A 219,292-nucleotide genomic window follows, 5' to 3' on the forward strand; every position below is an offset into this window, starting at 1 on the left:
CGAGGGTTGGGCGGTATCCAGATTGCCATACCTTCATACTGACCTTGTGCCATACTGGGATATTCTGTAATACTGGCACTGAACACAAGGGGCACTATTTTCAAATCCCACTGAGCCTAATCCGAAGGTTAGCAATGCTAACAACTACATGTCAAGTCCCATAGAGAATGCTAACTAAATGCTAACATTTTATACAGTCTCTGACCTAAACTGTTTTCAGGACAGACATCCCAGCTCATAAAGTTATACAAGTAAATGCTACTCACAGTTTACTGCATGCACAAAACAAATATTAGACAGCAAGGCTCTTGATCCAGGAGGTGATTTTCTGCTGTTACTGGCAAGCGAAGCTCGATTTGGGAAAAAGCTAACCACTTAGCTAGATAGCTAACTAGCTACTGCAGCGCATTTAGCACATTTTAGACAGGTAACTTAATAGTTAAAAGATATCTAGCTGGCAAACATTTAGTTGTGAATTCCATACTGTAACTAGATCACATGGCGCGTGCTGTACAACAGTGAGTGACTCACAAGGCTCTGGTCTCTCATCATTGTGTGCTTGTAAACAAACACCACGTGACTGGGGACTACGGTAAGCTTCATAATGAATAATTATGTGACAGGTGAAATGAAGAACGCAATTTTCTTTATCTCCTAACAGATTGCACAAGTTGACTGTAGGTATTTACAAAAATAATTGCTACAAATATTCACATTTTATTTTAAAAACTTCAAAGAAATAGGTTCAACGGTATTGACTGTATTGAAAAACCATCCCGTGGCTATTTCCAAAAACCCCGGTATATGGTATACCGCCCAAGCCTAACACACACCGAGATGAATGGAAAAAATGTCACCTTGTTCGAGACAGGCAAACGCTCACTATGGTCTGGATCTGAAGAATCGTTGTTAAATAATGTAATTGGGATCATCGGTCCCCAAGAAGTGGCTGGTATCAGGGGTTTATCTTGTCTGCCCTGAATGTGGACATGTTTTGGTCACGTAGAACTGGGCTGCCTTTAATGCCAGATAAAAATAACACTAAATGTAGTGATGCAATGCAATGTAGTGATCGATCATAAATATGTCATAGACTTCCATGGTTTCAGTCGTAATGTAATTTTAAAAAACTGTTGTGCTTTATGTCATATGTTATATATCATGTTATTTTAACCCTTTACACTCATACACATATACGGGTTGAAAATAGCAGATTTGGGCACTGATAAACGGCTAAATTGGAATGCAGTGGCTGTAAAGTAACATGCTAGACATAACGTCAGAGCTCTGGCTCTGTGCTTCACAGCGCAGTATGGTATTTGACTGACAGCTGTTCTGAATTTGAGCACCTCGCGCGACAAGATGTTGCCCCCATCCCTCCTGCTAATTGGGCAACTTTTACACATTTATGTTGTCTGAGTGAGGGAAATGCTGTAAATTTAAGAGGACTCTATGTATTTTGAAAGATGGATTATAATAAATACAGCTTTGATGTCATACAAGCAAGCCAAACACCCATGAATCCAAATGTGCACTTCACATTTCCATAGCATAAAACTCATGTCATATATAGTGTTAACGTTTATGATCACTATGTTTGATGTACAGTTACAAGATAAGGCGTCATACCCTGGGTTATTCTGAACAGAATAAGCCTATGTTTGTCTATTGTGAAGAAAATTTGACGCGGCACACGCACCTGAATGCACTCATGATGACTCCTTTCTATGCACACCAAAATTACGATCTGTTTCCCTGAATTGCATTGTGAAACTAACACTGTAATATCGTATTTTATAACTTAGCTAGTCATGTTGGAAATAGAATAAGCTTTCAAATGATGCCCACCTGACCCAGATTGCAATTTATAATTAACCGTTTTTGGATTGCATTAAAAACAACAGTAATTGTGTGTGAGGGTGGGGATGCAGGGTTGTGTTCCAACCAAAACAACTACAAGTGTGCTTGCTTTAGTTCCTGAACGGCACAGCTAGGAGAGCTCAAAAAGCACCTTATAGTTGAAGACTCTTCTTTGAGTCATAAAAGTGCATTGAACTTACTTAGGAACTGTGCCCACTTTGGAGACGTGTGTAGCCACTCTCACTCAAACCGTTGTAATTTTTTTTATCTTATGTTGCACCTACCCCACATTTTCCAAGAAAATTCTCATCATGTTACTGAATGTATCCAGAGTATTTTCAGATTTCGTTATCAACAAATGCGGCGAAATGTACAGTAAATGTAAAATGCACATATAATCAAGTGTAATGTTTGGATACAGTCTTGTGTCAGATGAACTATTGCCCTCACCTTTTGGTCTAATAATTTCCCCATAATCTTCAAAACGTTCCCTTTCAATTGCTACCATGGTTATGCATTTCATATTTCTTCTGTAAGAAGCATTTCAATTTAGCCCTATCCATCTAGGCCAATTCCCACAAGTGTAAAGGGTTAAGTTAAAGAAAAAAGTGTGGGTATGTATGGATCGATGGATGAGTGTATGTGAGTGAGACTTAATGCAGTGTGTCCACAATAGCTTTGACCATGTCAATGAGCTCTTGAAGTTCACACTTTCCCTGAAGCTGCCATATACTGTATTGTATCACAACTTACTGAAACACTGTCAAAGAAATCGACCTACTATCTGAAGTAACAGATAGTGGCAGATCAAGACAACAGCCATTATATTACAGTTATGGCCAGACATTACCTAGTAGTGTATGTGTTATGGACAATGAAATGCTAAGAATCTCAACCAAGAGTCAAATGTTTTACATGTGTTTGATCCATTGTCAGACTGTTTTACGTACTGAAACAGTTATGTCAGGAATAATGCCATTATAACAGCATTATAAAGGCAGCCTGTGACTGCAGCCATTAAAAATGTAATTCTCAACTGAGCTGCCATTTAATACTCAAAATGAGAGTTTGACGTGCTGAAAGAGTAAACAAGTATTTATACGACTATAGACTGAGTTTACATACATGGGCCAGGATTCAATCCAAGGCGTGTTAAAGAGCAGCGTAATGTAACAGACTTTTGACGATAATTTGTGCTTTATCTGAAATGCAGCGTTTACCATGAATGTGATCTCCGTGAACGTCAGGGAAATGCCTTTAAAAGGTGCATTGTTGGCTGTTTAGTCCACTGCTCTATAACTCACCTTGGATTGAATCTTCTGACATTTCGTTTGGCACAGGGTACATCTTTATTCTGCCAGAAACAATTAAACCGATAACCCTACTTTGTGTCTACAAAATGCTCCACTAAAGCAAAAATATATAAACTCAGCAAAAAAAGAAACGTCCTCTCGCTGTCAACTGCGTTTATTTTCAGCAAACTTAACGTGTCAATATTTGTATGAACATAACAAGATTCAACAACTGAGACATAAACTGAACAAGTTCCACAGACATGTGACTAACAGAAATTGAATAATATGTCCCTGAAGAAAGGGGGGGTCAAAATCAAAAGTAACAGTCAGTATCTTGTGTGGCCACCAGTTGCATTAAGTACTGCAGTGCATCTCCTCCTCATGGACTGCATTATATTTGCCAGTTCTTGCTGTGAGATGTTACCCCACTCTTCCACCAAGGCACCTGCCAGTTCCCGGACATTTATGGGGGGAATGGCCCTAGCCCTCACCCTCCGATCCAACAGGTCCCAGACGTGCTCAATGGGATTGAGATCCGGGCTCTTCGTTGCCCATGGCAGAACACTGACATTCCTGTCTTGCAGGAAATCACGCACAGAATGAGCAGTATGGCTGGTGGCAGTCATGCTGGAGGGTCATGTCAGGATGAGCCTGCAGGAAGGGTACCACATGAGGGAGGAGGATGTCTTCCCTGTAACGCACAGCGTTGAGATTGCCTGCAATGACAACAAGCTCAGTCCGATGATGCTATGACACACTGCCCCAGACCATGATGGACCCTTCACCTCCAAATCGATCCCGCTCCAGAGTACAGACCTCGGTGTAACGCTCATTCCTTCGACAATAAATGCGAATCCCACCATCACCCCTGGTGAGACAAAACCGCGACTCGTCAGTGAAGAGCACTTTTGCCAGTCCTGTCTGGTCCAGCGATGGTGGGTTTATGCCCATAGTCGACGTTGTTGCCGGTGATGTCTGGTGAGGACCTGCCTTACAACAGGCCTACAAGCCCTGAGTCCAGCCTCTCCCAGCCTATTGCGGACAGTCTGAGCACTGATGGAGGGATTGTGCGTTCCTGGTGTAACTCAGGCAGTTGTTGTTGCCATCCTGTACCTGTCCCGCAGGTGTGATGTTCGGATGTACCGATCCTGTGCAGGTGTTGTTACACGTGGTCTGCCACTGCGAGGACGATCAGCTGTCCGTCCTGTCTCCCTGTAGCGCTGTCTTAGGCGTCTCACAGTACGGACATTGCAATTTATTGCCCTGGCCACATCTGCAGTCCTCATGTCTCCTTGCAGCATGCCTATGACGTTCACGCATATGAGCAGGGACCCTGGGCATCTTTATTTTGGTGTTTTTCAGAGTCAGTAGGAAGGCCTCTTTAGTGTCCTAAGTCTTCATAACTGTGACCTTAATTGCCTACCGTATGTAAGCTGTTAGTGTCTTAACGACCGTTCCACACGTGCATATGTTCATTAATTGTTTATGGTTCATTAAACAAGCATGGGAAACAGTGTTTAAACCCTTTACAATGAAGATCTGTGAAGTTATTTGGATTTTTACAAATTATCTTTGAACAACTGGGTCCTGAAAAAGGGACGTTTCTTTTTTTGCTGAGTTTATGTAGGCCTTCCTTGTGAAGCCCCACTGGACATAGAGTAGTTACTTACTTCTGCAATATGGGTCAATGTTTGCCTTGCACAAGCATAGACAGAGACACATTCAATCAATTTACTGTTGGAGAATTAAGACAACATATGTGCTATTCAATCACCATTGCTGTACTGCAGATGCTACACCACGATACACTCAAAAGTGTTTAGGTAGACTTACAGATGTTTGTTGCAGGAGGAAGAGTATTGTGTTTCTACACTCATTTAGCATTCATAAGAATCTGAGGTTATTCTAATGGGGAAGTGCTGTATTTAAATGTATTTTTATATTCCCTCTGGCTGCCAAAAACATGTTCTTTATGTTAAACGTTGTGTAGTTTCAGGTTGTGGCAACCCTGGCTGTGGCCAAACACCTATAGTTAAACAGTGAAAGGATGTCATCGCCCTATGAGCGGAACTGTAAAAGATAGGAGGGCGCTGGAAAGCAATACATTGGTTTTTGCTACAGCTGTTTCATTCTTCTTTTGCGAACAGAAAATAAGCTGATAGGAGATCCAAGCCGATCTGGGAACTTTTCTGCATCTCAAATGGTACCCTATTCCCTATATAGTGCACTACTCTAGTCAGAAGAAATGCACTATAGGGAATGGGGATCCATTTGGGACACAGACCTTGTTTAAACACCCACTTCAGAACAGCACCAAGAGACACTAAGAAGGACATGGACTCCTCCCTTCCTTCCTGCCCATGTACTTGATTATGTCCTCATAAATATACTGAACAAAAATATAAACGCAACATGTAAAGTGTTGGTCCCATGTTTCATGAGCTGAAATGATTCCAGACATTTTCCAGACGCATTTCTCTCAAATGTGTTTACATCCCTGTTAGTGAGCATTTCTCCTTTGCCAAGATAATCCATCCACTTGACAGGTGTGGCATATCAAGAAGCTGATTAAACAGCATGATCATTACACAGGTGCACCTTTTACTGGGGACAATAAAAGGCCACTCTAAAATGTGCAGTTTTGCCACACAACACAATGCCACAGATGTCTCAAGTTTTGAGGGAGCATACATTTGACATGCTTACTGCAGGAATGTCCACCAGAGCTGTTGCCAGATACTTTAATGTTCATTTCTCTACCATAGGCATCCTACAACGTCGTTTTAGATAATTTGGCAGTACGTCCAACCAGACTCAAGCAGACCACGTGTATGGTGTCATGAGGGTGAGCGGTTTGCTGATGTCAATGTTGTGAACAGAGTGCCTCATGGTGGGATTATGGTATGGGCAGGCATAAGCTACGGACAACGAACACAATTGCATTTTATCAATGGCAATTTGAATGCACAGAGATAACGTGACGAGATCCTGAGGCCCATTGTCGCCGCCATCACCTCATGTTTCAGCATGATAATGCACGGCCCCATTTCGCAAGGATCTGTACACAATTCCTGGAAGCTAAAAATGTCCCAGTTCTTCCATGGCCTGCATACTCACTAGACGTCACCCATTGAGCATGTTTGGGATGCTCTGGATCGACGTGTACGACACCGTGTTCTAGTTCCTGCCAATATCCAGCAACTTCGCACAGCCATTGAAGAGGAGTGGGACAACATTCCACAGGCTACAATCAACACCCTGATAAACTCAATGCGAAGGACATTGGTCGTGCTGCATGAGGCAAATGGTGGTCACGCTATAGATACTGACTGGTTTTCTGATCCACGTCCCTACCTTTTTTTAAAGGTATCTGTGACCAACAGATGCATATCTGTATTCCCAGTCATGTGAAATCCATAGATTAAGGCCTAATGAATTGTAACTCATTCAAATCTTTGAAATTGTTGCATGTTTCGTTTTATATTTTTGTTCAGTATTGTTCCATCTGCTTCAACTTCATAACTCCCCAGAAATTCCTTCAGGGATAAGACATCCTTGTGCTTCCAAACTCTGAGCTTTCAGAAGTGAGTGATCTTTCAAAACTGACATGAATTTGACCTTTTTCTAGTTGAAAATTCTTCATAATCCCACTTTGAACCTTGCCTGTCCTTTAGCTCCCCCCTCTCTGAGTTAACAAAATAACTACTGTGTTATACCATGGAAATGGAGATCTGACTGTTACTGTATACAATCCTCTGTGAGAATAGATAGATTTGAGTTGAAGAGGTAGTCTTCCAGAATATATGCTACCATTCTACCCTTTCAAGGCCATCTGGTTTATGTCAAAATTAAAACAAGGGTTTGACATGAAGGCCGTTCGCTTTACAATCATCTCATGAAACATTGTTTCCTGTGTTCTAAGTTGCAGGCCAAACTCCAAAAAACTAAATGACAACTAAAAAACTACAGTACTTCAGATGGTAGCAGTTTTCATTCCACCATATCTCTCTTACATACGTAGGACCCAATAACCCAATACTTTCTTTACCATACCTTATATTGTATTCTTCTGGATCTAACTGGGGGATCCATAGGTAGCTCCATGGTAACACACATGTCATCTATCTGCAGGGAAGCCTCTATTGTCTGCTTCTGTCAGTCAAACATGGGTCAAGCCCCGGTCAGGAGTCTTCGCAACACCATGTACAATAACCATGGCAATGCTGACCAGTATGGAGTGGCGTGGCGATGTAGTGGAATCTTTACTTAGTACGTTTGCTAAATTGGACTCGTGATTTATCTCTATCTGTTGTATTTATTTACTTATTTATTTTTGAGGGCAAATCATACTCAAATGACATTTTTGTTTCTGACGTCATTGATGTTATTGCTGTTTTTATTCTGATACCCGTTATTTTTGTACTATACTCTTATTTTATACTCATTTTATTCTATCGAATGAAAGGTTATTATTTTCATCAGAGGTCTGTCTTTTTGTTCTGTTGACTGGGGTATTTTCATTTTATTACTCTGATTTTGTAAATAGTATTTCAAGGTGTTATGTACATAGAATTTCTACCAGATCTTAAATGAAGCCATAAACCGTAATGTATTTTATCAATGCAGTAAAAACACGATGATGATGATTATGTTAATTTTATGTCTCTAAACAAATGCAAGAACCCAACAAATAAAAATCTCTGAGCTCGCTTGACATTCTTCATTTATTCATTCAAGACTATTGATTGAACGCCTCCTGGTAAAAGCTCACCTGCTATGTATGTAATATCCACAAAGCATCAGCGCCTGCTATGATTTTGACACAAAACTTTCTTGCTGTTTCAATACTCTGCATATGCAATACTCTGGATTAGGGTTGAGCCAGGGTTAAACATAAGGCTAGAGTTAGGGTTGAACTGGGTTGTGGCCATGAAGCTAGGGTTAGGATTGTGTTTAAAGCTAGGTTTCGGGATGCAAAGAGTTTACCAGTAAACTACCAGAATCTTGGTATTTTTCAACAACAAAAAAAAGAATTATATCAGATGACATCTAGTGATCTTTTTGGGTACTTCAGACAATTACGTTTGACATTTTAGTAATTTAGCAGACGGCTTGGGGATTCGAACCAGCGACCTTTCAGTTACTGGCCCAATGCTCCTAACCGCGAGACACCTGTGATGATTATCACACAAATACAATGGCAAAGCTGTAAAACACTAAATATAAACCATCAACTTAGTGAATACCATTGGTTTTTAATATGAGGGTTTCCGCATGAAATATCCTTTTTTTTTTTTTTTTACACACTTTTTTTTTTACTATGTTAATGTCTTCTGTTGTAAATGTTTTTGGGCCAAACTGGTGGCAGTTGTGAAAAAAAGTCAATAGTCTGCAGTTAATTGAAAATAATGCCATTATTGATTGATGCTTTTTTCATTAAGATTACTTATGGTAAATTACCGGTAGCATTGCAACCCTAATTGGGGTTAAACCAGGATGTGGACATGAAGCTAGGATTAGGGTTGTGGTTAAAGATTAGGGTTGAACCGGGATGTATAGATGAAGCTAGGATTTGGGTTGTGGTTAACTCCTAACAGTGCATCTCTTTATTCTCACATGCTCTTACAAAGATTGTAGAACTGACAGTGTTAAAACATAACCATTAACCACTTAAACTGGCACAAATACACAAAATTCAGTAAATTGTTGTTTTTTATTTTAAAGCTTCATGTCCACATCCTGGTTCTAGCCTAACCCTGACCCACAACACTAACCTTAAAGCAAAGTTTCACCCATTTTTGGTCCTGTGTGGCTCAGTTGGTAGAGCATGGCACTTGCAACGCTAGGGTTGTGGGTTTGATTCCCACGGGGGACCAGCAAGAATGAAAATGAATGCATTCATTACTGTAAGTCGCTCTGGATAAGAGCGCCTGCTAAATGACAAAAATTTGAATTTTGTTATGTTATATGTATTTTGGGCATCTCTGAGTGATGTTATATAGATTCCCCGGGTCATTTCATGTTCTCATGTGTATCTGAGTTATTGGCTTTCAAGCAGGCAGAAATCCGGCCGGTATGACCAAAGCCCCATATACTACCCACCACTGTGACCTGTACGCTCTTGTTGGCTGGTCCCCACTACATATTCGTCGCCAAACCCACTGGCTCCAGGTCATCTATAAATCACTGCTAGGCAAATCCCTGCCTTATCTTAGCTCATTGGTCACCATAGCAACACCCACCCCGTAGTATGCGCTCCAGCAGGTATATCTCACTGGTCATCCCCAAAGCCAACACCTCCTTTGGCCGCCATTCCTTCCAGTTCTCTGCTGTCAATGACTGGAACGAACTGCAAAAATCTCTGACGCTGGAGACTCTTATCTCCCTCACTAACTTTAAGCATCAGTTGTCAGAGCACCTTACCGATCACTGCACCTGTACACAGCCCATCTGAAATTAGCCCACCCAAATACCTCATCCCCATATTGTTATTTATTTTGCTCATTTGCACCCCAGTATCTCTATTTGCACATCATCTCTTGCACATCTATCATTCCAGTGTTAATACTAAATTGTAATTATTTTGCACTATGGCCTATTTATTGCCTTACCTCCATAACTTGCTACATTTTCACACACTGTATATATATTTTCTGTTGTATTTTTGACTTTATGTTTTGTTTACCCCATATGTAACTCTGTGTTGTTGTTTTTTTTATCGCACTGCTTTGCTTTATCTTGGCCAGGTCGCAGTTGTAAATGAGAACTTGTTCTCAACTGGCTTACCTGGTTAAATAAAGGTGAAATTAAAAAATAATAATAATAATGACGTAGCACTGTGATAGTTGCTCTTACCACACTAGAAGTGCATAGGAATACGACTTTTAGATCGCGAAAACGTTTATTATACATGTCAGATTTCAATACTGGACGATGTTATAACTCGGGAGGATGTTTTCTCTCGATGAGCAATTGATCATATTTTTGCGATATGCCTACCCGCCTTTTCAGTCCAGGGTGCAATGCATGGTGCCGTTGCCAGAGATATTAGAGAAAGGAGATAGGAATCCAATTAATGAAGGAACGCAAAACGTCCCCACCCCCAGCAGACTGTTGACCAATCGCGTTCACGTTGTCATGCTGCGTCACTCGGTTGCTAGGCTAATAGTCACGCAATCCCTTCTCAAAGTCAGTGTATATGTCGACAAATGTGCCTATTTTCCTCGAAAGTACATAATGTCACGATTCCAAAGCTATACGATATTACACATAGCAAGTTAATTATCTCACATCTTGGAAAATATTTGTAATTTACTTCCTGTTGACAAAATTCGTGCTAATGTTGGGTTTTGGAGCTAGCGCACAATAGACTCCCATTCACACCTTGAAGGAGGGCGCTCCTTGTCCCAGAATCTCCCAGAATGCACCGCGCGATCCACTGACATAGCATGGGCAACGTTTCCCATCTCCTCAAAAGTATATCTGCCGTTGCGAATGTCAGACTCCACTCTGTGGGGCACATCGATCTGCAGGTTGAACATGGTAAGATTGTAGACCCCTAAATTGATAGTGCAGTTTGTTTAGGCGATTTTACTGCTAACTAACTACTTCACATGATGATATTGTATTTGGTATTATTGTGTGGCTACGTTTGCTAGCTAGCTACCTAACCCCTTGGGTGCCGCCATATTAAAGTGCCCATCTAAGAAGGCTCAAGGTCATTGGTCACAGATAAAATGACATGAAATCACGTTATATCTACAGTAACTTTGATTGGATTGATCATATCAACGTCATACTTTCAAAATCTTTGCTAGCAAGCTAGCAGTCATCATCATGAATCAATTCGACAATTTACTGGCCAATCCTTGTCATATGAAGAGAAATAATGAAGAGAAATTATAGATAAAATGTATCGGTGCTCATCGGCCATTGGACATAAACATTACACAACAAGTTGGTAATCGCAAATTCAACAATGAGTGGTTTGGAAGGAATCAGTGGCTAACTGCAAGCATTGCAAAGCAATCACTAGCCGGCTATTCAGTGGAGTGGGTGTGTGGTCCAAGTCTGGGTGTAAGGGTCTCTTTTCCAAGCTTAAAAAGATAAACATTCAACATTGGCCATGCTGTCAATCCAGCATGACTTCTGCCCCACTCAAAACAACTGGAAACTCGGAACTGGGAAGTCTCAGACTTCAGTGAGTTCAAGACAACTAGGAACTCTGGAAAAAAACTCCAACTGGGAAAATAAGTTTTGAATGGTCATCCAACTCGGAATTGCAAGTCGGGAACTCTGGCCTCTTTCTAGAGCTCCGACCTGAAGATCACTGACATCATCATGAGCCGACCTTGTTTTTTCCGAGTTGCCAGTTGTCTTGAAAGCACCAAAAATCCAGAGAATGCCAGACTTTGATGACAAAGTTTGATGACAAAATTTGCCCACGAAGGACCCGCTACGACACCTTCCTGTTCAAGTGAGCGCAGCACAACAAGGTGAGTCCAAAAGTGTTGTGTATGCTGCTGCATAAATGATGTAATATGCCAGGGAGATATGCATACTGTAGCTAAGAAATTTTAATACTAAGTGTATGTTGTGTAGTAAGCTGTTAGTAGCCCATGTGCCTCACCCTAATAATTTGGTACAGTTTCCCCACATAATTTAGCCTACTGTTCTGACTTGGTAGTGCACATGTAGCCTATAGCCTGTTTTAGAGAAATGTAATCATCAAATATTGTAAGAGCTTTCATTGTCTGCTTATATGCCCCCTTTATTTATTTTACGGTTCTGACTTGGTGTACAGGGAGAACACGGTAAGTATAACAAATAGTTATATTGACTACGTCCGTCCTAACTCGCTCATTAACGTCTTAATCGAAATTACGGTTTGCCTCTTATCCGCTTGTCGTCCCCTTATGCCATAGTTTGTACATCTCAATTGTCAGTATAAACCACATTTGTTTAAGCAAGTCAGCCATATCATCTATGTTTTTTTTAAGGCAGTAAATGAGGCTGAATGAACTGTTTCGCTGCCAGACAAGGCTCCGCTGATAGCCAGGTGTAGCAGTGGTAAGGTGTTGGGACTCTGCTGTTGGGACAGTTTTATGTAGGCCCTAACAGTTTGTGGGCACGGTTTGTCACTGTTATAGTGCAATTTAATGTATTGTTTAGTGTTGTGTTGTGGCTTTGCTGGCATGCATCAAAAACATATGTATATATTTTTTACATGCTAAAATCGCCACTGGTTGCTACCAACCTTATTATAACGCCAAAATGAAACATTTGTTCTCAAAAATATTTTTCTCACATATTAGTGTTATTTAACACTGTAAATGAAAGGCTCTGCTAACAACCAGCTTTCAGTAAGTTATTGTAAAATTCACATTAACTTAATAGCCAGTAACTGCTAGTAACTTACTTGCAACTTACGGCTCTGTCGTAGCCGGCCGCGACCGGGAGACCCATGGGGCGGCGCACAATTGGCCCAGCGTCGTCCAGGGTAGGGGAAGGAATGGCCGGCAGGGATGTAGCTCAGTTGGTAGAGCATGGCGTTTGCAACGCCAGGGTTGTGGGTCCGATTCCCACGGGGGGGCAGTATGAAAAAAATAAATAATAATAATGTATGCACTCACTAACTGTAAGTCGCTCTGGATAAGAGCGTCTGCTAAATGATTAAAAATAAATAAATAAACTAGCTGCCAGTAACTGACTGTACTTTCACAGAACTTTTCTGATTACAAGATAGCTTTAAGGATCGGACCCTTTTTTTCAATTTTCAACTAAAATGACATACCCAAATCTAACTGCCTGTAGCTCAGGACCTGAAGCAAGGATATGCATATTCTTGATACTATTTGAAAGGAAACCCCTTGAAGTTTGTGGAAATGTGAAATTAATGTAGGAGAATATAACACATTAGATCTGGGTTTTTTTTGTTCCATCATCTTTGAAATGCAAGAGAAAGGCCACAATATAATATTGCAGTTTAGGCGCAATTTAGTGTGTGTGCAAAGTTTCAGATTGATCCAGTGAAGCATTGCAATACTAGACTATTTTGTATCAAGGTCAATTGATACATTTTCAAGTACATAACTATAGAGAACATACTAAAATTATATGGTAACACAAAATGTAAGTTTACACACTCCCAGGAATGTCATACATGATTGATCATTAGCTTATACACTAACTTTCACACATCTAGATGGCCGGGCGGGGTGGGTGTGGAGCCATAGACATCAGGGGTTCAAACTGTAGAACCCAGTTCCTACATTTGAATATAAAAATTGATTTTATCAAACAAAACTATGCTACATTTTATCTCTGGGACCCTTAGGATGACAAATCAGAGCAAGATTACTGAATGTAAGTACATTATTTACCTTCAGAGGTGAATGTATCAAACCAGTTGCCGTGATACGTTTTTTGTTGTTGTGCAGTCTCCTAAAACAATAGCATGGTATTTTTTCACTGTAATAGCTACTGTAAATTGGACACTGCAGTTACAGTGGGGAAAAAAAGTATTTAGTCAGCCACCAATTGTGCAAGTTCTCCCACTTAAAAAGATGAGAGAGGCCTGTAATTTTCATCATAGGTACACGTCAACTATGACAGACAAAATGAGAAAAGAAAATCCAGAAAATCACATTGTAGGATTTTTAATGAATTTATTTGCAAATTATGGTGGAAAATAAGTATTTGGTCAATAACAAAAGTTTCTCAATACTTTGTTATATACCCTTTGTTGGCAATGACACAGGTCAAACGTTTTCTGTAAGTCTTCACAAGGTTTTCACACACTGTTGCTGGTATTTTGGCCCATTCCTCCATGCAGATCTCCTCTAGAGCAGTGATGTTTTGGGGCTGTCGCTGGGCAACACAGACTTTCAACTCCCTCCAAAGATTTTCTATGGGGTTGAGATCTGGAGACTGGCTAGGCCACTCCAGGACCTTGAAATGCTTCTTACGAAGCCACTCCTTCGTTGCCCGGGCGGTGTGTTTGGGATCATTGTCATGCTGAAAGACCCAGCCACGTTTCATCTTCAATGCCCTTGCTGATGGAAGGAGGTTTTCACTCAAAATCTCACGATACATGGCCCCATTCATTCTTTCCTTTACACGGATCTGTCGTCCTGGTCCCTTTGCAGAAAAACAGCCCCAAAGCATGATGTTTCCACCCCCATGCTTCACAGTAGGTATGGTGTTCTTTGGATGCAACTCAGCATTCTTTGTCCTCCAAACACGACGAGTTGAGTTTTTACCAAAAAGTTCTATTTTGGTTTCATCTGACCATATGACATTCTCCCAATCCGCTTCTGGATCATCCAAATGCACTCTAGCAAACTTCAGACATGCCTGGACATGTACTGGCTTAAGCAGGGGGACACGTCTGGCACTGCAGGATTTGAGTCCCTGGCGGCGTAGTGTGTTACTGATGGTAGGCTTTGTTACTTTGGTCCCAGCTCTCTGCAGGTCATTCACTAGGTCCCCCCGTGTAGTTCTGGGATTTTTGCTCACCGTTCTTGTGATCATTTTGACCCCACGGGGTGAGATCTTGCGTGGAGCCCCAGATTATCAGTGGTCTTGTATGTCTTCCATTTCCTAATAATTGCTCCCACAGTTGATTTCTTCAAACCAAGCTGCTTACCTATTGCAGATTCAGTCTTCCCAGCCTGGTGCAGGTCTACAATTTTGTTTCTGGTGTCCTTTGACAGCTCTTTGGTCTTGGCCATAGTGGAGTTTGGAGTGTGACTGTTTGAGGTTGTGGACAGGTGTCTTTTATACTGATAACAAGTTCAAACATGTGCCATTAATACAGGTAACGAGTGGAGGACAGAGGAGCCTCTTAAAGAAGAAGTTACACGTCTGTGAGAGCCAGAAATCTTGCTTGTTTGTAGGTGACCAAATACTTATTTTCCACCATAATTTGCAAATAAATTCATAAAAAATCCTACAATGTGATTTTCTTGAAAAAAAAATATCAATTTGTCTGTCATAGTTGACGTGTACCTATGATGAAAATTACAGGCCTCTCTCATCTTTTTAAGTGGGAGAACTTGCACAATTGGTGGCTGACTAAATACTTTTTTTCCCCACTGTAGATTAACAATAATTTAAGCTTTCTTCCCATATAAGACATGTCCTGGAAAGTTTGCTGTTACTTACAACAGTCATGCTAATCACAGCGCACGTTAGCTCAACCGTCCCGTATACGGGACACCGATCCCCTAGAGGTTAACATTAGTTAACGACTACTATGCATTCTTTGTGGTGAGCACACTTGGGACTACTGCTGTCCCTGACCCCAAAAAAATCTTAGTCGACCAAGAGTCGTCTGTTGTTTTGACCAATCGATTGGTGGACATTTTAAAACGTGTATTTTTCCATATATAGACACCCTGTTTGAATACAATCAAATATATGTAGGCTACTGAGCTTGTCTGATGCTTTAAGCAATGCGATTAAAAGTGAAGACACAAATTACTAAAGAGGGCGCCAGAGATCAATATAGCCTAACCAGAAGAAAAAAACCTGTTCCCGACCCTCTCCCGACCCTCTTCCGCCCGCTGCTGCTGGCCTTCGCAGATTCTGCCATTATGCTCCTGAAGTTGGCGATAATAGGCTACACCATCGGTCGGCAACCTTTTTAATTTGGGGCGACAAGTTATAGTACCATTTCGACTGATCTGCGTGCCAGTTATGGTTTTCATATGCACACTTTCGTGGAACAGTTTAATTTATAATAAAGTCACCATATCTCAAAATCAATGTCATGTGGTTAATAAAAATTATATCTAAATGAAAATTATACAAATCTAAAAGTAACTTCTATTGCCATTGCCAATATGTAAAAATAACCTACATAAAGCCAACAATTAAAAACATTGCAGCCCACAGGTAGAACATATCCTGATAAAAAATAAATATCCTATAAATCACATTGGCTACGCATGGCCTGTCTTCAAGGAACTTGAAACATTGTATAAACTATTGTATTAACTTGGTCAGGCCAGAAGCTCATGCTAGCAAACTTGCAACATTGTATAAAATATTCTGGGCTCTCAGTTCCCAGCGCCAGTGAGCTCGGGACAGACACTGCTGTAGGCTATTTCCGCAAGGGATAAGAAGTAATCAGGTAGGCCTATTTTTATGTTTCCACCGGATCAGAGCATGCCATTTTTTTCCCCATTTCATGCTGAGTGGTAATCGAAAGGGAGAGAGCTGGAAAGATTACTTTGAGGAACTATTGTCATTCTCAATGGATGTAAAAACAGACTTTGTTTTTCTTTGCTTCAAACAGCAAGTAAACATACTTTGAGAAGCTCCACAGTGATGATGAGTTAAGACAATCAGAAATAGTATCAGATCCCCAAATGGGGACATTTATAGGCACACAGGCCAGGTAGACTAGTCCTACTTCTACATGCGTAATCAGGTGCATGTCCTTACTCAAGATTGACAGGAGCGCTCCAAACAAAATGCAATAAATTGACAACTCGTAAATGGAATGAAATAAACAAACTTTTTTCTCACAAGTGTAGCCTAGGTTGCATGCTCTGTAAACAACGTGTCCACTCCTACAATGACCATGGTAAGACTGTAATAATAATATATTGAATGCATTAACAGAAATTACCGTAACCAAACAAACATTGTAGATTAGAAATTATGGGAATTAATGGTAAATGTACTACTGGTGTGCCATCCCTGCGGCCTCCCAATGGATTAGTCCACTCAGACAGGCGTGAATCAGACAGGTGTCTCGTACCATAATTTATTTTAAATATATTTGCCACTGCTCGACTAAAGAAATCTTGGTCGACCAAAATCCTATCAACCAAACAATCAACCAGTTGACTAAATGTGGTCAGCCCTACTTGGCCTTCCTGCCAGCAAGCTGACAGTATATTATTGAAAAAATAAATGTGAACTTCCTGGTGACCAACTGCCATTAAGTTACTGGAGAATGCACATTTGTTGATTGTCACAAGCTCTTACATAGATTGTAGCATTGGGAGTGGACAAATGATGTGCTCAACCTCCATCAGCATAATGATAAAACCACTTAAACTGGTATAACACTTCCACTAACGGTTGGCACAAATACAACATTTTAGACCATGTCCCCAAATATGTTAATGAGCCACCCCACCTACATTTCAAAGTACAGTAATGATTGTACCTTTTATATTGAATATATTGGGTCGAAAAATGTACCATTATACTATTATACTTTGCATGCCATAAGCGCATCCTGAAGTATCCTATAAGTATAACTGTAGAATAGGCCATTGGTTCTACCTGGAACAAGAGTGTTCTTCATGAGAGGGTTCTAAAAAATCTAAGGGTTCTCCATGGCAGCAGAAAGGGTTCCCCCATTGGAACAAATGACAGAATGTCTATTGGTTCTAATCTCTATTATACCCACAGACACAGTGGCGTAGCAGGAAATTCAGGTCGCGGGCAACCGAGAGGTTGTGTGTTCAAATCCCAAGTGACGTTGACTCCCAAGTAATCAGAATACAGCAGCACACTGTCCCTTTCAGCATTAATACCTTAATTCAGATCTAAAAATACAGTAACTCACTCCAACCAGTCGCAGGGAAATTAACAAGTGTAATGAAGAACCCTCCCACTGGGCATGTCATGTAATTTCAACACAGAAATGTGGGTAATATTTGGTAGAGATGTTGATCTGTCACGGATTCAGCCGAGGCTGCTCCTCCTCCTTGCTCGGGCAGGCTTTGGCGTTCGTCGTCCCCGGAGTACTAGCTGCTACCGATCTATGTTTCGGTGTTTGTCTTGTTTGGTCTTTATTGTTTACACCTGTTTCCTATTATGTTGCATTGTATTCCCTTTAAATACCAGTCTCTCATAGTTTATTGTGTGTGATTGTTTTTCGTGAGGTCGGCAAGCTGTTGTGTGCTAGTATTGTTTCCTCCCTGTTAGGAGGTATTTTGGTTTTGTACTTTCTATACTGTGTTCAGTAAAGTACGTCTGCCAGTAGCTCGGTGTCCTGCGCTTGACTTCGTTACCGCATACACGTCAGCCTGACAGAATCACACACCACACATGGAGTCAGCAGGAGCGGCGGTGCCAGCTGGATCAATGGAGGAACGCATCGAACAACAAGCGGCCATGATCCAGGCTCTCGGCACCGCCATGGAATGGGTGGTGAGCACTATGGAGCGATGGGAAAGAGGGGGTCTGCCTACACCTTCTCCGACGATACCACCACCATCGGCGATGCCCATCGCTTCACCTCCGGGGTCCAGTGGGATTCGGCTCTCGCTCCCAAGGGCTTATGATGGCACAGCTGCCGGGTGTCAGGGTTTCCTGCTCCAGGTTGAACTCTACCTGGCAACTATCCACCCGGTGCCCTTGGTATACGAGAGCGTGTCCGCCCTCATCTCCTGTCTGTCCGGCAAGGCACTGGAGTGGGCCAACGCCGAGTGGGGGGAATAGACGCCGCTACTGTCAACTATGCAGAGTTCACCCGCCGCTTCAGGGCAGTATTCGATCATCCACCAGCGGGTAAAGCGGCGGGTGAGCGTCTATTCCACCTCAGACAGGGGAGGAGGAGCGCACAGGAGTTCACACTGGATTTCCGGACGCTGGCTGGCAACGCGGGATGGAATGAGATGGCCCTCATCGACCACTACAGATGTAGCCTGAGGGAGGACGTGCGTCGGGAATTGGCCTGTAGGGACACCAACCTCAGCTTCGATCAACTAGTGGACATGTCAATTCACCTGGATACCCTGTTGGCTACCCGTGGACGTCCGGATTCAGGGCCGTCCATTCCATCCCCCAGCACTTCCGAGCCGACCCCTATGGAGCTCGGAGGTGCTGGAGCTAGGGAGACCAGGAGAGAGACCAGGAGAGAGGCCGTCCCCTGCACCAACTGTGGCCGCAGAGGACACACTGCTGGTCGGTGCTGGGGAGGGTCTCCTAGGAATCGAAGCAGTAGGCAGCGCACTGATGAGTCATTCCAGGTGAGTAGGCACCCAACTCACCCAGAGCTCTCTGTTGCGCATATGTGTATTAAAGTGGTGTTTCCCGAGGTTTCTCCTCATTCCCAGCATAAGGCGCAAGTAGATTCAGGCGCAGCTGGGAATTTTATTGATCGCCAGTTCACCTATAAGTTAGGGATTCCTATTGTACCAGTTGATGTGCCCTTCCCCATCCAGCCGCCCTTTGGGGTCAGGATTGATTAGGGAAGTCACAGCGCCTCTCAGGATGAAAACGCAGGAGGGTCATGAGGAGATAATTCGTTTTAATTTGATTGATTCTCCTGCATTTCCCCTGGTGTTGGGGCTTCGCTGGTTAACATGACCCCAACATTTCATGGCAACAGAGGGCTCTCAAGGGGTGGTCTGATCAGTGTTTCGGGCGGTGTGTAGGTGTTTTCGTAGGGCAACGACGGTGGAAAGTCCGAACCAAGTTCCCACCATGCACATTCCACCTGAATATGCCGATTTGGCACTCGCCTTCTGTAAAAAGAAGGCGACTCAATTACCACCTCATCGACAGGGGGATTGTGCGATAGACCTCCAAGTAGGCGCTGCGCTTCCTCGTAGTCATGTGTATCCTCTGTCTCAGGAGGAGATGGCGGCTATGGAGACATATGTCACCGAATCTCTGAGACAGGGATACATACGGCCGTCCACTTCCCCTGCGTCATCGAGTTTCTTTTTTGTGAAGAAGAAGGATGGGGGTTTACGCCCGTGTATTGATTACCGTGGTCTCAATCAGATCACAATCAAATACAGCTATCCTCTCCCTCTGATTGCTAGTATGACGGAGTCATTACACGGGGCGCGATTCTTCACAAAATTGGATCTCAGGAGCGCGTACAATCTGGTGCGCATTAGGGAGGGAGATGAGTGGAAGACAGCATTCAGTACCACCTCGGGTCACTATGAGTACCTCGTCATGCCATACGGTTTAATGAATGCTCCTTCAGTCTTCCAATCGTTTGTGGACGAGATTTTCCGGGACTTGCATGGACAGGGTGTAGTGGTGTATATTGATGACATTCTAATATACTCCGCTACGCGAGCCAAGCATGTGTCCCTGGTTCGACGGGTGCTTGGTAGACTGTTGGAGCATGACCTGTATGTGAAGGCGGAGAAATGTCTGTTCTTCCAGGAGTCCATCTCCTTCCTGGGACACCGGTTGTCCACGTCAGGGGTGGAGATGGAGATTGACCGCGTTTCTGCCGTGCGTAATTGGCAGACTCCCACCACGGTGAACGAAGTGCAGCGGTTCTTGGGTTTTGCCAATTACAACCAGAGGTTTATCCGGGGCTTTGGACAGGTAGCAGCTCCCATTACCTCCCTGCTAAAGGGGGATCCGGTACGTCTGCAGTGGTCGGCTGAGGCGGACAGGGCTTTTAGACATCTGAAGGACCTGTTTACCTCGGCTCCGGTGCTGGCACATCCGGATCCCTCTTTGGCGTTCCAAGTTGAAGTGGATGCGTCCGAGGCTGGGATCGGTGCTGTACTGTCTCAGCGCTCGGGTACGCCACCAAAACTCCGCCCCTGTGCTTTCTTTTCTAAGAAGCTCAGTCCGGCGGAGCGCAATTATGATGTGGGGGACAGGGAGCTGTTAGCTGTGGTTCAATCCCTGAAGGTGTGGAGGCATTGGCTTGAGGGGGCTAAACACCCTTTTCTCATTTTGACTGACCATCGTAACCTGGAGTACATCCGGGCGGCGAGGAGGCAGGCAAGGTGGGCTATGTTCTTTTACCCGATTTTGTATTTAAGCTCACCTATAGACCAGGGTCACAGAACGCTAAGGCAGACGCCCTGTCCCGACTATATGATACAGAGGAGAGGTCCATTGAGCCCACTCCCATACTTCCGGAGTCTTGTCTGGTGGCACCGGTGGTGTGGGAGGTTGATGCGGACATCGAGCGGGCGTTGCGTACCGATCCTACTCCCCAACAGTGTCCAGAGGGTCGGAAGTACGTGCCGCTCGAGGTTAGTGATCGATTCAAATATTGGGCTCACATGTCATCCTGGTATTGGTCGGACAGTGCACTGCCTTAGTGGGAAGTACTGGTGGCCCACTTTAGCTAAGGACGTGAGGGTTTATGTTTCCTCCTGCTCGGTGTGCGCCCAGTGTAAGGCGCCTAGACACCTGCCCAGAGGGAAGTTACAACCCCTACCCGTTCCACAACGGCCGTGGTCTCACCTATTGGTGGATTTTGTCACGGACCTGCCCCCCTCCCAGGGGAACACGACGATCTTGGTCGTTGTGGATCGGTTTTCGAAGGCCTGCCGTGTCATTCCTATGCCAGGTCTCCCTACAGCCCTACAAACTGCTGATGCCCTGTTTACACACGTCTTCCGGCACTACGGGGTACCTGAGGATATAGTGTCTGATCGGGGTCCCCAGTTCACCTCTAGAGTCTGGAGGGCGTTTATGGAACGTCTGGGGGTCTCGATTAGCCTTACCTCAGGTTTTCACCCCGAGAGTAATGGGCAGGTGGAGAGAGTGAACCAAGATGTGGGTAGGTTTCTGAGGTCCTATTGCCAGGACCGGCAGGGGGAGTGGTCGGGATATATCCCCTGGGCAGAGATAGCCCAAAACTCACTCCGCCACTCCTCCACTAACCTTACGCCTTTTCAGTGTGTGCTAGGTTATCAGCCGATCCTGGCACCTTGGCATCAGAGCCAAATTGAAGCCCCTGCGGTGGATGAGTGGTTTCGGCGCTCGGAAGAAACCTGGAACGCTGCGCATGTCCATCTGCAACGGGCTATCAGGCGGCAAAAGGCGAGCGCCGAGCGCCACCGCAGTGAGGCTCCGGTGTATGCACCGGGAGATCGGGTCTGGCTCTCGAACCGAAAACTGCCCTTTCGCCTGCCCTGCCGGAAGCTGGGTCGGCGGTTTGTGGGGCCATTTAAAGTCCTGAGGAGATTGAACGAGGTATGTTATAGGTTACAACTGCCCATTAATTACCGCATTAACACCTCGTTCCATGTGTCTCTCCTCAGGCCGGTAGTAGTTGGTCCACTCCAGGAGAGTGAGGTACGAGAGGTTCCTCCGCCCCCACTAGACATCGAGGGGGCTCCGGCGTACTCAGTCCGTTCCATCTTGGATTCGAGGCGTCGGATGGGGGGCCTGCAGTATCTCGTGGAGTGGGAGGGGTACGGTCCGGAGGAGAGGAACGGTGCTGGGTCCCTAGCAGGAACGTCATAGATCCCTCCATGTTGAGGGATTCCTAGATCCTAGATTTCCACCGGAGTCATCCGACTCGCCCTGCTCCGCGTCCTCCTGGCCGTCCCCGAGGCCGGGGTCGGCGCACGGCTGGAGCCGCGCGTCAAGGGGGGGTACTGTCATGGATTCAGCCGAGGCTGCTCCTCCTCCTTGCTCGGGCAGGCTTTGGCGTTCGTCGTCCCCGGAGTACTAGCTGCTACCGATCTATGTTTCGGTGTTTGTCTTGTTTGGTCTTTATTGTTTACACCTGTTTCCTATTATGTTGCGTTGTATTTCCTTTAAATACCCCTGTCTCTCATAGTTTATTGTGTGTGATTGTTTTTCGTGAGGTCGGCAAGCTGTTGTGTGCTAGTATTGTTTCCTCCCTGTTAGGAGGTATTTAGATTTTGTACTTTCTATACTGTGTTCAGTAAAGTACGTCTGCCAGTAGCTCGGTGTCCTGCGCTTGACTTCGTTACCGCATACACGTCAGCCTGATCTGATCAATGAAATTTCAACCTTTATTCACCTATTAAAAAAAGAAAACAGTCAGAGGTTTGTTGAATTCCCAATCTGTTATCACTATGCTTTCAACCATCTAAAAGCACAACCAAATTCCAATGGAAAAACAATGTCTGAGTTTTGGTTAAGTTGCCATCTAAATGTGTTATCACTGGACGTTCAACCATTTAAAAGCACAACAAAGTTCAAATGGGAATACACTATTTAATTTGTATTTATACAACACTTTAATGTGTTATCACTGTGCTTCATCAAATTACCTGGATTACGTGAAAAGTACATGGTGCAAGTAAGCAAAGCTGTTCGAGATTCTGCACAGATAATTAAAGCAATTGTGAAGATATCCACAGACCTGCGACCTTTGCATGCTATCTTGAACAATACACGCATTCTATGATTACATAAGACATTTATAGTTACAGTAGGCTAACTTCAAAATGTGGCCATGGATGTGTTACTCATTTAAAGTTGAATAAATACTGTTACATTAGTTGATAAGATAGCCGTAACTTATTACTGCTAATTACTGTATTACAAAAGTAATATTGAGTTTGTTTGGTTGCCAACACAACCACGTATCAACATTTAAAGGATATCTAATGCTTCGATAGTTTCATCTGAGCCACTGGCTTAATCCTATTCTTTAACTTTTATTTTTGGTTTAGTTGGAGATGTGAATCCAACATATATTCTTTAACTTTTGTTTTTGGTTTAGTTGAAGACGTGAATCCAACATATCATTTGTTAACTTGTCGGCAAGTTAATAGGCCAATAACTGTATTGCAAAAGTGATATTGAATTGTGTTTGGTTGTCAGTGCAACCAAATATCAACATCTGACTTAGTCTGTTTTTTATTCCAGTTTGTCTACAAATTAATAGTTGATATGTTGGATTCACTTCCCGGGACCACCCATACGTAAAAATTTATGCACACATGACTGTAAGTCGCTTTGGATAAAAGCGTCTGCTAAATGGCATATTATTATTATTATTATTATTATTATTATTATTATTATTACTTCTCCATCTCAACCAAGAATCAACGTTAGAGAATAGGACTAAATCTAATCTAACTTTAAATGCACTTTGAATAAAGTTGGATTTGATTTAGTCCTATAGCTTAGATGTTTGGTTGGGATGGAGTTGTGAATCCAACGTATTAATGATTAACTTAAAGATTACATTTGAAATCAACCAAAGCTTGAAACCCTAGGCCTACAGTACCAGTCAAAAGTTTGGACACACCTACTCATTCCAGGGTTTTTCTTTATTTGTACTATTTTCTACATTGTAGAATAAAAGTGAAGACATCAGAACTATGAAATAAAACATATGGAATCATGTAGTAACCAAAAAAGTGTTAAACAAATCTAAATATATTTTATATGGCAAGAACAGCTCAAATAAGCAAAGAGAAACGACAGTTCATCATTACTTTAAGACATGAAGGTCAGTCAATCCGGAAAATTTCAAGAACTTTGAAAGTTTCTTCAAGTGCAGTCGCAAAAACCATCAAGCACTATGATGAAACTGGCTCTCATGAGGACCACCATAGCAAAGGAAGACCCAGAGTTACCTCTGCTGCAGAGGATAAGTTCATTAGAGTTACCAGACTCAGAAATTGCAGCCCAAATAAATGCTTCACAGAGTTCAAGTAACAGACACATCTCAACATCAACTGTTCAGAGGAGACTGCATGAATCAGGCCTTCATGGTCGAATTGCTGCAAAGAAACCACTACTAAAGGACACCAATAAGAAGAGACTTGCCAAGAAACACGAGCAATGGACATTAGACTGGTGGAAATTTGAAATTTGAGATTTTTGGTTCCAACCCCTGTGTCTTTGTGAGGTGCAGAGTAGGAGGCATGGAGGAGGAGGTGTGGGGGTGCTTTGCTAGGGACACTGTCTGTGATTTATTTAGAATTCAAGGCACACTAAACCAGCATGGCTACCACAGCATTCTGCAGCGATACGCCATCCCATCTGGTTTGCGCTTAGTGGGACTGTCATTTGTTTTTCAACAGGACAATGACTCAAAACACACCTCCCAGGCTGTGTAAGAGCTATTTGACCAAGAAGGAGAGTGATGGAGTGCTACATCAGATGACCTGGCCTCCACAATCACCCAACCTCAACCCAATTGAGATGGTTTGGGATGAGTTGGACCGCAGAGTGAAGGAAAACCAGCCAACAAGTGCTCAGCATATGTGGGAACTCCTTCAAGACTGTTGGAGAAGCATTCCTCATGAAGCTGGTTGAGAGAATGCCAAGAGTGTGCAAAGCTGTCATCAAGGCAAAGGGTGGCTACTTTGAAGAATCGCAAATATAAAATATATTTTTATTTGTTTAACACTTTTTTGGTTATTACATGATTCCATATGTGTTATTTCATAGATTTGATGTCTTCACTATTATTCTACAATGTAGAAAATAGTACAAATAAAGAAACACCCTGGAATGAGTAGGTGTGTCCAAACTTTTGACTGGTACTGTATATGTATTGCCTATGTTTTTGTTGAACCCTGGGTTAAATTGCAACAAAAGCTGTTGATGACTTTGCAAATGCTATATAGGTCTAAATGGTTGTATTGATGATATGTGACTTACAAAGTATGGTTACTTTTCATTTGCTCGGTTAAACCCACCCTTTAGAAGGATTTCGACAGTAACATTGAATATACACTGCTCAAAAAAATAAAGGGAACACTTAAACAACACATCCTAGATCTGAATGAATGAAATAATCTTATTAAATACTTTTTTCTTTACATAGTTGAATGTGCTGACAACAAAATCACACAAAAATTATCAATGGAAATCAAATGTATCAACCCATGGAGGTCTGGATTTGGAGTCACTCTCAAAATTAAAGTGGAAAACCACACTACAGGCTGATCCAACTTTGATGTAATGTCCTTAAAACAAGTCAAAATGAGGCTCAGTAGTGTGTGTGGCCTCCACGTGCCTGTATGACCTCCCTACAACGCCTGGGCATGCTCCTGATGAGGTGGCGGATGGTCTCCTGAGGGATCTCCTCCCAGACCTGGACTAAATAATCCGCCAACTCCTGGACAGTCTGTGGTGCAACGTGGCGTTGGTGGATGGAGCGAGACATGATGTTCCAGATGTGCTCAATTGGATACAGGTCTGGGGAACGGGCGGGCCAGTCCATAGCATCAATGCCTTCCTCTTGCAGGAACTGCTGACACACTCCAGCCACATGAGGTCTAGCATTGTCTTGCATTAGGAGGAACCCAGGGCCAACCGCACCAGCATATGGTCTCACAAGGGGTCTGAGGATCTCATCTCGGTACCTAATGGCAGTCAGGCTACCTCTGGCGAGCACATGGAGGGCTGTGTGGCCCCCCAAAGAAATGCCACCCCACACCATGACTGACTCACCGCCAAACCGGTCATGCTGGAGGATGTTGCAGGCAGCAGAACGTTCTCCACGGCGTCTCCGGACTCTGTCACGTCTGTCACATGTGCTCAGTGTGAACCTGCTTTCATCTGTGAAGAGCACAGGGCGCCAGTGGCGAATTTGCCAATCTTGGTGTTCTCTGGCAAATGCCAAACATCCTGCACGGTGTTGGGCTGTAAGCACAACCCCCACCTGTGGACGTCGGGCCCTCATACCACCCTCATGGAGTCTGTTTCTGACCGTTTGAGCAGACACATGCACATTTGTGGCCTGCTGGAGGTCATTTTGCAGGGCTCTGGCAGTGCTCCTCCTGCTCCTCCTTGCACAAAGGCGGAGGTAGCGGTCCTGCTGCTGGGTTGTTGCCCTCCTACGGCCTCCTCCACGTCTCCTGATGTACTGGCCTGTCTCCTGGTAGCGCCTCCATGCTCTGGACACTACGCTGACAGACACAGCAAACCTTCTTGCCACAGCTTGCATTGATGTGCCATCCTGGGTGAGCTGCACTACCTGAGCCACTTGTGTGGGTTGTAGACTCCGTCTCATGCTACCACTAGAGTGAAAGCACCGCCAGCATTCAAAAGTGACCAAAACATCAGCCCGGAAGCATAGGAGCTGAGAAGTGGTCTGTGGTCACCACCTGCAAAACCAGTCCTTTATTGGGGGTGTCTTGCTAATTGCCTATAATTTCCACCTGTTGTCTATTCCATTTGCACAACAGCATGTGAAATGTATTGTCAATCAGTGTTGCTTCCTAAGTGGACAGTTTGATTTCACAGAAGTGTGATTGACTTGGAGTTACATTGTGTTGTTTAAGTGTTCCCTTTATTTTTTTGAGCAGTGTATTTAGCTATTAATAGATTGCTCAATAATCATTCTCACAATAGCACATTGGTAGTAGTCAGTGATAAATATCAAATCTAAGCAGGACTGGGCTTGGTTAAAACCCTGTACCAGTACGAGGTGCTGCCCATCCTATAGTATTTTTTTCTGATAGTGGGTATAATGTTGAAGATCTGACATTGTTTCAAATGTACAAATTCAACATATTTTATGCAAGGTTTGTCTATGTTGAAAATTCATTAGAATAGCTAGGTTTCCATCCAATTGGTGACAGATTTTAATTTGAATATTCTAAAATCCGCATTTTGCCACCAGATGTGTTTACATCAAATTGACTTGTTGCGGGTTAAATGCTGTGCGTGATGACGTAGTGCACATAAAAACTTCTGTGGTTAAATTCCCATGTAGGCTAGTGATGGGCATTCCGAGTCTTTTCTTTGAGCTGGCTCATTAGGCTCTGTTCACGTAAAAGAGCCTGCTAATTTGGCTCCCAAACGGCTCTTTGTTCAAAATGCTTAAAAAACGACCTAGAACTGTGAAAAGAATTGCAAATCTCCAATGTTAAGCCCAAAAGGTAGGCTACCATTTAGGCCTATGTCAGATCGTGAAATGTGCGTTCAAATACATTTTTACCTAGCCAGATTATTAAATGACCTGCAAAAAAAGTACGTTTTTTTACAAACTGAAAAAATCACCGTGGACCAGATTGAGGCGCTCTCCCCGCTATTTATTGTTTATTCAGTGAGGATTCACCCTCTTAAGAGCAAGGCTCTCCAACCCTGTTCCTAAAAAGCTACCCTCCTGTAGGTTTTTACTCGAACCCCAGTTGTAACAAACCTGATTCATCTTAATAAACCAGCTAATTATTAGAATCAGGTGCAATAGATTAGGGTTGGAATGAAAGCCTACAGGATAGTAGCTCTTCAGGAACAGGGTTGGAGACCCCTGACTTTAGATAATTATTTTGTAACTTATCTGCAGAAAAACATTGTTTTAGCTCAAAAAGCAGTAGTAGCAGTATGCAAATCAGGGAGCGATGGAAACCCATTTAACTTGTATTTTTTATTCGGTAGCCTACGTTAGTGATGGGTCCTTCGCGAACGAACGGCTCTTATTGAACATATATTTTTGGTGAACGTCGGGAACCGAATCGCATCGATGAAAGAGCCGTCACTATATGATGCTTATTATATCGATATTTGTGCATAAAGTCCACCGCCATTTCTCGCATAATTAATTTGTCAGGCACAAAGGCACACCTTCTCTAGTGTATTTTGTTTTGTCGACATTCTGAAAGATTACCGATAAATTTGCTGTTTTCATCAGACCTGGCATGACATTTTTTATCCAACATACTTTAGCATAAAAAGGTTGGATGGAAACCTGGTTAGAGATCACATAATCATGTATTTTCAAATCCAATGTATTTTCCACGTATATTCAACTTCACAATATGTTGAAAAATTACATTGAAACAACGTTTATTCAACTAGTTTGTGCCCAGTCGGCTCTGGTTCTAACAGTTTAATGACGAACCATACACATGGCTAAACAAAGGTTTATTCAAAGAACTGATAAAGGTTCTCCACAGCACAAAAAAGGGTTCCCCTACATGGACAAAATGAAGAATCCTTTTTTTGGGGTACTAACAAGCACTTATTTTGAGCGTTTAGGGTTGAACCGGGATGTGGGCATGAAGCTAGGGTTAAGGTTCGGGTTGTGGTTAGGGTTGAACCAGGATGTGGAGCTGCTGCTGCTGGGCTGGGATATGAACCGATAGGGTAAGGGTTGTGGTAAAGACTAGGGTAGTCACACTGAATAGGGATTCATTTTGTAGGGATGAACTGTGTATTGATGAATTCGAGTTATACAGACATTTCCTCATTTTCTGCTATTGAGAAATGTTCTAGCATTTGTTGTTTATCTGAAACCACTGAACCGGAGCACGTTACAGAACTCTGAAGCCTCGATCACACCAACAGTGTTTCTGCGTTTTGGTACACCAGAAGTATGTACATTAATTTCCAATGGAACGCTGTGTTTGCCTTGCAGCATTGCATTGCAGTGCGTTCTGTGTGGCACATACATTGGATTTATCGAATATGCATCAAACTGTATGTGTAGAAGGCTTGACAGAAATGGTAGCAGAAGTTGAATGTTGCACACATTCAGATGATGCTGCGTACCATTTGGCGCAAAAATACTGTCGGTGTGATCGAGGCGTCAGATTGAGATTGAGTCTGTGACGCTTGCCAAACAGCGCACTCAAAATTAGGAGACGCAAGACCCTCGGAACCAATTTAGGCGTAACACTGGATGCTTACTGGTGATATTACTGCTCATACTTAATCAGAAGTGGATTCAAGTTGTGGCTGACCTTACAACTGTGTAATGTTTTTTTGGGAGACAAAGTAACCTGATGGAGTTTGACGATGCAATCGTTTGTTCTCCTCGCTTCTCTGTGTGGATGCGTCCTTTGCTCAGGTACATAACTACTGTTTCTCTTTTGTAAAAGTCAGTGTAGGTTTATTTATATTATGTATAACATTTGCAATCCCAAGTAATAATTTCTTAATTATTGTCTCGTTGCCCCAAAATCTCTCAATTTAAAGCCTATAGGCTACATTTTAGAATAAAACAAGATATTTTTGAGAAGCTAAGCCTCTATTCTAATATAATGTATACATTATGTTCTAAAATGATGCAAATATGAATGCAATCGCTTTAAATGTAGTCTTTACACACATTGACAGAAATGAATGATTTAACTTGTTTTACCTTCGGAGTCTGAGCCTACCTGTCGTAATCATAATACCAGTCAGTGAACATTATTAAAATGGTCAATCTGTCATTCAGACAGACGCATTAATAATTTCTGCTCCAACACCCTTATAGTTAGACAAGTTTATATTTTTGTTTGAACTATGGCTAATGCAATAATAATGTTTGGCCACACTGCATTCATATTTTATAGTAGATGACCCGACACACAGGCAGACAAAGTAGGACATAGGATGTAATCAGATTGTATTTTCTTCAAAATAGTGATGTATAGCGATGTGTTTTACAAAGTGCTGCTATAATGTTTTTAATGTGTGACTGTACTGATTACCAATAAGGCAGCAAGGTTGAGTGGGTCAAGGATTCTTCATACTAATGATTATCTGTATATTAGCTGTTGGGATTTGGCATTTCACCAGAAGTGACAGTGATTGGATAGCCTTCACACTTAAACATGCGTCTGATGATCTCCTTTTTCTGAGACAGTGGTCATACTAATTTTAACACCTCATTATTATTAACAGTGTAGTTGAAAAAGCAGTGGCTATAGCATTTTTAACGGGTTTAAACCTCTGTGCTGTTTTACTGTCCAATCTGATTGAAAAGGGCGCTGGACAATGGACTTGTCTATGTATTAGAGAGGGAATAGAGACATCAACAGAAGGAAATGGCTCCCTCTTATGGAGTTTCTGCTCTGCATTATCTTCATGGAGGTTGCTTGGAAACACATGTGCTTCCATGTAGTGCACTGTAACTAGATATTTCCTTCCATGTATTTTAGGCATCACAATTAGTGTGTGTGTGCGCGTTTCAGTCTGGCCTTTTCAGATGCAGTGTTACCACTGTGAAGAGACACTGTTGGACAATGACTGTTCAGCTCCAAAGTTCATTGTCAACTGCACAGCAAACATCCAGAATGCCTGTCAGAAGGAGGTGATTGTGGATGAAAATGGTGAGCCTTGCTGAATTTATTCTAGTAGGTTAATAGTAAATAACTTTTTTTTTACAAGATCGAAAATGGGCACCCTTTGACATGTGTAATTTTTGGTCAAGGCTTTGTCTTCTCTCTCTCCCTAGGTGTGATTTACAGGAAGGCTTGTGCCTCTTTCTCCACCTGTCTGATTGTGTCAGCAGGGTATCAGTCTTTCTGTGTCCCGGGCCGGGTGGGCTCTGTCTGTATTAGCTGCTGTAACACCCCCCTCTGCAACGGACCCCGCCCCCCTAGGATCTCCCTGGCCCCCAGCCATCCTCCCACCAGCCCCACTACCCTCCTCATCATCACTGTTTCCATGGCAACACTGGACTGAAGGTTCTCAGGTGTGGAGGTGCCTGGCGTTGGAGTAAACACTGTCCTGAGAGATGACTGTGGACAGAGATTCTGCAATCTATCAAGGCAACAGAGCTGACCGACCCATACTGGTCCATTGACGGACGGGAGTGACAAATTCATGAGAAATGTAGGCAGTGAATGAGAATTGACCCAAAAGTTTATAAAAATAAAATGTTGCCTCCATAGTAAATTAAGTATTCGCATAGGGAGATTACATTTTAATATCATTATTGCAGGCTGCGCCAAATCAAAGAACTAGTGTTTGTATCCCAGAGATGACTGATGAGTGTATAGTACTGAATGTACCCTATGTTCACGGTTAGGATGACACACACTTGGTGTACAAAACATTAGGAACACTTTCCTTATTACAGCCTCAATTCGTCAGGGCATGGACTCAAGGTGTCGAAAGTGTTCCACATGGCTGCTGGCCCATGTTGATGCCAATGATTCTCACAGTTGTGTCAAGTTGGCTGGATGTCCTTTGGGTGGTGTACCATTCTTGATACACACAGGAAACTGTTGAGCGTGAAAAACCCAGCAGCTTGCATACCCTGTTCAAAGGCACTTAAATCATTTGTCTTGCCCATTCACCCTCTGAATGGCACACATACACAATCCATGTCTCAAGGCCTAAAAATCCTTTAACCTGTCTCCTCCCCTTCATCTACACTGATTGAAGTGGATTTAACAGGTGACATCAATAAGCATTCACCTGGTCAGTCTGTCATGGAAAGAGCAGGTGTTCCTAATGTTTTGTACACTGTCAGATAGAAGTGATCTAAGCCCTGTTAAAAATCCCCATAGGGATGTATGTGCTACTTTGCAACCAGTTATTAAAACATGAGCATAAGTCTCATTGACTTAATCAAACTTTATTTTAACAAATTACATTAATGTAGCAGAATTACAACAGTAATTCCTGTAAAAGCAAAACAAATTTCACAGTATAAGATATGCAGTTATTTCATTTCTTAAACAGTAAAATCCTCAAGTTGAGAAGCAACAGGTGATTAGTTTGGTAAACTTGTTATTGGCACTAAGAAAAGAAAGCCTTGAGCTGCATATCAAAGAGGATGTTTGACTGCCAGATTCTGTTCAATGTCATTCAACTAAGGTTAACCTAAGGAATACAACCCATATCAGAAAGGAAACAGTGAATTTAACTTCATCTTGATTCCCCCAACATCAAGGAAGAGGATGAAACATTTGTAATGGCTAATCCTTTATCCAAGGACATGGGTAGTTGAGGACCAGTTCTGACTGGTAACTGGATGCTATGCCATGTGATTCAATGAGTTAATGACTAGAATGGTTTGAATTTGGCAGAAATGCCATACCTTCTCAATTAATCCCATAACCCCTGTCACAAGAAATTACTTAATTAAAACTGTAAGTGCACCTTGTAAATAAATGTCACCCCTGCACCTTGGGCATACCATGAAGATTAGTGGGATTTCTTTCATTTCACCTCAATACATGAAACAGGTTCTAGTGATCACCTCTATTTCAAGCACTGAATCTTTGTTAGTAAGGGAAAGAGAACAAGCTTGACAAGAAATATATTACACTTGTCAATCCATAAACATCACTTTCTTGACACCATAGCGGACAACACCACCACCAGCAATTACCATTGACAAATATCATACAACTGCTATAGCAATCATTTGTGTTTTAATGAGTCCTGTCAGGTCTAGATATTTAACATTTAAGATGCAAAGCTTGGTCTGCTCTATCATTTGCATCTTATTAAAAAAACTAATATCCCCTAAATGGCACAACCTACAACATAAAAAGACTGGTTAGAGCAGCCTCACTTTGAGACAATCAATGCCTTAAATTAAACCAGTAAATTACTCTGATCAGTCAAGGGGAAATGTTAAACGCATGACTTCAGTAAAATGGGATTGTACTGTAATAGCAGTAGTAATATTTGTCATGTGCTAATAAATGATAAACCATGTAAATGACCACCTTACAAACTCATGTTCTTCATTACTCATCGCAACGCTGAAAGCCTGTGATGTCATAATTGAGACTAATAATGGTGTGGGGGGGTTAAGTGGCAGAATTCCCAAATGGACATTCACAGAATTAACAACCTCCCACAACTCCAAACGGATACTGCACTTTTATCAGTAGGTATATAAAAAGTGGCCTTTTAAAATTATTTGAGGCATTGATTTCCTACTTAATCAGATGGAAGAGCAAAGAACAAACAAATTGTCTCCTCAAATCGTTACCTGACAACGCAAAAATAACTATCTAAATAAGTCTGTTAGTTAACTTCACAAAACTACACCATCCCTTCAAAACGGGAGTTCTTTAAGAAAACACCAAAAAAAAACACGGGGACGTCTAGGACCTTCACATCTACTTTTAAATACATCAAACCTTACGCCAAATTCCAAATCCAACCAATCGATTCCTAAAAATTAAGACACTATATCAAAGTACAAAATCAAATATGGTCTAAATAATGATTTAGAATAATTAAGCAATTAATGTGAATGCAGCAGAAGCACTCCTGATGCAATTCCAGGTCACAGATATTTTATTTGCTTGCATTCCTCCACATTTACTTCTTCTCCTTCTTCTTGTTGTCCTGCTAAATAAAGAGAACAATACAGCTCTTTATAAAACAGACATCCATTTTCACTTCAGCTAATTGACATTAAACCATGCAAAGTACAACACTACAATATGCTGGTTAATCGTACACATTGTATTTAGAATGCTTTCTGGTCCTAGGTTCATGTTTTTATATGGTTCAAAACATAGCAATGTGTATGAGAGATAGTGGAAGTATCATATAGTCGGTATACTATATAAAAAGCAATACACTGTCAATATTGTACCTTCTCATTCATGGCCAGAATAACCATGAGCTTCCTGAAGATGGTCACAAAGTCCAAGAAGAGATCCACAGAATGCCTTCAATAGGGTGAAGAGAGAAGTGTTATCAAATATCTTCTAAAACTTTTGATGAGCCACAATACCAAGTGCATTGTATACCCTACTGTATGTTTTTCTGTGTTTGAGAAGGAAAGATTGCGTGGGCAATCTAAAGTGCGACCATATGCTCCTTAATATTCTGTTGTGCGACCTGGAATTTTAATTTGGGAGCACCAGTGAGCCTAGAAAAAAAACAAGCAGATAATAATAGTTGTAATGATTAGGCTTCGCTGTACTGTTGTTTCCGAGTGCCTTAGAGAAAAAAGCCAGCACAGCGTTATGGTTGCACCATTACTAGGCTACATCCAACGGATTGTTTCTAGCCCAAACATTTCAAGATTAATTAAATTAGCCCAAGTATAATCATTTACATTTTAGTCATTTAGCAGACGCTCTTATCTAGAGCGATTTACATGAGCAATTAGGGTTACGTGCCTTGCTTAAGGGCACAGACAGATTTTTCACCTAGTCGGCTCAGGGATTAGAACCAGCGACCTTTCGGTTACTGGCACAACGCTCTTACCCACTAAGCTACCTGCCACCCATATCATGAGACATAAACAGAATGCATCAGTGATTCGTATTTCCTGCAACTTTCTGAAGATGCAAAGCACAGGAATGTCCTGTCTGTGTGCGCGCTGTGCCGTTTGTGCGTATGTCTACCACTTTGTGTAGCCGTTAGCGATGCTAATGATAACTGCTTTCTGGTAGATGGAAAGGCTCTCTCAAAAACCTTTTCAATTAAATGTTAACTACAAAGTAGCCTATCCCTACCTGGCAGAAAGATATCATGCTTACTTGCATCAATCCATTGAGCATTTGTTTTGCATACTCTGCACACACACACGTGGGCTACAGAAACACTTTGAACCAAACAGTCTATTGCTATAGGTGCATGGTGTGCACTTGAATTAAAAGGTAACTACACTTAAAAATTAAAAATGTCTTATGTGGTCACCTGATGTGGTTTAAGCATTGTTGTGGATTTAGAAAAACAACAAAACTGGATGTTCTATTTAAAAAGTGATTTTGAAAGTGAAAACCTGAAAATAAATTGAAGATCTAAACCTGGAAACGGAATTTGGGCAAAACAAAACGGGAAATACATTTTATAGGGCCCCAACTATGTAGAAATCTAATATTCAACAAATAACTATTTTCAATGACGGGTATTTGTATCAACATTTTTGCTTTTTATCATTAACAAATGTATTTACAGGGTTACCTATAAGTTTCTATGACACAACATGTGCTTCAGAAGTAGGTCGAATTCATATGGGCCCAGTGTAGTTCAGTTGGTAGAGCATGGCGCTTGCAATGCCAGGGTTGTGGGTTCGATTCCCACGGGGGGCCAGTATGAAGAAAAAATTATATGTATGTCGCTCTGGATAAGAGCGTCTGCTAAATGACTAAAATGAAAATATAAGTTATAAGCTTTATCTCAATTTTTTTTTAAATGTATCCTATTTTCTGGTGCTCCTAAATGTTGTTGTGCTCCTAACTTTAAGCTGGGAGTACCAGTGGTACCAATGAAACATTTTAATTTAGAGCCACAGGCTGACAGACACACCCATACAAGTTTCGAAATTCCAGATTACAAAAAATTATGTTTCAACATCTAACCACTCACCCTCCTCACCAGGTCCAGAGAGAGTGTGTGTCCCTTACCAGATGTAGTCTTTGTCTCCCATCTCAGCCTTTTCAATGATGAGTTGAGTGTCAAACAGCACGAATCCACACATGATGGCCAGGCCAAGGTACACGTGAGCCTACACACACAGAGAGAAATGCTTGATTGGTGAAAATGACAACCAGCACACTAAGTCATAGCTAAGTCCATAAAGAGTAGTGTTGGACAGCACTGTGTAGCACTGTGTAGCAATAATAATGGATAAAAAAAAAACAGCAAACATGACAATATTGGGTTGTTTTCCTCTTTACCGTAAACAACATGACAGACCCCAGGAACATGTTGAGGAAAGAGACCAGGAGCAGGATGGACAGTCCGGACATCAGAGTACCTGAAAGACGGAGAGAAGAAAATGTTCGATAAATAAATGAACAGAATAGAAAGTTGGAAACTTCTTTATTAACAACTTGGGGTATGTGCATTTGGTAACATTGGTTTAGTATGACGTTTGTATTTAGTGAGCACAGTCTCCCTAAATCCAGAGTGGTAAGTTTCAGTTCCTTAATAAAAAGGACAACTCCAGCACACGTAATGAGCACACTTTTTTCTCCATGCACCTGGTAGCACTTCAAGGTGTGCGAGTTTACTTTCTATAGTTTCAGTTCCTTTACATTACACAATATCTGGTTAGCAGCACAGAACACTTTGGTATTTATTAGGATCCCCTTTAGCTGCTGCAAAAGCAGCAGCTACTCTTCCTCGGTGCCACATGAAACATGACATAATACATAGTACAGAACATTAGTCAAGGACTGAACTACATACATTTAAAAAACTTCACACATAGACCTTGATATTGTGTGTATGTACTGATATGTAGGCTAATACATAAGTGCAAATTACAATACAATATATATAAAATGGCTTTGTCTCTTCCCAGTCCGTTATTTTATCTGTTGTTTTTTTTAATCTGGTTTTATTGCTCGCTTGAGTTACCTGGTGTGGCAGAGAGTTCCGTGTAGTTATGGCTGTATTTAATACTGTGCGTTTCCCAGCCTCTGTTCTGGACCTGGGGACTGTGAAGAGACCTCTGGTTGCATGTCTTGTGTTGTACCAATGAGTGTCCAAACTGTGTGCCAACTGCTTGAACAGACAGTTCGGTACCTTCAACACATCAATACCTCGCACAAAGACCAATAGTGATGCATTCAATCTCTCCTTAACTTTGAGCCAGGAGAGATTGACATGCATGTTACTGACACTTGCCCTCTGTGTACACCTAAGTGCGATACGTGCTGCTTTGTTCTGGACCAACTGCAATTTACTGATGTCCCTCTTTGCCGCACATGACTACACAGATTGGCAGTAGTCCAGGTGCGACAAAACTAGGGCCTGTGGGACCTGTCTGGTCAACTGAAATGAAAGGAAGACAGACCTCTTCCCATTTTATCAACCATTGAGTCTATATGTTTATGTTTTGACCATGACAGCTTGCTATCTAGAGTTATACCCAGCAGTTTAGTCTCCTCAACTTGCTCAATCGCCACATTATTCAATAATATATCTAAATGAGGTTTAGCGTTGAGCGAGTGATTTGTCCCCAAAATTATGCTTTTAGTTTTTGAGATATTTAGCACCAGCCTATTGCTAGTTACCCATTCTAAAACTGACTGGAGCTCTATGTTAAGGGTGTCAGTTAATTATTTTACTGTGGCAGCCAACGTGTATACTGTTGAGTCATCAGCGTGCATAGACACAGGCTTTATTCAAGATCAGTGGAAAGTCATTAGTAAAAACAGAAAACAATAATGGCCCTAGCCGGCTGCCCTGCGGTACGCACACAACTGAAGTTGCATGAGAGAGGCTTCCATTAACGAAAACCCTCTGTTCTATTAGATAGGTAACTCTCAATCCATAATAAGGCAAATCCATAATACCTACGTTTTTTCAGCAATAGCTTATGATCAATGACATCAAAAGCTGCAGTGAAGTCTAACAGAACAGCTCTGCACTTCCCTATAAGCATGCTGAAAATCGGTTGTTCATTTGTTTTCTGTAAAATAACTAGTGAGGGAAAAAAGTATTTGATCCCCTGCTGATTTTGTACGTTTGCCCACTGACAAAGACATGATCAGTCTATCATTTTAATGGTAGGTTTATTTGAACAGTGAGAGACAGAATAACAACAACAAAATCCAGAAAAACGCATGTCAAAAATGTTATAAATTGATTTGCATTTTAAAATGAGGGAAATAAGTATCAGCAGGGGATCAAATACTTTTTTCCCTTACTGTATATTTGATAAAACATTTTTTTTCTCCAAATGTTTGCTAAGCACTTGTAATAGGCTGATTGGTCGGCTGTTTAAACCATTAAAGGGTGGGTGCTCTGCTATTCTTGTGTAGCGGAATGACCTTTGCCTCCCTCCATGTCTGAGGGCACACACAGTCTTATAGGCTTACATTTAAGATGTGGCAAACAGGAGTCACAATGTATTCCACCACCAACCTCAGCAATTTCCCATCCAGGTTGTCGGTACCAGGTGGTTTGTCCTTATTTATAGATTGCAACAACAACAAAAATGTCACCGCTTCCACACCCACTATGTGGAACTCAAAACTACAGTGCTCGTCTTTCATTACTTGGTACATTATGCATGAATATGAAGGTTCCGCACTTTACCTCCAAGGAAGAGGTAGCTCCTGCGCTGGGCATAGAGGGCACTCAGCGTGAAGCACAGAAAGATTATGGAGGTCCCCAGGAAGGCTGTCACAATGATGCTGGTTGGAGGGGGAAAGCAGAGAGATGTGAGAAAAGACTCATTCAGTCACCTCAGGAGAAACCCCTCATTCAAAAGGAACTAGCTACTATACATATTATTACTGTCATCTTACCTTGGGTTAATAGAGATGACATAATCCATGGCTGGGCCCAAACCAACACCTGAAATGAAGAGGGAAAGGAAAACATAAAACATCAGCTCATGACTACTTCAATAACTAAAAATACATAGGCTGCGTTCCGATTCTCTACCCTTCTTTAGAAGTGTGCAATCGTACCCTCCCCCTCATGGGAATATGGAGGAAACCATAGAATTAGAAATTAGAATAGTAGAATGGACATGAACCTTTTTATGATGGGATAAAGGTCAGCCATTGTGATAAGAAAGTGTAAAATAATGAGTTTGAAGAATGTATATGCATTTTATGTTTGTTCACTAGCTAGCCATCCACTTTTAGAGGAATAATTTCATAAATCTTTCAAATTAACTACCAATATGCAAACATTCCATTCAAACAATGCAGTCAATCCACAGCCATACATTGGCTGAAATCAGTTGATAATAGGACTTAAACAAGTTGTAAATGCAACAAGTACTGATATTGTATCATATAATAGCACTCACAGCTTTCCAAGAAAAAAAAAAAAAATGGAGACATTTGTCTGTTTAAATATTTGAGGATATTTATACAGAATTGTTCTAAAACCTGTATAAACTGTATTTATAATAATATGACAATATTTTAGTTTGACAATTCTATTACACATTTTCTGATATCACATGCCTTACTTTAAATTTTCCTGCTTAAGTCAAATCAAGATTATGCCTCTGACTGATGGGAATCACGTGACATGCAGAAAGATGGCTGCTTATCTTTCTCGCTCCATTCCTTGGATCCCCATTGTTCTACATTTGGCCTGTGAGCACTTATTTTTCGGAACCATTTCAGTTGATTTACACCAGCACACCACCGCAAGCAGCCTGTACCAGGCAGGATGGGTAAATGTACTTACCACACAGACTTCAGGATCTAGTAAATTCTGCTGTACCATAAAAATCTACCAAGTTACGGTCTTGGAACACTAATTTCCTTCTTACTCACATGGCGCTTAGTAGAAAAGTAATCTAACAATACAGAAGTGGCATGCTCAGTCACCAATTTTCCACAATCATTCCCTTCTTTCTGGGGGTATCCCCTTTTCATTCACTCAATGGGAGGATAGGGAGTGCATGTTTTGGATGATCTATTTAGAGATTAAGGTTTGCAAGTCTTGAATGATCTTAGGGCTATATTTCAATTACCTGGTACTTTCTTTTATCTACGTTAAAGATCACCAATGCGGGCGTATGGTGTCCCTCGGGACTCATCCCTCCCACAACATAAACTACATAGAATATTAGATAGACATGGTAACTCAGAGTTTGGTTACTGATCTGTATACTGTTATGTTAGTTGCAGCTTACAAAAATCAGTACCAGTTAAGAATCAATGGATAAGAAAACCATCTACTGTTGATATTTGTTGGGATCCTGTATGGGAGAACTTAGCGGGTTCTTCTAAGAATCCCAATCATCAGCTGACATACTTAATTTCACCTTACACCTAGAAATCATAATCTCTCCTCTGTGTGACCCATGTAACCAAGATACCTTTATGCATGTGTACTGGGAGTTCTCGGGTGTGAAGATATTTTGGAAAGAGGTATCCTCCGTCTTATCTGACGTACTTGATATCACCATACCTTGATCCACCAAACTGTTATTACTTAATGATAATTCACCACTAATGTCATTACAGTAAAGACGTATAACGTTGTCAGGTTTGACAGCAACAATTGACAGCTAGTTATCAAAAGAACTACTGTAGTGAGTTTATTTCCCAACCGATTGCCATTATTTTCTTTACTTGTTACTCATGTGCAAAAGTGTACCCTTCTGATTTTATCACAATTGCTTGATTTTGTATTTAATTTCATGGAGTTCAGGTTGGGTGGGTTGGGGTAGTCGCCAGGAGGGGTTGGAGGGTGGGTTGATGCATCACGGGTGGGCGATATACACGGAGTGTACAAAACATGACCGACTGACCAGGTGAAAGCTATAATCCCTTATTGATGTAACTTGATGAAGGGGAGGAGACAGGTTATAGAAAGATTTTGAAGCCTTGAAACATGGATTGTGTATGTGTGCCATTCAGAGGGTGAATGGGCAAGACAAAATATTTAAGTGCCAGGCGCACCGGTTTGTGTCAAGAACTGCAACGCTGCTGTGTTATTCACACCACAGTTTCCCGTGTGTATCAAGAATGGTGCACCACCCAAAGGACATCCAGCCAACTTGACAACTGTGGGAAGCATTGGAGTCAACATGGGGCCAGCATCCCTGTGGAACGCTTTCGATACCTTGTAGAATCCATGCCCCAACGAATTGAGGCTGTTGAGAGGGAAAAAGGGGGGTGCAACTCAATATTAGGAAGGCGTCTTTAATGTTTTCTACACTCAGTGTATGGATGTATAGGCTATGTGGTCTATTCTAATTGTATTTACCTACTGCATAACCATTCATGCTGCTTTTTGTTATTGTCTGTGTTCCTTTAAAAATAAATAAAAAGGTTGATAACAAAAAAGGGTTATGCCTCGACTGCCATTCATTCCAATTAGACTGGTTTGGATTTCTCCATGACCAATATAGATGCGGTAAAGGAGTCAATGGAACACAGATGTTCCATTGACCAGATTGGCCCACATTCAACAAATCTGATCTAACAAAGTGGATATTCATCATCCGTCAAGGTTTATGTATTGTAACAGGCCCACAATGTGGTTGCTAAAGTCCGATTTGGATATAAACTCAGCAAAAAAAGAAACGTCCCCTTTTCAGGACCCTGTCTTTCAAAGAATTCGTAAAAATCCAAATAACTTCACAGATCTTCATTGTAAAGGGTTTAAACACCGTTTCCCATGCTTGCTCAATGAACCATAAACAATTAATGAACATGCACCTGTGGAACGGTCGTTAAGACACAAATAGCTTACAGACGGTAGGCAATTAAGGTCACAGTTATGAAAACTTAGGACACTAAAGAGGCCTTTCTACTGACTCTGAAAAACACCAAAAGAAAGATGCCCAGGGTCCCTGCTCATCTGCGTGAACGTGCCTTAGGCATGCTGCAAGGAGGCATGAGGACTGCAGATGTGGCCAGGGCAATAAATTGCAATGTCCGTACTGTGAGACGCCTAAGACAGCGCTACAGGGAGACAGGATGGACAGCTGATCGTCCTCGCAGTGGCAGACCACGTGTAAAAACACCTGCACAGGATCGGTACATCCGAACATCACACCTGGGGGACAGGTACAGGATGGCAACAACAACTGCCCGAGTTACACCATGAACGCACAATCCCTCCATCAGTGCTCAGACTGTCCGCAATAGGCTGAGAGAGGCTGGACTGAGGGCTTGTAGACCTGTTGTAAGGCAGGTCCTCACCAGACATCACCTGCAACAACGTCGACTATGGGCACAAACCCACCGTCGCTGGACCAGACAGGACTGGCAAAAAGTGCTCTTCACTGACGAGTCGCGGTTTTGTCTCACTAGGGGTGATGGTCGGATTCTCGTTTATCGTCAAAGGAATGAGCGTTACACCGAGGCCTGTACTCTGGAGCGGGATCGATTTGGAGGTGGAGGGTCCGTCATGGTCTGGGGCTGTGTGTCACAGCATCATCGGACTGAGCTTGTCATTGCAGGCAATCTCAACGCTGTGCGTTACAGGGAAGACATCCTCCTCCCTCATGTGGTACCCTTCCTGCAGGCTCATCCTGACATGACCCTCCAGCATGACAATGCCACCAGCCATACTGCTCATTCTGTGCATGATTTCCTGCAAGACAGGAATGTCAGTGTTCCGCCATGGCCAGCGAAGAGCCCGGATCTCCATCCCATTGAGCACGTCTGGGACCTGTTGGATCGGAGGGTGAGGGCTAGGGCCATTCCCCCCCAGAAATTTCCAGGAACTTGCAGGTGCCTTGGTGGAAGAGTGGGGTAACATCTCACAGCAAGAACTGGCAAATCTAATGCAGTCCATGAGGAGGAGATGCACTGCAGTACTTAATGCAGCTGGTGGCCATACCAGATACTGACTGTTACTTTTGACACCCCCTTTGTTCAGGGACACATTATTCAATTTCTGTTAGTCACGTCTGTGGAACTTGTTCAGTTTATGTCTCAGTTGTTGAATCTTATGTTCATACAAATATTTACACATGTTAAGTTTGCTGAAAATAAACGCAGTTGACAGTGAGAGGACGTTTCTTTTTTTGCTGAGTTTATTTAGCTGTTTTCGCTGCAAACCATGTAGAAGTTGTCCCTTTTCAGGTTTATAAGAAGCGACTGCTAAATGCTAACTCCCGTTCGTATAAGCTGGTAATCATAGCTAGCATACAGAAATCTATTTTTCTGACAGAGCTATGGAGCAGATGAGGTTACCTGTGAAGAAGGCAAAACCGGAGAGGATGGCCAGTCTCTTCTTCTCAGTCTGAGGGCTGTGGGGAGTCATAGCCAGCCAGGCCATCATGGCCAGGGAGCCCAGCATGGTCAACAGCCCACCCTAAATGGACACAAAACACACAGCAATAGTTATTATAAATATGTAATAACATCAATGGTGATCGCCATTCACCAGTTAATGAAAAAACATCAATGCGTTACCACATACAATCAATCGTATGTTATATGGCCATCTTTTGTGAAATCTACCCCCCACTCTCCACACACTTAAGTTTTGTTAAAGGCCTAATGCAGTCAGAAACGTGGTCTTCCTGTGTTATACACTCAGACAGTTTTAGGTACACCACCCCATTCATGAAAATGAATCGCTCCTACAGACAGCGAGTCACGTGGCCGTGGCTTGTTATATGAAGCAGGCAGACATCGAGGCATTCAGTTACTGTTCAGTTGTAAGTTAGAATGGGCAAAACGAGTCACCTAAGCGACTTTGAGCATGGTATGATCGTCGGTGTCAGGCACGCCAGATCCAGTATCTCAGAAACAGTGGCCCTCCTGGGATTTTCACGCACGAGTGTCTAGGGTTTACAGAGAATGGTGCGACAAATAAAAAAACATCCAGTCAGCGGCAGTCCTGTTGGCGAAAACAGCTCGTTGATGAGAGGGGTCGAAGGAAAATGGCAAGAATCGTGCAAGCTAACAGGCAGCCCACGAACAGACAAATAATGGCGAAGTAGAACAGTGGTGTGAAGAACGTCATCTCGGAAAGCACAGTTCGTCGATCCTTGTCACAGATTAGCTATTGCAGCAGACAACCACCCAGAGTTCCACTCCTATCAGCTAAAAACAAGAAGAAGCGGCTTCAGTGGGCACACGATCACCACTGGACAATTGAGGAAAGGAAAAAACGTTGCCTGGTCCAACGCATCCCAGTTCCTGTTGAGTCAGGATTTGGCATAAGCAGCATGAGTCCATGAACCCATCCTGCCTCGTGAAACGGTATAAGCTGGTGGCGGTGGTTTAGGGAATGTTTTCCTGGCACGTTAGGTCCCTTGATACCAACTGAGCAATGATTGAACGCCACACGTAGCTGAACATTGTTGCTGACCAAACCCAATAGAGCATGTTTGGGATGAGATGGAATCGGCTGTTCGCAGCATGAATGTACCGCCGTCCAATCTGCAGCAACTGCATGATGTCATCGCGCCAGCATGGACAAACATCCCTGTGGAACGTTTCCGACACCTTGTAAAATCCATGGGGTGTGTCTTAACAGCTGGTGGGCAATCTCTAATGATTTGTTCTTTAAAAGTAATTTCCTCTCAATCTTAAATAGACATGCCCCATTCAAAAAATACAGAACTAAGAACAGATATAGCCCCTGGTTCTCCTCAGACTTGACTGCCCTTGACCAGCACAAAAACATCCTGTGGCGTACTGCATTAGCATCAAATAGCCCCCGCGATATGCAACTTTTCAGGGAAGTTAGGAACCAATATACACAAGCAGTTAGGAAAGCAAAGGCTAACTTTTTCAAACAGAAATTTGCATCCTGTAGCACTAACTCCAAAAAGTTTTGGGACACTGTAAAGTCCATGGAAAATAAGAGCACTTCCTCCCAGCTGCCCACTGCACTGAGGCTAGGAAACACTATCACCACCGATAAATCTACAATAATCGAGAATTTCAACAAGCATTTTGCTACGGCTGGCCATGCTTTCCACCTGGCTACCACTACCCCGGCCACCAGCTCTGCAACTTGCCCATGCCCCCCCCCGCTTCTCCTTCACACAAATCCAGACAGCTGATGTTCTAAAAGAGCTGCAAAATCTGGACCCCTACAAATCATCTGGGCTAGACAATCTGGACCCTTTCTTTCTAAAACTAGCCGCCGAAATTGTCGCAACCCCTATTACTAGCCTGTTCAACCTCTCTTTCGTAACGTCTGAGATCCCCAGAGATTGGAAAGCTGCCGCGGTCATCCCCCTCTTCAAAGGGGGTGACACTCTAGATCCAAACTGTTACAGACCCATATCCATCCTGCCCTGTCTTTCAAAAGTTTTTGAAAGCCAAGTCAACAAACAGATCACCGACCATTTCGAATCCCACCGTACCTTCTCCGCTATGCAATCCGGTTTCCGAGCTGGTCATGGGTGCACTTCAGCCACGCTCAAGGTCCTAAACGATATTATAACCGCGATCGATAATAGACAGTACTGTGCAGCCGTTTTCATTGACCTGGCCAAGGCTTTCGACTCTGTCAACCACTGCATTCTTATTGGCAGACTAAATAGCCTTGGTTTCTCAAATGACTGCCTCGCCTGGTTCACCAACTACTTCTCAGATCGAGTTCAATGTGTCAAATCGGAGGGCCTGTTGTCTGGACCTATGGCAGTCTCTATGGGGGTGCCACAGGGTTCAATTCTTGGGCCGACTCTTTTCTCTGTGTATATCAATGACGTCGCTCTTGCTGCTGGTGACTCTCAGATCCACCTCTACGCAGACGACACCATTTTGTATACATCTGGCCCTTCATTGGACACTGTGTTAACAAACCCCCAAATGAGCTTCAATTCCATACAACAATCCTTCAGTAGCCTCCAACTGCTCTTAAACACTAGTAAAACTAAATGCATGCTCTTCAACCGAACGCTGCTTGCACCCGCCCACCCGACTAGAATCACTACACTCGACGGGTCTGACCTAGAGTATGTGGACAACTACAAATATCTAGGTGTCTGGTTAGACTGTAAACTCTCCTTCCAGACTCACATTAAGAATCTCCAATCCAAAGTTAAATCTAGAATCGGTTTCCTATTTCGCAACAAAGCCTCCTTCACTCATGCTGCCAAACATGCCCTCGTAAAACTGACTATCCTACCGATCCTTGACTTCGGCGATGTCATTTACAAAATAGCCTCCAACACTCTACTCAGCAAATTGGATGTAGTCTATCACAGTGCCATCCGTTTTGTCTCCAAAGCCCCATATAATACCCACCACTGTGACCTGTACGCTCTTGTTGGCTGGTCCTCACTACATATTCGTCGCCAAACCCACTGGCTCCAGGCCATCTATAAATCACTGCTAGGCAAATCCCCACCTTATCTTAGCTCATTGGTCACCATAGCAACACCCACCCGTAGTCTGCGCTCCAGCGGGTATATCTCACTGGTCACCCCCAAAGCCAACACCTCCTTTGGCCGCAATTCCTTCCAGTTCTCTGCTGCCAATGACTGGAACAAATTGCAAAAATCTCTGAAGCTGGAGACTCTTATCTCCCTCACTAACTTTAAGCATCAGTTGTCAGAGCACCTTACCGATCACTGCACCTGTACACAGCCCATCTGAAATTAGCCCGCCCAACTACCTCATCCCTATATTGTTATTTATTTTGCTCATTTGTACCCCAGTATCTCTATTTGCACATCATCTCTTGCACATCTATCATTCCAGTGTTAATACTAATTGTAATTATTTTGCACTATAGCCTATTTTATTGCCTTACCTCCATAACTTGCTAAATTTGCACACACTGTATATATATGTATTTCTGTTGTATTTTTTGACTTTGTTTTGTTTTACCCCATATGTAACTTGTGTTGTTGTTTTTAATCGCACTGCTTTGCTTTATCTTGGCCAGGTCGCAGTTGTAAATGAGAACTTGTTCTCAACTGGTTTACCTGATTAAATAAAGGTGAAATAAATAAATAAAATAAAAATTAAAAAAGGAAGTCAAAAGTTTTTGCTCGCCTGAGTTAGAATACCTCATGATAAGCTGCAGACCATAATATTTACCAAGAGAGTTTATCGATATTTATCGTAGCTATCTATTTACCAACACAAAACAGATTGTGGCACTAAGACCGCAGTCAATGAGCTGTATTGGGCCATAAGCAAACAAGACAAATGCACATTCAGAGGTGGCGTTTCTCAAACAGGAAGTACCTGTGACGCGCTCAATACGGAAGTGGTCCAGTGAAGCGGATGCTAAGCTACAGGACTGTTTCGCTAGAACAGACTGTATTATGTTCCGGGATTCATCCAATAACATTGAAGAGTTGACCACATCAGTCACCGAGTTCAGTAATAAGTGCATCGACGACGTCGTCCCCACAGTGACCATATCCCAACCAGAAGCCATGGAGTACAGGCAACATCTGCACTGAGCTAAAGGCTCGAGCTGCCGCTTTCAAGGAGCGGGACACTAATCCGGACGCTTATAAGAAATCCCGCTATGACCGTCGACGAGCCATCAAGCAGGCAAAGCTTCAATACAGGACTAAGATCGAATCCTAGTACGCCGGCTCTGACTCTCGACAGATGTGGCAGGGCTTGCAAACTATCACTGATTACAAAGGGAAACTGCCCAGCGATGCGAGCCTACCTGACCAGCGAAATGTCTTCCATGCTCGCTTCCAGGCAAGCAACACGAGCACCATCTGTTCCAGATGACTGTGTGAACTTGTTCTCCCTAGCCGATGTGAGTAAGACCTTTAAACAGGTTAAAATTTGCAAGGCCGCGGGGTCAGACGGAACACCAGGACGTGTATAGTCCCCATTCCCAAGAACGCCAAGGTAACCTGCCTAAATGACTATCACCCCGTAGCACTCACATCTATAGCCATGAAATGCTTTGAGGCTGGTCACGGCTCACATCAACACCATCATCCCAGACACCCTGGAGCCATTCCAATTCGCGTACTGCCCCAACAGATGACGCCATCTCTATTGCACTCCACACTGCCCTCACCCACCTGAACAAAAGGAATACCGCTGTAAGAATGCTGTTCATTGACTACAGCTCAGCATTCAACACCATAGTCCTCTCCAAGCTCATCACCAAGCTCAGGAATCTGTGACTGAACTAGGGCTGACCCCATTTAGTCGACAGGCTGTTAGTCAAGCGAGATTTTTTAGTCGAGCAGTTGCAAATTATTATTTATGTCATGGCACACGAGACACCGGTCTGATTCACGCCTGTCTCAGTAGACTAATCCATTGGAGGCAGCGGGGATGGCACAGTCATCACTCTAAGACAGGCATCGGCATTGTAAGGCATGTGTGCCACGAGGGTATTTTCCTCAGCACGCCAAGCAATTTAATTAAATGGATAAAATAAGTGAAATTGCATTGTTTATCTTGGGCCTACAGTATGTGTGAAGATAATGTGTCTTGGGTATACATTTTAAATGTTGTGTCAAGAAGGGGAGTGTGGCTTAGATTCTCTCCAGAATGTGCTCCCCCCAATTCATGCAAATTTTTTCATCACTTCATTGTGTAAATTGTTTGCCTCTGTTAGTGTATCAATTCACCATTTCATATATCAACAGTAGTACATTTAACGTTAATTCCCATAATTTCTAATCTACAATGTTTGTTTGGTGATGGTAATTTATGTTAATGCATTCAATAGGTTATTATTACAGTTGTTTACCATTCTCATTGTCGGAGTGGACAAGCTGTTTGTAGAGCTCACAACCTATTCTACACTTGTGATAAACAAGTTTTATCACAAGTGTTTCAATTTATTCATTGTATTTTGTTTGGAACGCTCCTTTCAAGGTTGTGTAAGGACACGCACCCGATTACACATAGAAAGGCCTAGGCTACCTGGCCGGCGCGCAAATGTATAAATGAGCAGATTTGGGGATGTCTGACAGCATTTCTGATTGTCTTAACTCACCACCACTAAAAGAGCTGTGGAGCTTCAAAGTATTTCTCTTCACCTCAAACAGCAAGTTTTTACATCCATTGAGAATGGCAATAGTTCCTAATGTTGGCTATTTGAGAAATCGACCCAGCGCTCTCCCTTTTGATAACCACTGAGCCTCGTTGTGAAAGGGAAAAATGTAATGCTCTGATGCAGTGGAAACATCATGAAAGACCTGATTACTTATTGTCCCTTGCGCAAATACAGCTCTACTCACTGAGGGTCCAGAATTGTTGATACAATTTTGCAAGTTTGCTAGCGGGAGCTGCAGGCCATACCCAGTTGATACAATGTTTCAAGTTCGTTGCAGAAAGGCGGAGTAGAGAGATTAATGCGATTGAAGAACAAACCTTTATAGGATACTTATAGTCAGGATATTTTCTACCTGCAATGTTCTTAATTGTTGGCTTTATGTAGCCTATTTGTACCTAGTTGGCAATAGAACAAATTATGTTATTTTAATAGAAATTAAAGTGTTCCACGAAATTTGCATATGAAAATCATAAGTGGGACGCAGATTGGTAGAAATGGTAAGACAAATTGTAAATTGCCTATTACCGGCAACTTCGGGAGCGTAACGGCAGAATCGGCGAAGGACAGCAGGAGGAGGAGGATCGGGAACAGGTTCTGGTCATCTTGACCTGGCTCCCTCGAGTCATTTGTGTGTTTTAATTATTTCATCAAACAGTGCACTTAAAGCATCAGACAAGCTCAATGCATATACACTGCTCAGAAAAATAGAGGAAACACTTAAACAACACAATGTAACTCCAAGTCAATCACACTTTCGTGAAATCAAACTGTCCACTTAGGAAGCAACACTGATTGACAATAAATTTCACATGCTGTTGTGCAAATGGAATAGACAACAGGTGGAAATTATAGGCAATTATCAAGACACCCCCAATAAAGGACTGGTTTTGCAGGTGGTGACCACAGACCACTTCTCAGTTCCTATGCTTCCTGGCTGATGTTTTGGTCACTTTAGAATGCTGGCGGTGCTTTCACTCTAGTGGTAGCATGAGACGGAGTCTACAACCCACACAAGTGGCTCAGGTAGTGCAGCTCATCCAGGATGACACATCAATGCGAGCTGTGGCAAGAAGGTTTGCTGTGTCTGTCAGCGTAGTGTCCAGAGCATGGAGGCGCTACCAGGAGACAGGCCAGTACATCAGGAGACGTGGAGGAGGCCGTAGGAGGGCAACAACCCAGCAGCAGGACCGCTACCTCCGCCTTTGTGCAAGGAGGATCACTGCCAGAGCCGTGCAAAATGACCTCCAGCAGGCCACAAATGTGCATGTGTCTGCTCAAATGGTCAGAAACAGACTCCATGAAGGTGGTATGAGGGCCTGACGTCCACAGGTGGGGGTTGTGCTTACAGCCCAACACCGTGCAGGACGTTTGGCATTTGCCAGAGAACACCAAGATTGGCAAATTCGCCACTGGCGCCCTGTGCTCTTCACAGATGAAAGCAGGTTCACACTGAGCACATGTGACAGACGTGACAGAGTCTGGAGACGCCGTGGAGAACGTTCTGCTGCCTGCAACATCCTCCAGCATGACCGGTTTGGCGGTGGGTCAGTCATGGTGTGGGGTGGCATTTCTTTGGGGGGCCGCACAGCCCTCCATGTGCTCGCCAGAGGTAGCCTGACTGCCATTAGGTACCGAGATGAGATCCTCAGACCCCTTGTGAGACCATATGCTGGTGCGGTTGGCCCTGGGTTCCTCCTAATGCAAGACAATGCTAGACCTCATGTGGCTGGAGTGTGTCAGCAGTTCCTGCAAGAGGAAGGCATTGATGCTATGGACTGGCCCGCCCGTTCCCCAGACCTGAATCCAATTGAGCACATCTGGGACATCATGTCTCGCTCCATCCACCAACACCACGTTGCACCAGACTGTCCAGGAGTTGGCGGATGCTTTAGTCCAGGTCTGGGAGGAGATCCCTCAGGAGACCATCCGCCACCTCATCAGGAGCATGCCCAGGCGTTGTAGGGAGGTCATACAGGCACGTGGAGGCCACACACACAAGACTGAGCCTCATTTTGACTTGTTTTAAGGACATTACATCAAAGTTGGATCAGCCTGTAGTGTGGTTTTCCACTTTAATTTTGAGGGTGACTCCAAATCCAGACCTCCATGGGTTGATACATTTGATTTCCATTGTAATTTTTGTGTGATTTTGTTGTCAGCACATTCAACTATGTAAAGAAAAAAGTATTTAATAAGATTATTTCATTCATTCAGATCTAGGATGTGTTATTTTAGTGTTCCTTTATTTTTTTGAGCAGTATAGTTGATTTTATTAAAACACATAGGGTGTGTCTATATAGAAAAATACACGTTTGAAAATGTTTACCAATTAATTGGTCAAAAGAACAGATGGCGCTCAGTCAACCAAGGTTTTTTTTTGTTTTGTCGGGGACAACCCTGGACTGAACACCTCCCTCTGCAACTGGATCCTGGACTTCCTGACAGGCAGCCACTAGACAGTGAGGGTAGGCAACAACACATCCGCCACACTGACCATCAACATGGGGGCCCCTCAGGGGTGTGTGCTAACGCCGCGTTCAAAACAACTGGGAACTCTATATAATCGATTTGAACGGTCATCCAACTCGGAATTCCAACTCGGGAACTCTGGCCTCTTTCTAGAGCTCCGACTTTCCGACCTAAAGATCACTGACGTCATGATTTTACTTCGTATTTTTCAGAGTTTCCAGTTGTTTTGAGCGTGGCATTAGCCCCCTCCTGTACTTCCTGTTCACCCATGACTGCGTGGCTATGCATGGCTCCAATGCCATCATTAAGTTTGCTGACGACACAATGGTTTGTAGGACTGATCACGAGGCTGCCTATAGGGAGGAGGCCGGAGACCGGAGACCTGGCAGTGTGGTGCCAGGACAACAACCTCTCCCTCAACATCAGCAAGACAAAAGGAGCTGATCGTGGACGACCGGAAACGGAGGGGTGAGCACTCCCCCATCTACATCAATGGGGCTGTAGTGGAGCGGGTCAAGAGCTTCATGTTCCTCTGTGTCCACATCAACAAGGAATTAACATGGTCCACAAACCCCCACACAGTTGTGAAGATGGCACGATAGTGCCTCTTCCCCCTCAGGGGGCTGAAAATATTTGGCATGGGCCCTCAGATCCTCAAAAAGTTATACAGCTACACCATTGAGAGCATCTTGACTGGCTGCATAATCGCTTTGTACTGAAACTACAAGGCATCCGACCGCAAGGCGCTACAGAGGGTGGTGAGTAGAGGTCTTCACGGATCCACCTGTACCCGAACACCCGAGACCCGATCCAGGACCCAAGCGGGATCCAGAATTCTAAATAATATCACGGGTCTGGGTCGGATCTGATTGTCACGGTCTTGAGTATGTGTAATTTTAACTGACTTTGGCCGGTAGGACTCGTACAGATCCGAATGCGACTGCTGCAGTAGAGAGAAATTGTATTATTTATGCTGCTGCCCTTGCTTTTCACGAGTGGAGCGTTGCACATGTAGCGTGCTGTTGGCCAATCATAAGTCATCAAAGCAGCAATAGGCTACAGTCATAGAGCCTCACTCCGAGTGTGGCAAAAGTTTTTGGGACCTGTGAAGACCTCTAATGTTGAGTACAGCCCAGTACACCACTGGGGCCTTGCTCCCTGCCATCCAGGACCTCTATACCAGGCAGTGTCAGAAGAAGGCCCCAAAAATGTGTGAAAGACCATGTCTGGAACCAACAGGACCCTGAACAGACAGTTTCCACCCCAAAAGGCTAAAAGAGAACATTCCTTATGGACAATTCCAAATAGTCTGCAGAATTTGCGATCAGGAAACAGACGTGTCCAATCTGCTGAATTGGAGAATCGCTTCTTGAGCCGGGGTTACAGTAGTCAGGTTTTGAAAGATGCAGGGACAAGGACGTCTTGACAGAGGACTTTTTGCAGAGGGGAGCTCCTCGTGATGCACCAGAGTGTACTTTGTTACAAAATATAGCACTGAAGCAGAGAACTTTAAAATAATTGGGGAATCATCCAAAGTCATACACTACTACGCAAAGTCTTCCCAGAGCCACCAGTCATAAGCTTTAAGAGAGGTCTTACCCTAAATAACAAACTAGTCCACAGCTACCTTCGCAGCAGGTAGTCTAGTGGTTAAGAGTGTTGGGCCAGTAACCGAAAAGTTGGCTGGTTCGAATCCGGAGCAGACAACGTGAAAAATCTGTCGATGCACCCTTGAGCAAGGCACTTAACCCTAATTACTCCTGTAAGTCACTCTGGATAAGAGCGTCTCCTAAATTACTCAAATGTAAAATGGTGACTCTCAAAAGACAAAATACTGCACAGAAAAAGTATTTTGCTGATACAGCTTCTAACACGGAGTATCAAGTCAAGCATTTCATTATCTGTAAAGCCACTCATGTCATCTACAGATTGGAATGTCCACAGTGCAAGGTATTCTACATTGGACGGACAAAGAGACACCTTTAAGACCGCTTAGTGGGACACAAGTACGCCACACAGGTAGGCAACAAAGACTGCCCCATAGATTGGAAATGATGCAGACAATTACATTGATGGAAGCTACAATCTATTTGCAATATTAAAGCTGATCTACACCCAATTTTTTTTATTATAATAATAAAATAAAAGACTACCCCATGGCAAGGGAATACAAGTCCTTACACCATGGCAACCCTGCCTCCATACAAGCTAAGGGTATTGATCATGTTCAGTCCTAAATTAGATGAGGGGACCGCCTTCAACAGCTAACCCAAAGGGAATGTTGGGGGATTTACAAACTACAGGCCACTAAGTACCCTGGTTTAAAGGAAGATATGGATTTTTCACCTTTCCTGTAGGGTCTTAGCGGTCCCTTTACTGTCATCTAGTGGACATATTGCCCTATGCCATGTTTGGACTGCGTTGATCCATGTTTGCCGTCATCTAGCGTACTATAAAATGTATTGCTCTCCTATTCTCACAATTTCCCACTCCTATTCAAGGCTAGAACTACTTTGTTTTTCTAGTGGTTCTAATACTTCTGACCTTGATGTGCATTTTGATAGCATATATATTTCAATGTTGAATGTATAGTGTTGTTTACTAGGTGTTGTCCAATTAATTTGGAATATAGGCTGTTCTGTGACCACTCCCTCTTCAATTAGGGTTGATTGGAAAATGGTTTGTTCAAAAGAAGACATTGTATCATTGTACTCCCCGATGAAGGCCATGCAGCTGAAACGCATCAGAGTTTTAAAATCTTTGTTCCATTAAACATGCCATACAAATAAAGGTATTTTAATGAATTATATGAAGAGTGCCTTGGTTCTCTTTTCTTTTTGATAGCTTCTACCCCAAGCCATAAGACTGCTAACCAAGACTGCTAAATAGCTAATTAAAATGGTTACCTGCTGCTGCTACTGTCTATGATCTATCCTGTTGCCTAGTCACTTTGGCCCTACCTATACGTACATAGCTACCTCAATAACCTCATACCCCTGCACATCGACTCGGTACTGGTACTCCCTGTATATAGCCATGTGTCACTATCTTTTTTTCTTTAACTCTACATTGTTGAAAAAGGACCAGTAAGTAAGCGTTTCACAGTTAGTCTACACCTGTTGTTTATGAAGCATGTGACAAATCAAATTTGATTTGAACCATTTGTGTTTCTTTTTTACACTTTTAAATTGAAAATCCCAGTAAGGTACTTAATTGTTATCCAGAAATGATTTGATATTGAGATTTTTTTTAAATGCTGCATTGGCCCTTTAATAGTACAGCACACTAATAAAGTGCTTTAGTTTGGTTGCACTTGTTCCCACTGCTGCCTCTACCACCACCTCTGTTTACCTGGAAGAGCCTGGTGACGACGTGGACGTAGGCTCCAGCTGCAGCCACAAACATGCACAGGGCCAGGCTGGAGTAGACATTCTTCAGGTGCAGCTGAGTGGAGTGGGAGCTGTATTGTATATGGAATAGATATATATTTTTGTTCTTCATTAAGTTGCAAGACAACAAGAGTAAACTATATTGACACACTCTTCAAAATACAACACCCACAAAGCCTAACATCCACAGATTAATTTATGTATCACTACCCCACCCCACCCAGAATTAGCTAGGCTTGTAGCCTGAGTGGAGCGGGTGCTGAGATAGAGAGGAGAGTTTTTATTGTACGAGGAACAGGTTTAGCTCTACAGAAAATACACTAACAAAAAATGTCCACCTCATCAGTTAGGCCTATCTAGTCATATTCTACTTTGGTAACACATCTCTGTCTGTAGCACTAGCAAAACCAGTTTGTGACCAGTACAGACTGCTTCCGTTGAATGAATGACTCATGATGATGACACAGTCATGGTGACACAGTCTCCTTACGGTTGTCAGACATTGTGTGGAAATAGTAAACCAAGATACTTACATTTGAGAAAATTTAAAAAGGGAATCAAAATTTATACTTCGATCGAACACGTTCATCTTGTCTGGATTTGGTTGGACCCTGTCCCAGGAGTAAAATGTCCTGAAACAAAACAGATATGAGATGGACATTAGACATTGCTGTTGATTAGTACAGTAACGGCATGAAATAAACACAGCCTTCTTAATTTAGAAACTTGAACTAGCCTACATGTACTGGAATGGTAGAACTCAGAATGAAAGTGAAAACATGTCTGTCTGCATCACCAGAACCAAAAGTACCTTATTGTCACTTCCTATCTATTCTGGATCACATGCTTGGGTAGATCAAATAGATAGCAAACGTTAACTCCCTGGGTCTGAAAATGAACATATGTAGCCTCCTCCACTTATGCATGGAATTAATTAGTGTTAGGATTAGCCTAAGTTACATTGCATTCATTACTAAGGTCTTGTACGGGGCTTTGGCAGAAGATACCGACCCTACCGTCACGCTTATTTACATTGAGCTGCACTGGGGTCGGAACGCAATCATGGTTACATTAAAAACTGCCCTTTTCATCCTCATGCTAGCTAGCAGTAGCCACCACAGCCATTTAGGAATGGCAGTGTCAGCCAATCAGCTCCTTTGTTGTTAAACGCGATGTGCCATTCCATAATGGCTGCTGCGGCTACTGCTAGCTAGCATGAGGACGAAAAGGGCAGTTTTCCGGGAAAACTAGCAGTATTTGAATGTTCTTGATGGAGCCGTTTGGATAAAGGTCAAATTGTGTACAGTGGCATCCCATCCCTACATTGCGGTACGTTTTCCGACCCATATCTCAGCTGGCTCGGTGTCTTAATGCAAGGGACAGATTGACATTTACTGAAGGGGGGGCTGGTCCAACTCAAGGTGTTAGAAAAATTTAAAAAATTCACCCCCTCCCAATGTTACAAATATATAATTTCATGAAGCTTCCAACTAACAGTTCTTGTGCTGACGTTGCTTCCAGAGGCAGTTTGGAACTCGGTAGTGAGTGTTGCAACCGAGGACAGACAATTTTTATGCCCTACAGCACTCGGTCACATTCTGTGAGCTTGTGTGGCCTACCAATTCTTGTTGTTGCGCCTAGACATATCGCCTAGACATATCCACTTCATAACAACAGCACTTACAGTTGACCGGAGCAGCTCTAGCAGGGCAGACATTTTGACAAACTGACTTGTTGGAAAGGTGGCATCCTATGACGGTGCCACGTTGAAAGTCACCGAGCTCTTCAGTACAGGCCATTCTACTGCCAATGTTTGTCTATGGAGATTGCATGGCTGTGTGCTCGATTTTATACACCTGTCAGCAACGGGTGTGGCTGAAATAACCAAATCCACACACACACACACATACATACATACACATATATATATGCCTAACCCCAGAAAGATGTAGGCCTAACCCCAGAGAGATAGAGATATGCCGGTGGCATGCTACGACACATTTCTTTATGTCATGTGCCTACTGCTTCTGCTATACAGATATAAACATACAGAAGGCGGCTAATTTTCGAACATATAATATTTGGTATAAAGATAAGCATTATATTATAGAGGTCCCGTGTAGCTCAGTTGGTAGAGCATGGCGTTTGCAACGCCAGGGTTGTGGGTTCGATTCCCACGGGGGGCCAGTATGAAAAAAATATTGATGCACTCACTAACTGTAAGTCGCTCTGGATAAGAGCATCTGCTAAATGACTAAAATGTAAATGTAATAGAAGTAACTCTGGTAGGCCAGAAACAGTCTTCCTCACCTCAAGTTCAACTGTCGGAGTCAGTTGGAGTGCCGGGCGAATTGCCTTCATATCATAAGCCTGCATTAGCTAAAGCTTAATAATAGCCATACCAAACGTTTCTAAACTTTATTAGGGTAATATCAAAAGTGAAGACATTGTTTATACAGAAAATACAAGCAGAAGAGTGAAGGTAAACCAGGGGGGAAAAAAACTCACTACCCTACCCTGTACCCAATAAAAATAAAATCACACACAACCCTACCCAAAGGGGGGAAAAAACAAATTTTGACAACCCTCTCCTATTTTGGACCACCCCTCCCCCACAGTAAATGTCGATCTGTCCCTAACCATGATTGTGTTTTTATTTTTTTTTTATAGCAGACGCTCTTATCCAGAGCGACTTACAGTTAGTGAGTGCATACATTTTTCATACGGGTCCCCCGTGGGAATCGAACCCACAACCCTGGCGTTGCAGGCGCCATGCTCTACCAACTGAGCCAAGTGCAGCTCAGTTATGGGGCTTAGCCATTCACTGACTTGGTTGTAAAGGGTTAGGGGCTTCCTGAGTTAAAGCCTCAGTTCTCAGTCTCATCTCTGGTTATGTTTCAGATTTACTTAGTGTTGGGTTTTATTTTTCTCATAATTGGATTTGTATGTGATGGATAGCTTGGAAGGAATGCACTAATGAGGAGCAATATACTGATATGGATTGTTTCACATAACAGGGTGGGGAACATTAGGGAGTAAGGGGAGATAAGAACTTGTGTCTCAAAGTACTAGACCTCACTGCCTCTTTGTATTCTGTGAAACTGTCCTTGAACCTGGATACAGTGGAGATTGTGTATTCTCGGTGCTGGCTCTGCAGGTTATTATCATAGCAACCAAGCCTGGCAACAACTGGAATGCCAAGGAGTTGAGACCAACCCCTGCGCCAACGGATTGGCTGAACCACACTCAGTCCTTTGCTCTGGTTGGCCAACAGAAGAGTACTTGAGAAATTTCTGTAAACAATAATTTTAGTTCTCTGTCGGCCCTGCGTGGTTTGTCAGTGAGCCCGTATACGAACCTTCATACTTATCATACAATACATTTTGCATATAATAAATTAAGCTTGGATTGAAGATCTCTTGATTCTTATTCCAATACCAGATTTGAATTACGCAATCTCGACAATTGGTGACCTCCGACTGTGATCTGGTGGCGGAACTTCGCTGGAATTCACCCAGCCTATTGGACATCACTGTCATCGAACTGTGTTTCACAAATTGCCCGGGCTTTTAAAAAGGTAAGCAAAACACCTATTGTAATATAACTGAAGTTTTGCACATTGGCTTTATCCAAATTAATTTTGTGAAACACCTGTTTGATGTAAGTGAACCCTATTCTACTATAAATAACAATTACAGTATACTATTTCGATTTCATAATATACTATGCAAATGTTTGATAATTGTGATGGTTAAACCCATGGGAGTGCGACGCTATGACTGAGGCTCATAGGAGGCACTTTAAAGTAGATTAGACAGTGCGACGCTATGACTAAGGCTCATAGGAGGTACTTTAAAATAGATTAGACAGTGCGACGCTATGACTAAGGCTCATAGGAGGTACTTTAAAATAGATTAGACAGTGCGACGCTATGACTAAGGCTCATAGGAGGTACTTTAAAATAGTTTAGACAGTGCGAGCTATGACTGAGGCTCATAGGAGGTACTTTAAAATAGTTTAGACAGTGCGAGCTATGACTGAGGCTCATAGGAGGTACTTTAAAATAGTTTAGACAGTGCGAGCTATGACTGAGGCTCATAGGAGGTACTTTAAAAGTAAGACAGTGCGAGTGTTGTCGTATGCATGAGAGTGTGAATGACAAACCTGTATACTTTGTTAGAAAACTAATTAGAAGTTAAAACGTCTGTGGCTGTCCAAACTGTGTAATTTGGGGATAACTGTTGGGTTCGTGATTGTTTAAACCATATAACCCATCAATAACAATTGGGAACATAAAGCTAAAGTGATTAATTGTGTGACTGAACTGGTTTTGAATAGTTGTGTTGAAACAATTTGGTTTATTATTTGATTCAGTGTTTGATGTTTGACATAGCATAATACTGGTTCTAGGTGTTTGGGTTGAAGCTTTTTGGTTTATGATTTGATTTAACGTTTGATGTTTGACCGTGCAAAATACTGGTTAAACAATTAGACCTAAACAATTCGGTTTATAAACGTGCACCAACTTTAACTAATTAGGTGGGAATAATTTGATTTAAATAACTAGATGAAAGTACTTTAAATAACCACAGAATATTGGAAACACTAACACAGCTCCTCGAAGGAACCTGCTCCCAGAGGAGAGGGAGAGAGAGTTGCGAGGGGAGGGGCTGGAGAGAGCGAAAGTGTGGCTTTTGGAGCCATGAAAAGACTGGGAGATGGCTGGGAACGCATGTGGGTTTCTGACGAGAGATGTTCTGAACTTGCTCACCCGAGCGTCGTGGGTGAGAAAGTGGAGAATATTTACATTTGCATTTTTGGTGATTTGGCAGACGCTCTTGTCCAGAGCGACTTGCAGGAGCGATTGGGGTTGAGTGCCTTGCTCGAGGGCACATCGGCAGATTTTTCGCCTGGTCGGCTCGGGGATTGTAACCGGTGACCTCTCGGTTGTTGGCGCGGCGCTATTGGTTACTAAACTGCCAGCCGCCCCATATGAGTTTAAGATTGTGGCGTTGTTGGATAATATGATGGCGGATTAAACTGACCATAAGTAATGTTGTTTTAGACGTAATGTATAATATAGTACAAAACAAATAGAGGGTTAAATTGAACTAATTATCATGGTAGAGCTAACATGGTACAGTGAGGGAACTTCATTTTGTGTCAGAGGGTAAGATGAGATCATTAATGGTACTATTAGTGGAAATCTATTTATCATTTCAAGGCATGGAGTAATAATCTGCATTTATGAGTGTAAATTCCACGGCTGATGTGTTGATTGAATGGGTACGATGAGTATTTGGTTTGGTAATGTTGAATGGGCTATTTGTAGCGAGCGTGTTTAGGGGTTAAATAGAAAAACTAAATTATACAATAAAGCTACTGCGATTTTCATTTGGTGACGTCACTTGCTCTATGAACTGGAAGTAGTTACTTTGAGAGCATCGCAGATGGTGTGAAGTGACTGGCGATGTCCCTGGTTCGAACACCGGTAGGGACAGTAGATAAAGCTTACGCAGTGGGGCTATATACCTGAAAGGTTGAATTAGATAGACTTTTCTAGAATATTTCTATTTAAGCTATGTAAATATGTTATAAGGTTACCATGCGCTCTCTCCGAAGGAGAAGGGGGAGGGTGAGAGACAGTACAGTTCAGATGGTAGGAACATAATTAAATGTATGCTAATCAACGATAGCAAGTATTTGTTTTATTAATTACGGCATAATCAGAGAGAACAGTTAAATAAATTGAATAGCGAACTGAAATGTTTAGCTGGGAAATATATATTTTTTTTTGGTACATTTTAGAACGATAATGTATTCTGGTTAAGTGGATGCAAGTGACATTGGCTGTTGTGATGGGGGAATAGCGCCAGCCTGTGGTGGGTTATGGATTTGTTACATAAACTTATATTTTAAACTAAAAGTGATGGAATAGGCTACAATTATAACATTATCAGAAAAAAGACACAATTTAATATGAAATAGTTATTACAATTATTATTGATAGTTATTACAGTTATTATCATTGATCCAGTAATGATATAAGGATAGTAGAGGAAGGCAGGGGATTTAATCTCATTTAGGGAAGTTATATTAGGAAGAAAATACCATTAAATTAGGGAACATTTGATGTAACTGTGATTGTATTGGCTAAAAACTCAAATATGACATATACAGGGAGGACAGGAGCAATAGAAGGGAAGACAGGTTTTCCTAGGGAGTTGAATAAATAATTGATAAATGGATCATTTGAGATGAGATCACATGTAGCAGAGTTAGGGTAATCAATTAAATAATCATAGTATACTCGAGGAATTTTGAGTGGTTTTATAGATTAGTAATGAGGAATTAGATTGATACAAACAATTATTGATGGGTTAAGACTGGGGATAACCAGGAGAAAGAGATTAGCTCATCTCGTTGGAATGTTGCCAAGGGCTAGGGGAGCAGTAGTGAAGTTAGGCCGTATTTAGGTCATAAAAGTGAACTACCAAATTAAAGCCTGGCTATTTGTGGTTGTTTTTCAAATTGGGTTTTCAAACAAAAAAACAACACACCTAGTATGATGTTTATAAAGCCTTATTGTTTCAATTTTGGGGGGTTTTCAGCAGGTCAAGGGTGATAGGTCTTAGAGGAGCACACAGTGAATTTTATGGAGTTTTTTAGGTTTTTGCTGAGTTTGGGGTATATATGATTTCTTATGAGAATGAATGTCATGAGGATTAATGAACACTTGGGATAAGTAACATTTATTAAATATTTAGAATAATGGTAATGTTTGGTATACTATGGGATGGAATTTCAATTGCCTCTGAACTCTGTTTTAACTTTCTGGTGTTAATTAATCATCCACACTGGTAAATTCTAAAGGCATGAGAGGAGGACTTTAAGATAGTTTATTTTACCAATAAATAAAAATAAGGGATGGCAATTGGATGATAAATTACCAATATTACCTAAGTGATTGTTAGGTAGGTGATAATATTGACACATGGGCAGTGACATGTGTCAAAAGGAGGGATGGATGGTAGAACAGATTAGACAACACTTTGTTGCACATGGGATTACTAATTATTTTTTAAAAAAAATATGTGTTATCTGTGCTCAAAATAATCACCAGGGCAGACAAAGGGCACCTCAGGGTGAGTATCCTCCGGCTAAGTACCCTTTCCAGCAATTGGAAATGGATTTTATAGTGTTATCACGGAGTGAAGGGAAGAAATTTAGATTAACCCCAGATAAAATGGGTTATCCCCCTTTGAGAAAGTGTTTGGAAGACCTTACAGAATGCCACAGTTGGCAGAACCAGACAGGCAGACATAGAACTAGAGAGCACCCTAGCAGAACACGTGAGAAGGTCGTTTATTAACCACACCTGTATGTCAGAGGTTTTGTGCCCCCACAGGTGAATTAAAGGAGAAGGTGACCCACTCTATCTAACCAGGAGACTGAAGCAGGCCTGGCGGGAAGGGCCCTACCAAGTACTGCCTTTTTGCCAGCAGAACAGCTGAGAGATCCATCTGGGTGCATGTCACACACTGTAAAAAGGCAAACCCAGCTACACCTGACGAACAAACACAGAGTTAGGAGAAAGATCCGATAACCACAAGGGTCCGGGGGTTGGCTCCTTAACGAAGATTCCCTTACCCTGTCTGATCATCCCTGTGTGAGTTCGATAGAAGGTGAAGCAATGGGTTGGCCTCTGGCATCTGACATGTTCTCAGGGCAAGGGTGGGGATTCACAGGTCTCCCGACGGTAGGTAGCTGTCTGATTGTGGGGGCCATATTCCTAACACACACGGACCCTCCTGTTTCAGCCAGAAGTAGTAGTTAACCTAACACAAGTTGAAAAGGCATAGGAGACAGCTAGACGTAGGGAAAGGGGAAATTCTAGAGTAAACCTCTCTGAGGGAGGTGGTGAGACCGGGGCTGTGGTAAAGATAGTGCAAAACTATAGACCTGGAGGAAGTAGTACAGGTGAGAACGGGGTATAGAAATCTTAACCTGTGGTTGGAATGGATTCACTATACGGCAAAAAACTATGTCTAAAGAGGACTGTTTTGCCTGTGGGACAGCCAAACCAGGGTTGACAACTACTCCGTTCCCCTTGACAGGCTTTGACTCTCTGTCAGGTTTATCCTCCATGCAAGCCCGATAACGGGGTCGTCCCGACCTGGGTTGCCTACGTTTGAAGTCTCAGGGGATTCTAATTGTTTTTCTAGGACTAGTAAGATAGGATACAGAGTAGGGCATCTTAGCTCTGCTCCCACACAGAGAATGTCACACCTAAAGAGACCATGACTAAATCTCTCCTCTTTGTTGCAGCAAGAGGATTATAGGAGCCAAAAGCAGGCCCGTGCTGACATCTGATGGTTGTGTGGTGATAACTGATTGTGAACTCACCTACATACGCAAACAATCAAACGTGTCAGAGACTGGTGAGTTGTCACGTAGAAAGTAGAACCTCCTCCCGGGATCCTTTGATGAAAGGATATATATATTGATGGGATAGGAGTACCTCGAGGGGTTACAGAACAATTCAAAGCTAGGAATCAGATCGCAGCTGAGTTTGAATCAAATATTTTTTTGTTGGTCAACAATTAATAAAAACTTCGATTGGATAAATTATATTTACTATAACCAGCAAAGATTTATAAACCACACTTGTGATGCAATAAAGGGATTAGATGAGCAGACAGCGGCAACTATCTTAATGACAAAGCAGAATAGAATAGCGTTGGATATGCTTTTGGCTGAGAGGGGCGGAGTTTGTGTTCTGTTTGGATATATGTGCTGTACTTTCATCTCCAACAATATAGCACCGGACGGGCCCGTGACCAAAGCGCTTGAGTGACCATCACCACGCTGGCGAACGAACTGGTTGAGAACTCTGGTATTGAGAGCTCCATAAACGATTGGTTTGATAACATATTTGGTAAATGGAAAACTATTGTTGTGACTATTCTGGGTGAAGTTATGGCCTCTATGGGTATACTTGTTCTTTGTGGATGTTGCCTTATTTCCTGGCTGAGTGACTGGTTTGGTGAGTACTCTTCTATGGTGGTTGCTGGATTTCTGACCCTAATAATTGTGTTTTTGCTGTTAATGTGTTGTGCTGCTTGCATCGTCCCCTGTCTCAGGAGGTCAGTGGTAGGAGCGGTGCAGGCGTCAGGTATGATGCTGTTGTTACCGGCCCAGGATGATGCGGGTGACTCTGCTACTGACTCTGAGACCAAGCTGTATGATCCATGGTTTGCCTAGTAAAATACATACACGCATTTATTTTCAGTTCTTGCTCATTTATTACCTTATGTTTTTACTAACCACTGTGATTGTTTATTCTTCCTGATGTGAAGGTAAAGGATTCCTGGGTGGCTGGTAGCCAACTCAGTACATGTTAGGTGTAGGGGACGAATAGAGGGTTAAAATTATAATTTTTTATTTTTTATTAACATTAAATGTTGTGATTTAATTTCCATATCCTGTTATTCTTAAGGGTGATTATACTCTGTTTAGAGTGACACCATAAATGGTGTCAAAAGAGGGAATTCAAAAATGTCCCTTTAAAAATCTTTAATCACACCCTAGAGTTTTAATAATCTTGTGTTTTGTGTTCTATTAATCCTGTGTTTTATGCTTTATTAATCAAGTTAGCCATGTGAATGTTTGTCTTTCCTTATGTGATGGTTTGAACTTCTTTGATGACTAGTAACAGTTTGCAAGTTGGGTGTCGATGGAAGGACTGAAGGACTTTTATTATCAAATTGTCTATTAATAAAAGTGTTTATTTTTGTTTGTATTGTATTTTAATGAGTGACACCCTAGAGGGCGTCAAAAGAGGGAATTGTTGGGTTTTATTTTTCTCATAATTGGATTTGTATGTGATGGATAGCTTGGAAGGAATGCACTAATGAGGAGCAATATACTGATATGGATTGTTTCACATAACAGGGTGGGGAACATTAGGGAGTAAGGGGAGATAAGAACTTGTGTCTCAAAGTACTAGACCTCACTGCCTCTTTGTATTCTGTGAAACTGTCCTTGAACCTGGATACAGTGGAGATTGTGTATTCTCGGTGCTGGCTCTGCAGGTTATTATCATAGCAACCAAGCCTGGCAACAACTGGAATGCCAAGGAGTTGAGACCAACCCCTGCGCCAACGGATTGGCTGAACCACACTCAGTCCTTTGCTCTGGTTGGCCAACAGAAGAGTACTTGAGAAATTTCTGTAAACAATAATTTTAGTTCTCTGTCGGCCCTGCGTGGTTTGTCAGTGAGCCCGTATACGAACCTTCATACTTATCATACAATACATTTTGCATATAATAAATTAAGCTTGGATTGAAGATCTCTTGATTCTTATTCCAATACCAGATTTGAATTACGCAATCTCGACAATAGCTAGCTAGCGACAGTTGCATAACCTAACACAAAACTACTGTAAATACATCTTGGCCAAAATCCCACCCGCCCCGGTAACGATAAACTATTACGGCTAACTACCGTAAACAAATATTTAAACAACTGTCTAATGTGATGAAACCTTGTCGTAATCGCACACGAGTTAACAATTGCCCAGTTACATCAGGCCACCTACGCAATGGATTCAACATGACAGTCGCTACTTCGCGTTGGGAGGGCAAAGTGTAACAGGAAGCTACAGTAGGTAGCTCATTTCACGCTACAACCTACATGTCATTGTTAATTTTAGTTAGTCAAATCTACCTAGCTAGATATTTAGATAGTGTAACATGATGCTCCCAAACCATGATGCGGCTGGCTGAAGGGGGCGTTGTCATGATAGCCAGACATCTAACTTGATGTCAAACTATCCTAGTTAGCCAGCCAATTTGGCTAACGAAGGCCCTCTCCCCCAATCAAGCGCAAATCAAGCAAATTGTGATTATACGAAACAATGAACGAGCTAGCTAACGTTCATTCGCTAAATTCCAATTGCCTACTATAAATATAAGCACAAGCCTTCAAATAAAACATTGTATCAGGACAGTTTGTTTCTATTTATCGTTAACAAAATGTGAGTAGAAAGTCAGCCATTTAACTAGATCGCAAACAACGTTACCAGTAGCTGGCATCGACATTGCTGGCTAACGACGACGTTTTGCTTCTCGGTCTTTCCTGGCTCTTCAGTATCACGTCAAAACGACGATAAACTCAGGTGCCGTTTACAATTTACTGGTTAGCTGCATTAAATATTATTTAACGTACCTGATGTCGATATTTCCACAGTGGTCAGCAACAGATTGATTTGCAAGCTATTTCTTTACGCACTTTAGCCTTTTGACGCTGTTGTTGTTTCAATGCGTACGTATGAAAATTATAGGGTACGTCGTGACATCATAGGCGCTTGATAGACACGCCCCGAATATAGTGCAACAAATGTGCAACAGTTGCATGCAATGCATTGAATAAACCTTTATACAGTGCCGTGAAAAAGTATTTGCCCCCTTTCTGATTTTCTCTATTTTTGCATATTTTTGATACTGAATGTTGTCAGATCTTCAACCAAAACCTAATATTAGATAAAGGGAATCTTAATTTACAAATAACAAAAATAAATTATACTTATTTTATTTATTTCATTAACAAAGTTTTGCAACACCCAATTCCCCTGTGTGAAAAAGTAATTCCCCCCTTACACTCAATAACTGGTTATGCCACCTTTAGCTGCAACTGTTGCATGGGTCCCATTATTCCTGGTGAAAACACTGCATTCCACAGTAAGAACCTTATACCAACTGTCAAGCATGGTGGTGGTAGTGTGATGGTTTGGGGATGCTTTTCTGCCTCAGGACCTGGACCACTTGCCTTAATAGAAGGAACCATGAATTCTGCTCTGTATCAGAGAATTCTACAGGAGAATGTCAGGCCATCCATCTGTGAGCTGAAGCGCAGCTGGGTCATGCAGCAATGATCCAAAACACACAATCAAGTCTACATGAAAATGGCTAAAAAACAACAAATGTGAATTTTTGGAATGGCCTAGTCAAAGACCAGACCTAATCCCAATTGAGATGTTGTGGCAGGACTTGAAATGAGTAGTTCATGCTTGAAACCCCACAAATGTTGCTGAATTAAAGCAGTTCTGCATGGAAGAGTGGGCTAACATCCTTCCACAGCGACATGAGAGACTGATCAACAAATACAGGAAGCATTTGGTTGGAGTCATTGCAGCTAAAGGTGGCACAACCAGTTATTGAGTGTAAGGGAGCAATTACTTTTTCACACAGGGGCATTGGGTGTTGCATAACTTTGTTTATGAAATAAGTATGTAATTGTTGTGTTATTTGTTCACTCCGGTTCCCTTTATCTAATATTAGGTTCTGGTTGAAAATCTGATAACATTCAGTATAAAAAATATGCAAAAGTAGAGAAAATTAGAAAGGGGGCAAATACTTTTTCACAGCATTTCTGTTATAAAAAAATAGTTTAGCATAAAATATATATTCAGGATTCAAAACAATTTAATCATACATATGAATGCGTGTTTGACTTTGACATTACTAACAACAATTTATTTAAGCTGGATGGGGGGGGGGGGGACTCAGAAGAGTCAATAAAACAATCATTCAGAATACACATTGATTTTTTTATTAGGTTGAATGTATTCAATGTACGCTTAATTGAGTGGCAGACATACAGTATATAGTACAATATAGGGACATATTTTTTAAATGCACAATTAGGAAAAGACAACTGCAGGTTTTTTATTTTTTATGACTGACTTTGTCATTAGATCGAAATAATAAGACATCAATTAAAAGTAATGTTTGAACAAGGTACAATTAGTATGCTTTGCAAATTTTAACATCTGGAAATTGGCACAAAATGATGAGAGATTAATTCCCCTTAAAATAAGCCTTTGCCTTTTTTAACGCTCAGCTGCTTCCATTGAGGCAGGCTGGCAAAGTGGTCTTTAGACATTCCAAATATGGCATTGAAGTCTGAGTCTAAGAGATGTTTCTGGAAGACAGAGGAGAGAGAGAGAGAGAGAGAGAGAGAGAGAGAGAGAGAGAGAGAGAGAGGAGACCATTGTTATTTTTCAAGGCAACATTCAAGTGTAAAGAATACATTTGTCAAGACACTTTTATTAAAACTATTTGTAATACATCGTAACTCACAGTAGTCTATGGAGGAATCTACTTTTCACACTTAAAAAACTACTGATCAATATAGCATCTGAGTGTATCGGCGTGGCAGTACCTTGAACACTTGTCACTTCATTATAGCAGCTCAGTACACCTACCTCCTTCTGGGTGGGGTTGACACCCTCAGGCAGCTCATTAGCTAGTTTGTTGATCAGGTCATCTGGTGGGTAAGACTGGAAGCTCTTCCTGGTTTCAACACCATTCTGCTCCTGAGAGACAATGATTAGATTCAGGAGGCAGTGTAGAACACCATTTCCCAAAATGCACTGCTCCGATAACTTTCAAAAGATTGTTCTGAATATCGGCGTGGCAGTACCTTGAACACTTGTCACTTCATTATAGCAGCTCAGTACACCTACCTCCTTCTGGGTGGGGTTGACACCCTCAGGCAGCTCATTAGCTAGTTTGTTGATCAGGTCATCTGGTGGGTAAGACTGATTGTTCTGAATTCGTGGGCCCAAAAAGTTTGGGAACCCCTGGGTTAGTGTGATGAACGTGATCAAATATATTTGCAATGGGAAGTAATAGCTGGTTTGTTAATTTCATTTTGGAAATGAAATGGTTGTGTTTTTGTATTGTTATGATTTCATGGGGCTTACTGGGGTGAATGGGCAGCTTATTCTTTAATATTATTTGATGCTGTGTGTGACTGTTGATAGCTGTGTCAATGTGTTTGACCAAAACCGGCTCTCCTTCAGCGCCATGGAGTGCGCAGGTATTACGTTCGCTGTAGTTTCAGCACCATGAGCCTGTCACCTTTGATGTGACACTGTTGTTGTCGCTATTGGTGATAGTGGTGTTAGGCTACTATTGGTTGTATAAACAGTGTTTTTTGTTTTGCTGTTCGCATTATTTTATGCTATGTCTCGCATGTTGTGTCCATGCCGGTTCCATCTCTGTGTGTGCGGCAGCCAAAACGCGCCTAGGCCTATTTTATTCATTCATAATGTCTCAAAGATAATTGCTCCTCTGGTCGGACTACAGAAGATAAAACGTCGGGCCCATTAAGCGATGCTATGTTTTCTGTTATTTTCTTTGATACAATGTATTGGAAGATTCTTGGCCCCTCTGAAGGCCTAGGTCCTATAGTCACGGTTCGCCACTGGTTCATCGTCTAGTTTTGATTTAGATTTGGTTGAGTTGTCAACTAACGTGAATTCAATGGGAAATCAACAAAACATTTCACAATTCCATTGGATTTAGGTTATAAGTTGGGTGAAAAAATTACGAAATGCCCTTATGTTGATGACATTTTGCAAATACAATGAGTTTTCCACGTTGATTCCAGATCATCACATTGCGTTTTTTAATGGTGTGGAAACAACGTTGATTCAACCAGTTTTTGCCCAGTGGGAAGTGTGTATGGGGCCAATAAAATTGATGAAACCATGAGTCTGTTGGGTTGAGTTCACAGCAAGGTTAGGTAAATGGATCCAGCTCATCATTGTCTCAATCCCTCTCCTTACACCAAGTTATGGTGAGTGCATAGATAAATAAAATTGTGCTTACATTTGGGATCCTTACAAGGGATGTCACCTCACCCAACTCTTTCTTCAGCTCTTCGTAAGTTTCCCCCCCTAACACAAAACATGTGTGTACAGTATTATTGATGGAATATATTAACTTAAACAGTTGTGTACACTATTTGGCACACACACACACACACACACACACACACACACACACACGCACAAACACACAGAAACACACACACACACACACACACACACACAAACAGACCAAGAGTTCATCTGTAAGAGAAGGAGATCATTTTCACTCACACTCCATTTGGAGGGGTCCCAGGCGGTGAACCAGCCGGTGAAGGTGGGGGGTTCGTACCGCTGCTTGATGAGGAGGATAGGGGTGTCAGGGTCCCGGGACCCTGGGTGGGTACGCAGGTACTCCTGACTGGTGACCACCGCCTCCTTCTTCTCCACCTCATTGGCCTCGTTCCCCACCCAGAGGAAGACCTGGTTATAATAGTATTATAGTCTAATGTTTGGACCTACACACTGAAGAAGGCTGTTAAGCTGAAATTTTAACAAGACACATTGTACCTGGTCCCACGTGTCTAGTAGATTGACATCATCCTCGCTGAGGTCATCCTGGGTGAACTGGGTCACCTCGATAACGATGAAACGGCCAGTCTTATTGGAGCATTCAAAGAGACACGGCTGATGATCCAGAGCAGCCTGCTGTTGTCTTTCAGAGCACACACACAAGACACACACAGAGAACACAAAGAACTTTAAATACAGCAAACAGTTTACTTGAAATTCATAATATCTAGCACAGTGAATCACAACCCATCAATTGTACATGGTTTAGGGTGCAATCACTTCACTAACTTAGTACAGCTGCTCCCATTGACATTTTATTAGATCATATTTGGTTGAAATACAGATTATGGCAAGGTAAACATACTACCATACTTTAAGTTTATTGGCATAAGGGGCCTTCCCTCCAAGTAAATCCCAGAATTCAATGTGCTCCTGACCCTCAGCCATGATCTCTTCAGCAGTCGAGTGCTGTCCAATCACAGCGCTGACCTCCTTAGCCATGGCCCTCTCATCCCCACTTGATCCCTGGCCAATCAGAGAGAGACTATTAGACAGAATGTTGTACCATCTCTATATCTCTGTGTCTGTGTCCCAAATGGCAACCTATTCCTACTTCTTTTGACCATTGGACCCTGGTCATTTGGTACGCACACAGTATCTCTAACCTGCTATATCTGTAGTATCCACAACTGCATATACCTAATTCTCCTCCCTACAGTACCTTGCCACACCACAGGTGAATCCCTGACTGGCTCCTCAGCAGAAAGACATCGTTGGAGTTGAGCGAGGCTGCCAGGGCCGGCACCTCGATGGCTTTGGTGTTGGAGGCGTCAGAACCGCGGACCTGGAACAATCTGACGGGTGGCTCTGGGTCAGACATGCCTTTTCTGGAGGTACCGCCCTGAGGAACAGAAGATGAGGAAAGTAGGTCAGGTTTGATTTAAACATACAGTATGTGGTAATAAATTACTTCATGGTTAGAAATCCTATATCAACCTATAATCATGGTTAAACCAAAGACAATCCATTGTTATCAGATAATGACAACCAGTTTCACAATATTTACATTTTATCATTGTACCATTAAATCAAAACAAAACTGTCTCACCTCACAGATTACCATTTTACCCTTAAACATGGCCATGAAGTGTCTGGGTTCCTTGCCCATGGTGATGCTCACTTGTACAGGCTGGTTGCCATACTTTTGATCCAGGGCCACGGCCTGGAAGGCAGACGCTGCTATCTCATCCTGAGAGGCATGGCTCCCCTAAAAAAAAAGAAAAAAATATATAAAGACGAGGCATTTAGGTCTAAAGGTATGCCATTACAAATAAAATGATTAAACTTTATTCATTCTACAATGGCAGTGAGCTCCCTTACTTGCCACATGTAGAGGAGGTAGTTTAGCTTGCTGTGGACCTCATAAGTGTAGAGCACCAGGTAGCAGTCTCCTCCATAGAAGAAGCCATGCCACTGGGGTTCCACTGGGACCAACTCCAGGTCCTCGATACGCCACACCTGCACGTGTCACAGAGAGTGTTACAAATTTCCACAAGTAACAAACGGTGAGTAGAATGACGGAGAGATATCTTGGAACAAATTACATAAATCAGAGTTCATGTTCTGGTGAGTTTACCTCCACCTGACCAGTGCCATCGTCCACCATGCGCTCCTGTGCCGCTACTTCTGGCATCACATGCATCCGTGTGGCATCAAACTTCTCCTGAGTGACGTTGGCTAAGATATATATGTACAGTTGAAGTCGGAAGTTTACATGCACTTAGGTTGGAGTCATTAAAACTTGTTTTTCAACCACTCCACACATTTCTTGTTAACAAACTATAGTTTTGGCAAGTCGGTTAGGACATCTACTTTGTGCATGACACAAGTAATTTTTCCAACAATTGTTTACAGACAGATTATTTCACTTATAATTCACTGTATCACAATTACAGTGGGAGAAGTTTACATTAACTAAGTTGACTATGCCTTTAAACAGCTTGGAAAATTCCAGAAAATGATGTCATGGCTTTAGAAGCTTCTGATAGGCTAATTGATATCATTTGAGTCAATTGGAGGTGTACCTGTGGATGTATTTCAAGCCCTACCTTCAAACTCAGTGCCTCTTTGCTTGACATCATGGGAAAATCAAAATAAATCAGCCAAGACCTCAGAAAATAAATTGTAGACCTCCACAAGTCTGGTTCATCATTGGGAGCAATTTCCAAACGCCTGAAGGTACCACGTTCATCTGTACAAACAATAGTACGCAAGTATAAACACCATGGGACCACGCAGCCGTCATACCGCTCAGGAAGGAGACACGTTCTGTCTCCTAGAGATGAAGGTAATTTGGTGCGAAAAGTGCAAATCAATCCCAGAACAGCAGCAAAGGAACTTGTGAAGATGCTGGAGGAAACAGGTACAAAAGTATCTATATCCACAGTAAAACGAGTCCTATATCGACATAACCTGAAAGGCCGCTCAGCATGGAAGAAGCCACTGCTCCAAAACCGCCTTAAAAAAGCCAGACTACGGTTTGCAACTGCACATGGGGACAAAGATCATACTTTTTTGAGAAATGTCCTCTGGTCTGATGAAACAAAAATAGAACTCTTTGGCCATAATGACCATTGTTATGTTTGGAGGAAAAGGGGGGTTGCTTGCAAGCCGAAGAACACCATCCCAACCGTGAAGCACGGGGTGGCAGCATCATGCTGTGGGGGTGCTTTGCTGCAGGAGAGACTGGTGCACTTCACAAAATAGATGGCATCATGAGGAAGAAAAATTATGTGGATATATTGAAGCAACATCTGAAGACATCAGTCATTAAGTTAAAGCTTGGTCGCAAATGGGTCTTCCAAATGGACAATGACCCCAAGCATACTTTCAAAGTTGTGGCAAAATGGCTTAAGGACAACAAAGTCAAGGTATTGTAGTGGCCATCACAAAGCTCTGACCTCAATCCTATAGAACATTTGTGGGCAGAACTGAAAAAGCGTGTGCGAGCAAGGAGGCCTACAAACCTGACTCAGTTACACCAGCTCTGTCAGGAGGAATGGGCCAAAATTCACCCAACTTATTGTGGGAAGCTTGTGGAATGCTACCCGACACGTTTGACCCAAGTTAAACAATTTAAAGGCAATGCTACCAAATACTAATTGAGTGTATGTAAACTTCTGACCCACTGGGAATGTGATGAAATAAATAAAAGCTGAAATAAATCATTCTCTCTACTATTATTCTGACATTTCACATTCTTAAAATAAAGTGGTGATCCTAACTGACCTAAGACAGGGAATTTTTACTAAGATTAAATGTCAGGAATTGTGAAAAACTGAGTTTAAATGTATTTGGCTAAGGTGTATGTAAACTTCCGACTTCAACTGTAGGTAAGACAGTGTTGAATCACAAAACAAAGACAAGGTGAGGAATTAGATACTAAAGGTAGTATTTGCCAAGTACTCACATCTCAATCATACATCAAAAAGGAAGAAAGGTACAAAGGGGTTCTTTGTAGAGGGATATGGGTCTACCTAGAACCTTTTTCATCTTAAGAACCGTTTTTGGAAGAAAGGGTTCTTTTGATTATTTTTTGGAAGGGCAAGAAGGATTCTTTGGAAGGCAAGACCGGTTTAAATAAAACCCTTCTGAATCTGAATAAGCTTTTAAATGTATTTTTTCTTCTTCTTTTAAATAGTGCCTTGAGCATGAAGGTTTACCTCAGTGTATAAACTTTAACCCTCTAGAGTTGAAAAAGATTGAAACGGAGAAGTGAAAGTGGTCAGGTGAAATTATGAAGTGAGTGGACAGAGAAATACAGCTTCACTCTATCCAATCAGAGTAGCAGGGTCCTACAGCTAGTCCTTCTCTTTACAGACAGGCAACCTAGCCAGTTGAGTTTTTTTTTTGATCACGGATAATTACAAAAATACTCAGATCATAATCGTATCCAGGAAATTGCCAATATCCGTTAAGATACTAGTTTTATCCGACTACTCGGCAAACCTCTAACTTATTGCACCAATTACTGAGATGGTTGTTTCAGTTTACATGATTTAGGTAGTCTCAATTATCAATCTTTCCTACCCTGGCAGTCATTCTGAATGCAGGTTGTGGGTGATTAAAAGTTCAAATTGTTGGATATCCTACCACTTGCTGGAATCCATTAGGAATTACACATCAATTTGCACGCTTGCATAATGTGACTTGCAGGCCTGATGTGGCCTGAAAACCAGGTGTTAAGGTATAACTAGTCCCTCAAAGAAAGGCCTTATGATATATCCCACTGGGCACACCATGTAATTTCAATGTGGAAATTTGGGTAATATTTGGTTGAGACGTTGATCAATGAGATTTCAACCTTTATTCACCCACTCAAAAAGACAGCCTAAAGTTTGTTGAAATCCCAATGTGTTATCACTATGCTTTCAATCATCTAAAAGCACAACCACATTCCAATGGAAAAACAATGTCAGATTTTTGGTTTAGTTGTCATCTAAATGTGTTATCACTGCACTTTAAAAGCACAAAAAAGTTCAAATGGGAGTACATTGTCAGATATTTTGTATTTGTACAACAACTGAATGTGTTATCACTGTGCTTCATCTAATAGCACAACCAACCAAATGACCTAAATGGCAGTTGAAATTTCATTAAAAGTACCTAGTGAGAGTGATCAATGCTGTTTGAGATTCTGCGCAGATTATTATAGCAATTGTGAAGATCTCCACAGACCTGTGACCTTTGCATGCTATCTTGAACATGCACATTTTCTATGATTACATAAGACATTTATAGTTATAGTAGGCTAACCTCAATGTGGCCATGGATGTGTTACTCATTTTAAGGTTGAATAAATAATGTTACATTAGTTTAAGATAGCCTTAACTTTAGGCTATTTACTGTATTACAAAAGTAATATTGAATTGTGTTTGGTTGTGTCACGCTCTCCCGCTCCGGTGCTCGACGTCGCGGGTCTACTAACCACCCGGCCTGGCAACCCACATTACGCACACCTGGCAACCATCATTACGCACACCTGCTCCCCATCGTTATGCACACCTGGACTTCATCAGTACCTTGATTACTTCCCCTTTATTTAGCCCTCAGTAGCCTCAGTCTTCAGGCAGCGTTGGTTATGTTTTTCATGCCCTGTACGCAGCTCTTGTTTTGTATAACGTCATGTTCTTCGTTATTAAACTCACCAACTGCACTTGCTTCCTGACTCTCTACATTACAGAATACTGCCTCAACAAATGGAAGCAGCAGAAAATCCAGACATCTCCCAGAGGGTCGGCGAACAGGAATACCTAATCCACCAACACCATGACCAACTTGCGTAACTGGGTACAGTTATGGATGAGGTTCTCCGTGTTCTCCAACGCCTCGACATCACCCGAGGGGCTTCACCTCCAACTAGCGGAAGACCCTCTATCACGAGTCGTCCCAGCGAGCCAGTCCCCCAGCCCATCCAGCAGTCCGCCCAGGTCAGCGATGCCCGATTGTCCCTCCCTCCCTCCCTGTAGCTCAGTTGGTAGAGCATGGTGCTTGCAACGCCAGGGTTGTGGGTTCGTTTCCCACGGGGGGCCAGTATGAAAATGTATGCACTCTGGATAAGAGCATCTGCTAAATGACTAAAATGTAAATGTAAAAAATATGATGTGACTCCATCTAAATGCTGTGGCTTCCTACTCCAGTGCTCCCTCTATTTCTCCCATGTCTGTTTATTATTTATGCTTAGTCACTTTAACTCTACCCACATGTACATATGACCACAATTACCTCGACTAGCCGGTGCCCTCGCACATTGACTCTGCACCGGTACCCCCCTGTAAATAGCCTCCCTACTGTTATTTTATTTTACTGCTGCTTTTTAGTTATTTGCTTTAATTTTTTTTACTTAAAACATCAAAAAAAAAAGTGTATTTAAAAAATGCATTGTTGGTTAAGGGCTTGTAAGTAAGCATTTCACTGTAATGTCTACACCTGTTGTATTCGGCGCATGTGGCAAATAAAATTTGATTTGATCAGACTGGAGCCCCTACCACTGAGAGGTCCAAGGTTGCCACGGTCATTTCCTTGCTGACCGGACGGGCGTTGGAGTGGGCCATGGCCGTCTGGGAGAGAGAAGGAGCTGGGTTCCTTTGAGAGGTTCAGGGCGTTCTTCGATCATACACCGGAGGGCAGAGAGGGAGGTGAGCGCCTACTCCAACTCCGGCAGGGTGCCCGGACCGCTGCGGAGTATGCCCTCACCTTCCGGACCGTGGCAGCCTCCAGCAGATGGAATGAGCCGGCGCGCCGCACCCTATTCAGAAGAGGACTGCGCAAAGAGGTCCAGACGGAGCTGGCGTGTCGAAATGACAACCTCTCCCTGGATGCACTCATCGTGATGGCCATCCGTCTGGATAACCTACTTCGGGAGCATGGGCACCCCCATTATCTTTCGCCCTCCTTTGGCCGTCCTGAGACAGAGCCTGAACCCATGGAGGTAGGGTCCACACACCTCCCAGCGGCAGAGCGATGCCGTCGGAGACAGCTAGGGCTCTGTCCCTATTGCCGTCAGGAGGGGCACCAGCTTCAATGGTGTCCGGCGCGTCCCAACCAGGGGACCATGAGGGCAGAGGGATAGTCCCGTGATCATCCATCTCCCAGGGTAGGCGTGAGTATTCCATCATCATCACTTTCCACCAAACCCTTTTCTGGTTTCAATTTCACTGGCTGGCTGTCCCACATGTGTTGTCTCTACAGCTCTAGCGGACTCCGGTGCCGCTGGGAATTTCATTGACAAGGCCCTCGCCTACTCCCTGAACTTCACCTCATACCCACTCTCCTCTCCTTTTCCAGTTCAAGCACTAGATAGTCAACCACTGGGATCCGAGACAATCACACACATCACAGCACCACTCACCATCACCATGGGACCCCTGTACCAAGAAAGCCTTCCCTTTCTCATCATCGAGGCACCCGTACACAAAGTCATCCTCGGCCTCTGTGGATCCAATGTCACGACTCCACCATCTCCTGGTCGAGGATGGAGATCATTGCCTGGGCACCCGGATGTCGGAAGACCTGCTTTCCCTTACCCTGTGGTTCCACGTCGGTTGAGAGTCGTGTGGTTGCCCTCCAGGCCGACATCCCGGAGGCTTACCAGGATCCCCGGTAGGTTTTCTCCAAGACCCGCGCCACCTGTCTCCCTCCTCATCACCCCTGGGACTGTGCCATCGAATCCGCGCAGCCACGTCCACCCCCTGTCGGTGGCTGAAACCAAGGCTAAGGAGGAGTACATCCAGGAGGCTCTCCAACAGGGTTTCATCCGCCCATCCACCTCCCCTGCGTCGGCAGGCTTCTTTTTCGTGGCCAAGGAGGGAGGTCTACGTCCGTGCATCAATGTAGGGAGGTCTCAATTCCATCACCACCAAGTACCGCTACCCTCTCGCGTTGGTGCCGGCCGGCATTGAAAAAACGGGGCCCGTTTTTTTACTAAACTGGACCTGCGGAGTGCCTACAATCTGATCCGCATCCGGGAGGGGGATGAATGGAAAACGGCCTTCAGCACGATGTCTGGGCACTACGAGTATTTGGTGATGCCTTATGGATTAGCCAATGCTCCATCTGTGTTCCAGGCATTTGTGAACGAGGTGTTCTGGGACATGCTTGGGCGTCAGGTGGCCGTGTATATTGACGACCTCCTGATCTACTCGGCCACCTTGGAGGATCACATCGCCCATTCCAGGTAGTCCTGGGACGACCTCCTGGAGAACCACCTGTACGTCAAAGCAGAGAAGTGCCAGTTGCATTAGGCCGCTGTCTCCTTGGGATACCGGATCAGCCCACAGGGAGTGGTTATGGATGAAAGGAAGGTTGAGGCAGTCAGGTTATGGCCAGTCCCAACCACCATAAAGGGACGACAACGGTTGTTGGGGTTTGCCAACTTCTACCGCCGCTTCATTAAGAACTTCAGCTCCATCGCCTCTCCTCAAGGGTGGCCTCCGTAAGTTGGTGTGGAGTCCTGCAGCCGATGAGGCCTTCCGCCTACTGAAAGGGCGTTTCACCTCCGCCCTGTTGCTGAAACACCCAGATCCTACGCTGCCCTTTGTGTTGGAGGTGGACACCTCAGAAGTGGGTGTGGGGGCTGTCCTGTCACAATGCCAAGGTAAACCACAAACGTTTTATCCATGTGCATACTACTCTAAAAAACTGTCTCCTGCAGAGAGGAACTATGACGTCGGCGACCGGGAGCTCTTGGCGGTGAAGTTGGCACTAGAGGAGTGGAGACACTGGCTGGAGGGTGCCAAGGACCCATTTCTCATCCTCACTGACCATCGGAACCTGGAGTACATGCGGACAGCGAGGCGGCTGAACCCGCGCCAAGCAAGTTGGGCCCTTTTCTTCACTAGATTCAACTTCACCCTGTCATGCTGCCCGGGTTCAAATAACATCAAAGGCAATATCCTGTCCCATCTCCACAATTCGGGTTCCTGTCCTGAGTGCGCCCATCGTTCCGCCCTCCCGAATCGTTGCCCCCGTGCTTTGGGACGTAGACGTGGACATCCGCCAGGCTCTGGAGAGGGAACCCACGCCTGCTACCTGTCCTCCGGAGCGCACCTATGTTCCCACTGAGGTAAGGGATCGGCTGTTGCCCTGTGTGCACACATCCCTTGCCGCTGGACACCCAGGTATCACCCGCATCATTCAATCCATCCCCGCTAAGTACTGGTCGCCCACCTTGGCGCAGGACATTGCCCGCTACGTCAACTCCTGCTCCGTATTTGCCCAAACCAAATCACCCGGCACACTCCAGCAGGGAAACTCCTTCCCCTCCCCGTGCCTCAGCGGCCTTGGTCTCATCTGTCCATTGATTTCATCACTGATCTCCCCTCTTCAGATGGTTTCACTACTATTATGGTTGTTGTGGATTCTCTAAATCCTGCCATTTTAACCCTCTCTCTGGTCTCCCTACCACTCTCCCGGTTGCTGAGGCACTGTTACAGCAGGTCTTCCGGCACTATAGCCTTCCGGAGGACATCGTCTCCGACCGTGACCCCCAATTCACGTCACAGGTATGGAAAGCCTTCATGGAGAAGCTGGAGGGTCACGGTCAGCCTCACTATCGGGTTCCGGCCTCAGTCCAACGGGCAGGTGGAGAGGATGAACCAGGAGCAGGGGAGGTTCCTTAGGAGTCACTGCCAGGATCGGCAGGGGGAGTACGCCCAGAATTCACTGCGTCACTCCTCCACCGGGCTGACCCTCTTCCAGTGTGTCCTGGGATATCAGCCAACCCTGGCTTCGTGGACTCCATGCCAGACCGACGCTCCTGCGGTGGACGAGTGGTTCAGGCGTGCAGAGGAGGTTTGGAATGATGCCCACGTGAGACTCCAGCACGCCGTCTGCCGCTAGAAGGAGCAGGTGGAATGCCACCTCCGTCAGGCTCCTGTGTTCCATCCTGGTGATCGCGTCTGGCTCTCCACTAGGAACCTCCCGCTCTGCCTGCCCTTTAAGAAGTTTGTTGTGGTGCCATATTCTTTCAATTTTTTAATAATGGATTTAATGGTGCTCCGTGGGATGTTCAAAGTTTCTGATATTTTTTATAACCCAACCCTTATCTGTACTTCTCCACAACTTTGTCCCTGACCTGTTTGGAGAGCTCATTGGTCTTCATGGTGCCACTTGCTTGGTGGTGCCCCTTGCTTAGTGGTGTTGCAGACTCTGGGGCCTTTCATAACAGGTGTATATATACTGAGATCATGTGACAGATCATGTGACACTTAGATTGCACACAGGTGGACTTTATTTAACTAATTATGTGACTTCTGAAGGTAATTGGTTGCACCAGATCTTATTTAGGGGCTTCATAGCAAAGGGGGTGAATACACATGCATGCACCAATTTTCCGTTATTTATTTTTTTGCATTTTTTGAAACCAGTAATTTTTTTCATTTCACTTCACCAATTTGGACTATTTTGTGTATGTCCATTACATAAAATCCAAATAAATATCAATTTAAATTACAGGTTGTAATGCAACAAAATAGGAAAAACGCCAAGGGGGATGAATACTGTAAGGCACTGTACACGTCAGCTACCACAGCAAGTGAAATCACTGCAACACTTAACAAAGATCTGCAGTCAGTTTTAGAATGGGTGGCAAGTAATAAGCTAGCACTAAATATTTAAAAAACTAAAAGCATTGTATTTGGAACAAACCATTCACTAAACCTCAACTAAATCTTGTAATGAATAATGTGGAAATTTAGCAAGTTGAGGAGACTAAATTGCTTGGTGTAACCCTGGATTGTAAACTGTCATGGTCAAAGCATATTGATGCAACGGTAGCTATGATGGGGAGAGGTCTGTCCATAATAAAGCACTGCTCTGCTTTCTTGACATTGCTATCAACAAAACAAGTCCTATAAGCCCTAGTTTTGTCGCACCTGGACTACTGCCCATTCATATTGTCAAGTGCCACAAAGAGGGACATAGGTAAATTACAGTTGGCCCAGAACAGAGCAGTACGGCTGACCCTTAAATGTACACAGAGAGCTAACATCAATGACATGCATGTCAATCTCTCATGGCTCAAAGTATAGGTGAGATTGACTGCATCACTACTTGTCTTTGTGAGAGGTATGGACATGTTGAAAGCACTGAGCTGCTTGTTCAAACGACTAGCACACAGCTCAGACACCCATGCATACCCCACAAGACATGCCACCAGGGGTCTCTTCACAGTCCCCAAGTCCAGAACAGACTCCAGGAAACGCACAGTACTACACAGAGCCATGACTACATGGAACTCTATTCTGCATCAAGTAACTCATGCAAGCAGTAAAATCTGATTTTTTAAAAACAGATAAAACTACACCTTATGGAACAACGCGGACTGTGAAGAGACACACACACACACAGGCACACACGCATACGCTAGCACTCGCACTCTACACACATGCACATTGTAATATTGTTGTATGGTGGTATTATACTGGATGTAGTGGTGTAATGATGTTATATGATGGACTGTTTTATTTTATTTTATGCAATTTCAACATATACATAGTTCTGATGATTATGTTAAAACTAGATTGATGTAACAACCTGTTGGTCAGGTTAAGTCATTGTATTTAAGTAAAGGTTTTATCCTAATTTCAATGTTTACAACGCTGGTTGAAATGAGATGAAAACAGTACTGATTGATGACTTTTTCAAAATCCAAATGTATTTTCCATGTAGATTCCACGTCACAATAGGTTGACAAATGACATTGAAACAACATTGATTCAACCAGTGTGTGCCCAGTGGGTTGACTTTACTGTTGGTGCACTCCTTGAAAACAGCATTTGCACAGATCGTTACCGTACCTTGAGCCTCTCCTGTCTGTTGCTCTCTGGTCCATTCCACTGAATAATGGTCTTACCAGAATCCAACAGAAAGACATCCCCAAGATTGAAGCTTTCCCAGCTCATCTCGACCTACAGTATGCGGGAAATTGTGACAGATGTATTACAATTAAAATGTCAGGCATTTTCAGAGGCACTTCCTGTTGTGTTACACAGAATGACTTCCCTTATATGTGTTTCTCACCTCCATGGCGCTTATCCTTTTCTTCCCTTTCACATGCAGCAGTCTCTGGATGTCATAACTGTTGGTCTCTGTGTGTCTCATTCCTGACGCCACCCCGCCCTTCTTATAGCTGTAGGGGACGGAGAGGTAAGTAGGCTAGAAAATCAATCTCTTGCTTTTATTACAGTGTAATGTCTGTATTGCATGCACAATGTTGTTTTTGTTTTTTTGAGATGTTGATATAAGAGCATTTGCTCTAAAATAAAATGTGTATGAGAGTGCACACTAATCACAATTGATAACTATACTCATTTGGCCAAACTACACCCACAGAAGAATTACCCTCAGTGCTTCGGAATAAAATCAGAATGGGAATACTGAACTGAGTGTAATGATGGGATTGCTCTCTCTCTGTAAGCCTATAAGGTTAATGTGGCTCCCTTGCTGCACTGCAAATAGACTTACATGACCCCTTGTTTGAAGTATCCTTGGTTCTGGAGCTCACTGTGCTAGACAGGCCCTGATCCCAGCTGGATGGATGGCCGCACCCTGTTGGAGAGAGAGAGAGAGAGAGAGAGGGAGAAAAATACTGATTGACAGCCGCTTTACCTCGATTCGCCAGATTATAATCCCAGGATTGTGGGTTACTGCTCTGAATGTGTACTCCATGTTTCTCAGATACAGGCCATCTCAATCTGATGTTGGAAAGAAAATAGTTCCTTGGCCCACCTCCTGGTTTTGGACCCTGGGAGGAGTAAATCTTTAACCATAAATTGCATTATCTGACACCAGAGGTTATTGAAATGGATATTAAAAAGGAGTTCCATATCCATTTCAGGATTACTGGAGGTTTACTGCAGAACTAATGTATTTACATCATAAACCGGTTGGACAGGGTGTTGTCGGAAGAAGAGGAAGCAGCATTCAAAAGCAGTGTGTTGCTGTTGACACCCACTACTATACGTTTGATTCAGTCAATCTCACAAAGTTCACGCCATACTGTATTTTACTGTTCTGATGGTCAGAGATGTGTATGCCTCAGCCCTCTGACCATTAACTCCATAGATCCAGCCACAAAACATCCTAACTCTCTTCTCTCAAATCACATCATGAAACTCGGTGAGCCACTGTCTGAAATCACAGAGGGCAGATATGATCAAGTCAAACAGTACCTGGAGTTGCTGCTGCGGAGACAGAAGACAATCGTGTCCAGCTAGAGAGTTGCTTGCTTGTTTGTAGGAGTAAGTGTCTCTGTGTGTGTCTGGATGGTTCTTCCGTTGATTCAAGGTTGGACACAGCAGTACAACCCCCAGGAGAGAACCAGAGGACTTAGGGCTGTCACTGGGGCATCAAAGCATTCTTCTCCTCTTCCTCCTCCTGGCCCTCGTCCCCTGAGAGATTTGCCTGAGTTTGCATGTTCCAGGACCTCTTATCGCTCCATCCAATCGCTGATTAGAGAAAGGGAAATATACACAAACCAGCAGGTAAATGAGGATACAGCAGACACGACTCCTATTCAAAAGACCACAGGCTGAAAATACATTTTAGTGGTAGTGGTGGTGGGACTGTGTGAGGGAGGGGGGAGAGAAAGAAAGGGAGGGAGGGGGAGTAGTTAAAACCCTCCCTTTGCCAGGAAATGGATCTGTCTGTATTGGAAGGTAGCCACAGAGCTATGGATTTTTAATTAAATTATGTACTGCACAGAGAGTGGACAATTGATGCTCTAATGCAGTTGCTGCCTATAATAATCATGCATTAGAAGGTCCTAACAGCCATCCCCAGTAGAGGCCTATACTGTAGGAGAGAATCTCACATGATGCCACAGTGCTATGTGACATTCTCTCTACATTGATTATGTTTTGAATGGTGTTATTGATTTTCAACATCAGGATGCTCTCACTGGATGTCCTTACTGACAAATCTAGCTGCACCCTAAAAGTAGCTTTCTATGAAATCTGATGATTCATGCCAGTCATACAGAGGCAGCCTGAAAGGTTTATTCAAGAACTCAAAAGTGTATTTCTGAACCTTGTTGGAAGCATCGCACAAATACTGGGGGGCCCTTACCAGCCTGAGAATGTTGACAGGCAAATTACTTGTGTTGAAGAAGTGTACAAAATACTAAGGACATCACACACCAATGTATTTTGGACATGGTGTCAGTCACAGTTTGCTACCTCACCGTTGATACAAACAATTTCAGAGGAACATGAAAAACTACAACAGTGGTCTGTTGTGTTCTCAGGGAAAACCCTGCAGAATGGAAATAATGCACAAACCACACACCCAGGCAAGATTAGTGAAATATGAAAGGATTAGTTAACACCCAAGGAAGGAGCCACATTTACTCATGCTGACCTCTATGATTGATTGGATGTGATCAGAATGATCCAATCTCAGTATAAGCCCCACCTCTGCCCTGGCTATTGCCCAAATTTAGTTAACGCTCCATTTTTTTTTACATGGCCATTGATGGACAGGGCTTTGTCCAAACACAGTGGACAGCTGATTCGTAACATCACATATTATGATGTCATAACGTAATGACTCTCCCTAAAAGCCTCTGGTTGATCCCAAATGGCACCCTATTCCCAACATAGTGCACTACTTTGGACCACAACCATTATGGGCCCTAGTCAAAAGTAGTGTACTATATAGGGAAAAGGGTGCCATTTGGGGTGCTTACTCTGAATTTGACTTTCTGATTCTACTATATTGTTTGTGGAATGTAAATCTCTTTGTGATTGAACATGAGGTTTGGGGATTTGGGTATGTTTGTTTGGTGTGTGTAGCAAGGTGAATGAATGTGTTACTGCTCTCTAGAGATGCGGACATAAATACAATACAGTAAACAAACGCACTATAATCAATGTTTTTATTCCATCTTTGAAAAACAACTTTCAGAATTGCTAGTTCACCAAAAAAGCTCCCAAAAATATAATGCAGGAATCTTACGTTTTCAAAAAATAGCTGTAAAAAACGTATTTTCAAGAGTAAAGTTCCCACTGGGCACACACTGGTTGAATCAATGTTGTCTCCACGTAATTTCAACAAAATTACATTGAACCAACGCGGAATAGACGTATGTTGCCAGTGGGTTGATTATTTTTACTTTATACTGTATGTATTACTGTATCTCCTTCTGCATAGCTTCTGTGTAAAATCAGCAGTTTGTTCATGGTACACAAATCCTGACCCAACCACACAATCAACCCATTTAAGAGATTAGTTTACAAAAAAAATCTAAAATGGGGAAATTATTTGATCCAAACAGAACTTACTTGCTGACATTTTTTCCATCACTTATCAGAAGATACTACACTGGTCACCATGACAATCTATTCAATAGATTGATCAATATACATACAGGCATCAATAGATTGTACCCTCTGAATCACACCCCATTTTGTTCTGATCGTTGGTTGGCATCTAAGAAGCCACACAGTAAGTAAACCAACTGAACACTTAAAATAAAGAGATTGCAGAAAGATCTCCATATATGTTGGAAATGCCAAAACATTCAGAATAGGAATAATGAATGTCCAAAACAAGAGAACACAAAGCTTTTTAGAGCTATATTTCAATCCATTATTTGTTTGTAATATTTCATATAAAAAAAGAAAAGAACTACCAAGTACCAAGAATTATCTTGCAAATTGTCGCCAATACTTTATTTTAATTTTTTTTTACAGTTGTACTGTTTAGGACAAACTATTTCAAGGACATTACACTCCAGTTCTTTACATTCTTTCTCTCCAGGACTTTGAGAAGATAAAGTCAATAGTATGATATCAATGATCATTGCATCATTCTGATGCATAGGAACATTAAAGGGATCATGAAATCTTGTATTTCTCACTTAGAGTAAACTATATTTGAATCAAACACAGGACATTTCTGAAGTTGCATTTGTTGAGGGCCATAGCATGCATTTCATAGGTGTTACATATTACCTCACGATCATAGACAAACTTTCTCCTGAAACCATGATCCATAACATGACTGTAATTAAAGTTTGACATGTCACCTCTGATTTGAATGTCAATATCTTTCACTACATTTAGTCATTTCATGTCAGCAGACATTTTGACTGAATATACCAGGTATCATGTAGGCCTATTTTACCTATTCACCATTACTGACAGTGAAGTGCTGCATAATTAATGCAACAAGTCTGGTTATTTCGACTAGAAAAAAAGGGAAACTGATGCAAGAATACTTTAATTAAAATTGTACTGTAAATATTTGGTGCCCCCACCCCTCCCCTCCTACAACTCCCACCTCCACAAAATAAAAGTGTTGAGCTTTGGTAAATACTGATGTCTATGACCCCACTTTACCTTTCGTGTTTCAGACATAACAATAACACAGTCAGGTCATACCCTGTGCACCCTCCACCACGTCCCACCACCAGAAGACAAAACTTAACATCCTATTCAACTGACAAAAGAAGAGGATTCTTGTGCGTCCCAAAAGGCATTCCATTCCCTATATAGCGCACTGCTTAAGGGTTAGCGCATTGGGCCAGTAACTGAAAGGTTGTTGGTTCGAATACCCGAGCCGCCAATGCGAGAAATCTGTCGATGTGCCTTTGAGCAAGGCACTTAACCCTAATTTGCTCCAGGGGCACCGTACTACTATGGCTGACCTTGTAAAACAACACATTTCACTGTTCCTATCTGGTGTATGTGACAATAAAACCACATTTTTGTGTGTTTTTTTAAACTTTTGACCAGAGCCCAATCGTGCACTATATAGGGAATAGAGTGCCATTTGGGATGCAACCAGAGATTAACACGCTTATAAATATCTACAGAACACGAGAAACATGGAGTAAACATTTCTCTAACAGTACGGATGTGGGGTCCACAACATAATACACTGCCCTTTCTTTGAATCCCAATGAAACAGCGGAGTAGGATTGCTTGGCAAAGAGCGATTTGTGGATTACTCAATATCAGACAAACACTAGAGACAGGGTATCAGTTGTAAAATTGTAAAATGAAAAAGAAATGATGATGGAGACCCTTGCTGCTTTATTCCAAAGCTTTCAATGCAGAATGAAACCTTAGGCACTTCATAGAGCGTAATAGCATAAGGCGGCGCTTTATCTTGTGAATAAAACAACCACAAAACAAATCTCTTTGGGATACAGTGACTAGTCTGGATTGGGCATGTGTGTGTGTGTGCCTACAGTTACAATCTGAGCAGTAGAACATATCTTGTTAAATCAATCCAGCTTTTGCCACCACAAAACCGCTGCCACCTCACAATGTGTATACCTAAGATATGTCAGTGAGTACTGTAGAACTTCTAGAACAGACAATAACGCAAAGAGAATTTATAAAATACATACTTTTACGTCTCAGTAATGTAGTTTTTTACAAACCGAAACAGTTTACCTAAAATAGGATACATTTTAAAATAGTAAAAGTTGAGTGGCAATGACTTTGCAAGCTATGGATAAAGGGCAACCGGCAGGGGGTAAACTAGTATGCATTGTGTTCACTCTTAGCAGCCTACTTATCACAAGTCCCTCACGCTACCCAAATATGGCACCCAGAAGGCTTCACACAAAATGTAACAAAATTAGAATACATTTAAAACAAGGCCTTGGTTTATCCAATATGGCATCCTTAGCAGACTAAACACCAGCAGAGAATCTCTCCAAATTTGCAACTGAACTATAGTCTAAATCAGTCTGTTCATTTAAAGGGAATTTCTTTAAAGAGGGTGCCAAAAGTTTAGGTGAATCAGCTCAAGTGTCCTGTACCTGATGCATCTCAGGGTGAATCTGCATAAAGAGGCAGGGTTTATGTTACACCCCTGCCTTTACGCGACGGGTGTGACCCTTGGTTTGTAATGGTCCCTATTGGCCGAGGATTAGGTTATCTTCAGCTAATGAGAATGGAGGATTTCATGTAAATACAACATACACAGAGGCTGTTAACGTATGGCTGTTCTTCCTCAACATCCAAGACATTACAAAAGTAATCATCTACACTTCTTACCATATCAAACATTTAAAAGACATCTTAAAAATGTATAGAAAAACCTAACGATTGAAAAAGAACAACCATTTTCTGCAAGGAACAACGCAATTTTTCTTTCTTTAAAAACAAAACAGATTTAATTTATTTTTCTTTTCAGAAGGCACAAAGATGGTGATCCCTTGCTCCCCATGTAAAGTCTGCTCAAATGAGGTCATGTCATATCATGTACTGTAATGTCATTTCTAGTTATGTCATGCTGGCCTTGGATCAGAAAGACCACCGGGTTCAGCTTTCAAAATGAATTTCCTGAGGGACTCAATCCATTCAGGAGAAACTTCCTTAAAAACCGCCTTTATACAGGCCTTGGAATAAGAAATGGAAATTAATATCACTATATGGATTTTGTAGTTTCCTTGAAATGCTTTAGAGTCCCCCTTCAAAGTGTTTGTACAGAGATTATTGTCGAAGCAGAGAGGTTGTGTGTAGAGTCAATTGTTTTGTGTCACAATTAGTGCTATAAAATCGAAGTCTCGTTTTTGGAGAAACAACGATCTGGCCAGTCGGTTTAAATGATTGGAGTACTAGTATGTGTTTGAGTCCCGATTTAAAATGAGAAAAGAGTGAGCCACTTTGCATTGCGTTTGTTGGATTGTTTCCAGAAAAGCAGTTTTGAAGCACCAGCTAACATACTGAGGAGGATAGTAGGAGCAGTGGACAGCCGTCCAGACACAGTTCAGGGGCCAAACAAACACACCGCCGAGTGTGTGTCTAGGATACTAACACCGCACACAGTGTGTGTATGTAAGTAAGGTTTGGGATTTTTCCGTCGGTTGATGGGTGTGGTCTGGCTGGGAGTGGGAGATTCTGGCTTGTAAGAGGGGGTGTGTCGTGTCAGGGGGCTCGTAGCTGCTGTAGTTTGGCATAGACGTCGTCCGCCTCACTCAGCTCTTCAAAGACGGGCAGGAGGCTCAGCAGCTCTGTGTCCTCCAGGTCATCAAACCAGGACACCACAGGCACCTGAGGACACACACACAGATTAAAACATTTGACATTTTAGAGAAATAAGGCTATTAATGAAGGAAATAACCTTTTCTGTCACTGCAGTTGGGAAATGTTGATTTCCACAGTTTAAAACACACATTCAGAAAATAAAACTGGCATGTTGGGATCAAATAGCTCCTTGCTTAAAACAGGAAGATCACCTCAGTGATTCTACATTGGGACAGGCCTGTAAGGCCTTTGGTGATACAGTAAAGCTCAGGCTGGGCAGCAGGACTCACAGCGTTCTCAGGGTGGAAGATGTAGGAGGCGGGGGAGTTGTCCAGGATGAGGGTCTTGTTGAGCTGGCGGCCCAGGCGGCTCAGGTCCTTGACGTAGCAGCCCTGATGGAACACACAGGACTCCCGAAAGAGACGCGTCCGGAACACACCACACTGATCTAGAAGGTCGGTCACTGGGTCTGCATACTGCAGGGGAGACGGGAGGAGAAGGTGAAAGGGAGAGAAAAAGATAGAAACAGAAAGGTAGAAGGCCAGGCAGGTAGTAGGACAGAGAGTAGGATGTAAGGGGAGAGTGGTATGTTGGGTGGTACAGACGACTTAAAGGGATACTTCGGGATTTTGGCAATGAGGCCCTTTATCTGCTTCCCCAGAGTCAGATAAACTCGTGGATACCATTTTTATGTCTCTGCAGCGGTTTGAGGTTAGTTGCTAACTAGCGTTATAGCGCAATGGCTGGAAGTCTATGGGTATCTGCTAGCATGCTAGCAGATACCCATAGACTTCCAGCCATTGTACAACGCTAGTTAGCATTTGCGCTAGCAAAACTACCTCTAACTTCCTTCATACTGGGCACAGACATAAAAATGGTATCCACAAGTTCTTCCAACTCTGGGGAAGTAGACAAAGGGCCTCATTGCCAAAATCCCGAAGTATCCCTTTAACATTGCTGGAATTGCTACTTTTTCAAGAGGCATATCTCCTCGCCACCAGGGGTAGTAAATGGAATAAGTACCAGTTAATTTTCCAAATCAACAGAAAAAGCAATGTTACCTTTGCGAGACTTGCAGTGAAGAGAACACACTCAAACAGCTCTCCCATCCTCTGGAGGAACTGGTCTACATGTGGCCTCTTCAGGACGTAAACCTGGGACACGTCACAGCACGGTTAAAAGCATCTGGCTAGGAGAATCAAGTACAGCTATCTATCAGCGACCATCTATGAACACTAGTCTATGGACTAACTAACTGACTGGAGCAACTCCACACAACTCCAGTCTGTAAGGACCACAGTATCTATTGATCTGCAATCTGATCAAAGTTATTCACTGGCTACAGAGTCTACTCACCTGGCTTAACAAGCCTAATGTGTTAGCTAATTGAAAAGGCAACAGTGAAAAAAGGCTGGTGAGCACAAGTGGATCCATCTTTCATCCATTCAACAACCTGGTTCAACATTTCATAAAATAAAATAAAGCCAACGTATAAAAAAATAAAAAAAAGGAACAGAAAGGTTAAAAAAAGGGTTAAACATTTATTGAATACAATGGAGGCCTGCCTCCCTGTTTGGTCTGCCTGCTCTTTCCTATTCATTCCGTCTGTGGGTCAGGGAACGTGTCCAAGCGTCTGTCGGTGTGATCGTTGCAGAGGGTGTGTTGGAAGTTGGCAGCCGCCTCCTGAAACAAGTAATCGAGAATAGGCCGTGCTGGCAGGAACCAGCCTATCCTGGATTACTTGAATCAGGCCGAGGCCAAAGAGCTGTGGCCAGTGTCCCACGGCGAGGAGGCCGGAGAGGGGTGAGGGAGGCCTCGCTGACCCCTGGCTTAACTGTACTATACAGCTTTAACATTTTTACAATTGATACATATGTAGATATGACTTCTACAATAACTACTAAGTATATCCATCTTGATCATGGAAGAGAACACATTTATACAACAAATGTTCCATTTACACATTACTTTTGATTTCAAATTTGATTTAATGTATTAACGTTAAATGCGTTCAATTTCAGAAGCAGTTATACTTCTTCAATGGGCTGCAATAGCTAAACATAACCACAGGGAGGTTGATTATTTGAATTTGTCCGATGGAGCACACAGTATATACACACACAATCCGTGTGTGTTGATCTGAATGCCATTGCCATAGTCATTGTTAGTTACCTGGTGTGTTGTTCCTTCAATCTCCACAGGTACAATGAAGTCAGCATTACTGATGGGCTACAGGATCAGAGAAGGACAACCATTTACCATCACAGTTTTCAGAACAAATAAAACCAGTTGCAGTGACATGCAAAAGACAAACATATACATTAACTACAAAAGTTAGATATTCTGTAATCTCCCGTTGCCAGATTCTGTGTGTAGACCGAGAGAATCTGCCAGGACTGAATGGAATGCGCGAGATCTGAGCAGCATTAGTTCCGTTTTGGGGGGTTTCGTCACTGGTTATGTGGACGTAAATGGATGGGGCGAAGGCGGTGCTTAAACTGCTTCGCCTTGAGTGCTTTGCGTGTGTGTCCACACGGACAGGAAGAGGGGGGGGGGGCTTTGACTGAGTTTGTGAGGGTGGAGACTTCGTTTTTGTCGGAACTCTCAATTTCTAACACGTATGAAAACAGAAGTTAATCACACAGCTGACCAACTGACGCAAGATTTGACTTCTGGGCTAACAGAGATGATATATTCTGATAAAACGCATCTAAAAGCCAAGTTTTAAATGAGGAAAAAAACTAAGCCCTCCTGCCCACCAAAAGCTGTGATGCCCTATCGAAATCATGCCCTATCAAGAGAAACATGTCAACTAGGGGGGACATGTACAACAGTGGTCTGTCTGCCAGTGACCATTGATTTGTTGATGAATGTGTTTACAGGATCATCATCTCCTCTTTCACTCTCCCAGCCAGTGTAATGAGCTACCTGATCCAGCTAACAGCTGTCCATTACTACCTAGGACACACAGACTTATAGGGGGATCTACAAGTGAGACGGACACAAACAACGAGGACTTAAATCAAATGATTACATTTTAATCATTTAGCAGACGCTGTTATACAGAGCGACTTACAGTAGTGAGTGCATACATTTTCATACCGGTCCCCCGTGGAAATCGAACCCACAACCCTGCCGTTGCAAGCGCTATGCTCTACCAACTGAGCCACGAGATTACAGCTTGTTGTTGCAAACAAGTGAAGTAAGAGCTATGGATCATGCCATTATATACTGCACAGGATCAAAACAACATTTATCTGAATCTTTGATATGTGGTGAGATAATAGGTCAAGGTTTTCCAATAGTTTCTTATTAAGAGTGTGTGTGTGTGTGCTACCTTGAAGGAGCTGTGCACCAGCGTTTCGTCCAGGTCAATGACCACACAGATCTTGCCCTCATCCTGGGGGGTTACCTCTGGCAGTAGACTGGTCTCTGGGACCTGAGATGGGCGGGACAGGGAGAATGGTAGGGAGTAGAGGAGGGTAGAGGATAGAGGCAGGGTAGAGGTGGGGAGGTCAAAAAGGAACCACATTACCCAACCTGCACCACTACATGTTGCACTCATCTTCCTCTCTTTTTCACATTACAGTGCACCAGCCTTGTAAGAATCACATTAGCTATAAGAATCACATCAGTCCCAGTAAGTAAGTCGCCATTGTTAACTACAGTTTAGAAATACTTCTGTCCCACTGTTTAAAAACCACTGTAAGTGGTTAATTCTTATATCTAGGATTCTTATATTCAGAGTGCACTGTAGTAACATGTTTGGCCACCTGGTGACACTTTTCCCTGAGAATTTAAACCAGGTGTCAAACCTTTTCTTGCCTAGGGACCCCATCATACTTTAGCAAAACATTTTTTCTTGTCTTATCACGTGAATGGCAAGGAGAAGTAATTAACATTTTTAAATGAATAGATTGTGAATAGTTTTTCATTATTTTGACCTCCCCACATTATAATTGGAAGAAGTGGAAACTAACAGCCTATTAGCTAGAAGGGTAACTCCAAACACATTTTCGCTAAGAGCAGCTGTTTAGCTGGATAAACAAAGGTAAGCCATGTGTAGGCAAAAATGTATGTCCAAGTCAAGAAAGCTTACCAGCTGCTTGCCACACTGGTAGCCTATTCACGGGTGCTTTTTCAAAGCCTAGGGCAGATACTCCTGTGAGTGTAATTGGCTTCAATGAGTGTAATTTGCTCAATATTAGGAGTAGGAGAAATAAAGTGGACATTATTAGAAATATGATATTCTCCTCTTTTCTACTGTAGGTATGTAATTAAACTTTTGTTTATTCTGTTAGCGATATTCATAAAAACATTGAAATAACAATTTTAAAAAATACAAATAATTTTCGCAGACCCCATGCAGTACCTGAATACCCATGATTTAAATGTCTGATGACACACACCACACGTGATGACAGATTCCAGAGGGAATCAATCATCTATTAACCTGGGACCTCTGGTACAATTCTACACAGGAATCATGTTTCCAGTTAGGAAAACCCTTTAGTTGGAGAATGAAGGGTTCAATGTGAGTTTCAGAATAATAACCTATGGCCCATCTACAGTAACAACTTAAGACACATATCCTATTGCACAATGCACTGTCCTGCAAAACTGAATTAATGTCCTTTTCCATCCCAAATACAACAGCATATAACAGCAGTTTATAACAGTATGAAAAATGTATGCACTCACTAACTGTAAGTCGCTCTGGATAAGAGTGGCTGCTAAATGACTAAAATGTAAATGTAAATAAAATGTCTGAAGATAATGGATCAAAATAACAACTAAAAACTGTTATAACAAACATTTGCCTGAGCGTCATACCCAATGTGACAGTTTAATCTAACCCCATTCAGTATAGTTTTTACTCCCGCAAAAACCACAGTGATATTGTCCTTTACGTACTTGAAACTGGTGGCGAAGGTTTTGAAGTAGATCAAGCTAAACAGAGAGATGAAAGACCGTTAACTAGGTTCTAGAGTCAACTCCCACTCATCCATCCCAAACCCACCAACAGGGCTCAACACAAACATCTATTCTAGGCCTATATCCATGACAGTTCTGAACTGTGCCTAGTAGAACACAAGCAAGAATTAGGCTACATATCAGCAACAAAGTATTTTATTGGCTTGAGGACAGGCCTAATACTGCCTAGTGGTGGGAGAAAAGTAGTTTAATTTCCGCAACCAAAATATTTTACTCTTTGGTCTAAATGTGCTGCCGCCTACAAGGTGCCCATCTATTCTAAACCTAGCCATGCTCTCTCTGAACACTTAACAGAAGAACAGTGAGGTTCACACAGTCATGTTAATCTATGTCATAAAGTCAAACATAACAGAGAGATTGGTGTTTCTTTTGTTACAGATTAATGTTTGGTAAAAGGTTGACGCATCATCAGTCGAAGGGGGTGCTTAGTTAGCACAGGGGAGAGTTTAAGCTGTTAGCCTTAGTCTAAACAGCTCACATCTAAAATCCCATTCACCAACATGTTAACTAAACCAGTGGCATCAATATATAGGGTGTCCACCCAATATGCCCAGAGTTGGTGAAAACACACTTTGGAGATGAAATTTCACTTCCTTATGTTATAAAATACATTTAACAAGACAAATATGATTATTCATATTCTGAATCGTTCAGTGGGGTATTTATCTAACATTTCATTAACAGTATCCAAAAAGTCGGATTTCGTATCCTAATACATCAGATAATAAGCACCAAGCTCCTTTTGAGGATTTTACATGTTGTGGTGGTAGTCTTCAAGTTGTTTCCGTGGGTCGCAAAAAGCTAAATTAGCATGGCACGGGATGAATTAAATGTAAAAGGCTTTGAAAATAAAAAGCTTGCAGTAAGCTCAGTGCTTGGTTGACATTTCACAGAGATATGCTTGTTTGTGTGAAAAACCTTCGAAAAAGAATTTCGCATTAATATGAAAAGCATATCCTAAAATATGAAAATACTACATGTCATGTCTCAAAATCGATCTATCTTACCTCTATATTGTTTTATATCCTGCGGACTCGAGATGAAAGATGACGAGTTCAACGGAAAAGTGAGCATGTCCAGTAGCCTTCATTCTCGCACAGCATCCAGCCTAGCTGACGTGACGCTGTGCAATTTTCCTTACTTCTGACCACTCTTTTTTCTCTGGCCTCCATTGATTTGGCCATCCTACAAGGGTAAAAACTCCAATAACTTTTGAACGGATTATGATAGAGACATGAGGTATTTTACCCATGGTCAAAATATGCGTTTTGTTTGGACACCCTACAATATACGGTAGTTCTAATAAATAAATAAATAAATACAGGGGGAGGATCTGGGAAGCGTGGTAATTTCAACTACGAGAAAACGGTGGCATTGGAATCATTTAATTGTATTTATCTACACCCTCTTATCTTCACCCAATTAAATCCTGAAGACTTAACTGAATTGGGGATTGAGTGAATTCTTGTGATGTTCGTGAGCAGTCTAACATCTGAACATGGTGTGGGGACATGAGTAATTAAGCAATGAGGAACTGTAATTCAGAGAGTAACAGATATTAATCTGCAGGGTAGCGTCCCAAATGACACCCTATTCCCTAAAAAGTGCCTTAATTTTGACCAGAGCCCTGTGGGTCCTGGTAAAAAGTACTGCACTATATAGAGAACAGGGTGCCATTTGGGACGTAGTTATGCTTACCCACTGACCCAAATACTAGTGTTGTCCTGTATGGATCAGCCCAGCTCTACTTTAGTTGGTTAATTACATTAATAGAGCCATCGTGATTCATATTAGGCCACAGTCATTTGATATAGTAATTACATGGTTTATCTAGAGTACTGAACAGTGTGAAAACAGACAGTATCATACTGAATCTGAAGTGATAAGAATGTAAAGCATGAAGTCCAATTTATCTGTGGTCCTCTGTAGCTCAGCTGGTAGAGCACGGCGCTTGTAACGCCAAGGTAGTGGGTTCGATCCCCGGGACCACCCATACACAAAAATGTATGCACGCATGACTAAGTCGCTTTGGATAAAAGCGTCTGCTAAATGGCATATTATTATTATTATTATTATTATTATCTGTCAGGGAGAAGTTATAAAATCTCCATTAGCCTTTCTTCTCCATTTACTCTGATTTTTCTAACATGACATTTAATTGGACTTGCCACTTTTTAAGACCAATTCTGATGTAAATTGCATCACTACTAGCCATATAGCCTATTGGACAGAAGTTGGTCTACTACACTAATGCTAGGTCTTTCTATAAGCTACTCATCAGTGTACTCAACAAGCCCATCTTTCACTTTTGTTTTCAGGAAGTTTGTCGGGGTGGGCCATTGGAGTGGCTGGTTGACAGGTGTTTGTGTTACCTTGGCGATCGTCCCATTGTCCTCAGGAGGGAGTAAGGTATCCTGGGCAGGGGGTGGAGGCTGAGGGGCATCCTGTGCTCGGAGGCAACAGAAGAGCGCTTTGAAGATATTTCGGCTCCGAGGCTTCTTTGGGGAAGATTTGTTCACCTGGCCTAGGGAGAGAAGGAACAAAATATACTCAAACAAATGTGTAAATAAACTCATGGCAGGTGAAACCCATATGGGTATACCCACACCTAGAATATAAGTTACTGAGTGTTTTAAAATGGGATAAAGACACAAAAATGAAATCTCCTACCCCCCTTACCCCTAAACAGACTTCTCCGGGACTACTTTCATTTGTAGTCATGAGTCTTCAAGTCAATCTCAATCACAAACCAACACCCACAACAAGTAGGCCTCCAATAACTGACAACCCTAATTGGCACCAACCCTTTGTCACCCTCCCTAATACCAATTAAAAACTGGGTGGTTCGAGCCCTGAATGCTGAAAGCTGTGGTATATCAAAAAGTATACAACGGGTATGACAAAACAAGTATTTTTACTGCTCTAATTACATTGGTAATAGCAATAATCTCCCGAGTGGCGCAGTGGTCTAAGGCACTGCATAGCAGTGCTAGCTGTGCCACTAGAGATCCTGTTTCGAATCCAGGCTCTGTCGTAGCTGGCTGCGACCGGGAGACCCATGGGGCGGCGCACAATTGGCCCAGCATCATCCAGGGTAGGGGAGGGAATGGCTGGCAGGGATGTAACTCAGTTGGTAGAGCATGGCGTTTGCAATGCCAGGGTTGTGGGTTCGATTCCCACGGGGGGCCAGTATGAAAAAAATAATGTATGCACTCATAATGTAAGTCGCTCTGGATAAGAGCGTCTGCTAAATTACTAAAATGTAAATGTAAATGTAAATGTAATAAGGCACCTCGGGTGACAGCTAAGGGTATAAAAACAAGCCCAATGGAGAATCTCCGTTACTCCAGGACTAGGCTTAATTGGTGTTTGGTAAACCGGCCTTAAGGGTATACTTAAGCGATAAGGCCCGAGGGGGTGTTGTATATGGCCAATATACCATGGCTAAGGGCAGTTTTTAGGCAACACGGAGTGCCTGTAGATTAATATACAGGCACTCCGTGTTGCATCGTGCATAAAAACAGCCCTTAGCCATGGTATATTGGCCATCTACCCCCTCGGGCCTTATCGCTTAAGTATACCCTTAAGGCCGGTTTCCCAGACACCAATTACGCCTAGTCCTGGAGTAACGGAGATTCTCAATTGGGATCGTTTTTTTATTCCAGGACTAGGCTTCATCTTGCCGGCCATTATATGCCTTCCATATCCCTCTCTATAAGAGAATCCTGTTGTCACTAGAATATATCCATCAGGCCTTCCTCCCTAGTCTTTACCTGGGCTGACATCAGAGCAGGCAGGAAACCGATCCTGCCCTCTGTGTGGGTCTAATTCTGCATAGGCTCAGTTCACAGGGAGTTGGCTCCATTTACACACTCAGGCATCTGGGAGGCACGAGAGGAGGAAGTATAAAAAGCCAAACTGACTAACTGGTCTGAGTCACAAAAAGCACCCTATTCCCTATGTAGTGCACTATGGGCCTTGGCCAAAAGTAGGGCCGGGACGCTACCAGTGTCTCAAACTCGTTAGTATCATGGCAAGGAAACAAAACACGAAGCGCATTTAACTTTAGGAAAACATGATGTAGGGTTGAATATTTTCCAGGTATTTTACTAAATGTTCCATCCTGAGAATAAATCACTTTTCTCCTGGTTAACCCAGTATTTCCCACCAAAACCGGAAGTGTCATTCTAAAGCATATAAATGTGTCTGGATTTGATTACAGCTTTTATCGGAATGAAAATTCAAGCCTGATGCTATCTGAGCTATACATTAAAATATATTTTGAGCTAAAGACATTTTATGAGCCCAAGCCCAAAACACCCCAAATGTTATTCAGCACATGGATAGCACATTACGCACCACAGAAAAACAGAAAAGCCCATAAATGAATGGAAAAAGCTCCAGTAGGCTAATCCTTTTGAGTGTGGACTGTATTAGGCCTACTGTACTGTATTATCCTGGAATTAAGCACCTCGATCAAACCATGAAGCTGGGAGAGAACATGCAATACTGGTGCAGGACATGCGTCCTACAATTTTACAATTATAGGCTAGTAAATTAGATTTTTAATGTAAATGTTTAGTAGGCTGACGCATATATATCTTTCATAATATTTCCCCTAATGTCATGCGACATGTGTATTACTCTCTCTCCATTGTTGCTTCATCGTTCCTCACTTTCAACAGTAACAGTGCATTCGGAATGTATTCAGACGCGTTGACTTTTTCCACTTTGTTACAGCCTTATTCTAAAATGGATTAAAAAAACATCTCAATCTACACACAATACCCCATAATGACAATGTGAAAACAAGTTTAGACATTTTTACAAATGTATTAAAAAATAAATACCAACATTAGTGCCAGACCTCACTAATACTCGTGGCTGAATGGAAGCAAGTCCCCACAGCAATGTTCCAACATCTAGTGGAAAGCCTTCCCAGAAGAGTGGAGGCTGTTATAGCAGCAAAGGGGGACCAACTCCATATTAATGCCCATGACTTTGGAATGAGATGTTCGACAAACAGGTTTCCACATATTTTGTCATGTAGCGTGTGTGCGCGCGCACACACACACACAGAACAAAAATATAAACACAACATGTAAAGTGTGGGTCTCATGTTTCATGAGCTGAAATAAAAGAGCACAGAAATGTTCCATATGCACAAAAAGCTAATTTCTCTCAATTTTTGTGCACAAATTTGTTTACATCCCTGTTAGTGAACATTTCTCATTTGCAAAGATCATCCATCCACCTGACAGGTGTGGCATGAAGAAGCTGATTAAACAGCATGATCATTATACAGGTGCACCTTGTGCTGGGGACAATAATGACCACTAAAAAACACAATGACACAGATGTCGCAAGCAGTGGCGGCTCCTGAAAAAATTCTCAGGAGGGGCAATTTTTCTGATGATTTAGGTGACCTACACACATTTTAAAAAAGATATGTCCAGCAACAACATGAAGACAGGGGCAGCATATAAGTCAATACCAGAAGCATTTATTGACTGATCTGGGGAGATGGATTCCAGTTTCTGTGACAGATTATAAATAATCTCTGATGCCTTTGTTATATTAGCTTTTGGTTGAATGTACTGTCGTAGTAAATATATAATGTTATAGCTTGGTCTGACTAAAATCTTGTGCATGACCCATTTTGTGTTGGGCGTTTGTTTTCAATCAATGCTGTTCCTATCCTATAACAATGGACAAAAGAGTCCTATCTTGTCAGCCTTGTCAGCAGGTGGCCAAGGACAACACCCACGCCATAGGTCTCTCAGTTCTTCCAACTCACGAGTTCTTGCTCTGAGGACACACACACACACACACACACACACACACACACACACACACACACACACACACACACACACACATCATCACTGATAACACACACACACACACACCATCACTGTTAAACACACACACAAAAATCCCCTCTCTTTAGGCTGAACATTTGAAGACAGAGAACCCGACTCAGAGCCAATGCAACAGTGGAGGGGACCTCGCCCAACTCATCAGGACCAATCAGAAGATCAGAACTACTAGATTCAACCTACATCATTTATTGTATAAAATGTCTGCACACAATGTTTTCGGGGCTCTCTTCTCCCTAAGAGTTTGACGAACGAGTCCGTGCACGCGATTCCAGATATCTTTACCTCTGAATAAACTGCCTTTATTATACCATATCCACCCTGTCCAAAGTCTCTACTTGGTCTCAGTTCTCCAGTAAACTTGTGATTATCAACAGTACACAACGGTAACAAACAATTGGGGGAACTCACGGGGCAGATAGTAAGGTCGCAATAACACAGAAAGCAGTTCAATGTCGGGGTACAGAGTCGCTCTCTTACCAGGATCGCGGTCCGCTCTGACCAGGGTGAAGCCGGCCGGCTCCACTTCTCTGTCCGGGACTCTGTCATCCAGCCAAGTCTCCCAGCTGTATTGGGATTCCGCTGCCAGCAGCGTTTTCATTATTTAGTCCGTTCGTAGCGGGTATGTACACGATCAACAAGATCAGTCCAAAACCAACCACTGGAAATCCATGGTTGGCAGAATGTTTGTAAACTAAGTCTACAAATTAAAAACATAAAATAACGCCACACTGCAGGTCGCAACAGAGACGCTGCTAGCCGCTATTGTCTTAGTTACGTTCATGGTTACGTCACGTATGACGAAAGCGCGTAAGTGCAAGCCCACAGACACCCATAGAGAATGTATTGAAAGCTTTGAAATTTGAAAAAAATAGATTTTACATGACAGGCTATGAGAGACTTCTGGGCGATTTTCAACTTGACTGAAATCGCCCCAAAAACGGGCGGGGCCATTTGAAGCACGACTTTAGCCTGATTTGACATTTAGTGGCTGGCAGATCAGACGTGAACACTAATAACTACTGTTGCCGTGATATAATTGATTAGAAAAAAAATCCCTTCCTTTTCCCGTTTGGCAGTGCGTCGCCCATATCGCCCTATTGAACAGGCCGTCCCTGGTCGCAAGTTTTGAGGGAGCATGCAATTGGCATGCTGACTGCAGGAAAGTCCACCAGAGCTGTTGCCAGAGAATTGAATGTTAATTTCTCGACCATAAGCCGCCACACCAACGTAGTTTTGGAGAATCTGGCAGTACGTAAGACCAGCCTCACAACCGCAGACTACGTGCCCTCCCAGGCCCACCCATTGCTGCACCACTGCCCAGTCATGTGAAATCCATAGAATAGGGCCTAATTTATTTATTTCAATTGACTGATTTCCTTATATGAACTGTAACTCAGTACAATGGCTGAAATTGTTGCGTTTATATATATATATATATATATATATATATATATATACACATACACACACACAGTGGGGAGAACAAGTATTTGATACACTGCCGATTTTGCAGGTTTTCCTACTTACAAAGCATGTAGAGGTCTGTAATTTTTATCATAGGTACACTTCAACTGTGAGACGGAATCTAAAACAAAAATCCAGAAAATCACATTGTATGATTTTTAAGTAATTAATTTGCATTTTATTGCATGACATAAGTACTTGATACATCAGAAAAGCAGAACTTAATATTTGGTACAGAAACCTGTGTTTGCAATTACAGAGATCATACGTTTCCTGTAGGTCTTGAACAGGTTTGCACACACTGCAGCAGGGATTTTGGCCCACTCCTCCATACAGACCTTCTCCAGATCCTTCAGGTTTCGGGGCTGTCGCTGGGCAATACGGACTTTCAGCTCCCTCCAAAGATTTTCTATTGGGTTCAGGTCTGGAGACTGGCTAGGCCACTCCAGGACCTTGAGATGCTTCTTACTCCTTAGTTGCCCTGGCTGTGCGTTTCGGGTCGTTGTCATGCTGGAAGACCCAGCCACGACCCATCTTCAATGCTCTTACTGAGGGAAGGAGGTTGTTGGCTAAGATCTCGCGATACATGACCCCATCCATCCTCCCCTCAATACGGTGCAGTCGTCCTGTCCCCTTTGCAGAAAAGCATCCCCAAAATAATGATGTTTCCACCTCCATGCTCCACGGTTGGGATGGTGTTCTTGGGGTCGTACTCATCCTTCTTCTTCCTCCAAACACGGCGAGTGGAGTTTAGACCAAAAAGCTCTATTTTTGTCTCATCAGACCACATGACCTTCTCCCATTCCTCCTCTGGATCATCCAGATGGTCATTGGCAAACTTCAGACGGGCCTGGACATGCGCTGGCTTGAGCAGGGGGACCTTGCGTGCGCTGCAGGATTTTTAATCCATGACGGCGTAGTTTGTTACTAATGGTTTTCTTTGAGACTGTGGTCCCAGCTCTCTTCAGGTCAATGACCAGGTCCTGCCGTGTAGTTCTGGGCTGATCCCTCACCTTCCTCATGATCATTGATGCCCCACGAGGTGAGATCTTGCATGGAGCCCCAGACCGAGGGGGATTGACCGTCATCTTGAACTTCTTCCATTTTCTAATAATTGCGCCAACAGTTGTTGCCTTCTCACCAAGCTGCTTGCCTATTGTCCTGTAGCCCATCCCAGCCTTGTGCAGGTCTACAATTTTATCCCTGATGTCCTTACACAGCTCTCTGGTCTTGGCCATTGTGGAAAGGTTGGAGTCTGTTTGATTGAGTGTGTGGACAGGTGTCTTTAATACAGGTAACTAGTTCAAACAGGTGCAGTTAATACAGGTAATGAGTGGAGAACAGGAGGGCTTCTTAAAGAAAAACTAACAGGTCTGTGAGAGCCGGAATTCTTACTGGTTGGTAGGTGATCAAGTACTTATGTCACGCAATAAAATGCAAATTAATTACTTAAAAATCATACAATGTGATTTTCTGGATTTTTGTTTTAGATTCCGTCTCTCACAGAGTGTACCTATGATAAAAATTACAGACCTCTACATGCTTTGTAAGTAGGAAAACCTGCAAAATCAGCAGTGTATCAAATGTATGTATCAAATGTATATATATACAGGTAAAAGTCAGTAAATTAGAATATTTTGAAAAACTTGATTTATTTCAGTAATTGCATTCAAAAGGTGTAACTTGTACATTATATTTATTCATTGCACACAGACTGATGCATTCAAATGTTTATTTCATTTAATTTTGATGATTTGAAGTGGCAACATATGAAAATCCAAAATTCCGTGTGTCACAAAATTAGAATATTGTGTAAGGGTTACATTTTGAAGACACCTGGTGCCACAAAATAATCAGCTGATTAACTCAAAACACCTGCAAAGGGCTTTAAATGGTCTCTCAGTCCAGTTCTGAAGCCTACACAAACATGGGGAAGACTTCAGATTTGACAGCTGTCCAAAAGGCGACCATCGACACATTGCACAAGGAGGGAAAGACACAAAAGGTTATTGCAGAAGAGGCTGGCTGTTCTCAGAGCTCTGTGTCCAAACACATTAATAGAGAGGCAAAGGGAAGGAAAAACTGTGGTCAGAAAAAGTGTACAAGCGATAGGGATCACCGCGCCCTAGTCAAGATTGTGAAAAAAAACCCATTCAAAAATGTGGGGGAGATTCACAAGGAGTGGACAGCTGCTGGAGTCAGGGCTTCAAGATCCACCACCAAGAGACGCTTGAAAGACATGGGTTTCAACTGCCGCATACCTCGTGTCAAGCCACTGTTGACCAAGAAACAGCGCGAAAAGCGTCTCACCTGGGCTAAGGAAAAAAAGAGCTGGACTGCTGCTGAGTGGTCTAAAGTCATGTTTTCTGACGAAAGCAAATTTTGCATTTCCTTTGGAAATCGAGGTCCCAGAGTCTGGAGGAAGACAGGAGAGGCACAGGATCCACGTTGCCTGAAGTCTAGTGTAAAGTTTCCACCATCAGTGATGGTTTGGGGTGCCATGTCATCTGCTGGTGTCGGTCCACTCTGTTTCCTGAGATCAAGGGTCAACGCAGCCGTCTACCAGCAAGTTTTAGAGCACTTCATGCTTCCTGCTGCTGACCTGCTCTATGGAGATGGAGATTTCAGGTTCCAACAGGACTTGGCGCCTGCACACAGCGCAAAATCTACCCGTGCCTGGTTTACGGACCATGGTATTTCTGTTCTAAATTGGCCAGCCAACTCCCCTGACCTTAGCCCCATAGAAAATCTGTGGGGTATTGTGAAAAGGAAGATGCAGAATGCCAGACCCAACAACGCAGAAGAGTTGAAGGCCACTATCAGAGCAACCTGGGCTCTCATAACACCTGAGCAGTGCCAGAAACTCATCGACTCCATGCCACGCCGCATTAATGCAGTAATTGAGGCAAAAGGAGCTCCAACCAAGTATTGAGTATTGTACATGCTCATATTTTTCATTTTCATACTTTTCAGTTGGCCAACATTTCTAAAAAATCCCTTTTTTGTATTAGCCTTAAGTAATATTCTAATTTTGTGACACACGGAATTTTGGATTTTCATTTGTTGCCACTTCAAATCATCAAAATTAAATGAAATAAACATTTGAATGCATCAGTCTGTGTGCAATGAATAAATATAATGTACAAGTTACACCTTTTGAATGCAATTACTGAAATAAATCAAGTTTTTCAAAATATTCTAATTTACTGACTTTTACCTGTATATATATATATATATATATATATATACACACACTCAGCAAAAAAATAATCCAAATAACTTCACAGATCTTCCTTGTAAAGGGTTTAAACACTTTCCCATGCTAGTTCAATGAACCATAAACAATTAAATGAACATTCACCTGTGGAACGGTTGTTAAGACACTAACAGCTTAGACTGTAGGCAATTAAGGTCACAGTTATGAAAACTTAAGACACTAAAGAGGCCTTTTTACTGACTCTGAAAAACACCAAAAGAAAGATGCCCAGGGTCCCTGCTCATCTGCGTGAACGTGCCTTAGGCATGCTGCAAGGAGGCATGAGGACTGCAGATGAGGCCAGGGCAATAGATTGCAATGTCCGTACTGTGAGACGCCTAAGACAGCGCTACAGGGAGACAGGACGGACAGCTGATCGTCCTCTCAGTGGCAGACCACGTGTAACAACACCTGCACAGGATCGGTACATCCGAACATCACACCTGCGGGACAGGTACAGGATGGCAACAACAACTGCCCGAGTTACACCATGAACGCACAATCCCTCCATCAGTGCTCAGACTGTCCACAATAGGCTGAGAGAGGCTGGATGGAGGGCTTGTAGGCCTGTTGTAAGGCAGGTCCTCACCAGACATCACCGGCAACAACGTCGCCTATGGGCACAAACTCACTGTCGCTGGACCAGACAGGCTAAAAGTGCTCTTCAATGACGAGTCGCGGTTTTGTCTCACCAGGGGTGATGGTCGGATTCGCGTTTATCGTCGAAGGAATAAGCGTTACACCGAGGCCTGTACACGATTTGGAGGTGGAGGGTCCGTCATGGTCTGGGGCTGTGTGTCACAGCATCATCGGACTGAGCTTGTTGTCATTGCAGGCAATCTCAGCGCTGTGCGTTACATGGAAGACATCCTCCTCCCTCATGTGGTACCCTTCCTGCAGGCTCATCCTGACATGACCCTCCAGCATGACAATGCCACCAGCCATACTGCTCGTTCTGTGCGTGATTTCCTGCTAAACAGGAATGTCAGTGTTCTGCCATGACCAGCGAAGAGCCCGGATCTCAATCCCATTGAGCACGTCTGGGACCTGTTGGATCGGAGGGCTAAGGCCATTCCCCACAGAAATGTCAGGGAACTTGCAGGTGCCTTGGTGGAAAAGTGGGGTAACATCTCACAGCAAGATCTGGCAAATCTGGTGCAGTCCATGTGGAGGAGATGCACTGCAGTACTTAATGCAGCTGGTGGCCACACAAGATACTGACTGTTACTTTTGATTTTAACCCCCACCCTTTGTTCAGGGACACATTATTCAATTTATGTTAGTCACATGTCTGTGGAACTTGTTCAGTTTATGTCTCAGTTGTTGAATCTTATGTTCATACAAATATTTACACATGTTAAGTTTGCTGAAGATAAACGCAGTTGACAGTGAGAGGACTTTTCTTTTTTTGCTTAGTTTATACATAGTCCCCAGCACAAGGTGCACCTGTGTAGTGACCTTGCTATTTAATCAGTTTCTTGATATGCCACACCTGTCAGATGGATGGATAATCTTGACAAAGGATTTTTTTTTATGTGTCTTAAAGTGGCAGTGTTGTATTTTGAGACGAGCTAAGTAGCTAATAGGCAGAGGGTAGTATAATTCCTCTGATTCTCTGTAATAATGGTATGGGAATAGTAATGCATTTTATTTTGTAAAGTGGTTACTTCCATCAAACAACAACATTTTCAGTCACCTTGTCTGAAGGACAAGTGGATGAACACGTTAATGTCAAGCCCTGCATCTTTTTTTCAAAATTGAACACCACACATTGGCTGAATGATAGAACAGCTACAGTGCATTCAGAAAGTATTCAGAACCATTGACTTTTTCCACATTGTTACGTTACAGCCTTATTCTAAAATTGATTAAATTGTTTTTTTCCCCCTCAATCTACACACAATACCCAATAATGACAAAGCAAAAACAGATTTTGAAATGTTTGTAAATTAATTACAAATAAAAAACTGAAATATCACATTTACATACGTTTTTAGACCCTTCACTCAGTACTTTGTTGAAGCATCTTTGGCAGCGATTACAGCCTCGAGTCTTCTTGGGTATGATGCTACAAGCTTGGCCACGCCTGTATTTGGGAAGTTTCTCCCTTTCTTCTCTGCAGATCCTCTCAAGCTCTGTCAGGTTGGATGGGGACCGTCGCTGCACAGCTGTTTTCAGGTCTCTCCAGCGATGTTCGATTGGGTTGAAGTCCGGGCTCTGGATGGGCCACTCAAGGACATTGAGACTTGTCCCGAAGCCACTCCTGCGTTGTCTTGGCTGTGTGCTTAGGGTAATTGTCCTGTTGGAATGTGAACCTTAGCCCCAGTCTGACGTCCCGAGCGCTCTGGAGCAGGTTTTCATTAAGGATCTCTGTACTTTGCTCCGTTCCTTTCCCTCGATCATGACTAGTATCCCAGTCCCTGCCGCTGAAAAACATCCCCACAGCATGATGCTGCCACCACCATGCTTCACCGTAGGGATGGTGCCACGTTTCCTCCAGACGTGACGCTTGGCATTCAGGCCAAAGAGTTAAATCTTGGTTTCATCAGACCAGAGAATCTTGTTTCTCATGGTCTGAGAGTCCTTTAGGTGCCTTTAGGCTAACTCCAAGCAGGCTGTCATGTGCCTTTTATTGAGAAGTGGCTTCCGTCTGGCCACTCTACCATAAAGGCCTGATTGGTGGAGTGCTGTAGAGATGGTTGTCCTTCTGGAAGGTTCTGCCATCTCCACAGAGGAACTCTGGAGCTCTGTCAGAGTGACCATCAGGTTCTTGGTCACATCCCTGACCAAGGCACTTCTCCTCTGATTGCTCAGTTTGGCCAGCTCTAGGAAGAGTCTTGGTGGTTTCAAACTTCTTTCATTGAAGAATGATGGAGGCCACTGTGTTCTTGGTGACCTTCAATGCTGCAGACATTTGTTGGTACCCTTCCCCAGATCTGTGCCTCGACACAATCCTGTCTCGGAGCTCTATGGACAATTCCTTCGACCACATGGCTTGGTTTCTGCTCTGACAAGCACTGTCAACTGTGGGACCTTATATAGACAGGTGTGTGCCTTTCCAAATCATGTCCAGTCAATTGAATTTACCACAGGTGGACTCCAATCAAGTTGTAGAAACATCAAGGATGATCAATGGAAAGTGGATGCACTTGTGATCAATTTCGAGTGTCATAGTAAAGGGTCTGACTACTTATGTAAATAAGGTATTTTCGATTATTTTTTTTTACTTGTAATCCATTTTAGAATAAGACTAACGTAACAAAATGTGGAAAAAGGGAAGGGGTCTAAATACTTTCCGAATGCACTATATTTCCATGTTAACATTTTATGGGATGCATTTTCTCCATTGTTTTTGATGGTAGCCCACTCTGGTAGGCCTACATTATGATCAAATAGCCACAGTAGCCTACTTGGTCACTGTTCAAATTGTAACTTAAAGCACGTACACAGTAAATGCACTGGAAGTTGCACTGAATTTTCACAATGTTCAAGTTCGCGCTCAGCAGACCTGAAATTTGCTCAGTGCCAAAACAAATGAAGGAACATTGTTAATGATCATTCTTCTTGATATGCCACAACTGTCAGGTGGATGGATTATCTTGGCAAAGGAGAAATGCTCACTAACAGGGATGTAAATAAGTTTGTGCACAAAATCTGAGAGAAAGCAGCTTTTTGTCAGTATGGAACATTTCTGGGATCTTTTATTTCAGCTCATGAAAAATGGGACCAACACTTTACATGTTGCGTTTATATATTTTTTCTATACATATATATTTTATTTACACACATAAATTATATATATATATTGAACAGGACTATATATTGTGAATGACATTTGAATGGAATTGATGGAGAAAGACTTCTCGCGTGCGCACTGTTTTAAAGCAATGATACTAGTGATAGGAAGTTTTAAAACTCTACAGCTGTAATTAAAATAACATCTTTACAATTAAAAAAATAAGGTGACCCCGAAAGCCAGACAGATGTGTAAATTAGACACGCATTCAGTCCTTATATTACTGTAGCATAGGCTATGTTGCAGCAAATGTAGGCCTACCTGTCACAAAAAAATAAGTTACCATGATGAGATGATACATGCATTCGGAACTTTATGATTGATCATGCAGCTAGATGATTGATCATGCAGATAGCAGAGAGAAGGCCATAGAGAAGCCAGATTTAGACATTACATATAATTTAACAGTTCCATTTCACGTCATGCTGTTCATATAAATAATGTATTATAATTGAACGTTTTCTCGCTGTTATTTATCCCTGGAAAAGGGAGTGGGTTTGGGCGGGAAATCTCAGTAACTCTGTTCCCTCTATTCAACCCTATTATGTTGTCATCCAGAGTCACATTTATTTATTTTCCAAGCTATAGCACACTAATTTAGATATAGCAGGTTTTTAAAAGGACCAGAGTTTGGTCTGCTTTGTGTTTTCAGTTTTACCATGGAAAACAATAGTGCGATACTGGTGTCGTCACAACCCTGGTCAAAAGTAGTGCACTACATAGGGAATAGGGGGCCATTTGGGACTTAGTCACCGACTCAAGAGGAGGCTACAACCAACAAGCGCTGACAAACATTTAATGTCTATTATTAGACAAATGCCAGCATTGCTATTACAAATGCCAGCATTGCTATTAATAGTGACTTGGCACCAAGAACATTTCAGCAACAAAAACAACAGCCCAGAATTGAAGAGTCTGTTGGAGTACGCCAGCTCTCTGGTACTCAGGTAAGAACTAGGAGAGATAAATCCAATTGAATTACGGGTAATTCCACAGAAACTGAATTGTGGCGAGACACTGATTTTTCACTTAAAATGTATTCCAAACAAAAACCACCGATTTAAAGGACTACTTTTAAGAATCTACACTAAATATTTTACAAAAACACATTTACTGGAAGAACTGTGCAGATGCAAAGTTTGGTAACAGAATTTCGTTAAAATCTCCCTCAGTTCTTTTATGTGTCCATGTTTCCCCAAAATGTTGTTAAATATCTGCTTTGAATTAAGATTCAACGATGTCTGCAGAACGAATGGGTTGTCAACTATGTATGACATGACACATTGACTTTGAAAAAATATTTTGGTTATTGAACTACAGTAGGTGAAGTGGATAACGAAGTACTCCCTGTTCTAAACTGGGACTGGGTTCAACTTCACAGCCGAAACTCATCCTCAAATCAATAACATTTTATTTTTAACATGCTTCGTAAACAACAGGTGTAGGCTAACATTGAAATGCTTCCTTACGGGTCCTTTTCCAACGATGCATAGTTAAAGAGAATTGAAAAAATATATAAATAGTAACACGAGGAATAACTACACAGTAAATAGCTAATAACAATTAAAAATAACATGCCCATATATAGGGAGTACCAGTACCGAGTCGATGTGCAGGGGTATGAGGTAATTGAAGTAGCTATGTACATATCGTAGGGGTAAAGTGATTAGGCAACAGAATAGACAGACAGTAGCAGCAGCGTATGTGGTGAGTGTGAGGCGTCAGTATGCATGTGTGCGTCAGTGTAAGTATGTGTGAGTGTGTCCAGTATGTGTGCACAGAGTCAGTGCAAGAGAGTTAGTGCAAAAAAGGGTAAATGCAGGTAGTCTGGGAAGCCATTTCATTAGCTATTTAGCAGTCTTGTTTAGCTGTCTTATGGCTTGTAGGTAGAAGCTGTTTAGGGTCCTGTTGGTTCCAGACTTGGTGCACTGGTTCCTGCTTGCCGTGCAGTAGCAGAGAACAGTCTATGGCTTGGGTGGCTGGAGTCTCACAATTTTTGGGGCCTTCCTCTGACACCGCCTGGTATAGAGGTCCTGGATGGCAGGGAGCTCTGCCCCAGTGATGTACTGGGCCGGAATCACCACCCTCTGTAGCCCCATGCGGTTGGGTGCCTTGCAGTTGCCGTACCAAGCTGTGTTGCAGCCAGTCAAGATGCTCTCAATGGTGCAGCTGTAGAACTTTGAGGATATGAGGGCCCATGCTAAATCTTTTCAGAGGGGGAAGAGGCGCTGTCATGCCCTCTTCATAACTGTTTGGGTGTGTGTGGACCATGTTAAAGGTCCTGCACAGTCATCCTATTTCCAAAGTAAAAATAGCCTTAAGGACCAAAACGTCACCCATAATATTTTTTTACGCTATTAAAATGCTCAGAATTGAAGAAATGTGGCCCTTTCTCTCATCTCTAACTATCAGGAAGTCTGAAAGAACAGACTGAGTGGGTGGGGAGCTTATATTCATGAGCTTGCCCTTGTGGTCATTGCCAGGTAACAAGGTAAACAATGGGGCACATGTCATTCCAAGCCTAAATAGTATGCCTCAACCGATTTTCTCAGCAAAATGCTCTCATGGTCAACAGAGCTGATCATGGACTGTTGGATATCAGACAAACAGCAGGAATACGCAATTGCATTCCTATTGTTTTGTAACCAATTACAGAATACAGTTCACTGATACACTCCACAAGATTTAGTAAAGTCACCTTAGAAGCTTAGACATAAGGGAATGAAAACAGCATACAATAAGTGTACTGGACAACTTATTGGTGCATCTGCATCAGCATTATAAATGACAATATTTTCAGAATTGTATGCATTGATCAGACATTTATTTGATCATTTCCAATTGGCCAGCATAGCCAAAACATAGATCAACATGAACACTCATGAGAAATAAAGGTGAGACATTTCACATTTAAAAAAAATATTTGAGCCATAAGCCTAATATAGGCACCCGGTCACCCTACAGTGTAGCACTCATCTCCCGTCCAATGCTTGAAAAAAATTATACAAAGTAACAAAATGATTTAATAGAAAGTAAAAGTGAATTACAACCAACTACAGACATTGATGGGGAGGGGAGCGGGAGAGGAGGACTCATATACCCTGCTTCCATCAAGCAGGCTTCAAATCATCCACTTGGCTTCAGTCACCTCCAAGACTGAAGCGGGAGGCAAATGCAGCTATGGCCTCCTTGTCAGGCCTCTCACACTGGGCAGACAGGGTCCTGGGATGTACAGCTCACACAGCTTCCCTACATATGGCGCTGGATCAAGGATGACCTCATTGAAGAGGAGATTCAGGAGCCGGTCTATGTAGCCTATAACGTTTTTGAAAAGGAAAATGTATTTGTTAAATCGGTAGTTAATTTAATTTCCTTTTATTTACTGTTCTGAGTTACGATGCTATCAATTAATTGAGTGGCTTCACACCATATCCCCCCTTTGCCTTGGGAAAGCTGATTTTGTATCACAACATTTCTGCTGCGGTGGTTGCCTGGAAAGCTGTGCAGACAGTGGATGTTGAATTTTCTAAAATGTCTTTCATTACAGCTTGATGATAGTGGAAAGAAAAAAGGTGCAGCCTGTCCACCCGAAATGAAAAGCAGCCACTGCTGTCAGATGTCTTAATTCGGAAAATAGTGTAAGGTTAATTTTACACTATGGCATCGAGTCACAAAACAGTTTGCTTTTGACGGCAAGTAGCTTGCTAGCTAACAATCACACCACAGATGAAAAGTTAACCGTATCTTTGTTCATACGTTCTGGTTGAGCTAGCTACTACAAGGCCAAAGCAAGGCGTAGGCGCACATGTAATGACAGTTAAGGCAGTACATATTCAAATGAGTTAAGACGCTACCATTGGTGTATCAAATTCCAGGCTATGTGATGTTGCATAAGGCAGGAAGTAAATCCTTGGTAATGCCTGCCTCCTGAATCCAAGTGTTTAACACGGGAGGAGGGGACCAGTAACTTTATGATAAAACTTTACCAGTATATCAGCTAGTCATTTTGCATAGTTGGGTCATCCTACTTTGTACTGGTTTCATCCAAATATCATCCAATTTGATGAAAACATGAATTTCACTGTTCAGGACCTTTAATTCCTAAGTGATGTGGACACTGAGGAACTTGAAGCTCTCGACCCGCCCCACTACAGCCAAAACAGATGTGGATTGGTTGTGCTCTACCCTCTGTTTCCTGTAGTCCACGATCAGCTCCTTTTTTATGCTGACCGTGAGGGAGAGGTTGTTGTCCTGGCACCACACTGCCAGGTCTCTGACCTCCTCCCTATAGGCTGCCTCATCGTCATCGGTCCGACCACATTTGTGTCATCAACAAGCTTGATGGCGGTGTTGGGGTTGTGTGCGGTCACGCAGTCGTGGGTTAACGTGGAGTACAAAAGGGGATTAAGCGCACACCACTGAAGGGCCCGTGTTGATGATCAGCATGGCAGATGTGTTGTTGCCTCACCGCCTGGGGGCGGCCCGTCAGGATGTACAGGATCCAGTTACAAAGGGAGGTGTTCAGTCCCAGGGTGCTGAGCTTGGTAATGAGCTTTGAGGGGACTATGGTTTTGAATGCTGAGCTGTAGTCAATGAACAGCATTCTTACCTGGTATTCCTTTTGTCCAGGTGGGTGAGGGCATTGTGGAGTGCAATAGAGATTACGTCATCTGTGATTCTGTTGGGGCAGTATGGGGGAAATTCAGACCTGAGTAAGCATGCATAAATGGAATGGAATTCCCCTTTTATGCACTTTTCTCTCTATGCGTATTCTGACCTTGAACTTAAGCATGAGAATAGCATGCTATTGACCCACTATTTATTTGGGGTGGAGATCGAACAAAGAAGGTGTTGTGGAAGTGTCTACAGCTATTCAGTATTCTGACCTTAACTTAATTCCCTAATAATTACACTACTTTTACACGTGAGGAAACAAATGAATAAGGTCTAGCGAAGGTCTACTGTTTGGATAACAGAATTGTAAATATCAATCACACTTGTTTTAGATCTATTTCTTATCATCGCTGGAGACAAATGTGAAACCAGTCATATGGCAGCAAACTGAAGCATATCAACTTTCCCACAGTAAAGTTTATGAAATGCTGTGTCATTATGCAGGATTTAAATTTGTACGGCCTTTTAACTTGCAGGGATGGGCACTCTCGAATGTCTTAATTATAGGCTACCCTGACTTTTTCGGTTTCCTATTTCTATCATGTTAAATATTAGCCACTATCATTATCGACCGTCAGTAAGCCTAATAACCACACGTATTCAACTTCCAATTTGCTGTTAGTTCCCTTTAGGTGGTATAACCTACATTAACATTCCATTTACCTTAATTTGCTTCCTCTAAACGCCGTCACAGCCGTGTGGTTGTTGCGGAGGGTCATTAGTAACAGTTGATAATATAAAAATACATGTATGCTAATTAAATCGTTACCGCGCGGAGCACAGACTAAGCCATAACCATTTGAACGCGACGCATGACGCGATAATTGGCCATGTCATCACACAATTACATGATTCATGCAGGCAAAAGACGAGGATATAGCCTATTATTGTACACTATTCTCTCTATTATAATTATACTAATCTTCCAACATTACCATGGGTTGAAGAACTGAATGTGGCAATTTTTTGAATGAATCAAACCACTGATTTTTCTTTATTTCGTGCATAAAGGCTCTCCAACCTGTTTATGATTTATAAATACTTTCCTAAACCTAAATAATCTACAAGTATTTTTTTTATCTATTGGGATCAATTGGTGCTGAAACAGAGACGAATATGCAGATATTTAGATGTATTTCTTTCATTGATCCCTAATATTCTGAACCCGTTCTCTCTATATAGTCTAGTGAATCTGTCGAAAAATTTAAACAAACAAAAAATACACCGTATTTAAAGGGATGGCTTAAGATAAAATGTACTGAAAACCCTACAGAATGAAAACGCCACGAGAAAATCGGTTGGCCAGAAAGTGGGAGGGTTTTCAGGGGTTGAATGAAATTTCAGAGCGCGCAAGGTAACCACACCTGCAGAGCGCGTTACGTGACTGAATAAGGTAAGTCTGAATACCAAATACTGAGAAGTGCATAGGAAATGTCTGAATCGGCCCTTTTGCGAATTGGAGTTGATCCAGGGTGTCTGTTAGGCAGGTTACCTTGGCCTACTTGGGCACCGGGACTATGGTGGTCAGCTTGAAACAAGTTGGCATTACAGACCGGGTCAGGGATAGGTTGAAAATGTCATTGAAGACACTTGCCAGCTGGTCAGCGCATTCTCCGAGGACACGTTCTGGTATTCCGTCTGGCCCCGCGGCCTTGCGAATGTTAACCTGTTCAAAGGTCTTACTCACCTCGGCTACAGAGAGCGAAATCACAATCTTCCGGAACAGCTGGTGCTCTCATGCATGCTTCAGTGTTGCTCGCCTCAAAGCGAGCATGGAAGGCATTTAGCTCGTCTGGTAGGCTTGCGTCGCTGGGCAGCTCGCGGCTGGGTTTCCCTTTGTAATCTGTGATAGTTTACAAGCCCTGCCACATCTGTCGAGCGTCAGAGGCGGCGTAGTAGGATTCAATCTTAGTCCTGTATGGACGCTTTGCCCGTTTGATGGCTGGTTGTAGGTTGTACCAGGATTTCTTATAAGCATCTGGATTAGTGTTCCGCCCCTTAAAAGTGGCAGCTCTAGCCTTTAGCTCAGTGTGGATGTTGCCTGCAATCCATGGCTTCTGGTTGGGGTATGTACATACGCTCACTGTGGGGACCTCGTCGTCTATGCACTTATTAATGAAGCTGGTGACTGACGTGGTAAATTACTCATTGTTATCAGATGAATCGCGGAACATATTCCAGTCTGTGCTGAGAAACAGTCCTGTAACTTATCATCCGCTTCATTGGACCACTTCGTATTGAGGGCGTCACTGGTACTTTATGATTTAATTTTTGCTTGGAAGCTATAGTTATGGTCTGATTTGCCAAATGGAGGGCCTTGTATGCGTTTCTGTGTGTGGAGTAAAAGTGATCTAGAGTTCTGTCGCCTCTAGTTAGACAGGTGACATGCTGGTAAAAATGAGGTAAAACAGATTTCAATTTCCCTGTATTAAAATCTCCGGAAACGAGAAACGCCGCCTCTGGGTGTGCATTTTTTTGTTTGCTTATGGATCTATAGAGCCTGTTGAGTGCAGTATTCGTGCCAGCATCGGTTTGTGTTCGTAAGTAGATGGCTACTAAAAATATAGATGAAAACTCTTGGTAAATAGAATACCTCATGATAAGCTGCAGACCATACTAACTCAGGCGAGCAACAACTTGAGACTTACTTAATATTAGAGATTGTGCACCAGCTGTTGTTAACAAAGAGAGACACCCTTATTACCTTAGTCTTACCCGAGTCTGCCATGCGGTCTTGACGATGCATAGAAAAACCAGCAAGATGTATATTATCCATGTCCTCGTTTAGACACAACTGAGAAACAGAATATTACAGTTTTTCAGGTACCATTGATATGATAGTCTCGAACAGAGCTCATCCAGTTTGTTCTCCAGTGACTGCTCGTTTTCCAATAGAACAGAGGGCAATGGTGGTCTATTTGCTCACTGATGTAGTCACATCAGGATGTCGCCTCGCCTGCCTCTCTTTCGCTGCTGCTTCCTCTTTCGAGTCCCGGGGATAAGGGCCTGGTCCGAAGTAAGCAGAACATCCAGAGCTGCAGACTCGTTGAAATATACATTTTCATCCAAATCGAGGTTAGTGATCGCTGCTCTGGTGTCCAGAAGCTGTTTTCGGTCATAGGAAATGGCGGAGACATTATGTACAAAAACAGTTAAGATCAACGTAAAATCACTCACAAAATAGCAAAATTGGTCAGGAGTCTGTAAGAAGGCTACTATCCATTGCAGCGCAACCTTATAAAAACAAATATCCCTTTTACAGTGCACATGACAGCTGACAGCCAACCTTTCGCAATGCTGTCATAAGCATGTTATGTCACAAATCTTGCCTTTTCATAACAGTCGGTCTAGTGTATGAGAATGTTGAAAGGATACTTTTACAGCCATGAGCGACCAAGCTTTCAAGCTTACCTATGAGGTGTGTGAAGGTTGTTAAATGTAATTCAAATAGCCTAACCAGGATTCTTCTTCTCAGCCTCAGCCAGTAAAAGCAATACCAACAAAAAGAGTTGAAGAATGCAATGATCATGATTACCTCATACCAAATATGAAAAGTTTGAGTGTCACAGAAACGTGCAAATTGAAAACAATTTAAGGCAAGTTCTTAGCTAACCTAAGGCACGGACAGAATGGTAGGATTGTCGAGTGTCTACCGTTTGAGTACTTAGCACTAGAGATGTGCCGAGTAGCCGGACAAAACGAGTATCGTATTGGATATGGGCAATTTTTTGGATGCCATTATGATCAGAGTATTTTTTAATGTTTTTTATTCGTGTCGGGGGGAAATTATTTTTGGGTGCCAGCACACATCTTTCTCATGTCAGTCAGTCAAGTGAGGTGCTACTGGTCTAAATAACTACACTGGCTAGTTTGCCTGTCTGTAAAGAGAAGGACGGGCTGTACGTTGATCCTGCTGCTCTGATTGGATAGAGTGATGTTCTCTGTCCACTCCCTTCATAACTTCACTTCTCGGTTTCGGTCTGACCATTTAGACTGCTGCTGCCTCCTGTTAGCATGCTACTATGATAAATCAAATGGCAAGGACGTTTGCTATCAATGTGCATAATATCTAACAAGAGAGGCGGGGATAGGGCAAAAAGATGAAACACTGACGACGCGCATTCTGACTGAAAGCAAACTTGTCATCTGCAGTTTGTTTGGTTTATAAATGTTCAGGGAGATTGGGGAAAAAATGACGGATACGACTACAAGTATGGCCATGTCGGCACACCCCTACTTAGCACCTCTGAACAGAGTGCCTGCCGTAATTTGCAAACCATGAGAGCCTTCAGTCCGGCGGGTGGTCCCTATAACTCAGACCGACAAATCGGTCTGGCACGTTTTCTCCTTTAAGTCTGTCTCAACCAGAATGTTTCACAAGCAGAGGAATGATTGCACACAGCCTATCTTGAAGTATAACTATCCCTACCCCAATAAAAGAAGTCATGGAATTCACTTTGACATTTATTTTCCCCCTGCTCAACATGCCATCCTCCAATGTAGCGATGTACTCCCAACTAAAGTGTTAGGTCTACATCGCTGACAAACTGTTCCCTGTTTGCCTGTGAGACATGATGTAGGCCTATCTGTGCAGGACAACAAAGGAAGGACAGTTGACGTGCAATAAATAACATCCACCCACCCACAGCAGCTCAAGTCAATCTGAAAAACAAATATGGAGTCTCCCATCTGGACCTAGCAGGGTCTTTAATCCTGATCAGAGACGGAGTATAAACAACACACAGTGCCTTCATATCAGCTGCGCCATCCTATTACCATATGTGACTCGTTTTAGGAAACTAGGCTTATGTCGCGCGTCACTACTTCTCAGGAGAGCCATTTGAACGTAAACTTTTATTTATTTATCAAAATAGTTTTTTGGGGCAGAAATGCCTTCTGGAACGTGAACTTTCATGTGCCTTAATAACAAACTTGTATGCCATCTGTAAATACGAATAAAATGGTTAATTTACAAGCCTAGATGGTTTAGCCACAGAAAAAGACAACCTTTCCGCTAGCCATGATTGACTGAGATAACGAGTGGGCTGGACATGCCGAGAGATTAGTTCAGATTGGTCTGCCATGTAGCACGCTTCTGTCTATAACATGAGCTGGTCAGTATGTGTAGGTAATCCTTTCTAATGCAGCTTTTTTGAAAGATATCACGTAGAAGAACTACATAAGTGTTGATCTCCACTTTCTGGAGGACCGAGTTTTAAAAATCAGTGGAATTAGAGTATGATAGCTAAGGAGATGGAGAAAATGTTGCCGTTTGTTTGCAAATATGCAGATGGGTCGAAAAGAGAACACACAGAAGGCTGTTGTATAAAACACCTGTCTCTGGATTACATCTTCAAACTAAGGGCAACCATGGCATCCGTGACAGAGAGGGAGAAGCGTCCATCCATGTATACGGGTAAGAGAGTAACTAGTTACATTTTCAGATATTTCACGTTTCTAATTGTCAGAAAGTCATTTTCATTTCAAGTTAGTGTAGTGTTAGCTAGCTAACGTTAGCTGGCTGGCTCGCTAGATAACATCACGTGTATGATCTGTGTGTAGTTATATTATTCCTATCTCAGAGACATTTGCAATTGCTAGTTATAGCCTAATGTTAGCTAGCTAACATTGAACCTGGTTGGTTAGCTACCTGCAGATTCATGCAGGGTAGTAATGTTATGAGTTGGGATTACGGTTCATTGTTTAGCTAGCTAGCTAGCTAGCTAGCTAACATTGAACCTGGTTGGTTAGCTACCTGCAGATTCATGCAGGGTAGTAATGTTATGAGTTGGGATTACGGTTCATTGTTTAGCTAGCTAGCTAGCTACATGTCTAAACAAAAGACTCCACTACTATGCAAGTAACCATTTCAATAGAATGTTCATGATGTCACGGCGACAACTTTCAATAGACGTAGCTGCTAAATTCACTCTGGCTATCTACTGCGATTTCAGAGCACTATCGTCTGAGTGTGCCAGAGCGCAGAATAACTGACACATTTACGAACGCTCAACACCCGTTGAATATGGCCGGTGCCAGTAAACGTTGGCAAAAAAAGTGTAATTAAAATTGTTGCCATCAGCACAGTTGCAGTCACCAATGCTCTGGATAACATAAAAACAGCCTAACCAGCTCTGCTAGAGCGAGTAAAATGGTCAGTGTGAGCTGTTCTCTCATTTGTGTCTGGAAGTAGCTAGCAAGCTAGCCAACGTTAGCCAGTTAGCTTGGGTGCTTGACTGCTATTGTTAGGTCAGAATGCTCGGATCAACCCTACTCCTCCGCCAGAGCGTCCAGTGTGCGCTCTGAACGCTCCGAGAGTGAAACGCTCTGAATTTACGAACAGACAATCTGACAACACTGAGTTTACAAACGCCTAGAACGCACTCTGAGCACACTCTGGCACGAACACAATTTACGAACACACCCGTAGTATAAACCAGCCTTTAGTATTGAAATCTTTGGTTGTTTAGTACATGGCCTCACATATTAATGTGGGCTAAGGCTTTACAGTGTGCGAAAGATGCTGAATGGGTGTAGACAAAGAAGAGGCCCTGTGTAGCTCAGTTGGTAGAGCATGGCGCTTGCAACGCCAGGGTTGTGGGTTCGTTTCCCACGGGGGGCCAGTATGAAAAATGTATGCACTCACTAACTGTAAGTCGCTCTGGATAAGAGCTTCTGCTAAATGACTAAAATGTAAAAGCTCTCCAGCAGGTGTACCAAAACATTCAAAGGCCATTTTCTCAAAAGTGAGGTTACAAGGTTATCAACTTTCAAAGCAGAATTACTTTCCCATTGTTCCTCAACTGTAATGCATGATATACAATTTTCTAGCTCTGAGTCTCTACTTTTATCCAATGTAAAATGTAAAAAACAATTTCAAATTTTGCTACATAAGACCGAATCGAGCTGGTCGGTCACATATTTTTTACATGTGGGTAGGGTACTGGGTAGGGGTGACATCTGAAATGGTGCACAAACATGCTCAACATACACAGTCATCGTGACTATCTTTGTTGTCTGTGGCATTAACCAAATGTTGACTGTGTGTATTGCTTAGGTATTAAAAGTCTAAGTAAAATGAACTAGACAAATGTTGACCAATGTTGTTTTTCTGTGTTATTAAAAGAGCGTCTACTTTGACATATATTTGGATGACAGTCCATAGGAGTAAAGTATCTACATCCATGCCAAACATAATTTATACAAATTGATCTGACAAATTGCAAACAAAAGTATTCTGTTACTGTCTGGACAAATAAACTGACCAGGCATACTCCAGACAACTAGCCACTTCTAAACGTTCAACACTTGAGCCAATGTCAAACGTAATTGATAGTACAACAATTTAAATCTATAGAGTGCTTTACTACCTTGCTCACAATATAGGCTACAATCGATGGCTTTCCAACAAGAACGTAGTTCGCTAGTTAGTTTGCTGTTAAAATAACTTTATCCAGAGGTTCCCTATCCCTGACTGACGTTATCGTCTGCGGGATAGTAGTTTCGTTACCCGTAAACTAACTAACGAATTACGTTCTATTCTTTGACTCGCACGCTGAATGTAAAATGGACACCCACACAGTGGCAAACCTGATTCAGTACAACCAGCATTTGGAATATCTTCATACCATAAATGTAATGTCAGACACATTAACCAAGAACTTGTTCACATGACAAAACGCACTCAACCCTGACATTCATTAATTAGACGGGCGCAAGCGAATGATTGCCGTGTGGCTATTAGCATGCTACCATCCGCTACCAGTTAGCTCGCGCGACAGTTGAACGGCTAGCGTCCGCTTCAACAAACAATATTATACATTGAGAAAGTGATCTCACTGAGCAGATTAACACGAGGATTTACCTGTTTTGGACGGCAGTTGACTATCTTCTTTCTGCACTTGAGTGATAATAGAACTTTCCATCTAACAAATGCACAGCCCCTCAAAGTCCAATCCGTTCCCCCAATTCGACGCAGGTACTTTCAACATTCAGCTAAGATTAGCTGGTTAGCAATCACGCTTACCAACCCGTTGCGTTTGGTATCCGAAAATATTCCGATAAAAGCAGCTTCTTGGTTTTTCTCGAAGGAATTATAGCTGCCGCTATCTTTCCTAGTTCAAGCTAACCAATATGTCTTATGCGTTCAACACGAAGTTGATTAGTGTAACACTACGGTCCCCTCTGATAGCTACCTAACACTAGGAAAGACCTCGCTAATACTCCAACATGGAGAATCCAGGCGAAAAAAGCAAAACAACCAAGGAAAAGGGGGCGGTTTCAAGTTCCCCTTAATACTGATAAACAACCTCGAGTGACGATCATAATCCCCTATAAGAAAACGGAAAATATATCGGTAAAATAATTATTTATCTTGGTCCAAATGAAGAATGTGTATATGTCTGATTAATAATTGATTGTTTTAGTTTATCGGATGATGCTTTGTTTTTGCTCTTCTGAGGACTTTGGGGGCGCCTTGAAACCGCTCGTCGTCGCGGATTGGATCTCGTAGAAGTGGGAGTACCACAGGAATTCTTCTCAACTCACTTCGAGTTCGTCCTGAGCGCATTCCTGTGTTCGCAGGGTATGTGGCCTGGATTGATGGTCATGGCTAGAAGGGATCCAGCTTTTGTGAAATTAACATCAGATTTGACTTTTCGTAGCATGTTAGGAGAAATAGGTTAAGGTTAGGAAAAGGGTAAGGATTAGCTAAAATGAAGCGGGGGCGGGACGACGACGACAAATGTTGAAGTTAATTTCCCTTCTAGCAATGACCATGTTTGGTTGCGCTCCCCTGCTCAGACGTTGCATGCATTAACCAATGGTTACGTGCAACGTCATCGACGGGGTCAACAACTGACAGATTACTATAACATATGATGTGGTTAGCTGATACATAGAGGACCTATCCAGACGTTGTAAGATCTGGCAGGCGTCAGCAACGCCTGGGCAGAGGCATGCGCCTATTATCGATATAGCACACGGATCACGGACAATTTGTTTGTTTAATATCCTTAGGCTATGCTTATTTAGGCTAGTTTGAAATTTAATATACATTTGATTAATTGCATATTTCAATGCTGAATACTATTCTAAATGCTATTTATATATACATGAAGTAGTAGACCTGTGGATGAAGCCTATGCGAAGGCCTATTGCCAAAATGATCACCTATCTGCGGCAACGGAGGACAAAGTAAAACATTACTGCCATGTGAAATATTTGAACTGAAGACTATAAAGTCTGCAGACTTTTTTGTTTTGACCTTGTGGCAGCACTAATTGTTTGATTACAAACCACATTTTAGAATTTCATCATATAGGCTAAAATTAACCTAGCTCAACCCGTTTAGAACGGCATTCTTAGGACCATTTTTATCACCTAGTTATTTTGCTTTTGATTGATATTCTATATCAGGGTTTCCCCCAAAACCGTTTTCAATCTTTTTTTTAATGGACATAAAAGACCAGGAAATCAGCTCAAAGTAATTTTAATTTAAGAAATCTGTTCAAGTATCCCCACGCAAAAATAGACTGGCTTATGTGATCGTATCCCAATGTAATCAAGGTTGGAAATTATTCTGTTTTAGTCTGTTTGGGATTCTTGCGGTTAATTTACATGTTCTGGACCCCCGACCAACCGCTCAAGGAAAAATTGGCTCAGGGCTGAATGAAATTGGGGACCCCTGTTCTATATTGTCATACAGAGTATGATTGTGATAATTTGAGTATATTATAACACTAATTGAATATCTGCTAACAAACTGCTTATATACATTATTAGACACATACTGGTCTGACTAACCTACATATCCTCTTAATAATGCATGTAATAACACCTCAAAAACCATTATAATATTTTCTCCATTTATGCAAAGAGAGAGAGAGAGAGAAAGTCAGTTTGATTGTTGTTAGGAAATGTAGAATATCTGTCATGGCAAATTCACAGACTCTTTGCAATACCATCTGCATAACAATGCAATACGAGGCAGAAATTAAATTAATCTACAATGATGGTATGTTTGTATATGGGTTTGTTGAAATGGTTTTTAAGAGATGACAACATATAGGAATTGAAAGTGTTCACCAGCTGACAAAACACAGCTGGAAAATAAATGAATTAAATAAAAACAGAATACAACAGGTGATCACATGCATAACAAAAATGTCAGGAGTAAGTTCAAACAAACACCAAGCAAAGAACACAGGAAGTGTTTTTATAAGAGAAAAGCCAAATTAAAAAACAGCAGTGTGACTAGGCTGCAGATTGGATAAATGAATTATATTAATTTCATTGTGATATACATTACAAAATGCATTGCAGCCAACGATGAATAGGCCTATTGTTGACATCACAATTATATATTTTCTATATGTTGCTTCTAATGTTTTATCATGGCCTCTGATGACTAATGTCATTGAGTAAACCTTCACATGTAATATCTCACTCTCTGACAACATACTCCAACAACCTGTCCCTGATATGCCTGAGCAATACAGTGTGCTGTGCATTGTGCGAGGTCTGGCTTGGCCTGGCACTATATACAGTAAACCCATACATTGACCTATATGGAGAGAGAGGAAGAGAGGGCACACATGTGCAGGCAGGAGAACGGTGAAGTAACAGGGAAATAGAAGGGTGTGATACTGGATACCCATTGGTTGAATGTGAGGAATTTATGGAAAACCTATACAGAGGTCACGTGATCCTCAGCGTCTGGCAGGAACGAGGGGGCTGAAGAGAGGGAGACAGGATAAGCAGAGAACACCAGAACTCACAAGGGTGTGGCAAGCAGACACACATAGCGAAGCTAACTAAAACAGTGGTGTAGTAGTCCCTTTTGATTAAGACCCCTGGTTACAAATATATTTATATCTCAACCACATCGTAGACCACAAGCTGAACTCATGTAAGACAAGAAGTGAAGACACCTCCTTAACAATGTGATTTGCAGGAAGAAGCCTGTTCCCCCTCCTCCTTGCCATCTTGCCCTGGGGTGGCCTCTGCTGTAGAGCCCTGCTTCCAGGAAAAGGGGCCCAGAAGGCAAACTGTGATGCCTGGGCATAGCGAAACAGGGGGACAGAGAGAGGGAATGAGAGAGAGAATGTGAGAGTGAGAAGGACAGAGAACGAGAGACGGCCCACAGAGAGGTGTAGTAAAAAGAGGTGATGAAACGAGAAGCAAACATGCCCAAATGGAGAGATTGAGGGAGACAGAAGAAAGGGAAAGGGGAAAGGGGGATACCTAGTCAGTTGTACAACTGAATGCATTAAACTGAAATGTGTCTTCCTCTTTTAACCCAACCCCTCTTAATCAGAGAGGTGCGTGGGAGAGAAGGAAAGAAAATGCGAGAAAACCCTCCCATTTTACATACAGTTGAAGTCGGAAGTTTACATACACTTAGGTTGGAGTCATTAAAACTCGTTTTTCAACCACTCCACAAATTTCTTGTTAACAAACTATAGTTTTGACAAGTCGGTTAGGACATCTACTTTGTGCATGACACAAGTAATTTTTGAAAACAATTGTTTACAGACAGATTATTTCACTTATAATTCACTGTATCACAATTCCAGTGGGTCAGAAGTTTACATACACTAAGTTGACTGTGCCTTTAAACAGCTTGGAAAATTCCAGAAAATGATGTCATGGCTTTAGAAGCTTCTGATAGGCTAATTGACATCATTTGAGTCAATTGGAGGTGTACCTGTGGATGTATTTCAAGGCCTACCTTCAACCTCAGTGCCTCTTTGCTTGACATCATGGGAAAATCAAAAGAAATCAGCCAAGACCTCAGAAAAATAATTGTAGACCTCCACAAGTCTGGTTCATCCTTGGGAGCAATTTCCAAATGCCTGAAGGTACCACGTTAATCTGTACAAACAATAGTACGCAAGTATAAACCCCATGGGACCACGCAGCCGTTATAGCGCTCAGGAAGGAGACGTGTTGTGTCTCCTAGAGATGAACGTACTTTGGTGCGAAAAGTGCAAATCAATCCCAGAACAACAGCAAAGGACCTTGTGAGGATGCTGGCGGAAACAGGTGCAAAAGTATCTATATCCACAGTAAAACGAGTCCTATATCGACATAACCTGAAAGGCCGCTCAGCAAGGAAGAAGTCACTGCTCCAAAACCACCATAAAAAGCCAGACTACGGTTTGCAACTGCACATGGGGACAAATATCATACTTTTTGGAGAAATGTCCTCTGGTCTGATGAAACAAAAATAGAACTGTTTGGCCATAATGACCATCGTTATGTTTGGAGGAAAAAGGGGGTCGCTTGCAAGCCGAAGAACACCATCCCAACCGTGAAGCATGGGGGTGGCAGCATCATGCTGTGGGGGTGCTTTGCTGCAGGAGGGACTGGTGCACTTCACAAAATAGATGGCATCATGAGGAAGGAAAATTATGTGGATATATTGAAGCAACATCTCAAGACATCAGTCAGGAAGTTAATGGGTCTTCCAAATGGACAATGACCCCAAGCATACTTCCAAAAATGTGGCAAAATGGCTTAAGGACAACAAAGTCAAGGTATTGGAGTGGCCATCACAAAGCCCTGATCTCAATCCTATAGAAAATGTGTGGGCAGAACTGAAAAAGCGTGTGCGAGCAAGGAGGCCTACAAACCTGACTCAGTTACACCAGCTCTGTCAGGAGGAATGGGCCAAAATTCACCCAACTTATTGTGGGAAGCTTGTGGAAGGCTACCTGAAACGTTTGACCCAAGTTAAACAATTTAAAGGAAATGCTACTAAATACTAATTGAGTGTATGTAAACTTCTGACCCACTTGGAATGTGATGAAAGAAAGAAAAGCTGAAATAAATAATTTTTTCTACTATTATTCTGACATTTCACATTCTTAAAATAAAGTGGTGATCCTAACTGACCTAAAACAGGGAATTTTTACTAGGATTAAATGTCAGGAAAAAACTGAGTTTAAATGTATTTGGCTAAGGTGTATGTAAACTTCCGACTTCAACTGTAACTCCCAAAACAATCTCACTGCAGACTGCTCACTTTGGGAAAATAAGGTATTTCACGGAGACAAACCCTTGGTAGAGTAACACCAGTTGGCCTGCCTGTAAAATGGCATAGATGTTTGAGGAAGAATGTAAAAAATTATGAATGTAGAAATGATGTATGTGCAGATACTTTCATTATTTGTAAGGATGTCATCATGACAGAATTGAATAATTTGGAGTGCAATACATTTAACTGCAACAACAGCAATGAAGCAACAAAAAACAGTGGCAAGTATTATAAATAACCGAGGCAAATATCCTCTCTGGTTGACACAAGGAGGAGGCCTTTTGGTAGGCCATCATTGTAAATACGAATTTGTTCTTAACTGACTTGCCTAGTTAAAGGTTAAATAAAAAAACAAAAAACTTGCTGACTGATCAATCATCACCTTTTATTCATTTTAAATAAACAAATTAATAGCTTCCAAAAATCACTGTAACCTACCTACATATCAAATCGAATGTTGAAAAAAATATACAAATATTCGATAGTTTGTCCTTATGCACGTTTTTACGGTGTATTACGGTACACTAACGTTACCGCAGTTTTTCTATCGCGATAGGAATATTGCGTGAAACGGAAACGAGAACCCGGTAAATTGACTTGACTGTCTTTGCATGACTTCAGAGGTTGAAACAGAGAGCATACGGAGCTTCTTCAGCATTTAACGGGATCTTACGACAGAACGAATGTAAGTTATTAAACTATAGTATAAAGCTCACTCGAATGGCTGTGTAATAATTTGTACTATCACTGTAAATGCTGCTCCATCTTAGCTTTCTAGATGATGACCGTCTTCTGCGATTCTGTCCTTGTCTGGGATACTAGCGAGCTAGTAACGTTAGGTGACAATCTAAAGTCACGAGGACAAATAACTTGCTATGAAAACATACATTAACACAAAACAGTGACTGTAAATGATTGTCAAACACCTTAGTTTAAAATGCCACATCAAGAAACCGGGCAGAAGTGCGAACTCTGGGCCCATCCCTCTAGTCTACTGTGCTGTAGTAAGTTTAATAGGAAACTCAAATTTATAAGTTCAAGGCATGTTCCTGCTTTGTGTCACGTAGCTAAGTATGTTGTAAAGGGAAATGAGTTATAAGCAATGCATCTGGAATATAAATGATTGATTAAATTTGTATCTTTGCAATGGAGGATACATTATATTTTACCAACAGTAGTGTGTATGACATACAGTAACTAAATCAAATCAAATGTATTGGTCACATACACATGGTTAGCAGATGTTATTGCTAGTGTAGCGAAATGCCTACTGTAGTTAGAAGGATACAAGTTGGACTGTGTGTTATTGGTCCATCAAGCCAGTTCTCTTTCTGCCTCTCTCCTCCCAGCAGTCACCATGTCCTCCAACAAAAATGTGTCAACATATGATGATGAGAATGAATCAAAATTTATGAGGAAAGCAAAGGAGTCTCCCTTTGTCCCAATAGGTAAGTGAAGCTGTACAAAAACTATTTTTTTTACATGAGCATCAATTATGTTGGTGGTTTCACCACAGTGGATGTTTTCCATAGTGCATGTTTGATTGAATCACAGTCAGTCATAAATTGTAATCCACTTTTCCAACCCTGGTTCTAAGGTTAGATATCATACACCCAGACCCAGTCATCATTGCATTTCCCATGTGTTTTTTTTACAGGCATGGCAGGATGCGCTGCAGTGGTCGCCTTTGGTCTGTGGAGGCTCAAGTCGCGGGGAGACACAAAGATGTCCGTCCACCTCATCCACATGCGTGTTGGAGCTCAAGGCTTTATAGTAGGAGCAATGACATTAGGTAGGTCCTAATCCAATATGTGCTGTATAACAGATACACAGGCCCAACAGCTAATATCTCTTAATCAATTTACAAGGGCAACATGTATCACACAAGACAGTGACCGTGTTGTGCCCTTACACACGTACCACTAACAGAAAATGAAACACTAACATGACTGTAATGTTTGTCTATTTGTAGGGGTGATCTACTCTATGTACAAAGAATACCTTGCCCCGAAGGACCCAGGTAAAGACAGCAAGTGAGCCTACCAGCCAATTAGCAAGTGACATGACCAGAAAACGCTCCATGCCTGCCATTCCTGCATTCTACCCTTGGAAATAGAAGTAATAGAATGGATTATATCTGTCAAAATAACATTCCATTGATGATGTCATTTATTTTGGGTGAGGGCGTGACTTAAGCTTAGCAGCATTTCAATCTGGCAATCACTTTGAAGAAGGTTAATACATTTGAGGAAGTCAAGTGGCACTTTCATTCTGTGTATTCTGTTTCTAACATTACCTCTTTGCTAGACACCTGCTGTAAACCACCAGTAAAATGCCACCTTGAAGGCGACCCAACACACCCATAAACTCCTATAGCCAATCCACTCATTGACCATTGTCAACCTCACCATGAAGGGTTATTGTTATTATTTAATAAATAATATTGGTTATTTTCTAACATTTACTTTGAAATGTGAGGTAAATTTTTATTTCACAAACAGGTACAGAAGTAGGTAAAAGGTTATTTTCAACCAACTAGCCGCACACTACTAACTATTCTAAGGGTGGATCGAAATTGACAGAATGGTTACCTGGAGGAAAATGGGGGAGGGTTATGCTTTTTCAATTTCAGTCAAGGGGAGAGTTTAGTATTTTTTTAATTGAATCTATTCCAGGGGAGGGTCGTGTAATTTGTAATTGATGAAATTTCAATATTTTTCAGTGTTTTAGAATTTGTTGCTTATTAGGCTATATATCGATGTGCCAGGGTGTGCAATATCAAGTGCGCCTATACGCTATTTAGTGTGGTGACAATCAAATGATCCATAGCCTATAACCTATAGGCTACGAAGTGCATGCTAGGAGAAGCAAAGAGCAAAGTTACATTTCTAAGATAGCTGCTGGGATGTTCTAAATACAACTAGGCTGCATTACACACTGCAATAGATATTCCAACCCTGAGCCCTGGCCTGCTATTGCTGATCAAAAACTGTGTGCTGCCTAACCAATGGCTGTGCTGTGTAGGTCTACAGTGGCAGTTTAGGAGGAGAGTCAAAGGCTTCTTCCAAAAATAATTTTTGATTAGGCCTAGTCCAAAAAATGCACTCATGCATACAGACTAGCCAGACTGTTCTGTTCAGTTTGAGAAGGAGAGTGCAAAGATGAGGACCGGAGGTCAACTTTGATAGCTTGCTACTACTATAATTGATTTCAGTAAAAACTATGTTTCTTGCCCATTATATATTTATCAGAGTTATTCACCTCACAATAAGCCAGATTCGAATAACTTACATTGTGGCGCTGAAACTTGAAGCAACAGCCGCGGTAAAATCAATAGGAAATGGACAGCACATGGTGGTGGAAGTAGGCAAATTCGAGTAGGCATAATTCATTTAAAGGTCTTAATTTTAATTACACTTTACTAACAACAAGAGGGATTTGTGTTGGAGCCTATTTCTTCCTATTTAAGAAATAAGAGGTAGGCCTACCTTTTTGACAGACAGAATTAGGCTAAAGGCTGCTATATCCATAGATTTGTTCGTCAATTCCTCCACCCACCATGCAGTCTTTAAATAACAGCCCTTCACTGTCACTGAGGTAGGCTAAATTAAAACCAAGACTCGAATTTAGGGGTAATGAGAGGGTATGCCATAGGCCTACCTTTTATTAATGAAAATTGCAAAAAGCACAGGCATACCCCTTGTTAGCTTAAGATTTTGAAGTAAATAAAACTGATAAGATTATATAAAGTGATCTATTAACAGCGCTTTGGTCTGCGATGCTTTATGCCGTAAAATACCCGGGAAAGACGCGAGTCCGATGCATATGTGAATATCATTGTCTTGTTTATTTCACATTCAAAGACTGAGCTACAACCTTCTATAGCCGAGGAGACAAAAAATTGACTTTGTTTTGGGAAGTAATCTAATTCTGTTACTATCAATAGATTTAAGTTATTCACTTTCTGTACAATAGAAGATGTTTAAACCCAGACAGCTTTTAGGGAAATGTCATGTGAATTTCTATCTCTAATTCAACCTAAGCTTGAATCATTACCAGAGGTTGTAAGGCTCTGGTTTTAATCATCAATGATTCAAGGTCCATAACCACGAAGAAGGATTTTTTGTATGTTTATTCATGGAGAGCTCTGGCGCCAAACACACAAACATACGATTTTATACCTCCTGAACTTGACTCCTCCCACCTTTGTCTTTATCTAAACAGTTTCCGCCTTCCCCTTCACCCTTGAATGTTTAGTACCGCCCCCTCTGTTAGTGGGTTGACACTACATGATAATTCTAACATTTATACTGTATTTGGGGTGAAATCCTTTAGTCATTATTCTTAAAATCCAAATTAATCTAACAATCCACCCCTTTGACTAAATATTCCCACATTCAGGATAAATGTATTTTACAAGCATGATTAATCTCAGAGATCACATCAGAACTAATAAACATTTCATCCAATTGCGGTCTTTCAGGGTCCAAATCCTCGTCATCCACCAAGCCTGGAGGATAGTTTTTCACATTCCCCTGGTCAGAGTCCGGAGTCAGTCCATCTCTCATCATTGTTTAGATACTGCATTTCACCAACGCCTGATTCACCAATCCTCGGACACAGGGAACAAGACAACAACCACATAATACAAGAATACCCATACAAACACTGACCGCTCCTAAGATGGTGGCTGCTAGGGTTTTCCATTTACCAAATATTTCATCAAACCACCCTAACTTCTGAGTTCAGTTCATCCTTCACTTAGTGCAGTTAATTCTGTAAGAGCTCTGGTGACTGTCCCATCCAGTGTGGTGTTGTTAGGGATAAATGTGCAACAATGGCTTATCTTTCTATAGACACCGGCCCTTTCTGCCTGATCTAGAACCAACCTCTACTAAGTTATGAGCGGGATGGCGGATAATCGCTCAGAGATCCCCTTTACTGCATCTCTAGTCTGGTCAATAAATCGTTGTTGGTTGTAATAGATATAATTTATCCAATCCATATTTTTGTTTGTCACCCACCAGAAAAATGTTGTAGTAAAACTCTCCCATATTTGATTCATAGCTTTGTATTTGTCTGGAACACCCCTGGGGATGCATATACCATCTATCCAAATTGGGCTATTTCCTTCCTGACTTATTTCTTTTTCTCCTAATTATTCTTCCTGTCACTGGTCTTTGATGACCAATTCTTACAGGTTGGACCAACAATACTGGTGCACAAGTACCCACCCATCCCTCTGGTAATGTCTGCCGAATGCTCCCTTTGTTAGTGCATGCCCACCACACATCAGTCTGAGGGATGGTTAGGCTCCTAATTTTCTTCCTCCCTTCCTTATCTAAATCAGTCACATTAATTATCTCCTTACAGCCATCAAAATCACCCAAGTTACAGGTGCCATTTCTATGTATGTAACACTGGTATTCACCAGGAGTTAAAGTGAATCTAGGTGGGCTGGCCCAGTATGTCAATTTTGCCAGCCCAATCCCTGTGCAATTTGGCTCTTTTTGATTGGTCCCCAGGTCTAATACACAAGGAAACATTGCCTTTGGCATTGGGGCGGTCAACATTGTCTGTCGCCCAATGGAGCATGCATAACAATTGGTCTCCCCCAAGGCCCTAGCGGTGTATTTCATCCACTTTAACCAGAGATTCTCATCAGGGACCCCCTCCACTTCCCCTTGGTTCCATTCTTGGAGGAGAAAATCTTTCATAGTGGACGGGTTAGTCGAATTGACTCCGTCATCCCTTGACTGATCTACTCGGGCTATTGCTGTTAGTGGATTAATGACAGTACCTGTGCTTTCCTTAGACAAGTATCCCATCCGTATTTGTCCGCGCAAGCCCAGTAAGTTGAATCTTACTCCCCACCCTTCTCTGACTCCTATTTTGTAGATCACTCGCCCTTGACGGTCAGTATGTCGGGTCGCTTCCCTTTTATTTCTTAATAATGGTAAGGCCATAGCGTAATTGGTGCGAGGTGGTGGTGGATCTTGACATACCACGACTATTGTCGAGACTATGATGCAGCTCAGAGTCACCCATATTCCCCAAAACCGCCAACCCTCTCCTGTCTTGAGTCCTTCTGCTCGGTACCACCCCATACTCACACCCTAGGAACACACTACAGTGATGATAGGTCTGGGTAGGAGATCTTCGTTGACAGAGGTGACCCTGTGGCCCAGTTCTGCTCTTCAACTCTGCGTGGTGCTTGTATGTGGTCTTACCTTCTTGCAGTGGGTAACATGGACCCAGGTTCCTCTCTCTGCTATTCTAATGGCCAAGGCGGTGACCAACATAACCTGATAGGGCCCTTCCCAACAGGCCTGCTTCCAGTTTATCTTCTAGTGACTGGATGCTCACCAGTCACCTGGTTAGATAGTGGGTCACCTTCTCCTTTAGTTCACCTGTGGGGCACAAAACCTCTGACATACGGGTGTGGTTAATAAACTATCTTCACATATGTTCAGATTAATGTAACAATTTCTGACTGCATTCTCTTTTTAGACTGTATCTAAAAAAATGTTTTTTTTAAAAAGTATTTTGTCCTCTCCTTCGTTTGTCCTCTCCTTCGTATATTATTTAATCCTACAATTAGCCTCTTCCCCCCTCTTGACACATAGTTCTGCTTATGTGTCAATTTTTACCACCTTCCTAAACATTCTCTTAGGTAATTTATCAACCAATTGCCATGCCTTTCATTTTTGAGATTGTCTTTTGCTTCTTTATTGCTCCTCCCACTTCCTTTGTCTTTATGGCGGCTAAATTCGACTTTCATTCAGTTCAGAATCAATTAGTAATCCAATCAAACAATCTCTTATCTTGTAAAAACACTTATGTTTAGTTCAAACTCTGTTCTACTCCGGCTCTCCCGGGCTTGACCTGAAGACTGATTGTTGGACATGACAAGTCCATATTTAGGTCACCTAAGTGTTCTGCCTAGCAACAAAGAATAAAAACCTCTATGTTCGTGATTAACCCAGTTATCTCTAATAGCCCACCAAAAAAAACCCCATAATCTTTAAATCACGACCAATGTCATATCCCTCTTTACTCTCTACCATTTGGGTAACATCCCTGATATATGTATGAAAAGCTAAGACTGTTTGGGAAGAGAGCAACAACAAACTGTTCTTCCTCCTCAGAGTTCCAAATGATTTTACCATGGGCTGCCATTGCCTTCCCATAGATAAGATCACTTAATTTACCCGTATGCAGTACATAATGGAGTACCCAAGCTTTACAGCAGTCTATCCTTACCAAAAAGCTCATCATTCTTCATCTAATTTTTTTTCTTCTCTAGTCCTTATCTACCTGATCCTATTGCTAAATCAATGATCTAGGCAATAGTTGTCTCGCCTTAGATTGTACATTCCTCTGATTACTGCAGCTTATTCCATTAATTTAGGTTCAAATATCCCCCAACAAACCGTTCCATCCTACAGCATAGTAAACACCACCTATGAACTGTTGAAAATCCCCTAAATTCAACATAACAACCCTTTATAAACATCATGCTGGGTGTGTTTTTTTTAATTTGAAAAACCCAATTGAAAAATAACAATCAAAGATAGTTAGGCTCAACTTAATTTGGTAGCTCCCTCTTATGACCTAAATACTGCCTAACTTCACTACTGCTCCCCCTTGCCCTGAGCAATATTCCAATGAGATAAGCTAATCTCTTTCTCCTGGTTATACATTTTGTTAACCTTCAATTACCATCTGTAATCTAAAGATGGTAGTACACACAAAACATGATACAGATATCCCCAGTCCTAACCCATGAATAATGTTTGTATCAATCTAATTCCTTATAACTAATCCATAAAATCCCTCAAAATTCCTCGAGTATACAATGATTATTTAATTGATTACTCTAAATCTGCTACATGTGATCTCATTTCAAATGATCCATTATCAATTATTTGATCCACCCCCTAAGAAAATCTCTATCCCCTTCTATTCTGGAGTTCTACCTCTACCAGCTATTTCCCCTAGTGGCTATTAAATACTCAGCTCCCGTATGTTATTTTTCTTACTCTATCCTGTCTACTATTCCGCTCATGATGGATTGCATATCTCTTGACCTCGGCTAACGAAGTAGTTCCCCATCCCACTAAAGTCCTCTTAATATTCCAGCTTATTTCTGGTCTCATTCCACTAAGGAATGCTATTTTTTAGCTGCTGATGGTACGGAGTATCATTTCTCTGTCCCTGGGGAGGCTCAGGTATGCCACTTGGCTGATGGTCTCACTGTCTTCCTGTTTACATTCATGTACTTTGGAGAAGTCAGCATGTCAATGGTAAGGTTCCCTTAAATTATTACACAACTCAGTTATTTTCCCAACATATTGCCCATCATTTGCCCATGGTAGGACTACTCCATTGGCATCCCCTGAAACCCACTGCCCCCGAACAGCTGCCCAATCTTTCCCAACTAGGGTTCTGACTGCCCTCTCAATTTCCCCTGTGTTTTAGCTTAAAGCTTGCTGCTAGACTCTCCAAATCCCTCCTGAACCCCTCTGTTCCTGTCTTAGGGTGCACTACACCCTCTATAGCTCTTACTACCTCTTTCTCTCTATCTAACTCTACCCTTAACCTGCCTATTTCCTCTCTACCCTTCTATCATTACTGAATCAATGATAATACAGTTAGTGAATACATTTTTATTTATTTTTTTACTCGCCTTCTCCCCCCCCCCCCCCCCCCCGCGATGCAGTGCCTTGCGCCACTCAGGAGTTAATAACTGCAATAACTATCAATAATAATTATAATAACTATTACGAATTATATTGTCCTTTTTCTGATGTTATAATTGTAGTCTATTCCATCACTTTAGTTTAAAATATAAATTTATTTATAACAAATCCAGAACCCACCATAGGCTGGCGCTATTCCCCCAGCACAACAGCCAATGCCACTTGCTTCCCTGTAACGAAAATAAATTATCGTTAAAAATTTTCCAACTATTTGTATTTTCCCGCTAACCCATTTCAGTTCGCTATTCAATATCTTTAACGGTTCTCTCTGATTCGGCCCCAATCAATAAAACAAATGCTTGATATCGTTGATCAGCATACACTTAATGACATTCCTACCATCTGAACTTATGTACTGTCTCTCACCCCCCCCCCCCCCCCTCCTGCTCCTTCCTACATTATGGGGGAGGCGCGGGAAACTTCCCTACAATCTTCCTTCTTAGGAAATGTCATTCGTACTTGTAACATATTTTCATAGACCTATCTAGAATATTACTAAAGCTATCTAATGCAACTTTTAATACACGTAAAAAAACTCTCTCTCCCTACACCCATTCCCCATTGAATAAGTGCGTCTTCCTAGTTACCCCATAACCACGCCTCAAATCTTTTATTCAGCATTTAACCAACCAAATACTAAGTAGTATCCGGTTATCATTCATACCCGCCGTTGAATTCCCTCATACACACATATTTCACCTTATGCCATTCAAATGCCCAACACAACAGAATATTTCAATGCAAACCTCTATTGGTTCTGCAAGTCGCTCCGGACCAGAGCGTCTGCCAAATGACCAAAAATGCAAATATTCTCTACTTTCTCACTCATGACGTACGTCTACGTTTGAGTGCGAAAGTTCATACATATGCATCGTTGGACTTTATAGGTACCTCTCAAATAATCGCTTTGTGGTGTTTTTAGCCAATTCTTAATTGACACGAATCATTTTACCCGTTGAACCAAAAAATTGACTGTCCTTTTCTTTACCCATGCAGTCACGATGGTTAAATATTCCTTTGTTACCGTTAAAGCACTTTCGCGCTTAAAAAAAAAACACTCGCTGTCTCTAGCCCCTCCTTTCGCTGTTTTTTTCAAATTCATTTTATATGCATCTGCCTACTAACTTTTTTACTTCGAGATGCCCAATAAATTCATACCTCTTCTCCCAAATGGATCCATAAACCATATTTCTTCGATCTCTTTAGAAGTTTTATTTCCCATGGTGGAAAAATAAAAATCCCCCCCCCCTTTAGTAATAATTCCCAGAATTATTCTTCTAGGAGCTATTATTTTAGTGCGTCTCTTGAGCCAATGTATGATCTGCTTTTGTAATTAACCATTTACAATTATTTAACCCCTAACCCAGAGTTTTTTATTTAAAACTCCGGTTTCATGAAAGGGGTCGATAACCATTTTTTCTCACGCGACCTAATTTTTAGCTCCTTCCTTGAAATAATTATCACGTCTCCCGATGGATTAAGTCTCACACATATACGACCTTATACAATCATTTGCTAAACTTATTTGCAAAGTTCTAGCAAATCCCCAGTCGTATACGCTACTCCCGACTCATCCATCTCACACAATGATAATTATCTCCCTGTTTATACTGTTACACTGCATCTCGCACAATGACAATATTAACTCGTTTACATTTGTGATGGCCATTCACTCCATGTCATTTCGGACTAGTTTATTTTTGTAATAGCTATTTACTTAGGGTCACTTTCGGACCCTCCCCAGTCGTAATAATTATTACCTTCTTTGAGATTTTGGTAACTATTGTCTGCCCTTTACAAGAATTCCTATTCTTATACAAGTTCAAATCATTTCACCAAAAATCCATGAATAAAAACTACTGACCTTTTCCTTGCAGTTTGGATTTAAATGCTTTTTCAAACTCGTTAACGTCTTTATCGTTCATAAGAGTAATCACCGGCCTGTTTATAACCTTAACGTCGAAGGCCAGGACTCTTTCACGGATGCTATCACCCGCCCGTGCACGGGTTTCGGTGTTCTTAGAACGATAAAGATGTATTAAGCTCCGCTCAGAAGGACCAATCTGTCATGTGAATTTCTATCTCTAATTCAACCTAAGCTTGAATCATTACCAGAGGTTGTAAGGCTCTGGTTTTAATCATCAATGATTCAAGGTCCATAACCACGAAGAAGGATTTTTTGTATGTTTATTCATAGGGAGCTCTGGCGCCAAACACACAAACATACGATTTTATACCTCCTGAACTTGACTCCTCCCACCTTTGTCTTTATCTAAACAGTTTCCGCCTTCCCCTTCACCCTTGAATGTTTAGTACCGCCCCCTCTGTTAGTGGGTTGACACTACATGATAATTCTAACATTTATACTGTATTTGGGGTGAAATCCTTTAGTCATTATTCTTAAAATCCAAATGAATCTAACAGGAAACACTTATGACCTTCTCTTGTTGGGTTAAACCACGAGAGAAGAGTAGCCAGTAGTTAAAGCTTACATATTTCTGCGTTGGTAGGCCTACTCGGTCTGGGGTGGAAAAGTAGACCTAACTTTTGAAAGTACCATGCTCAGGTTCCTATTGACGTCGCAGATTTAATTGTTTGCAAACAGGGACCGTTTCGTTGCAAACAATACACACTGATTTAGCATTGGAGAAATATAAATTGAACACATAGGCTTATCTATCTCTGTCCATTCTTATCCTGTAATTTCGGTAATTTGTGTGGTATTAAAACATTTGGCTAATATGTAAAATTACGTAGAATTGCATGACATTTTTTATAAAAAGGCCAGTTCTCGGACCTACAAATACGATGATAGATTCATGCAATGCTTTTACTATAAAGGCGATCATTCCACCCCTACTCTTGTCCACGGTGGTCTGCGAACACACAACTTTCTGGCCCGCAGCCCTCTGGGCTATCAATTCCTGCGTTGCTATGTAATGCTTACAGAACGAAGAACAGTTTCTAAAACGGCTTATCTAAGGCTCTGGTCTGTCCAGGAAGTGAGGGTAAATGGTAGGCATGTTTTTCTGAAGGGAGGGCCATCCATTTTCATTTCAGAGAGGTCTGATTTTCTCCGTGTAACCCTTACTATAAATAACGTTCACTCCCTAACGAGAAGTATTGACAAAAACCTAATGTAGCTCAAAGCGTCTCATATGTTATTTTCAGTGTCCGGCCTGTTTTTTAAATATTTATAATGCTGTTAATGAGTTTGTACATGGTGAAATTAGTGAAAAGTATAATGATTTATTTTTGGAAAGTGACAAATCAGAAAAAGTATTTTTTTTTTACAAATATTTGTATTTTATTTGGCATGATGTCATTTTATTCATCCAAAATGTATGGTACCAGCGAAACTTATAACAGCCACAAACTGTTGATACTTTAGTTTCCTTAGAAAAATACTTATATAAAAATAAAGAAGTCAAACTATATCTATGTGATTGTTAAATTGACCAAATACGAATACTGGCCTGGCTTTCTACAGTACATAAAATTCCACATTAAAAATAAGTCATACCTAAACATCATGTAAACCATTCAAGTGAATGACTTCTGTTTGAAGATTGCATAATTAAAACAATCCAAGGTAATGACTTCACTAAAGTGGTGTGATCATGCACACGCAGAGACCTTATTTATGATAGATATTTATGATAGATCTACACTCAATGTCAGTCTATTAAAATATGGAAATTCTACAATGGTCATCAGGAGCTGTATTTAGCAGTGACACCTCTGACTTCATAGACAGCGTCAAGATGCAGAAAAGGCCTGCATCTTTCATTATATTGGGCTTTGGATACAAATTTAAACTTCAACAGAATTTCAAATGGGTAGAGTTTTGTACAAACAAAAACACAGGCTTTCACAGAAAGAGGGCAGTACATTTGTTAGTATCACATCAACATTTTCCCTTAGAAATTATCTTCAGGAAATTGGATAATTTGGGCATGATGTGGGCTGCTTTTATGCCTTTCACTGTAAAGCCAAAGCAACAGTTCTACTGAGGTGCTTTGGAGGGAATGACCAATAGCAGGACATTTGTAGAAGGGTCAAATAATACAACAGATTTTAAATGACTACACCCAAAATCTAAAATATTGACCTATTAGTACCTTGAGTATAAATAAAAACGTATCATTATTTTGAACACCCCTGCCCCAGTTTAAGCAGGGCAGTGGGTGCATATCTTCTTTTGAAAATAAATAAAATGGTGGCCAAGACATTCCAGTTACAATTGCAAGTGCCAGAGCAACTAGGTTAGGAAGTTGTTCTTAAAGGGCCAATCCGCAGTTGAAACAATAACAAAGCGCCACCCCGCCTCTGTTTTGGCAAAAAGCTGAGGGATGGGCCTGGAGAAATGTAACCACTCAAATTCATAGACTGCGCTATGGATGCAAGGACTGACCCTCCAAGATTTCAAAATTGTAGCTTTAAGCATGTTTCGAGCCGATACAATGTTTAGACATTGCAGTAAAACAAGCTTATACTTTGGGTTCTGATGGGGTACAACAGATATATGCTCATGAGGCATTTAAGTAATATTCTTCAAGAAACAATGGATATACAATGAGTACACAAAACATTAAGAACACCTGCTCTTTCCATGAAAGACTGACCAGGTGAAAGCTATGATCCCTTATTGATGTCACTTGTTAAATCCACTTCAATCAGTGTTGATGAAGGGGAGGAGAGAGTTTAAAGGACTTTTAAGCCTTGAGACAATTGAGACATGGACTGTGAGAGCGTGAATGGGCAAGACAAAAGATTGAAGTGCCTTTGAACGGGATATGATAGTAGGTGCCAGGCGCACCGGTTTCTGTCAAGAACTGCAACGCTGCTGGGTTTTTCACACTCAACAGTTTCCCTTATGCATCAAGAATGGTCCACCACCCAAAGGACATCCAGCCAACTTGACAAGGAAGCATTGGAGTCAACATGGGCCAGCATTCCTGTCCATGCCCAAACAAATTGAGGCTGTTCTGAGGGCAAACAGGGTTGTGGGGAGGTGTTCCTAATGTTTGGTATACTCAGTGTATATCATTAATTTATACGTTCAAAAATGGATGTAGCAACTGTGGATTGGCCCTATAAGTGCTTGCTCTGATAAAGTCTTACCAAAGTGAAGTTCTCTGTGTGTTCATAAATACAAATTCTACAACATACATGCATATAAATGGGTGACAATTGCCTTTTTTGTAACAAACTCACTACACACAGTGTAATTCCCATTTCAAATGATCACAGCTTTTCAAAGTCATAAAAATGCTGATCCGTGATTCATTTGCAGAATTTTCATAGTGCCATGTTGATCAAGCATGCTCGACATGATAAAAACCAACAACTCATTGGGGTAACCTTGATCATAGGCCTAACCTTAATATAATGGCAATCATAGTTAGGCTACCTGCCTAGTGGAATGTCAAGTGAGGTGTTCTAAGGCTTCTTGTAAGGGTTAGATGATGAGGATGGGCACTTACGAAGGTCTGGCTGGCACTAAGGCACAGGAGGAGCACTACTGGCTGGTCCTGCATCCTCCATGTTAGGTGACCCCTATGGATTCTCTCTAGCTACTGACTGTACCACTGCTAATGGCCACCCCTCCAACGTGTCCTAATGTCTCCACCATCGTGTCGCTGTCCATGTCATTCAGCAGGTAAATGTCAGTGTGGCCCGTCAGCCCCAGACGCATCTGTTGAGAGGTGAGGAAGAGGGTGAGAGATGGTTAATCTCATGTAATCCGAGTTTGATTATCTTATTACTTAATGTCATAAGCACTCGATTGGTAGGATGTCCCATTCATCAACTCATGAATCATTCCCGGCATGCTTAAGCAGTTGTATATTGACTACGCATAGGCTACGTACTGTAAGCAGCAAAGCCCTTTTCATCAAGTGATTGTGACTGGGATTGTTCAATGCCAATACGTTGGAATCTATGGTCTCAAATTGAGAAATGCAAAGAAATCGATCACGGACACCAACCAAAAATAAAGTAGTGCTTACCAACACTTAACAAGTTTTTCTCATTGGGCTTTCTAGGGCCTGGTGATATTTATTCAGCATAAAATGCAGTCAGCCCAGTGCAATGCGTAGCTGCAGGAGTATGGGTCATTGGGACTTTTATTATGAAGTGGTTGCTACAGACTAGCCCTGCTAGAGCTGCCACGGTCAACTGTAAGTGCTGTTATTATGAAGTGGAAACGTCTAGGAGCAACAACAACGGCTCAGCCGCGAAGTGGTAGGCCACACAAGCGTGTAGCGCGTAAAAATAGTCTCTCCTCGGTTGCAACACTCACTATTGACTTCCAAACTGCCTCTGGAAGCAACGTCAGCACAATAACTGTTTGTCGGGAGCTTCATGAAATGGGTTTCTATGGCCAAGCAGCTGCACACAAGCCTAAAATCACCATGCGCAATGCCAAGCGTCAGCTGGAGTGGTGTAAAGCTCGCCACCATTGGACTCTGGAGCAGTGGAAATGCGTTCTCTGGAGTGATGAATCGCGCTTCACCATCTGGCAGTCCGACGGACTAATTTGGGTTTGGCGGATGCCAGGAGAACACTACCTGCCCCAATGCATAGTGCCAACTGTAAAGTTTGGTGGAGGAGGAATAATGGTCTGGGGCTGTTTTTCATGGTTCGGGCTAGGCCCCTTAGTTCCAGTGAAGGGAAATCTTAACGCTACAGCATACAATTACATTCTAGACGATTCTGTGCTTCCAACTTTGTGGTAACAGTTTGGGGAAGGACCTTTACTGTTTCAGCATGACAATGCCCCTGTGCACAAAGCGAGGTCCATACAGAAATGGTTTGTCGAGATCGGTGTGGAAGAACTTGACTGGCCCGCACAGAGACCTGACCTCGACCCCATCAAACACCTTTGGGATGAATTGGAACGCCAACTGCGAGCCAGGCCTAATCGCCAAACATCAGTGCCCGACCTCACTAATGCTCGTGGCTGAATGGAAGCAAGTCCCCGCAGCAATGTTCTAATATCTAGTGGAAAGCCTTCCCAGAAAAGTAGAGGCTGTTATAGCAGCAAAAGGGGAACAACTCTATATTTATGCCCATGATTTTGGAATTATATGTTCGACGAGCAGGTGTCCACATACTTTTGGTCATGAGTGTACAGTAAGGAAAAAAAACATTCATACCAAATACATTTACATTTTCGTCATTTAGCAGACGCTCTTATCCAGAGCGACTTACAAAATTGGTGCATTCACCTTATGATAGCCAGTGGGACAACCACTTTACAATATATCAAAAACATTTAAATGTTTTTTTTTCTTTTTTTGGGGGGTGGGGTAGGGGGAGGGTAGAAGGATTACTTTTATCCTATCCCAGGTATTCCTTAAAGAGGTGGGGTTTCAAGTGTCTCCGGAAGGTGGTGAGTGACTCCGCTGTCCCGGCGTCGTGAGGGAGCTTGTTCCACCATTGGGGTGCCAGAGCAGCGAACAGTTTTGACTGGGCTGAGCGGGAACTGTGCTTCCGCAGAGGTAGGGGGGCCAGCAGGCCAGAGGTGGATGAACGCAATGCCCTCGTTTGGGTGTAGGGACTGATCAGAGCAGCTCCGTAGGCAAGCACCATGGTCTTGTAGCAGATGCGGGCTTCAACTGGAAGCCAGTGGAGTGTGCGGAGGAGCGGGGTGACGTGAGAGAACTTGGGAAGGTTGAACACCAGACGGGCTGCAGCGTTCTGGATGAGTTGTAGGGGTTTAATGACACAGGCAGGGAGCCCAGCCAACAGCGAGTTGCAGTAATCCAGACGGGAGATGACAAGTGCCTGGATTAGGACCTGTGCCGCTTCCTGTGTAAGGTAGGGTCGTACTCTGCGAATGTTGTAGAGCATGAACCTACAGGATCGGGTTACCGCTTTGATGTTAGCGGAGAACGACAGGGTGTTGTCCAGGGTCATGCCAAGGTTCTTTGCACTCTGGGAGGAGGACACAACGGAGTTGTCAACCGTGATGGCGAGATCATGGAGCGGGCAGTCCTTCCCCGGGAGGAAGAGCAGCTCCGTCTTGCCGAGGTTCAGCTTGAGGTGGTGAGCCGTCATCTACACTGATATGTCTGCCAGACATGCAGAGATGCGATTCGCCACCTGGTTATCAGAAGGGGGAAAGGAGAAGATTAATTGTGTGTCGTCTGCGTAGCAATGATAGGAGAGACCATGTGAAGATATGACAGAGCCAAGTGACTTGGTGTATAGAGAGAATAGGAGAGGGCCTAGAACTGAGCCCTGGGGGACACTAGTGGTGAGAGCACGTGGTGCGGAGACAGATTCTCGCCACGCCACCTGGTAGGAGCGACCTGTGAGGTAGGACGCAATCCAAGATAGATAGATAGCAGCTACCTAATACTGTAGACTTGGGCTTATTATCATGTCAGCAGCATAATAATTTCCATTGTGCAAGACTAACTTTTCACATCTTAACCTGGAATAGGACTGCAATAATTTGAGAGAAATAGAATTCAAACTTAGTTCTCTCATTGAAAAGCATGAGAACAAGTCACAACTGCTCTGCTTGAGCATGAAAATACAGGATATCAAAAACTATGGCTGACCGCGGAGGATCCTCTCAAAGTGACAAGGAGGCCTCTGAACAGGAACGAGTTTGTTGTCATTGGGGTTTACATAATAACGTCCGTTGTGTACAGCAGGTGCGTAATTTTCTGTTCCTTTCCCGATGATTCTACATGTTAAATCCAGGGTATCTGCAGGTTCCATGAAGTTGAATTTAAGACTTTTTAAGACCTTTTTAATGCTACTTGGAATGCAATTTAATATAAAATTTTGAGGTCTGCGTGCTCCACACACCTGCTAATATTCCCCTCTAGAAATGAGCCCATGTTGGCAAAAAGTAGTATTTTTAAGGCTGGCTCTTTCACCAAAGGCTACAGCCTACATGGCTCATTATCAGGCAGGTGTGCTATTTTAGCAATGAGCATTCTCCTGTAGCAGCATAGTGGCTATAGATGGCTGAAGCATGGGGTTGCCCATCTGCATTTGTTTAGGCTACCCCAATGGGCTAATTATTAGCTAGATCACAAACTAAGTGTTCAGAATTTTGGCTTCGATACCAATACCAGCTTAATACCATGGGGGAAAATGCCTTAAAGTCAAATATACAGCATTGTTACTGAATAAAACACATGTTGTCAACTCTCCATCTGGAGAGCTAGGCCACTGGGTGTGCAGGCTTTTGATTCAGCACTGCTCAAACAACGGAGTCAGTTTAACAAGGTCCTGTTGAGCAGTTCATTTGTAGAATCTGGTGTTAGAGTGGGGCTAAAACAATTGTATACTCACCCAGGAGCTTTCCAGGAGGTATTATGATATAACATTTGAACATTAGCCTACAACCAGGGATGTAGCTCAGTTGGTAGAGCATGGCGTTTGCAACGCCAGGGTTGTGGGTTCGATTCCCACAGGGGGCCAGTATGAAAATGTATGCACTCACTTAACTGTAAGTCGCTCTGGATAAGAGCGTCTGCTAAATGTCTAAAATGTAAATGTAAAACCAAGAAGTTGAATAAAATAATTCCCTCATTCAGTGAATCAGGTATCAAATGGCTATACTTCAAAGCAAGGTAGCTAAGCGGGAGGGCTACATCATTTACCACCTGAGGAAATTGGAACTCGAAACACATTAGCTATCATCTAAATATGATATGGTTGCTAGATAGCCATGCAATTCAATCTTCTACAAAAACTTTCCATTGGTAGGCCTATATAGGCTACTTGATGCCTTTTCAGCACAAATGGTGCGCTCCGTTCCGCTGGCGCATAATCTCAATGACATACTGTTTGTAAAGTGGTGTTATTTGCTCTATATTGACAGTTGAGAAATAATTGTTATACTCATAAAGCAGAGACTTTCCTCTTTTTTAACAGTAGTTGTTTTAAAAATGGTCTTTCCTGCAATTAGCCTACATTTTGAAATGTTGCTCAACTGTCAGTATGCTTGCACTTATCAGAATGGATCTCTTCCTTTACTCAGTGTGCAAAGAGGGGAGCGGGTGTGAGAGCCAGCAGCGAAACAGGGAAAGGGCAGATACTTTCATTGTGGGAAGCAGGTTAATGCACATTACTGTTGACCAAATAATGGTTTTAGAACCAAAAAATCTGCAGGAATGTTGTGTAGCCGAATCACCGAAATTACCGATGTAAGCAAAATTGCTTTGGTAAGAAGAGGGCAATGTCAGTGTCAGTAATTTTTGTTTTGTAGTCCCAGCTCTAGTCTTGTCGTCTATCAAATTGTACAGGCTACCTTGTTCTCTCCTCTCTCTCCTCTGGCAACGGTCCGACGCGCACTGGCACACGCAGAGGCGCACACGTGGATAGCTCTCTAACATCTTTAAAGTGTGCCTCAAGTATTATTTGATGTTCAATAGTTTTTTTGCCGTGGTGGCAACAATTAAGTAGCCGCACAATATAACGGAAACACTGTAGTCATCTCCTTCCCATTTTTTAAGACCTTTGAAAACAGATACATTAATTTAAGACTAAGAACCCCCAGACACCCTGTGAATACCCACGGTTCTTTGACAACCAGCAGGTGATCTACTGTGCACAGTCGACATTCGGGTTGGTCTGTCTTTTAAAACACTGTCCTGTTCAGTTTTACGTGCCATACTCTGGCTGTTCCTCTATCTATGAACACAGGAGGTCTGTTGTTGCTTACCCTGCTGGCCAGACAGGACATGTCCAGACAGGTGACCCCCAGGGCTATCAGACAATGCCACGCCTGTGGACACACACAAAGAGGGGAGGTGGTCAGAAGAGGGTCATTGTACTTCCTATAATAGTTTACAATGCATCTTTCCAAACCCTGCATTCAGTATTGAAAAGTAGCCACTTTATTTTGGTATTGATATACAGTGTTCTGTGCTAATCTAGCCCGGTCCATGGTGTTATAATGACTGCTACTGCAACTTACCAGGTAGCCCACAAAGCATAGGTACGCTATGCAAAGCAAGCCCGCCAGCACGTAGAGAGCCACACTGTTTAGGCTGGTGACGTAGACCACCACAAAGTACATGTTGATGGCACAGACCACCAGGATGACCACCCCTCCGCCTATCTTCCACACCCTGAGGAGCACAGGCACAGCTGAGATGGTAAGTTGGCACAATGATAAATTGTCACTGTCATCACATTTATGAAATCATTTCTCTATCAGTGCAAATATAGAAAATCTAACTGCATCCAAAATGGCACCCTATTTCCTACAGGCCCTGGTCAAAAGTAGTATAATATGTAGGGAATAGTACTGAGCGATTAACCAACATTTCAGGGGGGGGGGGGGGGGGTTCGGTTATTAAACAGCTAATTGACTGACGTCGGTTCAATTACTTTAATTCCATTTAGTTCGGGTTTCTCTAGAGAGAAATGAAGTCAAGAACTATGTGGGACGCTGGGCTGATTGGAAGTAGAGTTTTCATTAGGCAAATATTCAACCTAGTTCAGCGCAGAAACGTGGTAATTAACTACAATGAATGACCATAATCCATTGCACCTGTTCTTTCCGGCCACGGAAAGAGGTGGATACACACAGACCATAGGAGACAGCATGAAAGAGGAATGACAACACAACGACGAGAGGGATAGTTAGTTCGTGAGGTAGCTCTACCAGATTGATAGTTGTAGCTAGCTACTACTAGCCTAGCTAAATAGGATAACTTGTTCAATGGGAAGCACAGAGATAACGTTAGATGGTTGTCTGGCTGGCTGCTACTGCTTGAGCAGAGATGAGATGGAGTCTCGTGTGGCTCAGTTGGTAGAGCATGGCTCGTGCAATGCCAGGGTTGTGGGATCGATTCCTACGGGGGACCAGTACAAAAAAAAAGTACAAAAACATGTAGCTTTCACTACAAGTCGCTCTTAATAAGAGCGTCTGCTAAAATAACAAATGTTCCACTACAGGTCCATGGTGCTTGCCTACGGAGCAACAAGAGGAACTGCCCCTCCCTACCTTCAGGCTATGCTCAAACCCTTTATCCCAACCCGAGCACTCCGTTCTACCACCTCTGGTCTCTTGGCCCTCCCACCCCGCTCAGCCCAGTCCAAACTCTTCTCTGTCCTGGCACCCCAATGTTGGAACCAGCTTCCCCCTGAAACTAGGACAGCATAGTCCCTGCCCATCTTCCAAAAGCAACTGAAACCATACCTCTTCAAAGAGTATTTTAAATAATCCCCTCGACTATTATGACTGTAATATGTGGTTGTCACACCTAGCTATCTTAAGACAAATGCACTAACTGTAAGTCACTCTGGATAAGAGCTTCTGCTAAATGACTAAAATGTAAAATGAGATGACAAAGGAATGAAAAAGTATAAAGTCATCAAATAAAAACTAAGTAATATACACAACTGAAATATTGTATTGAAGTAAGTAATGTGAATACATTACGGTTAATAAGTGACAAGCAGTAATAGGCATTCACTACCATCATGGGGCTCTTATTGTTTTATTCTGTGTTGTTACAGAATTCAACCCACTGTCAGTGGTCCTCTGTAGCTCAATTGGTAGAGCATGGCGCTTGTAACGCCAGGGTAGTGGGTTCGATCCCCGGGACCACCCATACGTAAAAATGTATGCACACATGACTAAGTCGCTTTGGATAAAAGCGTCTGCTAAATGGCATATTATTATTATTATTATTATTATTATAAGAAAAAGGCAGGTGATGGCTGAGGGAAGCTCTAAAATCATTTTAATGTCATTATTTCATAATACATTTCATGTTTAAAATAATAAATCGAAAACTGATTATTTTTTAATAACCGAACCGACCTCAAAAAGCACTAATCGCTCAGCACTAGTAGAAAATTAGGTTCTAATTGGTCTATCAGTGAAAACACAGAACCAATCGAAGTCATATAATAATAATTTGATGGGTGTCTTATTTTATTTACAAGTATGAATTATACGCATGCGTGAATTGGAAATGTGTTTTTTTGCATATCCCAACTCCCCACAGAGTGGGGTCACGGCCAGGGTCAGCCATTATCAAAGGCAACCCTGGAGCAATTAAGGTTTAGTGCCTTGCTCAAGGTCATATCGACAGATTTTTCACCTTGTCGGCTCGGGGATTCGAACAAGCGGTTACTGGCCCAACGCTCTAACCACTATTTGGCAGGCTAACTGCCGCCCATCTCTGGGGTAGAGGGTTATGATGACTCACAGTCCATTAGCGAAGTCATTCATGATGGATGTCAGACTGGTGAAGGTCAGGATGGGGATCAGAGCAAATGGCAGCTATAGAACAAGGAAAGGCAGAAAGAACAGTTAAAACTGACTGCATTCAGTCCCCTTCTATACCTTTGAATACAAGCATCAGTGTAACACCCTAAAATACTCCCAGCCAGCCCTGACTAGCTGTTCCCCACTGGGAGAACAGTAGTACCCAGTCTCCATGGTTCTCTCTCTCGCTCTAACATGCATGTCAAAGACCCAGCCTATACTCTCTCTGACCTGCCCCCATGTCTCCTCTCTCTCTGACCTGCATGTCCCCAGCCCTCATGTCTCCTCTCTCTGTCAAGCCTCCCTGTCTCCTTTGTCCTCCATGTCCCCAGACCTCCCACTCTCTCTCTCTCCACGACCTGCATGCTCTGCAGCACGTTGAGGAAGTCGTTCATGCCCGTCAGGTGCTGCACGTCCTGGAAGATGGCCACCAGCAGGGTGGGGAAGATGGCGATGGAGCGGGTGAGAAGCACCCGTGCAAAACGGGACCAACGCAGATTCAGGAAACCCTGAGCCAGGGGCAAAGAGAGCGAGAGAGAGAACTAACAGTCAACACACCCACATCCGGACCTACACAAAACCCTGAGGTGTGTGTATTCTCACTCACACACACACACAATAATGGTTAACAATACAATTTGCAAACGCTCTCATACACACAGAAACACAGTCATTGAGTATATCTGCACGTTCTCACCTCCATGACAAACTGGCCAGAGTAAGTGCCAGTCATGGTGGAGCTCTGTCCGGCAGCAAGGATCCCGATGGCCCAGATGTAGAGGGCCGCAGGGCCAAAGAAACAACCCAGCACCACCCCCTGTACAGTCAGAGAGAGAGAGACAGAGAACGAAAGACAGTCCCCTCTATGGTTATTCATCTTATCAAGACCCCCAAAAATGATTGACAGATATACAGTATCAAAGTGATTTCCTATCACAGGAGGTTATGTAGATTGTTGTTAATCCATTAAGGACTTACCCCCTTGTAGATGTCCACCTGTAGCATGCGGTTGTCCAGGGGGAAGAGGTCTGTGTGTGGACTGCCTGATGCATTGCACATTGCATTCTGTGACACACAGAGAAGAGCAGCAGCACATCACAAACAAAGGACATCACTGGTTTAGAGGTGCCATACTGGCCATGCTATATTACTATTTATAAACCGGCTGGTTCGAGCCCTGAATGCTGATTGGCTGACAGCCGTGGTATATCAGACCATATACCACGAGTATGACAAAACAGTTATTTTTACTCTTCTAATTACGTTGGTAACCAGTTTATAATAGCAATAAGGCACCTCGGGGGTTTGTGATATATGGACAATATACTAACTGTAAGTCGCTCTGGATAAGAGCGTCTGCTAAATGACAAATGTAAAATATACCACGGCTAAGTGCTGTGTCCAGCCACTCCGCATTGCGTCATGCATAAGAACAGCCCTTAGCCGTGGTACAGTTGAAGTCGGAAGTTTACATACACCTTAGCCAAATACATTTAAACTCAGTTATTCACAATTCCTGACATTTAATTCTAGTAAAAATTCCCTGTTTTAGGTCAGTTAGGATCACCACTTTATTTTAAGAATGTGAAATGTCAGAATAATAGTAGAGAGAATGATTTATTTTCAGCTTGTATTTCTTTCATCACATTCCCAGTGGGTCAGAAGTTTACATACACTCAATTAGTATTTGGTAGCATTGCCTTTAAATTGTTTAACTTGGGTCAAACGTTTCAGGTAGCCTTCCACAAGCTTCCCACAATAAGTTGGGTGAATTTTGGCCCATTCCTCCTGACAGAGCTGGTGTAACTGAGTCAGGTTTGTAGGCCTCCTTGCTCGCACACGCTTTTTCAGTTCTGCCCACAAATGTTCTATAGGATTGAGGTCAGGGCTTTGTGATGGCCATTCCAATACCTTGACTTTGTTGTCCTTAAGCCATTTTGCCACAACTTTGGAAGTATGCTTGGGGTCATTGTCCATTTGGAAGACCCATTTGCGACCAAGCTTTAACTTCCTGACTGATGTCTTGACATGTTGCTTCAATATATCCACATAATTTTCCTTCCTCATGATGCCATCTATTTTGTGAAGTGCACCAGTCCCTCCTGCAGCAAAGCACCCCCACAGCATGATACTGCCACCCCGGTGCTTCACGGTTAAGATGGTGTTCTCCGGCTAGCAAGCATCCCCCTTTTTCCTCCAAACATAACGATGGTCATTATGGCCAAACAATTCTATTTTTGTTTCATTAGATCAGAGGACATTTCGCCAAGAAGTACAATTTTTGTCCCTATGTGCAGTTGCAAACCGTAGTCTGGCTTTTCTATGGTGGGTTTGGAGCAGTGGCTTCTTCCTTGCTGAGCGGCCTTTCAGGTTATGTTGATATAGGACTCGTTTTACTGTGGATATAGATACTTTTGTACCTGTTTCATCCAGCATCTTCACAAGGTCCATTGCTGTTGTTCTGGGATTGATTTGCACTTTTCGCACCAAAGTACGTTCATGTCTAGGAGACAGAACTTGTCTCCTTCCTGAGCGGTATGACGGCTGCGTGGTCCCATGGTGTTTATACTTGCGTACTATTATTTGTACAGATGAACGTGGTACCTTCAGGCGTTTGGAAATTGCTCCCAAGGATGAACCAGACTTGTGGAGGTCTACAATTTTGTTTCTGAGGTCTTGGCTGATTTCTTTTGATTTTTCCATGATGTCAAGCAAAGAGGCACGGAGTTTGAAGGTAGGCCTTGAAATACATCCACAGGTACACCTCCAATTGACTCAAATTATGTCAATTAGCCTATCAGAAGCTTCTAAAGCCATGATATCATTTTCTTGAATTTTCCAAACTGTTTAAAGGCACAGTCAACTTAGTGTATGTAAACTTCTGACCCACTGGAATTGTGATACAGTGAATTATAAGTGAAATAATCTGTCTGTAAACAATTGTTGGAAAAATTACTTGTGTCATACATAAAGTAGATGTCCTAACCGACTTGCCAAAACTATAGTTTGTTAACAAGAAATTTGTGGAGTGGTTGAAAAACAAGTTTTAATGACTTCAACCTAAGTGTATGTAAACTTCCAACTTCAACTGTATATTAGCCATATACCACACCTCCTCGGGCCTTATTGCTTAAATAAAACATCTGTTAAGGAGTGTTACATTCTGAGACAAAATACAACATGCTGGGTCTGGTTAGTCGTTATACCCACCACTTCAATGTTGGTTTTTTTGTAGAAGGCCTCGGCAAACACTGCTACAACGAAGACGTTGATTAGGAAGGAGATGAAGAGCGCGATAGTCGACTCCATGAAGTAATATTTGTTGGCCTCCTTCACCTCCTTCTTGTTCCCACGATCTATTGACCGAGACTAGATGATAAAATATAATTAAAAGTAATTAATTAAAATATAAATCACAATTCCTGTGACATTGGACTTTCAGTCACCTTACCTTCATACTTAAAACCTAAATCAATGCTGTCATTAACGTGGTTCTTCAATAATTATGCATAATACTTGTTGGATGTGCATTTGGTGTCCAGCTGATTAGTTACGCTGTGATATTTTCACATCATCTGATCCAAGAAGGAATTTTCCGAATGACAATCAAATGACTAACAGCTGTTGTGATGGTGCATGCGATGCAACAGCAGCCCAAGTGCTGGGAAAAAAAGTGTTTGCGAGGAATGTCCAGAATATTTTGCCTTCTCATTCGTTACGCAGGTGAAGACAGTTGTGTCTGGTTCTACATTGGCTCTAATATCCCTAGCGAATTGATGTTGATCATCTGTTGCTTGATTTACAACAGGATCTCATTAGATTTAACAGAGAAAGCATCAAGGTAATGAGTTAATGTTTTCATATGAGTCTACTGTGTGCAATTGTGTAGGATAGACCAGGGGTTCCCAAACTTTATCACTCGGGGCCCCCCTTCCAGCATTGGGGAACATCCCGCGCCCCCGCTGCGCATGCGTCTAATCTATTTCAATGGGTAAAAGCACTGTTCATGACACAAACTGTTCACACCCCTCTTGTTGGTGGAGACAATTTTGCAGGTTAAAGCTTATTTCCTGCAATTATACAGATTTTGTCATGGGGTGCAAAGACAATGTTGCAAATGTTCTTGCAATTCTATACATTTTCCCACGTCTAATGTGTGTTCATGTGATTTGAGTGACTAAAAAATTGCACCATACTCTATGGGTTAAAAAAACGAAATAAAAAAATGTTACCTGACATGGGCTAGTTAATCTGGACATTTCTGACAAGTTATAAATAGCTCTCCAAGGTCTGCAATGACTGACATGATAAGAGGAACTGATGATGCACTATCCAATTTCGAAATTATTCCTTGTGCATTCTACTACTACAACTTTCAAGAGTAAGTTTAAAGCCGGACTGAGTTCCTTTAACCCGTCCCACAGTTTGGGATCCACTGGGATAGAATATTGCGCAAAACCAAACGCTATTCCTATGAATTATTCTGGATATAATGACAAATTATACTGAACAAATATATAAACGCAACATGCAACAATTTCAAAGGTTTTACTGAGTTACAGTTCATATGAGGAAATCAGTTAATTGAAATACATTCATTAGGCTCTAATCTATGGATTTCATATGACTGGGAATACAGATATGCATCTGTTGGTCACAGATACCTTTAAAAAAAAAATGGGTCTCACAAATAGTAGAGAAATGAACATTCAATTCTCTGGCAACAGCTCTGGTGGCCATTCCTGCAGTCAGCATGCCATTTGTAAGCTCCCTCAAAACCTGAGATATCTGTTTCATTGTGTTGTGTGACAAAACTGCACATTTTAGAGTGGCCTTTTATTGTCCTCAGCACACAGCACCTTGATATGTCACACCTGTCAGGTGGATGATTATCTCGGCAAAGCAGAAATGTTCACTAACAGGAGTGTAAACAAATTTGCGTACAACATTTTAGAGAAATAAGCTTTTTGTGCGTATGGAACATTTCCGGGATCTTTTATTTCAACTCATGAAACATGGGACCAACACTTTACATGACAAATAAAAAACAATTCCCATGTTACACCTGCAATTTTAAACAATACAAGGGGCTTGAAGTAGCTTACTTGAACTTGGAGCTCAGAAATTAAAATAATGTAATAGGCCTACCTTAAAAATCCGACATTTCCTCAATTTGGCGCTTGAAAAGTCCTTGTAATTATTGTAGCCAATTTATAAGTTATAATTACACCCTTATAATTTTCTGTGATTTCATTTTTTTCCCACCACTTCAATTGAAGGGTGTTACGCTACTCTGTTGCAGTAAAACCATGTGCGGTTATTATGAGGACGACAACATCTAATGTTGGCTTCAACTTTGCTTTCCATACAAATCCTTCCATTAAAAAAGCAACCTGGTTTTTGGTCACTTTCTCATTATAAAAACAGCGATGGTGAGATTCAAATGGTGAGATTAATGCTACCGCCATTCATGGCTTAAAAATGCATGCATCCAATCTATTTAGTCAGACAATGTCCACATTATTCTCACATATTTTAGAATGCAATAATAATTTGAATATCAATGCATTGGAAAGGCCTACAAAATGCATTATTCTTAAAGTGATAATGGCCTACTTTTTTTGGACACCATTTGTTTCAAAGTATTTCAAATGTGTGACATTGGGATCAACATTGGCCCCATTATTTATAGAAAGACCCTTATGTAAGCATATTTGTGTCTTTCAGAGGGGTTGGGTTAAAAGCGGAAGTCAAATTTCGGTTGGCCCTTGTTTGGTTTTAAGTGAAGGTCTGATTCCATGTACTATGTCCCAATTACTTATTTGACTCAACTGTACTGTCACAGTAAAGGCATTTAGCTCCCCTGTACGATGTCAGTGAAAGTCTTACACTATGGGCCGTATGCACTACCCTCTGTAGCGCCTTGCGGTCGGATGCCACAGTTGCCATTCCAAGCGGTGATGCAACCAGTCAAGATGCTCTCAATGGTGCAGCTGTATAACTTTTTGAGGATCTGAGGGCCCATACTATGTCATAAAGCAGGTCTTTGACTCCTCTGTCCCATGTCATAAGGCAAGACACCTACCTTGACGAGGGCTGAGTGCAGGTAGATGTTGTGGGGCATGATGACGGCTCCTACGATGCCCACAGCCTGCTCCATCTGGGCAGGACCACAGCTGTCACAGTACGGCAGAAACATCCCCTTCAGCAGCTCCCCCTGGTCCGGACGCACCATCACATACTACAGGCACATACAAGAAATGCCAGTCAGATACACACACGTAGAAACAAAAACCTACCAAATTCTATCAAAGCTGCGCTACATACTATCAAAACCAGCTGCCAGGTCTACGGGAGAAGGGGGACAAAAGTGTTAAAGATCAACACAGGGAAAAACTTGTTCTTACCTCATACCCAAAGCTTACAGCCATGATTGTGATGAGAAACCCAAAGAAGGCTTCAAGTTTCCTCAGGCCTAAAAAACAAAAGTTGAAAATCACATTGAAACACGCCCAGCCAGAAATTGATACACACCTGTACCCAAGGACCATTTAATCACATACACATTTTAGTATGTGTCAAAGAAACACTCACCATATTTATCTAAAAAGAGGAACACAAAGGTGTCAATGATGGTGATGAGGACACCTCCCCAAAGTGGAATCCTGGTAGATGGCAAACAACAATGTTAGCTTGACCCCAATACGTTGACCTCTAGAGCGGTCGTTTTATACCTATGTCTGCATCCCAAATGTCACCTATTTCTGCATCCCAAATGTCACCTATGTCTGCATCTCCACTTTTGACCAGAGGCACCCTATTCCCTATATTATACACTACTTTTGAACAAAAGTCATTATACAGTGCATTCGGAAAGTATACAGACCCTTTGACTTTTTCCAATTTTTTTGTTACGTTACAGCCTTATTCTAAAATGGATTAAATCGTTTTTCCCCTCATCAATCTATAAATAACGGAAAAGTGGTGCGTGCATATGTATTCACCCCCCTTTGCTATGAAGCCCCTAAATAAGATCTGGTGCAACCAATTACCTTCAGAAGTCACATAATTAGTTAAATAAAGTCCACCTGCGTGCAATCTAAGTGTCACATGATCTCAGTATATATACACCTGTTCTGAAAGGCCCCAGAGTCTAAAACACCACTAGGCAAGGGGCACCACCAAGCAAGTGGCACCATGATGACCAAGGAGCTCTCCAAACAGGTCAGGGACAACGTTGTGGAGAAGTACAGATCAGGGTTGGGTTATAAAAAAAATATCTGAAACTTTGAACATCCCACGGAGCACCATTGAATCCATTATTAAAAAATTTAAAGAATATGGCACCACAACAAACCTGCCAAGAGAGTGCCGCCCACCAAAACTCACGGACCAGGCAAGGAGGGCATTAATCAGAGAGGCAACAAAGAAACCAAAGATAACCCTGAAGGAGATGCAAAGATCCACAGCGGAGATTGGAGTATCTGTCCATAGGACCACTTTAAGCCGTACACTCCACAGAGCTGGGCTTTACGGAAGAGTGGCCAGAAAAAAGCCATTGCTTAAAGAAAAAAATAAGCAAGCACGTTTGGTGTTCGCCAAAAGGCATGTGGGAGACTCCCCAAACATATGGAAGAAGGTACTCTGGTCAGATGAGACTAAAATTGAGCTTTTTGGCCATCAAGGAAAACGCTATGTTTGGCGCAAACCCAACACCTCTCATCTCCCCAAGAACACCATCCCCAAAGTGAAGCATGGTGGTGGCAGCATCATGCTGTGGGGATGTTTTTCCATCGGCAGGGACTGGGAAACTGGTCAGAATTGAAGGAATGATGGATGGCGCTAAATACAGGGAAATTCTTGAGGGAAACCTGTTTCAGTCTTCCAGAGATTTGAGACTGGGACGGAGGTTCACCTTCCAGCAGGACAATGACCCTAAGCATACTGCTAAATTAACACTCGAGTGGTTTAAGGGGAAACATTTAAATGTCTTGGAATGGCCTAGTCAAAGCCCAGACCTCAATCCAATTGAGAATCTGTGGTATGACTTAAAGATTGCTGTACACCAGCGGAACCCATCCAACTTGAAGGAGCTGGAGCAGTTTTGCCTTGAAGAATGGGCAAAAATCCCAGTGGCTAGATGTGCCAAGCTTATAGAGACATACCCCAAGAGACTTGCAGCTGTAATTGCTGCAAAAGGTGTCTCTACAAAGTATTGAATAGTTATGCACGTTCAAGTTCTGTTTTTTTGTCTTATTTCTTGTTTGCTTCACAAACAAAAATATGTTGCATCTTCAAAGTGGTAGGCATGTTGTGTAAATCAAATGAAACAAACCCATTTTAATTCCAGGTTGTAAGGCAACAAAATAGGAAATATGCCAAGGGGGTGAATAATTTTGCAAGCCACTGTAATACAGAACATTAATAGACAAGAACAACTCAAGGACAGAACTACATACATTTTTTTAAAGGCACACGTAGCCTACATATCAATACATACACACAAACTATCTAGGTCAAATAGGGGAGAGGCGTTGTGCCGTGAGGTGTTGCTTTATCTGTTTTTTGAAACCAGGTTTAAGAATGATGGAGGCCACTGTGTTCTTGGGGACCTTCAATGCTGCAGGAATGTTTTGGTACCATTCCCCAGATCTGTGACTCGACACAATCCTGTCTTATAAAGACAGGTGTGTGCCTTTCCAAATCATGTTCAGTCAATTGAATTGACCACAGGTGGACTCCAATCAAGTTGTAGAAACAACTCAAGGTTGATCAATGGAAACAGGATGCATCGGAGTTCAATTTCGAGTCTCATAGCAGAGGGTCTGAATACTTATGTAAAAGGTTTTACGGTTTTTTATTTATGTGCAAACATTTCTGAAAACCTGTTTTCGCTTTGTCATTATGGGGTATTGTGTGTAGATTGATGAGGACACTTTATTTAATCCATTTTAGAATAAGGCTGTAACGTAACAAATTGTGGAAAAAGTCACGGGGTCTGAATACTTTCCGAATGCACTGTATAGGGAATAGGGTGTCATTTGGGATGCATACCCAAATGACAAAGGGAAACCCAGTCGTGAGCTGTCCAGTGACGCAAGCCTACCTTCTCTGTGCGCTTCGAAGCTAGGAACACTGAACTATGCATGACAGCACCATCTATTCCGGACAACTGTGTGATCACGCTCTCTGTAGCCGATGTGAGTAAGACCTTTAAACAGGTTAACATTCACAAAGCCACAGGGCTAGACAGATTACCAGGACGCGTACTCAGAGCATGCTCTGACCAGCTGGTATCTTCACTGACATTTTCAACCTCTCCCTGACCCAGTCTGTAATACCTACATGTTTCAAACAGACCACCATAGTCCCTGTGCCCAAGAACGCCAAGGTAACCTATCTAAATGACTATCGCCCCGTAGCACTCACATCTGTAGCCATGAAATGCTTTGAAAGGCTGGTCATGACTCACATCAACATCCCAACAGATCCACAGATGACGCAATCGCTATTGCACTCCACACTGCCCTTTCCCACCTGGATAAAAGGAATACCTACGTAAGAATGCTGTTCATTGACTACAACTTAGCATTCAACACCATTGTGCCCTCCAAGCTCATCACTAAACTAAGGACCCTGGGATTAAACACCTCCCTCTGCAACTGGATCCTGGACTTCTTGACGGGCTGCCCCCAGGTGGTGAGGGTAAGCAACAACACATCCATCATGCTGACCCTCAACACAGGGGCCCCGCAGGGGTGCGTGCTTAGTCCCCTCCTGTACTACCTGTTCACCGATGACTGCGTGGCGCACGACTCAAACACCATCATTAGGTTTACCGATGACACAACGGTGGTAGGCCTGATCACCGACGACATTGAGACAGCCTACAGCGAGGTGGTCAGAGACCTGGCAGTGTGGTGCCAGGACAACAACCTCTCCCTCAACGTCAGCAAGACTACAGGAAACGGAGGGCCGAGCACGCCCCCATCCACGGGCTGTTGTGGAACAGGTCGAGAGCTTCAAGTTCCTCGGTGTCCACATCACTAAGGAACTATCATGGTCCACACACATCAACACAATCGTGAAGAGGGCACGACAACGCTTCTTCCCCCTCAGGAGGCTGAAAGGATTTGGCATGGGCCCTGACATCCTCAAAAGGTTCTACAGCTGCACCATTGAGAGCATCTTGACTGGCTGCATCACCGCTTGGTATGGCAACTGCTTGGCATCCGACCACAAGACGCTACAGAGGGTAGTGCGTACGGCCCAGTATATCACTGGGGCCGAGCTCCCTGCCATCCAGGACCTCTAGACCAGGCGGTGACCCTTTTTGCACTAATCTCTTTTGACTCATCACATACGCTGCTGTTTCTGATCTATCTTTTGCCTAGTCACTTTATCCCTACCGATATGTACATATCTATCTCAATTACCTCTTACCCCTGCACATCAACCCAGTACTGGTACCTTGCGTATATAGCAAAGTTATCGTTAATCATTGTGTACTTATTCCTTGTGTTATAATTTTTCTATTTGTTCTACTATTTATATATTTGTCTCTGCATTGTTGGGAAGGTCCTGTAAGTAAGCATTTCACTGTTAGTGTACACGTGTTTACGAAGCATGTGACAAATACATTTTGATTTGACTCTTAGTGAAAGTAAAGTGTAGTGTAGTTGGGCGCTGGTGGGTGGTACTGTAACTACCTGCCCACAGAGAGGAGGTTGAAGGCAATGGCACAGCCGATGACCTCCTGCATGTCTGAGCCAATGATGGCCAGCTCCACCATCAGCCACAGGATAATACGAGGAACCTGGGAGTGAGAAGGGGATGGAGGTGTGAATAACAAGACTGGAAATAACACGCACAGCCACCACATTCAATTACTTTAAACAAAACCAAACCCTTTTATATCATGTTATACAAGAGTGTGTATGAAGAACTAGAGCGTGTGTGTGTGTGGAAGGCGAGGGAGGGATACTCACAGTGGGGTACTGGCGGTTGCAGACCTCTGCGAGGTGCATCCCTGTGACAACCCCCAGGCGTGCAGCCAGCCTCTGCAGGAGGAGGCCGATGATGGTGGCCCCTAACAATACCCACAGGAGCTGAGAGACGGAGAACGAAACAATGATGATGAAGCATGGGATTAAATGAGTAAATGAAAGAGATAACCAAGAGCAAAAAGACCAGAGGGAAGGGGGTATGCTGATTATAGAATTTAATAAAATACAACTTTACTGTCAAACGGAGATAGAACTTTGCAGAGGAAATAATTATTGAGCATGGTACCCCTGCCCCTTGAGTGTGAAGGTCACCCATGGCTGATGTGTCTGTGTTCACCTTAAAGCCAGCTTTAGCTCCAGACTGTAGGTCAGACTCAATGTTCCCTGGGTCCAGATAGGCGATGCTCATCAAGAAACCTGGTCCCGTAAAGGCCCAGAGTTTACGGAAACTGAACATCTGAATGAGAGAATCACGGATAGCACAATCAACGCCTGAAAATAAATCGTAGCATGAAGTATTATCTGTCATTAAAGTTAGGATTATTCATAATTTCTAAAATAAAGCAACTTGGTGTATATCACTTTATACAGGTCATAAGGTTAATGTAATAGGCTCTTTGAGGTCATAGGCCCTGTGATGTCACTAACTGAGGTAATAATAATCCCTGTGATATCATAGGCTCTATGACTCAATCATTGTGATGTCAGACCTAGTGAGGTTATAATAATTCCTGTAATTCCATAGGCTCTATGACTCAATAACTGAGGTCATAGACCTTGTGCCGTCATGAAAGCCCTGTGATGCCATAGGCTCTGTGAGTTAATGCCGCGTTCCAGACAACTCGGAAACTCAAACTCGAAGAAAGATGAGCTCAGAGTTTCCTACTTGGAAAGTATCAGAATCAACCAATAGGAAGCTCTACGCAAAAAAACATATGCACATTTTAACTTTGAGGTTCTGAGTTGTCGTGAAAGCACCATAATACTCCTTGTGATGTCATAGACCCTGGGGGTCATAGGCTCTGTGTTAATAATCCCTGTGAGGTCATACGCCACATGATGGCCTCAGTACCTGGGTGACATCCTCTGGGATTGGCACCTTCTCCTCAAAGTATGTAGAGAAGGGCTCGTCGTCCGGGGTTGTTGAGGCCGGCGGGGAGGTGGAGCTGTACTGGTCCTGGGTGCTCTGGATAACCCCATTCTCCTGTGGAGGCTCCTCTGAAGAAATGCGAGGGGGGGGGGAGAGGCAAAAATTTTCCTCAACAATTTGCACAAAAGCAGCATGTTGCCTATACTTAATTCTGTTGACATAAAAACAACAACTGTGAGCACATGACCCTAAACAATATGAAGAGAGATTCTATTCTACCCACACTATTCCCATGCCATGCCATTTGTTCTATATAGCACCAGATAAAAGCAGACATTCACTGGCAATCTTGCCACAGTCAAAAGATTGAAAGCTCTACTTTCATTCTCCACAATCACTTCTATCATTAAAGTCATAAATGCCTAGAAGGCAGCATTTGCCATCTTCAACAAGGAAGTGCCACATATGGCCCGGTACATCAAAGTCCTGTGTAAAGAGCGTGTCAATCAATACTCTGAGTCTACAGGAAGGGCCCACAAACCTGTTTTATGACACATTTTTAAACGCTTCAGGTTAAAAAGTAAAGTACACGTAATGTCAACAATGGGTTAATGCAAGGCGACCGAGGACACAGAAAAGTACTTAAAAGCTATGTATACGCATTTCCTTAAAAGTTTAAATATGAACAACAGACTGATCACACATGACTGTTCATGACACGTGATATGAATTAAAAATCATTGCTAGGCCTGATCACCGATGACATTGAGACAGCCTATAGGGAGGAGGTCAGAGACCTGGCAGTGTGTTGCCAGGACAGTGTCACATTCGTTTAAGGACGGGTCAGACCAAGGCGCAGCGTGAAATGCGTACATGTTTATTTAAATGGTAAACACACGAAAAACAACAAACCAACGAAACGTGAAGTCCTAAGGCTAAACACAAAACAAGCCTACTCACGGAACAAGATCCCACAACTAACTAGTGCCAATAGGCTGCCTAAGTATGATCCCCAATCAGAGACAACGAGCGACAGCTGCCTCTGATTGGGAAACACACCCGGCCAAACATAGAACTACCACCTAGATCACAAACATAGAAAATACAACATAGAACATTCACACCCTGACTCAACATATAAGAGTCCCCTGAGTCAGGGCGTGACAGACAGAGTATGTGAGCGGAGGGAGGAGCGTGGCCAATTTGACTGGAGCGCAGACAGAGTTTCCCAAAGGCTGGAGCATCTGCCTTCTCGCCCGCTCCCAATTTCGCTCCAGTACCACTCACTTCACGAGCTCAGGGCATGCCCGGCCCAGCATGCATTTGTAGGCTACTTGTGTGCTGCTATAAGCCCCTTGCTTTAGCTAGTGGCATGGAGTTCACTAAATATTTTCATAAAGAAACTGATCAAACACACAGGTGCAAAATCAAGGAGACTTACAAACATGAGGAACAAGAATAAGAGAGGGAGTGCGGTGATGTAGTGTCCACAACTAAAGAATAATTGTGGAATCTGACACATATCCTGAAAGCATGATGGTGTACTACGTGCACATGCTAACAGAAAGGAACAAAGTGGGTAGCTAGCTAAGTGTGTCATTGTAGCATTATTTTTTTTTTTTTAAAGAGTTAAAGTTTAGTTCATTTTCGTTCTATTATCTATACAATAGGCTATCATTGATTTTGGCCCAATAGGCCTGACATATGACCTCTTTCAAGGAGCTTCCCGTTTTGATAGCGTTATTCTGCCTAAAAACCCAGTGGCTCAACAAGCGTGGAGAGGGTATTCTCTGCTGCTGGCCTGCTCTCCAGGCACCATCGCATGAGCCTGAAGCCACAGACTCTGGCCAAACTAGTGTTTATAAAAGTGAATTCAAAAGGCACTGAGCCTAACAAGGAATTTTTTGTTTCATTTTTATTTAATTCGAAGTCACAGCCTATATGTGCAATTTATAGACTATAATGATTTAATACAACAAAATGTTGTTTAAATGCTGAGCGCTTAATGTTACCACCAGCCTAGTGTGTCGCACTCGCAAATGCTTCACAATTAATTAAAATTTGTAGGCTATAGCCTTGAAATAATTGAAATAGGCTAATCATTTATTTTCTTAGGCAACCTGTCTGGCTCCTGACCTACTGTGTTTATATGCTGTTTAATATGACATGTAGCCTATTTGAAATGATGAGCGCCTCTTACAGTCACCTTTTCATGTTGTTAGTCCCGTGTAGCTCAGTTGGTAGAGCATGGTGTTTGCAACGCCAGGGTTGTGGGTTCGTTTCCCACGGGGGACCAGTAAGAAAAAAATTTAAATAATGTATGCACTCACTAACTGTAAGTCGCTCTGGATAAGAGCGTCTGCTAAATGACTAAAATGTAAATGTAAATGTTGTTTATTAAACTACTTTTCATTCAAATCATATGGTTTGGTTTCAATACTTCAAAACCAAATGGTTTGATGGGTGCAACCACTCAACTCCGCTCACATACTCTGTGCCAGGACAACAACCTCTCGTCAGCAAGACAAAGGAGATGATTGTGGACTACAGCAAACGGAGGGCTGAGCACTCCCCCATAGTGGAGCGGGTTGAGAGCTTCAAGTTCCTTGGTGTCCACATCACTAAGGATCTATCATTGTCCAAACACACCAACACATTCGTGAATAGGGCACGAAAACGTCTCTTCCCCCTAAGGAGGCTTAAAAGATTTGGCATGGGCCGTCAGATCCTCAAAAAGTTATACAGCTGCACCATTGAGAGCATCTTGACTGGCTGCATCACAGCTTGGTATGGCAACTGCTTGGTATCCGACCGCGAGGCGCTGCAGAGGGTAGTGCGTACGGCCCAGTACATCGCTAGCATCTCCTGGCTTCCACGCATAGCCTACAAGCCACTGATGCAGACCTTTGGAACATCTACATTTCAAAAAGTCTAATAAATGCATGTAAAATAGCCTACTCATCACAATAAATCCATTATTTATTTTAGACAGATCTAAAGAAACATGATATGAAGAAAATGTAGTCTATTTCAGAAGAACAGAATAGCATTCTCTGAGTTGTCCTTATGTTAGGCCCTGATCTGGCTATGCCATATGGCTGTGGGCTACACTAGTTCATTTAGCAGGCAAGATATGATTAGAATTCCGTGGCATTATTTATATTATTTTATAGTATGAAGAAAACGGATTAAAATTGATAGATTAATTTGTATTTTAAGAATAATGACTAAAGGATTTCACCCCAAATACAGTATAAATGTGTAAACGGTGTTAGAATTATAAATGTATAAAATAGAAATGATATTTTCTCCAAATGATTTGAGGGAAGGCTATTTTGTGTTTTAATACATTCTAAGGCTGCATGATGCGACTCTAATGATGATTTGAAAAAAGTTGCATGAAAGGCATGAGCTCTGCTTGGTTTTCTGTGCAGGTTTACACAGTTCGTCAGTCTCTCTCATTCACAATTTGACAAGCACTTGATAATGCCTCAAATTTCCCAGCTGCATCCCATTTGTGTAGCCGTAATTCACCCCAAAAGAATCCATGCCTTTTGCGGCCAGTGGCCGTTGTGCCCTTGGGCTGAATATTATAATTCCCTTCTCCTGGCTGCGTGCCGAAGCACCTCTCACCGTCAGGTGATCGGGTCTTTCTCACAGGCTAGAAGTGAAGACAGACACATCGGGGACGCAACTGCGCGCGTCCTTATCCAATTCCGAGGCGCATATTGAAGATATTGGAAGAAATGTCATATACTTTTCGTCAGCCAAGATGATGAGCAGGCCTAACGAACAGCAAAAGCACTAGCCTATGTCAATCTACTATCCCCCATAGTACAAAAGTTGACCTATTCTATGCTATAAATGAATATTCCAAACAGTATAAAGGTGCATTTTTATGGTGAAAATTATCTTCCCCAAACTTGAAACTCACGCGCTGCTTATGTATGCCAGTTAGGCTCTACCCCCATTGTAAAGCGGATTCATGTGCTTCATTTTAAGAAGTTATTTGGCCACTTTAGTTGTGATACAAACCTTATCAAAACATATAGGCCTACGGGCTAGGCTACATGAGGTGCGCAACTATGATTTGAAAAAGTCTCAAAACGCATGGCTGTTTCTTGCCTTAACTGGGCATCATTCACAAGTAATAATATACAGTGAGGGAAAAAAGTATTTGATCCCCTGCTGATTTTGTACGTTTGCCCACTGACAAAGATATGATCAGTCTATAATTTTAATGGTAGGTTTATTTGAAGTGAGACAGAATAACAACAAAAAAATCCAGAAAAACGCATGTCAAAAATGTTATAAATTGATTTGCATTTTAATGAGGGAAATAAGTATTTGACCCCTCTGCAAAACATGACTTAGTACTTGGTGGCAATCACAGAGGTCAGACGTTTCTTGTAGTTAGCCACCAGGTTTGCACACATCTCAGGAGGGATTTTGTCCCACTCCTCTTTGCAGATCTTCTCCAAGTCATTAAGGTTTCGAGGCTGACGTTTGGCAACTCGAACCTTCAGCTCCCTCCACAGATTTTCTATGGGATTAAGGTCTGGAGACTGGCTAGGCCACTCCAGGACCTTAATGTGCTTCTTCTTGAGCCACTCCTTTGTTGCCTTGGCCGTGTGTTTTGGGTCATTGTCATGCTGGAATACCCATCCACGACCCATTTTCAATGCCCTGGCTGAGGGAAGGAGGTTCTCACCCAAGATTTGACGGTACATGGCCCCGTCCATCGTCACTTTGATGCGGTGAAGTTGTCCTGTCCCCTTAGCAGAAAAACACCCCCAAAGCATAATGTTTCCACCTCCATGTTTGACGGTGGGGATGGTGTTCTTGGGGTCATAGGCAGCATTCCTCCTCTTCCAAACACAGCGAGTTGAGTTGATGCCAAAGAGCTCGATTTTGGTCTCACCTGACCACAACACTGTCACCCAGTTCTCCTCTGAATCATTCAGATCTTCATTGGCAAACTTCAGACGGGCCTGTATATGTGCTTTCTTGAGCAGGGGGACCTTGAGGGCGCTGCAGGATTTCAGTCCTTTACGGCGTAGTGTGTTACCAATTGTTTTCTTGGTGACTATGGTCCCAGCTGCCTTGAGATCATTGACAAGATCCTCCCGTGTAGTTCTGGGCTGATTCCTCACCGTTCTCATGATCATTGCAACTCCACGAGGTGAGATCTTGCATGGAGCCCCAGGCCGAGGGAGATTGACAGTTCTTTTGTGTTTTTTCCATTTGCGAATAATAGCACCAACTGTTGTCACCTTCTCCCCAAGCTGCTTGGCGATGGTCTTGTAGCCCATTCCAGCCTTGTGTAGGTCTACAATCTTGTCCCTGACATCCTTGGAGTGCTCTTTGGTCTTGGCCATGGTGGAGAGTTTGGAATCTGATTGATTGATTGCTTCTGTGTACAGATGTCTTTTATACAGGTAACAAACTGAGATTAGGAGCACTCCCTTTAAGAGTGTGCACCTAATCTCAGCTCGTTACCTGTAGAAAAGACACCTGGGAGCCAGAAATCTTTCTGATTGAGAGGGGGTCAAATACTTATTTCCCTCATTAAAATGCAAATAAATTTATAACATTTTTGACATGCGTTTTTCTGGATTTTTTTGTTGTTATTCTGTCTCACTTCAAATAAACCTACCATTAAAATTATAGACTGATCATTACTTTGTCAGTGGGCAAACGTACAAAATCAGCAGGGGATCAAATACCTTTTTCCCTCACTGTATAATTCGCAAGTGATAGGCTAATATTGTCACCAATCAGACTATTCTTGATGTAATGTTGTCTTTACATATACTAAATAGTATGTGACATTTCCTTTGATTTAGAATAGACCATTATCATGCACCTGTCTCGAAACCGGGGCAGGGGAAAAAAATAAATGTCATCTATCCACTTAAATAGCGAATGGAGGACGCTTTTCCCGCGGTTCATTTTCATGCCAGCTGTTATGATGTTTACATAGTGTGATGGGAACCAGGTTGACTTTAGTAGAAAGTGACTTGGCGCCTCACAGTCTGGGGGGGGGGGGGGTCATGCATTCCATTATGCCAAAGGAGATTACTGATGTTTACCTTAGAATGATTAATGGATATGATATACTGACTTGGGGACAAGGGAATAACATCAAATAAGGGAGTGCCCACTGATGGTTACCAGATGTTTGTGAAGAAATGTGTACTCGAGGCTATATAAGCTGAGATATTGTCTTTGTTCAGTAGTTCGCAAGAGGCAAGAGGCAGAGCCCTGTCTGTTGTTATATCGAACCCGGTACCGACTATTAAACATTTGTATTAACTGTCCACAGAGTGTCTAAATATATTCTTACATCCTTAATTGCTTGATACCCTAGAAACTCATCATAACACGAGCCAGGTAGGCTATACTCCTGTTGTAAAGAGAAGCAAATGTGCTTAATATTAGCAATGTTGAGAAATAAATATAGTAGGCCTAGCCTATAGAAAGATGATGGGATCCTCCTCTTTTTAATAGAGGCCATCACTCTGTTTTCTCACGCAATTGCATTGCCTATAGAAATGTTGAGCAACATGAGTTCATGGGCTCCAATGAAGTGTTTGATTTCATTTGCATTGATGTCAGAGTGATTAGAGGGACACTAGAGTGCTGAGTACCAGGCAGTTAGCAAGTTTGGTAGAATACTAATGACCATCAGCAGCATCAGAGCTTGGAGAAGCCCAATTACCATGACTAAACGGTCAAGTGGAATTTGACTGCAGTCATGACTCGTGACCACCGGTGTGGCGGTATTATGGTGACCGTAACAGCCCTAGTAACATCACATCATTATGAAAGAATAGTAGAGCCTTGATGTGTCCTCACACTATAACAGTGCTACCTAAGTCTACTGAGAGTGATGGGAACTTTTTAGTAACCTATTGGACAGACAAAGTTAAATCACAGATGTGACGAACATAGTCAGGATTCTCTGTTGTTAGGCAAGAACTTGAGTGGTTCCTCTCACTAGGTTTGTGTAAAATGGGCATCTGACACAAATTCTACAGTTGTCTTATCTTATCTGTGACTGCAATCAGACTATGACCCTGTGGCTTTCCTTAGGCATATCCCTGGAACGAGCCAGGGATGAACAGAGTTCAGGCTAAACCCTTTGTCTCTCCTTGGCTATCTTCTTGATTGATTACAGCATGATGGGGTGGGGTTTGTGTATGTTTGAAAGATTAAGTATGGATCTGTCATGTCCAACAATCAATCTTCAGGTCAAGCCCGGGAGAGCCGGGGTTGAACAGAGTTTAAACTAAACATGAGTGTTTTTGCATGATAAGGACTGGATTGATTGTACTACTAAAAGTCCAATTTAGCCACTATCATAGACTAAGGAAGTGGGCAGAGCAGTGGAGAGAGGGAAACTGAAGATGGTGGTGGGGGAACCCAAGAGGGAGGGGCTTTGAGCTAGGATGTATGGGAATGACTATATAAACGGAGAGCTGAGAGGTAGAGGGGAGGTGCTCTGCAGATAATCTCGGCTTACGTTACTTTGTGTAATAAAAGTCTATCTTGATTCTACAAAAACTCTGGAAGAACTTAGATTTTTAATAAAGTATAGTGATAATTTTCTACATCAAGAGTCTGATACAAGGACCTGTACTCACTCAGGTTGGAGTGTTCTTTGTGCTTCTTTCTGTTCGCGCAACTCCCACGGACTCTCTGGTGTCTAAATCCAATCCTCTTTCTAACCTGAACTTCGGTTATGTAAGCTATATGTAGCCTACCTCACTGAATGTCTCAATAACTTCATATGTCAATATGAGTCAGAATGGCAAAGACTGACCTTTCCCCTTCAATCCGTGGAACAAAGCTTGGTCACAACCTCCTGATTTCTATTATTGCCAAATCACCCGAAATGACTGAAAAGCTCAAATTGGGAAAAACATTGAGAACCATTAACTTACCGACATGGAGGCATTGATGGGCTTTAGTGATGTGGTCAATTGTTTGCAGACTCATAATGGCTGTCTCCTACTATTTGCAAATTGAGCTAAATGCCTATCATTACCGAAACACATCTCATTACAGAATCTTTTTCAGGTCCGTTTGGTAATGAGAACCATAATTTCAGTAATGATAATAAGTTAATTCTAATGTATACTCAATGGGTGCGCTGTGTTGGTAATTTTATTTACTAGGACCACTACTTACACCTATTGTATAGATTTTTTTTTAAAACAGTTATTTGATTAAGTAAGGGTTGTCAAGAAATATGGGTGTATAAACCCCATTTAATTTACTTAAAGCTACAATCTGGAGTTTGTGTTTCAGCAAAGAGCAACCACACCACTTAAAAGGAGGATATCCCCCATTTTGACATGTGTACCCGTTTTAGCACTTACCTATACTGTTGTTTGATCCTAAGACACTTTATAGGCATATCATGTTATGCCATTTGCCCATTGGATCCCATTCAATTTATACATCTAAAATACATTTGAACCACACATATCCACATCATAATAGCAATATTACCTGGAAAGACCTTGGTGAAATTACTTTTTCCCAAAATGTCACTATGCTTAATTCCACATTTTACTTTTGAAAACACATGCACGTAATTACAGTATGAATACTTACGCTACAATAAGGGATATTTTAGTAAATTGCATTAAGATCAGTGATTCTATACTGAAAAAAAAAACAATGCAACAACTTCAACGATTTTACTCAGTTACAGTTCATATAAGTAAATCAGTAAATATAAATAAATAAATGAGGCCCTACTCTATGGATTTCACATGACTGGACAGGGGCGCTATGCCCACCCACTTGGGAGCCAGGCCCAGCTATTCAGAATGAGTTCTTCCCCACAAAAGGGCTTTATTACAGACAGAAATACATCAGCTGTCCGGGTGGCTGGTCTCAGACGATCCCATGGGTGAAGAAGCCGGATGTGGAGGTCCTGGGCTGGCGTTGTTACACGTGGTCTGCGGTTGTGAAGCTGGTTGGACGTACTGCCAAATTCTCTAAAACGACGTTGGAGGCGGCTTATGGTAGAGAAATGAACATTCAATTCTCTGGCAACAGCTCTGGTGGACATTCCTGCAGTCAGCATGCCAATTGCATGCTCCCTCAAAACTTGAGACATCTGTTGCATTGTGTTGTGTGACAAAACTGCACATTTTAGAGTGTCCTTTTATTGTCCCCAGCACAAGGTGCATTGTGGTCCTCTGTAGCTCAGCTGGTAGAGCATGGCGCTTGTAACGCCAAGGTAGTGGGTTCGATCCCCGGGACCACCCATGCACAAAAATGTATGCACGCATGACTGTAAGTCGCTTTGGATAAAAGCATCTGCTAAATGGCATATTAAAATTTAAATATTAAATTAAATATTAAATATTAAAAGGTGCACCTGTGTAATGACCATGCTGTTTAATCAGCTTCTTGATATGCCACACCTGTCAGGTGGATGGATTATCTTGGCAAAGGAAAAATGCTCACTAACAGGGATGTAAACAAATTTGTGCACAACATTTGAGAGAAATACGCTTTTGTGATCTTTTATTTCAGCTCATGAAACATGGGACCAACACTTTACATGTTGCTATTATATTTTTGTTCAGTATATTTTAAAATCACCATTGGCCTCATGGTGAAATCCCTGAGCCGTTTCCTTCCTCTCCGGCAACTGAATTAGGAGGGACGCTGTATCTTTGTAGTGACAGGGTGTATTGATACACCATCCAAAGTGTAATTAATAACTTCAACATGCTCAAAGGGATATTCAATGTCTGCTTCTTTTTTTTACCCATCTACCAATAGGTGCCCTTCTTTACGAGCCATTGGAAAACCTCCATGGTCTTTGTGGTTGAATCTGTGTTTGAAATTCACTGCTCAGCTGAGGGACCATACAGATAATTGTATGTGTAGTGTACAGAGATAAGGTAGTCATTCAAAAATCATGTTAAACACTATTATCCATGCAACTTGTTAAGCAAATGTGTACTCCTGAACTTATTTAGGGTTGCCATAACAAATGGGGTTGAACACTTGACTCAAGACGTTTCAGCTTTTCATTTTTAATTTAAAAAATAAAGAAAGAAATCCACTTTGACATTATGGGGTATTGTGTGTAGGCCAGTGACAAAACAAATCTAAATTTAATCCATTTTAAATTCAGGCTGTAACACAACAAAATGTGGAAAATGTCAAGTGGTGTGAATACTTTCTGAAGGCACTGTAAGTGAATCTACCGTGTACACTTTAGAAAAGGGTTATCACTCCCACTACCAAGCTTATCTCGTTGTAGTGCAGGAAGTTTTTGCACCAAAAAAAAAAATCAACATTCTAGAACAATTTTGGTGTGAATCTCACGTTGTCTTGAAAAAGGTCTTAGACCAAATGTTCATAATAAATGAGTTTTAATAAAACAATTCTACAATGTATTGTGTACACTGGCATAGGGCCTATAGTGCACCATGTGTGCTGAGCTGACCACAGTCTGGCGTAGGAGTGAGTGTGGTGGAGTGGGTCGTGTTTCTGTTATCATAAGAAGTTACCTTCCAGGTCTGCTTCCCGCGCTGTCTTCATCAGGGTGGGGTTGAACGGGGGTGGAGGGGAGGGGGAGCTCTGGAAAGGCAGGGACTGGAAATCTGTCTGGAAACAGACAACTGAAATTAAAACTATATATATATATATATATATACACTGCTCAAAAAAATAAAGGGAACACTTAAACAACACATCCTAGATCTGAATGAATGAAATAATCCTATTAAATATTTTTTCTTTACATAGTTGAATGTGCTGACAACAAAATCACACAAAAATTATCAATGGAAATCAAATTTATCAACCCATGGAGGTCTGGATTAGGAGTCACCCTCAAAATTAAGGTGGAAAAGCACACTACAGGCTGATCCAACTTTGATGTAATGTCCTTAAAACAAGTCAAAATGAGGCTCAGTAGTGTGTGTGGCCTCCACGTGCCTGCATGACCTCCCTACAACGCCTGGGCATGCTCCTGATGAGGTGGCGGATGGTCTCCTGAGGGATCTGCTCCCAGACCTGGACTAAAGCATCCGCCAACTCCTGGACAGTCTGTGGTGCAACGTGGCGTTGGTGGATGGAGCGAGACATGATGTCCCAGATGTGCTCAATTGGATTCAGGTCTGGGGAACGGGCGGGCCAGTCCATAGCATCAATGCCTTCCTCTTGCAGGAACTGCTGACACACTCCAGCCACATGAGGTCTAGCATTGTCTTGCATTAGGAGGAACCCAGGGCCAACCGCACCAGCATATGGTCTCACAAGGGGTCTGAGGATCTCATCTCGGTACCTAATGGCAGTCAGGCTACCTCTGGCGAGCACATGGAGGGCTGTGCGGCCCCCCAAAGAAATGCCACCCCACACCATGACTGACCCACCGCCAAACCGGTCATGCTGGAGGATGTTGCAGGCAGCAGAACATTCTCCACGGCGTCTCCAGACTCTGTCACGTCTGTCACATGTGCTCAGTGTGAACCTGCTTTCATCTGTGAAGAGCACAGGGCGCCAGTGGCGAATTTGCCAATCTTGGTGTTCTCTGGCAAATGCCAAACGTCCTGCACGGTGTTGGGCTGTAAGCACAACCCCCACCTGTGGACGTCGGGCCCTCATACCACCCTCATGGAGTCTGTTTCTGACCGTTTGAGCAGACACATGCACATTTGTGGCCTGCTGGAGGTCATTTTGCAGGGCTCTGGCAGTGCTCCTCCTGCTCCTCCTTGCTCAAAGGCGGAGGTAGCAGTCCTGCTGCTGGGTTGTTGCCCTCCTACACGTCTCCTGATGTACTGGCCTGTCTCCTGGTAGCGCCTCCATGCTCTGGACACTACGCTGACAGACACAGCAAACCTTCTTGCCACAGCTCGCATTGATGTACCATCCTGGATGAGCTGCACTACCTGAGCCACTTGTGTGGGTTGTAGACTCCGTCTCATGCTACCACTAGAGCGGAAGCACGGCCAGCATTCAAAAGTGACCAAAACATCAGCCTGGAAGCATAGGAACTGAGAAGTGGTCTGTGGTCACCACCTGCAGAACCACTTCTTTATTGGGGGTGTCTTGCTAATTGCCTATAATTTCCACCTGTTGTCTATTCCATTTGCACAACAGCATGTGAAATGTATTGTCAATCAGTGTTGCTTCCTAAGTGGACAGTTTGATTTCACAGAAGTGTGATTGACTTGGAGTTACATTGTGTTGTTTAAGTGTTCCCTTTATTTTTTTGAGCAGTGTATACATTAGAACACTGGAGAGACCAGTAACACTCTTATTTAGGATTTTGCTTCTATCTGGCCTTAAATCCTGACCAATTCAACTCTGGTCATTGTGGGTATCTGCAGGCTGTCATTCACTCTCGTCAGCCACTAAATCAGAGAAGGATCAATGTTTGTAAACGGTTAGAGTTCCGTTTATTTCCACCATTTCTCCACTTGGGCCTAAATACTGCTTTGCCTGAGAAGAGCAGGCCCGCTATAGAAAATGATTGAGGATTTGAAGAGTTAGGCTAAACTAAACAAAAGTAACCAAGAAAGTTATTCATAACAATGGGAAATAAGCACTCTTGAACCTATCAATAACCAATGACAGGAGACAACTGATATTGATGCTGAGTTACTAGTTCTGCAACAGCTAAATGACTCAGCAAGAAATGCACATGACCACTTCACTCATATTTGCCTAATAGTGAGAACATAACAAAAGCCTTTCATTGACCTCAATATTGTCACCCTGGTTAGAATACATCTTATTCAGTACACACACTAACCAACTTTCACTTTCCTCAATGTGAGGTTTTTGACAACCACCATCTCAGACAGTTCTGAAATCGTTTCTGTAGTTAGTAACAGACACGATTAGCATTCATGAAACATTTTGTAGAAATAGATTTATCAGAGAAATTAAGCTAATTGATTGCAGCCAAACTGGCCATTTTAAATTTATAGGATTCAGATATTAAATAAATGCATCCGATTTGGACCAAACTTCTTCCTACCAGTGATTAAGACATGAGGAATAAAAAAAGAAAGTCAAAAGCCAACACCAACCCCACCCCAACAACCAGTAGGCCTATACAGTATCAGTTCTCGATGTTTGACAAGTAGTATGAAGCTGTGGCTTGGAGTATTGCTTCTACATACCATGTAATGTATTCCCTGTGAATCTGGTGATGTTTTTTTCCCCCTGTTCAGAGAAATTAGGTCATCGACGTCGTTTGCATTATTTACCATAAAGTAGTGGGAAAGTACCACTAGATGCCACTGCCACACTTTTAATACATTTTGCTGGTCTCTTGTGTTTAAACAGTTTATTTGCAACTTTGGGTAGAAAACCAATAGATTATGAAAGAAAATGGTGTGGTCATCCTCACAATTCAAGCCAGTCCTCCATGCCAGTCCTCCATGAAAGCAATTCAGTTTGTCCTAATCGCAACCTAATTCTTCAACCCAACTCTTCTTGAATAGACCAACAAGTGCCGGGTGATTGTCACAAAACTGGCACTTGACCCAATTTATTATTATTTGTATTTATTTTTTATTCCACCATCATTCCACTTGGATCACTAAGATTTGGATCTGTTTTTATCTATTTCATAATTATTGTTTTGTTGATCAGATATTATGTATTTTACCACAATTTCTACAACTACCAACGCAAAAATTCTCTGTAACAGTTTGAAGTCCAAAAAAGTAATAAACAAATGAATGCCATTTTTTAAAACATTGCTTATCTAATGAAAAGGGCTGAGTTAAACATTACACTGAAAACAAATCTATTTAAAAGTAAATTCAAATGCATTTAGTAATTTCTCATTACCGCAACAACCTTTTCTGAATCTTGTTTTTTGTCATAATTACTTGTGTATACATGTTATTTTTATGTACACATATTTGGATAGGGAACAAAAGTCACACCATCAGATTAAGCCCAAATTACTAAAGTACACGTTTTATTTTTCCTAATATTTCCTAAATATTGGTGCATTACGGTAATGATAAGCAGGTTTTGATGATGAGAATGCATGTTTAGGTAATGAGTGTTGCATAGTTTGCCATTGAAAAACTGTACTGAGCTCTATTAGAGAATTAGTAACCCAATACATCACTTGTCATTTGTTAATCCCAAATGACTTGCATAATATTAAATCACCAATCTTAATGCAATTGACTAAAATACCCCTTATTTTAGCATAAATATAAGTACTGTAATATTTTCAAAAGTGGACTTTAGCATAAAAACAGTGAATAATTGTTTTTCTTTTTTTCTCCAAGGTCTTTCCAGGTAATATTGGTGTATTAGGACGTGGATATCTGTGGTTCTAATGCATTTCTAAATTGAATGGGATTCTATGGGCAAATGGCATAACATGGTATGTCTATAAAGTATCTAAATATGTGGCATATGGACCAAACTGTCTTGGGATCAAACAACAGTATAGGTAAGTGCTAAAATAGGTACACATGTCAAAATGGGAGATATCCTCCTTTAAATGGTGTGGTTGCTCTTTGCTGAAACAAACTCCAGATTGTGGTTTTAAGTAAATACAAAAATGGGGTTTATTCACCCATATGTCTTGACAACCCTTACGTAATCAAGTAACTGATGTTTTACAAAAAATCTATATCATAGGTGTAAGCAGTAGTCCTAGTAAATAAAGTTACTAGCACAGCACACCCATTGAGTATACATTACATTTGCTTATTATCATTACTGAAATTAAGGTTAATTACCGAAATGGACCTAAAAATGACTTGGTAATGAGATGTGTTTCGGTAATGATAGGCCGTAAACTCAATCTGCAAGTAATAGGAGACAGCAAACAATTGACCACATCACTAAAGCCCATTCATGCCTCTGTTGGTAAGGTAATGGTTCTCACATTTTTTCCTAATTTGAGCCTTTTAGTCATTTCGGTAATGAGAAAGTGTCGTAAAGGGGGTGTTTGAGAATAAGATCTTCATTCTGATGGCATATACATGAAGAAATTAAATGAACTTGTGCTCATCTAAGGACTACTCATCTAGATGATGCATCATGGGTGAATAAAATTATTTTTTATTTTTTACAGCAACTTGAAAGTGTTATGGTAATGAGAAACATGTCCACAGACAGTTTTTACATAATAAATATTATAGTTTCATGTGAATGTCAACTAGTATACCATTTGTATTATTTATGTACAAACTACAGTAGCATATTGTGTTTTATGAAAATAAATTAGATTTTTCTAAAGAACAATTTTATAAAATGACCCAAGAACTTAATCCGGACACATTTTGGTAATGATAATTTGTAAATGTCAAAATGTAAAATGCATTTAAAATAAACCACTGTGCCATAAACTAGGCATCTTAGTCTTCAGAATAATTGTTGATTGTTGCAGATGCATAATGGTTTTCTAACTCAATTTGCAACTGCCATTGTTAAAAGGGGAACTGCACCTGCTGATTTGGCCTCGTTTTTTGGCTTGCTCCTCAAGAAATGATGGCGGCCATGACAGAAGCCAAACGTGAGTTGGCTTGGGGGTGTGGTTTGATGTGGGTGTTTCTTGGGTGTGTCCTTGCCACCACCACGACACACTCATTTGTCAGAACCTTGCCCACAGCCGTTTCCCCCCACTCAATCAGAACAAACTTCCTTCAAGTTGAGTTCAATAACTACAGGCAGATGTATGGTGGGCTGCCAAAGGAAGCTTTGAAAAGGTCAGTAGCCTACAGAGTAATATGAGAAGAACGCAATATCTGAATTTATGTAGATATTTGATAACTTTCAAATGTACAGTGCGTTTGGAAAGTATTCAGACCCTTGACTTTTTCCACATTTTGTTACGTTACAGCCTTACTCTGAAATGGATTAAATTGTTTTTAAACCTCAATCTACACACATTTCCCCATAATGACAAAGCAAAAACAGGTTTTTAGAAATGTTTGTAAAACTGAAATAACACATTTACATAAGTATTCAGACCCTTTACTCAGTACTTTGTTGAAGCGCCTTTGGCAGCGATTACAGCCTCGAGTCTTCTTGGGTATAACGCTACAAGCTTGGCACACCTGTATTTGTGGAGTTTCTCATATTCTTCTTTCCAGATTCTCTCAAGCTACACTACCAGTCAAAAGTTTGGACACACCTACTCATTCAAGGGTTTTTCTTTATTTGTACTATTTTCTACATTGTAGAATAATAGTGAAGACATCAAAACTATGAAATAACACATATGGAATCATGTAGTAACCCAAAAAAGTGTTAAACAAATCAGAATATATTTTATATGAGATTTTTCAAATAGCCACCCCTTGCCTTGGTGACAGCTTTGCACACTTCGCATTCTTCAACCAGCTTCATGAGGTAGTCACCTGGAATGCATTTCAATTAACAGGTGTGCCTTCTTAAAAGTTAATTTGATGAATGTCTTTCCTTCTTAATGCGTTTGAGCCAATCAGTTGTGTTGTGACAAGGTAGAGGGGGTATACAGAAGATAGCCCTATTTGGTAAAAGACCAAGTCCATATTAAGGCAAGAACAGCTCAAATAAGCAAAGAGAAACGACAGTCCATCATTACTTTAAGACATGAAGGTCAATCAATGCGGAACATTTCAAGAACTTTTAACGTTTCTTCAAGTGCAGTCGCAAAAACCATCAAGCGCTATGATGAAACTGGTTCTCATGAGGACCGCCACAGGAAAGGAAGACCCAGAGTTACCTCAGCTGCAGAGGATAAGTTCATTAGAGTTACTGGCCTCAGAAATTTCCACCCCCAAATATATGCTTCACAGAGTTCAAGTAACAGACACATCTCAACATCAACTGTTCAGAGGAGACTGCGTGAGTAAGGCCTTCATGGTCAAATTGCTGCAAAAAAAAACACTACTAAAAGGACACCAATAAGAAGAAGAGACTTGCTTGGGCCAAGAAACACGAGCAATGGACAGACCGGTGGAAATCTGTCCTTTGGTCTGATGAGTCCCAATTTGAGATTTTTGGTTCCAAACACCTCATCTTTGTGAGATGCAGAGTAGGTGAACTGATAATCTCCGCATGTGTGGTTCCCACCGTGAAGCATGGAGGAGGTGGTGTGATGGTGTGGGGGTGCTTTGCTGGTGACACTGTCAGTGATTTATTTAGAATTCAAGGCACACCTAACCAGCATGACTATCACAGCATCCTGCAGCGATACGCCATCCCATCTGGTTTGCGCTTAGTGAGACTATCATTTGTTTTTCAACAGGACAATGACCCAAAAACACACCTCCAGGCTATGTAAGGGCTATTTTACCAAGAAGGAGAGTGATGGAGTGCTGCATCCGATGACCTGGCCTCTACAGTCACCCGACCTCAACCGGTTTGGGATTAGTTGGACCGCAGAGTGAAGGAAAAGAAGCCAACAAGTGCTTAGCATATGTGGGAACTCCTTCAAGACTGTTGGAAAGGCAGTCCTCATGAAGCTGGTTGAGAGAATGCCAAGAGTGTGTAAAGCTCTCATCAAGGGAAAGGGTGGCTACTTTGAAGAATCTCAAATGTAAAATGAGGAGATCCTTTTACTGAGGAGTGGCTTCCGTCTGGCCACTCTACCATATAGGCCTGATTGGTGGAGTGCTACAGAGATGGTTGTCCTTCTGGAAGGTGTGTGCCTTTCCAAATCATGTACAATCAATTGAATTTACCACAGGTGGACTCCAATCAAGTTGTAGAAACGTCTCAAGGATGATCAATGGAAACAGGATACACCTGGCAAAGGGACTGTGGTCCTGTGTAGCTCAGTTGGTAGAGCATGGCGCTTGCATTGCCAGGGTTGTGGGTTCGATTCCCACGGGGGACCAGTATGAAAAATGTATGCACTCACTAACTGTAAGTCGCTCTGGATAAGAGCGTCTGCTAAAATTACTAAAATGTAAAAATTTCTGAATACTTATGTAAAAGAAGTATTCAATGTTAAAAGTCCCAAACACACACTGTATATTGATTTGCAATGGTATTGGGTTGCATTGGGTTTAATGGTAAATGTCACTAATCACAATACATAGAGCGGTTTCCTGATCATTTTGTTTCATATATATATATATATATTTTTTTTTTAATACATCCATTATAAAAAATTTTAGGGCGGTCACAACATTTTAGCCAATAGCCCATTTCTCGATCAATGTTTTGAGCTTGTAGGAAAAGTCTTCATATGAGAATTGCATCATGATAGCCCCAAGAGAGCAGGGTGATTCTCATGAAACCAGTTGTAAAGAACGACTGCCCCTAAAAAGCAACTAATCCCTTTGAAAACTGCCTATGTGGGATCGATGTGTCAAACATTTATTCTAGTGTCAAAGTTGACTACAAAGTGTAAATAGGATCATTTTTGTCATGAAGTCAGTCTCATCTAAAACAGAGTTTAGAACCACAGTGTGTCACAACAAGTAAATTAAGGTTTGGCTTGGATTACAATTGTCAACAAATCATGCTTTCTTTTGCCTGAATGCCAAGCGTCACGTCTGGAGGAAACCTGGCACTATCCCTATTGTGAAGCATGGTGGTGGCAGCATCATGCTGTGGGGATATTTTTTTTGAAAATAGCTGTGCAGTGACGCTCCCCATCCAACCTGACAGAGCTTGAGAGGATCTGCAGAGAAGAATGGGAGAAACTCCCCAAATACAGGTGTGCCAAGCTTATAGCGTCATATCCAAGAAGACTCGAGGCTGTAATCGCTGCCAAAGGTGCTTCAACAAAGTACTGCGTAAAGGGTCAGAAATTACCGTAACCAAACAAACATTCTACACTATAAATTATGGTAATTTCAAGGTAAATGTAGGCTACTACTGGTGATACTGGTGTGCCATCCCCGCGGCCTCCGCATGGATTAGTCCACTCAGACAGGTGTGAATCAGACAGGTGTCTCGTGTGCAATAAATTATTTTTATATATTTGCCACTGCTCAACAAAAAAAAAATAATTGGTCGACCAACAGCCTATCGACCAAACAATCAACTAAATGTGATCAGCCCTAATTGGTAGGAAGGAGTTTGGTCCCAAATCGGATGTTAGGTACTATAATTATTGAATATTATCTGAATCCTATAAATTAAAAAATTGCCAATATGTGTGCAATTAGCTTAATTTCTCTGAGATCAAATTAAAATGTCAACAAAATAATGTTTCAGGAATGCCAATTTTACTTGTTTACAATTTCAGAACAATCTGAGATGGCGGGTGTCATGGCTTGCTGAAATGACATGGAACGACTTCCTATCCTTTGTCAACCTTGGACTTAAACCCTTATCAATGCATAAAATAAGTTGTATAGCACCTGTTTATAGGACTACTCACAGTCAAAATGGTCAAATTACCAGTCCCGGTCACTCATTCTTCCCATGAACAGAAGCATGAGACAGAAGAATGAGGGCGGAACAGAGAGAACAGAGTGGGAGCAGTTTTGCTCTCCCAACCTCGGGCCTCTACTCGCCCAGCTTCTCTCTCTCTACCAGACCTAATCTGTAAAAAACAGCTCACTCCATATCTATATATGTCACCTCCTTAACGGAACAAGGACCTTGCACACATACACACACACAATTTTACTTGTTTACAATTTCAGAACAATCTGAGATGGCGGGTGTCATGGCTTGCTGAAATGACATGGAACGACTTCCTATCCTTTGTCAACCTTGGACTTAAACCCCTATCAATGTAAATAAAATAAGTTGTATAGCACCTGTGTATAGGACTACTCACAGTCAAAATGGTCAAATTACCAGTCCCGGTCACTCATTCTTCCCATGAACAGAAGCATGTGACTGAGAAGAATGAGGGCGGAACAGAGAGAACAGAGTGGGAGCAGTTTTGCTCTCCCAACATCGGGCCTCTACTCGCCCAGCTTCTCTCTCTCTACCAGACCTAATCTGTAAAAAACAGCTCACTCCATATCTGTCACCTCCCTAACGGAACAAGGACCTTGCACACATACACACACACACACACACATCTACCGATCTCTTTTATTGCAGCCTAAATTAGGACTGAAACAAACCTTTAGGTTACATTCCTCACATGAGACAAGGAACAGTTTGACCTAGAAATGCCTCCGAGGGCTGAATTAACAGCTTAGCACCTTTAGAACATGTTATAAAGTTATGTTTAAAATGTTATACTAGGCTATAGGCCTTGCCAGAAGATACCGACCCTACCGTTATACTAGTTTACACTGACCTGCACAGAGGTCAGAACGCAATCATGGTTACATTAAGACACTGTGGTGCCAGCGTGAAATATGGGTCGGAAAACGTACCTCAATGCAAGGATGGGATATGCCATTGTACTCCAAATTGTACCTTTATCCACACTGCTCCATTGAGAATATTGAAATACTGCTAGTTATCCTGGACAACTGCCCTTTTAGTCCTCATGCTTGCTAGCAGTAGCCACAGCAGCCATTATTTTAAACAGTGACGTGATTTAAGGTATTTGTTTGAACCTGCAATGTAAAAAATGTCCATTCATTTTCAGCTACACTGCATACACTAAACTAGCCCTTTATCATAACTCTCAGTTCCATTACACATAAGAGTCATTTGACAAAGGCGTCTTTTGTACGGTGGAGTTTTGTTAAGAGCCCCGACACTCGGTCTGAACATTAACACGCATCACTTGCATTACGTTTTAGGAAGCATAAGGACCTTATCTTTCATATCAGCAAGATATATTTGTTTAAACATTACATTAATACACACCTTTATAGGGTTAGGATTCCCACATGGCCATATTTCCATGTTACAGCATGTGTTTACAGAAGTCAGACTGAAGACAGAGACCTGCGCTAATTAGCTATCTCGCATGCTCCGAACACCTGTGTGTAACGAAAGAAAAATACTGTCGGCTGCAGCTGTGATAAAGCCGGTTAAAACCGTGTACAGTAAGTGTGTATTTTGCATTTGTGAAATTATGTGATATGAAAGTAAAAGGCTTTATGTTTCTAGAACCATATCGCAATTGAGAATCAATTTACGTTTAGATGGGAGTATTGGCTGCCAGAGCCAGTCTACCTCTGAAAAAATGGATCTTAAACTGGAACTGACAGCGATTTAGCAACATGAAATCTTATTCAAATCTTTTCATATACACCCCCAGGAAGAATATGACACTTTTTTTTTTTTTTTTTTTTTACATTTTCTGACAAGCAAGCACTTAGATATGGTCATTTTCACATTTTCATAAATTCATAGAATGTTTGGTTATGAAGTATAGTAAAGCATTTGTGAAAATTCTATAGCAATATAGAACTGGGAAAGTGGCCGCACGTTTGGACAATATACGCTGCAGTAAATAAAGCCTAATAAAAAACATGTATTTTCAAGGACCGGAGTCTACGCAGACCGGTGCGCCATAGCCAATCAAAGCTACAGCAGGCCTATAGGCAAATAAGCTGTTTGCCACACGGGCCTGCCATCATTCACTTTGAACTGGACTGTGTGTTTACAGGCAGTAGCAACAGCACAACTTTAGATCATTAGAACGCATTCGCCAAAAGCCACAAAATACACCTGAATGGATTTCTGCAAATATGTCCTCTTACATTTGGGAACTTCAGAGTCCTATTGCTCAAACAACCATGAAAAGGTAGGCTCTCTCTCCCTCAGTTGCCTATGCCTTACTTTACTTAATAACCAAACATTCTATGAATTTATGAAAACTTGAAAATGCACAACAACATGATCAACAACTAAAGCTAGCCAGAGCGAGATAAGCTAAAAATCTAACGAGGGAACATTAGATAAACCCTCTCAAACTTAAGCTAGTTGGCCGTCAAAATTGCACTGAAACATTGGGGAATAGTAGCCTGCTCGTCCTTCTGCAGTCAAACCCACATTTTGACAACTGAACGTGAACATGCCTGCCCGCCCATTTGATCGATGCCAAATACATTTGATTGACAATTAAGAGATATGCTAACTGTGAATAACAGTCATTCAAGTTCAGCATAGCTAGCTAGCAAAGCGATTCACATTTCTTGCTAGCTAACCAAATGACACTTGCATCTCTAGCTGTAGCCACTGAAAAACGATATGAGTGGAAAAAGTCGGTCACTCACCCACTTCCCCAATGATATGACATCCTCCCAGCAGCTAGCTAACATTAGGTTCCGTGTTTTTAGCTTGCTAAATAAATATCTAACTACATAAACAAAGAATCCACGGGCTAGACATAGCCTATTTGTTGTTGTTTCTTAAACGTGCAACTGCGACCCAAACTGGCCATTGTTTTATTAGAAAAAAGATATCCCTTTATAAATGTCCACTTATGTACATAGGATGCTGTATATAGCATTTTAACATATTAAAACAAAAGAGAAATCATATTTATCAACCCTTTGTTGCTATGCTTGCAAATGTGCATAATATGGTGCGACCCTAATTAAAAAGAATTTAATGTCGTAACATTTAAACTTAAAACATGTTTTTAATTTTTTGGCGCTGCATGGATCACCGGTGCGGTTAAATGCAGCATTGCTGTATGGTGCACTCAAAATGTATTGTAACTGAGTAGCCAGCCTAGGCTACTGTTCAAATATTGCTGTAATAGGCCTACATGTTTCTCCTTTGCATGGTGTTTTGTTGCAGGTTTAGTTTTTTGGTTATTCATTGTCAAGTTTTAAAAACCAAAGCCAGACTGGAACATTTTAGTAGCCTAGCTAGGACTGTGGCATGTGTCTGTACACTTTCCCTCCGCTGCGCACAGTAAACGGGACACACGAAAGCAACACAATTGAAGTTGAATTCACCGATGGGAGCAGGGCAAAACATTTTATTTTTGGTCCAGCAGCCACTGTGGCAGTTAGGTTTAAAAATCTACCAGCCACTCAGATTTTTTACCAGCCTAAATATTATTATTTCTTCGCTAGAATTACTCCAACTAAACACAAAAAAACAGATGAGCATGCTTTGTACTGTTTCTAAAACAATATGTGTCTTCCTAGTAAGAAGTAGTGTGGTATATTGTTTAATTTCACAGATGAGACAAAAATGTTCACCTGCCCCTTTAAGGGCGAGAGGTTACAGTGGTAGCATGACTCGAGTCATGTTTGTACCTGTGAGATTTACATGCTGACTACACTGGGCACGTGCGTGCGTCCGTGTGCGCCATCATGTTGATTTTGTCCATCCACACCAGACGCGTTCAGGACACGCTGGTGAAATATCAAAACGAACTCTGAACCAACTCACTCTGACCATTTTACTCGCTGTAGCAGAGCTGATTAGGCTGTTTCCATGTCATCTAGAGCATTGGTGACTGTAAATGTGCTGCTAGCTACAATTTAATTACTTTTTTTGCCAACATTTATTGACACCGGTCATATTCAGCGGTTATTGCGAGTTCGTAAATTCATTAGTTATTCTGCTCTGGCACACTCAGACAAGAGTGCTCTGAAATCGGAGTAGATAGCCAGAGTGAATTTACAAACGCACCCAATATGTATGTCATGGAATAGAGTTCATTTTTAAAACCTCTTATAAAGTTGGTTTTGAAGCATAAACTTGGAATTTGATATGTTTACTGATATTATGATTGAGTGTTTCATATCTGCAAAGTAGTTAAAATGCTGTCAGTTCCACTTTAAGGAGTAACGGTAACATTAGGCTCCTTAAGAGATGCCCTTTCCCACCTGGACAAAAGGAACACCTACGTGAGAATGCTATTCATTGACTACAGCTCAGCGTTCAACACCATAATGCCCTCAAAGCTCATCACTAAGCTAAGGACCCTGGGACTAAACACCTCCCTCTGCAACTGGATCCTGGACTTCCTGACGGGCCACCCCCAGGTGGTAACGGTAGGTAACAACACATCTACCACACTGATCCTCAACACGGGTCCCCCTCAGGTGTGCGTGCTCAGTCCCCTCCTGCACTCCCTGTTCACCCATGACTGCATGACCAGGCACGACTCCAACACCATCATTAAGTTGGCTGACGACACAACAGTGGTAGGCATGATCACTGACAACAATAAGACAGCCTATAGGGAGAAGGTCAGAGACCTGGCCGTGTGTTGCCAGGATAACAACCTCTCCCTCAACGTGATTAAGACAAAGGAGATGATTGTGGACTACAGGAAAAAGAAGAGGACCGAGCACACCCCCATTCTCATCGACAGGGCTGTAGTGCAGCAGGTTGAGAGCTTCAAGTTCCTTGGTGTCCACATCACCAACAAACTATCATGGTCCAAACACACCAAGACAGTCGTGAAGAGGGCATGACAAAGCCTATTCCCCTCAGGAGACTGAAAAGATTTGGCATGGGTCCTCAGATCCTTTTTTGAGAGCATCCTGACTGGTTGCATCACTGCCCGGTTTGGCAACTGCTCGGCCTCCGACCGCAAGGCAATACAGAGGGTAGTGCGTACGGCCCAGTACATCAGCAAGCAGTACCGGAGTGCCAGGTCTAGGTCCAAAAGGCTTCTTAACAGCTTCCACCCCCAAGCCATAAGACTAATGAACAGCTAATCAAATTGCTACCCGGGCTATTTGCATTGTTCCCCCCACCCCTTCTTTTACACTGCTGCTATTCTCTGTTTATTATCTACGCGTAGTCACTTTAACTATACCTACATGTACATATTACCTCAATTACCTCAACTAACCTGTGCCCCTGCACATTGACTCCCTGTATATAGCCTCCCTACTGTTATTTTACTGCTGCTCTTCAATTATTCTCATTTTTTTACTGATCAATTTTTTACTTAACACTTATTTTTCTTAAAACTGCATCGTTGATTAAGGGCTTGTAAGTAAGCATTTCACTCTTTGATAAGAGTACTACTTGGACTAACACTAGACTATATTTATTTCCTGTAAGCTATTTGCCCACATGTGCTCACTTTGACATTGAGACACAGTCAAAAACAACTAACTAGCAAGCAAGTTGGGTCAACTGGATAGGAAGGGAGGCCAGAAAGTCTAGACATTTCTATGGTTGGCAGCTACCTGAAACGACCAAAAAGTAGGCATCAAAGGAGTACCATAAAGCAATGAACCAAATATGTTTTTGTTACTTTCCTTTTTCATTGACCCCGTGCAAGAAGTCAGTTGAGTAACTAGATAATCAAACTGCCTGGCTGGCCAGTTTGCTGATGTCTATGCTATCTATCTATTTAAGAAACATTGTGCCAAAACCTTAGCTGGATATCTAGGTAGCTAGCTGACAAATAGTTGTTTGACTGCACAAGGAAAATAACTACATTCCCTGGCTAGCGTTCCTAACGAGCATTGGTAGGCTGGACATATGACAGTTTTAACAAAACAAAAATGTCTGATAAAAACTAGTTAATTGCGTCCGCCATGGAGCCCAGTTTCATAATATTACCATATGCCCCAGCTGCTTGTCCTAGTTTTTAAGTAATCACGAAAAAACAGGCCTTATCTTAGGCCATTTTTCACCCCGCCAGCTCCTATTAGTTCTATTGAGCACCGTGGCACCAACTCGCCTTCCGAATGTTTTATTCCCAGCCCATTGTTCTACGTCACAATGCCTGCTTCGCTATTGTTTGCAATGAGACCTGCCCACGCTGGTAGTTAAAACGTCAACAACAACAACAAAAAATTACTCAGAAATCTGAGGTCGTCCCATTGTTTTCTATAGGGGAAATATTGGTATGTCTGTCTATTTCGCAAAATATCTCGCAATGTGTATATTTCGATTTTTTCCAAGTCGGGCACCATTTTAATCATGAGAATCTCCTCTTAATTATGTAAATCTGGGCAGCGAGTTCGGTTGTCATCAAAGGCTAGACCCAAAATACTTGTTGCCCTTGCCCTGAACTCCGCTCATTGTTTTACTATGGAGAAGCATGCCGGTCTATTTGGCCAAATATCTCTCAATGTGTATATTTAGATTTGTTCAAGTCGGACACCATTTTAATCAGGAGAATCTCCTCTTTGTAATTATGTACGTCTGGGCAGACCAGAAATAGTCCGAAGTTTTTATTTTTTTGTGTGCCATTTAGGCGAAATTGAATTCTTTGCATAATTCCAGTCAAAATAGGCTCTGCGAACGTTCGATTCAATTCATTTTCTATGGGCTCGCGCTAGTGTTCTAGCTTAGCCAACGTTCTATTGCCGTTTTTCAGCCTTGGGTGAATTTTTACTCGTTCTCGGTAGCTTCATCAACAATTGAACTTCAAATATGTGTTATGTAATTAACATTAATGATTTACTTTAAAACGTAAATAGACAGCTAACGCTAGCAAGTCCAGCTAACTTTGACCTCTCTGGCAAGCAATTAGCCTAACTAGCTAACAACTTAACTTGGATGCACTGTTGTTCGCCGGCTAAAACAACCACTGGAATGAATAGAAAGGCGTCGTCTTACCTGGATATAGCGTGTAAAAAGTATGCTCATGTAAATTTCATTACGTTAAATAACACCTAGATAAACTGACATAGCTAGCATTAGGACACTGTTGCCTAGCAAGTGAAGTGACACCACTTACGCTTCTTCCTTTTCTTCGGTGGAGTTTATCGGCAGTTGGCATCCAACGTTATGGTGCATTACCGCCACCGACTGTACTGGAGTGTGGGCCAGAGACAGGGAGAAACTCAATTCTACCTCCCAGCCCCGTTGCTCTAAAAAAAATGACATTCTACTCAATATACTCTTTAAACTAATTTCCTGTATCCCCTTCTCCCTCATACTAGATCTCAGCATCTCTCTTTCCTTCTGATACTGCCCACACTGTAGCAATACATGATCCACGGTATCTGTTTCCTGGCAATAATCACACTTTCCTGTTGGATACTTTGCTATCACATTTAAAGTCTTATTCAATCGGCTGTGTCCCACCCTTAATCTTGTAAAAAATAGCCTCCTCTCTTCTGGCCCTTCCTGCCATTCTACCCTCCCCGACTTTCCTCTGTACTTGAAATAAATGCCTTAGTATCTATATTCCACTGCTCCTGCCATCTCTGCACCATCACTCTCCATATCAGGCTTGTTGCCTCTGCCTTGCTCATTGAATCTATAACATCAACATCCCCACTAATAAGCGCTTGGATCTTTTTAACCATCTGTGTAAGTGGCTACAAAATCCTGATACACAGTATCCAGACGTCTCTTATACAAATCAGATGGTCAACACCCTCCCTATCTTTCTGTAGTCTCTCCAACACTTCTAGATCAACTACTGGAGCCGGGAGTAGCCATGGTGGATTTACAGGTATAGCTACCATTGGACTAAACTCCCTTCCATACGGTCCCATCTCCTTTGCCTGGGTATTGCAATGCAACATACATGGTCCTCATTGAGGAACGCCCAGCCCCCCACTCCTTCCCCGTCAGACAGCGCATCACATTTAGCACCTTCTTACACTTTCCCACCACTCTCTCAATGTGCATTAAAATCCCCACACCACATTACCTTACTTCTATCCTGGCCCTCCACCATCTCCAGCACGTCCAGGTCCAATATCTGACAGGGATTATAGTAGTTCACCACCACTAGCACCCCTCCTCTCAACCACACCTCCACCACCACATATTCCTGTTCAATACCTTTGCCTGGCATCCTGTAAGGAAGTCTTTGCTTTATGAAGGTGGCATTTCTACATTGTAGAATAATAGTGAAGACATCAAAACTATGAAATAACACATATGGAATCATGTAGCAAACAAAAAACTGTTAAACAAATCAAAATATATTTTATATTTGAGATTCTTCAAATAGCCACCCTTTGCCTTGATGACAGCTTTGCACATTCTTGGCATTCTCTCAACCAGCTTCACCTGGAATGCTTTACCAACAGTCTTGAAGGAGTTCCCACATATGCTGAGCACTTGTTGGCTGCTTTTCCCTTCACTCTGCGGTCCGACTCATCCCAAACCATCTCAATTGGGTTGAGGTCGGGGGATTGTGGAGGCCAGGTTATCTGATGCAGCACTCCATCACTCTCCTTCTTGGTAAAATAGCCCTTACACAGCCTGGAGGTGTGTTGGGTCATTGTCCTGTTGAAAAACAAATGATAGTCCCACTAAGCCCAAAGCAGATGGGATGGCGTATCGCTGCAGAATGCTGTGGTAGCCATGCTGGTTAAGTGTGCCTTGAATTCTAAATGAATCACAGACAGTGTCACCAGAAAAGCACCCCCACACCATAACACCTCCTCCTCCATGCTTTACGGTGGGAAATACACATGCGTAGATCATCCGTTCACCCACACCATGTCTCACAAAGACACGGCAGTTGGAACCAAAAATCTCCAATTTGGACTCCAGACCAAATTACAAATTTCCACCGGTCTAATGTCCATTGCTTGTGTTTCTTGGCCCAAGCAAGTCTCTTCTTCTTATTGGTGTCCTTTAGTAGTGGTTTCTTTGCAGCAATTGACCATGAAGGCCTGATTCACACAGTCTTCTCTGAACAATTGATGTTGAGATGTGTCTGTTACTTGAACTCTGTGAAGCATTTATTTGGCCTGCAATTTCTGAGGCAGGTAACTCTAATGAACTGGTGCTCTGCAGCAGAGGTAACTCTGGGTCTTCCATTCCTGTGGCGGTCCTCATGAGAGCCAGTTTCATCATAGCACTTGATGGTTTTTGCGACTGCACTTGAAGAAACTTGAAACTTGAAATGTTCAGTTTTGACTGACCTTCATGTCTTAAAGTAATGATGGACTGTCTTTTCTCTTTGCTTATTTGAGCTGTTCTTGCCATAATATGGACTTGGTCTTTTACCAAATAGGGCTATCTTCTTTAGGTGTTCTAAAACTTTTCTACGGTAGTGTACATCAAAGATTGTTCTATTTGTGCCTACATGCTGCTTCTGCTACTTCTTCTTCAGTATCATGGCGTTCGCACATTTGTTTGTGCATGCCGCCACCTACAGTGCGGTAGTGTGTGGTCGATCACGTTACATTTTGTGATACAAAAATAAAAAGGAACTAACCCTACACCTATATACCACTATTTCATTCAAAAAAACTAACAAACAAAATAAATCCACTACTTTGACCCTAACTGATCCTACACCAGGCCAATGGCCTGGGAAGATGGGACACTCTCATTCAAAACATCTTGTAACTCTTCTGCAGTAAAATCTCATACACCCAAGCACTTCTCTGCAGCTGCCACCACATCTATCCTCTGTGATTTAAGTTCCATTCCTGCAGTACAATTGACAACTATGGCCATGAACGCCAAAAAAAAAAAAACTTACTGAAGCACATGTTATTCCTATCACTCTCTATTCACCTCAGCTTACCCTGGACTCATCTTCCTCTACTATTCTCTTCGCTGCCTCAGCATACGATCACTACTCTGATCCTGGCAACCTCGACCTGCCATTCTCTCACCGGACACCTCTGATCTCCAGCACCATGGGTACCCCTACAGTTTACACACACAACGTTTTCCACCGATACTACACATTCCTTTGTCTCATGTCTTCCTGCACTCTTCTCACATCTAGTAATCTCCCTCCTATACACTGCTGCCACATGACCATAAGCTTGACACCTAAAACACTGTAATGGATTTGGGAAAAAAGCAGTCACGGGATAACTGATACATCCTAACTTGACTTTATCTGGTAAAGACTCTGCATCAAAACGCAGTAGTACAGACAGTGTCTTCTCTGTTTCACCATGTAGCTCAGTTGGTAGAGCATGGCGTTTGCAACGCCAGGGTTGTGGGTTCGATTCCCACGGGGGGCCAGTATGATTTTTTTTATTTATTTTTTATGTAATAATAATGTATGCACTCACTAACTGTAAATCGCTCTGGATAAGAGCGTCTGCTAAATGACTAAAATGTAAAATGTAATGTTCTCCACCGTGAATCTTCACCATGCTCTCCACAGACACCGTGAATCTTCAACTTCATTGTACCAATTTGTTTTTCTCGGTCGCCCATCCTATTTCAATATTGTAATATTTGTGTTGTGGAGCATATCACCAGGCAGGAGACGGGAGTACAGTTTAGTGTGGTTTAGTAAAAACATCTCGTGCCCTACAGCCCCCGGCCCAATAGTGCGCATGTGCACTTTCTATTAGGTGTCGTAACATAACACTGCCGTAATACATTACTGCTTAGTAACAGCATAGTAACTAACATAGACAGATATAGATCACCAATACTACACTCCTCCCCCATAGCTTTTAACTCCCAGAGAACAAGGAAAATAAGTTTGTGAAATATTAATGCAATATCTGAACAATGCATTCTTAAACATTTCTCAACTACTGGGTTGAAGCAGACTTTTCAGAGCCCAGCACAAATCCGAGGGATTATTCTGCCCAGAAGATGGAACGTGTGTCCTAATAACTAACCCAGGTAATATCCTTTTCCTTTCCTTTTATCTAGGACATAATAAAGTTTTTTTGTTTTGTTTTCATTGTTTGTTACCTCCTGAAACAGCTCAACTCACAGGTCAAGCTTTTGAGGTGCCCTTCGCTGTCGAATAAGATATCTCCACTCCTCCTGGGCTTCCGGTGGTGGGCCAGGTTCGGGTGGAAGGTCAGGCTCTGTCTCTCCCGTATGGCCACAGTCAGGAGAATAGAGAGAGTCCTGGGGGTCGTTATTGTTTTTGTTCTCTCGGCAAGTCTCTGCTGGGGCGTTGGACCGTAGCAGATGATCCACATGAACGTTGACATGGAGATGACCAGCTTGGACTTGGTAAGTCAAAGGTCCTCTGCGTCGCAAGATCACACCTGAGTTCCACAGGCGCTTGGGGTGTCTGAAATCACATACCATCACCCTCTCTCCCTCTTTGAATTCTCTGACAGTCTTTGAGTGTCTGTCATGAGCTTTCTTCTGCTGTAGCTGGTGCTTTGCCACAGTGTTTGACAAGTCTGGTTTCAACAATGTCAGGCGGGTACATGGTTGGCGTTTTAGAAACAGCTGGTGTACGTTCCGTTACTGTGTGTGGTGTATTACAGTAAGTAAACAGGAAGCAGGGAAGCCTTTGGTAGGTGGGCACAGACTGAATCTCGAGTCTAGTCCAGGCCTTCTTAAAGGTTTGAATGGCTCTCTGCGCTGCTCCGTTTGATAAGGTGGTGACAGGATGTGCCTTACTCCGTTGTTCTTGAGAAATTTCAAAATGATTTGACGTGAAAGGAGTGCTATTGTCCGAGACAAGCTCCTTGACTAGTCCAAAGGATGTGAACATGTGAACAGATTGATGGTCTTTTCAGCTGTGGTCAGTTGAGTAGGGAACACTTCCATCCACTTGGAATAGACATCGACGACAACAAGGAAATGTTGCTTGTCAATCTTGCCGTAATCCACATGGATGCGTTCCCATGGTGTAGCAGCCCACAACCATGGATGAAGAGGTGCAGTAGCAGCCTTGTTGCGAACAGCTTCACAGGGTGAGCAGTGGCCTACATGCTGCTGAATGTCCTGATCTAGTCCAGGCCACCACAGATAACTGCGGGTGAGTGCTTTCATTCGAGTGATCCTTGGATGTCCCTCATGCAGGTCAGATAGCAATCTCCTCTTTAATTTGTGAGGCACCTCCATTATTGATCCCCACAGAACACATCCTTGATCAATAGACAACTGGTCTTTCTTGTCGATGAATCGACAAAGGTTATTGTCGTTTACGAAGGTTGGCCAGCCGGCCAATGTTAAGTCCAATACTTTTGAAAGCACTGGGTCTTTCCTTGTTTCCTCTGCTATGTCTGAAGCAGATATGGGCAGTTCGTCGATGAGAGAGATCTGGAAGACTTCTCTATCATCTTCACTGTCGGTGTCACTTTTGCATGGTACTCTTGATAGTGCATCGGCATTTGCGTGATAACTGGATCGTCTGTACTCGATCTCGTAGTCGTAGTCTAGCAATATCAGAGCCCAACGTTGCATTCGAAGTGCAGCCAGGGTTGGTATGGCTGATTTTGGTCCAAGGATGGCCAACAGAGGCTTGTGATCTGTCAGCAGTTGGAACTTCCATCCGTATAAGTATTTGTGAAACTTCTTCACTCCGAATATTATGCTCAGGGCTTCCTTCTCAATTTGAGCATAATATTTCTCACTTGGTGACAGAGTCCATGATGCAAATGCGACAGGGTGTGTTTTTGTTGTTGAGCTGTGTACACTGTGAACAGTTCCAATACTGTTTCAGTTGTACCTTCCTCTTCTTGTGCTGCTTCTGACACATTGTGCACTCTTGCTGTATGTTTTGGAGCTTTACATAGTCTCTGTAAATGTCCAAACTTTCCACAATTGTGGCACTTTTCATTTTGGAATCGACATGCACTGTGCTGATGGTTATCTCCCCCACATCTGTAGCAACTTGGCTTAGACTTTTGTGATGTGGGCTGCTGTGTTCTTGTGTTGCCTTGAGGACATGACTGAGAAAACTGTGACTTTTGTGAGCATTTTCCTCCACGTGTGTCACTGACCTTGTGAACTCCTTTCTGATATTCTGCATGTCCCGATAGCGCAATAGTATTCCTGTGGGCAAGCTTGAGTCCAAGTGCGATATCACAGGCTTTCTTGAAAGTCAAGTCCTTCTCTGACAGAAGCCGTATGTGATATGCTTCACCTGTGAGACCACATACAAACTTGTCTCGGAGAGCGTCATCAAAAATTTTTGCAAACTCACATGTACTTGCCAGCCTTTTCAAAGCAAGGATGTAGTCAGCCACGGTTTCCCCTTGACTCTGGTGACGTTGGTAGAATCTGAAGCGTTCTGTATTGAGAATTGGCTTAGGCTTGAAATGCCTTGAGAGAGTTTCAGTCAGTTCTGCATAGGTCAACTCCACTGCTTTTATTGGTTCAATGAGACCTTTCAGTAATCCATACTCAGTTGGACCCAAAACACTGAGAAATACATCTGCTTTCTTTTCATCTTTGATTTCATTTGCAACCAGCCAACGCTCAAAACGCTCTAAATAGGAATCAAAATCCGCTTTTGTAGCCTCAAACTCTGGTACTCGACCAGTGGTTGCCATTTTCACAGTTAATTGTTCCGTTTCCACATTCCTTGTATTTCTTCATTTTCAGAATTTTCATCCATTTCTTCACTTTCTCCATTTCAGAAGTTTCTGCAATTTCTTCATTCTCTGCACTCATTTGTAATAATGTACATACTGTGTTACGTTTCTTATTTTTCGTTTTTTTTTTAAATAAAAAAATTAATATATTTGTGTTGTGGAGAATATCACCAGGCAGCAGACGGGAGTCCATGTCACATCTCCTCCCGTTGCTCCCCTCCGGCGCTCTGATTCGCCGGTCTACTGAGCCACCGGTCTACTGAGCCACCGGTCTGAGCGCACCACCTCGGCAACACCGGAATGGAAACCCAACGCACCCTAATCACTTCCAGCGCACCTGCACCTCATCATCTCATCACCACCCCTATTTAGCCCTGGACTGTTCTGTATGATATAATATAATAATATAATATGCCATTTAGCAGACGCTTTTTATCCAAAGCGACTTACAGTCATGCGTGCATACATTTTTTTTTGTGTATGGGTGGTCCCGGGGATCGAACCCACTACCTTGGCGTTACAAGCGCCGTGCTCTACCAGCTGAGCTACAGAGGACTATTAAGCTTATTAAGCTTCGTGTCGTTTACGCTATGGTTGTTATTTTTCATTCTCATTGTTAAGTAAACCTTGACCTTGTTAATTCCTGCGTCTGCGTCCTGCCTCTTCATATACCCAGTACTCGTCACAGTCCAGTTTAGTGTGGTTTAGTAAAAACATATCGTGCCCAAAGCCCCGGCCCAATAATGCGCATGTGCACTTCCTATTAGGTGTCGTAACATAACACTGCCGTAATACATTACTGCTTAGTAACAGCATAGTAACTAACATAGACAGATATAGATCACCAATACTACAAATATTTACATTTAACATTTGAGTCATTTAGCAGACGCTCTTATCCAGAGCGACTTACAGTTAGTGCTACATCTTAAGATAGCTAGGTTGGACAACCACATTTCACAGTCAAAGTAAGAACATTTTCCCTCAAAGTAGCTATCAGCAAGTTCAGAGCTAGTAAGGGGGGAAAAAGTCAAGTGCAAGTGTTAGTTCACGAAAGTGAGGAGGTGGTGCGAGGGGAGGTGCTGAGGGATTATTTAAGATACTTTTTGAAGAGGTAGGTTTTTCAGATGTTTTCGGAAGATGGGCGGGGAAGCTAGGACAGCACCATTGGAGTGCCAGGACAGAGAAGAGCTTGGACTGGGCTGAGCGGGAGCTACCCTCCCGTAGGGGTGGGAGGCCCAAGAGACCAAGTGTGGCAGAATGGAGTGTTCGGGTTGGGGTGTAGGGTTTGAGCATAGCCTGAAGGTAGGGAGGGGAAGTTCCTCTTGCTGCTCTGTAGGCGAGTACCATGGTCTTGTAGTGGATGCGAGCTTCAACTGGAAGCCAGTGGAGTGTGCAGAGGAGCGGGTGACATTGGAAAACCTAGGAAGGTTGAACACCAGGCAGGCTGCAGCGTTCTGGATAAATTGCAGGGGTTTCATGGCACAAGCGGAGAGCACCGCCAACAGCGAGTTGCAGTAGTCCAGACGTGAGATGACAAGTGTCTGGATTAGGACCTGCGCCGCTTACTCAGTGGTGTAATGTACTTAAGTAAAAATACTTTAAAGTACTACTTAAGTAGTTTTTTGGGGTATCGGTACTTTACTATTTATATTTTTGACAACTTTTACTTTTACTTCACTACATTCCTAAAGAAAATACTCCATACATTTTCCCTGATTTTCGTTACATTTTTTATGCTTAGCAGGACAGGAAAATGGTCAAATTGACGCGCTTATCAAGAGAACACGTGGTCATCCCTACTGCCTCTGGCCTGGCGGACTCACTAAACACAAATGCATCTTTTGTAAATAATCTCTGTGTGTTGGAGTGTGCCCCTGGCTATCCGTACATTTTCAAAACAAGAAAATGTTGCCGTCTGGTTTGCTTAATAAAAGGAATTTGAAGTGATTTATACTTTTACTTTTGATACTTAAGTATATTTAAACCAAATACTTTTAGACTTTTACTCAAGTAGTATTTTACTGGCTGACTTTCACTTTTACTTGAGTAACTTTCTATTAAGGTATCTATACTTTTACGCAAGTATGACAATTGCGTACTTTTTCCACCACTGCGCTTACTGTGTGAGGTATGGTCGTACTCTACGGATGTTGTAGAGCATGAACCTGCAGGAGCGAGTCACTGCTTTGATGTTTGCAGAGAACGACAGGGTGTTGTCCAGGGTCACTCCATGGTTCTTTGCACTCTGGGAGGAGAACACCTTGGAGTTGTCAACCGTGATTGAGAGGTCTTGGAGCGGGCAGGCCTTCCCCGGGAGGAAGAGCAGCTCTGTCTTGTCAAGGCTGAGCTTGAGGTGGTGAGCCGACATCCAAGCTGAGATATCTGCCAGGCACGCAGAGATGCGTGTTGCCACCTGGGTGTCAGAAGGGGAGAAGGAGAAAAGTAGTTGAGTGTCATACACATAGCAATGATAGGAGAGACCATGTGAGGACACATTTTCATTTTCACAAAAAAATACTTTATATTGAAGGATTGCCTTTGATTTGAAGGTAGGCACATCCGCAGTTCGTTAGACCTGATGACAAGTTTCTGCGCATGAGCTTAGCTAGCCAACGTCGCCATGACATCACCTACAAGCGTGATATGGGATTTCTATTGGTATGAGTCATAATACCCATAAAACCAAGCCGTCAAACACGAAAATGGTTCCAATCGTTTTTCCACAATTCCTTTTATCCATTCTGGATTTTAGAAACACTTCAAATAAGGGATGTGTTTTCGTGTAGGCTTACCTTGACGTTTTGATAACTGTGTAAATCTCTCTCTGACAAGGTGACTTTTATCAATATATTTGCTTATATCTACTAGTGATGTTACGTTTTATACCAGAGTTCCGAGGCATGCGTCGGCATCGCTAAGCAGTTTACTTCAAGGAGTGTGCCGATGCCTGTATCAACTGATCAGAAGCATGTGATCAATGACGTCCGAAGCTTTGTTTCATCAAACAACCACCTGATTGGTTTGGTATTGGTTTTGGTAGAAGACAAAAAGGCTACTCTACGCACGCGCTACAGCATGTGGGAAGTCATCTATACTAATTTGGCTGCTCTAAATTATTTTGACCAGCTGGTGCCACTAATGTACACTGTGTTGATCAAATGAACCTATTTTCGACACTATTGACTGGAAATAATCAATTCTTCAGGAAGATTAATTTCCCCATCATTAGTATTTACCCCCCAAAAAATAATGCTATAATGATCTGGACGAGACTGCCGAATTGAGGCAAAGTTAAGAAACTCTGAATTAACTATCTAATGTTAGCTAAATTTAGTAATTAATAAATTGATATATAACGGATGCTCCACTCTCAAGTTGAAGTTGAAGTTGTTGACTGATGCCATGGAGGAAGCTGCTAAGAAGAAGGGAGCAGCTGCGAACCAGAAGACTGCAGCCAAGGCAGCACTGGTCCACACCTGCCCTGTCTGTCGTGGGTGAGTAGTATTGGTTGGTATTGTACGTGCCTTTAGGTTCCTCTCCATGTGTAGGCTATTGTACTGGCCTGTGTGGTACAGTCTTTCATATGTGTAGTAGTTTAAAAAAAAAAAAAAAAAAAAAAAAAAATAGTTTGTTGCATCGTATTGCTTAGTTTATAATTTGTGTCAACTTTGAATTCAATCGAAGACACAGATTGTTAACTTCCTCCATTTTGTACTTGACCTTTATGGATGCAGACCCGAAGACATTCAAGCAGCACAAGTCTCAAATGGTCCCAGTACTGGTTAATGTGCACACCTTAGTGACCACACACACTCAAATTGACCTACAGCTGGGGTAAAATTCTTCCATCATTCACACACAGTGGACATAGTGTAAACCACCATGTTGTCAACAAAATGCTGTCCTCAACGCTTAAGTTGTATTGTGCATGGCTTAATTTGTGGAAATGCTGTGATTACTTGTCGTCTTTAATGGTGTGATTCACAGACACACGATGATCACGATTTGAATGTTGCAACTGAGACGGAATGATGTCATCGGGACACACGTTGAGACCCGGAGTATGACTGGACATGGGCTGGATATTTGTGACAAACACCTAAAAGGGGTGCAGAAGAACACCAGCACCACATGTTATGTTTATTCCATGGCCAACCAGCTCTCTAGCTACCCCTTATTCCACACTAAACCTTTTTTGACCCATGGTCCATCAACTTCGGACACTTTGGAACTCTCCATCTTATCTCTATAAAACCCAGCCTACCTTCACCCATTTCCCCTATGCTGCTTCCTTCACTTCTTCTCCTGATTTGATTACATCTAGACTCAGTAACAAGTTTAAAAGTGTTTGTCATGCGTCAGTGTGTAGCGGTAGGACGGAGTCCGGCGCAGGACACAGAACTTAGTAAACAACGTACTTTACTTAACAAAAGTAATAGAGCATATCTTCCACGCAGGGAAGAAAAATACCAGCTCACAAGAAAGACAGCAAAACAATGAACAATCATGAGGAAACCAGAGGGTAAAATAGGGACACACATTTTTTTTCTTTATTTTTTATATTTACAAGAAGCCGGAAGTATGGGAGTGGGCTCCCTGGACCGCTCCTCTGTGTCATACAGTCGGGACAGAGCATCTGCCTTAGCATTCTGGGAACCTGGTCTGTACGAGAGGGTGAAAACAAAACGTGTGAAAAACATGGCCCACCTTGCCTGGCGAGGGTTCAGTCTCCTCGCCGCCCGGATGTACTCCAGATTGCGGTCCAAATGAGAAAAGGGTGTTTAGCCCCCTCAAGCCAATGTCTCCACGCCTTAAGGACAGCTAACAGCTCCCGGTCCCCCACATCATAGTTTCGCCCCGCCGGGCTGAGCTTCTTCTAAAAAAAAGCGCAGGGGCAGAGCTTTGGTGGCGTACCCGAGCGCTGAGACAGTACAGCTCCTATCCCAGCCTCGGACGCGTTCACCTCGACTATGAATGCCAAGGAAGGATCCGGATGATCCAGCACGGGAGCCGAGGTGAACAGAGCCGAGGTGAACAGAGCCTTCAGCTGACCACTGCAGGCACACCGGTCCCCTCTTCAGCAAGGAGGTAATGGGAGCCGCAACCTGACCAAAGCCCCGGATAAACCTCTGGTAGTAGTTGGCAAACCCTAAGAATTGCTGCACTTCCTTTACCGTGGTTGGAGTCGGCCAATTACATACGGCTGAAATGCGGTCATTTTCCATCTCCACCCCTGATGCGGACAGGCGGTATCCTAAGAAGGAGGTGGACTGTTGAAAGAACAGACATTTCTCAGCCTTGATGGACAGGTCATGTTCCAACAGTCAACCAAGCACCTTGCGCACCAGGGACACATGCTCGGCCCGTGTAGCGGAGTAGATGAGAATATAATCTATATACACCACTACACCCTGTCCGTGCAGGTCTCTGAAAATCTCATCAACAAAGGATTGGAAGACTGAGGGAGCATTCATCAACCCGTACAGCATGACAAGGTACTCATAGTGCCCAGAGGTGGTACTAAATGCCGTCTTCCACTCATCCCCCTCCCGGATACGCACCAGGTTGTACGCGCTCCTGGGATCCAATTTGGTGAAGAAGTGCGCCCCGTGCAATGACTCAGTCATACTCGCAATGAGCGGTAGTGGATAACTGTCCTTAACAGTTATCTGATTGATACCTCGATAGTCAATGCACGGGCGCAACCCTCCATCCTTCTTCTTCACAAAAAAGAAACTTGAGGAAGCAGGGGAAGTGGAAGGCCGAATGTATCCCTGTCCCAGAGATTCGGAGACATATGATTCCATAGCTGCCGTTTCCTCCTGTGACAGAGGATACACGTGACTCTGAGGAAGTGCAGCGCCTTCCCGGAGATTTATCGCACAATCCCCCTGTCGATGGGGTGGTAATTGAGTCACCTTCCTTTTACAGAAGGCGAGAGTCAAATCGGCATATTCGGGGGGAATGTGCATAGTGGAGACCTGGTTTGGACTCTCCACCATCGTTGCACCTACGGAAACACCTACACACCTCCCCGAGCACTGACGTGACCATCCCTTGAGAGCCCTCTGTTGCCACAAAATATTGGGGTCATGAGAGGCTAACCAGGGAAGCCCCCACACCACGGGAAACGCAGGAGAATCGATCAGAAAGAGACTGATTCTCTCCTCATGACCCTCCTGTGTTTTCATCCAGAGTGGAGCTGTGACCTCCCTAATCAGGCCTGACCCTAAAGGGCGACTATCTAAGGCATGTATAGGGAAGGGCACATCAACAGGACAAATAGGAATATCTAATCTATGTGCAAATAGACGGTCTATAAAATTCCCAGCTGCGCCTGAATCTACGAACGCCTTATGCTGGGAATGCGGGGAAAACTCAGGAAATTCGACGTGAACACACATGTGAGCGACAGGGAGCTATGGGTGAGTCGGGTGCCTACTCACCTGGGATGGTCCTCCAGTGCCCTGCCTACTGCCTCGATTCCCTGGGGACCCTCTCCAGCACCGACCAGCAGTGTGTCCTCTGCGGCCACAGTTGGCGCAGGAAACAGCCCACCTTCCGGTAACCCTTAAATCAGCACCTCCGAGCTCCATCGGTGCAGGGTCGGAAGTGCTGGGAGATGGACTGGACGGACCCTGATCTGAACGTCCGCAGGTGGCCAACAGGTTATCCAGCCGGATAGATAAGTCCACCAGCTGGTCCAGGTTGAGAGTGGTGTCCCTGCAGGCCAGCTCTCATCGAACGTCCTCCCATAGGCTGCATCTGTAATGGTCGATCAGGGCCCTCTCATTCCATCCCGCGCTGGCTGCCAAGGTCCTGAAGTCCAGTGCGAAGTTCTGTGCGCTCCTCCTCCCCTGTCTGAGGTGGAACAACCGTTCCCCCGCCGCTCTCCCCTCCGGTGGATGATCAAATACCGCCCGGAAGCGGCGGGTGAAATCCTCATAGCGCACCGATGCTGTGTCTATACCGCCCCACTCAGCGTTGGCCCACTCGAGCGCTTTCCCCGACAGACAGGAGATGAGGGCGGACACGCTCTCGTATCCTGAGGGAGCCGGGTGGATGGTTGCCAGGTAAAGCTCCACCTGGAGCAGAAACCCCTGGCACCCGGCAGCTGTTCCATCATATGCCCTCGGGAGCGAGAGCCGAATCCCACTGGATCCAGGTGGTGAAGAAGTAGACAGCGATGTAGGGGGATTTGTAGTGGGAGGAGGTGTAGGCTAACCCCCTCTCTCCCATCGCTCCATCGACTGTAGTACTCGATCCATGGCTGTGCAGAGAGTCTGTAGCATGGTCGAGTGCTGCTGGATGCGTTCCTCCACTGATACTGGAGGAATGAATGTACCTGCTGACTCCATTATGGGTGCGTGATTCTGTCATGCGTCAGTGTGTAGCGGTAGGACGGAGTCCGGCGCAGGACACAGAACTTAGTAAACAATGTACTTTACTTAACAAAAGTAACAGAGCATATCTTCAACGCAGGGAAGAAAAATACCAGCTCACAAGAAAGACAGCAAAACAACGAACAATCACGCACAACACCATGAGGAAACCAGAGGGTAAAATAGGGACACAAATTAACGTGATGGGAATCAGGTGTGTGCAATCAAGACAAAACAAGTGGAACACAGAAACATAGATCGGTGGCAGCAAGTACTCCGGTGACGACGAACGCCGAAGCCTGCCCGAGCAAGGAGGAGGGGCAGCCTCGACTGAATTCGTGACAGTGTTGTGGTGTACTGTTTTGCTAACTTCTTTTCACCTGTGTACTGTAATGCTGTCCTCCTGCTTATTCTGGGATTCAGTCTGAATGCAGTGGTGAATGTGCTGCTCACAATTGACAGCAGCAACATGGACCTGTTAAATTGACAAGAAGGGTGTTGATATACAATAGCTCCAATTAGGCATGGCTTCCTTGTTTTGAGTCTGTTAAGTGTGTTTCTCATTCTGCTAGAGTTGACCTAGTATTTTATACTGAACAAAAATATAAACGCAACATGCAACAATTTCAACGATTTTACTGAGTTACTGTTTATATAAGGAAATCAGTCAATTTAAATAAATGAATTAGTTCCTAATCTATGGATTTCACATGTGCAGAGGTGCAGCCATGCGTGGGCCTGTGAGGGCATAGGCCCACCCACTTGGGAGCCAGGCCAACCCACTGGGGAGTCAGAATGAGTTTTACCCCACAAAAGGGCTTTATTACAAACATAAATATTCCTGTTTCATCAGCTGTCTGGGTGGCTGGTCTCAGACGATCCCGCAGGTGAAGAAGCCGGATATGGAGGTCCTGGGCTGGCGAGGTTACACGTGGTGTGCGGTTGTGAGGCAGGTTTGACGTACTGCCAAATTCTCTAAAGCGACGTTGGAGGTGGCTTATGGTAGAGAAATTAACATTCAATTGTTTGGCAACAGTTCTGGTGGACATTCCTGCAGTCAGCATGCCAATTGCACGCTCCCTCAAAACTTGAGACAGCTGTGGCATTGTGTTGTGTGACAAAACTGCACATTTTAGAGTGGCCTTTTATTGTGCTTAGCACAAGGTGCACCTGTGTAATGATCATGCTGTTCAATCAGCTTCTTGATATGCCACACTTGTCAGGTGGATTAATTATCTTGGCAAAGGAAAAATGCTCACTAACAGGGATGTAAACAAATTTGTGCACAACATTTGAGAGAAATAAGCTTTTTGTGTGTATGGAACATTTCTGGGATCAAGACTTTACATGTTGCGTTTATATTTTTGTTCAGTGTATATAAAACCTACCTTACACATCCAGTTTCTCCATTTGTAACTCAGCCACCAAAATCACAATATGCTGTTTTACATTTTGTCTTATTTGTGCTGGTCTAATTCTTAAAATCGAAAAGCAGAATAATCTGTGCTCTCTCAGATAGTAATAATAGTTAATATGGTGCTCTTCGATGTCTCAGGTTTGTGGCATTGATGAAAAAATAATGTAATGTTTACTTAAATTCAGATGTTTATATGTTATTTTGATTTCTTATAAACAATGTAATTGTTAGAGTTCAGGTGTTTGATCTGATTGATGGGTGACTAGGTGCATTCTTGTCAAATAAATATGCTTATTCATTCATGATTATGGATACATTTTGTAATGAGTTAATCTGGTTTTGAATCTGCAACAGAACATGTCAACAAGTTAGTTCTGAGTTGCTTTAATACAGCAGTGCATTCTGACACCATGAATTGAAATAGATTTCACCTCGTTCATATAGTTGGCAGAAATTATAAGGGATTAAATAAAAACCTCCACCGGCTGAAGGAAAAGAGGAGCTGGTAATATAAGGGTATGTTGCTAATATCATCTAACTAGCTAACTATATAGTTTTTTTGCAAAAACATACTGCCTAGTATTCATGGCACATAAATATCTGACTGCTACTAAAATAATATTCTGTACAAGACAGAAGAACAAATGCATAAATAAGACAACAAATATTAGTTAAATAAAATATGGAACAGTAAAAGTAAACGTTCAATATATCTTTCGTTTTGGATCAAGGTAGCTAGTAGCTACAGTGCCTTGCAAAAGTATTCATCCCCCTTGGCGTTTTTCCTATTTTGTTGCATTACAACCTGTAATTTAAATTGATTTTTATATGGATTTCATGTAGTGGACATACACAAAATAGTCCAAATTGGTGAAGGGAAATTGGAACCAAAAATAGATTTTCGTTTTGTATGATAACCATCAAGGACGAGACTGGCGAGGCCACCTCCAAGGTGATGATGGACATCTTCAACACCCACGGTTCTCCTGAGGTCCTCTTGAGTGACTGTCATGAACGCTGGAACAAGGTACGGATGTTATAGGTTTTATTCTGTCACCAATGGTTTGTTTTATTTTTTTTACAATTTGTTTTATTTTTTCCATGGTACATAATCAGACATATTTCAATATTGTCACAAATTCAGCCGAGGCTGCACCTCCTCCTTGCTCGGGCAGGCTTCGGCGGTCGTCGTCACCGGAGTACTAGCTACTACCGATCCATGTCTCTATGTTCGACTTGTTTTGTCTTCATTGGTCACACCTGTTTCCCATCATGTAGTTATGTCTTCCCTATTTAACCCTCTGTCTCACACTGTGTTGTGCGTGTTTGTTCATGGTTTGGTTGTCGTTAGTGTGCGGGTTTGTTCCTCCCTGCGTGGAGGTTTTTGTTCATTCATTTACCTACGAGTAAATTACGGTTTTTCTATTAGCGCTGTGTCCTGCGCCTGACTTCGTCTACTGCATTACACTGACGCCTTGACAAATATCTTACATTGTCAATAGATATCGCTTTCCTACCCCCTCCTCCAGGTTTGGTGAATGGACCAACCAGACCCTCAAGACTGCCATGGGCAAGTCCCTTGATTGGTACCAGGAAGGGTGGGAGAACATCCTGAAGGGACAGTGCCTTGCAAAAGCATTCATCCCCCTTGGCATTTTTCGTATTTTGTTGCATTACAACCTGTAATTTAAATGGATTTTTATTTGGATTTCATGTAATGGACATACACAAAATAGTCAAAATAACTTGTTTCAAAAAATTCTAAAAAATGTATAACGGAAAAGTGGTGCGTGCTTATGTATTCACCCCCTTTGCTATGAAGCTCCTAAATAAGATCTGGTGCAACCAATTACCTTCAAAAGTCACATAATTAGTTAAATAAAGTCCACCTGTGTGCAATCTAAGTGTCACATGATCTGTCACATGATCTCAGTATATTTACATTTTCATTTTTTACATTTTCGTAATTTAGCAGACGCTCTTATCCAGAGCGACTTACAAATTGGTGCATTCACCTTATGATAGCCAGTGGGACAACCGCGTTACAATATTTTTTTCTTTTTTCTTTGGGGTGGGTTAAGGGGGGGTAGAAGGATTACTTTATCCTATCCCAGGTCTTCCTTAAAGAGGTGGGGTTTCAAGTGTCTCCGGAAGGTGGTGAGTGACTCCGCTGTCCTGGCGTCGTGAGGGAACTTGTTCCACCATTGGGGTGCCAGAGCAGCAAACAGTTTTGACTGGGCTGAGCGGGATCTGTGCTTCCGCAGAGGTAGGGGGGCCAGCAGGCCAGAGGTGGATTAACGCAATGCCCTCGTTTGGGTGTAGGGACTGATCAGAGCCTGAAGGTACGGAGGTGCCGTTCCCCTCACAGCTCCGTAGGCAAGCACCATGGTCTTGTAGCAGATGCGAGCTTCAACTGGAAGCCAGTGGAGTGTGCGGAGGAGCGGGGTGACGTGAGAGAACTTGGGAAGGTTGAACACCAGACGGGCTGCGGCGTTCTGGATGAGTTGTAGGGGTTCTATATCGTGGAGCTCCGCCCCATAGGGGAGCTCTGCTCCTATTGGTTTACCCTCTGCCCTAAGGCAGCATCAGCCTGAGACAAAATTATGCACACACCTGCAGCCAATAGGAGTACAGGTGTCCCTATAAGAGGGGATGCCTCCCCTCAATCTGCCTCCCTTTATCTTCAGCGACTGGACTAGACTGAAGAAGCCAAGAAGAGACGAAGAGAAGACTCAGGACGAAGAAAACGTTGTCGATTTTCCAGATCATCGACGTCGTCCTACAATGAGCACACCAAGCTTATCCATAGGGTAAGTATTTAACAAAAGCTCTTTTCAGAGCTCAATGTCACTGTTCCCCTTGGCGGCTGTCACCCCCCCCCCCGACATATGTTTCGTGGGTCGAGGGACACAGCACGCCAGGGACGGCCTCATTAATCCCCCACTATGCGCCAGCTGCGCCCTCCTTTTTTGAAGGAGTGGAAGCAGCGTTGGGCATTTTTAGGGAGGATATTCCTCTTGAGGATGTGCTATCAGTGTTAGTCTCAGCTTCTGAGGCATCATCTGAAGGCGCTGACTCAGGAGATGACAGGGCTATTGGGGAAGAAATGAATATTCTATTGGAACAATTCATTACACTGACCCAGATGTTTAACACCCCTTTTCCTTCGGGAAATTGTGAGGTCATTACATCCCTGGATGATGACACCACAGCCTCTCTGTGCTCTGAATTCTCAGGTCTCATTGAGTGGGCTGCTAAACAGCGGGAGATTAAGCTGCCCCCCATTCCCTCCAACCCGGAAGTGGATATGATGAAGGGCGGCCGTTACTCTCGCTACAGCTTGGCGTCAGACGGCGGCCTCCAGCAGCAAGGGAGCGGGCCTCGCCCCCCCTGCAGCGCCAGAGGTGCCGACGAGAGAGGTCATTAAAGCGTCATCCTGGCATCACCTGAAGGGCGGCCAGAAGAGACGCCGTTTATGACAGGCGAGGGGGAGAGAACGGAAGACGGCGCAGCGCCTGCTGTGACCAAGCCCACTGTCCCCCCCCACCCTACCGTTGAGTGTATGGAGGAGAATGTTTTTGTTGATGTGTGTAATAAAGAGTTGGCTCTACTTGACACTGTCAAATAAGAGCCCCTTTTCCATAATACATCCGAGAGCGTTCGACCTTCCTCACTCTCGCTCTCTCTCTTACCACTATGAGTGCAGCTCAGCCCACCATGGTGCGTTGCTGAACGCACACATAAGGCAGGTATATAAAAGGTATTAAGTGTACCTTATAAAGACCTCACTTTACAGACTCCTAGGAGTGCTGTAGTGAGTGTCTCACATAGCAGGCTGCAGTCTCAGCCAGATAATGGCATGATGACGCGACCGCTATTCGGGACGGCGCTCTGTCTCAGGCTAACGCCTCAGTCAGTGCAGTTCAGACCCGTGCTGCGTTCACGGAGGGCCTGATTACTACGGTTACGGGCGTAACCAACGTATCGGCGCCCCCGTTTTCTCTCAGAACGCGCTGATAATAACCACATTGGGGATGGCGCACTATCACAGACTAAGGTCTCTGTTAGTACGACCCAGACCCATGCTGCGTTCAAGAAGGGCCCGATTACCACGGTCACGAAGGTGCCCAGTGTATCGGCGCCCCCACCTTTTTCTGAACGCGCCCAGGCTCACCACACTGAGTGTAGTTCAGCCCACCAGAGGTGCAGAGCTGAACGCACACAGGAGGTGAAAGGAGGAATAATACCTAGACGCCGTCTTGGTTTATCTCAAAGAGACCTCACATTACAGACTCCAAGGAGTACTGTAGTGAGTGTCTCTCATAGCAGGCTGCAGTCTCAGTCAGGAGACATGATGACGCAGCCGCTATTTGGGGATGGCGCACTATCGCAGACTAAGGTCTCGGTTAGTGCGATTCAGACCCATGCTGCGTTCACGGAGGTGCCAGTGTATCGGCGCCCCCACTTTCCTTTGAACGCGCTAATACTCACCACACTGAGCGTGACTCAACCCACCAGAGGTGCAGAGTTGAACACACACAGAAGGTGAAGGGTAAGACGGTATCAAGGCGCCGCCTTGTGTTACCTCATAGAGACCTCATATTACAGACTTCGAGGAGTATTGTAGTGAGTGGCTCTAATAACGGTTTGCAGTCACCTACGATGACGCAATCGCTTGCTGGGGGTGGTGCCCTGTCGCAGGCTGTGGCCTCGGTCAGTGCAATTCAGACCCACGTTGCGTTCACGGAGGACAGGAATACGACGGTTACAGGTTTAACTGACGTTTCTGCCCCCCCTTTTGGTTCAGAACGCACTAATGTTTCCTCTCCCTTTCTTGGGAGGCCCGCCTTGGCTGTTCCACCACCTCAGTGTTGGAGAACAGCGGCGGCAATGGCCATAGAGGAATACAGGTCCTTCCTACTGGATGCACCACAGCTTCGTGCTCAGCCGCTTTCTCTGCATTGCTGGCAGTGGCGAAGAAGCTGCACCCTCTCACGCTGGCTAGAACAGACGTTGCAGAAGGGTTATGCTCTCCAATTCCACCGGACCCCACCCCCGTTCAGGGGAGTGGTGGAGACGGTGATGAAAACGCCAGACAAAGTGGCCGCTCTGATGACGGAACTTTTGGCGAAGGAGGCGGTGACAGTAGTTCCCCGGGAGCAAAGGAACAAAGGGCTATATTCGCCTTATTTCCTAGTGCCCAAAAAGACGGGGGGAGTGAGGCCGATTTTGGATTTACGCATTCTCAACGAGAGCATAACCAAACGGCCCTTCCGAATGCTAACGACAAAACGTCTGCTGGAATGTGTCCAGAGAGGGGACTTTTGTACGAGCATAGACCTAAAGGACGCGTACTTTCATGTGCCGGTTCAGCCGCGTCACAGGAAGTTTCTGCGGTTCGCCTTTCAAGGGGTGGCGTACGAATACACGAGGATGCCATTTGGGTACGCCCTAGCACCTCGCACATTTTCCAAGTGTGTGGAGGCGGCATTGGAACCGTTGCGCCGTCAGGGAATACGGCTACTAGCCTACCTGGACGACCTACTGGTTCTCGCCCCGTCAGCAGAGCTGGCGATCACTCACACAACACAGACAGTGATGCATCTCACAAGTCTGGGGTTTGCTGTGAATTGGAAAAAGAGCGCGCCCTGGCCCACTCATCAGATTGTCTACCTGGGGATACAGCTAGACACTGTGAGGATGAGGGCTCGAATTTCGGACCCCCGCTTGGGTAGCCTTGTTGCTAGCCCTAAGGAAGTGTCGTCCGAATCACACGGTGACGGCGCTGTCGATCATGTCACTTTTGGGTCTCATGTCGTCAGCCCACTCTGTGGTTCCGCTGGGACTCCTGCATATGCGCAGGATGCAGCGATGGTTCGCCCAACTAAGACTAGACCCATTGCGTCAACGTCATCAGTTGGTGGTGGTTCCCCTCTCGCTCAGTGCAGACCTGAACTATTGGAGAAACCCGCGCGTTCTCACGCACGGAGTCCCGATAGGAAAGGTGTCCTCTCACATGCCAGTATTCACGGATGCGTCCCTGACGGGATGGGGAGGGACATGTCAGACACAAGCGATAGGAGGTGTGTGGCCTCAATCAGGTCGTCATATCAACCTCCTGGAGTTGGAAACGGTTCGACTGGTTCTGACCCACTTCGCGTCTACCCTTCGGGGTCGCGATGTGCTGGTCTGGTCAGACAACCGGACCACAGTAGCCCACATAAATCGCCAGGGAGGAGTCAGGTCTCCTGCTCTCCATCGGGCGGCAGAGGAATTGTGGCTGTGGGCTCACGAGCACCTTTGCTCATTGAGAGCAGCACACATTCCGGGCTACTTGAACGTAGGAGCAGACCTCATGTCAAGAGGGGGTCCTCGAGACGACGAGTGGTGTCTGCATCCGGACATTGTTCTCCAGATTTGGGAACAATTCGGGAGAGCCGAGGTGGACCTATTCGCGTCACGCAGGAACGCGCAATGTCCTCTGTGGTTCTCTCTGAGGGAACAGGACGAACCACCACTGGGAAGGGATGCTTTTGCGCACCAACCGTGGCCGAGAGTTCTCCTTTATGCATTCCCTCCGCTGTCCTGCATTCTCCCACTGCTAGCCAGGGTGAGGTCAGGGGGGCTGTCAGTGATACTGATAGCGCCCGATCGCCCGGGGGCTCCTTGGTTTGCGGAGATGAGTCAGATGTTGATTGCGCCACCTTGGCCAATTCCACATCGACGGGACGCGTTGTCTCAGGCGGGAGGCACGATAGGGAAATTGCCCATAATCGGCCAACCACTGAAGGCCTGGCTGCTGAGAGGGACAGGCTAGAGCGCCGTGGGTTATCTGATGCAGTGATCAGGACCATACAGTGTTCACGTGCCAGTTCCACTTCTAAGATGTATGCCAGTAGATGGAACGTGTTTTCACGATGGTGTGTCACACAAGGTGTAGACCCCATGAGCTGTCAGGTGGAGAGTATTCTCTCTTTTCTACAGCTCATGTTTGATAAGCAAAAATCGCCTGCCACGATTAGAGTGTTTGCAGCAGCGATTTCAGCTTGTCATGAGGGTTTTGGCAGAGACAATGTCTTTAGCCACCCTCTAGTGAAACGCTTCCTATTAGGAACGCGGCGACTTAGGCCAACACCTAGAGTCACGTTTCCTCAGTGGGATTTGGCTTTGGTACTCGAAGCGCTATGTAAGTCGCCGTTCGAGCCATTGAATCAAATACCCCTCAAGATGCTGTCTATAAAGACAGCATTGTTGCTCGCTTTGACTACAGCTAAGCGGGTCAGTGATTTGTGTGCTCTTTCGACGAGACCTGACTGCTTGGCCATCAATGGTGACCTGAGCAGAGCAGTGTTACGTCCTAACCCGGCATTTGTGCCGAAGGTTATTAAAAGTTCATATAGGTCACAGACCGTGGAGCTGTGGGCTTTTTCTCCTCCTCCTCATAGAGAAAGGAGTGAGGAAAAGCTCCATCGCCTGTGCCCGGTACGCGCTTTGGCGTGTTACGTCGAGCGCACAGCAGCGATTAGGTCATCGCCTCAGTTGTTTGTGTGTCACGGTGCGGCTGCTCTAGGTAGACCACTTTCAAAACAGCGGTTGTCTCACTGGCTTTGTGAAGGCATTGAGACAGCTTATGAGGCAGCGGGGCGGCAATTGCCTAAGGGTATCAGAGCTCACTCCACTCGTGGAGTAGCGGCTTCTACTGCCTTTTTCAGAGGAACAGGGGTAGAGGATATCTGTAGAGCAGCATCATGGTCGACGCCGTCTCCATTTATCTGTCTCTATCTCTTAGATATGTCTTCTAACTCTCTGGCTCGATCTGTACTCAGCGTGGCTGAAGGGAGATCTTGAGCAAGAAAGAGAGGAGAAGCAGGACTGTGGACACAGGTTTCCATCAGGTCCGCTTTGGTTAGGAAGACGTGTTTTTGACAGATATGTTTTCTAACTCTTTGGCTCGGTCTGTACTCAGCATAGCTGAAGGGAGATCTTGAGCTAGGAAGAGAGGAGAAAGCAGGACTATGGACAAGGTTTCCATCAGGTCCGCTTTGGATAAGTAAACATATTTTGTGGCATGACTCCTGACTGACAGGTTCAGTACAGTAGAGGCATGTGTTGATTGACAGAATGTGAGGTCATCTATCTGCTTGTTCAGTTTTAGTATGACCCATGTTTTGTTCCCGCCCACTAATCTCTGGGAGTCCATTGAGTGAGTGAGGCGGTCTACCGCGTTCACAATATAGAGTGACACTTGGTGTCATTCCATTAGTGGTCGGTAGTGTTTTCACAGGATATTGAGGCACATCTATCTGCTAGTACAGATTAGTATGGCTTCTATTCTGGTGATCTGCCCACTAGTCATCGGCATTGCCATTGGACTAGGTGGGGGCGGGTCTTTTACCGATGACGCGGTATATTGTGACGCCCGTAGGGGTTTTTAGTTGCAGTACTGCGGGACTTGGGTGCAGCTATTGCTAGGCCTGACCTTTCTGTTTCGATGGGAAGTGTTGGGCTCGGCAGGGAGTACATTTTGGAGCGCTACGCTCCGCCTTAAACCAATAGGAGCAGAGCTCCCCTATGGGGCGGAGCTCCACGATATAGAAAGATTAGTTACCGGAGTGTAACTCCAGTTCTATGAGTGGAGCGGAGCCCCATAGGACTTAAGGCCCTGCCGACCCTCTCTAGTCTCGCTGAAGATAAATATCTCGGGAGGCAGATTGAGGGGAGGCATCCCCTTTTATAGGGACACCTGTACTCATATTGGCTGCAGGTGTGTGCATAATTTTGTCTCAGGCTGATGCTGCCTTAGGGCAGAGGGTAAACCAATAGGAGCAGAGCTCCCCTATGGGGCTCCGCTCCACTCATAGAACTGGAGTTACACTCCGGTAACTAATCGTTTAATGGCACAGGCAGGGAGCCCAGCCAACAGCAAGTTGCAGTAATCCAGACGGGAGATGACAAGTGCCTGGATTAGGGTCTGTGCCGCTTCCTGTGTAAGGCAGGGTCGTACTCTGCGAATGTTGTAGAGCATGAACCTACAGGATCGGGTCACCGCCTTGATGTTAGCAGAGAACGACAGGGTGTTGTCCAGGGTCACGCCAAGGCTCTTTGCACTCTGGGAGGAGGACACAACGGAGTTGTCAACCATGATGGCGAGATCATGGAACGGGTAGTCCTTCCCCGGGAGGAAGAGCAGCTCCGTCTTGCCGAGGTTCAGCTTGAGGTGGTGATCCGTCATCCACACTGACATGTCTGCCAGACATGCAGAGATGCGATTCGCGACCTGGTTATCAGAAGGGGGAAAGGAGAAGATGAATTGTGTGTCGTCTGCATAGCAATGATAGGAGAGGCTATGTGAGGATATGACAGAGCCAAGTGACTTGGTGTATAGCGAGAATAGGAGAGGGCCTAGAACTGAGCCCTGGGGGACACCAGTGGTGAGAGCACATGGTGCGGAGACAGATTCTCGCCACGCCACCTGGTAGGAGCGACCTGTCAGGTACGACCCAATCCAAGAGTGAGCCGGAGATGCCCAACTTCTCCAAGGGAACCTGGAGGGCGATAAATGATAAGGATGTTAAGCTTGAATGGGCTAGTGACTGTGACAGCATGGAATTCAAATGAGGAGATAGACAGATGGGTCAGGGGAGAAAGAGAGAATGTCCACTTGGGAGAGATGAGGATTCCTGTGCCACCACCCCGCTGACCAGATGCTCTCGGGGTATGCGAGAACACATGGTCAAACGAGGAGAGAGCAGTAGGAGTAGCAGTGTTTTCTGTGGTAATCCATGTTTCCGTCAGCGCCAAGAAGTCGAGGGACTGGAGGGTAGCATAGGCTGAGATGAACTCTGCCTTGTTGGCCGCAGAACGGCAGTTCCAGAGGCTGCCGGAGACCTGGAACTCCATGTGGGTCATGCGTGCAGGGACCACCAGGTTAGAGTGGCAGCAGCCATGCGGTGTGAGGCGTTTGTATAGCCTGTGCGGAGAGGAGAGAACAGGGATAGACAGACGCATAGTTGACAGGCTACAGAAAATGGCTACAATAATGCAAAGGAGATCGGAATGAAATGAACTAAACATCTGGGAAAGCGAGAGAGCGGGGCCTCCCTCACTTACGTTTCACTGAAACACTCAAATATAACTCTCCCAACTTCCACTTTAGAAATTATAATTGTTGTAAACTACAGCGGTTCAATGTTTTCTAGGAATAGACTAACTTAGTTTATTCAGCTAGCTAACTTGGTACAGTATTCTTCCGTGAAAACCGTCCAGGGCACTGAATCCTATGACGCCATAGCCAACTAGCATGCCAGCCTCCAATAACACGGTTTAGCACCAGTACTCGGTTACAACAAACCACCAGTGTGTTAACACGCCAAGCAGATCATTCGTGTCCGTGTCTAACGTTGTGTAAAGTTTTGGGTTAGTTTTGACAGTTTGAGTGAGTCCGTCGTCAACTTATTCAGCCAGTTAGTTAGCTAGAATAGTTAGCATACTAGCTAGCCATTGCTCTCTGCCAACGAAAAACCACTCCTCCCACGGCACGAACACACAGAGAGAGCCAAGTTAACGTTAACTAGTCACCCATGTCCCGAATTCCCTTGAACAACTCTGGTTACCAGTATGTAAAAACAAAACACAAATGTAGGTTATACCCTTAGTAGCTACTGTTAGCCAGTTAAGTGCAAAGCTAGCCACTGAATCGATTCAGCCAGTTCGCGTCTGTTCGTTAGGTCGTTCCAGCTATTGTTTAGTTAGCTATCCAGGTAGCAACAAGCTAACTACATTTCGAGTACAGTAGCTACTAACTACCTAACGTTAACGCTTCAGATAATGAGGTTAGAAAAACAGCTGAATGGTAGGCAGCTAGCTGGCATAATTACAGGTACTCTTAAGCGTGAAATAACATTGGAAACAACTATCCACAGTTGCTAATATATATACACCTGTTCTGAAAGGCCCCAGAGTCTGCAACACCACTAAGCAAGGGGCACCACCAAGCAAGCGGCACCATGAAGACCAAAGAGCTCTCCAAACAGGTCAGAGACAAAGTTGTGGAGAAGTACAGATCAGGGTTGGGTTATAAAAAAATATCCAAAACTTTGAACATCCCACGGAGCACCATTAAATCCATTATTAAAACATGGAAAAATATGCCCACCAAAACTCACAGACCAGGCAAGGAGGGCATTAATCAGAGAGGCAACAAAGACACCAAAGATAACCCTGAAGGAGCTGCAAAGCTCCACAGCGGAGATTGGAGTATCTGTCCATAGGACCACTTTAAGCCGTACACTCCACAGAGCTGGGCTTTACGGAAGAGTGGCCAGAAAAAAGCCATTGCTTAAAGAAACAAATAAGCAAACACGTTTGGTGTTCGCCAAAAGGCATTTGGGAGACTCCCCAAACATATGGAAGAAGGTACTCAGGTCAGATAAGACTAAAATTGAGCTCTTTGGCCATCAAGAAAACGCTATGTCTGGCGCAAACCCAACACCTCTCATCACCCAGAGTACACCATCCCCAAAGTGAAGCGTGGTGGTGGCAACATCATGCTGTGGGGATGTTTTTCATCGGCAAGGACTGGGAAACTGGTCAGAATTGAAGGAATGATGGATGGCGCTAAATACAGGGAAATTCTTGAGGGAAACCTGTTTCAGTCTTCCAGAGATTTGAGACTGGGACGGAGGTTCACCTTCCAGCAGGACAATGACCCTAAGCATACTGCTAAAGCAACACTTGAGTGGTTTAAGGGGAGACATTTAAATGTATTGGAATGGCCTAGTCAAAGCCCAGACCTCAATCCAATTGAGAATCTGTGGTATGACTTAAAGATTGCTGTACACCAGCGGAACCCATCCAACTTGAAGGAGCTGGAGCAGTTTTGCCTTGAAGAATGATTAAAACTCCCAGTGGCTAGATGTGCCAAGCTTATAGAGACATACCCCAAGAGACTTGCAGCTGTAATTGCTGCAAATGGTGGCTCTACAAAGTATTGACTTTGGGGGGGGTGAATAGTTATGCACGCTCAAGTTCTGTTTTTTTGTGTTATTTCTTGTTTATTTCACAATCAAAAATATTTTGCATCTTCAAAGTGGTAGGCATATTGTGTAAATCAAATGATACAAACCCCCCAAAAAATCCATTTTAATTCCAGTTTGTAAGGCAACAAAATAGGAAATATGCCAATGGGGGTGAATACTTTTGCAAGCCACTGTAGGTAGCTGGCAGCAAAGGTGTCAGCTAGAGATGAAGTGCAAGAGCTTGTAGGGATTTGTAATCTTGCATGATGAGATTACTTAGAGACTAATATATTGATAAACGTCACCTTGTCCGAGAGAGATTTACACGGTTATCAAAACGTCATGACAGGGTAAGCATACACGAAACACAGCCCTTATTTGAAGTGTTTCTAAAATCCGCAATGGATAAAATGAATGGTGGAAAAATTATTGGAACCATTTCCGTGTTTTATGGGTATTATGACGCGTCCACTGTTGGGCTCAATGGCTCTGGTCTACTTATTGTAGAAAAAAATAGCCAGTGAGATGTCTCGCTTCTAGGGCACCCACTCTGCGGGGCAGGGGCAAGAAGTAGACCAGAGTAGCCCTGCCCAGACACTAAAAAATGAGGGACTGGGGTGTCTCGCTTTCTCTACCGTCTCTGGTTTCATCACTTCAGCAAAGTCACCTTCAAATGATTGGAATTCACGTGATGCACAAATTGTATAGAAACGCATTTGTAAAGTTTTTAAATAAGGTTTGTAAGAAAATATTGGCATGATGTAGGCCTAACTCAAGGAAGGTTTATATAGGATCGTTTTCAAACCTCAATAGTTATACAGTAAAGGGTAGCCTCCATTTAATTCTATGATAATAATTCCAGTGTGTTTTACTTATTTCTACATAAAGGAAATGTGATCTCTGTCATATATAAATTAATTGTTCATAAAATATTTCAGACACCTTGCTAAATGTAGGCCTAATGAGTTGTTTATTGTTGTGTCATGTAAATCATGAAGAGGACATATCAATACTTAAAAAGGAGACCAATACCATAAACAAATTGTGGACATGTTAAAAAAATATGTATTACACAGACTAAAGCATGGTTCATTTATTACATTATTTTAAATTAAAACAGCACAATTATTGAAGCATAATTATGTCAGAGTATGTCAAAATGCATCATACTAAATGCACATCGCTAAGCCAATAATCTTACAGCATAAATATTAATGGAAAACACAGCAAATAGATTGTGACCATTGAGAGATGCTTTGGCAATAACTACACCCTGCCATACAACAAATCTCGGCGGCCTTGCAAAATGCCCTTTAATAAATGAAATACCCTTGTTCTACTATTTATAATGCTGTATGTCTATAAAAGTCAGATCCCACACACATAGACGTTTCCTCAATCTCAATATAAGGCTCTGAAGGAATTTAAAATGTAAATGAGCTAATTTTCAATTGTATGCAAGTTCAAGTTCATGCTCTGATAGCATGATATGCCACTTGCAGCCCAACCTATTGACTTGACTCACAGGGAATATCCTCCTGAGAGGACTCCTCCATTAAGGATGAGTCACAGGATTTCTCATCCAAAAGGATATTTTCTGATGCCACATCGCTGCTACACATTTCCTCAACACTTTCCACCACCTGAGTGCATTGACTACTGTAAACTGTTTCACCATTGTTATGGTGTTGCCCATTATCACTCTCCTCTAGCCCCTCTACTGTTACACATCCACACTGACCCTCATCACCCATAGCCCCACCAGAGAACCTTTCAGATGTGGTTACATTGACCAGACTTCTGCTCTCCTCCCCCTCAGAGCTTCTCCCTTCCCCTGCTTTCTGACTGTTTACTATATCCCTTTCCTCAATTTGTTGTGTTGTCGCCTGTGTCTCAGACAGATACCTCTCGTTTTGACAAGGCTCAGCTGTGTCCCTCACCTCCCTGTCTCTCACATCCTCTCGCTCCTCCTCCACTACAACATAGCTCTTTGGCACCACAATGCAGCTCCATTCCTCTCCCTCAGTAACACAGTGCTCCACGTTGGTGTCAGGCTCCTCACTGATGATCTCAGCTTCACAATCTGTCTCCTCATCAGTCTCTGTCTCAGAGTCAGACTCTCCCTCGGCCCTCATGATGACTGTTTCCCCTGAGCCGTGGCTGTCTGTGCTGCTGCAGGAGAGCGTGTCATCTTCAGCTGGCCTGCTGGGCTCCTTCTCACTGCGTTCTTCATCCGTTACCAAAATGTGTTCCTCTTTGTGATCCCTTTGCACCTCTAAGTCATTTGCTACTTCAAGGGAGCTTCCCCCAGAGCTGAAAAATATCCCCTGTCTCAGGTTATCACTACACTGGAACAACATATTCTCCATGCCCAAATCAAACTCTTCGTCTAGTGCAGCACCGTCCTCACCCGCACTCTCTGGATCCCACAGCTCACCTCCCTCCTCCTCCTCATTCTCTGAATCAGGGGCTGTGTGCTTCCGGATGAATTTCACTGCATCCCAGAGGGACTTGGGGTATTCGGGCCCCTCTCTATGTGTGGTGGGTGTGGTAGATGAAGGCAGGACAGGGGTAAAGGACTTGACCAGTATCTCTGGACTCTGGGGTCTAGAGGAGGGGTCTGGAGGGGGAGGAGATCTGGAGGGGGAGAGTGGGACTGAGGGAGATCTGGAGGGGGACAGTGGGACTGAGAGAAAGGGAGAGGGAGATCTATAGGGGGAGAGTGGGAGTGAGGGAGAGGGAGGAGGAGATCTAGAGGGGAGGGGGGGGACTGAGGGAGGCGGAGGTCTAGAGGGGGAGAGTGGGACTGAGAGAGAGGGAGGGGGAGATGGGAATTGGAACAGGGAGATGTAGTCTGAGAGTTCAGTGGGAGGGGGATCAGGGTGAAGAGGTAAGCTTATATCTGATGGAGAGAGTGGTACTTCCTCAGGAAGATAGAGGGGATCTGTGTTAGATTCAGGAGGAGCAGATCGAGAAGTAAACTGGGAGGGTGAAGTCAAGAAGTGATGAGAGGGAGATGAGGATCTTGAATTAGAGGGGGAGGTAGTATTTAAAGGTGAGTGTGGGGGAGAATCAGGGTAACTTCGCTGTGGGTTGAGGCACTGAGAGATGGGTGGGGAAAAACCAGCATCGCCAATTTCACCTGCATCCTGGCTGACCTGAAGGCAGTGTTCGAATGGGGGAACATTTGTGATATCTGTCTTATGCAAATACATGACCTGTATGTCAGGCAGACCATCACTGGGATTCTGCACTGAGAAATCACATGTCTGTTCTCTCACCTCCATCTTGGGCTCTACAACTATGTCTGGTGAAGACTGGGCATCTAAAGTGACATCAGCCTCTGTAACCAAAATGTCATCTTTAGCTTGACCAATCTCAGGTGATGCCTCTGACACTGGCTCCTCCAGAGTAATCTTCGGAAGGCACTCAAGGGAGTCATTGTTGTCATTGTTTGGCTGTGGCAACTCATCCTCCTCTGTTTGATCCAGAACGCTATAGCTCAGAAGAGGGATCCCCAAAATCCAACCAGCATGCTCCTCCCATGTCTTATTGTCATGGATTGAAGGTGAGGGCGAAAGCGATTCAGGAAGTTGTCTTGTGTCTTCTGTTTGCTGAGGTAAGTATGTTTCAGTGAAAGGTGTGTCAGAGGGAGTATGTTGATCTTTATCCACCTGCTCTTCTACATCTAGCTCTTTAAAATCAATCACAGGCTCTTCACTATCTAACAGGGGGCAGATCTGCGCTGATATATCAGTGCTCTGTTCAGGTGAAGTATCTTCCTTGACTTGGTTATGAATTGGGATAAGGTCGATGGGGGAGCTTTGATCTAGACCAGGCTCAGGTGGGTCACTAGGAGTTGGTGAGCACAAATACTGGACATGTTCTTTTTTAGGAGGAAAAATGAACTCCACTCTGACTACAACACATGTTGCGTCGATGACCAGAAGACCACTGCTGCTGTCAGATTCTGTGTCTCTCTTGAGCTCCAATCGCCTCACTTCAACATCAAGAGGATGACTGCAAACATCAGGGCTATTTTCTGTACGATCATCATTCAGATCTGTACCTGGTTTACCCTCCTCCCAAGTAGCCTTCAAATAGCAAGGTGAGGGATTGTCACTCTTGACTCGGCCCATGTAACTAGGCTCCCTCCATAAGGGATACTTGACTGACACAGGAGCCAGTGTTTGCATCCCTTTTCTCCTGGATACAGGGGATGAAGCACCAACCTGGGTGCCTTCTGGCAAGGCAACTTCACTGTCTGTCATACTGGGTAGGCTTTGACGGTCTCTTTCTTCTCCTTGAAGGCTTGGTCTGCTCTGAATGGCCCTGAGAAGCTCCTCCCTGTGGGCTGCTACCTGCTCACTTCCCATCCAGTCTAGCGCCCCCTTCAGTTTAGGTTTGAGATTGCTGTCTCTTATGTAGGCAGGGGTCTGGGCTGGAGCACTGGACTCATTCTGGAGTGATGGCACAACAGAATCAACTTCACCTGCAAGCTTATGCGATTCATTAATCTCACCACACTCCTCTAGGCCTCTAGACACACTGTTTGACACAGTTGTCAGAGGTGAGGTGGTGGAAAGTGGCAGGGAAAGGGGTTTTAGTGGTTCTTCAGGAGAACTTGACAACCCTGCCGTTCCACCCATGCGAGACACCAAGCAAAATATGGTCTCCCCTCCTCTGCTTTTCTTTAGGCTGACTTTCCTTTCCATGGTGGCACTGAGGTTGGCCGTCTCACAGAGGTTGGCCATCTGAGGCTGTTGTGGGGACTGCAGCAGATTTGAGAGGCTATCAGACCGGATGTTCTGTGGATGGGCAGAAGAGCCTGTCCATTGACCAACTACAGCATGTCCTTGCTGCCTGTGCCCTCCAGGATCAGACCAGGTCCTCTGCTTCCACTCCTCTTTCATCAACTTCTCTCCCCCTCCCCTCTCCCTATGAAAGTCTAGTACAGAGTAGTCTTGCTTCCTTGGAGTAGGCAGTGTGCAGTATGTGTGTCTGCTAGCTCCCTGATACCACCCTGCGTACACAGAAGCCACTGCTTTTATAGTGGTATATTTCTCAGCATGTTGCATTACTGTTGAAATGTTATGTGTGGCGTTATAAGGCGGAGGTGGAATGTAGCCTGGAGGTTGACTAAACACCCTCTTCTGGTAGCTTGTCTCATTCTCCTTGGTGTCTGATGGGTATGTTGTATCAGGAATGACAGGCTGAGACAAACTGTGGGACATAGTTTTCTGTGTGTCCCTTCTCTCCCACTGTCCCCATTCTCTCGGCTGAGGTAGTCCTGCCAGATGTATTGCACTTGCTCTGGGTTCTGTTCCACCTCTGTTGCCCCGTGAATCTTTCTCCAGGACTCTCTCACACTCCTGCGGCCCCTGGGCTCCCCACAGCCCTGCCTCCAGGCGTCTCTTCCTGGGGAGTGAGTGGCTGTAGCGCGCCGCCCAGGCCTCCAGCTCCCGATAGCTAGTGTCGCTCAAACTCCTCCTGGCTGGCTCCCTCCTGTAGCGGACAGGACTACAGGGCTCCCACCTCCTCTGCAACCCCTCCCTCTGCATCCTCCTCTCACACTCCCTTTCCCTCTCCCTAGCTGCTGCTCTATGAGCCTCTACCACCAGCCATTCTCTCTCTCTTTTCTCTTGAGCCTGATAGTCCCTTAAACCATGGAGCTGTCGGGGCTGGTTGTCTAGAGCAAAGGGGAAATGAGGGGCAGAGGGCGACAGATCTTGATCAGTCCAGTTTGTATAGTCCTGTAG

At 43.0% G+C, this 219,292-nt stretch overlaps 5 protein-coding genes across 9 annotated transcripts; 1 reads left to right on the forward strand and 4 right to left on the reverse strand.

The window, feature by feature from the left end:
- Nucleotides 1-32,114: 32,114 nt before the first annotated feature.
- LOC311138709 (putative Bax inhibitor 1) lies at nt 32,115-66,093 on the reverse strand. 2 transcript variants are annotated; one of them, XM_084173501.1, is made up of 10 exons: nt 65,961-66,093; nt 55,264-55,362; nt 54,693-54,801; nt 43,109-43,229; nt 38,738-38,786; nt 38,526-38,623; nt 36,155-36,234; nt 35,882-35,982; nt 34,117-34,192; nt 32,115-33,866 (listed from the first exon to the last, which is right to left on the reverse strand). In XM_084173501.1, exons 2-10 carry the CDS (start codon nt 55,317-55,319, stop codon nt 33,837-33,839), a joined length of 720 nt encoding a protein of 239 aa, XP_084029627.1. In that variant the 5' UTR covers nt 55,320-55,362; nt 65,961-66,093; the 3' UTR covers nt 32,115-33,836. The 2 variants fall into 2 exon arrangements, with proteins under 2 accessions (XP_084029627.1, XP_084029628.1); XM_084173502.1 differs by having other exon boundaries at nt 33,621-33,863; nt 65,961-66,064.
- A 1,508-nt stretch (nt 66,094-67,601) lies between these two features.
- LOC311138821 (advillin-like) lies at nt 67,602-82,188 on the reverse strand (the record flags this gene model as incomplete). The annotated part of the gene is made up of 17 exons (XM_084173631.1): nt 67,602-67,715; nt 67,999-68,109; nt 69,410-69,477; nt 69,678-69,870; nt 69,958-70,095; nt 70,333-70,485; nt 70,682-70,861; nt 71,069-71,227; nt 71,341-71,478; nt 71,597-71,697; nt 76,871-76,983; nt 77,046-77,333; nt 77,617-77,726; nt 81,318-81,428; nt 81,541-81,649; nt 81,985-82,028; nt 82,129-82,188. 17 exons carry the CDS (start codon nt 82,186-82,188, stop codon nt 67,602-67,604), a joined length of 2,190 nt encoding a protein of 729 aa, XP_084029757.1.
- A 4,926-nt stretch (nt 82,189-87,114) lies between these two features.
- LOC311138188 (carboxy-terminal domain RNA polymerase II polypeptide A small phosphatase 2-like) lies at nt 87,115-121,027 on the reverse strand. Of its 2 annotated transcripts, XM_084172856.1 has the most exons (8): nt 120,434-121,027; nt 95,870-96,021; nt 93,417-93,452; nt 91,840-91,941; nt 90,675-90,731; nt 89,564-89,656; nt 88,793-88,978; nt 87,115-88,529 (listed from the first exon to the last, which is right to left on the reverse strand). In XM_084172856.1, the coding sequence occupies exons 1-8, from the start codon at nt 120,492-120,494 to the stop codon at nt 88,404-88,406; spliced, it is 813 nt and encodes a 270-aa protein (XP_084028982.1). In that variant the 5' UTR covers nt 120,495-121,027; the 3' UTR covers nt 87,115-88,403. The 2 variants fall into 2 exon arrangements, with proteins under 2 accessions (XP_084028982.1, XP_084028983.1); XM_084172857.1 differs by lacking the exon at nt 93,417-93,452 and having other exon boundaries at nt 120,434-120,810.
- A 5,144-nt stretch (nt 121,028-126,171) lies between these two features.
- Nucleotides 126,172-128,085, forward strand: LOC311138014 (HIG1 domain family member 1A, mitochondrial-like). 2 transcript variants are annotated; one of them, XM_084172658.1, is made up of 4 exons: nt 126,172-126,293; nt 126,958-127,056; nt 127,266-127,400; nt 127,581-128,084. In XM_084172658.1, the coding sequence occupies exons 2-4, from the start codon at nt 126,966-126,968 to the stop codon at nt 127,643-127,645; spliced, it is 291 nt and encodes a 96-aa protein (XP_084028784.1). In that variant the 5' UTR covers nt 126,172-126,293; nt 126,958-126,965; the 3' UTR covers nt 127,646-128,084. The 2 variants fall into 2 exon arrangements, with proteins under 2 accessions (XP_084028784.1, XP_084028785.1); XM_084172659.1 differs by having other exon boundaries at nt 126,209-126,293; nt 126,961-127,056; nt 127,581-128,085.
- A 9,568-nt stretch (nt 128,086-137,653) lies between these two features.
- Nucleotides 137,654-186,209, reverse strand: LOC311137951 (natural resistance-associated macrophage protein 2-like). 2 transcript variants are annotated; one of them, XM_084172578.1, is made up of 17 exons: nt 186,098-186,209; nt 170,266-170,358; nt 159,704-159,849; nt 158,969-159,088; nt 158,614-158,733; nt 158,335-158,441; nt 154,220-154,290; nt 154,033-154,100; nt 153,711-153,866; nt 150,836-150,994; nt 148,604-148,690; nt 148,323-148,442; nt 147,985-148,134; nt 147,567-147,640; nt 145,319-145,472; nt 145,064-145,126; nt 137,654-140,068 (listed from the first exon to the last, which is right to left on the reverse strand). In XM_084172578.1, the coding sequence occupies exons 2-17, from the start codon at nt 170,294-170,296 to the stop codon at nt 139,943-139,945; spliced, it is 1,752 nt and encodes a 583-aa protein (XP_084028704.1). In that variant the 5' UTR covers nt 170,297-170,358; nt 186,098-186,209; the 3' UTR covers nt 137,654-139,942. The 2 variants fall into 2 exon arrangements, with proteins under 2 accessions (XP_084028704.1, XP_084028703.1); XM_084172577.1 differs by having other exon boundaries at nt 170,266-170,362.
- Between the last annotated feature and the right edge of the window lie 33,083 nt (nt 186,210-219,292).

The sequence above is a fragment of the Coregonus lavaretus genome (assembly GCF_964263955.1).
Source record: "Coregonus lavaretus genome assembly, chromosome: 12".
Lineage (NCBI taxonomy): Eukaryota > Metazoa > Chordata > Actinopteri > Salmoniformes > Salmonidae > Coregonus > Coregonus lavaretus.

Excerpts from the sequence above, each read along its gene's own strand:
- LOC311138709 (XM_084173501.1), bottom strand. The coding sequence starts at position 55,319 with ATGAACGTGTTCGATCGAAGTATAAATTTTGATTCCCTTTTTAAATTT. Across the intron at positions 54,802-55,263 it reads CTTTTTAAATTTTCTCAAAT|CTCCCACTCCACTCAGCTGC; the intron begins GTAAGTATCTTG and ends TATACAATACAG. Across the intron at positions 38,624-38,737 it reads GTCATCTCTATTAACCCAAG|CATCATTGTGACAGCCTTCC; the intron begins GTAAGATGACAG and ends CCCTCCAACCAG.
- LOC311138188 (XM_084172856.1), bottom strand. The coding sequence starts at position 120,494 with ATGGAAAGTTCTATTATCACTCAAGTGCAGAAAGAAGATAGTCAACTG. Across the intron at positions 90,732-91,839 it reads TGGTGCACAGCTCCTTCAAG|CCCATCAGTAATGCTGACTT; the intron begins GTAGCACACACA and ends CTGATCCTGTAG. Across the intron at positions 89,657-90,674 it reads TTGAAGGAACAACACACCAG|GTTTACGTCCTGAAGAGGCC; the intron begins GTAACTAACAAT and ends GACGTGTCCCAG.
- LOC311138014 (XM_084172658.1), top strand. The coding sequence starts at position 126,966 with ATGTCCTCCAACAAAAATGTGTCAACATATGATGATGAGAATGAATCA. Across the intron at positions 127,057-127,265 it reads GTCTCCCTTTGTCCCAATAG|GCATGGCAGGATGCGCTGCA; the intron begins GTAAGTGAAGCT and ends TTTTTTTTACAG. Across the intron at positions 127,401-127,580 it reads AGTAGGAGCAATGACATTAG|GGGTGATCTACTCTATGTAC; the intron begins GTAGGTCCTAAT and ends GTCTATTTGTAG.
- LOC311137951 (XM_084172577.1), bottom strand. The coding sequence starts at position 186,127 with ATGAGCATACTTTTTACACGCTATATCCAG. Across the intron at positions 145,473-147,566 it reads AATGACTTCGCTAATGGACT|GGTGTGGAAGATAGGCGGAG; the intron begins GTGAGTCATCAT and ends TGTGCTCCTCAG. Across the intron at positions 145,127-145,318 it reads TATGCTTTGTGGGCTACCTG|GCGTGGCATTGTCTGATAGC; the intron begins GTAAGTTGCAGT and ends GTGTGTCCACAG.